This window comes from Helicoverpa armigera, chromosome 15, assembly GCF_030705265.1.
Source record: "Helicoverpa armigera isolate CAAS_96S chromosome 15, ASM3070526v1, whole genome shotgun sequence".
NCBI classification, from domain to species: domain Eukaryota; kingdom Metazoa; phylum Arthropoda; class Insecta; order Lepidoptera; family Noctuidae; genus Helicoverpa; species Helicoverpa armigera.
This window is the reverse complement of record NC_087134.1, coordinates 5,984,426-6,272,783: the sequence shown is the minus strand read 5'-3', so window position 1 is coordinate 6,272,783 and position 288,358 is coordinate 5,984,426. Positions and strand designations below refer to the sequence as shown.

Here is a 288,358-nt window from a genome sequence, read left to right as displayed (position 1 = left end):
TGCTGTTAGTTTTGTTTTGTATTTAGATTGTAAATAAATAGAAGTGAATGCAATATAATGCATAGATACCGATCAGAAACTGCATGGCGGGGGGAAAATAATTCTAGCTCAAGATGTATCGTAACCGGTGACCCGTTAGCCGGTAAGATATCATAATCGAGTGTTGTTCAATAATTATTTCAAGTTCATTCGATGGTCTGCTCACCACATTATCTTGGATTTTTGCAGCAATTTACAATGAAGAGCTGTGGCGAATAAACAAAGTGTCTCCGCTATACAATTTACAGTACAGTGCAGTGAGATTAAAGCAATATGCATCTAAAATAAGACAAGCTCTCGTGAGTGCAGTAACAGCTAGTTCGTCAACAAAATATGTTGTTCAAATCGAAGAACAAGCTAATTTAAAATATTCTGAAGATGATGCCAGTGCTTTGATTGTAAGTTGTCATCTCAAGATACCATTTTTCTTATACTTCAATAATAATCTGTAGTATATAGAGGCAAAGTTTAGATGTCAACAATAGCACCAGATCTATACTATAAACTCGTCACTCTACTAAATACTCAATATTCATTATTATGCTAATACTTTTCCAGATTAACGTATTATCATCAGGTCAGGAGAGAAACAGTAAAAGTAATGTGGCCTACTCAGCCATTCTTCTGTCTTGGGGGCTCAGCACTGCTTTAGAAAATGCCACCCATTTGCCATATATGCTGGAGAGAGGAGAACAGAGGGTCGGCACATCTGTGAAGGCAACTTTACAAACTATCTTTGACTGCCAAATAAATCAGTTTTATTTTACTCAGGTAAGTTTATCAACAAAAGCATTGTTCACATCTTTTGAAAGTTTGAAAATTCAGTGGCATGAAGAGCAATGCAAACTACTTCATAGAAATAAAAGACTAACCATTTATACAAATTTTTATTTCTCATGTTTTTTTTATAATTTGTTACACTCTGAACCTACTCAAATGGAGTATGGTTAATATACTTTATGTTACCAGAACTTGTTCATCTGAATAATTAATTTTTCATTATATAGAATGACAGAATCTCGCTCCTTGTAAAACTTATAATCAGTTGCATCTGGCTAGATCGGAAGTCAACCCCAACATAGTTGTTAAAAGGCTAAGCAGATGAGATGATGACTGAATCTATAGATAAGACTGCTCATCTAAAGTTAATTTAATGTCTTCAAATTATTTTTCAGCTACAATTACTGTACTTTGCCTTTAAGTTTGTGGAGAATGACTCGGCCCGCAGCACTGACGCATTTACCTTTACATACAAAATACCACAAGTTGAACATAAAGAAAAATTGAAAGTAAACTTTGAAGTTGGAGACATACAGATTATATGGAATGGGTATGTTTATTTTATTACCCTCTTATGCAGAGATTCAAGAGGATTGAGCTGATAGCCTATGGCAGAGGATATTGCCCAGTATTGACTTACTGTTGAGGATGAGGCCAATCTACCACATTGGCCTAGTCTTACCAGACACAACCACTTTGGTTCCCAGGCAGAGACCCATTAAGATACCTTTTGAGATCAGTTGCATGCAATGGCTGTCTGAAGATCATCAATATATTTTTCATACACTATCGTCCTACATTAGTTTCCATAACTAACATGCAATTTATTGTTCCAGGATCCAAGATGAGGAAGCCAAGGTGACAGATTTAGTGACAGTAGCATACAAAATTTTACAGAACCAAATATTTGACAGTTTTGCCTTAGATGTTACTGTATTTGACCTATGTGAAGTAAAGTCGCCTAGAGCAGAGGTAAAGGGCAGTGGGGCTGTGAAGATGAAGACTCCAGAAATTGTTAATTGTGTGTTAACAATTTTAAATGAAATCAGTAATATTTAATTGCCCAGACGAAGATCCCAAAATTGCGTCTGAACTGATTTATTTTTAATTGTAATTTAAATGATAAATAAAAGAACAATGATATTGTTTTTCAACATTTACTCTCATGAATTACACCTTACAAATGTGTCTGCATATTGTAACCTTACAAAATATTATATCATTACAATGTGCTAAACTTAAAAATAACCTATTTTGTAATCATGTCTTTCAGTACCTTGCAAGCAGTCCTTTTAATAAGAATTACAATTTCAACACTTCAAAACCATTCCAAAATTGGTATCTTGTGCATAACTATTTATACTAGGCCACCACCTAAAAGCATACTTGGTATTTTGATCTAAACAGTTGACAAATTGGTCTCCACTCTTCGATGCAAGGTATAGAAGGTACCAGAAATAAATCACAATTAGATGAATTTTAAAACTATACAATGTTTACACCTCGATTCACTTATCAGGATTAAATTTTTCCAATTTGTACAGATGAATCCTCATAAATAATAATGTTGACATAAATAATAAAATATTTTCCATTTCACTAATATTCCAATATAATATGTAAACCTAAATATATAACGTATGTACCTGTTAAACAATGTAGCTGATGCTACAAGATATATTACAAGTAAATGTTTCGACGCCTGCAGCTAACATTCAGTCGTATCCTCACTAGGATGAGACTTAATTTTCACACTCCCCAAACAATTGCCTATATTGTTGCAGAATTCCATCCACTGAGTAACTCGTACTCGTCCATTTCATTAAAAATCTTAGAAAAATTGCCAATATAGGTGATTGTATCAAAGAGGCAGCATTATACATAGATGCCTCATCTAAATACCACATTCGGCCAACACGACGATCATGAGACTATGAAGATAATACAACATATAACACGATGTTTGAAATAAATGCCAGATTACGAGATATTTGTGAAACTTTTATGACATTTGCAATTAAAATATACACAGAGTTACATACACACAAAATTACATAGAAGCTTAATTATTCGTATGAAGGATCTATTTAATTATTATGTATTACAAACGACTTAATTTCTCACATCTGGTCCATTCAGCGTAACCTTTATCTGCAATCTGTACTCGTTCGAAATAATCTTATGTTTACGGTATTATAGATGCCTATTAGATTAATTTTAAATTGCCACCAAGTTTAGGGGACCTAACAGTTATCGCAAAGGGAATGGGAAATGATTCGAATGCTAGAATTTGATCTGTCTGCAATGTTGTTCATATACATGAAGGATCTGATATTGTCTTAACAATGATGGCATTAATGTAATGTAATTGAATATTTCTACTAAGTATAGAGGGTGCCTTAGTGGCATATCATATAATAACGTGAGTCAGACGCAAGCTATTCTGTAGCATATATAAAATAATTCTATGAATCCGGCATGCAATAAGTTTCGTACCAATGTTCGTTGCACACAGCTGCACCTCCTCCTAGGGGAAAAGAAAAACAGATACTTTGTTCAAATTTTGTTGGCAACAAAAATATTCAACCGAATCAAATAATTCCCACTATCAGAATAAATAACGTGTTTGTACTCTATGCAGATAAACCGGAATACTCGACCATACGAAATTATTACTAGGCAACATTATCAGATAGATAAAGATTAGTAATCATTTGCATGTTTATTAAATTGTTTCACATAAGGCTATGAAGTTAGAGCTAGAATATAATCATATTGTAATAAAAATGAAAGTCCTATATGTAAATGATAACTGTCATTAAAAATGTTTTGTATTTAAACCAAGTTTATGTACCTAGTTTTCGTCAAATAGCTTAGCTTGTCGCGCAAGCGCAATGTTCGTTACAGCCTTTTTATCGTCCCACAGCTGTGCACAGGCCTCCTCTCACACGGAGAAGAATTGAGCATTAATCACCACGCTTGCTCAATGCGTGGTGATTTCAGTCTTTATAGTCCAGGTTTCCTCAAGATGTTTTCCTTCACCTTTTTATCAGCCATTGGTATCTAATATATACTTAGAAAGTATACAAACATAGCAAAGTTGCATAACCCACCCAGTCATACATGAGAGATTGGTGCTCTACCCACTAGGCAACCACGACTTTTGGGTCCAACTATATTTGTAAGGAAGTATAAGTACCTCATCAGCCCGGTGTAAAGGGCAGCGACCCCTCCTCAGTGTGTGCAGTGCAGTACCTAACAACAGCCGCCGCCCGCCGCGCCGCCCGCGCCCGCGCCCCCCGCGCCGCTCGCGCCGCCCGCCGTCGAGTGCTGGGGACCGATCTTGATGCCGTTCGCCTGTGGGATCGATGCGTTTTGTTTAGATGGTGGATCCGATAATTTCAATTCAGGTGATAACTGCCGAAATCATAGGGCTAGACTGTTGAAATTAATAACCTGTGTAAATATTATTAACTTTGTAACTCAAATATATTTTTAGTCTGTTGAAAACAAATAACAAACAAAAACACAAATGTGTTTTAATAGAGAATTTTAGAGTAAGATAACATGGATGGATGATCTCATCCCAAATTGACCCAATTCAATAAAAAAAATAATAAACATCCCAGGATATGTCAGAACTGAGCTGATATGTCATAGGTAGCTACTTAAGTATACCTAATTATTAAAACTACAAAAATAGATCCAAAATAGATATACGGAAAGAAAATATATAGATAGACCTTTTCAAACAAAGACCTACTGTTCGCCGCCCCTATACAATGTAATTCAATGTCAAATAATCGTGAACGACTATCGATTAGTAGATAAGCGCGTCACTCACCTCATTGTTGATATCGAATACTCCTTCCTGTATTTTCTCGTAGATCTCTTTGGCAGTGTTGATGAAGGCTTCCTCGACGTTGGCAGCGGTTTTGGCTGATGTCTCCATGAAGACCAGGCCGTGCTCACGGGCGAAGGCCTCACCTTCCTCCTTCTTTACTTCACGTCGAGATTCCAAGTCACTGGAATTGAATGATTAGTTAGGTCAAGGCTTAGAAATTGTTGCGTAGTAACCTACTATACTGCTTGTAGTGGGTTCGATTTTCTCAAAAAATATATAGGTATTTAAAGAAACAGAACTGTAATGTTAAAGCCAATCCATTCTCTAAACTGTTTATAAACATTATCGATAAACCTAATAATATTAATTACCTAATAATGAAATAAGAAAAACTGGTAAGTAGCACTTAACAACTAATCTGAGACAAAATAAAAGTAATTTAAGTACTCATTTGGACAACGATCATAAGAAAGATACATAATGTTGTGGCGTTAGTGAAAGCGTAACATCCAAATTAAGGCGACGAACCGACTAAATAATGGAAGTCAAGTACCTACCTAAGTTTGTACAACAATGACGTACCTACATTATCCGCTGGGAAGGGAACAGTCGTGCACTTTAGCGTAACGGTAGACCAAACCACAATATACTTTACATATCAACTTAGTGACAAAAGATAACGGGATTGTGTTAATACAATGACAATGACTGTGGACGACATAATGTATGCTGTTCACACCATATAACAGTGAGTATTATGATGATTGAGATTTTAATATCCCAGTGTTAGTTACTGCTAAGAGATAAGACCTATGTTTCTGTGTTGTTTAGTTAGCAGATTTCTTTGGTCTATACTTGTCTTCTATAGTAACGTTATAAAGCGAATATATAGTTTGTTTGGACTGATTTCATAACTGCTAGACGCTAAGGAGAACCGATTTGAGAGAGAGAGAGATTATAGATCCCTAAGTTCACTGAACAACAACTTAACATTAGTTAAAATTAATGGTCACATAAAGCGAATCAGTACTATCCAGCATGATAAGGACTTTAACCACTCTACCAATCCACACTTTATCCATGACTTACAATAAGAGTTATATTTACTGACACCTTTAAGAAGGTCGACGGAGCATCAAATGAGGTCCCATGAAGAACTTATTTTTACAATCCATGCTTTTTTTGTGCTATTGTCAGCAACAGGACTTTTTTGCCTAGTAGATGCCTATAAAAAATTATTAAAAAAACAAAATACCCGACTGCACACTAAAAAAAGAGTAAAACAAGCCCCACAATAATATTGATCAATACAACTTTACTGAATATAATTTATAAATATTGATGGGAAGCATCGCAGGCGGGGACCAACAGAGGCTTATTTATAGTCATTTCGGTTGTGCACCATTTAGCAGAATTTTCGTTGGTGGCGGTCAAGGTGGTCCCCGCCTGCGATGCTTTCCATCAATATTTATAAATTATATTCAGTAAAGTTGTATTGATCAATATTATTGTGGGGCTTGTTTTACTCTTTTAGTGTGCAGTCGGGTATTTTGTTTTTAATAATAATTCTTTATTTATAACTTTTAGCTGTTTTATTTAACGAAAATGTTGTAGATGTAGAAGACTATGTATATGTAAGTACCATTTTAAATTATTTCGACGACATTTGGCTTTAGATTACGAGTGATGTTACTCCGCAACATAAATTTACCGCCAATGCGACGTTCAAGACGATCAAGACGACGTTCATGCATTTGATCAAGACGACGTGATTGTATCGCCAAAGAATCGCTTTTGCTTGCTAACGCATGAGTTGCTTTGCGTTGACGCAGAATTAACATGTTCCCGTGGGAATTTTGAGAAAAAACGTATCCTATATTAATTACTCCCGTGATTGAAATGAATCTAATGATACCGCATACATATTTTTTTAAAGGGAAATTTAGGATAAAATGTATCCTATGACACTCCCGTAATCAAGACAAATCTAACGATACCTCATACATCAAAATCCATCAAGCCGTTTAGGCTACAGGAGGTCACAAAGGAACAGACATACATACATACATACATACATACATACTTACATACACTCGAAAAACATTACCCTCCTTCTTTGGCAGTCGGGTAAAAAATAAGAAGACATCAGCTCACCTCTTATTACCAATCAACATGATGACCATGTTGGAGTTGGAATGCTGACGCGCGTCCTCCAGCCAGGTGGTGAGATGGTTGAATGTGTCCCGTCTGGTGATGTCGTACACTAGCAGGGCGCCCGCCGCGCCCCTGTAGTACGACCGCGTGATTGATCTGGAAATAATAATATGGGTTAACTAAACTAATAGAATAAAGAGATTTTTTGATTTTTGGACCCTAAACTCCGAATCTTAGCTAGACTATCCATGAGTAACATAGGCTAATTTTGTCCACCTATGAAAAGGAGTAACCCCGGGACTCGGGATGTAGATGAAACTGTGGAGAGGGCTGACTGAGGAAGAAGATCTGAACAAGATGCTGCATACCTCTAGATTGCAAATAAAATTGGATAAAGACTCCCTTGGTTGGTGCATTTTTAATCAATCAATGCCTAAGCCATAATTTTATTACACCTTGGCTCAGACTAAGAAAACTCAGCATTTCCTAACAAAAATCATATCTTCAAGCAAACATGTAAATCTAGTATGTAAAATAAATTGATGAATATTAAAATTCGTTCATTACAAATGAAGACTTGCATGAACTATACTACACATACTACACATGATTATTAAAAATCAAGGTCATTAGAAACAATGCAAATGGTTGAACTGAGTGAGTTAGTAACTGATAAAATATAACTGATACTATGTATTGAGCCAGTTAGGTTTGGACCAAATTAAATAATGTTTGTAATAAAGATTAGATGTAACTTTGACAGATTTTCTGAAATAATTTTAGTATTTATGTATGGTTACAATATTAATCATAGACTCTGCTTGGTATTGACCAAGCATGTTTTTGTTTTACAAGTTTTAGGTGATCATCTAGAATCTAGAAGCTATAAATATTTAAACATTTTTATCTTGTTTTTACTTTGGATTAGGTATAAGTGTTTTCAGCTTGATTCATTTATTTCATTAGCTTAAGATAGTACACCTGGTACCAAAGAAATTATATCCTATGTGAACAAAAGTGAACAATCTTAATTTACTGTTTAGTAGCTGAATGTTGTGCATTGACAAATTAGGTGCCAAACAAGATTTTAAGCAAAAGTCTAACTTTCATGGCCATTCAAGCATGAAATTCGTCATAATTACATTTGTAGCGCAGATAGGGTTAGATAAGTCAAACTCCACAGTCGAGGTAAGAATGAATATATTTACTAAAATGCCTGCCTATTTAAATGCTATTACAATGATTTCGTAGTATAGGGCGCGAATCTATCGCGATCCGCGCTGGCCAATGAGAGCGCTCGAACGAAACGTTATAAATATGGGTAGCTTGGCGCGCGAGACTTCAGTGGGGCGCCCGCTGTTGCGGCGCGCGCATGTATGTATTGCAGCTACAGTACTCCCCCCCTAGCGAAGCGTACCGGCAACTTCACGGCTCGGCCCGATCTCATGCGACGTGTAGCAGTGGCGTCGTTGCTCGTAGAAGGACTCGGAGATCGGCTGGTGGCGACGTCTGATGCCGGTGGAGCTGGAGCGGGTGCAGGCGGGTTATCTTCATCGATGTTGAGCGTGTACGCCGGTTTTAGCCGGTCGATCGAGATGGTGCTGGATCTTCCCGGTAGCTGGACGGTGAAGTACTTCTCATTGCGTTCAATGACCTTGTACGGGCCCTTGTACGGCTGCTGCAGCGGTTTGCGGACGGCGTCGTCGCGTAGCAGCACGTGACTACATGTTGTCAAGTCATTGTGCACGAACATGCCACGATTGCTTGAATGTGGCCTAAATGTAGGCGTTAACCTCGTGATCACGTCATGAAGGTGATTGACGAAGCTATAATCCATTGCCTTCGCTGCCGGTGATGGTGATATGAAATCGCCGGGTAAGCGCAATGCTTGGCCGAAAGTGAGCTGCGCGGCGCTGGTGCCGGTATCAGTGCGCACGGCGGCTCGTAAACCCATTAGCACAGTAGGTAGCTCGACAATCCAGTTGTTAGCACTTTCTAAGCGAGCCATAAGTGCAGTCTTCAGTGTTCGGTGCCAGCGTTCGACGATGCCGTTACTTTGCGGGTGGTAGGCAGTGGTACGGGTACGTTCGGCGCCCAAGAGATGTGCGAGGTCACGGAACAGCTGACTTTCAAACTGTCGTCCTTGGTCAGTCGTTATTCTAGCTGGGCACCCGTAGCGTGTTATCCACGTCGAATACAACTTGTTGGCGATGACGTCAGCGGTGATTTCACGCAATGGTACTGCTTCGGGCCAACGTGTGCAGCGATCGATCATCGTCAGTAGGTAGCGATGTCCAGCCGATGAAGTAGGTAGCGGACCAACGATGTCGATGTGTACGTGTTGAAAACGTTCGCTTGGCGGGAACGCTGCGAGTTCGGCTCGGCTGTGACGTAGTACTTTCGAGCGTTGACACGATGTACACGTTTTCGCCCACTCGCCGACGTCGGTATTCATTGCGGGCCAGAAGAAGCGTTGCTGCATGAGTTTACGTGTAGCTCGTACCCCGGGATGACTTGTATTGTGCACGGCGTTGAATGCGATGCGACGAAAGTCGGTTGGTAGGTACGGTCGAACGTGTGACGTAGATGTTTCGCAGAATATTGGCTTGTTTGTACCGGGCATGACGATTTTCTTGAGTTGAATATTTGTTTGCTTCAATAAATCGGATATATTGCTGTCTCTTTCTTGCGCTTGAGATAAGTCGTCGTAGTTGATTGGTGATGGTAGTTCGACGGTTTCGATGCGTGAAAGTGCGTCGGCGACAACATTGTTTACTCCGCTCACATGTCGAATGTCCGTCGTGAACTCGCTGATGAATAACAGCTGACGCGTGCGTCGCTGCGTATCATTGTCGGACGGTGGCTTGCGAATGGCGTAGGTGAGCGGTTTATGGTCCGTGTAAACAACCAGTTCTCTTCCTTCGAACATTTTTCTGAAGTGTTTTATAGACATATAGATGGATAGCAATTCTCGGTCGAATGTGCTATATCTCTGTTGCGTATCTGTGAATTTCTTCGAGAAATAGCCGAGAGGTATCCACTTGTTGTTTACACGTTGTTGTAGCACGGCGCCGGCACAGGTGTTCGATGCGTCGCACATGAGAGAGATAGCGTCGGCGGGAGAAGGAGACGGATGCGCGAGTAAAGCTGCGTTTTGTATGCTGGCTTTACATAACTCGAACGCTTGCAATGCTTCATTATTCCAGTCGATTTTCGTCTTATCGCGTTTCTTGGAATTTCGTAGGTACGCGTTGAGTGGTGCTTGTATGCGGGCAGCGTTAGGTATGCTGTCCCGATAGAAGTTCACCATGCCGATAAATCGACGTAAGTCGTGCACTGTCTCGGGTCGGGGGTAAGCAGTGATGGCGTTGACCTTGTCTAAAGGTGGCTTGATCCCCTCGCTTGTCACTTCGTACCCGAGGAACTTGACGCTTTCTTGACCGAAGACACATTTAGACGGGTTAATGGTGATACCGTACTCGTTCAGTCTGTGTAGAACTTCCTGTAGATCTTGCATGTGGCGAGCTTCGTTCTCGGAGCCTATGATGACGTCATCAATAAATGGAAACGCGAAGTCTAATCCGTTGAGTACTTGATGTATGAACCGTTGGAATGTCTGTCCGGCGTTTTTTAGACCGGGACACATTCTCGGGAACTCGAACAAGCCGTATGGTGTAGTGATGGCTGTTTTCTCGATGTCGGGTTCATAGACTGGTAATTGTTGATAAGCACGATTTAGGTCTAACGTGCTGAAGATCTTCTTGCCGTGCAGTAGGTATGTGAAGTCTTTGAGTCGTGGCACGGGGTAACGGTCTGGTTTCGTGACGTCATTCAGCCTTCTGTAGTCGCCACACACGCGGATATCGCCGTTCTTTTTAGGTACGACGTGCAGCGGACTGGACCACGGACTTTTGCTTGGACGGCAAATTCCTTGCTGCATCATCGTCTCGAATTCCTTCTTCACGGCGAGGTATCGATGTGGAGGTAAAGGCCTGGTCTTACTGTGAATGGGCGGACCAGTAGTTTCGATGTGATGTTCTACATCATGCACGATGGTCGGAGTATGTCAGGAAACTTGCTGAGTAACTGGTGATATGGTTGGTCAACGTCGATACTTCTCACGGTCGGCTCAGATGTGTATGAGATTGGCGCCTTCACGGTAAGTTTCGTTACTTTGTCGACTAGACATTGTCCGGCTATGTCGACAAGCAACTGGTGATGCTTCAGGAAATCTGCACTGATGATGGGTTTGCTGACTTCTGCGATGATAAACTTCCAGCTGTACGGTCTTCGTAAGTTGAAGTCGAGTTGCAGCGTTTTTTCACCGTAGGTAGAGATGAGTGTGTTGTTCGCTGCGTACAAACAGAAGTCGCTCGGTTTTTGTTTGCCGCCTTTTTTTCGTGGAATCACGGAGACATTTGCGCCAGTATCGATAAGAAATGACAGACGGGAGTTTCTGTCTGTTATAAATAGGCGGTACGAAGTATTTCTTGCGCCGGTTCCCGCCTCGTCCAACGCACGGGTTAGTTTCCCGCCATCGAAGTAGGTTTGACGCCGTTTTCAAACTCGCAGGGACGCGTGCAGCGCTGCGCGTCTGCGCCGAAGCGACGATGGTAGTAGCAAACGTTTGCTTGTCCTTGAAGTCGGCGCGGAGTGTTGCTACGCATGCGCGGCGCGCGCTTGTGGCGTGAGCGGCTAGGCGAGCGTGACCTTGATTGATACTTGTCGAACGATCTGCGATCGCGGCGACTCGATCGCGATGCTTTGAGTTCGGCGATTTCTTCGATGAGCATCTCGATCTTGGCTTCGATGGATGATGACGTTGATGTGGATGCGTGGGGAGGTGGTGGGGCCGAAATTGCGGCAACTGCTCCAGGTGGTTGAGTTTGTTCCAGGATTTTATCCGCCATCACCGCGAGCTCGTGGAGGTCAGAGTGCTTCGCGATATTGTCACTGACGGCGAGGACTGCGCGTATGGACTGTGGCAGGTGGTTCGTCCACATAACACGCAGCGTGGAGTCGGAGATGTTGTCGGCGGCGAGATTCTTCATGCGACGTAGTAACTGTGATGGTTTCAGGTCGCCGAGCTCCATTTCAGACAGAAGCCGCTGAACTTGCCTCTGCTCGGACTCATCATAAACCTGCAGCAGCCGGCTCTTCAGCGTTTCATACCGGTTCTTCTCGGGTGGACGCAGGATGATGTCGCTGATCTCGTCAAGGTCTTGTCTCTCGAGTTGCCCGACGAGGACCTCGTACATGCCTTGATCGCCCTTCTTCTGTGGCGACATGATGGCTTCGAATTGAGCGAACCACAGACGGATCCGATCGCGCCAAATTAGTGGGATGCGCTGAGCCGTTGATAGCCCGGAGACTGTGGCCGGAGCTTGAGCTTGGTCACCGCTGTTCGCCATGCTGAAGGGTGTCTTCTTAGTTATGGAGTAGTTAGACAACACTGGTTAGGCAGGCGGAATCACGTCGGGGTCACCACTGTAGCGCAGATAGGGTTAGATAAGTCAAACTCCACAGTCGAGGTAAGAATGAATATATTTACTAAAATGCCTGCCTATTTAAATGCTATTACAATGATTTCGTAGTATAGGGCGCCAATCTATCGCGATCCGCGCTGGCCAATGAGAGCGCTCGAACGAAACGTTATAAATATGGGTAGCTTGGCGCGCGAGACTTCAGTGGGGCGCCCGCTGTTGCGGCGCGCGCATGTATGTATTGCAGCTACACATTTATAACATTCGAGATACTTTACCAGCCCACAATCTAGGTTATTGGTACAATAAGATTGAGTTTATTCTGTTTTTTGTTTAAATTACTCAATGTTTCGTTAACTGAACCAAGTGATTTGAACTTGTTGCTGAACACTTGACTGCTTCATTAGTACATTTAGTACTAATATAAACTGAGTAATTAATCAACGTTGACTGTAAGGAGTATACCAAACGTGGTTTTAAGTATAAACATATCAGATTTGTTTTGGTAAAGGTCATTCAATTAGTATAAAGTCAATTCAGGTCAAAGGCAATTAGTATACAATTTTCATGAGTCTCAGATATGAATTGATGTAGAATTAGGCTCAAATTCACCAACAACATATTGACAACATATTGAGGACAAGAATGTTCCTTATTTTAAATTTTGCTAGTAGCTTATTTATTATATTTTTAACCTAATTGTAAGTAAAATTTTAAGAATGTTCCTTATTTTAAATTTAATTTTTTTGAATATTTGTATGCCTAAGAGGCCAAACATGAATGGTAACGTTTATTTTCTTGTCTAACAACCTGCATAACTATATGTAAACCCATGTTTTTTACAAATAAAGTATCTTATATCTAACAAAACATTTTTTTCCTTAAAAGAACTGTTAACTTTGAAAATTGAAAGTAAAAACTTCATAGTAAAGAATTGTTTAGAGAAAACTGATGGTTATTTTGCTGTGCAGACAAGAATGGCCAAAAATCAAGGAGGCCTGGCGAGTGGTAGTGCATGACATAAATTCATGTTGTCAAAACAAAACCCATGAGGTATTGAGGAACAAGAATAATAACCATATATCAGAGAGTACATGCCTTCCCTGCTATGACAAATTGCACTGGAATAAATTAATTTATTCCTAATAATAGCAAACAAGATTATAATGTTATGCAAACATGTAATCCTCTTACAACAAACTGTTTGTAATGGATTTTAGAATGTTTACATGATTCCAGACATAATTATGTATAAGACAGTTTGAAAATAACACGGAGACAGTTTCTTATCAACCTAAAATTCATAATAAAATCTTAATTGACATTAATTTCTTGCTTGAACTTTTGATTAGGGCGAAGTTGAATAAGGATAGTGGCTAATGTTACAAATGTATCTTTCATAGCTCATTTTAGCATGTTTTAGTTTTAATTGGTCCTAGATTTAACGAATGTCTATTCAATAGGTCAGATTAAATATGTATTTCCCCATAAACTTCTATTTATTTCTATCGGTGTTTGTGGCCTGTCTGGGAGGGACCTACCCTAGTTTACATAATAATAGTTGGATTAAAAATCCTAATAAGATTCTAACCTGAAAGCTTCCTGTCCAGCAGTATCCCATATCTGGAGTTTGATCTGCTTGCCATCAATGGTGATCATGCGAGCTCGAACTCTACTCCAATCGTCAGATCATGGACAGGCTGGAATCTTTTGTCCGTGAACTGGAGCAGTAAGCAGGACTTGCCTACACCTGCGAAAAAGTAAAACCATAGATTTGTATAATGCATAAACAATATAGACGTTATGATATAAAACTCATTTGTGAAATTGTATGTTATTTTACATCATATTATGGTATGATGGTTTTGTTTGTTTTTGTTGCAGTTGTAGCTAAAATATCAAGTTACTGTTCGCAATAACAAGTCCAGTTCCCAACATATAGGTGTTTATATGCTATTCTGAGTATATGTTACATTTTGAGGTCATGGAATAAAATATAACAAAGGAAAACAGGTGATGTCTGTGTAAACAGATCTTTAATAAGACCAATAAGAGCTTTGAACTCTTATCTCTCACCAGCCAGTACCTATTTAGACTACAATGTTGTTTTACAAATTAATAATTATTGTACCAGTTTTGAACTAATGAGAATTTATTTGAAATGATTGGATTATGGAAATAGATAAGTGTATTTTCTATGATTAACTAGTATTGACAACAAACAAAGAAAGTCCTTGAAATAGCCTCAAAACAACAGACATATAAACACATGTTGGTATCTTTATATTGATCCCTAATTACTTATTTACAGCTCAAAGAGCATTCACTGCACAACATCTAATGATATGCGCATTAGAGCCCTTACTCGACGTACTTACTACACAGACAGCGTAGGCGGAAAAATAGACTATCACAAAATATTACTCTTCACAACAATGAGATGAGATATCGATCGATGCTCAAGGAATGAATTGATGCAACTAAAATATCAACATCCAACTCACAAAATATGATTAAAACACTGCACTGTAACATAAAAAGACTAAATAAAATATCAGGAAATAAAATCAATACCTGTGTCGCCGATGATGATGTATTTGAACAAGTAGGCGTATGCCATCTTCTCCGCAGTTTTTTCTAACTATTGAAAATTACAATCAACAGCGATGGTAAACAAAGGTTTAGGGACAATTTGAATATATTACAAATAAGACGCAATTTTTAGAAATCTCACAGCTGGTTGAATCATGAATCAATTTGTCATTGTGTGAATGTATGAAAGAAAATTTGACAATCATAGCCAATAATATAAAGGCTGTAACACAGTGTATAGAATTTTATCTGTCATCCAGTCATTGTTTTTATTTTTGTGGCACCTATTAGGGTCAACTTCGGCTGAAAGAACAGAAATATAGGTATTTATTTCAACACATGCAAACTTAAGTTATGTGCTATTGTCTAAAATAAATAAAGCTAGTTGTTTATACAAAAAAACACACTAAACATTGAAATAGTACAAATAGTTAGTTTAGTTTTTCGTGTGTTTATAACTTAAAATCCATAAACAATAAGTGGAATTCGGTAGGCTTTTTACCAAAAGTGTTACCAAAGTCCAAAAAGGTAAACTTCGGAAGGAAGTGTTTTCTTCTCTCTGTCTAACTGTCAAAGCTGTCATAAGTCATATGTCAAATTAGGATTTTGATCAGAATATTGCGAATTGGTTTGTTATTATTTCCTTTTACAGATTGTGTCCTATTTATTCCGTGTTCAGTATATTCCCTTTGGCATTGGTTTGTTATACGATTTAACTTTAGTTTAGTGCCTTTCTTATAGCCTCTATGTGTATCAACAAGCCGTTGGTAACCTTAAAAAATTAAGTGAACAATGCCGACTTTTACGATGTATTTGTAATAATGGATTCTTCTAAAGATTCTTCATCTATGAGGAATTCTGTACATCTTGATGGCGAAGGAGAAAAAAACAGAAATTTCAAGAGTACTCATAGTTTGTCTGGGCAAAGAGATAACACAGAAAATACGTTTACACCTACCGCAAATCCAAGTTCTAGCTTTGTTCCCTTGAATGGACCTCGGACGAATCACATGAATTCCTTAGCTGGCAATGAACCAGGTCCTCAATCTAGCAAGTGTAGCGAAAGTCATCCTGAAACTAATAAAAATCTTTGTAATTCTACTCAATCACAAATGTGTAACAAGAAAGTGGGTAACTCAAACACTGATCAGGCGGATACTGCGGTTGCGGGTAACAGCAGGTCTATACCGACCTTGTATGACAATGGTACAGAGTCCAACCCAGACAAGCAGTCATGTCAGAGACACAAAGTGTGCTTGGACAAGGCAGGAAGCAGCAGTCTACCCTCAACTAGTGGAACAAGCAGAGCTAGTGACAACCCTGAGAGCAGTCAGTCCTTCAGAGAGAATAGAAAAAGGCCATCAAGCCTGAAGTTAAATAGGCCTAACTTAGATGATGAGAGTTCTAGTGACACTGGCAATGATGATTATTCATTAGGGTCAGAAGATGGGTGTATTTACACATACAGGGGTGGGGAACACTTGGCTGATTTGCCAAGCTCATTCTTCAGTTTAGACATGGGATTGCCTTTAGACAAGCATTTACCCATGCCTAACTATGTTGGGCCTCAGCAGGGGCTGCTGCAGTTAGGGAGCAGCCCTCAAGAGCATCTAGTCCTGACATGGATTTCTTGGAAATGGACTTTGATCCAGGACCTTCATGTGAGGTGGATACCGGTGACGAGTCTTCCCCTGATGCTGATTTAGAGTCTGCAAGTAATATGCCTGAGGAAAATGAGCCTGTGTTGAGAGGGACTTCTCCAGAATACGTGGCTCCTAGGAGCTTTCCTGCACCAGTGCCTGTCCTTGTGAACCCAGCGTTGGAGTCTTACGGGAGTGCTGACCTATATTCATACAGTGTGCCATCAACAAGTCGAGGAGTGACCGGTGGTCATGGTGATGCTCCAGAAAGCAGTAGCACACATGTAGACCAGAACTACAGTTTTGGTCCATATATCACTCATGTGAATTCCAGGGGTGAGCAGCTTATTGTCAGGAGGACTATGTCACATGGGCCTATTAACTTTCCTGGCAGCGTGCATGTCACCAGTGGGGATTTGGTCTCACCAAGGGAGATTTTGAGCTGTAAGTCTGTTTTGTGTATTTCAAGGTTGAGAAATGAATGATCTATATTTTACATTACCTACATGAAGTCTACCGTCAACCCGGATTAAAAGTAGCCTATTGTCTTCCTCAATAAATGGGCTATCTAACACTGAAAGAATTTTTCAAATCGGACCAGTAGTTTCGGAGATTAGCGTGTTCAAACAAACAAACAAACAAACTCTTCAGCTTACAATATTAGTATAGATTTGGTTCAAAACTTTATATTTGTGTTTCTAGCAGTACAGTTCTATTATATGTACACCATAGTTCTGTAACACACAAGGTTATCTTAAGATCTTTGTTTTGTCCAAACAAGGCCCTATGTTGTACTTCCTGTTCACTACCTAATAGGGCCTCATTACTAACTCTTTTATTGATTCATACATAAAACAAAGTGGTTACATAATATTAGGTACCATAATGTAAAATGTTGCAATGTAATGTTGAAGAAAGCAAAAGTTTCATTGTAATGTTAATTAGCTGTTTTCTCTGAATAAAAGGTAGCTTATAACACCAAAATAATTTTATATTGAAACATCCAAGTTCTTGAGATTAAGGCATCCAAACAAATAAATACAGCAAAACAATATAGTCAGGGAGAACTTAAAATATATTTATCATATAAAATAATTATTATATAAAATATATGCAACTATTGGTATATTTTTGCTCCAGTATTTAATAAAAAACATTTACAGATGATACGGAACATTTGGAAGGACCATTTGCATATCAAATCAACCAGGGTTCTTCAATAGACACAGCCAATCTGTCATCAGCTTTATATCATGTAACTATGGCCAAGAAACTGATCGCTGAAAAGACTAAATTAGATGCTGAAAACCAGGCTGCTGCTAAGGTAAGGAATTCAGTTGCTTTGAATAAGAAGATTACATTAAATATTATTAAAACAGCTTCAGTTTCAAATGAATTAAGAATCCAATTTTCAACAAACTTAAAAAAATAATCTGCCTCTCAATTCTTGAAGTCTATTAAAAATGAATCCACATCGATTTATTTGGTGATCACCTGTACTCACATAGATGATACAGATATAAAAAATATCCAGAACCACTCTTTCTTATCATCTGCCAAGCCTTTTCCTTATGCTATGCTTGGGTTGGTTTCCAGTCTAACCGGATACAGCTGTAGAGTACATGTGTTTTACTTGGGCCGACTGCCTATCTGACCTTATACTCTATCCTACAGAATTATGTGTAATTTTATAAAATTTTAATCAACAAGCGTCTTCTAGGAATGCAATAATGCTTAACGTTTATAAAACAATCACGCACGTTTATAATGTGTTTTTTTTATATTAAAGTAGTTACACTGTCGCCTAAGGTTTAAATCCTGTAATGATAGCTGTAAGTGTGTGAAAATCATTAATCTTCCTAGCTTTTTTTCCGAATTATGTTTTGGTCAGCTACATGTCTAAACAGATGCAGCTGAGTACCAGTGCTTTACAAGGAGCGACTGTCTATTTGACCTCCTCAACTTTGGTTACACTGGTTGTCTGAGTTCCTGACTTTTGCCTACCCGTAACGACTGCCGAAGATGTTCAATGACAGCCGGGACCTATACTTTAACGTGCCCTCCGAAACAGTCATTAGTGTCCAATGTACTTAGAAAGTACATACTAACTTGGAAAAGTTGAATTGGTACTTGCCTGACCTGGAATCGAACCCGCGTCCTCATACGTGAGAGACTGGTTTTTTTTTTCCAATAGTCCACCAAGTGTGTGAAAGTGTGTGTTTCCAAACCACGAAGTGTGTGAAAATAAATAAATAAAATGTTGTATGTCCTTAGGCGACGGAAGCGACAGCGAGTACGAGTTCAAGTAGCGCGGCGTGCGTGGAGCCCCCGCGGTGTATGATATGGTCGGAGTGCGAGGCCTGCGAGCGACAGGTCACGCAGATCAGCACCTCGGCCTGCGGGGCCACTGCTGTTGTTAATGTTTTTGTTAGTATCTGTTTGTTTATTAAACTTATAGTCAAAAGTTTTTTAAGATGGTCGATGTGCATGACTTATACAGAGTATTTGAGTTTCATGTTGACTTTAGTCTCATAAGCAACTTCTTTTTCATGATTTCGCTGACCAACTAATTAGCTGGAATTTTTCTTTCGTTTACTATCATATAGCTCAGTTGCAGCTATCAGGGAATGTGATCTATACAGGATGTCCTTGGAAGTTTGGATTTAATGGAATAGGATATTTGAACTGGCCAATTTTATTAATACAGTTTTTTTTTCCAGTGTTAAAATGATAAAATAGTGTCCTATTCAATTGCAGAATGCGCTGGGCGTGCCTGTGAATCTAGAGAAGATAAGTTCATCTGTTGGTACGAGACAAAGAGCTAATAATGCTCCATTACCTAGGTAAATACCTTATGATGAGTCATAGTTAACTTATATAAGACTTTGTGTACTTAAAAAGTGTATATAAAAAAGATGCAAACAGGTTTCCTTTTACCTCTTCATGCAAAAAGTTAATAACATAATCATTAAAGATGTTTTATTTTTTCTTAAAACATTTTAATTAATGTTTCTGTCAAAATATGTAATGTTTTTATGATTGATGTGTTTCTTCTTCTAGATATTTATTATCTCGAGCCGTGGCTGGTTGTACGGCGGCGGACCTGGTCACCGGTATACACAGGGCTTCTGATGGGCTGGTGACTGCGCGGTTCTTCCCAACGCACCCTGAACGGGTCATATCCTTGTCACATTGGTTGGCTGACTGGATTACTCTTGGTAAGACATTTACAGATTGCACTGAGTAATTTTGCATTTCTGAAGTTTTGTCCAGAGTTTGTGAAAAAAATTGTGACCAATACACTAAATAGATAGATATATATAGGTACTTTATTAGGTACACCAATTTACAGTTTTGATCTTAAATCTAGTTAAAGTACTTAGATGACATAATGAGCGGTCTTATCGCTAAAATCGATCTCTTCCAGACAACCCTAACATTACTGTGGTTATATAACACTAGCTTCTACCAGCGGTTTCACCCGCATCCCGTGGAAACCTCTGCACGAACCCGGATAAAAAGTAGCCTATAGCCTTCCTCGATAAATGGGCCTATCTAACACCGAAAGAATTTTTCAAATCGGACCAGTAGTTCCTGAGATTAGCGCGTTCAAACAAACAACGAAACTCTTCAGCTTTATAATATTAGTATAGATGCGTATGGCATTAAATTGTTAAATTAAAAAACACAAAGTTATTTGGTGCCAAAGTAAGCTATAGTGCTGATGGCTGCTTACCTTACTGTAACAAAATATACATTCATTGTTTTTTTTTTTTAAATCTCACTTGTCACCTAGGCCTTAAAAGGCTTACAGGTTACATTTTGAACGCAAGGTTACAAATTCACTACTGAGTATTTGTATAGGTGCCACATGGGACTGTTTACACAAAGAAGAATGCTACAGCTAAATGCGTAGAATAAAATATAATAACAATGAAAAACACAAAGCCTAGACATAAATCATGCAAGCAATATTGTTATGTTCCATGCAAAGTAATGATCAGGACATTAACATACATTATGGAAATGCACGCATTACTTTGATGGTAATTTTGTAACATGCACCATTATGGCCGCTTAGTAAATCTTTGCTTATGTGTTTACCGAGCTAACATATTCGATTTGCGTGATGCAACTAGCTTATATTATAAATCCGAAAGGGAAGTTAGGTATGAATATAATAAAAGAGGTGGAGACCATGAGAGATCTTAACATGGCCCATTTTCAACGACAACTTTTCAACGAAAACTGAACTACATCGTAAATGTTTTTTTTTTTAACAAATCCGACGTTTATCTTTAACTTGGGCCTTAGTCTTTTTATCTCGGTGCACGAAACCTTAAACTCGCAAACAATTTGATGATAAATTAAGAAAAAAATACATGATCACACTTTAAATGCTAAATACACTTTATTCAATACAGGTGCAGTACCAATCCTAACACTAAACCTCCAAGCTGGCTGCGACAACGACATCCCAGACGCATGGCATCATCAAATGGTGTTCGGTGTGTCGCCCCGCGGGGTCTACCTCTGTAACCCCGTGGAGTGCGTCCGCGAGGCAACACTGTGGCCACATCTCACGTCACCCTCAGTATTACTGATAAAGACTAGAGATGTGCTGTCGAGGTTCACTGCCGATACAGACTTGACACCCTTGATGGTCGTGCCGGATCGAAGATTCCATACTTTTAATGTGCTTGGTGAGTTTTTTTTATTAGTATGTATGTGATTTTTATTAGATACTAGCCGTTTTCCCGCGGTTTCACCCGTCTCCGCCACCGCGTGTCGTGGCAACTACTGCCCGTACCGGGATAAAATATAGCCTATGTTACTCGTGGATAATGTAGCTTTCGAATGGTGAAAGAATTTTTAAAAACTGTCCAGTAGTTTTCGAGCAAGAGTAATGAATATATTACAACCAAACAAACAAACAAAGTTTTCCTCTTTATAATATTAGTATGGATAGGTTGATTGGGTAAAACAATAGAATTTAAAAATTACTGGAATATGCCATAGAGAGAAGTATTTCGATACCTGTTGAGTTTAAACTTTCATTAAGTTCTGAACAGTAATCATTTGATGTCAGTTTTTCTTAAAGTGTACCTGATTTTTTCCCTGAGACCATTTGGCATTCATTCCCAACTTGATTCCTTCTTAGTTAGTACTTAGTTACGGCCTTTTTATCATCTCACTGCTGGCTTCCTCTCACACAGAGAATGGCGTTAATCACCACGCTTGCTCAATGCGGATTGGTGATTTCAGACCTTATAGTCCAGGATTCCTCAAGATGTTTTCCTTTTTATCAACCATTGGTGTCTAAGATGTACATACTTAGAAGTGCATATAAACTTCCTTCATGAGCCCTAAATCTTATTTCCAGGTCAAGTAATAAGTGTGATCCGGGAATGTCGCGCGATAGGCTGGGGGGAGTATGGTACCCGGACTCGTCACATTCGCATCCCGGCGTCCTACCAGGCCGGGGTGACGGTCGCAGCGCTTACAGGCTCCGAGGCACATCGCCGGCTCATGGTAGCCCCCCAACTCCCCATTATTGACCCCGCATGAACAAGTGCGTATCATTTTATATCACCTTTTCAATAACATCAGTAAATGTATATAGAAATATGTAATGTTTGGGAAGGTTAAGACCAGGTCTCACTGGTTACCAATAAAGTGTCTGATATGCTATCTGCTAGGTAAAGGCTGCTTATAATTTCTGTCAGATAAGTTCCTGATAGACTATCAGAGACTTTATCAGTATTTGGTGAAAGTGGTCATAAACATAAGGTGAGCTGCGGCTGAGTATTTTGCCGCGCATTTTAAGTGTTCACTTAAGGATTGGTTGTTTGGTCCGTACTGTCGGATATGTGATGTTACGGTATTACCTAATTAGATTGATTCGTGTGTCGATTATGTATGCACCCTATTCTAGACGGTGTTCAGTGAATTTTGTGTGTTCCAAAAGGTGATAGGTGGCTTAATCGCGCGACGATTTATTCAGCTAAATTGCACGTGAAATAATCGGTGAAAAGTAATATAATAATTATATTGACTGAATTGGTAGCACTACTCTAAAAGACGTTGAATTTTCACTCTAACCATTTCATGGTTATGATGTAAGAAAATTTTATTCCGTTCGTGACTGATGTCTTGTTTGGTATTCAAAATGCCAATGTGTGCACGCCAAATAGCTGTAGATATTCTAATACTGATGTAGTGAATAGTTCTATAGGTACCTTATTTAGCATCGTAATATAAACGACGTATTCGTGAGAAAGTGAGACAGCGCTTAGGATAGTGCTCGTTAAAGAGAACAAAAATCACTCGGCTACCGAGATCTGTCGCTTACACTATTTCCAATTTGTTTATTTTACTTTATACTCGTGTATAATACATAACCGCATGTGAATAACATTTAGAAAGTATTAAAACTGATTTCGAATAGTGGAAAATGTTCGCGAGTAACAATAATTGTACCGTCGTAAGAATAAAAGCAACACATTTTTGCTTATAATGGAACACTTGATAGTTAACGAGGACCACCGAATTAAACATTGTATTATAAATAACCCGATCTGATCACAAATAAATATTGATAAATGTCGGAAAAGATAGTCGCAGGCGCATCATTGCAGCTGAAAAGTTACTTAGCATGTTTTGGCTATGGTTTGTTACCGTCTCTATCTAACTTATGTGGTTCGACATTTGTACGACAGAGATAGGTATATTTGATCTTAAAACGTACCAAGTGATTTCTTTTTATTTCGGCCCTAATTTTCTCTTTTCTCGATGATTTAGCAAGCTTTGTATTTTTGTGTAAATATTTTCATTTAAATAATTATTTTTAATTCGAAACAGTTCGATTCTGTTTCAACTATTAAAGTCGGTTGTCATAGTAACAGATTTTTAGCTAATGTGAAGACATTCGGGGACTTCAACCCGAGACCGTATTTATCGATTTTATTACATACTAGATTCAAAATAAAAATGTACTTTAAACAGTGATGTATTTAGATGGCAGGTTTCATACTAAATAACAATTCAATATAAACGAATATATAGGCTTGCTCACACTTAATTTATATTGCTTGCATTGTACGATACTGTATGAAAATAATATCGATGAAATTTCAACCTTATTCAACGCAATAAAGATCACAACTGAATATTAATGGCAGTGTTGCCATCAACCTAAGTTTAGCAATAACAATATTAAACGAGCATGTATGTTTAACCGTACAAACTTACTAACATATATTTTTAGTTACGGATATGCACAAATAACGTATTTTATTCAATAAATATTAGCTATTTTATGTTAACTGGGCTGCATTATCGTACGTCGCTCAAAAAAAAAAACGATAATTTCACTGTGTATAATAGTTATCTACTTATTTAGTAACCGAATGTTTTCGTAAACTGAAGCTGTGTGATTGGCTAAATTTTATTAGCCAAATAAGATTGTACATAGATTTTGTAAGGGAAAATATTGTTAGTCAATTGGTGCTTACTAGTCAAAATTATATTAGCACGTACTAAAGTTTGCTATTCAAGTGGGGAACGCATCATTTTATGGCACTCCTTATTTCAAACTAAAGAACGGGATCGAAAATCGTTTTCATTTGTTTAGAATTAGCTGCACTTACATACTTCTTGTAAGTGAGTCGTTCGAACTAATATCAACTCTAAGCTCAACAAATATGGTTCAATTTCAGTTGAATAGCCCGGTCCATAAAAAAGTTGTGTTTCACATTTGAACAGCAGAAGTCTTGTAGTCATTTCAACACGACAAAATATACCTACACATGTAAACGTTATCGCACTTGATGCTAACGCTTAACTCTGTACTCTATTCGGTAATTAATTTAATATGTTACGAGGTTGTTACGAGGTGTTTCTGAGTATACCCGAACGTTTCCGAACGTTGCCGAATACTTCCGATGGTTTATTGTTGTTTTGGATTGTTACTTAAAGTTTTCGACTGGCAACAATAACACTGTACTTATTCGCAGTGTGTTTATGTTATTTATTATTATAAATAGTTTAAATGTTAATATATTATAGTTCTATTTCGTAATAGGTTATATTATGTTGTCTACTCAAGGATTTCTCATTACTTTTCTGTGCCTAAATTGTCTCGACCAAGACATGCAAAAGAAAGTTGAACAAAAGAACCCAAGCAGTATTAGCTAGCTCAAATACTGAGTTCCTAAAGTTATTTATTTATTATTCACAAAACAAAAAACTTACACGCACTTTCCTATAAATAAAACATTTTACATGTAAATTATTAAAACAAAGGCCTTGAGTGGTAACAAATCGTTGTTTATTTATATAAAAATAAATACTCTTACTACCACCTCGTAACAACTACTCAAATTGTCAGTAGTGTAGGTATAATATTTTGCAAAAGTGGTTAATTTAAAATTTCGCATTTTACTTTAAGTACCTACTGCTGTTTGTGAAGGGTCAGTTACACTACCCCTTATACTCGATTATATAAAGCAATGTCATGTATAACATTATATTTTTGGAATATACTATGATAGAACCCAAATTCTAGTTTTTTAATTCACGTTTCTAACGGTCCTAAGTCCTTAATTATCTGATATGAAATTAATTATGAGTTGTTCATGACTTAAGTCTACAGTTTAAGTTATATAACTCACATATCTACAGTTTAAGGTATCTCAACAATTTGCTATAAGGAGTGCTTGAGGGTAGGTATGTTATACAATAAAATAGGCTTAATAATCAAAACAATTTAATATAACAAAATATAATATAACACAACACATCAATTCACCGCTTTATAATTGTATAATTCATTACTACTGTTACACTTTTATCGATAACTTAATAATCTCTCAGTCGGCACGCCTCTAATATTTCCAAAAAGTATTGTATCTCTCCTTCAGTAGGCATCGCATAAATTCGACGTTTCATATTTTCATAAAAAGAACGTTCGAACTCATCGTACACTTTATCCATTTGCAATTCATCATAAAGCTGCTTGATTTGCTTAACATGTTCAGGGTTTTTGCTGCCGTAGAATTCTTTGAAAATAGAACGTTGAGCTTCGTTGCAGCGCTCCAGCGCTGTTAGGGCAATCCAGGAGAGTTTACCTTCTTGAATATCGGTGCCTTCTTTTCCAGAGGTAGCTGTGTCCCAGTAGACGTCTTTGTAGTCGTTCTTAAAAGAAACGTATTATTTTACGAGACAGAAAAACATACACGAGGGATATAATTCTTCATTTACTGAGGCCAGCACTTTAACTTGTATACTGTTTAAAAAATGCATATTAACATTGAACCTTATTGATCAGAGATAAAGATGGAAATCAATTAAAGAGATTCGACAGATCGTAGCTTATTTTATTATCGCTTGATAAGCTGACGAAAGACTGCTAAAAATAATCTGGTATTCATACCTGAAATTGTAGAAGTTTACCAAATTCGAAGCAGATGTCGATATGCTCTATAAGATCTCTTTCTTTTCCGTTCTTCACTAAAAGCAGAGATACGAGTAGGGGCATTCTGAAGGAGTAGTATGCAGTTTTCTGTATGGCGATGGCATTGAATCGGTCCATGTTGAATTCTTCAAAATTATTTTTTTCCTTACTGTATCCTGATGTGTAATCTAAGTATTGCCCCATGCCAGTGTACATCGCTGTCTGTAAAAAGTATTTAAATATTAGGAACTTAATTGTTACGAAAAGTTTCAGAAAGAAGTCATTATGCCAGCATATTAGCTGAGGAAACAGTGCCAAATAAAGAGTTTTTCTAGAAGGGATGTTTAGGTACTGTAAGGTATACTTACATCGTTAATAATTTTTATCAAATCCTTATAATAAGGTTCTTTCTCGAAGTTCATTTGCAGGACTTCTATCAGACATAGATATATGAGCATGCAGTCGTTAGTCGCCGAAGTACCGACTTCTGGTCGTAGGTACCAGCAAGTCAGGCCACGGCGAGTCGTGGATGCGTCCAATATATCGTCTATAGACAGTAGCTTTGCCTGTAACTGTTTAAAAAAAAATGAATTTGGAGGGCTCAGGGCCAGTGTTGTGTAGGTTAACTCTCATATGAGGTCTTATGCTACACAGTAGGTAAATAAAAGGTTCATAATTTAGAGCGCCTTATAGTGACCGGGAAAGTAGAAGGAAGGAGACCAGAGGCCGAAGTCACATACGGTGGTCTGACCAAGTAACTAAAGAGCTGGAGATGCTTATGAATGTTGCAATGTATCAAGCAACAGAACGCAATAAATGAAGACATCTAGTGGACAAGATCAGAAGGAGTCACGATCCTCAGCAGTGAGGGAAACGACAAAGAAGAAGAAATAAAAGGTTCAACTGCAACAAGAATCGTATGAGTAAAATGGGACGGTCGTTTCTTCCACACAGTTCTTTTTATAGATTTTTGAGACCCTCATCTAAGCGGATGGTGGAGAGAATTAGTGTCGATAGTTTTAAGTCCCTGACATGGGCTGATAAAACAAAACAAATTCTTCAATTAATAATCATTACTTTGAAATTCTACAGTGGAAGGGATTATTCATACTTACAATTTCTAAGCACCATCCTAGAAATCGTGCTGTGTGCATTTTTTCTTCTATGAAGTATTTTGGATCTTCCATCATTTGATAGCCGAAGGGAACAGATAATCCTCTGCCACGTTTCCCTCCGTGCATTGTGTAATCTAACAACTGCGAAGATGAATTTTGCGTAGTTAAATAAGAAGGATGGTGTGACTGACTCCTTGGAAGACCAGCAAGGAGTTTTAGGTATAGAATGTTTTTTGATTACACAGCAAAAAATACGACAATTTACTTGGCAGGTAGTAAAAATTGATGGAAAGGGGAAACAACACTTAATTAAGTTTTACCTAATCAAAAAAAATACTGCTCAAAAGTGATCCCTTGATGTTCACCTGTTACACCACAATTATGATTACTCACCCCTTTAATCTTGGTACCAACTTCAGGCAATTGTTCCGTGAACTTAGGACTAGACATTAAGGATTTCATCACTTCGGGCCGAACTGCATCAAATTTCTTAAAATTTTCACCCGATTTGAAAGTTATTGGTGTACTTAATTTAACCGCTTTTTTATGCAATGCCCTAATTTGGTTGAAAAACAATGTTTTACGGAGCAAAAGGGCCATTTTGGCTTACTCGTTGGAGGTAAGGCGATGAATGAAAAATACTTGTTAAAATTGTCTATTTACTGCCTACATGTTTAGGTATGATAAAAATAAAATGATGTCTTAAATGATGCCATTATAACAACCATAGTAAGTGGTAACAAACCATTTGTTAGGAGATTGCAATAACATCTCAATTGCTAGGCGTCAATTTATTTTTATGCGATGACTGAGGTAGGAATACATTTTCAGAGGTCAACTACGTACCGCATGATTGTTTTTTATTTTTGGATTCTTCATTAATAGCAGAGCCATTAAACATAGTTGCTTCCTAGATGTACCTGTACACACAATCGGAACCGAGCTCTTAGTTGCTACACGAACATCTGTTTGCCTACTTAATATTGTGTGCTCCCGCCTTTATATAAAGGTTTGCATTTTTGTATCGAGGTATAGTTATAAGTTATTCAAATCTTCTGTAATGTGGTCATTGTCAATGTGACTGTGTCCTATTAGATATTGCAATGGCATTGCTCCGGCGTAGTACGTTGTAGTGCAACCATTCGAGACGACTGCAAAAAAAGTGCGGCGGCCATCAGTGTTCCTAGCTTTAATTTGAACGCGGGGAAGAGGACCTTCAAGGATGTATTGCCCGAAGTCATAGACACTGTTTTGAAGGGGTCAAAGTTAACTGGTGTGCCTGATGTTCTCTTGTGTTTTCTTGATGATTTAGTAGATTTTTTTTATATATCGGTCGTCATAGTAACAGATTTGTAGGTAATGTAAAGTCATTCGGGGACATACCGGTACTGTACCTATCTATCGATATCATTACATAGGTACTGCATAGATGCAAAATAAAAATCTAAGTGTATTTTAAACAGTGATGTATTTGGATGGTTTGCTCACACTTAATTTATATTGCTTGCATTGTACGATATTATCTGAAACTTATATCAATGAAATTTTAACCTTATTTCAACGCCATAAAGATCACATTTATCCCGCTGTGGCTGCATATTGGGCTGACAAAGTGTAGAATCTTTATAGGTATCTGACATTTGAAACACTAATGTCTTCTGGAACCACTGCGCACTGAGCTGGTCTGCTGTTTAGGGCACGAAGATAGGAGACGTAAACCTGGACTGCCTTTTAGTAAACCCATCATGGTCAGGCTCGTTGAATTTGTCTTGACTAGTTCTCTTCATATTTCTAACTGTGGAGGACCTTATACTGGAAATGGGATGTGTACCTACTACTGTTTGTGACGGGTCAGTGATACTACTCCTTATACTCGATTATATTATATAAAGCGATGCCTTGTATAACATTATATTTTTGGAAAATAGGTACTTTGATAAAACCCAAATTCTAGTCTTATTCACGTTGAGAAATGTTCAAAAACATGTTGTCCTAATTCCTAAATGGTTGTTTAACGTTTTATATCTAATCTTAAATGAATGTTTGGTTTTTGATGATTCTACTTACAGTAAAAGGAATCTTGGCCATATTTATAGGATGCCTTATGGGTGGTAAGTGGTAAACTCAAATGACCTGCGTAATCAAAACAATTTATTTTAACAAAATGCATCAATTCACCGATTACATCATTCACTATTTTTATATCGATAACCTAATAAAGTCTCCGTCGGCACACCTCTAATATTTCCAAAAAGTATTGTATCTCTCCTTCAGTAGGCAAAGTATGAATTCGCCGTTTCATATTTTCACAAAAAGAATGTTCGAACTCAAGGTACACTTTATCCATTTGTAATTCATCATAAAGCTGCTTGATTTGCTTTACATGTTCAGGGTTTTGCTGCCGTAGTATTCTTTGAAAATAGAAAGTTGAGCTTCGTTGCAGCGCTCCAGCGCTGTTAGGGCAATCCAGGAGAGTTTACCTTCTTGAATATCTGTGCCGTCTTTTCCAGCGGTAGCTTTGTCCCAGTATACGTCTTTGTAGTCGTTCTAAAAAAAGACAATTTTTCGAGACAGGAAATCTCACAAGGATGTAATACTTCATTTACAGAGGCACTTGAAGTTACTCCGATTTGTAAAATCTTACCTATCAACATTGAACTTGATTAACATTCAGAGATATATATATATTTTTAATTCTAAATTTATTTAGGGGCAGAGATAAAGTTGAAAATCAATTAAAAAGATTCGACAGATTGTTGCTTATGTATCATACATTTAGGGCGCCCACACAAAACTGCGATGCGATGCGATGTGATTTTATTCGGCAGCCTGTTTGGCACGGTAACTATACTTTCAAGTTTGTAGTTGTTTGTAGTAAGCCTTATAGGACGTGTTTTTTAGGATATGTAAGATGGATCGCACAACGATACACTTGAAGTTGTGGTTACCCTACTAAACGGTTAATTCGCATGGCAAAAGCATGTGATAACCTTTATTGCTTGATATGCTGGCGAAAGACAACTTAAAATATTTTGGGTTACATACCTGATATTGTAGAAATTTACCATATTCACTGCAGATGTTGATGTGCTCTGTAAGATCTCTTTCTTTTCCGTTCTTAACTAAAAGCAGAGACACGAGTAGGGGCATTCTGAACGAGAAATAGGAAGCTTTTTGTATAGCGATGGCATTGAATCGGTCCATGTTGAATTCTTCAAAATTATTTTTCTCCTTACTGTAACTTGATGTGTAATCTAAATATTGTCCTATGCTAGTGTACATGGCAGTCTGTAAAAGGTTTTAATGTTAGGAATTTTGGAAACAGTTCGCAATAAATAATTTTGTTTCAAATAAAGACACTAGTCTTTAGGAAGGATACTAAGGCCAGCAATACACGGACCGCTTGAAGCAGTCAGGAGCGACAGCTTCAAGTTGTCGACTGCACAGTGCACTGCATCGTTTTATGGACTCGGGAAGTCGACAGCTTGAAGCTGTTGTCCCTGTCTGCTTCAAGCGGTCCGTGTATTGCCGGCCTTATAAATACATATAATAAATAAAGGACTTTCTAACTAATCATAGTCTGTTTCGGGAATGAATTTAATAGAAATTAATTTCAGTTACATATCTTCGTATAAAGGCTCCTTCCAAATAGCATAATCTAAAAGAAAGGTACTTACATCATTAATAATCTTAATCAAATCCACATAATAAGGTTCTTTCCCGAAGTTCATTTCCAGGACTTCTATCAGACAGAGATATATGAGCATGCAGTCATTAGTTGCCGACGTGCCAACCTCTGGTCGTAGGTACCAGCATGTCTGGCCATGGCGACTCGTTGATGCGTCTAATATATCGTCCACAGACTGTAGACTTGCCTGTAACTGTTTATATTTTTTTGTCATTAGAATGTCATGATTAATATAAACAATTTTTTACATTCAAGGTTGCAATGTCGTCATGGCCATTTTATGTTGGTCTACTCCTACTTAGGTTATTGATAAATCTTTTGTTAGCACACAGTAAGTAAGATGCATCTGCATTAAGAATCGTATGAGTAAATTAATAGGACGGCAATTTCTTCCAAAAAGTATATAATGTAGGTACCTATTTTATTTGTGATCATTTTTATATTGCCATTTCCAGGATTTGTATCAATGGGGATAGTGGAGAAATTTGTGTCGATAGATGTTAGTGTAGAAATCCCTGACATGGGCTATATATAAAAATAAAATCTTCAATTAATTATCATTAATTTAAAACTAGTTTATGGGAATTTACTTACAAATTCTAAACACCATCCTAGAAATCGTGCTGTGTGCAGTTTTCCTTCTACGAAGTACTTTGGATCTTCCATTATCTGATAGCCGAAGGGAACAGATAATCCGGTGCCACGTTTTCCTCCGTGCATTGTGTAATCTAACATCTATGTTGATAAAGAAAATAAATCTACTTTGAGACATTTCAAAGACGAGGGAGATGAGTATGACTGTCTTCTCGAAAGGCCAGCAAGGAGTAGGTATTTAAACTTTTGACAACAAAAGGTACCTAAACGTATTTTACTCGGCAGCTAAATAATTTATTGGACAAAAAGTTGTCAGGAATGGGGAGCCACACCGAATCACCTTTTCAATTCTTGAAATAAAAAATACAGCTCTAAAGTGTATCCCCACCTACCTACATATTATTACACCTGAATTATGATAACTCACCTCTTTAATCCTGGTACCAACTTCAGGCAATTGTTTCGTGAACTTAGGACTAGACATTAAGGATTTCATCACTTCGGGTCGAACTTCATCTAATTTCTTATAATTTGCCTCCGCTTTGAAAGTTATTGGTGTACTTAATTTAACCGCTGTCTTATGTAATGTCCTTATTTGGTTGAAAAATAATGTTTTGCGGAGCAATAAAGCCATTTTGGCTGACTCGTTGGAGGAAGGGCGATAAATGAAAAATACTCGTTAAAATTCTATATTTACAGCCTACATGTTTACGTATGCTGTAAATACTATTAAAAAAATAAAATTATGTTAAATGGTGTCATTATAACAACCATAGTTGGGGGTGACAAACCATTTGTTAAGAGATAACATCTCAATTGCTAGGCATCAATTTCTTTTTATGCGATGACTAGGGTTGCCAATATTTCTTCAGCGAAATATAGTATTTTCCTAAAAAAAAAAAAATGATAAAATATGGTACTTTGAAAAAATATATAGTTAGTATTTTATGGAAATTACAAAAAAACGAGCTTGCGAAATTTTGGTTTGGGAATTTCAAAAGGTTTTAACGACTGAAATATGTTACTCGCACCAATAGGGTTGGCTAAGTATGCGTAAGAGTGTATTTCAAAGAATTTTGGAGAATATTGCTAAGAAAGTGGTTAAACCTTGTTTTGGACTATTTCCTGGCAGAAAATTCGTCGGCGTTTTGGATGTGGTTTTCAAGAAATATATAATGCAGTTTTCAGATTGATAACCATTTTTGCGAAAAAAATTCGTTGGGTGTACAATATGTGCTTGCGTTCGTTCCTATCATAGTGATTCGTTCCTATCATTCCTACATACCCATCGTAACAGTTGAGAGTTACTGTAAGGACGTGTTCATAATTTTTTAATGAAGTGTTTCTTAGATTTCGGTTTTGAAAATATAGTATTTTTTGCGTCCTACTACTTATATATTTTTAAACAGTAGGTATATAGTACGTAGACTAAGAAATATAATTCAATATTATTTTGGGTGTTTCGTACCTTATCACATTAAATCCTATCACATATATTTTAGTACATTATATTCTATGACGAATTGTAAAAAAAATAACCTAATTCATTCAGTGGTTTGGGCACAGGAGTCATTTTTCGTTTTCATAATTTACAACATCATGGTGTAAAGCAGAGAATATAAAGTTAGGAGTAGGTATCAAATATGTGACAGCTGTCAGTTTTCAAGGGAGAATTTTCGTTGTTTCGCGAGCTAGTTTTTTGTTTATTTCCATAAAATACTATGTAGTTTTAAAATTTAATTTTTTTTTGAAAATACTATATTTCGCTGAAGAAATTTTAGCAACCCTAGTCATCGCATAAAAAAATTGATGCCTAGCAATTAAGATGTTATTGCAATCTCCTAACAAATAGTTTGACACCCTATGCCTATGGTTGTTATAATGGCACCATTTAAGACATCATTATATTATAATCATACCTAAACATGTAGGCTGTAAATAGGCAATTCTAACGAGTAATTTCATTTACCATCCTACCTCCAACGAGTCAGCCAAAATGGCGTTATTGTTCCACAAAACATTATTTTTCAACCAAATTAGGGCATTGCAAAAAAGACGTTAAATTAAGTACACCAATAACTTTCAAATGGGATGTAAATTATAAGAAATGGGATGAAACAAAAATTTTGCATTTTACATGAAGTACCTACTGCTGTTTGCACAAATATCCCCTATAATTAGGGCTGCCATCTTTAATTTCGCGAAACTCGGACAAATATTAAAAAAACCCGGACATTTGGCGTAAATCGAATTTTTTCCCCGAACGAGTACGATTTTTTTAAACAAAATAATACCTAATTTGTAATCCATTTACTATTAACATATACTTAAATTCAATGAGGTGCTTCCTTACATGAAAAGTGTCCGGGTTTTCCCCGGACACTATTGAAACCCCGCCCGGACGGGCCCCGGACATCCTCCAAACGAGGACAAATCCGGGGAAATCCGGACGGATGGCAGCCCTACCTATAATACACGATTAAATAAAGCAATGTTATGTATAATATTATATTTTTGGAATAAACTATGATAGAACCCAACACTACTACTGTTTGTGACGGGTCAGTAATACTACTCCTTGTACTCGATTAGGTAAAGCAATGCCATGTATAACATTATATTTTTGGAATATACCTATTTACTATGATAGAACTCAAATTCTAGATATTTAATTCACGATGTGAAATGTTTAAAAACCTAATAGTTGTTAAACGTTATTACGTATTAACGTTTATATCTAAGCTAAAATAAATGTTTGGTTATTAATGATTCTACAGTTAAATTAATCTTAACCATATTTATTGGATGCCTTATGGTGGTATACACAAATGAACTGCGTAAACAAAGCAATTTAATTTGACAAATGCATCAATTCACCGATTGTATTATTCACTATTATTATATCGATAACTTAATAAGCTCTCTGGCGGCACACCTCTAATATTTGCAAAAAGTATTGTATCTCTCCTTCCGTAGGCAAAGTATAAATTCGACGTTTCATATTTTCATAAAAAGAATGTTCGAACTCAGCGTACACTTTATCCATTTGCAATTCATCATAAAGCTGCTTGATTTGCTTTACATGTTCAGGGTCTCTGCTGCCATAGTATTCTTTGATAATGGAACGTTGAGCTTCGTTGCAGCGCTCCAGCGCTGTTATGGCCATCCAGGAGAGTTTACCTTCTTGAATATCAGTGCCGTCTTTTCCATAGGTAGCTGTGTCCCAGTAGACGTCTTTGTAGTCGTTCTTAAAAAAAAAACTATGATTTTACGATATAGGGAAACATACACAAGGGATTTATTTACCTAGGCACTTCAAGTTACTCTAATTTGTAAAATTTTACCAAACAACATTGGACCTTAGGCCGGCAATACACGGACCGCTTGAAGCTGTCAGGGGACCGAATCAGTTGCTACTTCTCGAGCGGTTCGTGTATGTGCGTCCATAGAACTCTGCACTTCACTGTGTGGTCGACAGCTTGAAGCTGTCGCCCCTGACTAGGGTTACCATATGACAGGCCTTTGTGGATGGAGACATTACAGAAAAAATCTGCCAGTTTAATATCTAATTTGGCACAAAAAGCGAACGTAGAACTTAAATTTTCTCTCGTCAATGCCCAGTAGAGTAAAAAAAGAAAAATTATATGAATTAAACAGGAAAATTACAAAATTGAATTATGTGAAGATTTTTACGTTCGATCTTACGATATTAGAAAAGAAAGAACTATAAAAAAAATATCCTTCTTCATTATTATTTGTCGGCTTTTACTTATTACCTACAGCGTTTTGCTTCAGACAGGCATATTTCTGAAAATTCAGGCAGTTGAGATACTACAGACAGACCCTCTATTTACATAATGGTGCTTCATGTATTACTGGCCTTATTGTGTCGAGATACAGTGTAAATCAATTAAACATATTTGGCAGATTGTTGCTTGATTATTGCTTATTTATTTAAATTTAGGGCGCCCGCACAAAACTACGATGCAATGTGATTTTGTGCGGCAGCCCGTTTGGTACGGTAACTATACTTTCAAGTGTAGTCAGCCATATTGAACTTTTTTTTAGGTTCGATTCCTGGTCAGGCAAGTACCAATGCAACGTTTCTAAGTTTGTACCTATGTACTTTTTAAGTATATCTTGGATATCAATGACTGTGTTTCGGATGGCACGTTAAATTGTGGGTCCAGGCTGTCAGTGAACATCTTCGGCAGTCGATAGGGGTAGTTAAAAGCCAGTAAGTCTGACAACCAGTCTTACCAAGGGTACCAAGGAGTTGCCCGTGTAACTGAGTTGAGGAGGTCAGATAGGGCAGTCGCTCCTTGTAAAACATTGATATTCAGCTGTATCCGGTTAGACTGGAAGCCGACCCCAACATAGTTGGGAAAAGGCCGGGAGATGATGATCAACATGCCCCATGCCCGCAAAAACGATACACTTGAAAGTATGGTTACGGGTTGTCGGACAAAATTGCATCGCAGAAATTCATGTGGGACCCTTTATTGCTTTATATGCTGGCGAAAGATTACTTAAAATAATCTGGATTTCATACCTGATATTGAAGAAGTTTACCAACTTCAAAGCAGATGTTGATGTGCTCTGTAAGATCTCTTTCTTTTCCGTTCTTCACTAAAAGCAGAGATACGAGAAAGGGCATTGTGAAGAAGAAATAGGCACCTTTTTGTATAACGATGGTATTGAATCGGTCCATTTTGAATACTTCCAAATTATTTTTTTCCTTACTGTAACTTGATGAGTACTCTAAATATTGTCCTATTCCTGTGTACATGGCTGTCTGTAAAGGTTTTTTTTATGTTAGTTTGTCTCAAATAATATCTTTAGGGGATTCTTATACATATAATACATAAAGGACTATCTAAGTTATCATAGTCTTACGGTTTCGGGAATGATTTTTTACACGCTTTTTATTAGCTTCACCTGTATGTTTGTATGTTTGTAGGTTTGTATGTTTGTATGTTTGTATGTTTGTATGTTTGTTTGTCGACTTCTTTGGGCGCGATTTTGACCCACTTTAAACGGCCAGATTTCGTTCAAACTTTGTAGATTTATTGAGGACCGATGACAATACACTAATTTGATAAAATTATTCCATTTTAACCGACTTCCCAAAAAGGAGGAGGTTACACATACACATCGATTACTTCGAGGTTTATAGACCGATTTACGTGATTCTTTTTTTGTTCGACTTGGAATAGCTGCCAATTGGTCCCATATTCATCAGGTCAGGATCTGATGATGGAAACCCTGAGAAATCGAGGGCAACCTTCAAAACTTGTAGGCATACATAGGGTAAAAACTTGACACTTAGGTGTACGCCTAAAAGCACTATTCAACTGTGAAGATTTGGAGCTGACCTGATGATGGAGACCAGAGAGGGTCGAGGGAACTCGACAACTGAATATGTAAACTACCTCGTGTTTGGGCTTAAATTATTTGTATTGACAAGACCTTTGCAACAGTGAAGGTTTGGAGCTGACCTGATGATGGAGACCAGAGAAAATGGAGGGAACTCGACAACTGAATATGTAAACTACCTCGTGTTTGGGCTTAAATTATTCGTATTGACAAGACCTATGCAACAGTGAAGGTTTGGAGCTGACCTGATGATGGAGACCAGAGAAAGTCAAGGGAACTCGACAACTGAATATGTAAAATACCTCGTTTGGACTTATATTCTTTGTATTGATGAGAACTTCCCACTTGTATGGATAGTGACAACTATTCGTATCACTGAAAAGCTTTAAATAAATAACCTTTTTACAAAAAATTAAACCGAGTTCCCAAAACACTAAAAGCAAAAAAAACTAATTTTAGGTGCATCGGCCTAGAAGTCGGTGGCAAAATTAACTTAGTAACATCCATTAGACACCGATTTCTAGGCTTTTCAATTTGCAAAATATGATCTTTATTAATTTATATAATTTTCATCTATAGTCGATAAGGTAAGAAAATTCATTAAAATTTTCTAGAATTTTTCTCTCAGTCGATAAGGCAGGACTCGATGTTAATTTTTATTTCCAATAATTATCTTTAGCCGTTTTCTCTAATATTGACAATTTTTTGTATACTAAAGAGAATTTTAATTCTACAAAACAAATAATAGTTTGAAAACAAACTAAAAAGTAGAAAATAAATAATAGTTTAAAAAAAAAACTAAAAAACACGCTTTTTATAGAAAAACGAACTAAAAAATAGGAAATAAATTTTAATGAATTTAATTTAAGAAAACAGTGTTAAAAATTTCAATAAATATAAATTAATAATAGTGTGAATACAAAAAAAAAATTAAAAAAAAGCGTGGAGTGCTTTTTAAGATATTATCGAAATTATCGAAATGAAAATCACTGTACTCATATCTGTCAATAAAATATTTATAACTATTGACACCATGCACCCCACGCTTCTTTTTAAATATTTTTTTTGTATTCACACTATTATTAATTTATATTCATTGAAATTTTTAACACTGTTTTCTTAATTTAAATTCATTAAAATTTATTTCCTATTTTTTAGTTCGTTTTTCTATAAAAAGCGTGTTTTTTAGTTTTTTTTTTTAAACTATTATTTATTTTGAAGGCTCCTTTTCCAAGTACTTAGCATAATCTAATACAAAGGTACTTACATCGTGAATAATCTTAATCAAGTCCTTATAATAAGGTTCTTTCTCGAAGTTAATTTGCAAGACTTCCATCAAACATAGATATATGAGCATGCTGTCGTTAGTCGCCGAAGTACCGACTTCTGGTCGTAGGTACCAGCAAGTCAGGCCACGGCGAGTCGTGTTTGCGTCCAATATATCGTCTATAGTCAGTAGGTTTGCCTGTAACTATTTTAAAAAGTTTTGTTTTGAGTTTGGAATGTCGTCATGATGGCTAGAAACATTTTTTACATTTATGAGGTTGCAGTATCGTCATGGCCAGTTCTATCTGGTCTACTCCTATTTAGGTTAGGTACTGATAAATCTCTTTTTGTTACACAGAAATTAAGTAAGACGCATCTGCAATAAGAGTCGTATGAGTTAATTGGGACGGTCATTTCTTCCTCAAAGTCAGTAATCATTTTTATATTGCCATTTTCAGGATTCGTATCAATGAGGATAGTAGAGAAATTTGTTGGTGTAGAAATCTTTGACATGGGCTATATATAAAAACAAATTCTTCAATTAATTATCATTAATTTAAAACTAGTTTGTGGGAATGTTCGTACTTACAATTTCTAAGCACCATCCTAGAAATCGTGCTGTGTGCAGTTTTTCCTCTACGAAGTACTTTGGATTTTCCATTATCTGATAGCCGAAGGGAACAGATAATCCGACGCTACGTTTTCCTCCGTGCATTGTGTAATCTAACATCTATGTTGATAAAGAAAAAAAATCGATTTGAGATATTTCAAAAGAAGAAGGCGATGAGTATACTGTCTTCTCGAAAAGCCAGCAAGGAGTATTTAAAATTTTGACAACAAAAAAGATGCCTAAACGTATTTTACTAGGCAGCTAAATAATTTATTGGACAAAAACTTGACAGGAATTGGGAGCCACACCGAATCACTAGTCGGATTGCAGTCGAAATGCAGTCCGTCTGTCTAGAGCTTTAATACACCTGAATTATGATTACTCACCTCTTTAATCCTGGGACCAACTTCAGGCAACTGTTTCGTGAACTTAGGACTAGACATTAAGGATTTCATCACTTCGGGTCGGACTTCATCAAATTTCTTATAATTTGCATCCGATTTGTAAGTTATTGGTGTACTTAATTTAACCGGTGTCTTATGTAATGTCCTTATTTGGTTGAAAAATAATGTTTTATGGAGCAATAACGCCATTTTGGCTGACTCGTTGGAGGTAGGATGGTAAATGAAAAATACTCCTTAGAATTGTCTATTTACAGCCTACATGTTTAGGTATGAAAAATAAAATGATGTCTTAAATGGTGCCATAGTTGGGGGTGACAAACTATTTGTTAGGAGATTGCAAAAACTTCGCAATTGCAAGGCGTCAATTATTTTTGTGCGATGACTAGGGTTGCCAAAAAGGCATAAAAAATACACTATAATGAAAAAAATATAGTTTTTTATGGAAATAGACAAAAACAAATATTTATAACCTTTTGCAAAAATAATAAGGCTGTAAGGAGCAACTTATTATAGATTATGCAGTTCTTGAATAGATACAATAAAAGAAATCCAACATCTTTAGAATGTACAGTATGTACATCGATTATAAAAAAGCATACGACTCGGTTCCTCACTCTTGGCTTATATAAATAGAAATATATAAAGTACATCCACTTTAATCAGATTCCTAAAAACAACGATGACAACATGGACTACTGTAGTCAAGCTCACAATAATTTAAACCGAAACACTCCACACTAACCCAATTACAATTCAAAGGGGTGTCTTTTAAGGTGATGCACTAAGCCCATTATGGTTCTGTCTTGCTTTAAACCCGTTATCAAATATATTAAATTCAACTTCAGTAGGCACATCGATTAACACTAGGAAGTGGTGAAAGGGGGGCGTTTTGGGGGTGCTGTCATTCTTGTAAAATTTTGACGTTAAAAAGTGCTAATCGTATTAGCCTATTTTAATAAATGACTTTGAACGCTCAATCCTTCTCCGTGTGAGAAGAGGCCTATGCCCAGCGATAAAAAGGCTGTAACAGGCAACAGGCACATCTTTAGGTGAAAGTACTGCCGACGGACAGACTTTATCACTACAAAACAATGTCCTGAGCCACTTGATTTGATATATGGACGACATAAAGCTTTACGCAAACACCGAAAGCGAACTACATCATTTGGCTAACCTCACCGAGAAATTCACCTAAGACATAAAAATGGAATTCGGAATTCAGCGACTATACTGCACATTACAGGGGCATGTTAATCAATAGCTTAAACAGATTGTAAACACAGACACGACCAGGTAGCCAATATTATTTTTAGGGATTTTACGTGTATTCCAAGAGGTTTTGATGACTGAAATATGTTACAAGCACCAATAGGGTTGGCTAAGCATGCTTTAAATGCGTTTAAAATTTGAATTTTGAAGAATTGCTAAGAAAGTGGTTAAACCTTGTTCTGGACTATTTCCCGGTAGAAAATTCGTCGGCGTTTTCGATTTAGTTTTCAAGAAATTGATAATGTCAGTTTAATAACTGATTGATAACCCTTTCTGCTAAATCATTTTATTTTTGAAAATTATTCAGTTTTAAGTAAAATTGTTTTCTGTGTCCGTGCACGTTGGATGTGATGAAAGTCACCACTTTGATGAGATTCGCGGACATATTAATCGTAACAGTTAAAAATTACTGTAAGGTCGCGTTCATAATTTTTCAATGAAGTATGTGTTTGTTAGATTTCGGTGTTGAAAATACAGTATTTTATTACCGTACTATATATTTTTTTAATAGTAGGCATATAGTACGCTGACCCGAAATATAATACAATACTATACAATATTATACTACGGTTGGCAACCCTAGCGATGACTGAGTTAGGAATACATTTTTGAGGGGTCAACTACCTAGGTACAGCATGATTTTTTGTATTTTTGGATTCTTCATTAATAGCAGAGTCATTAGTAGGTATCTTTTGTAAGCTGGACAAATTATTTGAGGTTTTATTTATGGCTATGGGGTGATAGTGTTCCATGTTGAATACCTACCACAATGTTGTAAAATGCTGTCCCATGGATGATTTTGAACGGACCCTACCACAAATACGGGCAATGACATCTACTTCTAGTAGACCAAATGGGTGAGGCATTATTGTCTGTGTATATGTTAAACAGATACATACACATTACCTTTGATCGTCTTGGCGGCTCGACCATTACTCAGGCGCAATCCGTTGTTCCAAAGTTTAAACATAGTTGCTGCGTAGACGTACCTATCTACACAATCGGAACCGAACTCTTAGCTAGTACACGAACATGGTAGAGAGTAGACATTACAATTAAATGCTTAACTTATTTATATTGCGTGCTCCTATCTTTGTCTAAAGGATTGAATTTTTTGTATCTAAGTATACTTATATAAGTAATTCAAATCTTTAGTAATGCGGTCATTGTCAATGTGACTGTGCTCTATTAGTTACTGCAATGGCATCGTTGCTCCGGCGTAGTACGTTGTACTGCAGCCAGTCGAGAAGATTGCAAAAAAGTGCGGCGGCCATCAGTGTCCGTAGCTTAAATTTGAACGCGGAGAAGAAAGCCTTCCAGGCTGTATTGCCAGAAGTCATAGACACTGTTTTGAAGGGGCCCAAGTTAGCTGATTTGCCTGATGTCAGAAAGTGGATAAAGCAGGTTAGTAATTTCTTTGTATTTCTCTAGTAACTTTATTTGAAGAAGTGAACCACACACTAAGTATATCAAGCTTCTACAAGCTGTCTAAAAGATAATGACTAAGACATGCCAGCATAGTTTGTCTCTCGACGTATTATTGTTTTAATTGAGTGGTAGAGTACTTAATATATTCATTTACTTATGTTCCAGTTATTAGAAAACACATTATGTGGAGGAAAACTAGGCAGAGGACTCCTGGTTTCAGCTGGCTACCGAATGTTTGAGGAGCCATATAACTACTCAAAAGAAATGCAGCATTCAGCTCGTATTCTGGGGTGGTGTGTTGAAATGGTAAGTAACATTTTATACAATAAGTAATTAGAGGGTATTAAAACATCGTAGAAATACCGATATGACCACGGATTGGCAAATGCAGCGAAGAATGGCCACTAACGAGATGATTAGACGATCTAACAAAGGTTTCAAGTAGGCACCGCTAGCTGGCAGCTTACAACCAGTCCCTTCCGGAATCAATGGGACTGGACTGTGTTCAGGAGTCCTTATAGAAGAAGAAAATAAGGCACATTTTTTATTTTCTCTGCCAGTTGCAGACATCATATCTGATAGCGGATGATGTCATTGACGGCGCAACAGTTCGGCGTGGCAAGCCATGCTGGCATCTGCGACCAAATGTCGGGATTTCTGCCGTAAAGGACGCCGTACTTATACAACAGTGCATTTTGGAAATACTGGACATGGTTTTCGGGAAGACGCCATTTTTTACGGACCTGTTAAGATATTTTAATGACGTAAGTAGTAAAAAAAGAGAACAGATCATTTAACATAAGGATAGGAAGGTCTCAGTCTTAATTGTATACTGTTAAGCATTATTTTAATTTATTTATATTATGTTTAGAGTTTCATCTAGTTTTCTTCAATGCTACTTATTTGTATAATTTAATTGCTCAGTTTTGATGTATAATTTAGTGTGTTTAATTTAGATTGTAATAACAACAACTTGTAAATGTTTGCACGCCGAATGGCAAAATATGGCAGAACCTGTTTATTTTATAACACCATTTACTTTGTACCCATATTTGCAAAATAAATATATCTTTATCTTTATCTTTATCAGGCCATTTCTTAGGACTATCGCTAATTTGATGGAAAGTGGGCATTATTAATTTATGTACCTACAATGTTTTTTGCAGGCAATGTATAGATCAACACTGGGCGAACATCTCGATTGCTCGACGGCCTACAGCAAAGAAAAGAATAACATCGATATGTTACATATGGACCACGTTACTGCTATCGCTATAAACAAATCGGCATACTATTCAATCAAATTGCCGATATTTGTTACCCTACTCTTGGTGAAGAATGGAAAAGAGATGGCTTCTAAAGAACTGCATGATATTTGTATAAATATTGGTAGATTTATGCAGTGTCAGGTAAAATGTTTTGCTTTTGAAAGACAATTAAACTAAAACATTCGCAAAAGTAGGTCGCAAACAGGTCGTTCGAACATCAAATTAAGCGTTACTATTAAAAGTGACAGTTTACGAATGCTAAAATTATTGATATTATTTTCCTTCAGGACGATTACATGGACGCCTACGGCAATGAAGTCGTCACTGGCAAAACTGGCAGAGACATTCAAGAGGGCAAATGTTCCTGGGTAGCAGCAACAGCACTGCAGCACTGCAACGACGCACAACGTTCCATCTTCAAACAATACTACGGCAGCAACGATCCAGAGCACGTGAAGCGCATCAAGCGGCTTTATGATGAAGTGCACCTGCCTCAGCTGTATGAAGCGTGTGAACGAACCGCTCATGATGATATAGTGCGACAAATACAAGCTATTGAACATAAAGGAGCGAGGCATTTCCTCTTAGAAGTTTTGAGTGTTGCTTATAAACGAATTTATTGATTTAGTTTTTTATTGCCATTATTACAAGGCAAAGTCAGTTCACTCAAAATGAAGGTTCTGGCCACGCTCAGAGTGGCGTTTTATGCCTTGGCCTATAGCCTGACGCCTGGATACTTTGTGACATCTCAGCTCATCTTTTGGCCATTCATCCGGTGTCATAAATCGCTTATAAATAGACAGAAATTAAACACAACTTAGATTATAAATTATATTATTAAAAATAATGGTCACAAGAACACTTACTTATTATAAACATACTTACAATAAAAAGATATTGTTGCGTATTCTACACTAATGTTAACTTATTTACAATAATAATTTAGTGAGGTAAACTATACAAAAGTCTGCGATGAACAAAATTATTTTTATCTGAAACATAAGTAACTTGTAGGACCTACACGGAAATACCTAACTATTGAAATAATATATTATTCATTAGTTAGACTTGCAAAGGAGGTAGCATTAAGTACAGAGTAGATTAGATGGTAGTTAGAAGACAAGGTGACATTCAGTAATGACTAGATAGTCCTTCTAGATCGAATCGCTAAATATTCTCGCCACAGTTCTCGATTGGACTTTACGAAGGGCATATAAAACGCCAGCGTAACTATTTGCAAACCCAGCGATATAGCACGCCAAAACGTTACAAATTTAAACATGACCCAAATCATAGAACTTAACATGACTGCGCTCGTCAGTGCAAAGGTTACCACAACCATAGTTAGACGACGGCAAGTCTCCATCCGTCTTTCTTTCTTAGTCATCACACCAACGCTTCTATCAACAAGAACCAAGTTCCACAATACTTTAACGAAAATTAACAAGTTCACAGAGAAAGGCAAAATGTTGCAAGCAGCTAAAAGCCAGCCACCTTCTCGTCTTTCTGTCATAAATAACGTTGTTAAAATTAAAAATATTACAAAAGGTAGCACCCAGCCAAACAACCAGCTTTTAAGATACTTTCTTTTAATATCATTTTGGAAAACTTTCACGACATTGACGTAAAATATGTAATTCATTACCAGCAACCAGTGGTTGTATGCCATTGTTAAATAAAGGAAAAGCTAAAATAAATACGTACGAAAATAACGTTACGTGAATAAAAGTCCGTATTAACGTAAAGCATTAACATGCACACGAAAGTAAGTGTTAAACGGATAATGTTCACTAATACTGCATTTAGGCACATAAAGTTTTTGAAGTTCCGAAATTTTCTGATGATTTTCCACGAAATGAGTCCGTAAATGAGAGTTAGTATGGACATGGTTAGCACAACACCGACTGAAACTGCGTACCAGAGTAACGGTGATCCCTCTAACCCGATTAGAATCTCATCACTTCTATTAAACTCCATGATCACTTATATTATATTCTTGTACTATTCTAACTATTTTTTCACCTCATGGCTTTCAGTCGGTAGGTCCACCGAAAGCTATCAACAGTCTGACATAGACTAATGTGATTAGAACAGATTTCGCCCATTTGACACGTAAATAGATTACCTTATCGTAACCGTTCTTAATGGAGCTGGTATTCAAAGGGCTTTTGATAAGGCTTTATCTATGTAATATCTAGGATGAAATTCAACAGCATAGGCAGGGTTTCCGACCCAAATTAATTTATTAACAAACGGAAGCTCTAAACTTTTCTGCATACTTTCAAGGACTATGCAAAATTGTTGAAAACAAAATTCATCATTTTTGACCCATACATTCTTAGATACCAAAAAATACCTTGTCCATGGTTCTATTTTATTTGGTCTAAATTTCAATTCATCTATCAATCTACAAGCAGCAGGGCCTATTGTCAATGGGATCACTGTACAGTTGGGAGAAAAAATATTTTTCCATATCTATCCAGGCGTCTTCGAGAAATCGGGTCACAAATATATAAGCACAGCCGATTTGAGAACTTCTAACATTTTTGGAAGTTAGTTGAAAATAAAGCAGAGAAGTACACGATATATAATACCTATAGGTACCTTCATAAAAACTGTATAGTATTAATAGACTCGTTTATATGTAACATTCAAAACTTCAAAGAGAAAATTCCTCACTCCTTCATGTTCAATAGCTTGTATTTGTCGCACTATATCATCATGAGCGGTTCGTTCACACGCTTCATACAGCTGAGGCAGGTGCACTTCATCATAAAGCCGCTTGATGCGCTTCACGTGCTCTGGGTCGTTGCTGCCGTAGTATTGTTTGAAGATAGAACGTTGTGCGTCGTTGCAGTGCTGCAGCGCTGTTACTGTTACCCAGGAACATTTGCCTTCTTGAATGTCTCTGCCAGTTTTGCCGGTGACGACTTCGTTGCCGTAGGCGTCCATGTAATCATCCTGTTGGAAAATAATAACAATAATTAAGTCTTGTAACGCGTGTATTTTTTTATGTTACTTTATAGTAATTATCTTTTTCAAAATATTTGTATATCAACAAAACAGCCCAAAACGAAAAAAAATCAAAGATAATTGATTCAATTTAATTACCTACACCTTGAGGCGGGTTAATTGTGGATATAATTTGAAAAAATACGAGCAAAATATGGCCTCCGCAATTAAGCCAACTAATTATTTATTTTTACCGTTTATCGAATACAAAATATCATATAAGTAGATACAGGTTTGTGATTTTGAATTTGATTTGAATAGGCACTCAGCTAAAGGCAAATCTTGATAAAGCTTTTCACACAAATAAACTAAAACTTATGGTTCAATAAAGTACCTAATTGCTTTTTTTATAAACAGTGTTTTCGAAAAATGCTTCGATCAAAAGATAAAAGATCAAGATTGTTTATCTTAAGTGCAAACTCAAAAGTTTTTATTTTTGGGTACCTACAAGTTTCTGCCAGCGGTTTGATCAACTTTGAATGAGCTAAAACTGAAATATTTTTCAAATCGATGCAGTTGCTCCTCAGATTTGCGCGTTTCCTACTAATATTATGCCAAAAAAGAAACTCTGTCTGTCTGTCTGTTACGCTTTCACGTCTAAACCACTGAACTGATTTTAATAAAATTTGGTACAGAGATAGAGTTGACCATGAGAAAGAACATAGGATAGTTTTTATCCCGGACTTTTGAAGAATTCTCTGGGAAACGCGCTATAACTGAACTCTACGCGGGCGAAGCCGCTGGCGGAAGCTAGTATATGTATCAAAGGTTCCTACCTGATATTGCACCAGTCTGCCAAAATTCATACATATATTAATTAGCTCTTCAGAAGCTTTCTCCTTTCCATTCCTCACTAAAAGTAGTGCAACAAATATCGGCAATTTAAAGGAATAATAAGATATTTTGTTTAAAGCGATAGCATTAACGTGGTCCATATGTAACATATCGATGTTATTCTTTTCTTTGCTGTAGGCTGTCGAGCAATCTAGATGTTCGCCCAATGTTGTTCTGTACATTGACTGAAAAATAAAACAAAAGCAGTCAAAAAATGATATCTTTCCACTAAGGGCCGATGTCTCAATCATCAGTCAAGTTCTATCCGAGGAATACCTATGTCGGTTTGACACATTTACCATACAAAAACTGTCGAAACATCAAACATATTCTGCACATAGAAGTTATATGAAAAATCTGCTCTAAACGAATTACAATTACCAAAGGAATACTATAAGATATTGGCTTATTATATTTCTGGTGACTAATAACTTAAAAGTCGACAAATGTTGGCAACAAATAAAATAACTTGCCAGCGATTAAATATTTTCGCGACTATAATTATATGTAAGGTTCAAAATTAAGGGTGTTATAAAAACTAAAAACTAGCAGCTGCGTTTGGGTAGCAAATAAACTATACCAGTCAATTGAAATATTAGGTGAGGAGCTATTTATAATGACTGGGCGACTAATAATGTTAGTTGGGTGGCAAAAATAATATGTTACCAACTATTTCGTGCCGATTAAAAACCCAGTTTCAGGCTTCGCTTTGTGGATAGCGCTAAATATTAAAAGGAGTACAGTAAAAATGAATAAGAGTTAATTATTAATATTGTGTATCATAATTTCATGAAAACGGCGGAAGGTGCGGTGGTATTATCTCACTTGGCGCACTATGAAGATGGTAGAATTTAATTTGGATTCATTTTATTTAGCATATTGCCATTTATAACCTTCAATTAAAAAAACATTGTATTAAAAATTTAAGTTAGTGACGAAAACGAATCGCTGCAAAACCGACTCCACGTAGTCTTATCTGCCCTACCCCTAGAGTGCAATTAAAAACCGCGTAGGCGCGGAGGGGCGAGGCGGCCTGCGAGCTGAGGCGCAGGTTGTTTTAACGCTCGCGCCGCCGCGGCTGAGGCTGGCCAGCACAGTGCCGGCCAGCAAGCCGAAGCTGCGGTGGTGAGCGTGAAAACTATCTGCGACGATAAGCTCGCATGGGACCGCCGGAGCCCCGCAGCGCCGGAGCCGTGACAGAAGTCATGCTTGCTGCATGTTGCATGCTTACTTCCATGCTATTCACCTATAATTTTGAAAATAACAGCCGCAAAATATTTTTTCTTCATGCCATTTTAGACTTTATTTAAAGCTATTAAAAAGTCGCACAATATATTTATAATAGGAGCTAGTTTATATTTATTCTTCATCCAAACAATTTTAAATAGAACCTGATTTGTATTATTTATGAATGCCCATTTTCTATTTTATTGTCATCATTAAGTTTTCGCTTAGATATTAATTCAGTTGCCAAAAGAAAAACTTGATGCTAGTTTAAATTAAAACGGACCTCATAACTGATATATTAATATGCTACCTTTTACTTATTATGATACTCCTTTTTAGCTGCCAACCCATTATAAATGGTACCCACTCTATTATTTTTTTAAACCTATATTCGTTTTACTTAGTCGCCGCGTTAAATACATGCCTAAGATATTCAGGAGCTAATGTTCATCCTATCTTTACATGTCTGTGTAATTCTTCTTACAACTTACCTCACTAAAATAACGTAACAGGTCCAAATAAATGGGCGTCTTCCCGAAAACTGTGTCCAGCATTTCCATAATACACTGTTGTATAAGTACGAAGTCCTTTACTGCAGAGATCCCGACATTTGGTCGCAGATGCCAGCAGGGCTTACTGCGGCAGTAGTTGGAAAATAGGGCATCCAGATCAGAGATCTGGATACCCTATTTTCCACATTTTAATCTTCTATTCACATATTATTTTAAGATAGCAGGCATGGCAGTAATAAGTGCCATCTTATTCGAATACTGTTACATAATTTCGAATACACTATCTATTCAAATATACCAATTGGAAACAAAAAAAAAAACAGCTTTTAAAATCTCAACGTTTATTTTAATCATTTTATCACCGCGGAGTACATATTTAAGAATCTTTTCTTTATTAGGAATAACAGTTGACAGCTACTTTCAACATAACCTTCGTTCTCTCAAAGTGTACTTTTGCAAGCAAGGTCGTTGAAACATTCTACTTTTGCGGACTCACGAGTGGATGTCATCGGTGTGATGGTGACCGGCCGTACAAAAATGTGTCAATATTATGCGTTCATCTGTTTCTTTGATCTGTTCTTGATCATAATATTTAAATCTTCTACTAACATATTATTTTAATCTGTTTCTTGATCATAATATTCAGCGGTTAAATTAAATGTTATTGTGAAAACTTCATCTAAACTCAAACAAAAAACCAGACCAGAACTAATATCAACTTGTCTGTGTGGGAATTGAACCCACGACACTTTGTCTTTGTGGTTAAAGAACGTGTTATAATATTGCACTCAGTTGACCAGGGTCTTAACCATTAAGCCAAACGTGTCGTCGAATATGTAACAAAATAGCGAACCGCTTCATGCACTTTGTTTACATTAATGAGACATATATTGTGTGACATCATTCATTGGATGCGCTTCCATATATGCAACATGAAAGATTTCTCACTAACACAATTCTTGATGATGTTTTGCCACTTATTGACATATTCCCCCCCTTTCACAGCGTTCAAATAAAAACACTGTGGAAAATTTATAGCATGCTGCATCCAAGGATCATCATAAATTTCCCAATCTTCTATAACACCTCCACATGAAAAACATGCTGCTTTATCATATGGATTATTTCCGTAATAAAAGAATCCAGCATCAGCCATTTCCATCACTAATCTTTTCTTCGAATTATTCGTCCCCCAGTAATAATTAAAGGATAATTCACGTATTTTGTATGCATTATACATATCATATCGAGGTTTATATTCAGTTTGAAACATATTTTATTTATTTAGTACTAGTTCTTGATGCTAATAATTATAAACATAAAATGGCATTGCTTTAATGCTGCAAGCAATTTATAAACGTGATTGTACAGGATTGGGAGAGATAGTAAACATATTATAAAAAATTAAACAAGTTTTTTTTTTTATTTCATAAAAATTTTATTATCATGACACCATTTATTTAAACACAATATATTTTTTAAAGCACATACAGAGTTATGATAAATACAATTATACAAATCTTGCGAATGTTTATATTGATCATATAAATGTACTAAACTAGAACAACCCTTATCTTCTAAATTAAATATATTACTATTACTATTTTCTAAAATATGCTTTAACCATAAAACTTTTTCTGAACCTTTAACATAAACACATTTATCTCTTAATATATCGGAAACCAAAGTCTGGTAATTGGAATAAGGTACAAATCCTTCACTCCAGTATATCTTTTTGTTACGTTGAATCCAAAGAACTACCTTCTTTTCAGATTCCGTTAAATTTTTAAATGGAAATGGTGGCTTAACTAAAAACACTTGTAGTTTTTTGTTACACAATATAGCGATTTCTTTTAATATAAATTCACCTGCTTCTGTTCTAAATCCTTGAATATCAACAACAGCAATCATGATAACCTGCGCACTATGTTGCTGAGAGGTTTGTATTCCACAAGTCGATCGTTTATAATCAAACAATACGCAGTTGTCTTATCTGGTATTGGTGTGGAACATTCAACTTCTAACCGCACGTCCACTGGACCGGTTTTTAAACTATCGTTTTGTCTTGAGCAATCTAAGATGAAAAGGGGAGCCTTTTCTTTAAAATCTGTTAGATCTAGCAATGGGTCAACAGGACTGTTGTAATACGACTGACGAAATTTCACATACATTTCATATAATATACTGTACTTGTTCTCAGAAAACTTTAAACTCAAAGGTTCGTAGGGATAATATTGCGAATTCAAAAAGAGTGTTACGTTGGTCACTTCACAATGATCGAATAGTGAACTGTCTTTAGTCCTATTATTTCTCCTATTAGTTTGCAAGCAAAATATAACATATCTAGGCTTTTCCAATTGTGAAGCTGTTTTAACTGACCAAGAATGCTTTGTAGTTTTAGGTAGCAAGGGATATTCATATAAATCCCAATTTCTAAAAGCCATCTGAATAGGTTTATCTCTTTCTAAATGTTTTAAAAGTGTTAGTCGTTCTCGATCTGATACTTTTATATGTGGCACCCTCCATTGGACTCTTTGTATATCTATTTGAAAATTAACAACATCATCAGTGAGAATAACACTATTTAAGTTAGAGTTGCTTCTACTCAAAATAAGTTCGTGTTTACAATTTATCACAATTTTATTGTAATCTTCTGCAAACCCTAAAATCTTATTCAATGGTATCACAGCACTAAAATGTCCGTCATTTTGGAATCCCGCTAAATTCCAACCCCATAAGGCTGCAACTTTATTTTCTGCTTCATTTAATGAAATGTATGATTTTATTGTTGACGTAATTCCTGAATATTTAACACGGTCTATTTCGATACCATTCATTTCGTATCTGATGTCTTGAAACAAAGACATAACAGGGTTATTAGTGAACGTAACAGTTTTCTTGATCGGATTCCCATCTTTACCGAACAGCCTTGCCTGTCCTTCGATGTAAATTGAACTGGCTGATGGTAGCACGTATATATCTTGCTGATGTATGGGGATTCTGATTTCATCGTTTTCTCTAAAGCTGTTATTGTAGGGATTGTACGAATGGATTTCATAACTTTCAATCGAACTGTCGAAATGCGGTAATTCAGTAATCTGTAGCATATTCATACTTTAAAACCCAGAGCTTTAAGAAAATCTTTATTTGCTTTAGTCAGTTTCTTAATTTTTGTATTACGTCTTTGCGCCTTAGCGGTCGCAGAAGAAATAAACCGATTTATTTTTACTGGAGTGCTTTTATAATATACTATCATTTTGTTTTTCTTAAGTGCAGACGTAACTGAATATATTCTTCTTCGAAGTTAATACAGTGACCAAATTGATCAACAATTTTAACAGATATGGATGAAATTATATTTTTGTTCACTGGAAAGTAAATAACGTTTTGTGGTATCTCTATATAACCATGACTTAGAGCAGTATCTGATACAAATTCATGAATAAAATGTGTTGGTAATCCGTTGCAGTATGAACCGTACACAAGATCACATTCAATTTTGATCACAGACAGATTACTAGTTTTAACTGAAATATCTGGTCTTGAATTAAATACTGAAAAGTATAGTAAACCGCACTCGTATTGATCAGATAAATGAAGAGGTGGTTGAAAATACGAGACCAGTTCTGATTTATTCCCAGAGATGGTAACCGTAGTAGACATGCTTATATACTGGACTGTTATGAAAGATCCTGTTCATTTTATTGCTTCGTTGACCAAAAATTGTTTAAGAAGTGTAAACAAAGATGTCCACAGTTGAAGGGGTGATCACGTTGTATATTTTCATAATTATATTGAATGTTAGAACCTACATATTTTACAAATTCCTTTGGTGGCTTAAGATTCCCGTAACTGTCGAAATACTCAACATAATCATTATATTTTGCATAGGCTACCCAATGAGAACCAGGATTTTTAGAACTATCTAAATTAATAACTCCACATTCTTTTTTATATGGATATTTAGGGAGCTCATCTCTCATAAAGACACCTCTAAAATAAGGAATTCTATTTCCATACTTTAAAATGTCAAAGTTAGTTAAGGCCCGTTTGGGTAGCCGATATCTTAGTTTTTTTCTTTTAATATGAAAATTCCCAGACCACTTTTATGTGGTTTAAGGTGTAGTCCTTTCCCAATACATAAAGCTTCCATTTTTTCATTATGTCTCCTCGATTCCTCGTACAGCTTTTTAGCCATTTTAAATTCATTTATGGTTTTAGCAATACCAGCTGCACCGCCTGCTAAAGCTCCCGCCGCTGATAATCCCGCAAAAATAGGAATCAGAGGTAGTACTCCCCCAGTTTTTGGAATAGGAATAACGCGAGGGAGCTTAATCGATGAATCATTAGCTAATTCTCTGGTAGCGGCAATAGCTAATTCTATAGCCATTTTCTTGGTCTTAGGTTTTAATTTTTTTATGTGTCTTTTTGCTTTTGTAATAACAGTTTTTAATTTGCTTTTTAATCCTTTTCCAGATGTAACTTTGGGAGAACGCTTTTTGCGCAAACCAGAACCAGTTTTAATTTTTGCCGATATAGCCTTACTTACTAAGCGTGCCGCGAGTTTTTCTCCTGTACTGGCATCGGAAGCAACCGCTCGCTGTTTTGCCATTTTTAACAAAATTAAATCAGCCTTATGTCGATCCTTTAAGTTTGATGACTTGTGATATGCAATATCGTGATCTTTGCAATATTCGTCCAACTTATTTACACCGTTATCTCCTTGTGCAAGTCTTTTTATTAATTTAGTACCAGGACCACAGTAATTATATCCTGGTAAATGTAATTCAAATGGTAAATTATTAATAAGCCAATTGAGAAGACTGCTCTCTCCAAAACACATTATAAGACTGATGGTTCCGGTTTGAATAATTTAATAAATAGTTATGCGATTCGAGTTTGTTATTAATATTATTTTATTTATAATATAACATTCGATTTATCAATCCAACTGCTTTCAGCTGAAGACAAACCTAGCCATTTTACTAAAACTCTACTACCTTTTCTTCTGAGAACTTTCTCGACTAGATATACATTGGGATGTTTTGTTTTTTGAAGTTCTTGTGTATAAAATGCACCTAAAATAGGCTGACCTCTGATAGTATCTTCGATTAAGTAAGTTATAGGAGTTGTATTTTGTATTTTACGGATTTTAAATATTTCTGTTGACCAGTTGGGAGTATAACCTTTTTCAAATGTTCCTTTGTATTTACTGATACGCACATAATCACCTACTTTGTACTTGGTTTTTAAATTATCATTTTTTAGCAACTTTAAATACCTTTCTAATATCGTTTTTTTATTATTATTGTCCACATTAGCAGGGATTTCATTAATAGTACGATGGTGAGTGTGGTTGTATTTGTAAATAACATCGTTGAGGGTATTATTTACCCAATTGTAATTGCCTTTTAAACTAAATTCCTTATAGACTTTAGATTTCAATGTCCTGATAAATCGTTCAACTATTGAAGCCTTTTTTGTTGAGAAGGTTGAATAATGGTTAATATGATACGATGTCATAAGCTTCTGAAATTTGTTATTATAAAATTCTGTTCCATTATCCGTTTGCAGATTTTTAGGAACACGCCCTTTATCCAACAAAGTTTTGAAAGAGTTACACACATCTTCTTTGGTTTTACTTCTCATAGGAAAGGTCCAAGCATATTTCGAAAATGTATCAATAACGGCAAGAATATATTTGTAATTTTTATTTTCTTTTGAAATTGATTGCATATCAATTAAGTCTGCTTGCCACAAGTCATCTATATCTTTCATGATAACACGTCTTCGTGGATAGTTCACCCTTGCATTTTTATGAATTTCGTTTACCACGTCAGCTTTGCTCATGTTCACAATTCAGTATACTTGTCTCGAACTCAGCTATTATACTGAATAAAAATCATATTATTATGACTATTTATTATTTAATTATATCAGCTTCTTTTAATTCTTCGATTATTGATAAAATTTCATTATCATGGTTTGTATTACCAGCATCTCGGGAAGCAATTAATAGTTGCAATCTGTCAACCAATTCGTTAGGATCATCCCAATATACTAAGTCAGTATTATTTTTGTATTTCTTTAGCGTTGGTAAGCTTCCTCCAAATTTAGTAACAGTATTACTGTTTAACGATTCAGAAAACAATGGTTTAATTATTTCACGATATTTTATACCTTTATCGCCTCTAATTTGTCCATTAGGGTTGAAATCTCTCTTATGTGCATTTGTATAATGCAACATATCCTTGTAGACAAGTTTATCTTTGCTCGATATTAGTTTCAAATCTGGTTTTCTTCGAAGTAAAAGTTCTTTTAAACCAGGGGTTAAATTGTAGGTTTTATCACCAATTTTAATTAAAATGACATTATCATCATTCACACTATCTATTTTAGAAAATGAAACTATTGAATTACCCATTAGTAATTTTTTGTTTGCACTTCTTATTCCAAATGGTATATTTACCCCTTCATAAATATCATGGATATCATGACCCTCTAATGATATTTCTAAATCTTCTAATAATTCCGTCTGGGGAGACTTTTTAACGGACTGCACAGAATTCGGTTCTGGATTGTAGCATTCTTCAAACTTTGTAGATGAGCTAGTATTAATATCACTCAATTCCATGTCTTCAAAATTAGAGAGTGTATTTTCTAAATTTTGTGTTTTTTCTATTGTTTTATTCGAATCAACTAGGGTTTTAAGAGGATCTGTGACAGGTTTTAGCATTTTATCAATTGACAAATTCATTGAGTGTTCCTGATCCTTCATTTGTTTTATTTTATTCTTTATGGAGTTTACAGACTTCATTAATTCTATTTTAATATTTTTCTCCATGTTATAATTATCTATTATAACAACTGCATTCAGCTAAGGAACAAATTATACTGAATTTGATTTTACATGGAAATTACTTATATGCACATGTAAACAGTCAGTCAAATTTAAAAAACATGTCAAAATTCTGTCTGTACCTTCCATTATTTAATGACGATTCTTTATTAATCAATAGAAAATTATAAGGTTTACTCCAAACAGTTTGACAAATATTTCTGAACTCTTTCCATTGTAAATCAGAACTAACATGCTCTTCATAAATATGCTTTAAATTTACATCATCTTGTTTGAATATAATAAGAAAATTAACATTGTCACGCAACAGTTGTTTTGGAATTTTAGAATAGGTTTGAGACAAATAGAAACAATCTATTTGTTTATGCCTACCCATACAGAAATAATTGCGAATATTTATTTGATTTTCACAAGCAACATCATCAAATATAAATACAGAATTTGTTAAGGCTTCACTCGGAGAAATTACATCGTTGTTATTATTGAACTCATAAAAGTTAATCTGTGGTACCCTTTTTAATACTTCGATCAAGAAACGGTATTTTGGTTGAAAAGAAGTTTTAGAGTAAAGATAAAGATTTTTAAATTTGAGCCCATTTTCATGCAGCAGCAAACTGATCATAACATTCGTTTTACCACAGTTTGATGGGCCACATATTATACAGCGAATAGTATTTGGCAGTAAAGCGCTATGTCTGATGTGGTGAACAGAGTCACTTAATCTTATATTATTAACATTGAGAGATATGGGTTGTTTGATCAACTTCATATTGTATATTAATCTTATTTCCACCTAACGTACACTTATATACTCGTTACTACATGAACCTCATGATAGAATAAGCATAAACTTCAATTTGATGATAACGTTTAGGAAGTTGAATACGTTTGAATAAAAGTCAATTTGTTTAAGAAATATCATTTTATTATAAATGTTCATCATAGCGTATACATTCACTCATAATAGTAGCGTAATATATTCGTTTATAGTACATTACTTATTCTTAAAGAATTATTCTTACATCTTTCTATACACATTACATACATGAAAGTAGCATAAATTTATTTATAATTATCACTAATAATATTAATAGATACTAAACGTATACATAGTCATAGATTACGTATCACTGGAATAATCTAAAAACATAGAATCACAATGACCCCAGGGTAATGTGTGAATTTGATCTTGTAGTACTTGAATTTTATCATCGTTTCTATCTAAAACTTGTTTATCTACTTGTTGGGAGTACAAAACATGTTTAATTGATTTTATCATATTCATTTTACATCTTAGCGCTTTATCGGTTAACAGAACATTGCTGTAATCATTCAATTTTAGATTATTTGTGATAGATTTGGAAACACCTTTAGCTTTTTTAATTTGAGTTTTGAGACTGTTTATAAAATATAATTTAGCTCGTAGACCGACAAATTCTATAATTAAATCATCACCCATCTCATGTTTCCATAATCCGGGAACTTTTGCATTAGTTTGTGGTATGTGATAAGGATTATTTACTGCAAAATTACTAGTATCGAACTTGGTAAGATCATCATGCATATCTTGATAAAAATCAGTTGTATATATTAAATATAACAAACTATCAGTATCAGTATAGCATAACTTTGCATTATTTCCATATTTTTTCTTTATAAAATCATAATGAAACTGGTATAAGTGTTGCTTAGAATATTCCAAAACTGTGAATCCGATATAAATCGGTCTATCTAAAACAACTTTTTCATGATATAATTCTACAGCTATAAAATTATCTGAAAATATTGATACACTTTTTAAGTTTGGTTTAGCTAACAATTTTTCAGCATCAAGATGTTTGTTTGTTTTATTGGTGGTATCTCTCCATTTTGTTACTAATTTAACATCAGCTTGCTTGCGCTTATTTTCAATAGTTTTTCCGAAAATCGCATTATTCAATAATTTAAAAAAGTCCTTTTCAAATGCAGTTTTGGAATTTTGTCGAAGTCTAGTATTGAGATCGATGTATTTTTTGAGAAAACATTCTTGTCTAAAGCTAAGTATGCAATGAATCTTTTTTAAAATCAGACCATTTTTTAAACACTCTTTTAAGTGCACGTAATGAATCACATAATGATGCTTATCATAAAGATTCGCAATCAATTTTGCTGATTTTCCATAAGGTGGTACTAATTTTTCAACTGCAAAAGGTAAATCTTTATGTTTGTTATGTAAATAGTTCGGATAAATCAGGTCTACTTCCAAAATATAACCGTAATCATTATCATCAGAGATAGTAATTACATCAAAGTTGCTAATTTCTTCGAGAGTTAAAAATTTGAATTCTGAGATAGGAAGTTTCTTCATCATAGCATAGCCATACAGATTATTACAATCAAGGTATATTAAATAACTGCTTGGTTCTGACTCGTTAAAATGTGGTAAGTATTTATTATTTGCTTCAGCATGACGTCGAGAACACTGTGCCAGCCCACCGCGAATTCCTTTTTCTAATAACTCATACATTTGCAAGTCACTTATTAACTCCAGTTCAGTGTCAGTATATAGAAGCATTGCATCCCAGCTTAAGCTCGGTGAAGTAACATAATAAGCTGGATCTAACTTATAGTAATGTAAGCTTGTTTCTCTAAATTTTTCGAATATGTCACATAGTAAAAGCACATCACATTTTATGTATAAATCTGTATATTCACCAAGAGATTTAACGTTAAAAACATTCCAAACTGTTTGAGCGTGTAAATATTCTTCATCAGTTATATGCTTCTTACACAAACTGTTATAGAAATGATACTTTGATGGAAGTTGCGTCTCATCAAATTTGGACCAAGAATCGATATAATCATAAGGATAAATACCCTTTTTTCTCATTAGATCAAATTTTCTTTTATCGCCAAACTCTCTTGATAAGTTTAAAAAATCGTTTTCTGATAAACTATCACTCAATGCATCTAAGCTAGAACTAAGAAATTGAAAAGAATCAATAAATTTTATCTGAATAGGATGATTATATTTTTCTGTCTTTATTACTTTCGTTATTGAGAGGTATTTTTCTTTAGTTTTCGGTATTATGTTAATAGTACCTTCATACTTTGCTAACTCTTGAATGAATAAATGTGAGTCATATCCAGACAAATTATGAAAGACGACAGGAATGAATGAACAAACTCTATACATCAAATTACAATGGGAGTGCGCTGCCCCACGGTACTCTGAGGTAATATGATCATGATCTCGGACTTTGTCATTAAGCAATAGTTGTTTACATATGTGACATGTATTCGAGTTCTGATAATTCATCTCTTGCTCAGTTGTTAATGGAGTCATAGACTTTTTATTACTTCTATGTATACGTTTAGCATCTCTTATTAAATATTTAACAAATACTTCCGCACAATCTGCACCTCTGTATGACACATACTTATTTAATTCATTATTATGTGCACAACAGATATAATAAGCAAAACATGAAGGTTGATGTGTCTTTAGTTTCCGAGTGTTTAAAGAGTTACTTTCATTACAGTCAATTAACATACATTCGAAGTCAGCATAAATGATGAAATTAATTTTCTGCTGCCTCTCAAAATGTTTAAATTTCAATATAGATTTTTTTTCAGGCAAAATAGACAATATCTTAGAACAGTTATGAGACTTGTATCTTGTTTCGCTACTGAAAAATTGTAAACATGCATCACATAAATAAACTTTACCTTTATAATGAGTTACTTGACGTCGTACAAGACGTATAAGATCTTTAATTAAACAGTAGTGTCCAACAGTATTGTTTTCAATATATAGTAAATTAAAATGATGTTCTCTCTTATGCTTCGATACATAAAGAGGTCCAGTTACAATATTATTTTGCAAACCATATATATTTACACTCATATTTGGATTGTTTTTCTCAAACTGTTTAATATCATTGATTGTGGGTGGGAATGACATTCCTTCTATATTTAAAACCGAAGAATAATGAGGATATGAACTTGTTCTGCACACGTTATTTTTCGCTGGATATAATCCAGCAACTATACTCCATAGAAAACAACAATCATCTTCATTTTTTATATTAATGCAACTTCTAGAATGTTTAATAGCTGGTGGTAAATCTATATAAGATCCACCTCTCATAGGTGAATACTTATTTATATTAATTTCGAGATGACTCATAGAAACAAACGTCCAACCAGATTGACAGTGTTGGAACTCTGTTAATTTCTCGTTCAATGCATTCATTACTTTAGTTAATAATTCATTCAAATCAGTGTTGTTATAAATAATATTGTACTTGGTATTAAATGACTTTAGCTGCTTTTCTTCTAAAGTTGGTAGCATAAAATATGCAAACAATTCGAAATTAACTTTTATGCAGTTGTGTTTATTTAGTGACATAGTAATCAATTCTGCTATATTGGTTTGGTGATCACTCAGAAACGCCTCTAGACCGAGGTACTCGTCTTCCTGAGTGACATTCAATCTGTATGTCATTATTCTGTTATTGAATGCTGTCGCAATAATATGAATATTTGCGAACTTGGTATTCAATAAACAGTTTGCTTTGTGTATATTAGTTCTCATATGATAGGAATACTGATTTTCAGGAATTAATATTTTACATTTGTCACAGTTTATTTTTCTAGATCTTGACTTATTAGTGAGGTGTGTAGAAGCTGTGAAACAAAGAAAAAAAACAATGATAATAATTATAAAATATAATGAAATAACCAAAAATACATTGAATTACCCTATGAATTAAAGCTAATGCTGGGATAAATATTATTATATTGTATATAGAGATATAACTATGCATCACGTACCTAATATAAAAATGTGTACAGGAATAATAAATTGATTAACAATAGGTTAAATCGTTAAGTTTCGTAGGATCCTAAGTACGACAGCGGACAATTCTTAAAATCTTTTTGGGTCGCTAAGATGAAGTCTTTTATATGGCGCCAAGACTCCTTATCTTCATCCAGTTTAGTTTTTATAGTAGTAATAGCATGCCGCCATCTATTTATCGGCATAATTTTTTTTATTTCTTCGACATCATATATTTTTAACTCGACGTAATATTTTCCTTCTTTCGTCTCACTAATTTGCCGAGAATAGCCCTTCCGCAGCCTTTTCGTAAAATAAGAATGTATAGGTGGGACATTACCCGTTTTGGTAGAGCTCTTAACGCATTCATTCTTGTCATCGTCTTCGTCACCGAATAATTCATTGGCCGTAACGCATGCTGGCGGAGAAATTGGGGAGATAGTTGGTTTGGACTTTTTCGAGCTAGATCCTTCACTCGACTTGCCTCTCTTCATTTTCTTGTCCTCCGACTTCCCTTCGGCTTCACCTCCGCTTCAGAATCGTCGCTGGAGAGAAAGAGATCGTTGGCGGGTAGCTTCGACCTGTATAAATAATATATTATTAGTGCACTGTAATCGATAATTTTATTTTCTACATATGTATAGGTGTTTATTTAGGTTTCGTTATATCTCTAAATATTTCTATGTATAAATCTAATATAAAAAATTATAAAAATCGATGAACAACAAATACAATGCTTGGTATAGGTACAGACACATAGTCCTAACGTCAAACTAGAATATTCTATCTATGCTACAGAGATAAGAAATAATGATCAGATTATTAGAACTATATGTATGTCACAGTTAGACTTGAAACGTTACGAGAATAGAACCCTCGACTGTCCAATCTTTCTTAAGCAGCCATAATTATCATTATGTTATAGTTGAAATAAATTAAAATAATTATGTAACTGGTACTTAGTTTTCATTTTTTTTCAACACAAATTAGCATATTTGATCTGTGCAGGAATCGAACCTGCATCACAATATTGACGGTCAACATTCGAATACTTGAATATATCAACTAATACATTGCTCTGACCATTTAATAGTTAGATAAATGATAATGAATAGATACTCACATTCTTGATAGGTGTTTAGACAGGTAGCTTGATCAGGAGCTCGGAGAGTTGATCCGTTGTAGAGAGGATTCGTTCCAGAGAGGAATTGTACCGGAGACTAATTTGCTATGCGTTTTTATAGGCCTAAAATCACATGATTCAATCCAAATTTGTAAAACTGCATACTTGCAAAAATTGCACACACGAGCGTACAAATCTGAGCGGTTAAGGTTTTAAGCTTAGTGTTATTATATAAGATGGCTTTTAACCATGGCTTCGCCCACGGTAACTTAATACTGAGATAAAATACATATTCCAGGTTATGGTCTATCTGTGTGCCAAGTTTCATCGAAATCGGTTAAGTAGTTTTAGAGTTTATTCGTTACAAACATACAAAAATACAAATCTTTCCTCTATATAATATTAGTGTAGATTATTATATGCATAGATAGATAATGTAGACGAATGATGAATATAGATACTTAAATAAACAATAGGGGAATTTCATATTTAGAAAAAAAGTTTGAAGATTGTTGTTTTTTACTGAATGTTTTTGACGTCATGCGATGGTACAAACGCTGCGGTTTGCACGCTCGCATGCAACTTCTAGACATGTGGAGGAATGGAGATATGACTAGTCAGAATGTCATATTTCGGTATGTAAAAATAAGCTTGTATTTATCTTATAATTTTTTCACAATTACTATGATAACTTATTTGTTTTTATGAAATATAGAAGAAGTTGAACAATTGTATGAAAACGTAAAACGTATCGATGGTCACTAATTGTAGGTACCTACTAATAATCAGATCGATTAAGTAAATCTTGTGTTTTATTCCAGCATAGAGGTACATCTAAGCTATTAAAAAAATAAATTAATAACAAAAAACTATTTATTTTTAATCTTTATAATAATAATAGCAGGTAAAACCAGGCTTAATAATTGTATGTTGATATTGATCAATTGTTATGATCCGTCTCCTTAAAAAGAATTCAGCTACGTTGCAAATTCGCTAACGCTGATAATTATACTATTAACATACCATGATTTTGCTTGCCAAATCATTTTAATAAAATGTATGAAAACAATAACCGTGAACAAAAATACAGTGGTATTATTTTGTCGATATATATTTTCGATAAACAATAAAATGTTAGGCGTCGTAATGTCTGCGGTTTCAATTTCACCATACCATTTTTGTATAGATATTAACATCTAACAAAAATATACGATATTGAACTCTATGTATTAAAAGAAATAATTAAATTTAAAAATATAAAAGGGGGATATAATAAATTGAAAGCCATTTCATCTTTGAATCTGATGGTGAAGAGTGAATCAGACTGATATACTTAATTGCGGAATGTCGGTAAGTGTTAATTTAATACATTCACTAACAATTTAAAAATGTATTAATATTAACAATAGTAGTAAGTAGCATCACGGCATTAATTATTTCCACATAAGCCTTTATTTCAATCGTAACGTTTGTAGTGTAACTTAAATTAATATTGTATTGTTATTTCAGGACTCGGAGGATCTCTTCAATTTTGTACCCATGAATCAACCAGTCCAACAAACCACTGGACAGAAGACGCTGGGTCTCGCTCGCAAGAGATCAAAAACAGATCAGACATTCTATCAATTTATAAAGAAGCCTGTTTCTCGTGGAACGAAAATAATAAAAATAGAAATCTATGATACAGACAGTTTTCAAAAATCCGAACAGCCGATGTGTAATTGTGAGGCTGATGTGTGTGTTCAACATGTTGTGAAAACTATATTATACGATGATATATATACCAGTACGAGAGAATTAATTGCCAAAATTCAGGATGACATCGAACCAAGAGTATAGATTTAATAATTTAAAATGTATAGACGTTACCGTTTACCACTTATGTATGTTTAATTTTCTAAAAAAGTTGATGTAAATAATTATAAGTGTACCTATGTAGTAATGAATAGATATCAACTATAAAAATATCAAAGATTGTATATTTAAAATAAAATAATTCATAATAACATTTTTTTTATTGCTAACTCATTCTTATACATGTAATAAATAGCCACTGCACTACGTACCTAGGTATATAAGGCAGCGCAATGGACAATAGCGAGAGCATTCCATATTATCATATTCAATAAGTATGATCTTTTTTATGAATATTACTGCCATGCCTGCTATCTTAAAATAATATGTGAATAGAAGATTAAAATGTTTCCAATTGGTATATTTGAATAGATAGTGTATTCGAAATTATGTAACAGTATTCGAATAAGATGGCACTTATTACTGCCATGCCTGCTATCTTAAAATAATATGTGAATAGAAGATTAAAATGTGAGTTGGAAAATAGGGTATCCAGATCTCTGATCTGGATGCCCTATTTTCCAACTACTTGCGGCGAACTGTTGCTCCGTCAATGACGTCATCCGCTATCAGATATGATGTCTGCAACTGTCAGAAAGGCATAACTATAAATTTTTATAGCAAAAAAAAAATGCTACCAGGGCCCTAACAGGGTAGGTGATGTATAACTAGGATAAGGATGGATATCTGTAACAATAGGTATACGTTTTGCAATAAATAAATACCAAATGAATCTTGGTTCTTAAGACTTATTTTGAAGCTCCGTGAGTCAATTGTGCCAAAATCAGGTTTTCGGAACCCTACTCAAGATTCAGATAAGTTTATATTTTTACAGTTAGTAAAATATTGTAAGGTATATTCACCATTTCGATACACCATCCCAGAATACGAGCTGAATGCTGTGTTTCTTCCGAGAAGTACTCTGGCTCTTCAAACATTCGGTAACCAGCTGACACCATGAGTCCTCTGCCTAGTTTTCCTCCACATAATGTGTATTCTAATAACTGTAACATATTAATGAGAAACTTATTTTAAACAGTTTAAATATATTCCAAATCTCAAACAAAGTGCAATTGCCAGGACAGCCATGATTTTGATCCTATGTTGCACGAGTAGTTAGTGACCCACTAACCTGTCTTATCCATCTTCTGACATCAGGCAAACCAGTTAATTTAGGTCCCCCTACAACAGTGTCTATGATTTCTGGCAATACAGCCTGGAAGGCTTTCCTCTCTGCATTCAAATTAAAGTTGGGAACACTAGGAACATTACTAGCCGCCGCACTTTTTTGCAATTGTCTCGACTGGCTGTAGTACAACGTACTACGCCGGAGCAATGACGCCATTATAGTAACTAATGGACAACAGTCACGCACAAAATAATCGCATTATTGAAGATTTCAATTACTTATATACCTACAAAAAATATGATCCTTTCGATAAAGGTGGGAGCACACAATATTAAGTGGGTAAGTAATTGATTCAGCTTCCTACGTATTAATGTAGGTTCTTAAGTACTTTGGCTCTACTCTCTTTAGGGCTTTTATTTACCTAAAATACGGATAAGTACACTTGCATTGATTTCCCTGCAAAGCTCAGCTATGTAAATGGAAGTAAAGTCAGCTTAGTACAAATATTATACAACCTACCGTGTATAGCCCGCTTTACTTAAATGACCTGTTCTATGGAATCATGATTGAATGACGTTCTTGATTCGTGTAAATAAGACAATAGAAAACAATTATTGCCTCGTGTGCCAATCGGTTTTTGGCTGACAAAGGAAAGAGGAAAGAAAATCCTATTTAGTAAGGCAACTTGACTACTTCATTAAGGAAAAATAAATAAGTTTATTAATTCGCTAAGTATTGCAATTTAAAAGGGTTTTACCACCAATTAGGTACCTACTCACTTAGCGTGATTTTTACAATCATTACCTATCTTCTTTCATTTTTTAAAAAAACTCGATTTGTGGATGCTATATAACCCAAGACATGTTTTCATAATTAATTTAATTACCATGCTTTAGAATTAGTGAAAAATATTTACCTAATGTTAAATGAGTAAAATACGATTTCAATAATAAATCATTTATTTATAAAACTCCCATGTACTTACTTAACCTTGTATGCAAATAAGTGTACTTATATATTTCAGAAGAACAAAGATCCTTCACCGCTCATAGTTACAAAGGTCAATGAACCCTTTAATTAATATTTCAAATCACAACGACTTTAAGAGACATAAAGCAATCGCTGATATTAACCGATAAATTATTAAAATATAATTCACTACAATCACCAAAGGAAAATGTCCGTCCGTCTTTGAAATTAACAAAAATATTGCACACATATTTTTTACTTTCCGTAGAAAATATAAATATGTTTTGCTAATCATAAGACGGAATAATGTTTGGCCTTGAAAATAAAGTCAGTCAAGAAAGTGGTCTACCAGTTATAACAAAAAAAATACTGTACGATCCATAGTGGCAACAGTTTACTTTTTAAATGGAGCTAAAGGAGAATTCGGCCTTGTTGTTTTATAATGTTTAAATAAATCTCACACAAAGGGTAGTACATCTTTTTGGGCGACTGTACATACTGTATATAAAGAGTACAGTGCCTGCATATAATTTTAATTGCATACCTACTGATATAAGTCTTCTGTACTTTGACACCAAAGTCATAAATATAAAGCTTACTGAAAATATGAGCGATGAAGTTAAAATTACAATAATTACCGCACAACATAAATTATTATATATATGCCAAACAATAACATGCCCTTAAACCCGTTTACACAAAGTCACAAACAAAGATTTTAACACAATAAATATAATTCTTCAATCATTCAACACAGATTATAAAGGCGTCAAGTCTTTATTCGAGATTTAAAATATTTACATTGCAAAAGTAACGCAGATGCAAGCACATCGAGCTACTAAGGTCTGTCATATTTTCGATAGATTTTATCTTAAAAGTATACGATTCAATATTGAATGGGAGAATTTTACAGTTTGGAGTAGCTTGCTACCTTGCTACCTTGCATATTCAGCATACCACATTTATTCATAGCTAATTCTGAAGATAAATAAAAAATGCCCAATTTTATAAATACTAGCCGTTTTCTCGCGGTTTCACCCGCGTCCCGTGGTAACTACTGCACGTACCGGGATATAGCCTATGTCACTCGTGGATAATGTAGCTTTCGAATGGCGACAGAATTTTAAAAAACGGTCCAGTAGTTTTTGAGCCTATTCATTACAACCAAACAAACAAAGTTTTCCTCTTTATAATATTAGTATACACTAATAGCTTTATACGTTAACCCTTAATAAAAAATAACATCTCCTATCTAAGACTTTATGGTTCTCTATACAGACTTCCTTTTATTTTATTACAACATTACATGTATGATAAAAGCACCATAGGTAACGAGCTCGATTAATATTATGAATTTTATTTTCATTCAAGCCAACCCCAACATAGTAGGGAAAAAGGCTCGGAGGATGATGATTCAAGATTTAGAATCGGATACAAACTCTTTAAAGAACAGTAGTTTCTCACGTTCTCAATTTATGTACGTATATAGAAAAACTTATCTTTTTCCAGTAAAAATCTAATTCAAATCTAAACATACTCCTCCATATCATAAAACGTGGTTTTAAGAAGTACTCGCTTTAGGAATAGGTTTAGTCCACTTATTTTGTTCGAGACGGTGGTTTAGAGGTAGTACAAAAGCTGGTACTTTTTTAAAACCACGTTTTATAATAAGGTGGACTGAGTTTCCAAATGCACTCTTTATTTTCTATGTATATTGTATTTGGCACATAAATCTAACAAGAGTACTGAAATCTCAGGCTGAAATGCTGTCTTTAATAAATGTCATCTCATTCATACATTGATACATATGAACAAGAAACGGCAACGTTCCTTATTTATCATTTCAGTTATTACATTACACTCAAATTAACATCCTCTCAACTGTTAATTATAACAAACAAACTAAACCGATTTTCATCGACAATATAAACGTCCGTTTATTTTGAAAATGGAACGCAAAAAAAAATATATGTATCATATATGTATGTTTGTGTTGTCGGTGAACTTCGGCCTAAAAGGAACACGTGGTATTTTCATGGATTACTTTTTTGCCGGCAGAGTCCGTTGTTGACAGACTTTAGTTAAAAATATTAGGCTCATTTAGCAATATATTCTTCAATACTCTCTAATCTCTTAATACTGGAGTCAATATTATGAGTGATTGGTTGCCCGACATTGGAATATCGGACGGAAGGATATTCTAGTCACTGGTATTTCATAAATTTGACGAGCATGCACAAATATATAACTAAGATAACATTTCTATATGCACATAACTTAATTTATTTTGTGACTCTTTAAATACCTAGTAATAAAATGAAAAATTAAGAATGCCCATTCACAACTTATATTCGATTAAAATAATCGAGCATAATCGTTAAAAAATATTATTGTCATGACATTAACCCGAAAATAAATAAACAATATTGGTATTACTTCACCGACGATTAAACAGTAAAAATATATTATGAAAATCTCTCGACAAATATCCATTTAGAGCCGAGCAAACTTTATCGACCATCGAATAGAAAAATAATCGATTCGAATATTGCATTCGAAATCGAATAAGCTTGCTCGGCGCTCGATTAATCGACTAACAATTAATGTTTCCTCTTATAAATCCTGTCTATTAGCTTAAAGAAGAACGTAGGAGCGGTTTCAGACGGCAACGCTCTTACTTTCGAAGTAATATCATTATGGAGTTCAGTCTCTTCTTGTAGGTAAATCTCTGGTAGCCCCAAATCACCGTAAAGCCGCTTGATAATGTCGACGTGTTCTGGTTTATCGCTGCCATAGTGGTTTGTGAAGAGTTCTCTCTGTGCATCGTTGCAGCGCTTTAAAGCGGTGACAGCTAACCAGGAGCACTTACCTTCTTGGATGTCGGTACCTGCTTTGCCGGTGACTGATTCGTCGCCGTAACAGTCTATGTAGTCGTCCTGAAAATAGAACATGAATTTACTGTAATGCATGCCAATGTAAGTTGTTCCCACATTTCAAAAGTTTCGTTCAGGTAGACTTTTTACCCATTTCGCACAAAAGATTTGAATCTTTGCGATTTATTTTAGCAATAATTAAACAAGACCCCTCTTTTAATACATAAACTAGCAAATTTAAGTTCAGCAGATATAAGATGGAGCTTATAGAAGAGCATTTACATTCTAACTGAGCTGGGGTTGCCATAAAAATATGTTCACACTGTTCACAAGGTGAAATATGGTTTAGAATGGGGATTAAAAATAACTCATTTATACCGAACTTATAACTCAAATATTTACCTGCATTTGAAACAGTCTGCCCAACTTGAAGCAGATATCATCAACATCCGCATACATTCTCTTATCGACATCCTGAACCTGTACCAGGCCCAATAGGACAGGCAACCTGAAGGTATAGCAACTAGTCTTGTACTTCACAATAGACTCGTAACGGTCTATTGTGAATAGACTGTAGTCTTTTTTGTGGTGGGCCGTCGTGAAGTCCAAGTGTTGCCCCATTGAGGTGTAGAGTAGTGCCTGGAAATTGAGATGATGATGAGAATAAATATATAGTTTAATGTAAAGTTTTTTATATGTAAAATTTCAGAATTGTTTATGTAGGAGATTTATGTGTTTTCTTTTGTTACAGTCTTTATTATTTCATATTTCATTGGGCATCCAAACTCAGTATGACGACTGACAGGGAAAAATGGAAGAGGATGACATATTGCGCCGACCCCAAATAAAATTGGGAACAGGGCAGGAGGAAGAAGTAGGCATTCATACTCATTAATTTATTACCAATGTATGCCAACCATAAATATTCAATAAAGTTTTTATATCTCCTAACCATAACAGAACGCAAACAATACCCTAGAGCTTTGCACATAACACATCCATATTTATCAAACTCCCCATACAATAACAATCAAAATAAAACTACCAACACGTACCTCATTAAAAAGTCGAACAACATCTACATAATGTTCCGTGTTACCAAAGTACGTCTCTAGCGTTTCCATAATCGCACAATGTATGAGTATGGAGTCGTTTAAGGCGCCTAGACCAACGTTCGGCATCCGGTACCAGCATGGCATGCCTCGACGTGTTGTTGACCTGTCCATTATATCGTCTACTACTATGAAGTAGGCTTGTAGCTGGAACAGTGAAGTTTTAATTTATAATTTGTTGATTGCATTAATGTTATTTAGGTTAATGGTGCACTGAGAATTTTTATGCAGCAAGCACAAGGATTCTTCTTACTTTTTTGTATATCACCACCAGATGATGGGACTATAGTCCCGGGTTTTCGGAAAGCGAACGTGGAGCCGAAGCCTAAACGGTGAAGCCCTTTTAGACAACTTTGATCAAGTGGTGTACAAATATCTCGACCAGCATCATTACTAATTCCATGAATGACTAGGTACGCCTGCTAAGTGCATTCTTAAGCGATAAGTATAGAATACACAAATCAAGGACCAATCAGTATAATATAAACTGAGGATATGACCGAAGATATAACACGTGCATCACGATTAGCATTCATTTCGTGTTTACTATCATATCATATAGGATGTACGAGCGCGGATTCTTAATTCTCAATTAAATACGCGTAATGCTCATTTTCATTTTTTCATTTATTCAGAACAACATTACATTGTGTAGAACATACAACTTACAACTAATAGTTAAAATGATGTTACAATTTAATTCCCTGACACAGTTATAATTGTAAGAAATCTGACACAGAGTACAAACATTTTTCTAACAAAAATGCCTTTAATTCCTTCTTAAATGAATTAGGGCTATAAATTAATAGTTTGAGATTAGTTGGTAGCCTATTAAACAATTCCACTGCTGCACTGCTGAATTATAACTACCTATTTTATAATAGTATAACATGGAAACTAACTGCTACAAAAGTACTAATAAAAAAATACTACACAGGTACCAATGCAAGTATTAGCTGTAACAGTTTGTTTTACTTTATTTATAGTTTTTACGTCAGCAGCTTCTTCCTACACTAGTGTGCTCCAGAATCTCAAGATAATTAATTACATAAATTTTTTTCTTTACTTCTTATGTAATGAATGAGTAAAACACAAATACTATTTCTGAATTTGTTTTTAGTTTTTAGTTCTTCCAGTCTTTTCATGCTGAGATGAGATACAAGTAGATTGTAGATATTGCATCTTGATTGGTTTTAATCTTTTGTAAGTAGTTGAAATTTTGAATAGTTGCATAGAGTTAAGGGTGGAGTAATTAGTATTTTTTGTATAATAAATGTCTCTTATTTACTTATACAAATCTTAAAAAATATTTACCATTTCTACACACCATCCAAGCACCCTGGCCAACTTGAGTTTCTCATCGGTAACTTTTTCAGGAGTTTCCAGCATCTCATATGATAGCATTGTGATTATACCTCTTGAATGTTTGCCACCAGTCAAATTGTGTTCAAGCACCTGTAACAGAAAGGATTGTTTTGCTATGGATAACATTATTTGATTAGTTTATTTAAATGCAAAAGAAGCAGTCAAAGGGCCAATCTTAGCTTATATTGAGCTGTAAAATTAATAACAGTCTAAATTACAAAATTCTATCATTTGTTGTGAAAAATTCTATAGCACATAAGGAAAAAAATCTTAAAGTTGATCCTCTTTTCAAAGAAAATATTCAAAATAGTGTAGTGACTTACCTTCCTGACCCAGTTGCCAACTTCAGGGAGTTGTGATATCTTAGAACTAGCCTGCAGGTTGTCTATGATACCTGGCAGTGCATCGTGAAAAATCTCTTTTTCCTTCATTATTTGAGATATTGACACACTTGTCTGCATATGTCTCTTCAAAGACTGTTGAAGAAATCTGAAAAAATATTCAAAGTTAACTTTACAAATATGGTTATGCAACCTTTTTGTACTTGACCTAAGGTCAGTAAGCTTATACTTTAGGGTCAAATTAGAAACTTAATGGCGAAGTCATCAAATGAAATGGCTTTACATAAGAGTCTATGGTACATAAGTAGGCCATGGTGAAGAAGAAAATAAAAGGTGTGTTTGGAATGCGCATTTGATATCAAATCAATAATTTAGTATTTGTAAAGGTAGTTTTAAAATTATACTTTTATTGTTAGGTTTGGCAATTATAAATTCAGTTTTCATTTTATGTTAATAATGGAAAAAAAATATGAGATGTTTTGACACTTCATAATTGGAATTTAATCTTGAACTTATTGGACTTTCTCCATAACTGCACCCTGAATCATTTGATGAGACAGCAATAAAATTATAAGTTGGACATGACAGGCAAATATTTTATCAGGAATGCAGTAAGCTGCTTGTCATTTATGATAAGACATACTAATCACTTGGGAGTGCACTCTTGCCTCTACTGACATACATAAGTGTACGGGCTTAATGTTCTTTGTACAGCATACAGTTATCAGTAGGATATCATATATGTACTTTTCGTAAAGTGCAAGAATATACCTGTACCTAGCTAGGCTAACTACACAGCAGCCCAGAATGGAGACGCTCTTTGAGAGATGTTTACTTCTAATATTATGCTGGGCCATAGGCTCCTTAACTATAGAACCGATTTCAAAAATTATTTTGCTGTTGAGTTGGGAAGCTGGATTATCCCTTGAGTAACAATGGGCATGTATTTTGTCCGGTTACGGAAAGAAGTTCCCCCGTGTCATGGGTGAAAGCTAGTAATGTAGTTATTTGAGGGATAAAAGGACTATCAGGCGAAGAATGTCAACATGAACTTAGGCAAATAATAACGGCATGCGTAATTTTGGAATACTAAAAATTACGCACATTGGTAAACTAAACACTTTCTTTTCTGTATAAGTTTCTAAAGATTTGTTGGCACAAAAATCTTATAAGATTTAAAGTTTCTGCACTTTTACCATTAGTTTGAGTTACTTACCCCGGATGTTTGTTGTAGCCGCCACATAGCGTCCGTGTTCTACTCATAAATCGAAGGAATTTTATGTTATTCATCTTTGATTAAATATTAGCTACGTGCTCACTTTCTCTGACCGAATTCCTGGCAAATACACTTTAATATTCAATATCTTGCGTGTTTTAAATGAACAGTTTAAAACATAAACTATTTGTGTGATAGCATATTCCCTTACTGTTTATTTATGTGCTCTTACACCGAGAATAAATGCACACGTTTATTTATAAAACTGGCTTTGGCGGCCGCGGCGACGTCCTCCAAAGTTAATGCTATTTTGACACTGACGTTAGCTTGATAACAACTTGACAGCTGACAAACCCTCTGACATAACGAGCAGACTATAAATAAAAGGATTTCAAATATCGTCTGTGGTTGAGTATTCTAATATTTTTTGTCCGTGCAAGGAGATGCGTGATAGAAATAAAAACTTCTCAACTTATATGCATTATTTTATTAAATGTATATCCTCAAGTAAAACCAAACATAAAACTAACGTTTTCTCCCATAAGTATCGTGCAAGACTTGTAGGAATAATTCTCGTTCTGATTCTGAAGATACATCTTGTATTCTTTGTACAATTTTGTTGTAGATTTCATTTTCTTCCTCTTTGTAAAGCTGTGGAATCTTGAGCTGGTTGTAAAGTACCTTTATTCGTTCTATGTGTGCCGGCTCTTTGCTTCCGTAACAAACCGTGAATACGGCACGATGATTAGGCTTGCAGTGTTGAAGGGCTTTTACTGCTAACCATGAACATTTTCCTTCTTGGATATCGCTTCCCATTTTCCCGGTCATATTTTCATCTCCGTAGCAGTCGATATAATCGTCCTATTTTGGAAATGGTGTTAAAATTAGTTCCTTCCTCCTTATTTGAAATTTTAAATTATAATTTTTGGTTTATGTTGTAAAAATGTAACTTACCTGCATTTGAAAGAGCCTCCCCAATTTCATAGAAATGTCATCCACATCCTTATGAGTTTCTTCATTATACCTGTTGGCCAACATGAATCCCAGTGATATGGGCAGCTTGTACGTATAATAGGCAGATTTATGTTTGACTATAGCATCGTAATGTTCCATAGTAAATAAACTGTAGTTCTTTTTAGTTAATCCTGTCATTATATCCAAATATTGTCCGAGACTTGTGTAGAAGAGCGTCTGTAACGTAGAAATCAAACTTTTAGTAGGCGCTTTAATTGCGAGTTAATTGCGTAGTTATATAGATGCCTTCATAGTTTACCTCGTTAAAATTATGGAAGTAATTAACATAATTAGGTGATTTCTCGAAGTTCGCTCGCAATATCTGCAGTAGACAATAATGGATGAGCGTTGCATCGTTAACTGCATTCGCTATGCCGACGTCCTCTCGTCTATACCAGCAAGGCATGCCTCGGCGAGTGATGGAGCCGTCTGCGATATCGTCTAACACGAGGCAGTATGCTTGCAACTGTTGGATGAAAGCAAATTAGGATTAGGATAAGTCCCCGGACACTATTGAAAAACAAAAGATTTCGAGATTTCGTCCATATTGTTCCCCTTAGAGCCTAGATAGAGATTTGTGATATCAAGGATGGGGTATCATTCAGCTCAACTGACCCTCGGTCCTGTAAATATTAAGTTAACTTACAATTTCAGCACACCATCCCAAAGTCCTGGCCAGTCGTAACGTCTCTTCCGTGATGTTCTCTGGCTTTTCAATCATTTTGTAAGACATTACCGTCGTTAGCCCCTCATGTTCTTACCGCCGATTATATTGCCATTAAGGACCTGAAATTCCGTAATTGATTTTTCTTAACCATCCTTGTGGACCGGTGGTACCTAATCCAAACATTCCTAATAAGCATTTAGATTTCACAACTTAGGTAGGTATATCGAAAAAGTTAAGTCACTGTGGATCGGTTTAGGGTTTTGGGCTGGCTATTCTAACAGCTTCGTAGCTATGGGACCTACTATAATTGCACAAAATACTTCGTGACGATGATACAATTAGACTCTACGCAAGAGTCCGCGGGTGTGTCAGGTGCTAATTTTGCCCGTATTTGATATTGATAAAATTATCACTTCGTCTATATCCTGTTTCCCAGCAGGGGTTGTATCTAAAACTTAAAACACGTTCTTTTGATTAGCACTTACATAATAATATGGACATAAATAACACATTTATATATGGTACAGCTTATGTAGGAAAATTTTCACGGATTTCGTTAATAAGTTTAACGCACCCGTCTTGCTGGTGGCAGAACACTGAATAATTATATGGCTTCAATTAATATTCGGTCATACCTGTCAGGTTAAACATTAATACTTATTTTATATTTTTTTCAACAAACTAAACTTCATAAAAACTAAGTACCGTAGGGTCGGATTTCACGGATTTCAGTGCTTACTCCGTGGGAGAAAAACCCTGCTATATCATTCTGTTAAGGAGTTTCACTTACATTTCTCATCCATTTATCAGCTTCAGGCATTTCTTGAAACTTTTCATGCTTAGCAAGAATATCGATGACTCCTGGCAAAGCATTATGAAACTCCACCCTTTCCTTATTCAAATCAAACTTCGAGTTTGTGGAACTATAAAGCCTCTGAAAGGTACTGAAAATAAAATGCCAAACGTAAAACGCCTGCATCTTATAAAATGCAAAGTGCCGTACCGCGATGTTTTCTGGGTCTTAATTTGCTTTCAGCAAGCATGGTTATCTGATGATAAGTCCATCAAATTAACATCAGGTGGTTACTTAAGACGATGCTAATCCAGAATTCGAAACATTAACGTTCAATCAAAATCATTACAGGTTCCAGATGATATAGATATCTGCGGGATTGTTCGAAAGATTTACGGCCCTGGTACATAAAGGGCTTAACAAGGAACATGGTGGGTTTTCGTCAGTAAGAGTCTGATACTCCCTCATGCTGCACCCACAGCGGGATGGGATCATTTGATGATTTACCATAAGAAAGATCACAGAAATAGTAGGTATTCACTATAAGCAAATTAAATTCCTACCTCTCAAAAATATCCTTTGCCGCTCCATTGGCAGTCCTTTTCCCAACAGCAGGCAAGCTGGAGGTGGTCAATTTTCTACAAATATTCATCACTAAATCGTATCACTTGCAAGCAGTACGGGAATCGTCACGGGAGTGCTCCCGGCTTCCAACCACTGCGGTTTATAATAAGCGGATGTAGTTTATCTGATCCAGTCTGCCATTGTTGTTTAGGACATGTTGAAGAAAATAGACGTCTACTTTTCTTATTCTAATGCAGTTTTACATAACAAATGTGTAGCTGTAATTTAGGCGTATGGATGACGCAGTCTATCGGTCCTGTAGACCTCTGTAGACATTTTTTATGTTAAACTTTAAATGCATTTGAAAGGGAGATAAACGACGACTAGGTACCTACATAACGTTTCTGTGATGTCATGACCCTATCCAGGTCAAAGCTCATTTTTTAGGAAGAAAGCATTGGTTTAGCATATAGGATTAAAATTATGATTAACTTTGTCCCTAATTGTTAAATAGCATTATGTCTCAGTGGTTAGGTGAATACCCAGTTAATTGTTTTTTTGTAATTTTTTTCGTCATGAGTGCAATACAACATCATCTCATCATTATCTACTTATTTCCTTCGACCAGGATCTAAGTTGCTAAGTGCACAAATCGTGCACTTAAAAACATTTTTATTTGATTTTCACAGCAAAGGTAATCGAGACGTAGTTTAGTCGAGATTTTATTTAGTACAGCTCTTAAATAATTTCTGGCCTCGCTAAAGTTCGTAGTGGGTATAGTTTAATTTTATTATCTTTATATTTTTATTTCTTCATTTTGCATCAGGAAATCTCATGTGTGTCTGGGAATCCATTTCCTCTGGGACGAGTACATTTCAATTGTTATTGTTCTAATTGATCATAAGGGTCAATTCCCACTGAAAGAGCAGCGGCCGGCAGCGGCCGGCAGCGGCCGTAATTGCAAGGGATTGAGCGCGAGCGCGGCGGGCCGCGCGGCGCCGCGCTCTTAAGGTGTCTACACACCAAAGCCGCTGACCCGGCGGCACAGCCCGGCGGCACGACTGCCGCGGCATGTAGTGTTCTAGTAATTGTCAAATACTCTATGAAAGCCGGCGGCATGATTGTACAAAATACGGCCGGCGGGTTGGGCCGCCGGGCTGTGCCGCCGGCATCAGCGGCTTTGGTGTGTAGACACCATTACATTTTCCGTGCTCTTACGGCCGCTGCCGGCCGCTGCTCTTTCAGTGGGAATTGACCCTCATAATCTCCTTGTTACTATTGTTATGTAGTTTATTCATCTGATCTGCAGTACCAAGGGAACTAAGGACATGTTAGTAAAAACACAATTTCAAAGTTTGCAATCAACGTTTTAATATCATCATCGAGAGAAATACGTACATGCTTAATTAGGCTCAGGTTAAAATCTTATCAAAACATCTTGTATAGTATAATTAATAAGAACATTATGTAAATAAAAGTATATCAAAGTTTTTATAATATAAGGGACTACCAGACGACTTAGCATAGAAAAGTTTATAAATCTAACAAGTTTAGGGTTACAATACAGATAGGTACTCTAATCGTCTACTATCCTCGTGTTCTCCCGATGCCTTCTTCCTTCCCTCGACCTGAATCTCTTTTTGCAGGGCCCTCAGGTCACAAGTATCCTAGCCCTTAGTTTTTAATATAAATTCTTAAATACAGTGCATTCACACCCAGCGCTCATGCATAAAATTCAACAGCACTTCCGATAACTTTATTCTTCATAATGTGCGTCAATTTTATCGAGGACTTCAGTATACCTTACACAAATATACATCTACTAGGTTTTTGCACCTTCCTAAGTCACTAACTTAACCGAAGATCTTATTGCTTGTTTAGACACTTCGCCTGAAGATATTGTCAAGGATTTTGAAGAACAGTTCGTGGGGCAGGCCTCGTGTGACCTGCTGGATTTGAGTCCTAAGGAGATCGTAAGTAGCGTCTTCGAAGACAGAGTATGTGTGAGGCAGCTGCAGTTCCTCGTACAAGTGCCTGATCTTGGCGACTGCTTCAGGGTCTGAGCTGCCATAGTTCTCTTCCATGAATTGCCTCTGTTTCGGTGTTGCCCTCTGCAAGGCGACGACTGCGAGCCAAGTGCATTTGCCGTCTTGAATGTCAGTTCCGTTCTTGCCTGTGACTGCTGGATCTCCGAAGCAATCTAAGAAGTCATCCTGAAGGAGAAATCGTTTATTTAGTGATTGAATAAAGGCATAATAAAGTGAAAAGAAGACTGAATTGAAATCTTGCTAGTATCACTTAAATTCTATTTTTGCAATACAGAAAAATCCAATTTGTGATAATATCTAATTTCGAATCAAGAACGCGTGAAAATGAAAAGTGCCACTCATAATGAAGTTAAAAACAACTCTCTATCTGACTGAACAAATATATGTATACGCAATCTTTACATAATTTCTATTCACTTAGGTAACTGCCACTTATAATTTTACGATAACCGTACTGACGTCAAAGCGAATAAGTCCGTAAATCATAAGAAAACAAGGAGGTTGAATAACTCACTTGAATTTGGAAGAATTCGCCCATCTTAAGGAGGATTGTTTTGGCTTGTCTATGGGTTTCGGGGTCCTCTACGCCTGTCATGAGCAGAGCCAGGGTGACTGGCATCTGGAAGGTGTGGTATGAAGTCTTGTACTTCGTGATGGCTTCGTACTTCTCCATTGTGAACAGGGTAAGGTCGGGCTTATCCGTCTTAGCCATCTGGTTTTCTAGGAAGTGGCCGATCGAGCATTTCAACAGCATCTGAAAAGAGGTTTATTGTTAAAAAAAACTGCACGCATAGGTATTAAGAACAAAGCTTTGCTTCATTGGTTCGGCCTAACTCAATTGATTTTGATATCGAACTCTTGAAAAGAGGAGTGATCTTAAAACTGTAGTTCTGCCTATCTATGATGGATAAAGGCACAATATAATCTACTTCGTACCTAATGTTAAAATTAAAGAAAGCTCATGTTCAACAACAGAACCTGTTTGGCTTCGTCTTGGCATTACTCCATCAATGTGTGGGTTTGTATGTAAATAAGGATTACGTAAATGTGTTGTCCTATTCGTATACTGAACTGAATAAGGGTGAAAGTTTAAGACCTTTGGTCTATTACCTATGTACCTACGTAGGTAGCAACGCATGGTTCAGCAGTGCACTCGAAAATCAGATTAGATACCACGTTGTTTATTTTAATAAGCATGCCTTAATTAATTCGATAATGTCAGGATTCGGTAATCAAGGTATTTTTGCAATATGGATTACAGATAACGTAATAATTGGAAATTCTTTATTATGTTAGTAGATCCTTTTTATTTATCACGGCAATCAATGCTGGCCGAAAATAATAAATCAATCATTTCCATTTGCTGTTCATTCATTTTAGTATCGATACCCCATTCGTAATTTAAAATGTAATTACTTGCCAACTAATAATTAATGCGCGTTAAGTTTAATGCCAAAATTGACAATTATTTTCATTAAGGTAGGTACCTATGTTTTAATCGGAAAGTTACATAAACCTTTTTATACATGTAGGTATTTCGTGTTAGAATATTAGGTACCTACATAAATATAAGGCCGTTTAAAACAGTACATTGAATGAAGTCATACCTATGTTCGTATAAGCAAGCTATAAATCATAAAGATGCATTGTCTTTTGTTTGTTATCAACAACGCGGTAAGTGAAACTCATTGATAAAATAAGAAGTAACTACCTACGTGATGACACATTAGTTAAATATTTCCAATTAACACAGCTATTGTTTTAATGAGGTAAACTCGTTGAGTAGGTACCTAGTTTTGTTTCACGCGCAATTCAGCTGCAAAAGCACGTGTTTACAACGTGGTTGTAATAAACGCGGTCAGTTTATGTTATTATGAATTTGCGTGTTTTTGTAGGAAATTAAGACATGCATGTGCAAAGTACAGTTGATGATGGATTCAGACGGAACAACTTGCCAAAAATAAAATGCGGCCTATTTAGCCTACTTATGACAGCGGTATCTGTCAATTATCTTTTGAAATTATAGCATCAACTTTTGGATTACGTTAATCTTTAATCTTGTATTGTGTTAAGATAAGCCACTGTTTAAACATGTGAATATTTTGAGTAATTCCTTATTCCAAATCATCAAATCATGGGGATTACAAAAAGATTAAACCACAGATTAAACATAATTCCAACAATAACAAAAAGGCTATCTATCAAAGGAATTTTGAACTTCGAACAGCAGAAAAAAAAGCGTAGGCCATAAACAACAGATAGGATATCAACCAACCTCATTGAATGTTTCAAGGACGGTTCTGTAGTACGATTTGTTGTTGAAGTGACGTTTGAGGGTTGAGAACATGGCGGCCTGGACTAGAGCTGCATCGCTGATGCCAGTGAGACCGACTTCTGGGTGCTTGTACCAGCAGGGGGCGCCGCGACGCATCTCCGTACCTTCGACGATGTCATTCTGCAGTAACTGGTGAGTGTGGAACTGTGGACAAGGATATTTCATTAAATAATGGCAACGGTACCTATAGCGGGGTTTGTCTTATTAAGTAAGTTCTGGGTATTACACATACAGAGACTTTTAATGCAGCTGCTATACCTACACACAATTTATTTATAGTAGGTACATGTCTTACGACTTAATTGTCAAATAAGTCGATGATTTAGAAGTAATCTGCAGAAAAGTACACCCCAACTTCGCTAATAAATTAAAGAATCTATCGACTCTGGTTTAAATTTGAACGTCATTGGGTTTATAGAGTAGTTTACATTGTTCTCTAGGAAATAGGTATGTAGGTACTTATTACCTAAATATACGACTAAACATCGTCATAAAGTGCAATGATATGTAGGGAGATCAATTTGGTTTATTGGTTTGTTTTCAGATAAATCTATTGCAAGTACCTGTGAGGTTAATATAGGTACCTATATCTACAACTGATTTACATCTTCAGTAGGTACCTAGTAATATTTTACAACCAACTTATCATAAACAAGATTCTTGATGTCGATTGTCGAACAGACCTAAAGTGCTTTGTGAGTAGGAGTTATGGTACGAAACAGCCAAATTATGGAATAGGTACTCGATTAGCTTGTAAGTTGACCTAGGTATATGTATGAACATTAAGTTTTAGTACACTAGTGGTGTTCATGACGAGAAATGATTCTTGTTTTGTGTTGATGAAAACATTTTCGAACTGAATTTTATAGAAGTTTGGTATATAGAACCAGGGCCCCGATTCTCCTAAGTTAATAATGTCAAAATCGAATATAAATCGAATCGCAATATGATCGTAATAGCAGTTTTAACCATATCGGGCATTCTGCTACTAATAAAAGACCAGTCGAATTCGATTGACATTTGATTGGTGTGCGATTGGTCTGCTATTTTGATGATTTTGGTCTATACGGTAGTTTGCTGTACAATCATTTTGCAATCATAAATCATTTGCAGTTAAAATGATTCATTATTGAATGACAGAAAAGGATAAAAACGTTTCTTTCAAAGAAAAAATAGCGGAATGCCACATACGCTTCAATCGTAATCGACTCGGGATTGGATATCAGTCGAATCGAGTCGAACGTCAATCGAATGGCGCTTAAGTAAAATTAGGAGAATCGGGGCCCAGTATCGCCAATTGTGACTTGAGCCTTTATTATCATCTGACTAAAGTTTATTGACTTTGACGAACTCGAAACAAGCCATTCCGAATAAGGCAGCTTATAATAAATTGGCATATACCTAGAGTCAGAGCTAACACATTCAAGTTTCCAAATCTAGCTATGATCAATAGACTTGACGGACAACCGAATTTGATGATAATATTCGTTTGTTGATATTATTAGCTTTTGGTAGCTCCAGTGAATACTAATAAACGAATGTAAATAAATGCAAACGAATTTTTGAACACGTGACAGCTCACGTGTTCAAAAATTCGTATAGCTCAGCAGCTATCGATGAAAATAAATATTATTTCCGAATTATACGTAGCTTTGCTTTGGTTAGATAAGACTCCTACATGCTGGGTATTATCATTTGCTATGTGCCAAACTTCCAAGGTTAACGCCATGTGGGAACTTGATAAACCTGTTTTTTTTGTTATGTTGTTAACTTATGTAACTCAAACGCGGATTAGGTAGCCGGGCTTGTATATTTTGTTATCTTCCAAATAATAAAAGTCAAAGAGTCGTTACGGTTATTGAGTTTTAATGTGGATCTAACTTTTGATTCTATCAGAATCTCTAATGACGGCAAGCGTCAAATGAAACTAATTGAGGTTTCAGATATTAGATCTAATGATGATTATTTATTTATTTATTTAAATTTTCGTCATATACCTCATGTGTGACGTATCTAAATACCCATTAAATATTTTGAAAATTTATAAAGGTCTTACCATTTCAACGCACCAGCCCATCATATTCGCCAAGTGAATGTTCTCAGGCGTCAAGTTTTCTTTCTTTTCCAGCATTTTGTAAGCCAGCACTGTCGCTAGACCTCGATTCTTTTTACCGTTCGGCACGTTGTATTGTAACAGCTGCAACAAACAATAAAATAAGTCTTAGGTAGGTATAAACACAGTTAAAAAGAAACACTGAGAAAGTTGAGTAAACTGTGATTGTGCTTCTTATTGTTTGTTTTTATTTGATAGCATGATATCATCGTGGCATACGTTTAACGTATATTGAAGGTAAATACAGACTTAAGTAGGTGTCTACACGACTTAATTTTTTCAATATAATATTCAATCGATTGTATAAATAGGTAGGTATATCAATATGATATCTTTTCAAAAATAGCTATGTCTAGATGTAAGTCAGCCTTGAAAATACAGCGCAGTTGAATATTATTAACACATTGAAACAAAAAATGTTAACACGATTATAATAAGTTCGCTTTGCTATGGTTAATATAGCGTGACCACATATTTTGATACTGCGTAGTTTTGGACTATTTTTGGTCCAAGTTTTTGTTTTGGTCATATTAATTTTGCAGATAGGAAAGCTACATAATTTTGCACGTGTTATAAATTGATGCCTTACGTGCTGATTAAATGCATTTAAACTCATCTAAATAGTGTTGCGTATCTATTTACGTTTGACGTCAAAGCAAACTCATTATTCTTGTTTACATTGCAATTATAATATAGAACATATGTAATTAAAATTGCAATTACGAGAATCTACACAATTTACAGAAGCAACGAATGAAATAGATGACTTAAAAATAGAAACAACAAGATCAATTAAGATGTGGACATTTGGCTGTTACAAAAACTGCTAGAACTGAGCAAATTAGGTAGGAATGGTTTATTTTGCCATTAAAGTAAGTACTGCAATTTATGAGTAGGTCTAAAGTCCATCCAGACACAGCGGACGAGTTTCTAGTCAGTTTTTATAACAGGTTTGAACAACGCACTTCACTTACGACTGACCGTAGCCACATGTAACGTACCTTAGCCAACCACTTGCTGGCTTCTGGCACATCAATGTGCTTGCCAGTCTCAGTGAGGTCCCTCACGATGTCCGGGAAGCAAGCCATGAACTCCCGGGACTGGTCCTTCGACACGGCCAGTCCTCGGGTAGCCATCGGCATTTCCTGCGTTGTCAGGGTCGACAGGTATCTACACATCAAAAATTATTACGGTGACTAACTTTCAGCGACTGACTTACTAAAGAAATGAGATAATGATAATGAAAAAATTCAATCATCAGAATGATTAATTAGAATTCAGATTAAGTTATCTATGAGTTACTTAATAAATAATTAACACTTCATTGATAAATCTTAATTAGGTGACGATAATATCGTCTTTGTTGCTATGGTATTTTAAGGGTATCGAGTATTTGAAAATACCTGCAGCCTAATGGTAATTTTATGAGCTGCAGAGTAACTTGAAGCGGTATCACGCACCTTTTGCATGGCACTTTATCATGGTATTGAATTCGCAATTTTAATCGTAATATTGTCATGCAATAGCTTTGTTTGAGTTATTTTTAGCTTTGTGCCCACATAATGATGTAAACTCAATGCATGATACGGCTTCAACGGTTACGCAAAGTTTATGTCGTGGAGTTCAAATGAGTTCACTGACCTGTGATATTTTTGCAGTTTCAAAAGCTTCTTGGGACCAGCTTCGTCGTTCTGAGGTGACTTGGTGGATGCCTGGTCCAGCCTTGGCACCATGGCGTCAGAGTTGGTGACACTGGTAGTCTTGCTGATTTGCCGACGCATCTCCTTCTTGTAGATCTGTAGGATCCTATCCAAACTTTTCTTCGTGGAGAACATCTTGAAAATCTTCTTGTATTCTCTTTTTTTCGAATAGATTTATTAGTTTAAGAACTTTTCTTAGTACTATATCAAGTGTTTAATTCAATAAAATATTTCTTTTAGTTTTAATAGGTGTAGCGTCTGTTCGCGTTGGGCTTGTAAAACCGACTGATTCTTTGTTGTGTTTTGCCTCCTTACGAGCTCCAGTGATACGCTAGCGACGTCTGTAATGTTTACATTACTTTTATCGATATCGACGCTTTAATCGCAAGTACTGTGTGAACACGTGTTAATTACATGATATGTCTTTCTTGGTTCAATAAAATAACTCAAAATGTGAATCAACACGTGTTGATTTAACGTGCTTTTTACATACTTATCATCTGTTATCGACAATTTACTTCCATAACACCTATTTAGGTAAAAACACTTATGAAGCTCATACTACTTAATATTTCAGAATTGAAATTCTCTCAAAATTTTCGACAAAAACAATGTCGGTAAAACGCAATTCCCAACACTACGATGCGCACTCAACAAAACAAACGGGCGCAGCTCCCCTCACCCCAAACCTCAACACGCGGGCCGCGTCACGTAGGCACCCGGCAACCGGAGCGAAAACACACCAAACAACGAGCACCGAAGGCCTACTTCTAACAGCGGCCGATAAGAAACACACAAATAAGTCCATGATAAGATTCAAGAAAAATGGACTCCTATAGCTACAGCTGTCATAGAACATCATACTGATAGTAGTTTGTAGCTAAACCATTGCTCTAAGCTTTGTTCGGACTGGTAGTTCCAGTTAGATATTAAGTAGATCTTCTGATCCTGCTTACTGACTGTACAAGCGCCGCTCCTCAACACCCATCGTACCGCCCGTGACCCAAAATATGCAGAACAACTTGTACAACGGCTTTCAGATCACGTACGACTCGAGTCACACGGCGAGAAGGTGATCAGCGTCCGAAAACAAAATCCGATACATGCAGTTTTCTGAATCGCCATTGGTTGTATAATGCAACTTTATATGGCAATCGATCAAGACTTCGGAAGAATGCCAGTAGTCAAGATCTCGGTCAATGGTATGTAAAGGATAATAGGGTGGTATGATGTAATTATTTATGCAGGTATTTTACTAATCATGGTTGGCAAATAAAATGTTCATTCATAAAAGAATTGTTTAACTTATATGCAAATGTCTGAGAATATTAAATGGCCAACAGACAAAACATATTAATTAGATGGCTATTAGTCATTCAAGCATTAATTAGTACAGCGTTTCGTTTATTTTCATCGCTGTAACTATGCTGATAGATAACGGACTAATATGGATGGATGATGAAGTAAAATGTAAACACATGAATTAAAATTCCGATAAGGTAGTACCTACCTAAGCTAATTGCAATTTTCTGTAAGAAAAAAAGACGGATTAGATAGGTAATTAATCTTATTTATTTTTAATAAAAGATCAATTTAATTGCTAACGATTATTAACATTTTACTAATACCAATTAAAAATGCACATATAAACGCATACATAATACACGAAGATACACATAGCTCTGTCAATCATCCGGATAAGAAATTTGGAACAAGGGCTAATAAAATTTCTTTTCTGTAATTAAAGGGAAACTCAAATGAAATTAGGTATTGGTTTCATAACGAATCAACTCGGATGGTGTTGCAACCGGTTGAGTGGCGTTTTCGCAAGTTCTGCTGTGCAGTAGAAATATCTCGAACATCAGATAGCGACTTGGAGTTAATGTTAGAATAGATTGGCTTCTTATAAATAGTAGATAGGTTCAAAGTAAGATATACCTATAGGGATATTTTGGGTCCACAGAAAACACCGTTTCTTTTTGTATATTTTTACCTGAAAGGGCAAGGACAATGCTTCTAGTGGAATAAAAAAAATAATCTACAGTCACCTAATTATTATTTTTCAAAAAATTCAGAAGACATGCAAGCAGATAACCTGTTTCCTTCATCTCAACTATAATATAGCAAGCTAAAACTATTAATTTCAATAAAAATACAACCGAGAAGATATGCAAATATCTGTTCGCTTAAAACTAAGGGTCAGTTCACACCGAGACGCGACGCGGCGCGACGCTGCGCGCACATTTTTCACAGAGCGACTCAGAATATACTTTATTCACTACACGAAAAGATACACATTACATTGTGCGGCGCAGCGCGGCGCAGCGGCGCAGCGCGAAATCATTGGCCTCTTTGAGTATCGTCGCGTCGCGTCGCGTCTCGGTGTGAACTGACCCTAAACAAGAGCTGTGATAAAAAACGAACCACGCGGCCACGAACATACGGCGTGCAAACATCCTCAAGGTTAAGTTCAAGATTCAATACCAAACTAGGATCAACATTGTTTACAGTAGTATTTATTACCCATACATTGGTGGGTGTATTAGCAATAAATTGAAAATTTATTGTTTTAAGAAGCAATGTATTATTTGGCACGTATTTTATTAAGTTGGGATTCGAGCGTCGGCAATTGTTTAATTGTCTTCTAATATCTCGTTCAAACTTGGAACTGTATTGTTACTCTTACGTAACGGTATGACTGTTTTGCAAAGATTTTAATTCCACTGTTGACGAGTAAATCTTTATTAAATATTTGATGTGTAGATATTTACGTCTTGTTTGCATTTTACTTTCGCGACCATTAATAGAACAATGAAAATGTTTTCTTTTAGAGCACGATTCACAAGGCCAGCTTTAGTGCAGCATGCAAATGGTTCATTCATTCATTAGTTTACTCGGTTTTTCCTTTCTCCTATATTTTCTCTTTCTCGATATTGATCCTCGATATTAAGAACCATGTGGATTATATTCTCCAGTAATTGATACTATACTATATACCAGCAAATTTTGCAATAGTAAGCATTAGCCTACTGAAAAAGTGAAACTCATAAATACTAGAGAAATAGAAACTATGATATCTAAACAAATTAGAAATAAAACTACTTAGCTATAAGGCAATGTTGCAAGAACATTACAAAACAGATATGGCCGATTTAGTACAGGCTTCTAGAACATTGCTCTATTGAAAAAACTTTTGCAACAGGTAGGTAATACTGGCAGCAAAAAAGTAACAATAGAACGTAATAACAAAGAAGTAAAAAGTGGATACTTTATGTGTACGAACTCGGTACAGTACTGGGATTCTATAAAACTCGATCAACAACTCGCATTTCACTTCGATTCGTAATGTCATTTCATACTTTAGGGGAGGTAGGGGAGGGATGGGCACTTTTTCACAATTTATTGCATAAAAAATCAGATTTTACAGATCATTATCAACTTTTATTGCCATTTCTTATATTCGGCTAGATATAATGAAAGAGCTTTCCTAAAAATTACAATCAGTTTCAACATTACGAGATATTTAAACGGTTTTATTTAGCTCACCCCGTTTGTTTTATTATTTATTCTTGGATCAAATTTAGTAATTCAAATTTCACCCTCTTCCTGTCAACCGATTGGTCTGAAATTTTGTATACACCTTTAATTAAATCCAATATGGCCGCCGGCACAAAATGGCACAGCCCCCTCAATATGGGTATCAAATGAAAGGGCTACACAAGTAGAATACTGTCAGCAACCCCAGCGGGGCGCAACAGGGCCAAGGCCTGCCTGCACGTCGATTCTATAAAATTCGAACAACAACTCGCATTTCACTTCGCTATTCACTCTCACTTCGCATTCGATTCAGAACGACCTTGATTTTGCATTCTGTAAACATCACCTAATCACTTGCGAAGTGAAGTGAGCTCGACATCGACCAATGCTGTGCTACTGACTTCCCCACTCGACAAAATGTCAACCGAGATTAATCAGTTTTTAATTTTATCAGTTTTGACACAGAATTTTAGCTAAATATGATGTTTTAGTTATAATTTGTTATTGTAAGGAATTTGAGGCAGCTTTTAAGTATAAAATAAACAGAAATCTCTAAATTCGTGCTGTGAATATAATCTATGCTTACCCTACGAAAAAAAATACTGACAGCGCCAATTTGCCTTTCTTGCTGATTTTGAGGAAACCTTATATATTTTTTTACTACGGCCGGATTGTTCAGAGCTTCCACTACTTCATTTATGCAACGAGATGCAGACGGTTGCGATAAATAAGTTCTGATGCCCTCTTTAATAACCTTCTGGTAACTGCCACTAGCCAAGAATGATAAAGTAACATAGTATCTGTGAAACAATAAATCAATAAAAAATATAATACCTACTTTATCTGGATTTAGTGAAAACAAAATTGAGACCAATTTGGTTATTTTCATGCTTAAGAGAATACCAATATTATAACTGAAGTACAGAGTCTTTTGAAAACATATCAGCTGGCGGGGAAACCACATAAAGGGAATACTCCTTATTAAGAACTAAGTGTTTTTCTTATTATTGTGTGCTTGATTACAATTTTTCAACTATAAACTGTGTCAATACTTACTTTTACACGAGTTGTAAGTCCTTTGCCTCGACGTTTTGTGGGCTTTATCAGGGGCAGTAAATCAGACTCCAGTTGGTCAATTAGCTCCTTTGACAATCTATATATGCTCACATAGTCATCATCGCGAGTTAATAAAGATAAACTAGGAATTCTAGCAGATTGTTGACGCTTTTCTAAATTATCTAAAGCATGAGCTTCTTCTAATAAAGATTTAAGCAAAAACATTCTAGCCATCGTTAAAGGTAGGCACTTAATCACTTTAAAACACTTAGAACTTTATTTAAACACTATTTTAAATATAATAGTCTCTAGATCAAGTTGGCAACGGTACCTGAAACAAGATTCTATAAAGGATTTTTCGCGCAGATTTATAACCTCACAAATTTTCACTGACGAAGAAGAGCAAAAATTTACAAATTATACATTACATGGTATGTCCAAGCCTCCCTACCATAGGGAGCATTGGACACTTTTGACTTAGTTTATGAAAAAAAAATCGGTAAAAAAACTTTTAAGTTAAACGGTTTTATCTTATGTGCACTGAAAACTAGAAAATAAAAAATAGTTACTTACCTGTCAACCTACGTAGGTGGTCCCGGTCATATTAGACTAAAATAAAACGTGGGGCCCATTAACTATTGCTGTAGTACTCTCTTCTAAAGGTATAATAGGTGTGGATTGCATCGACTTACTATAATTGTAACTGGAGATTTTGACAATCAATAATTAATAATAGAAAATACACATACCTTTCATTAGTTTTCTCTTATAACGATCCGAAACCGCAACAAAATATTTAAGTACTTTTACGAGTGTTTGTTCTTGACAACTCACAGAAATGACAGATAGTCTATGGATGAACACCGTTACCAGTCGGTAACGTAAACTACCCAATAAAAAAAAACAAAGCTATGATCAGAAATCAGAATAAAAGGACCCCCCTTTTATTCTGATTTGATCATGTCTCCCAACTGCCCATCTCTCCCCTACCTCCCCTATAGATAGACAGATTTTGACAGATCTGTCAAAATCTCGACTTTGATTTAGTTCAACTTGTCAACACGCTCGATAGTGTAGCGCTAGTGTAGTTTGACAATGTCAATCACGAAACTTTAAGGTAGAATTCCGTGGGTCGCGATTGTCGCAGCCGCGCGCGACAAAAGTCAACCTATGAAAATGTATGGCACCGCTGCCGAGGGCTGCGACAGTCGCGCGCGGACGACGAATTTCGCGAGCCGTACGCTTCTCAACATGGTCTAGCGCTTAATAACATCTATAGAATTTAAGTAAAACCAGAATTAAATTTTTGACAATGCCGCGAGCAGCTTACGAAATTCGTCGGCCGCGCGCGACTGTCACGGGCCTCGACAACGGTGCCATACATTTTCATAGGTTGACTATTGTCGCGTCCACGGAATTCTACCTTTAGATCGAAGTCGAAGTGAGAGTGATGTCGAAGTGAGTTGTGATATTTTATAGAATCGACATGCAGAGACAATTGTTATTTCTTGTACTAGAGTTGGATGTATTGGAATGGTTTCAATTTTGGCACAATGGAAGTAAAAGGTGTAAAATGAAAAGTTCATAGTTTTTTTTCTTGTATTGGATTGATGGTTTTCCCTCTATAAAGCTCCGTAGTATTTATTCGCAATTTAAATGGTTTAGGGATAGCGAATAGCTTGTAATTAAACTGAGCGCGGTTTTAACTTATTCTAGTTACCTACTGAATGATTAATCGGAAAATTAAATAAGGGTTGTAGGAGGTACCTAGAGCAAACTGGAACGTTGCAGTTGTAGAAAACAGAATAGTTTAGTTTAATGTAATTTTTTTACATGAACTTAAAATAACTTTATCTTCTGTGAGGATATACTAGAGTTAAATTGCATCCATAAACATGAAAAATTAAAAAAAACATGGCTTTTCTATGTTTTATCTGGGGTTTTACTAGGTACTGATGACATAATAAAACAAGGAAGAGCAAACACCATGACTAATTATTACCTCAACACATTGTAAAACAGAGGAAAATAAAAATGTTGACATTCCTTTCAAGGTTTTAATGCATGCTGCAGATAATTACAATGCCATAGATACACCATCGTGTTAAAAAATATAGTACAGTGCTAAGTGCTGTGTAATCCAGCCCTTGTTCAATCTGGCACCCTTTGTAATCCGACAGGGTCTATTTTTTACCGACTGAAAAAAAAGGTTGAGGTTCAAGTCGCCCGTTTTGTTTATTATTTTTACCGAAAATTACCGGAGGTCCACTGTATTTCTTTGTGCAAAGTATTGATTCAGTCTTGTGTAATCAAATATTCATATTAAATAAACCAGTAGTCGTTATTATAAAATCTATGAAAAATTCCAATCACTGTAACTATACCTACTCAAAACTTTTTACGGTCGGTTCGTGTGTAATAAACGTGGACAGTTAAGAATGTACAGAAATAGAAAATAATCATCCTTAGGTACTTGCATAAGGTAATGTTATTGGTCTTACACAATCGTTGTAATAATATTGTAGTATGCAACCATGTAATTGTGTAGTGATCTTTGATGAGACACCGTTTTAGGAATTGGTGTATAAAAGATGTATATTTTTTTGAAATTTTCAGTATCTAAATCATTATCTTCTCTTGTCATTATAATCAAGCGATCCTTAATTATAATAAATAACATTATCATCTCAAAGTATGCTGGGCAGTTTGTTGCGCCACTTCTTCTTCTCAGCAAAAAACACAGGAACTGGTGGAGAGTGGGCGTTTTGGGGTCTTTCTTTGAAAAAGATTGCTATTTTGCAGCCGAGTTTTAATAAACGCTTTTGAGTTTGAGTATGAGAGACTGGCTAGTGTTTAGATACGCAATTTTGGAGGGCTTTACTGGTATAAAGATCTTACTGAAAAATGAGCAGTCTATCTAACCTGACATGACATTTGCAAAAAAAATGGTAGTTAGGCACTGTTATGATCAAGATATTGAATCAAAGTAGAATACGTGTTTTAAATACATAATATAATTGATTCTGTCTTCTTATCTTGTTATGACTATGGTGTAAGTACCTAAGTTGTTTTCTCCTTTCTGACTATTTAAATCTTGTCAATGTTTGACTTCTTATCTCGTAGGTATTTAAGTAAATACTGTGACTATATTATTTTATTACCTTTCAGCCTATTTTTAAATGCGTATTATGTTTATTGGTGCATATCAAATTGGTCTTTGTATAAAGAACATTATTTTTAACATGGCGAATTATAATAGTTTCCCGGCTTAACAAAAAGTTTTCATTCTTCTGTGTTTAGGTTTTAGGAAATTGCCTATTCGTATAATCGCTGAAATGGCTCTAGAGAAACTTTATGAATATTTTGGGTCGTTATTCCGACGAATTAAATAAATGTTTATCATGAAGTTGTCATGTCATACTTACATAAGTAGTAAGTTAGCTTTGTAATTTCAATTCCTTTTCTATTTAGGAATCAATTTTCTTTCGCCCGCATAAAATAGTTTCTTTGGGTAAGCTGATTGTAACCATGAGTAGATCTCGTGTTTACTTATTAGGCTGTATAATATTATCACTCACACCTTTCCCGGAAATTACAAATGTGATTACTCACGTTTACTATTGCTGACATAATATTTTATTAACTACACAGAAACTTACGATACAGGTGCTCTGTTTACTAAGTAGGTATGTAGTTTACACAAGGAGATGAGAGTGACTATTGTATCAAACCTTACATAATTGAATACTACATACAACAACATTTGTATTCCGTAATCCACTTATTCATAAAAAAATATGTGACGAGTTCTTGCACAGATTAAGATAACACGTTCCCTAGATTGACACTGTTGATAAATACAAAAACATGGTGGCGAATCCGCCCACCATTATTGTACGTATTTTCGCCATTTTGTTAGTCCTCTGAACCATCATGGCGACCGGTAATCAGGATTCTGGATCAGCGATGATGTGTGATGACCGTGCGTTCGCAGCAAGGTCATGGAGTTAAACAATATTGTAATTAATTCGCTTTTGACTAGTATGGTGATGCGGTTATGTTCGCTAATGAGGTTTTAATAACCCTGGATGTTTTAAAATACATTTATGAGGGGATTAGCGAGACTGCGAGCGAAGAAAGAAGAGCCTTCCAGTAGCTAATGTTCTTAATTCAAACTTTCAATTGTTTCTGGTAGTTCTATGTCCTAAACTGAAATGTTAACAATTTATCGTTCTAAAAGCTAAACCTTTTTGTTGATCGGAACTCGGCAGAACTAGATTTTTAGCTGTACTTTATACATGATAACGGTATCGATTATAACAAAACCGGTAAATTGATCTGAAAGAGCTATTCACATACCGTTGTTGATTGAATTTTGATCAACAAAATTTAAATAATTATAAAACTGACATAAAGTTTAATAACATTAGGTGATGATTATGCACACTTGTAGTACCTACCTAATCCTTAATTCTTCAAAATTTCAAAACTCTAAAATGGTATTACCTATATGTACAACAAAACTATGTTTGCCTGGATTTCAATATTCTTACTCATACAAATTTAACAAAATACTTAACAGTTTATTTAAGTAATCTTAATATCGTGCTTCGATAGTGCTTCTTCTTCAAATTCGTACCTCTAATGACAATTTGTTAATAATTATTTATTTTCTAAGTAAAATAACATTGATCTAAAGCAATTATAAGAGACCTTTAACATATTTATTCATATCAACAGCAGCTATTAATTAAAGACAGACATGCTTTAATTTATTAGTAATAGATGTAAATCTCCGTAGCGCGCATGCGTGGAGTGACGCGTGATGGCGGATGGCGCGCGCCGTCGCCGCCATATTGGATGCCGTGCGCCCGCGCCGACCACTCATGCCATTGTACGTAGCTTCCGGAAAAGCGCACTCTTTGGGGTCACTGAATGTATGTGCGGTAAGTTTACTGTGTGGATTTATGGAAAATGTGGTGAGTCGGCTACGAAGTCTACGAGTTGCTACGCGTCTACGTAGCTCCTTATAATGGTCTACAAAAGCAAGAAATAAAGGTGGTTTTACATAGACGGTTCTGTTTCCATTGCTGCTTCTAAGTATATTATGTGAAACAGGCATGATACGCCGGTGGCTAGACATGAACAGTTCGTGCTTAGGTATTAGTTTTAATGACCACACAGGTCGCTCGCACTGAATTTGTTAGTGTAACAATAGTCCACGCATGTCCACAAAGTATAACAATATTCGTTCGGCCACAAACACAACTAAATACGGATCTTTATGGAAAATTAGCGATGCGTAGCGATGGTGTGATTCGCTCACATCGATGCTCTCCCATTGTCGTCCCCCCCTTAATGTGATTTAACTGAATTATGGAGTAGAAATGGCCACAATTTGGTTTTGGCTGTCCAGTGGTTAGCCCGTGCTGTGATCCCGAGTGTTGAGTACTCGGCAACCGTGTGACGTGTTTGGACTGAGTGAGACTGAAGTGCTACGGCGCGGCTTGCTACGACTCGTAGAGGGCGTCTCGACGGAAAAGCTCGGGTAAGTTTCTTGGGCGTAGCGCGTAGTCTTCAAATAGTCTTGTTAATTGTTTTAGAGTTCTACAGAATATGATTGTAATATTTCTTTTAGTTTAGCTATAATATATAGTGGAGTGTTGTAGGCAAAGCAAACTTTGCGTAATTATCTGTTTGAAGAATATTCTGTCTACAAAAAGAACTGGGTACTTGTTAGATAAAATCCGTCCAATGTTGCGAGATTTTATCTTAATCCAAGGTATTTGCAGAAGTAATTCAAATTCAGATATCAGCTTTGTACTCATAACATATTCCTTTAAAAAATGTAGGTACCTATATTACGCACGATGTACACAGTTTTTCAATTTCTAACGCTGTTATAATTACAATTTACGTCATTACCATTCAAGAATTTTCTTATTTTAATTATAATTTGACTATGGAATGTCTGAGTTTATAATAACAGAAGCTTGGACATAGGGCGGCGCCGGCGCAGCGTTGTGTGACGTATTATGCAATACGTGCGTGTCCCGCACGTGCATTGTAGGGAACAATTGTTGATAGAAATAACATGTAAAACTTTTAGGACGAAAAAACTAGGTAAAATAATAAAAGCTGCATCATTTTTTATGTACTTAACTGTGAAACTAACTATTAATTTTAAAATTTATTTTATATAGTAGTTAAATAATCAGGTATGAAACAATGTGTATTTGTAAAATCCAAATCCTTCCCTAAACACTGAACAAACAAAATTACCTAGGGGTACATAGTTAATTGAGTTCCGATATCTTCTCATTGGACCACAAAACGTTGGGTCGCTAGATATCCAGACGGAAAGAACTAAAATTACTGTGACGTTATGATGGAATAGTATTGAAAATTCGTGCATAAATTGTTCAATAGTCGAAAAAAGTATATCAAGCTTATTTCAGTGCAGCCCCGGATCTTCAATTTTTTTTAGGCGGGGCAAAAACTGAAAAATGCCGCCCCCAACTTTACCTATGTTTATTTCCACCAACGAAAATCACTTTTTTGGTAGGTAATAAAGGACTTAAAAAAATATGTCCAAATCATTGTAGGCTCAAACTGTTGGCCAGGTTTAAGTTATGAAAGTCGAGACAGATTGATGTACACAAAAAGTTAATAAGTTTTAAAAAGCGCTGCAAAGTAACAAGCAGTCGGAAGCACAAACTCTTTTGTTTTTGAGAACTCAATAAATAATTTTTTTTTGCTACATTTGACTTATAAAAGGTAAGACAGCGTGGATTTGACTGACCGTTTGAAGCGAACCAGGTAATGACTGTGTAATATTGCGCGAGCGAAGCGAGCGCGAAATTTTTTGAGTCTACGTCACAAAAGTACCTGATTAAGTACATTGTCAAGCAACAAGTACGCGAACTTCTTTAAGTTATTTGTTTGAAGACAAATTAAAATGGGAATTATGTACCTACAACTAAAAAGAAACCGTGATTAGAGCGAGTGCCATTTGTGTTCGTTGATTCGGTGCGTCAATAAAAATAATAAACCATCACCAAACAGCACACAAATTGTCATTTAGCCGCGGGCGTAGCGAGCGAGAATTTTTTCACTCGGAGGATGTTAAAAGTGAAAAATAATCAAAATGATCAATTAAACAAAGCGAAGGCGACTTTTTTAAAAACTTTGCTTGTCAGTATCATGATCGAGATTTCTACGGCGCCCCCCAACTTTTTTTTTTTTTTATAGTTAACAAGTCAAAGCAAAAATTACGTAAAATGTAGCCCAAACGTACATGAGTTATTGCTGGTTGGTGAATGCAAAAACACGGGAACACAGTTTCTGATTGCGCGAGCGAAGCGAGTGCGAAATTTTTTGTTATATTTTAGAACTCAAAACAAAAATGACTTAAAATGTAGCCCAAACGTAGATATGGTGTTGGCGCCTATGTATTAAAATTTTGGGACTTAAGTAGTACCGTAAATAAGAAAGTTCATATGGAAACTAGATGTTACTTTCTTACTAATAAAAGGACTTAAAAACGACGCTACCTTTTTGCTAGGGTAGACAAAAAAATGATGTAAAATAAAAACAACTGTAAAGTGAAGCAAGCCCGAAAAAGTTTTTTTGAGTTTTGGATCACTAAAAGTCCTAAACATATAAAATGAAGCCTGTGAAGTGAAGAAGCCGCGAGCGAAGGGAGCGCGAATTTTGAGTTTTGGGACATTAAAGTAGTTTATCTAACGCGCCCGGCATTATACGACAATACATTAATTTAATTGAAATTTCTTGGTCCAGGAGGCGTACCGCGGCGCCCCTGAGCCAGGGGCGCCCGGGTTATTCGCACACCCTGGACCATAGGTTAACACGGCCCTGATGCTATCCATACATTTGGATACAGTCCTTGTAAGCTGTGATTTTTGATGAAATTTAAAACAAAAATAGGAGTAACATTCTGATCAAGGATTGGTTGGGGGCGCCTGCGGCGCCCCTTTTATCCGGCGCCCTGGGCCGTCGCCCAACCGCGCCCTACCCTAAAACCGCTACTGATCATGATACAATGGAACCTCCTTATCAAACGGATGTTCATCGAAATTTCCTGGTGGTGGGGCGTCCCGCGGCGCCCCTGAGACCGAGGCGCGCGGGTTACTCGCACACCCTGCACCATGGTTAAGATGGCCCTGTAGGTAACTATTATGGTAATCTGTGATGTGGGATTTAAAATATGTAGGTCAGCCGCCTGATTTTGCCGCCCCCTGAATTTGCCGCCCGGGGCATGGGCCCCGGCTTGCCCCCCCCTAGATCCGGGGCTGTTTCAGTGTTACATACTTGCTAGTTCTTTTGAAATGCAAGTTCTTTTTACGCGTTGCAGCAGTCTCTTGAGTGCTTTTCAAATAGTGATTCATCGATTTGAAATGTTATTTCCGTAAATATTTAACGTTTTTCTGCTAGCGATTATGATATCTTCACTAAGGGCTAAGAGGACTGATAAGATAGTATCTGTAAGAGTAGCCGCACACTGCAAACTTTTAGTCGGCCGATTGTTCGGCTACAAAAATCAGTATAGAAATGAATTATAGTACCTTTATACCTGTATATTTTTCCAACCATCGAGCCTACCGACGGTCGACTGTTTAGTCTGCAGTGTGTATAGTCTGTAACTTACTGTTAAGAGTTTCCCTTGACGATAAATATTATGGTACGATCGATATCAATTGTAAATAATCGGATATTGGCTGTTATCTGAACAAAAATACAAATAGTTAAAGGTTAGTAGTGTGATAACTTGATGATACCGGTTTATTGTGTGTATGATGGCCGCGTGATCACTTTACAATGTCTCAGAGAGAGAGATAAAGAAATCAATCAGTACTTACATTCTATCTAAATGAGTTCTTTCTGAAGTAAGTTTGATGATTTCGGAAAGTATTTTCACTGAATCTAGAAACGATTTAGTACAGTACCTACACCTCTTATATTTGGGCTACTCTATGCCTTGTATGTATGGTATGAACATTAGTGAACTTGTATGCAGAAAAAAACATAATTATTTCTTAGCTACGAAAAACATGTAGTTTCCATAACAATATATTATTTTGATATTAAAGTACCTGTGTAGGCTGCAAAAATTCTTTAGGTGTCTCTTTTAAGAGGTAACGATTCATCTCAACCTAGCGTATTTAAGCATAATTAAGTACCCAATCGATTCACGCACGTTTTCCACTAACCTGATCAAGCTTTGTGTTTATAGGTCACCGCAATTGTTAACTAAAGTCTCTACACAATTAGGTCTTGGTAAAACAGAAGTAGATTACTTTCCAACGCCCTTGATGATAAGATGTTTATTTGTATGTATTATCATACAAATATGGATTCTTCAATTCGTGGCCAAGCACGACTGAATTAATTTTGACTCGGTATTTCCTTGCTTGCTGCTTTGCCTTTAAATTATTTTCATTTTATGTTTCATGGATGCTTAGGAAGTGGTGAAAGGGGGGCGTTTTGGGGGTGCTGTCCTTTTGTAAATTTGAAGTGAAAAGGTGCTAAAAACTAGCCTAGTTTCAATAAACGTTTTAAACTTTGACTTTGACATAATATTAATATTAATACCTGATAAACCTACATAAAATACCCTATACGTTGCGTTCTCGTATCTACAATAATTATAGGTAATGTAAGTTTAGGTGCTCGTCCCTAAGTAACAGCCACACATCCCAAAAGTCTGTCCTTTGCATGACTTACCTTAAAAGCAGTCGCCCCATGTAAAATACTGGTACCTACTCAACTGCATGCGCGGACAGACTGGAAGCACACCACAACATAGTTCGGAAAAGGCCAAGCAGAAGATGACGCATGCTTACACTAACTTGCACGAGAACTAGGCACAGCAGTATAACGTTGAATTTAGTACTTTCTAAACTAGACATAACAAACTTTAACGTTCCAACAATAATCTATCTATCAAGTATTCCCACAAGAAACATTCTTAGAACCTGTAATGAATATGTGCTTTTAACATTGACGTGGTACAGTTTTTTTCCCCAATTAAGTAGATGCGATCGCTTACCTTATAATGTCAAGGCGTGGTGAGACACGTGAGGCCGAAGTTACCTATTCATTACCTATACTTGTGTAGATACTAAATACAGTAACTAAGACGCTAGACGGGTGCCAGGTCAACTGCGGAACAAGGACGACTGGCTTGAACTACGTAATAGTATTGAGAGTATACAGATGTCTAGTTTAGAGAATAATCTGGAAAAGGTCTTTAGATTTAGCGTTATTTGATTCAGCCTATTCAAACAAAATTATGCATTTCTACAAAATGTTATACGAGTAAAACGTAGCATGGTCGTGCAATCTAAGCTTGGGTTTACATTGTGATGATTCATTGATTTTAAGTTGAGGGCAAGAGATACAGAAATTATAATTTTCCAGCTAAATAATTACATCAAAGAAACATTTTCCAGATGAGCGAGAAAATAAAGATTTGGGTTATATAGGTGAAATGAGATACCAAAATGTTGCAGGTATGGGCCCAAATGACTTAGATAATTTTAGTAATAAGGTACCTAATCAAAATCAAAATGTCACCAAATTATGAAAATTCTCAGAAATTTTTGGTACCTACATCTCACTAAAACGGGTTGCACTGAAACTATCAAAACACAAAAATGTGTGAAAATTCTAACACACATCAGCAGTGACATACCTAATGCCTACCTATGTACATATTTATTAAAACTATGTATAGGCAGCCAAATATATTTGTTAAAACATTTTAATGTCATCCTCTTCAGCCTTGAAAACGGACAAAGCGCGGAATTTTTCCCACGGAAAAAGCGTAGCCTACCTAAACAGATCTGGTTTTATCCAGTTCCATTATTTGAATTTCGAAAGATTTCAAATTTCGATAGTGACGTTTGATCCATGGGTTTTATCATCCAGGAAGCTGGGTTGGTTCCCTTGCGTCAGTTTCCCACGAGCCCATCCTAGCCCAGCCTAGCCCATTCCAAGCCCTTCAATGGTTTCCGAACATTTTTCACACCATTTCGTTGCGCGTGATTGGTTTCCGTGAAAAGTGAGCCGTATTGTCCGCTTTGAGTTTGAGTAATCGTTTACTGACAAAGCTTTTGACTTTCACTGAAATAGGTTAATTGATTTTGTATTATATGTTTTTGGTATGAAGAATGCTTCATGGTGAGTTCTCGTTCCCAGGATAGGATGCATAACCTGTTGTACATACATGCATCTTGTAAACAGTGTTGAAAGTTCATTCTTTGGCACTAACTTTCTATAAAGTTAGAGAAGAGTTACAAAGTAGTTGCGGAGAGAAAGTAAAGGAGCTTGTTTATCGCATCGAACATTACGCATTTAGTAAAGTCACCTAAGCTTGCCTGCTCTAAAAACATTAACCTTTGCATGAATGATGAATCACATACACCAATCGGTAAAAGTACAAAATTGCGCCTAATAACGCGAACAAAAGGCCGAAACTATTCAGAATCCATCGATCCCATTCTGCGAACAGCCAGACAGCGATTTCATGGTAAAGATAACTGTATCAAAATTTGGTGGCTACGTCATTCGTCCAATTGGCCTGGCGAGGACATCGCTCGGATCACAAAGAACCGGAACCCAGCATCCGCTTTCCATCGGCACAATTTTTGGAAACACCAAAATTTTCATAGTCCAAACCTTCGGCGAGGCATTGTCATGTAGATTTGAGGTTCATTATGCTAGCTGGGCTTGGTACATTTGATACTTGCGAATTTGTAGCTAGGGCTTGCTGTAGTTATGTGCGGGAGAAAGCTGCGTGGAGTTTAATGACTACATACCCTGGGGTACCTCTCCCGATTTACTAGCTATGCTAGCACCAGCTAGCATATTGTGGAATTTGGGCAGCTAACACTACTTCCGCGTTATGGATCTGCCCTATCGCAGTAGTGTAATAGTTACACACGTTAGCAATTTTATATACTGACTTACTAAAGTGTGGTACAACCAAATAGCGAGTCTTCATTTGTTATTGAAACATTAATAAAGGACTAGGCGACCGGATGAACCACAGACAGGGACTTATCCCATATTATTTTTAACACAGTCTACTTAACTGTCTACATTTACGCAGTTGTCGGTCCCTTATCTTGTTTTGCTCAAAACATGGATGCAGCACCTAAGTACATATTATTAACTTTGTTTACATCCACATCAACTCGTAACTTAATTACCTTTGGCCAGGAAGGAAAATGTGAAGAAAAATAATAAGTAATCGTGTGTAATTAAACTACAATAGAATCGATAATATGTAATGTCTGGACAATGTATGTACTTAAGGATGTTTGCACACATTGTGTCAGTACATGTCATAATAGTATTTTTATAAATAGTTAGAAGGAAAAGCCTGTTGAAGAAATAATTGGGTGGTTGAATATGAACTCCTTTGCATCTTTCTTTGTGTAAGAAATTGGAAAATTTCATCTTACGTGACGATAATGATGATAAATATTTAAGTTGCTCTTGTGTTTTGTAAACAACAGTGTTTGGGAGAAGTATCAATGAACAGTTAATCGTTTGGAGAACAATAATGTTTTATATTTACTTAAAATGCAGAGGAATTCTCACCGAGAGGCGAGACGTAGATAATCATTTTGATGTTTAATGTGATAAAAACGGTTGAATTTGAAAACACGAATAGCCTTTAAACCAACAGCATCACAGATGTAATCTTTGCTACCCCGATTTCATATGTTATCTCTATCCCATCTACCTATTGGCATTTCACAATAGTCAGCAATGCGACAATTACCTAAAACAGGTCAATAACAAAACTCTACATAAAAAAAAACATCAATAGAAAATATTTCGCAACATATTTATATGAATACAATTAATTGCATCCATTTCACGGGTGTGCGCAAAATAACGGTGTCGATGTCAGTACCTGTTTCAATATGGCTGCCATCGATAAAGCTAACAGTACTGTTATATTACAAAGAGTTGGACGTAGTGATGCATGGGTTTTGTATATGACTAGTTATAGCCCAACACTTCGTGCTCCGATAGCTGCAAATGTAACAAATAAGCCCGTATTGTGTTTTTAGTGCGGGTTTATGCTCGTTAGGGCTGTTGATGACCGACGAATGTAGTATGGGTTATCGATGATCGAATAGTTGAGGTTGTGGAATTTGGAGATGAGGGGTCTCCTCCATTTGAATATAATAATAAGACATAATATGACAAAACCTTTAGAACAGCAGTAGATAGTAAGTAGTACAACAACGTTTATGGAAGTAATTCACCCACATGTAGGACACACAGGGTAGCCACTAGCCACACAGGTAGGCTTAAGAAGTAGAGAGATCTATGAATATAAGACCATTAATCTCGCCATAGGTACTTAAAACGTAAAGACAGCTACAACACCAGCTACAGCTCTTCTATATCGGACATCCGTACTTTATAATGACGAAACCTACAAAGCAGATGAAAGTCGTCATATTTTTCACTCCCCTTGCCTACTGAAAGAGAAATTCATGTCAAATCAATATAAAGCGATAAACGAGGATGCACGAAGAATAATCTTAACGCGGTCACAGAATCGCGGCCACAACAAATACCTGACGGATTTGATAATGTTGTTGAAAACATGTTGTTGCGATGAAAAATATTTGCTCAGAAGACGTATTGAGCAAATGTTGTCTTTGTCTCGATAACTCCTTTGTTGTTATTTACTTGATATAATAACCCTAGTGTTAAGAGCTCATTTAAGTCTTGTAAGAGATGACTTTCAAGATGTAAACTACTTAAATCCATGAGATTATCAGCTCTATTAAATTATGTGTCCAACAGGGAGCCCCTGTTGATAGATAAGTGGAAGAAGTAGGTATAAGAAGGAGGATTACCACCCGAGACAATAAGGAAACAAACATACACATAGGTATTGAACATTTTAGCGTACCCACCAGAAAGCATTCGAGTAAAGTTAAAGTCAGAAGATAAAGATACAATAAAGTAAGAAATAAGAATATTAAGATACAAGCCAATTGGTTATGCCGAAGTATCAATAAACTGCAGTGACCAAAGGATCCAAAATTAGTAACAATCCTAGGCAACAAGAACAAATCTCGTAACATAACACTTCACAGGCCATCGCTAATTACCTCAGCCGTAATCAGCAGTCAAATAAAATGGACGCCAGTCTGCATTTATTGACATGATACACACACACTCTATTTATGGCCAGAAACATCATAATTTAGATCTATGTACACTGCAATCATCACACGCACGGCCCCATGTAGACTACCACAGTAATTTTCTAACCGAAGGCCGTCATTATATACTAAATGTTAAATACTATTGCTTTTTGTGTCTATGTAAATATTTGTTCAGTCTAACCTTGCTCCCGATTGTCTCGTATGAATATGTTATGCGATTATCGTTTTTGCGAAACGATGATCGGATTTCGAACGACCTGTCGAATGTTCGAGAAGGTTTTTGCTAATTGTTTTAGCTTGTGAATGGAGATGTTTACGATATTTGTACGTGTTCAACTCATTTAATTCAATTGCATGGCTACAATAGTCAAAGGGTAATTGCTGTTTACGAAAATTCATGTATTTGGTTCCGACGGCAATCCTCCTTAAAATTAGGAAGATACATATCGCTCTAATCCAATATAGAGAAGACCTGACGTATGTTGCATAACAGAGTCATGATATGCAGAATAATAAAGTATTGAATATTTATGAAAATAAATGTTATCAATTAGTTATTACAACAATCAGTTAATATTGTTAACCTAATAGGTACGATAGATTTCTAGAAACATCAGGCCCCGACGATGCCAATGGTATTACCTATATAAGTAGGTACCTATTATGGCCGATATAATTAAAAACAAAAATAAAAAATCTTAGGTTGTAGATAAGTACACGAAGATTCACAAGGCCCCAGACTTCTTAAACCGATATCATGAAAAAAACAATTGAATATAGCGATCCTAATGCTTAACTGTTATTGTTACAGGTGACCATATGTGTGGTCGGTGACGTGCCACCAGCAGAGATAGAAGATGAAGCCCCGGGGGGCGAGTGTCATGCACGCCTTCACTGCGCTCACCATGCTCACCATGGCTAATGGTAACATCCTATTAACTAGCTCTTCGAATTTTCATTAAGAAATTTTAATTCTAGCGTCCTAAGGACACGGGGAATAGGGATCCAAAAAAGCGACTTTGTTTTATACTATGGAGCAATGAGTCCCTACATCCCTTGGTCATGCCATCACGCGTGAACGGCTGTAGGCCGATTAAGCTGAAAATCAGGAGGCAGGTAGTTTTTGTCACCATCCGGCTAAGGCAAGCAGTGGTCTAGGGTCGCGTGTGAAACCACAGGCGGATGCTAGTGGGTAATAAATGTACCAGTATTCAAAGAAAGCTGTAGGTATGGTGATAGAAATGATGTAGCAATAAGTATACTTCACCACAGTAAGTTTCGGAAGTTGGTAAGAAAAGGTTTAGTTTTCTGTGTATGAGAGTTAACTTTGAGGACCTCCATGAGTTTTGCAATGTCAGCTGAATCCACGAATTAAAAAAAATCCTCGAACTTGTACATTAGGTACATAAAGATTATCTTAAATACCCGTATAAACTAAACTATGCTACCCTCTTTAATTTTATTTCCTCTTCCGTATAACGTGGTATCAGTTATTTTAAGTTGTTATTTAAGTACCTACTACTTGAGACTCACAACAACAATAAATACGGAAATCAGTCATTGATTAGAGAGGATTGTAAACAATAGATATTAGGTACTTTTGTAGACAATAAGTGATCTGTCGGTTACTGTTAATTAAATTGGTAATAAACGATGTAACTGCATTTTAGAATACACAGCTTATTATCAAATTAAATAATATGTAAGTAAATAATTGAAGCCTAAAAGGGATATGCTGCGTGAATACAAGAGCTCTTTATTTCCATAATTAATTTTCCCCGAACATTCTAGCTGACTTCAAATAAAACATTTATCACAAAGTCAATGAAGATAACATCTCGGACTTAATTTGAAGAAGCGTGTTTATCTAACGTTAGATAACACGAACTCAGTGTTTAAACAGTCAGACAAACGGACGCATGATATTGAAGCGTGCGCTAAACTAAACTGCATTGTTCTCAGCTCAAACGACATGCAACCAAGGAATGGGAAGGGTCATGTATGAGCGGCTACCGAACCAACAGCTACACGGATTTGATGATGACGTCGTAAGTATAAACAAAAACAATAAACACTTGTAGGTCTATTGATTACGGTACTAACCTTCAAGGTAAGCGTTGGTTAAGCGTACGCGCCGCTTGTTTACCAAACATTACCTAACGTCGATGTTGACAAACAAATCCATCGTACGATTACCTACGTCACTTTGACTCCAATTAAAACAGTCTAAGCAACATTTCATCTGCATTATTCATTCCTCATTACCATAGGTCCGCGAGACGGCGCCACCTTTTCGCGTTTTGGAGAAATGCCAAGACCTGTGCTTGCGCGATCGCTCTGGAAACAGCCTTGTAAGGACCTGCAACTCCATAGACTTTCAACCAGGAGCACGCATTGCTGCCTTCAGCCCTGAACCTGAATATGAGGAGTCAACATGTTACCTGACGCGGGAACAGGCCGCTCCTGAAGGCATTGGGACTCTAATGATTGTACCGAACAGCGTTCATTTTAATGAGATATGTTTAACATGTAAGTTGTTATGAGCATTTATCAAAATCGTTGTTTTTTCCTGTCACACAATGGGTATTGTTTTATCTTTGTTTTTAGCCAATCGTCCGGAGCGTGAGTGCCCATCTCGGCGGTATGTTTTTGAACGCCATGCTCGTAAACGGCTTAAACTCCCACCTTCGGATCTCAAGGAAATTATGGTTGCTAACCGAACGGAATGTGAAGATAAATGCTTGGGAGAGTTCAGTTTTGTATGCCGTTCTGCTACATATGACTCTGCTTTGAGAACTTGCTCTCTTAGTAGGTTCACAAGGAGAACTCACCCCGAGTTATTAGAAGATGATCACAATGCAGATTATTTGGAAAACACTTGTCTGAACGGTTAGTATTTTTGAATGAAGTTTCTATTCTATTGTTGTATGCCAATAATGCATACCATATACTTATGCAAACTGATCTACGGTGGGACCATCTTTATTAACCGCATGATATTTTTGCAGCGGAGAGAAGATGCGATGGTTTAGCAGTTTTTATCAAAGAAGAAAATAAGCGTCTCGGAGGACCGTTTGAAGCTGATGTTTTCTCGAACATGACTCTCGATGAATGTCAAGCCATGTGTGTTCGCGCAGAAAAGTGAGTCACAGTCATTATTTAACTAGGTATCTCGGTTGGCAAGTAGGTTTATTTCAATTGCACACGATGTATTTTCCAGATATTTCTGCCGCTCTATCGAACATGACGCCATGACCCGACAGTGTGTTCTCTCTGAAGAAGACTCCGTGTCTCAAAAAGACGACGTGACTGTTAGCGCATCCCCCACCCATCACTTCTACGACCTTGTTTGCCTGGATAATCGTAAGTAATGTCGTGATCGTATGTTCGCCTTAGATAACAGCTGTTTCTAGTAACTTCATTTAACCTTAAACGCTTTATCAAGTATTCAACGAATGCTTGGCAATTAACATTTTGAAATTCCTGAATTAACAACGCATGAAACCACATTAAGGTTTTTCTCACGATTATGATCAGTCTCTCATCGGGTGACAGCTCGCGGCACGGAGTACCCGGACAACAGTGTGACGTCACACCTGTTCTCACCCGGACGAAGACCGGACACCGCCTTCCAGAGATACAGAAACAGTCGGATCACCGGAGAGTTCCATTCAGAGATAACCGGCCGCTCGCTCAGCGAGTGTTTGGATGAGTGTTTGAGGCAGACAAGCTTCCAGTGCAGGTAATGTAACGAATCATGTCAGTGTGCCGTTTGACCACGATTTCGACATGCGCATGACATCTCTTTACAATTGTCACCCATATATTTACATAACTTCTCGACCGTAAAAGGCCGTTTTGTAACTTCAGCCGATATTTTACTAACATTCAGCAGCTCAGTAGCTAAAATAAAATAAATATTCATGAGTACCACTCGTAATTGAGTATGCATTCGTGATCAAAACATACAATAAGTACTTTATCTCCTGCGTAAACACTTCGATAACCAATCATAACAGAATCTGACCTACAAAACAAAAGCATATCTTTTGGGCTTCGGAATACGAAAAACAGTCCATAATAGTTTATCTGTTGCTTTGTGTGTCACAAGTACGAGTGCTGAGATAAGGTGTGACAAGTTCGTTGTACGATTGCGTGCGTGTGGGCTATTCACAACGTGAGCATTGTTCGCAGGTCGGCGGTATACAGCGATCGGGCCAGGACATGCCGACTGAGCAGATACAATCAGAAGGATGGCATGCGACTGCTTTACGATCCCGATTTCGATTATTATGAAAATTTGATGCGTGAGTATCGTTTGTTGCATTGTTGATGCTTAGTCGTTAGAATTGACGAAAAATCGATTCCAATTGAATTGGTATTGTTTGGTGTTTAAATTCGATGGAACGGTCAATTTTGTCTTTTAGGACATTTTATGCAATAGGCAACATTCTCTACTATATCAGGAAGATAGTATAGATTTTAAACTGCAGCAATAGAAAGAATAAAGTCCAAAGTCAATACTGTAAATAAAGACTCAATGAGTGCAGTCAAGGCAGTAAACCTAGAAAATCTAGGTCAGACGCAATTGCACATCACATGACAATGTTTAGACGACACATGACGTATTGCACTTGTGAAAGACTGGAAGGAAGAAACCAATAAACGTATCAGAACAAATTGGGATTAATAGAAGTGAATACGACGTAGGTCGTAGCATGTTTATTAATAGAAGCTGGTAGGGCTGCGCTAGGATATATAAAACTTGGAATAAATAAGCTACATTGGATTTGTAAAATATAAATGTTTATTTTTCCTACCTGCCTACCTCATAATAAATAGAGCGTGTATTTTCAAATGTTGAGTGAATATTTATGCTTGAAAAGATATTCTGTGTAAATATTTACGTGAAAAATCGTCTTCCGCAGTGTCACAAGTACCTACCTGTGTTCACAAAATGTTTGATTGATTGATTGAGGTTGAATTTCCAAAGTAACTTTACCCTTTCTGCCTAACTTACCTGTGTTCCTATATATGTATAAGGCATGTTTGGCTAACGTGAATTTTATTTGGCTTACGTGAGTGTTATTTATTTTGTCTACTGTCTCAAACAGGCCCTTCTTTAGGTACACATCCTTTAATAAGCAGTCAATTGATTCTACAACGCACGTTGAGAATCACCCGACATTGACCGTCCTATGTCCACAAATAGAATCCCTTTATCTGCCTTATTAGTACAGATTACAGTCTAGAAATGTTAATAGGAATGTTTTCTTAAAAAAAATCTGTCGTCATGAAAATAAAAAAAAATTGGAAATTGTGGTAGGTACTCTAATTACTTGATGGAGATTAGGAATTCCGCAATGGACGCAATAAACAAAATATGCAAAAGAAAATTTCGAAGACAACTGTATTTTAATTAATAAGTCCGTTATGTAGTACTGAATACATAACATTAATTAGTACAAACACAATAGATTAAATTAATAATGATCGATCCAAGTTGATTTTGACAAAAATTTAAAAATGTTTACCCATTCACAACTCATCGGAAGAAGAAATATTGACAACTATGGTTTGGGCATTCAGATCAGCTAGTTGGCGGTGAGACCGAGGCTGGGACTCCGGGAACTGGTTCCCAGGGCAATTGGGGGGGACGCCCTGCCACATCCACAGGTTCGATGCATGATAGACAGGAGCTGGGACCAAACATTGATGGGATTGATGAATGTTTCAAGTAACAAGAAATAATTAAAGTTTCCGCAGTGGAATAAGGCTTAAGTTCACAAACGATATCAACGCTTGTTTTGCTTTAAACTACAGTTTACTTGGAATATTTTATTTACGTATTTATACCCATTTATTCTAAATATCCACATATCCTACCTAATCTACCTATATATTTACAAAAATAAAAAAAGGCAAAATAAAACTAAGTATGTATCAAATAAATTTTTCCGCGTCGCTGTCAGCGGGGATCGTGCTCAAAAGACTGGCTGCACTGCATTGCATGAAAATTGAGGATTGAGTATTAACATTTTTCTAGTTAGTTGATTTAAAAAGAACTGACGTTTATGTTGTTAGTGAACTTGGCCCTATAATATTTTTAGTTGTGGTTTGAGTCATTTTATCTAAGTCCTTTAATAAAGGACGTTCGTCTGAAAGTCTGTCTTTCTTATGAATCATCTTAACAGTTTTAGTACTGTTTACTAAATTCAATGACTGATAACATTCATCAATCACCTGAGATGTCTGTAGTAGATCATCGGTTTATGTAGTTGTTTCTGTAGATTGTTGTAGTTTTTTTTTAAGTCGTAGGTGCTTGCTATTTTGTATTCTAAGGTGAGTATTGTTGTATGTATGATGTATGTTGTAGAGTAGATAATTATTTTACAAATTAAATAATTATGTAGGTAAAGTACTGTGTAACTGTTGTTATTCCAATAAAGGTTTTTTAATAAGGTATTGTCAGCATGCAAAATTTTGTAATTAAGATTATACCTAGTACTTATGTAGTTAACTTGTTATGTAGGAATAGGTAGTAGTTTGAACGTAGTTAGAAGTAGTTTGGTATTTTTATTCGCATGTTGTAGTTCCTCATGTATCCATTATACAATGTACGAATTCCTAATCACAATCTTTCATTTTGAAGGTGGTAGTAATGGAGGCGACCGGGACCGATACCCGCCAGGCGTAGACCGCTACCCGGATGACGACCGGTACCCTGACGACGACCGGTACGGCGACCGTCGACCGGATCGGTACCCCGACGACCGATATCCGTCCGGCCCTGACGACCGCTACCCCGACGACCGATACCCACCCGGCGTCGGATCAGACCGCTACCCGTCTGACAGATATCCCCCTGGTGTTTCAGACCGATACCCATCAGATAGGTACCCACCAGGTATCGATAGGTACCCTGCAGGTGTTGATCGGTATCCTGCTGGCCCTGACCGCTACCCAGTTGGTATAGATCGCTACCCGGCTGGTGTAGACCGTTTCGCTGGCGCTGACCGATACCCAGCAGGTGTAGACCGATATCCCGCAGCTGTTGATAGATACCCACCTGGAGTGGGTCCTGGGGTTGACAGGTACCCCGCTAGCAGTGGAAGATATCCCATCCCTAGTAGTGACCGCTATCCAATAGATGGTGGCCGGTATCCACTCTATGACTATCCTACTAACGAGCTTGGAAGATATCCAGTAGACAGATATCCTATTAGCCGATACCCTATCGACGTTTATCCAGAAAGGTATCCACAAGACAGATACCCACAAGATAGATACCCTGTACGAGGCAGTGGACGATACCCGTCTAGGCCGGGCTGGCTCCCTAGCCGCTACCCTGACCGGTTCGATCAGGACCGATATCCTGGAACTAACGATTGGGGACGATACCCGTTCAGCCAGTACCCAGTTGGTGTAAACCGAGACCCGGTGCCGCTGGGCGGGCTCGTTACCCAGACATGTATAACAAATATCCGCCGACCGGATCGTCATACCCTGGTGAGCACGAAATATTATAAAATATGTGTAGTTACGTATATAATATGAATGTTGTTCATGATAACATACGAGAGATTTTTACAGCAGGCTATGGACGTGGAGGTTACTACGGGCCTGATTACGCGGGACCCGAGCGTTTCCCTGATAGAGGAATTCGCCCTGGTACAGACAGGTAAATAAATTCTTCCTAAATCGAATGTTTGATTGTTTAGAAAAACAAACATTTTATTTTATTATCAAAACAGGTATCCCGTGGAGCCGAGACCTAGTTTCGGTATAAGACGACCGATTGAGAGACCTAATGGATATCGCGGATCTTATCCTCCAGCTGGGCCAGTAGAACGACCGATAGGTATGCAATCTCAAGTGAATGAAATTGAAGTACATATTCAATCTAACAAAGGTACTAAATATTTATTCTTATTAGGTGGTCCAGTGTATGGTGGTGCACCGGCTTATGGCGGGTCACCTGTATATGAGCCTGACGGTCCAATAGGTCCGGTTGGACCCCAGTAAACGGACTTGGTGGCCCTATCAATGGTGGCCCAATAGGCGGCCCAATTGGTGGACCGATCGGTGGGCCAATCGGTAACGGAATAGGACCTCTCAGACCTCAAGTGGGACAAAGACCATGGCAAGGATCACGATGTGAAGAAGACAGCTTCAGACAAGTAGGAAGACAACGTATGCAAAGGCGATATGTACGACGATTTACTACTGCTCAATCATTGGCGCACTGCCAACGCGAGTGCATAGAGGCCAGAGACTTCATCTGCCGGTCGTTCAACTATCGGTAACTAAACAAGTCATGATGTAACCATGCTAGTTGCGAGTACAGCGACAGTATTACTGACCCACATTTTGTTGACAGGGGCGTAGACGGCGCCTACGCTGGTGAACCTCGAGATAATTGTGAACTGAGCGATCGCGACACTCGGGAGCTGGATGCCGCTAATCCAGCACATTTTGATAATACAGCTAGCGAATATGATTTCTATGAACGAGCTCTTGGTAGAATGGCTGATGATTGTTTGGATGGTAAGATCATAATCGAACACCAACAAGGAAATTACCAGCATATTATGATTTCCTTGGGCTTATATGATCCTTTGATTTATTTTGACAGTATCTCAAGTATGCAACGAAGATGGTATGGAATTTACCCTTCGCCTCCCCGAAGGTTTCTATGGCAGAATGTATACCTACGGGTTCTACGATCGATGCTTCTTCCGCGGAAATGGCGGTGTGGTTAATGTATTACGAATCACTGGTGCTCACGGATATCCAGAATGTGGAACACAGCGGGTTTGTACAATTAAATTTTTGATCCCTAGGTACATATATTAGAAGATCAAGAACCTACTACCTACCAAAGAACAGGACCTGCCTAATATGACTTGTAACTAATTTCCACAATGATGATTGATCTTTCAGTACGGAGATACGATGACGAATATCGTAGTGGTTCAATTTAGCGACAACGTGCAAACTTCCCGCGACAAGCGGTTCAACCTCACCTGCCTGTTCAGGGGCCCGCTGAAGCCGTGGTTACGTCTAATTACATAGGCGCCGGGTGAGAATTATGTTACAGACTCCTAATTTGTGTCTACTTGATAACAAAATAGGCGTATTGTTTTATCACTATCAAGTTCATGGAACTGGTTAACGCAATTAGGGCCTTTATAGCTAGCTAGAAGTACGTTACTTATTTTGGGATATTTTTTTATCAAGTAGACACAAATCTTTTTTCATTAACATTGTAACAGATTTTGCGTGTTTCGTGAGTTCGCTTCTGAAATTTTCCTTTACATTTGCATAAGTGTTCGTGATTGTTTATTTTAGATGTTTCCTAAACATTTTTCATTCCCTGAAACATTTTGTTTTTATTGGTGGTGTATTTTGGGAGAGTTGTAGAATCATTATTAGATGTTGGGTTTTCCGAAGCGATGTGTTTGTTTGTGCAAGATTTTCCTTTATATTTTGCAGTTACTGGAATGTAGACATTAACAGTTTGATTTATTTAGTTAGTTGAATGTTGGTTTTGAGTGCTGTTATAACTAACAGCTACTAACGGCAGACTTTGAAAGAATATGTATGTCTATTTGATTCAATTTTATATTTTCCAAAACTCTATAGTGACAAATTCATTCAAAGTCAGTAAAGCCAAACAAGAAAGTATGTCTTCGAATCTAACCGTAGTCTTGGATATGATTTGGTCGACAGGTCCGGTAGCCCGATACCCATCGAATATCTTCCTGAAGAAAGTTCATTGAACTCGAAGGTCCGTCTGATGATCCTGTATCAAGGAAGGCCGACAACGACCATTGCTGTTGGTGACCCACTTACGTTTAGACTGGAAGCTCAAGACGGGTATAATTACGCAACGGATATATTCGCTACGAATGTAATCGCTCGAGATCCTTATTCGGGACGTTCGGTGCAGTTGATTGATCGAGTTGGGTAAGTGTACGACCTAGTTAAAGACTTCTGCATCAATATTCTTTCCTCTGTATGTACCTCTATAAAGACTCGATTATTAAAGAATATAGTTCTATCTACGCTTTTCTTATTACAGTTGCCCAGTCGATCCTGATGTGTTCCCTGAATTAGACAAAGGCCGCAACGGAGATTCTTTGGAAGCAAGATTCAATGCGTTCAAAATACCTGAGTCCAACTTCTTAGTGTTCGAGGCTACAGTGCGTACGTGCCGCGATGGATGTCAACCGGTCAGTACACACATTAAACTGCCATTAAGAGATATGTATTACATAATCGAAGAAAAGAACATATAGCTGTGTAGGTCTTTCTGAAGGTAGGTATCGTTTAACAAGAGTTTGCCGATAAATTGTCTTAACAAGACATGGGGCGCAGTAACGACTCTTCATTGATACAAATGGTTTCAATAAAGGGCAAGTTATTCGATAGGTACAACGAAGATCGATCTGCCTACTCTGAGTAATAGTCTGTACCGTACATATTCTGCTATGGCTATGTTGGTTCGTTTGCAAATTATTCCCTTTGTTTTACCAAACAGATTATCATTATCAGTAGGCAGCATTCTAGTTTAAGTACTTAATGATGACATAGACGTAGCTAACTTCACTTTAGGGAGACTTTCAATTTTCTTTAGCATGTTATTGTTATCCTTATCAAAATGAACCTCAAGCAGGCCATAACAGACCATTTCAATTACGTCAATGCTTTAAAAAAATACATTATCAAGCTCATTTAGTTACCGGGTTATCGCGTAACGATAAGTGTATCTGAAGATGTAGGGTCGTGCATAAAATAGATGCTGTTTATGCAATTTAGCTAAGTCTGAGGAACTCTTGACCTTTTTGCTTATCTAGATGTATCACGTGAATAACAAATGATAGGTAGGTAACTAGTATGCGTTCGTTTTTCAATAGATAAATAGACGCTAGAAATTACCCAAGTTATGTAAGAGAAGTCAGGCTGTTTATCTGTTATAGCTTCGATGTTAAATCGATCTATAATTGGCAAGCGCTTAATCATATTTGTTTCTAATTAAGTATCTCCTTAGATAAAAACCTGTAATAAGTGGATGTTTATCGATGTCTTGTTTGCTGCGGATGTTACCTATGACTTATGAAACAGAAAGATATTAATGGGTTAGCTAATTACGGATACTGCATCCTCATAGATAAACTTGCTTACTTATCTTTGAAGCTAACTCGAATGAATGCTGTACTAGTTTCCCATCAAAGACCATTGAGAGATATTCCATAACATTATCTTCATTTTCAATTGGTGAATGATTATATTATCAGTAGGTACTTATTCTATTTTTTTGATGATATTTCAGCTTTCCTGATTGCCCAAGACATATCTTGAAGCTCCTAAATACATGTATCGTCGCATTCTGTATTTAATTGTAGTACAAGAGCCATTGTTTATTTTCCAGGCATACTGTCCGAGCCACACGGGCCGATCGGAGCCATCATTCGGCAGACGTCGAAGGGACGTGAATTCCACACTCGTCGCAGAAGGCAATGACACTGCCGAAGCTAAATCTGACAACAGCAACGACACAAAAACTGACAAACAAGACGACAAGAATGCAGGAACTGTTTACAAAGTATCGTATGAAGAAGCTAAGGTCGATAAATATTTGAAGGATGAGGTTGAGACCCCAAGTCACGTGCGGAAGATGATCGAGGTAAGGGAATGAGCTATATACACTTATTTCTCATCAATAGCAGGATATTATTCTAGTAGTTAGGTGGGTACTTATATTAATGTGGGATGTAGGTAACTATGGCTGTGCCTTTGACGGTCTTTGTTCATATTGTTTTGGAGAACATAATGGCTTACTATGAAATTAAACATGATGGGACTTCCTTTGATTGTTGGGACTACCTATAAGTAAGAGAGCGGATCACTTTTTTAGTTCATGGAGTTAATCTTTCAGCTACAAAATACATGAAAAATAAGCAATACTTACCTAAGCACTTGAGTTGTTTTTGTAAAAAAATACACAAATATTAGAATTAACTCATTATCGGCGTTATCTTTTATTTCAACAAGCTAATAGTAATGAACTTTTATCAAAACATTGTATTGTTGATAAATGAGATAAAACTCACCAAGGGGCTTATTAACGATGGGCAGCATAGCACCCATTAAACCAGCCACAACATTCTTTTGTAGTTTTGTTCAACACCTAGGTAGCATCCTAGGTACCTATGTAAGTCTATGTGCCTACGACAGGGGTGTAGTTTCACCCGAATTCGTCTTTCCTGGAGGCAATACCAAATTCCCATTCTTTGAACAAATAATGGAGACAGTTCTATCTACTTGTAAGTAGGTAAACCTAATGACTTCAAAAATCCGTCATCGTTTCCCCAGGTCTTTGACAACCGCAACGAGCTGCTTGAAGAGAATGGCGAGAGTGACTCTTCACCCGTGGTAGCTGCTGCCGGTATCTGCGTGCCTCCGTACCACTACAGGGCTCTGCTGGTGGCCCTCTGTGTGCTCCTGTCATTGTTACTGGCTATGCTGACTGCTGCCTTGTATATCTACAGGTTTGTATAACTGGTGTTAACTTTATGAGAAAAGTAGGTTCAAGTTTCTCAAGGCACAAGATATAGGTCCTAGAATACTGAGCATTTAAGCTAACCAAAAAAAACTTAATTAATCATCTTTAACTAGCTTTCCACAAATAGGCCCATAGGAATTTTGGCTTCGTCCCCAGCAGTTTAGGTAGGTAGATACTTCGTGGAACATATCTTTTTTTGGCATGAAGATTCTCTTTTGATCAGAAAAACTAGAATACCTAAGTCATAATGAATGTGAATGGACTTAACAAATGGCTATTTAAGTCCTCCTTAAACGTCCTTTAACAGATACCTGACCAATGTAATTTAATGCAGTGTGACGCATAAAACATAATACGGCGTTTATTTATAAACACGGCTATATTTAAAACGTTCACACGCAGAGAGCACGTGCTTGAAGCGTGCAGTTTTGTTTTTACACGCTTTTTATTAGCTTCACCTGTATGTTTGTATGTTTGTTTGTAACCGACTTCTTTGGGCGCGATTTTGACCCACTTTAAACGGTCAGATTTCGTTCAAACTTTGTAGATTTATTGAGGGCCGATGACAATACACTAATTTGATAAAATTATTCCATTTTTAACCGACTTCCCAAAAAGGAGGAGGTTTCACATACACATCGATTACTCCGAGGTTTATAGACCGATTTACGTGATTCTTGTTTTGTTCGACTCGGAATAGCTGCTAGTTGGTCCCATAGTCATCAGGTCATGATCTGATGATGGAAAACTTGAGAAATCGAGGGCAACCTTCGAAAGTTGTAGGCATACATAGAGTAAAAACTTAACACTCAGGTGTACGCCTAAAAGCACTATTCAACTGTGAAGATTTGGAGCTGACCTGATGATGGAGACCAGAGAGGGTCGAGGGAACTCGACAACTGAATATGTAAACTACCTCGTGTTTGAGCTTTGAGCTTAAATTATTTGTATTGACAAGACCTTTGCAACAGTGAAGGTTTGGAGCTGACCTGATGACGGAGACCAGAGAAAGTCTAGGGAACTCGACAACTGAATATGTAAACTACCTCGTGTTTGGGATTAAATTATTTGTATTGACAAGACCTATGCAACAGTGAAGGTTTGGAGCTAACCTGATGATGGAGACCAGAGAAAGTCGAGGGAACTCGACAACTGAATATATAAAATACCTCGTTTGGACTTATATTCTTTGTATTGATGAAAACTTCCCACTTGTATGGATAGTGACAACTATTCGTATCACTGAAAAGCTTTAAATAAAAAACTTTTTCATAGAAAAATTAAACCGACTTCCCAAAACACAAAAAAGCAAAAAAAAACTAATTTTAGGTGCATCGGCCTAGAAGTCGGTGGCAAAATTAACTTAGTAACATCCATTAGACACCGACTTCTAGGCTTTTCCATTTGCAAAATATGATTTTTGTTAATTTATATAATTTTCATCTAATAAGAAAATTAATTAAAATTTTCTAGAATTTTTCTCTACAGTCGATAAGGCAGGACTCGATGTTAATTTTTATTTCCAAAAATTATCTTTAGCCGTTTTCTCTAATATGGACAAATTTTTGTATACTAAAGAGAATTTTAATTCTACAAAACAAATAATAGTTTTAAAACAAACTAAAAAGTAGAAAATAAATAATAGTTTAAAAAAACTAAAAAACACGCTTTTTATAGAAAACCGAACTAAAAAATTTAAAATAAATTTTAATGAATTTAAATTAAGATAAGTGTTAAAAATTTCAATGAATATAAATTAATAATAGTGTGAATACAAAAAAAAATATTTAAGAAAAGCGTGGGGTGCTTTTTAAGATATTATCGAAATGAAAATCACTCTACTCATATCTGTCAATAAAATATTTATAACTATTGACACCATGCACCCCACGCTTTTTTTTAAATATTTTTTTTTGTATTCACACTATTATTAATTTATATTCATTGAAATTTTTAACACTTATCTTAATTTAAATTCATTAAAATTTATTTTAAATTTTTTAGTTCGGTTTTCTATAAAAAGCGTGTTTTTTAGTTTTTTTAAACTATTATTTTTAACTAGCGACTCATCCTGGCTTCGCTCTGATGCATTTTTTCTTTTTGTTCCAGTTAGAAGTTACCTAACTGGCATATTTCGATAGCTGGTATGGTCTACTATCTGTGTCTATTATTTTCCATAGTAGGTTCATAATTTTATCAGTGTCAAGTCTGGAGATTTGGAACTGAGTTGACTTGTCTCTACCTACTTACGTTCCTATCTATTTCTAGTTATATTTAAATGATAGATAACAGTTGGTATTTTAAGGTAGCTAGTTGCTATGGTATAGTACCTGCCTGCCTACTTATCTAGTTGCTACCACACAAAAACCATAGGTATTTATAATTATTGTTATCGTTTATTTAATTAAGTAGGCAGGTAAAGTATCAATCTAATTGAGTAAACAGGTCCTTTCCCCGATCCTAATTTAGACGGTGCTAATTCTGATGTTGCTTTTATTCGGCTTAAATCATTGGCAAACCTTTAATAGGTTCCTAATATATCAATTTTAACTACGTAGTTATTATACATTAATTATGATATTTTCCTCAAACAGACGCTATTGGCGAGTGCTGCGTAAGAACATTCAGGCATCGTCACCTGCGCCGGCGCTGCGGCCAGTGACCCCGGGACCTAGGCCTACAAGACCCTCGCTTTTCTCCGCCTCACATCTGCATAAACCCTTCTCCTTGAGGTAATGAGAGAAAATATTCGTTTGCTTATGCGTAACTATTGCAAAAGCATGTGGTTCTAAATTAAGAGCTTTAAAAAGTATGAAATTAATTTAAAGTATGGAGATTGAATGAACTATTTGTCGCTTTAAAGACTCTGGTGCGAGTCCGTACAAGGTACAAAGAGTTCACCGACTCTAAAATAAAGCACATTAAGTAGACAGGTGGCAATCATTCAGTCAAAGTTCAGCAGATAAGCAGAAATTGCGTCAATTGAAAATAAACATGCCAATAAAAGTGTAAATACTTTACACTTCGATAAGGATATTGATTAATGTTGACGGAAAAAGGCGTTGATCACGTGATTCAGTCAAGGAAATGAATGTTACGTGAGAGACATTATTTATGATGTTCCCTGTAGTAATACATTCACTATAAGTGCCTACTATAATGAAGTTTACCTACGCCTATTTCAGTGGTTTGGGACGGACTTTCGCCGAAGTGGGCGAAGAAGCAGGGTCCTCGGGGCGGTTGGCGAGTGCCTTCGACGACGGTAGCGAGCCTATCTACACGGACCCATCTCTGTTCGAGCGCTCCCGGTCCCTTCGCTCTCTGCACTCACTGGACATGAAGCCCGACAGACGTGACCACCGCGCGTAACTTCGACAAGTCAACGCATAATGCATCGTTTTATATCTAACTCTTAAATTAATAAACATTTTTATAATGCGTCCCAACATCCAACAGTCATCAATATAGGTTTTAATGCCATAAATGCTCAGTCTTATTCCGTCCAAATGATCTGTTAACATTAAAGTACAATATAATTTGTTTTAACATTTTTTTATATGTATTAATATGAATCTTACTGTAAGTTGCTACTAATAAATATTTTACAGTGACATTTTGTTTCTCTATTCCCATTTTATGAAATAAAATTTCTTAGAAGATAATGTTAGTCTGATTTATTTTTTAATAATATTGTATAGAACTACATACTAAAATTAAGTCAATGTTTTACATGTGATAGGGTGCAGGCGTTGGTACACTCATGAGAGGAGAGTCCAAATATTCCATTTCACTAGTGCTGGCCACTGGCTCAGTCTGTGTCGTCATCTTCTGCTGTAATGTCTCATACAACTTATGCACAGACTCATTGTGCTGCGTGCCCGGCTGTAAGGCCTTCATCAAAGTCTGTATTCTTGTCTCTGGAAGCTTAGGGTGGATATACCACAACAATTTCAGTAAATGTCTTGTAACATTATCCTTAGACAATCCAGCGAAAAAGAACTCATCAAATAATACTGTACTGAAGTCTTCACCTTGGAACTCATCAGGTAGTTGTACTAATAGTGCCACAAGAGCATGTAAGAATGGGTCCTCATAAGCCCTTCCATCTTTACAACTACCCAGGATGCTGAGAATACGTAGCAGTGCTCCTCTATCTCTTAACTTAGCTGCATGCAGTGTGTAGTACATAGCTAGCACTCCACATACTGAACTCTCCCTCATATAAGCTTCACAAGCATCAGGCGGAGGCCCTGAATGTTCAATAGTTGTAATCGCTGATTCTCTCTCATCTGGGGGCAACTTATTATGCAAAGCTCTGACTTGATCATCAACCATCAGAGACATCAGAGCAGGTAAATATTTAGTAACCACTTGACTATCAAGCTTAGGCTCTTTAAACTCTTGAGAATCAATCATTACCCAAGCACTTAAGCCCAATGACAACATTCTCAATAACAGTATTAATATTGTATTATCTCTTGGAAGTGCTTCTGTGTTTATTAAATGTTGCAATATCTTGATAGCAGAGGTTGCTAAGAAGTTTATAGCATAAGGATCACAGAGGGTCATAGACAAATCACCTAGGACTTGCTCCTGGCCTCTTTTGATACTGTCCAAAAACCCTTGAAGTTCTCTAGATCTCTTTATGTCAACATTTCTTTCTCTAATGCATGCATCAAGGCACCAAGTGAACTTATGACACGGGTCTACTGATATAATATCTTGAATTTCCAGATCATGCAAAGCCATCAACAGCTCAGCTCTTAGAGTACAATAGTGAACATTTCTTGTCCTTAGGAACAATGTACGAAGGAACTGTAAGACCATGTCATACAACTTGACACTGTTGCCAATCATGTGGGCAAGTTTCTGAACTACAGCTCCTTGCCTCCTCACTTTAGGAGATGGAGAAAAGAATAGGTTTGTCAAGTTCTCTTGGTCAAATAGAACATTCTCCTTCTCTCTGATGTATTGACTGAGTAATGGTGATACTTCATCACCAAAGAGGGATTGATTGTCTTGCCATATTTGTCGCTTTACCTCCGTTTCAGTGTCATTATACAGTTCACGATCCTTCACTAATACTTTGAGGAATTTGTCATCAATATGAGGAGTGTTTTTCAATATGCTCATTATAACTGGTCTCAGAGACTTAACCTTTACTACAGGAAAACTTTTAGTTAGCAATTCTTTTAGTTTCTTATCATGCTCTTTACCATCTTTAGAACCCAGTTCATTTATGTGTGCTATTAGTTTATCTCTCAGTTCTTCCAATACAGATGTGTGGAAATCAAGCCGACGTACTCCGTGAAGGTCTAATAGAGGCAACATCGGCCTTAAAGAAGGTAATAATATACCATTTTCCAGTTGAAACTCTTCAATAGCTTTCAAGGGGTCAGTGCAGCTAGTGAGTGCATCACGAAGGTACGACTGTCCTGGGACGCCAACCTCTTCCAATCCCGTGCCGGGTAGTTTACTTGACGAAGCCATATTCTATGTACAGGCTTTTATTCTTTCAACATTTATAAAAGGTCTATTTTAACAAATAACACAATGTTTAATAAACAGTTACAACAAGCGTGACATTTTGACGAATTTGACGTTTGACGATGCTGACATTTACTTTTTAAATTGTCTGTGGTTGTCTATTGTGTACGGTTCCACCACTGATAGTAAATAGATTTTTATGCACATAAAATATTCATGATCAAAATTGGAAATTCGTAAAATTAACCTCGAGCATAAAATAATAATTTGCAATATAAATCAGGAAACATTCACTTTATTTAATGAGATTTTCTAAATTATAATTTGAATCAGGAACTTGAATCTTGAACATTGATCTTGAATGTCTTTCTTTATTGTCATTGTCATTACGGTGGGTGGTGTCAACGTCATTTTCTTTCATTCAGATTCAGTACATTTTCATTTGTTGTACAACTAAACGAATCACTAATGAAAACAACCTAAAATAAATTTGAAAATACTTCATTTCAAGATGGATAAACAAAAAACGTAAGTAATCATTAACCGCGCAATACCTTACACCATGCAGCAATGCACCATGTGAATGAAATCCGTTACTGTGGTTGTCCCGATCGATAAAGAATAAGATAATTTTCCTATAAATTACGATGGTCTGAAATAGGCTACACATCAACAGTATCCTATTAATTAACCTTTTATTTCAGACTTATATGTGGAGATGTAAATGGAAACTTCAATGCCTTGTTTTCCCGCGTTGAGACTATAGTCAAGAAGTCTGGACCTTTCGATGTCCTGTTATGCGCGGGAAACTTTTTTGGAGATGATAACTCACAATTAGATGCTTATAAAATGGGCACCCGAAAAGGTAAGATAGAGTTTAAAAATAATTTTCATTTTATAAAGGACCAACTTGCTGCGAGAAAATTGTTACCTTTTATAATCATTATTGTTTCAGTGCCAGTGACTACTTATGTTTTTGGGCCATCTAAAAGTGAACATGTCCCACTTTATTGTGAAGAGGGATCAGAGATAGTCCCAAATGTTATCTACATGGGTAAGTCCTATATCGCTTTAAGTTTAACATTTCTTTGACATCATTTTAACATGTTTCCTTTGAAAAGTTACGTACAATATTCTGCTAACATATTATGTTATTGAATTCCAGGTAAAAGAGGTATATTTACAACCAGTGCTGATGTTAAAATAGCTTACCTAACCGGTTTATCAAGACGAGAGCTTGGCAAAGAGGTTCCAATGTGCACATTTGAGCCCAGTGACTGCAGTGCTGTGAGGGATGCATGTTTTAGAGGCCAGAGTGAATATAGAGGAGTTGATTTACTTATAACTACGCTATGGCCTGCTGGGATACAGCAAGATGAAATACAGAAGGTATAAAAAATGTATTGCTATAATATTGTTGGGTAAAATGAAGCAATTTCCCAAATGAATTGATGTTATTATGTATTTTTTCTTTTGCAGGTAGATATAGAACAGGAGAACTTATCTGACTTACTGTCTTGGCTTGCCCTCCATATAAAACCTAGATATCATTTTGTACCATCTCCTGCAAAACATTATGAAAGGCAACCTTACAGGTAATTCATTTTATCTCCTCATCAGTTTCAAATAATAAAAAGAAATGATTCAATTAAATGAATGTAGAAGAATTTGAATTAAGAATTTTAAGACTTATTTTTTATATTTCTATGAAGTAGGACATAATATCATCCATGTGGCCAGTGTTTTTTAATTAAATACTTTTTGGTTCTAGAAACCTCTCCACCCACCAAGACTACAGGGAAGTAGCAACTAGGTTCATAGCGTTAGCTCCAGTCGGTAACAAAGTTAAAGAGAAATGGATTTACGCCTGCTCTCTACAACCTATCTCTAAGATGAGGATCACAGATCTGTTACAAGGCACCACGGATGAGACGCAGTGTCCTTATGATCCTGAATTGCTGAAGCAACATCAACCTGGGAAAGTTGTGAAGGTATAATTATAATTATTGAGCTTGTTAATGAATAGGGAAACACATAATCCTATTGCTGCTATATGCTGCGTCTTATTATACACAACTTTCTTTCAATTATTCTAATATGGTCAAAATGTCCTAGGAACAACCATAATATATTTATTTAAACTTTTTTATTAGGCATCAATGGCCCATAGATAAATACCTTAAACTAACATATGTATGTTATATACAAAAAAAAGTTTAAAACTTAAATCTATGTTAGTAGTACTTCACTTATTATCTAATGTATGCTGATAATTTATGTATTTCAGTTTAGTGGTAACGGTCAATACTTCTTCAATATGGACGGCCCAGAAGATGATCAAGGCAAGAGAAAAAGAAAGGGCAGAGATGATACCCAAGAAAGGAAAAAGAAAGAATTTGATCCAGGTAACACAACTACTAACCGCTAACAACTACTAACATTAGCCCCATATAAGTAATGTTAAAATCGTATTTTTGGTAACTAAACCTAAAAATATTAGGGTCAGCAATAATTTGAACTTCACTTCACCAAGACAGGAGGCCGTCCAAAAATATTAAAAAAGATTATTATATTTCTTTCAGATACCTGTTGGTTCTGCCTCTCATCCCCAACTGTGGAGAAGCATCTAGTGATAAGTGTGGGCACCCACTGTTACCTGGCATTAGCCAAGGGCCCTCTGACACCTTACCACGTTCTTATCCTACCTATTGCACATCATCAAGCTAGCACTAGGGTGAGTATATATGCATGGGAACAGGGATGAAGTCTCTAAAAAGGGTTGTGTTCCAATGTGATATAATAGGGAGAGTACATAAGGCAGTACATAGGGATAGTCCAAAAGGGAGTATATGTATAGAGAGAGTACGTACATAAGGAAATACACAGGGAAGGTTAATTGGAGAATACATAAGGGAGTAAATAGTAGAAGTACACTGGAGTGTTCATCAGGGAAGAGCTGAAAAGAAGATGTAAGGTTGTGGAAATTATCTCATAAAAGTTACAACCCTTGCTGTGAGTAGATGCGAGTTTCAGACTAAAGACTGCTTGTTTCTATACCCAGACAAAATATAGCCATGTTTGATGTTACTCGGCAATAGTGAAGCTTAGAAGTTTCGGAGTCTTAAAGCAAACAAACCGTGTTTTTTTTTTTTTAGTATTGTTACGTAATTTCCAGGTACCTGACGAGATAATAGAAGAAATAAAGAAATTTAAGGGCGCGTTGAAGAAGTTCTACGCGTCCATGGGCATGCTGGTGGTGTTCTTCGAGCGCAACTACCGCACGTCGCACATGCAGATACAGAGCGTGCCCGTGCCCAGGCAATGTGAGCCGCAGCTGTTGGAAATCTTTCAGGTTCGTTTATATGGCATTCTGTATTCTACATAGTCAAAGGGCTAGCTAAATGTAACTGAGTGAGTGCCATTCATAACTTTCGGTCAGTGGTGTAACCCGTTTCCCTTGGGAACAACTACGCGCACTGGATAAAAAGTACCTTATAGCATTCGTTGAGACCTTCATATGCTGGACATCTTAAAGTGAGTTTTTTTTCTGATCTGTGTTTAAGATAGAGCGATAAGTTGGTTCAATAAAACAATTTTTTTCACCTTTATTATAATGGATAACCTACATTATATGATTGTAAAAAGAATACATTAAAGTTTTTTCCAATGTTGCTTATTCAGACCGTCATCCTGACCCTCCAGGCCCTTATCCCAGTTTTCTTTGGAGTCGGCGTAGCATGTTTTCTTCAACCATATACTCCTCAGATATTTGTGGAAAAATATTAGTGCTTCATATACACCACTCAGGGAAGGCCTACATTCAGCAGATGGCAATAGGCTGATAATATGATGATGATACATCAGTTTGACTTTTCTTCCAGGATGAAGCCGGTATAAACAGCATACAAATGGAAGTGCTACCGCCCTACACAGACATACGGCAGGTGACGCTGCCGGGGGCGCCGTACTTCCACGCAGAGCTGCCCTCCGGAGACCAGATATATGCTAAGACTAAACAACACTTCCCGCTGCATTTTGGAAGGTATGTATATATTGTGGGCTTTGAATTTACTGTAATATTATTTACATTTTTAGGGCTTGTTTATTACTGTTAATTCAAAATTATTGTTCTTAAACAACTCGTGTTCTGTTGTCTCAACAAGAATTTTGGTTTTTAGACGTTTATTTTTGGTAGGGGAAAGGTAAGGTTACCTTTTATAAAGCAGTAAATAATATATGTAAACTTTCGTCGGTTCCACTCGCCACCCCAACGAACTGCTTCCAGCACCCGGAGAAAAGAAGTCTTTGTCCTTTATCAAACTCTAGAAGTCTAGACTATTGTGTGCCAAATAATTTTATTCGGTTCAGTAGTTTCGTCCTGAAAGCCAGGCAGAGTTAGTTTCACATTTACAATATTAGTAAAGGTTTGTCAAATCCTTTCCAGGGACGTTTTATCTTGCCCGCCGATCTTAAACTGCGAAGACAAGGCCGACTGGCGGCAATGCCAGCTATCGAGACAAGAGGAAGAAGAACACGTAAAGAACTTTCGAGAAAAGTTCCGACCCTTCGACTTTACTGCGGACGATGATAGTGACAGTGATTAAACTGTGTTCGTAATGTGCAGACAATATTCAACCTTACGTGCATATAAATAGAATAGATTTTTCATGGCGTATGAAACATGTTTTTAAAAGCGTGTTTTATAGTTTTTTCATACAGTGCGGACAATATTCAACCTTATGTGCATATAAATAGAAGAGGTTTTTCATGGAGCATATAGCATGTTTTTAAAAGCGTGTTTTTTAAACTGTTTTTAAATTGAATTTATTACTATTTATATCAGGATATATTCAGTAATTTATTGATGTGTAGTCATATTGTAATTCTGTTTTTAAATGTTCTGATTACCTGATTTTAACAATAAATTGATCTTTGTTGAACATTCGTTCGTGCATTGTACAAACCGATTAGTCTTAATTTAAATATAAGGAAAATGAATAGAACAATTTCAAGTAAATGAATTTTTATTTTCGTTCACATCATACTGTCCTAATAACTCATTTGTTTGTATTATAAAAACATATCTGTAACAACATGATTAACTAACCCTTATAATATACTCGTGTATTCATTTATATTAACAAAATGTTTAAAAATGATATGGTACATTGACTAGAATTCAGAATGATAGTTAGAATAACGACTTTTGCTCCTAAACTTGAGATAATGGAGTATAATAAATCATAAATACAATGTATGTAGATAAAAGTGTAGTTTAAGGGACTTGCATGTATCATGTTCACCAAAAGACCTGCTTAGTATACTGGTTTAAAATTAACAGTAGTAGTAATTTATCGAGAAGTTCATAGTTTATATTTTGCAATGAATTTTCGCCATACCCAAATGTTTAAAATTCTAAGTCTTGATGCAAAATAAAACGACAACAATGAAAACATTAACATTGCCAAATGATTACTTGTTGATTACTAAAAACTACATTGTATTATTGACTAGCATTAGGAAATTGTGTCTAGATTATATAAAATAGATCTCAATTAAATATAGGGCAGTCTTCGTTGGAATTACTAAAGAGTGTCAACGTAAACAATTGTAAATCATTATAAATTCACACTTAAAAACATTGTTAGTTGAATACAAACGCAGCTTGTGTCAACACTCGTAAACTATGGCTACAACATGATACAGTTTATAATATACAAATTGTAACTTTCTGCCGTATTCACCAAACTATAGGTAAGTGTATTGTCATGTGTTACTGTTCACTGAGGATTGTATAATACTAACGTTTAATTTACATCGATTATAACACTCGCAATTGATGAATCCATCCATTTGAAGGCGCACCTAACAGTAGTGCGATTTCAATGGGCTCTCGGTATAAGTATTATAATACAATAGGTAGGTATCGATAAAGTTCCACATCATTGTCAACAGTACAAGAAGCAATTCTCAAATTATAAAATAAATCAACATTTCATTCAAATGTATCGTTATCCAAGCAGTCTCCGAAAAGTGAATGTAAAAGCTAAGTTGAGAAGTTCGGGGAAATTTCGTCATTAATTTAGTCTTACAATGTCTGTGTAACGTTGGCAATTTGTGTAAATGGTGTATTGTATACAATTAACAGTATATTTATGTATACATAACAGATTATGCGGTGATTTACTGTTGGCACTTCAACAAATGCTTATCATAATCCTAAGATATAAATAGTTACTTGAAAATTCATTTACACACTCCAAAACCTTAATGTTATAGACAATGATAAGATTTGCCAATGAAAACATTATTGTTTTCATAAACTTTACAACAATCAAACAATTCGTATTTAATTAAATATGGGATATAATTACACAATTACATCCGTAACTAGTTTTAAGACTTTTGGTCAATAAGGCATTAAGTTTAAAATATATATTTTTATTTTAATTATTGTTCTCCTTATTTTTTATATTCGATAGTCATTAATGTGTACTTAGCATTAATTACATTAATATTTACACAACGACCAGTGGTTTTTGAACCTACAACGTTAACGGCATTTGAAGCCGTTTGGTTTAAAATACTCGGTTTCGGAGTACAAAAAGGATTAATGAGTTTTACTATTATACGTGGCACTAAAGAATAAATATAATTATATTGGCTAAACCTACCTATCTACAGTTTTATATACACGTCTAGCAATATGGAAGTGTAACGGAGTTTGGCAACATTTTGTAAAAATATTACATGCAAAATACCAACCAATGCATATGCAGTATTGACAACACTTGAACATGGAAGATTACTTATACGTGGTATAGAAAAGTTGTGAGCCATATGTGTAGGGGCTGTGTTATGACATGGTACTGAAATCCAATCTGGTTAACGTACCATGTCAAAATACGGTCCCAAAAATTATAACTAGTCACTTTAGCTAGAATAAATTGTTCCAAATATTTCAAACTAGTCAAAACTCAAATACTGGTATGGCAGTGTTGTGTAGTACCGTTTTCATATTAGAAAATATTATAGAGAGATAATTAGATACATAATTTAATCCATCATTTTATATTAATAGTGCAGTTTTGTAAGAATAAATTAACCCAGATTGACCATGCCTTATCACCCACTCTCATAGAGTAACAAAACTTTTTCAAGTATCAACAGACAGACTTTACGAGTTTGAGAATACGACTCAAAATCGTACATAGTCTTTTCAGTACATTTTGACATTGACAGCGCCTTCCAATGAGGTTTCATGTCATTTGATTGGCTTGAAGGCCGCCATCTTTAATAGTGCCGTTCCACGTTTAATTTGAATGTTATTTTCAAACGTTTATTTGGAATGCTTCCCTAGTGACCTTAGGGTCGTGTGCGGGGTGCGAGGGATGCGGATGTGGGGCCCTCTTGCGTCGGTGATGTCCCTCGCATTCTGTGTCGTCGGAGAAGCGAGACGGCGGGTGAATGTGCTCGTTGAAAGACGGGTAGTTCGATATACTGCGAACGAATCGGTTTTAGTGGTAGTATCAAGTTGGTAAATTAATAAAATGTTAAGATTTTGTAAATATATTTTCAAACATCAACGTTATAGAAAGTTGCATATTATTACTTTAAAAAAATATGAAGCATCATTCTTAGTTAAGACAGGTCGCTGCGACACCCATATGACTGTTAATTCTCTAGAAAATGTGGCACTGTTAATTGCCTCTCAGCCCATGAAGCTTTAGACGGCTTTGTAAATTAATATGTAATTTAATATTTTACTATTAACATCTATTGGACATTAATCAAAATCGTAGAGAAAGGTACATAATCCAAGTGGTCTGAATTGTATCAAGTTCCTAGGACTACTTATTTTAATTTTTTTTGCCATGTCTACTCAACGCTCAATCCTTTTTGTGAGATTCTCCATGTGAGAGGAGGCCTGTACCCAGCAGTTGGAAGGCGATAGGCTGTAACGAACCCCCAAAGTTGGACTATGCACCTTGCTCTTGCACTAATCTATAAGGTAAGTAAACAATGTATCTACTGCTCACAGTGTCTACAGGTACCTGAAGGTGGTCTCGTCGTTGTGGCTGCTGTACCCCGAGGACGAGCGCACGTGTCGCTTGCCGAGCGCGGCCGCCTTGCCCTTGCGCGAGGGGAACGCCTTGCGGACCACGCCGCCTACTGAGTTCTCTGATGATGATGACGATTCCTCGCGTTCTACGCTTGGATCTGAGAGATGGGGTGAGTATTTTAGACATTAATTTTATATGACTATTCTTTTGTAATCGCTTTTTTGGAAAGTATATGGAAGGTGTTTGCGTTATGCCATGGCCTAAAACTACCCAAAACCGAGGTAGCCCGTGTCATCAAAATGTGGAACAGGTATATTTTTGGGATAGAAAATTAAGTCTTCAATAAGTCCCAAGTTCGCCGACAGCAAATTAAGGTAAACGTCCGTTTTTGTGCATTTTCGGAAACTTGGGCTTTCGTCCAATAAGCTCCTATTTAAAACCGTATAAATCAGAACATTTGGGAGAACTTTTTTAATATAGATTTGTTTTCCTATGTTGAAGAAGCTACACAAACTAACATGAAGTGGGATGTGCGGGCCGCAGCCGTGCTTGCGGCTCGCTGTCGGAGTGCGGCGCGCTGGCGTCGTCGCTGGCGTCGTCTTCGTACTCTGTAATGGGCAGGTGCAGCGTTAGTATCTTCTTCACCTCCGAGTCCGTCGAGCCCAAGTTGTCCGACTCTGCAATGGTAACGGAATATCTCATGCGACGCTCCTTTAGTCTCGTAGCCGTCAACACGCCACGAATGGACGATACGAAAGTGGATGATTATGCATGAAACGATCTCTAAAGCTTTTGCACGTTCGTAGTATTTTTGTTGACTTCGTGGCATCGTTCACAGCAAAGCACATGACATGAAGTGAATAAAACCATAAAACCCATGGCACAGATGTGTATATGACAATGACACGACACACTAGGGAGAGGGCGCCAACACTCGGAAGCGGGAACGTTCACACTAGTCATGACAATGAGTGGAGTGCTACACAAACAAACAAGAACGGAAGGTATGTCACAATACATACTCTGTGCATGCTTACCTTTATAAATTACAACACCATTTACGCTCCCAAAGGTTGCATAAAAGGCGATCATTATGTCAAATTACAATTCAATTACTTAAACTTAAATGGGACAAAGTAAACTTAATTAATAGAAAGTGCAAGCTACGTAAAATAAAAGTATATGTAGCTAACTACGTTATAGATACGTAAGCTGTTTCTGTACTGTTTGTGATCAAAGGAGGTTCGTACCTTGGCTCTCTGAGTGCGGGTCTCGGAGTCTGTTGCCTTTTCTTCTTACTTTTGTGTACTCAGGCTCTTTGCCCTGTGTCGAAAAAATAACTGTGTTAATGAATTTTTCAGAATGTGTCCACTAACAGATACGTCAACGTATCTAATGCCGAATAAAGATTTATCCTTTTATCTCACGTTTTACCCTCAGGGTCTTCGATTTCAAACTAGATTTACTCACGTCCCAAAAAGGCCTTTAATTATACGATAATTTACACTTATACGGTGCAGCAGATTATTATCTTCAAAATTATATTCCAGCAAACTAAACAGGTTGAATACCTTATACTTATCGTTCTGCTTAAGGTCGTGATACACGAAGGAGCCTCTGACGGAGTGGTAAGGGCCGCTGTACACGTTGCCGCTGTAGCTGCTCTCGCTGTACGCCGTCGGCTTCGTCAGTTGGAACGTCGCGTACGGACATATGTCTTCTATGTACTCTGTGGAAGAGGTAAGGTGGTTTTTATGCTATGCTGACACGTCATTGGCGAAAACAAAACGCACTATACACTGCACGGTTTCCGCTTTTTCTTGCGGTTTGTGCGGATTCTCGCGGTAGGAGGATCGGCTGACTATTGTTAGGCTAGGGATATAGGAGGCTCTGAGGATAAAATATACCTTTGAAGTCTCTGATAGGTTGTTTCTAGTATGAGATTTTAATTTCAAAGCCTCAGGACCATCCTAGTATCGAAAAAATCTATGTTTGCACTTTCTCCTTACATGGCTTTTCATCTGAATTTTAATTTTGTCCGCTTGGAAGGCCAAACTGAAATTTCGCAAGTATTTCTAAAGTAAGCGTAGCTAAAACCTCTACATTAAAGACACACGAGGCCCCAAAAGATAGAATTTGGTCATGTAATTGATGTACTTAACTCACCATTAGAAGCATGTTTATAATGATGCTGTGGCGCCGGGTGCTGCGCCCTCGCCGCTAAGTACTGCTGGTCGCGGTTGACCTTGTTCTGCAGCTGTGCTACTGATGGAGACTCGCCGACTCCACTTTCTGTCGCTACCGTCTCCGTTGCACCAGCTTCTGTCGACAGGTATGGTATGTTTAAGAGATTTGGAGATGGTATTTCAACTGAATTGTTAAAGAACCCTTCCTGAACGAGAACATTTTTTAGGGTTGGACATATCTGAATTAAAGAAAAAAAAATTGGTGCAAAGGGATCATTTATGGAAAATTAAACTTAAGTTGGGAGGATTTAAGAGGTCTATCAGATAATCTTACGTTAGGAAGATTTAGAAGAGGTTTATCTAATAAGCTAAGTTTAGAAGAAAATTCTTAAAAAAAAATGCTAGTGCCGCGCCTGCAGTATCATCATCATGTCGCATCAGTTGTCGCAAGCGCGTCTACTGTGCACGAGGTCTCGGGTTCGATTCTCTGGTTTTAGAAACTTTCACAAAGCAGCCCGGAGCCTGGAAATTGGTGATTGATACACCCGTGCATCGCAGAGCACGTAAATGTCGGTCCTGCGCCTAATCTCTTTCCGGTCGTGTCGGATTGCTGTCCCATCGGGCTTTGGGAGTGAAGGAATAGTGCACCTGTGTTTGCGCAAATGCTTGTGCACTATAATATGTCTTGCGCAGTTGACTGATGTCCTTATATGGAAACAGTCGCCGTTATCGGCTAGGAGTACATCATTAATGTACTGATATATCTACAGATAGTATGTCGGTGTCTACCGCAGCGCGTGTACTGACTGTTGCGGCGCACGAGCAGCACGATGGCCAGCAGCGCTCCCAGCACCAGCAGCGCCAGCGCGGCCGGCAGCAGCACGCGCGCGCCGCCCAGCGCCCGCCCCGCCGGCGCCGCGCCCGACACCTCGCCTTCTACGCCTGGAACAACGTAAGCCTAGGAATTACAAAATGTTAAGCGTGGCTTATATCGGGGGTGTCGTACTTAATCACATAACACGGACTTTAACTTAGAACTTTTAAAGGAAAACAATTCTGTCGTACATCATTTTTGCCAAACTGTAACCTAAACGGTTACGGAGCGTACGCAAAGTAGCTCTCAATAGAACAAAAAATCCCCCGATTTTGAAACATTATTCATTACTGCTCTGCTCCTATTAGTCTTAGTGTGATGATATATAGCCTTTCTCGATAAATGGGCTATGTAACACATTTTTTCAAATCGGACCAGTAGTTCTTGAGATTAGCGCATTCAAACAAACAAACATACTCTTTAGCTTTATAATATTAGTATAGATTCTATATTTATCTAAACGCTTTAATAAATTATAATCTGCCTACTACTGAATACTGTAATACTTCTGAAATCATCTACTTAATGATAGAGAGTTTTCTAAATAACACAAAACACTTACTCCCGCTAAGAGAATGCGTAGTGAAGTTATAGAGCGCGACGGCATGTCCCGCGTTGTTGTGTGCGGTGATCCGCAGTTGGTAATGTGTGGCTGGAGTTAGTCCTGGCACGCTGAACACTCGCTCCGTTGCCTGCACGCTGTTCGATACTAAACGCCACTGCGGAAGAGAAAATAAATGTTGAAACAGCTATGGATCATTATTATTATTAGTTTTACCACGATACGGCCATAATCTTGCAGACTAGGAAACTGTAATTGTTAGTCCATTTTTAACCAGACTAGTCGTGGATGACTGTCCACAGTTTCCAGTATCAGCCCAATACCTATGTATTTCAAAGGACTGGTGACAACATTCATTCACAGATATTTGAGTCTGAATGAACCATAGTTCATCCAAATCAAATGAATATTCTAAAAAAATTTAGATATATCCAAATCAAATCTCTTTTTTAACCTTCTACCTGGACGACATTAGAGTTTTGACCAAGATCTTTAGATAAACCTACTAACATGGCTTTTAAATATACAACATACCTGCGATTGACTGATTTCTCGGTACTCTATGACAAAGTACAGAATCCCGCAGCCGCCATCTCCCCAGGAGTCTAGCCACACTGTCACCGTTGTCGTGTTCAGCGTTATCATTTGAGAGTGCTTTGGTTTTACTGGAACTGAAACACGAAATTTTCAGTAAGTAGGTAATAGAAAGGTTATTTGTTACATTTTTTCCAAAATTAACCAAGTAGAGTGAAACATTTCTATCTTGGTATTGGTCTTCATATCTTGGTGGTTCCGATTTGTTTTTTTTGAACCAATTTACCTTTATTCATTTACATTTGGATTCATTCATCATTCATTCGGAATAAGGAATTCTTATCAAATCTGTAAAATTTCGCCAATGAATTTACATTTTGACAGATTCGGATGGGTTGACCTGCTGGTTACTTATACTCCAAAATGGCGTTAAATATTTAGATTATTTTGAAAATTCCTACCTGTGCCCTTAGTATACGCATGTACAATATCACACGGCAGACCAGTACCGATGCGGTTGAAGGCTGTAATATACAGCTGGTAGCGAGTTCCGCACCATAAGTTAGGAAGAACATGTTCTGATGTGCCGGCTTCCACTTGCAACTCTTCCCAGTCACCATGCTCGCGTTTGTAATTGATCACGTATCCTGGAATTTTAATGGGATTTGGTCAGATTTTTTAAAACAACGAAAGACTAGATTATTGTTAATTAACTTGTTACTTGTTTAATGAATTAGGATGAGTTGAAACTCCTCCTCTTCTTCTGATGAGATGTAAGGCCCTATAATAGGCGTACACTTTCCAAATGCAAAACTCAAGAAAGATGTACTTGAACAGTGTATTGCTTAGCTTAGGACTGAGGACTAAACGAAAAAGGAATACTTCCTCTAAAGTAATGTAACTAATGCTAAACCTATTACTAAACTATTATTTTACCTAATATTGGACTGCCACCATCGCCCTGATCGCTCCACTGAAGATGTAGCGAGTCAGCATAGGAATCCACAACGGCCAACACAGGGGGTTGTGGAGGCACCTTCACTTCGACGCTGTAGGTCACCTCGTCTCGGCCGTGAACGTTTTCTACCGAGCACGTGTAGTTTCCGCTGTCCAAGTACTGCGTCATGCTGTGTCAATGGTGTTAAATGATGTCATGGAAAAAGCAAGTCGATATAACACAAGTTATGGTAAATCATGGAATCAACGGAATTATGGAAAAGAAGGAATTAGAAGTCACGGTGTAACATAACCAGGAAAGATCGTAAATTGTGCCAAGATAAACAGTTACCTGATGATCAGAGAACCATCGCTAGTCACGTTTTTCTCAGAGTTGACTCCAAAGTAGCCCCATTCATGCTCCACGTGGTAGAAGGAGTAGGGACTCCAACCTTATTGCAGGGCAACGATATGTTTTCCTTCCAAGGAGTCACGATGCTGCGGCTAAAAGACGTGATCCGAGCCGGCACTGTCAAGAAACGGGCTTTTTTTGAATAGAAGAATATGAACACCAGTGACCTAAATCAGCGTAGATAAGTTGAAGAACAAGAGAATCGTTTAATTTATTGACCCATAATGTAAATAAGAAAAGAATAATATTGATACCCTAAGAAGTATGACAGATTATAGACTAACCTGATTCAGAAGGTAAAACTGTAACAACCCGAGTGGTTTCTCCTTCTCCAAGCCTTGTTGATGCTGATACCCAGAACTGGTGTGTTGCCCGCGGAGGTGAACGCGAAGTTTCATGGGATAACGTGCTTGGAGACAGCATGCGTTTGTGGGTACCCTCCTAAAGAAATACGTAAGCAGAAACAATGAATAACTCTCATAATTAAAACTTTGAAATCTCCTAAATACTTCTATGCATAGAAAATGTTATACTGACTCGATAAAAACATTACAGGGGCAACAATGTCACATTGAAACAAATAAAATGCAGGCAAGACGATAACACGAACTGTTCAATATCTGCCAAATTCAAATTGTGCTGGTTTTCGGGGTGATGTAACGAAAGTGAATGCAGGATACAAAATGGGTGGTGCTTAGCATGCGGCTGGGATATCTACGGTAGAAAGGGTCGCCTCAGTTGTTTGTGGAGTTAAGCTTGTGGGTACCTCGTATACGAGTGAATGTTGACATTACAGCTTTGCAAGTATAATGAAGAATGGTGTTGAAATGTGTTCCTTGCGCAAGTCTGTGCAGTGGGTCTTTAATTACAGATTTAAAACAGTGGACAAAGAGAAAGACTGGTATGACAGAAAATAGAGTGATAGAAAAGAAAGTGTGCAGAGATCATCATGAGTGTCTTGTGGAGAGGTCGAATATAGGGCGAATACCAAAAGGAATTCATAGGGCTGATTGAATGCCCTAGCATGGTACACTAACCTTATTGGCGGTGTCCTTAAAAAAGGTCACTTGTGTAGTACTCGCAACCGGTTTGCATGTATGAAAAGATGAATGAATGTGGAAGAAGCAAAAGGGATCGTAGCATGATGAGTTCTGTAGCATCTTCATATCTCAATGAGAGAATGGCATGTTGTATGTACATAGATGTTACAGACGTACACAGCTTTGAATGGATAGATACATTTCAACACTGCCTGCTCTGACTTACTCAAGTTACGCTAAAATTTTTCGTGGGTATAGCCTTCGTATAATTTGACGTGATGTTACCTACATGAAATTTAGCGAATGACGGAATGTGGTAGGCGAACACTTGACAAAAGCCACACACAACATTGAACCAGATTTTGTGATGACTGATCATTTACATATAAAACATGACCAATGAGGTCTAATCGCCCGGTCGAAGATGCACATATAATGTGTATGTACGAACCTCCCGTCCATCTTCAATGACGCTCATATAGAGAGTATATCCCACGAGAACTCCGTTCGGGGCAGCTGGTGGAAGCCATGATACTAAAATCTTGTTACGCGAAGATACGACTGCTTTGATGTCAGCCGGAGCAGAGGGTACTGTAAAAAGAAAGGCAATTTGCAATGAATACTGCATTTCATCGACAGAATCTGTAATTTGTGAAATGATAAGTCGTAAATATTATGTAAGAATTTTATGCAAAGTTAGCTTGTTTGTCAATGTTCTAGAAATGGAAAAGACCTCAGAAAAAGTATCAACTTACCATCTTCTTCAGTATGGCAATAAACCGGAGCTGCCCTAACTCCGTCCCCAGCCGCAGTGAAGGCACACACAGTCACCGAATAGTTGGTGTACCGCCGAAGTCCCGATAACGTCGTGTGCAACCCTGATATTTGCTTAGTAACTGCTTCTTCATTACCTGCAATAGAAGTTACTTCAGGATGCCGAAGTAAAGAAAAAAACTGAACTGAAATCGATTCTTGGAAAATAGAACTTAAAAACACTTAGTTAAAGTACAGTATGGTTCATGTGAATAGGATACATACCATACCAATCGGTGACGGGTGCGTAAGTTACTCTGTATCCTTGTAGTACTCCGTTACGTCCTCTGAGGGGTGGTGGCTCCCATGCTACTCGGACTGATTGCGAACTTAGCGCTGTGCATTGCAGAGCTCCTGGAGGCAGGCTGGGAACTAATAGCGATAAAAACGAAATTAAAAACGAAGTATATTATTCTAAGTTAGATGACTTTGTTTTGTTTGGGTACATCTGAATCTTTAGCCCTGAATGAATTCTATTTTCAAACTCACCATCTTCCATGGTAGTGGCAGTAGTTGGAGGCGAGGCAGGGCCCGCTCCCCTACTATTATAAGCTTGTACAACGACTGCATACGCGGCGTGTTTCTGCAAGCCTGAGAGTGTGGTCCTTGCTCGAGCAGTACCGGCCCCTTCAACTGTACGAACTGTGTAGGATGCCCCGCCCGGACCGCTTGCGCTTAGAACTGTGCTGTTACTGTTTAGCTGGAAGAGGAGTTTGATTTAAGAGTAAATCAACACACGTAGAAGTGGTATTTGTTATTGGGTCACGTGATTGTTTGAAAGAGCAGCCGAGACCCTGGTACATAAAAAAAAAAACAAAAACATAATTAACTAAAAATCAGGGCTGTGCTCAGCACAGTTTATACTGAGATATACCCCTTGCCACACTGTTTATTTTTTTTGTATACCATGTGTTCTTTTTCAATGAATATACATGGTGGGTTTTAAAAAAAATCTGACACTCGTGCTGCGCCCACAGCGGGAGGTGTCATTTGATGACTTCCTACCACAAAAAAGTGTATGTGTAATGCATGGCTTACCTCTTGAAATCCCACATAGTATCCAAGTATATTCCCGTTCCATAAATCTCTTTGTGGTGGTTCCCAGCTGACGATGAGTTCTGTAGAACTTTTCGCTTCTACTCTTACATCCAGTGGAGGGCCGCTTGGAACTAAGAAAATGGGACAGTTTTAATACTTTGGGCACTTGTGTATTCTTAAACTTATAAATAGGTATTATAATGAATTCGGGTCTTACTTTCCTCAGTCGTAGTAACTTGTATCAGCTGACTCGGCTCGCTTTGTCCCAGTCTGTTTTCAGCGATTATTCTGAGATGATACGAGGTCGCTGGTTGTAGATTCTGCACGCTCGCTGAAGTAACACTTCCCGGGACTATCACTTTTTGAGGAGTCGTTGGCCACGAATCTGTTAAGCGGACATTGATTAAAGTTTCTAACCGACCTATCCTTGATTCGCCGGATTTTTTTTGTGTATGTTCAGAGATCATGTTTTAGGTTTTTTTTTGTTGAGAACTACACAAACCTGGAGCTTCCTTATATTGTACGATGTAATTTATGATAGGACTGTTGCCAGCATATGGTTGTGTCCACGATATCTGTATCGCTCTTGACTGTTGATCGATTATCCTTATGTTTTTGGCATTTCGGGGACCTGAAACATATTTTACGTATGAGCAAGCTTTGGCTTTAGGACTTCGGATATTACTTAGATCTTTTAACTATGAGAACAGTTCAAAATTTCAATGTTTTAACCTCTTGTACAACAAGGTGTATGAGCATTTCATCTTGTCCATATGCGTTGGATGCTCGGCACGTTAGGGCTCCGGTGTCCTGTCTATACGTCTGTAGGATGCTTAACTCAGACACTAATCCATCGTCTAACACTTGTTCCCGAATTGTGTATCTGAAAAAGTGGGTTTTAGTTAGAACTGGATTTCGATACAAGCTTTCAATATTGACCTAATTTCGAAGCGGCTCATATAAGAAGTGCGAAATCGTTTATCATGTTTATTTATTTCCAGATACAAAAGCACCGTTCTTTCTGACAATGATAACAGAACTACTTTCGTCAATCTGTTTCGTAGTTTTTGCATGAAAGAACGTACAATCTTACAAGCGTTTATAATTTTAGTAGGATTAAATCTGTCTTGTGCATGTTATCCCAATCCTCTGATTCAATTTTCATATACCTTTGATCCAAATGGTGTGCGATAGTATGATGATGTGGGCTTCGCCAGCTGACTTCTAGAGGCGCGTCTCCTGATGCAGCACATTGCAGGTGAGCTGCCTCCCCAGCTGTCACCTGCACTGTCTTGCTCTTCATTGGAAACCTCGCCGGGGCTATGAGGAAAGGGCAAAAATAAATTGTATCATTGTTCAAACTAATTGATTTGAGCTAAGTTTATGAATGCAATTTTTTTTTGATAAAACCTAATTGACCATTCTGCAAATCACAGTACCGTGGCTAAACATCAATAACATAATTTAATTGATTTTAATACAAATAGGCCTAGGCATATCTAGCAGTCGTGGTCTTCCTTCCTATTTTTCTCCAGGTATGCTTTTTAATTAAATGTGTATCATTTAACAAGACTCCAATCGTCTATTGAAATACTATAGCCTAAAGCTTAATTCTAAAAACAACAATAAAACTATTAAGAACATGAAACGGATAGACTAGTTAATTTTCTTTAAAGCAAATGTTTGTCTAAGCATTGAATCCGAACATTCCAGACGTAGGCCTCCTAATAAACTCGGAATATTAGATACCCAAAGCATGTACACAATCAACTAACCTAATCGAGCTCGATCGTGCTGTGTTTCAGAACTAGAAGTCTACCTAAATTAGAATTTGGCAGAAGAAAGTCTACTATCTTCCATTGTACCTTCTACTGCAATAAGAAAACTGTTGACAATAGTTTTTCCATTTCTCCTACCGCTTAACTGAAGGTTAAAATACAACTAATATTAGGTAATAAAGAGAATTTACAAGTAAATTGTTCAAAAACATTTCAATTTTAACTGCGCATAACAATAGTTACAGCAAGAACCCATCAAGAAGCCATCCGATCCTCAACTGTTTGTTTTTGTTAGAACGTCTGTATTGCACCGTTTTCATATCGGCAAGAAATCAGAGTTTGTGGCCGGGCGCAGAGATTGCCTAACCCCACTCTACTCGATATTCCCTTTGAGTGCCGCACAAGTGTGGAAAAAATATTTTCATAAAGGCAAGCTCGTTACGTCGTCCTTGTGTACGCCCAATGTTATTTATTGGAGAGTTCCTTGTTTACGAAACCCTCACATTTTTATGATTTAATGTTCGTTTTAAATATTACTGCCCCATTTACGACACAATACCGAAAATCTGGTATTATTCTTCGGGGCAAGGACGCGAAACCGTTTTAAATCTATTTATTTAGGTTCAAGTGAACGTCGGCAAACTTTGCTCATGTGTAAATCCTGGCGAACCTTGTGTCAAACCGAAATAAACAAGCGGGAAATACGATTACGGCTCGAAGCGGAACTGTTTACAAACTGTTCGCGGACGTGACGGGTTTAGGAGCCGTCCGCCACAATCGAAGAAACTTTTACCGACGTTTGTACATTGTACCATTCGTTAACGGTTACATAAATAACAATCTTCGGGTGTTGCTGTGTTTACACTTCCAAAATTTGATTTTGACAATCATAAATAACAGCGGCCTTATAGGCGTCGTGACGGACGATATTTCATGATATTTGCTCCTCAACAAAAGCCAATATCGGAGAATACAAACACGTACACCGCGGACTTATTCTAGTGGAAGCCAACTGTCTCGTTTTCCAATAAAGAGAAGACGTATTGCGACGTACGGTCATTGAGTTTTCTGCACAGACGCGCTCGACTCGCGCTACCGACCGCCGACAATCGAATAAACTACAGATACATCGTCGCTTTTATTGTGTCTACTCAACGGACAAGTGGATGCTCTTTAATTATTACCCTCGCTGGAGAAAAGGTGCCAGACGCAAAAATAATACTTGATTGAATATTTCCATATTAAACGAGCAATCACAGCTAAATAAATAGTCAGAAGTTTGTATCAATCTTTACTTAGTAAGAACTACGGCGCTAATTGGAAAAGTAACTTTATTTACACTTGAAGTTTTCATAAAAGTTAGCAATAGAATGTAAGTCCAACCACAGGACGATCTAAATTGAGTTTAAAAGTACTGACAGCTGTAGCATCAGGGACTTAGCAAAGTGGTGCTAAAATGGACTTCCTTTAATTTATTATATAGAATCATAGATAGCTACAGTATGATGCTGGCAGCTCTGCAATTTGAGCGAGTTATCGGCGGGTCGCTTCGTGGAATTCTATGGAATTAAATAAAGTGACAGAGTTCGACGCGAAATTTATCGGAGTGCTCCATATTTTATTATTTTACTTGCGCTTTCTCAAAGAATTTTCCACCAAGTGTTAAAGTTTGTCTGCTTTTAGAATGTAAATTGAACAAGGTAAATTGCAGTTATTATACAAATGATGAATTTATCTCCTTTCTTCGAATTTTATAATAAAAGGATTTCCAAACCTATTATTTCCAGTTAGGCAACAATGCGTTCTTAACATTTATTTTACTAAGAACAGCTCCATTTCTACGCAACAAAACAATAATGACGCAAAAGAATTTTCATTTGAGTACGGCCCGGCTTGTCCCGGCGAAACTCATCGCTGCGACGGATCCTCCATCAAGACATTCCACAACTTTTCACAGACCTTCGACAAAAAGATGCTTCCTTTCTTTTATATACCCTACGTATAGCTAGGGATATGATCCTTGCGGTAAAAATTCTATTTCCCTCCGCAAATTGACTGACCGAATTCGAAAAAGATTGGCATCTGCGAATTTTTTGGATCACACAATTTATCGGCTTGGAAATCTATAAAGTACTTATGAAAACGTGAAATGTCAAGTCTGATGTGACATTTTTGATAAGAAGTATTTTAAAAATTGGTAAAAGTTTAGACTCAACTTACCGTTGACTTTTAAGAAGATGAGCTTGCTTAATCCGGCGCCTATGTCGTTCCTAGCTTCACAAAGATAATGTCCCTCGCTGTCTTTGGCCACTCGCTCGAATACGAGCGAGCCATTCTCCAGGACCCTTGAGCTCCCTTCAAACATGAAGTCTTTGTACTCGCCAGGCGTGTTACCTGTTTGAAATTTGACCCAGTTGTTATGTCAATGTTTCGTGGATGGCAAAAGTGGAAAGTGCTGAAGAAAACGTGTTAAGATAGCTTTATAAAATTGGTAAACTTGTTTAGTTTAGCAAGAAAAAAGTAACAAAGTTTTCTGATAATAGAAGCCATATGATAATACTTTGTAAATATTTGTAAGTTTCCAGACAAGATAACTAATTCAGTCTACGTAGTTTATAACTTACCTACGGCTTTTTTCCACGTAATCGTTGGCTTCGGGTAGCCGTCAGCTTGGCATTGCAGGGTTACATCTTGGCCAGCTGCTACTGCTACATCGTTAGGTTCCAATCGCCATCGGGGTGGTACTGAAAATGAATTTGTTATTAAATGATCAGCAGCAATCATTTTATATCAAACAGAGTTAGTTAAAAGTCTCGTTACCATTAACTGTTAGAGGTATTGTGTATCTTTCTGAACCGGCAACATTCGAAGCGATGCACGTGTAGTTCCCACTGTGTAGAGACGTCACTTGCTCTATAACCAGCGAAGCGCTGTATTCATCCATTCTGCGGGTTATTATGCCACTAGGAGCGTAAGGTGATGACGTCACAGGCTGCCCGTTTTTCTCCCAACGAAATGCGACAGGCAAATCACCCTCTAAGATCTGGCAAGATATAGCCGCCCTCATACCTTCTCGTAATAAATTTGTTAGCGCCGGTATAGGCAAGATTTTCGGCTGAACTGCAAAAAAAATGTGTTGTTTAATTTTTTTTGCGGCTGAAGCAGAATTTAAATTTATGTATGTATAAAAATATTCGGCGAAGTCAGGTGGTTTTTGTATTAAAGTTTAAGTGTTTTTTTCCTACGAAGACAGAAAAATGCCTCCGTTTCATGAATTGAAAATGTTTGCGTGAAATGTGAAAAAAACTTTCTGACCCGTTAAAGGTTTATTGTTCACCTAATGCATGAAGGCTGCCTTGGGAATTAGGCTGAACCGTTATTCACCCCGAGTTATTAAGGATTCAATTTTAACGCGCAATTTGGCCACGTAGGCACTTCATTTCACCATTTATTTGTGAGGTAGGTGCCCAACTGTTAATTAAAATGAAATCTTAAAAGCGGTTTCAGCCTTGATTTCGTGGACCTCATTTCGGAGGGTTGCTTGCTGAAGTTTCCATTATTTTTTTAATATTTTTTATTTTATTGCCCTATTAACCAGCGAAAGCTGAAGTTTAACGCCCCGTGGATGCCGCGGTAATGGTAAACGTGCTAACTTAAATGAATTACGGATGAGTAACTCCACCCCTCTTAAATTCGTGATTTTATAGCGCATTAAATCTTAGTACGGTAAATGAGAAAGTTTATGCTCTGATTTCTGTGCTAAGTAATGTAAAGGACGGATGAGAATGAGGATTAAAGGCTAGCATCTGTTTAAACGCGTTTTTGAGAACATTCAACGATTTTAATAAAATATTGTTATTTCCTTTTTCATTTCAAACATTTCTTTTCAGCACGTTCAAATGGCAACTCTTCATTAGATTAGGTACCCCATTTGTATTTCATAGTTCGCGAATCGATGGGTTTCCTGACATACTATTTTAACTTCGGCGAAATTCTATCTGAAATGGTTGTCTGACGCATTAGCTTGCAGAATTTGTATGAAGATCTATGTGCTGACGACTTGGCTTTATATTAAAAAGACTAGGTACTTATGCGAAGTAAAATGCACTTTAGTTTTATTATTACGGTAGAATTGATGGACTTCTGTGATTTCCCATGGTAGTATCTACTTCAATCCACTTTTCATGTACCAATTCAGTCTTGTGTTTTAATTTTTGACGCTTTAAGACGTTTAAGTTTAACTACGTAACTACTAAAGTAATGTGTGTATTGTTTCGCTTTAAGCCTGATGGTTTCCTTCATTTCCCAGGTGCCTTCACTAGCTTCTTTAATATTTGCAGCTGTATCAAGCTGCCTACAGCATTCTGCCAATTTAATTAATAGTACTTACCTAATATTTGTACTTCAACGTCTCGTCTCGCAGCGTGCCTTTGTCTGTTCGCTGCTTGACACGTGTAGGTACCAGCGTCTTCTCCTCGCTGTGTTTGTTCCACGATCAGGGTGCCATTGGGAAACACTTTCTGTCTTCTATTTAGCGGTAGATTTTGACCATCTGCAAAAACGAAATCAAATCAAATCAAATCAAATCAAATCATTTATTTCATGTAGGCCTTTGCAAGCACTTATGAACGTCAAAATTATAACTAAGTTTGATTCTAGTTGCCCATTCCAAAAGTAGCTTCCTATGGAGAAGAACGGGCAAGAAACTCCATGGTTACTCTTTTTAAAAACATAATAGGTGTTACAATTTGTATGTATTGATACATACGACAATAACATGGGAAAGAAATGTTTACAATATTTTTTGGGTTGACTTTGAGAAAGTTATACAATGCAAGTTGAACTAGGAAGTTATTAGAGAAAATTATTATACAAACTATTTTAAGAAGTTATACAAACTATTTTAAGAAGATACAAACTATTTTAAGAAGAAAGGTTTTTAAAAATTAAAAAAAACACGGTTTTTATAACGGTTCTGAGCTAGTCGTGTATTGTCATCAGAACTCGAGCGTGTGCAAAATTTCATCCTAATCGAAGGCCGGGTAGTGAGTCAAATTAAGATTCTAAGATATTCTTACATACATAGTTACAAGTGAATATGATGGTCTATGAAGTTTCGAAAAATAATTTGACAAATTATGATATTAAACATTATGTAGGCCAAGATATTGGACAAGATTCATTAACTTAATAACCCCAGTATCATTTCAAAATGGAAATCATGAGTTTTGTAAACCATCTTCCTTCTGCTGTCATTACCGTAAAGTTTGTTAAAGTAATTTGAATTTATAATACTTCCAAGACTTGGGCAAATGAGTTGACCAGTTCTGTGGTAACATAAAGCCTTTGACTTACCACTTAAATAAGTTTTTCCCTGTGTAATTAGTTACCGATATTTATAGGAAAGAGTTTTGCTGGGTACGCTATGAATACCCGACCCTACTCCATCTTGTGGTTATTGTTGGACAAGAATTAGGGATGTCATCAGGTGGATTTAAGTGGGTAACATTTATTCAAGGAATATTCTAGGAGCGTCTATTTTGAAATCAATGACAACTGAATGCCGGAATCAATTATAAAGCATTATCGTTTGAAGGGTCGTATTGTTGGGATCCTATACGCTTTATAATACGTAATTGGACATTGACAAAGAGCGAACTTCTATGGTAGTGGGCTCTAGCCTCTTATATCTCCCGTTTATACTAAATTCTGTGGTAGTTGAGTTATATAATGTACATACATCAACATTTCCCGTAGGTCTGAATAATTTTATCTCATTTCCTTTCATCGGAGTCGGTTCAGCTATGTAAAACATATGGACTAGTTTTTCTCAAAGGTCAATTTAAACATTTAGTTTACCTGAACCTAATGCTAAATTCAAACTTAAATCGGGGTATGCAGAGAAATTTTCTAATTTAAAATAGTTGGGTGGAAGCCACGTCTGGTTACGCGAACTCGGTCGAGAGTTCGACGGTGACGCCACCAAATAAAATTCCAACAGTTGCTAGAGAGGCAAGTTTGGTGAAATGTGCACTGCCTTCGGATATGCCCAATTTTAAATTTAAATATCTGAATGCTGAAATAGGTCAACGTTTAGCGTAGCTAGTTAAAATTTTAGTGCAGGTTTCGTGTATCCATGTTTATGTATATTCTACGAGTAAGTGGTCCTGGAATCGTAATGATTGTAAATGTGCTAAAGTATATCTTTATTGAAACCAACTCATGTGGCTACCCAACCAAAGGCTGGTTAAACATTTATTACCTTGCGAAAGAAAAAGGGATTAATATTATTCTCAGTGACCGCTAACCATAAGCAGCATAAGCTTTGAAAACATCATTATTGAAGAGGCAGCAAATTAATATGGAAGGCGAAGTAATCCCGTTTAATCCTTTGATACACGTGAAATACCCCTTTGATGCAGGTATCACAAATCGCAGGTCAGCGTAATGAGAATGCCCACTCTATGAAAAGATAAGGCCCGTTGTTGACAAGGGTCCGAAACGGAAAAGGGAAAATTACGAGGGAGTGACCGGAAAGTCTTAATTTGATCTTTCGAAGTAATACTGGTAAACGAGAGGCGGGTTTTATGGTCTTAACAATTTTATTTCGAGTGAAATTCATTGTGATCCTAAATGGGAAAGGCATGCCTGCCTTTGAAAAATGAACTCCAATTTACAGGGCCTATAATTCGTTTTAGAATGAAGAAGTTCACTCAATGACACAGCCAACTTAAATCTAGACCAGTTATGAAAAATAAAAAGCACAAAATCGCCTAGCAAAAGATTTTATTTTGGTTACATGTAATGGGTCGGTAGGTAGTACAGACATAAAATGTACAGGAGATGGTTTTACTATCAACGTTGTTTTAAAATGAAAGAACAGTAAAAAACGAAATTGTTCTGAGCTCTGGCAAAACAAAAAAGTCTTTAAAAGATTATTTTTCTTGTCTATTATTTTAAGTTTATGCCTCGGCATTCAAGAGCCTTTATTTCCCATAGAGTACAATGAAAGAAGCAAGCCTTTTTATAACATCCTTGATGGAACCTTGACAGGAAATTAAAATAAGAACGCGAAATTATCCAGAGGGTGCTTTATTTTTCTTTAATCTGCCTGCAAACGGAAATTAAATTATATTATTTGGTACCGATGGGCTACATTATCAATGTTGATACCCTATTGTTCAATCGCACAGCTTTCTGTGACATAAAAAATATCTATTTAATATCCGTCCAGACATGTTCGATGTTATTGTTAGCCGTAGCTAAGGAAAAACAAGAGAAGAAGAATAACTTAGATTTGCCCTTAATTGGATGTTGCGAAGGTGTCTAGTCTATTAGATTGTGGGACGCAATTTTCTCCCGGGCCAGGATATTACCAGAGAAGATATAACGTACATATTTCCGAGCTGACGTTTTTATACAGACTTTGCAAATAAACAACGTAAAGGTATTGTTTGATAGGTACGGCGGTACGGCAAAATAATCTTTTGGCAACGAAAATAAATAAAAATTTATTTTCGTTGCCGTGATGACTTGAAAGAGGCTTGAATAAAAAAAGGACTTTTCATTGAAAAATCTTGCTGTATTAGAAACAATATATAAGTATCTTTTAATTAGCTCTGCTCGCTTCATTTCATAGCCTATTCTTCTAAGTCTACTAGAAGAGAAGGATTTGAAGTCAAGCAACAGGGGATTATTTCGCTCTCAACTTGACGAGCTAAAATTATAATATTTTGCCCTAGAGTCTCATTCTATCTTACTCGCAGACAGTATTCCCCTTTGATCGGTAAGATATAATCCACTTATAGTTATTTAGTTTCACCTTCGTTTCGAAGAACCTGTTGCTAAAAGATATAGATACGCTCCCTCCCCTCGGGGCCCTAATTCGACACTGTTTGACACAAGTGTCGTTCGTTTGGTCGTGAATGCCCTGTTTTATTTAGGAGACTGAGGATCTTATTTTTATTGTATCACGTCGATAAATAATTTTTGAAGATTTGTGTTGAAGTTTAAGTTAAAAGCTATGAGCAATAGGTGTATTAAAATAGTGAATTGCTAATGTTGATTCGCTCAAAATCCCAATTTTAGAGTCTGATATTGGGATATAAAGAAATTTATTTCTCAATTATATATTATATAATCCTTATATAAAATTTTGATGCAAAAAATTATATGAAAACACCAGGCTTATAATTTAACATGGTTGTATTTGAAGATTTTAGAAATGTTTATATCGTTTCATTCCCAGAAATGAAACTACATAATTTGAAATCCGAATTACGTAGTGTTGTACATTTGGGGAATTGCTTTATGTAAAATGGAAGCTCTAAAGAAGCCACTTAAATTTTGTTCAGTTTTTTATAGAAAAGTACACCACTAGGTAGTAAATATTTTATGTATGTAGTTACTCGACATCGAAAACTACTTAGGTCATAAAATAATTTATGTATGTATGCGAAGATTTCAATAAAGTTTTATCAATACCTAACTATATTATCTTCAAGCCAATAAATGTATTTTCTCATAAGAGAATATTCACGTCTATAAAAGATGTAATATCTCATATCTAATGTTATTATGAAATCGTTGATAAAAAAGAGATATTAGGCCTTATGAGATTTAGATCTAGATACAAATGGACCATTTCATTTGGCCCTTTACGTTGCCTATTTGCGAAAAAAATGTTATTAGCTTCTTAGAGGCAAACAATAATAGATACTATTCATCATATAAATATTTTTAATCAATCAATATAAGTCATGTTGATTTATATTCATGGCTATATCTAATACGAGTAACTACATTACATGTGCATGAACTTAAAAAAGCTCTGCCTAGCACTTATTGTTAACTTTTTTAAAACAAATTCTATTGTCGATACGATTTTTCGCCAGTATCTATCTCCGAAATCAGATTGTATAGATGTTCGTTAATAAATACTTAAGAAGAAAAAGAAAAGAGAAAATCATTTTGACAAAAGTCCCGGGGCGACAATTCAATTTCTGTACGTGAGGCACCGACGAAAATTATGTCAATTTCGTATCATTAGCGTGGCCAGGGGTGCTACCTTTTGTAACTTACCTATACGTACTTCTTAGGAAGGTATGTAGGTATTATGAAAACGTTTTTTAATTAAATTGATGATTGTCGGGAATGTCACAGTCGTCATTTGTTATGAGTACCTAAGGTATCTATTGTTAAGTTATATGCGCTGTTTGTGTTGGTAAAATTTTTCAGAATGTCATTCCAGGTATGATAAATCGATCAAATACATATTATAAAAATTATTATAATAATGCTTCGTGTATTTAATTATAGCGCAAAAGGACACAAATAATAACAGATCTAACTGTATAAAGTATTGACAACCCTGGATAATATTGAATCATTTAGAAGCACAAAACAAGAATTATAAGGTCATTGTCTTTTTAGTGCTTTTAATTTTCTATATGATGGTACCGAGGGAAATATTCGTCTGGAAATAATAGTAATGAAGACCCAAATTGAATGTTGTATAGCTACCTACTTACCTATCTAGTTACTTATTATTTTTTTCCAAAATGATTACTTTCTCTGTGTCCCCTATTTTGTAATTGTGATTTATATAATTTTAATATGCCATTTAAATCAGTCAATTTAGTAGGTACAAATATTAGCTGATTCTACGTAGCACAATATGAAATCTATCTTTCGTGTATCCATGTTTTCCTCTTCCCAGTAGGCGTACCTAATAAACATCAAAACGGTGGGATACTAAAACTATTTTTCCCATAAACGTTTTATTCAGATATACAGCAAACGGTATGAAATAAGGAAATCGTAGTAGTTCACTAAATAAAGCGCATCATCATCAAAATGCGGTCTCTTTGGAACGAGAGCGGGAGTGGTGCCAGAACGCGCGTTAAATCAACGGCATTTGGCAAAGAGTTGACGCAAAGCATGTTATACTCAGCTTGAATAACCTAATAAATGCTCCTATCATGTCTATTGGAAATGCTTTTGCTGCTAGAGATGCCAGAGTTATGGTTTAATTAACGTTCAATGTCTAATTGATTTCATCTTAGATACTTATGTAGATTTGTGTGAATTGGGCACAAACTCCCGCAAAAAGAGGGAAGCAACTGGTCCGTTAAACATTTGTATGCGAACAAGTTTAGTTAAGTTCTCAAAGTTACGCGTACTACGAACAAAGTTGCACCTTAGACTCGACCGAGTAAAAAACGGAAAGTTCATAAACTTTAAGCGAAGTTAACAATCTTGCACTTTGGAAAATCGTTTCATAACCCCGCCCTGTGTAAAACGAGCGGTGAATAAGTTAGGAGAGCTTACCTCTTTCCCACGTGATTGACTCGATGGGGTAGCCGGCGACCGGGCACTTGATATTCAGATCGCTGCCCGCCACGGCTGTGACTTTAGGCATCTCTCGGATGTAGGGAAGTCCGTATACGTTGACTCGGGCGGCATGGAGTGCCTTTCCAGCACTGTTGGAAGCCACGCAAGCGTATTCGCCGCCATCTTGTTCTGTCACGCGGCTGATGTTCAAGTGGCTCACCACGTCGTCTTGCAGGGTTACGTGTTGCCCGACTACGAACCTAAATGCGAGATTATGTTGGTGTCTGAATATAGAAAAGAGAAAATTTGCAACAGCCATTAAATGTGATAGTAGCTTCGATGACATTATACTACCAAAACTAACAACGTGAAAGCTCTTCTTTCCTAACATGTTAAACCTGCTTTGTTTTATATCTGTCATTAAACAGTTTATTAAGAAGTTGTCTGTATATAAATTCTAGTAAAATTCTGATCAAAACACGTTAAAAACTTTATGACACGAATGTAAACAGCACGTGTTACTGATGGGTGAAGAAGTTTAGACAGTTAATCAAACTTTTATTGCTACATCATGTTTTGATTACTTTTGATATCGGGGAGAAAATTGGCAAATGAAAGTTTTTCGAAGCTGTCTTATAAATTGGCAAATTATTTTCAAAGACGATATTCATCTCATCTTAGATGAACCCGCACTTGTAGGTTTTCTCAAACGAGTTTTGCTCGATAAGTAGTAGGGTTAAAATAACTTTCTTTATCTATATTAATATTATCTACTAAATAGTCAAAATGTATTATTGCAAGCAGTGACAGCTAAGCTGAATGTGCGTATGTAAAATCTGCCAATCTACAAAATAATAATAAATATTTAACTCTTATTTACCTCGAATTAGTTGGAATGGGAAAACCATCAAGTAGCCATGTGAACTGCGGAGGAGGATGTCCCATAGCCACACATTTTAATGACACACTGGGTCCTGGTTGAAGAGTCTGCTCCGAGAACCAATACACTAACTCAGGTTTCGATTCTGCAACAATAAAATCATATTTATTTTAATCTCTTCGTACAACTTACAATTTCACTAGAACTCTATTTCGAGCTAACTGGGTTATTCTTTAAAAATACAGAAAAGTTATCGAAGCGGTAGGTCGTATTTTATGAACACGATATAATATTTTCTGAACGACTAAAGTTTTAGAGAAACTAACTAAACGTATGATACGATATTTGGAACTTTTGTTTATGTACTTGAATTAATAGCTGAATCGAATGTTGAAGAACTTGGAGCACCTAAGTAGCTAGGTATTGTTGTGGCTGTATCAAAGGAGGCTTCATTTAAAATTAAGCATTTGCCAGAAATTTTCCTTGTTTCTCAAACAAACAACCCCATTAACTGGTGAGTATTAAAAACAAAGGCTAAGCTTATTATCTCGGGAGGAAGGGGAAAGAATAATAACCCCCTCGGTCTGCGTCAGAATAAACTGTGCAATGCAGTACCTAGGTGCACTGGGTTCCGTCTGATTAATATTCAACTCTAGACGATCAGGGTACTCTAGTGCTTAGACGTTCCTTTATCTAATATTGGTGTAGAAAATAAACGTACAATTTTTCATTTTCAATCCAATTTAGTTTTATGTTCGCTTCTTCGTCACTATTCCTATGACATCAGAGCTTCGTTAATTAATTCCTTTTAGGTACGTAATTAAGTGATACAAAAATGGTATTAAGTAGTTCCTGGTCGTCATTTAACTCAAACTATCATGTTTCTCTTTGAATAAAGTATAAAGTTTCCATATCAAGTAAGCTGTATAAGTAGTTAAGGTCGGTATTACCGAGACAGACAGACGGGCGGACGGGCAAATCCGTCCGGCCGACTATACGGCACGCCCGCGCCTGGGTATAATTTTTCCACCTCGAATGATAAAGTAGGTAGCCTCAGTTGCGCTATATGAAACTTTTGCGATTGGATTAGATTATAGATGCTCAGATCCGAGCCTGTTAAGCCAAAAACTTTGTTTCGGATAACGGTTTGTGAAACAATATTGGTTTGTTGTTCTACGTTTAGGTATAATAAATTTATTTGTTTTCAGGGCTTTGTTTTGACATTGTTTTATGTAGGAAGGTGTAACAGCACCAACGAATGATTTAGTCTCACATTTTTTCACGTAGGTCGGTGTTTCCCGAGAGATGTTTCTTATCTTGCTAGTAATTCTAGACTATATTTTCTAAAATCAAATTGTTGCCATCGGTAAGAATACGAGCCAACCATTCTCATTTAAAAATTAAAAAAAGAATCAAAGCGATTCAGCAAGGGCGTTCCTCAAACAAAAAGGAAAACATCCCAAATGAATTGGCCGTTTCACGACGCGAGTTACCACAGATTAGTCTTTGAGTTTTACTTTTAAATTCACGCTTGTAAGCACGCCTGTCATTAATTCTCCTGATTCTGTTCTATATTTAAAGACGGAACGAAATTCTTAATCCGTTTGTCCCTTTTGGAAAGGGACTGTGTAACTTAGGACGAACTTCCGGGTCCGTTGATGACGGTCGCTCGTGAAGACGGTACGTGAATACAAGATACTTATTAAACACAACATTATCTGTAGCATACTGATATTTTTGCATCTTTTGAATAAAGCACTCTAAGTAAGGTTTCATAAATCACAATCACTTTTACAAAAGGCCTATACATTTGCACATAGGTAACACCTGAGATAAGCTAACAAACCTACACCTCTAGCTTAGGTACACGTATTGCCTAAGATCTCCACTTGCCTATTTATTAACAATCGAAAATCTGCACTCAGATCAGACAGATATCAGTAACCTGAAAATGGCCACCACCTATTTCGATGAAAGTTCAGTACGTTTGAGTGAGTCCCTCTCGTTGCAGAATACAAATAGGACTCGGTAAGTGGTGCCGTATTCTGACAGGACGAGTATCGTCAATCAGGTAAACTATAGATAGTTTAATATAAGCATAGCATCTACTTATGTAGCACTTTTCCGTTGACGTCGGTTAACGTAGGCGCGATTCTTGCTGACGCATGACGATGGGCTTGCAGACGTAACCGTCGTCAGTGTGGGAGGATGGACAGGCTTCGAGCTTTTCAATTTAATTGGTAGTAGGAAGTAGTATCTTTTGAGGATGCAAAATTACTACGAATCTGATAAGTTGAAGGTTTTAATTAAGATTGAAACATTTGTTTCAGTTATAATTTAGTATTGCTATGTTTTATGACAAGACAATCGAGCCTCAGGTCTTAATGACTTTGACGTTTGGCTTTGAATTGGACTATGTACCAGAGTTAGTGCAGTGATCGAAATAAGCCAGTATCATATTTTTTTTGCATATTGCCTAATTGCCAACAGCTGGCTTAAATAAACAAAGAACTGGTTATACACATAATTTAAACATGAGATATTAGATTAGACTTCCATATTTACATTTCTTTGCATAATATTATTCAGAGCAGTACAAAGGAAAGCGTAGTATTAGTATTCTAATACGGTGCAATAAGTGTCTGCTTAGTTCCGGAATTTAAACTGGCTATTCAGTGGCTTCGAACTTAGTGGTTTTGTATTTTATTCTGTTTGTTACTGAAATTAGATGTGTTTTGTTTCTGGTTTTTGCTTTTTTAGATTCATTTGGAGCTTGAGGTCGTGGCTGAGTTAATGTTAGATAGAAATTCGTTGTGGTCCAAGATTGCGTTTACTAAAAGTTACTAAATGTAAATAATTAATATTATGATTATTCGATTCTCTCAATTTACCACTTTGTTATATACTTCTGTTAGTCGCCTATTATTTGCCAAATATGGCAATCTCTATTTCCTGACTTTTGCGTAACCGATTGAGTATATTTTTCATTCTATAAGTATCGCTCACAGAACAATACGCTTTGTTTTATAACAAGATAGATAATTCCCGGAGCAGCATACGGCAAACAAACTTCGAACGATCCATTCTCACAGTCCGCTGCACGCTACAAATTTATAATTAGACAAGTATCTAAAGTGCTATTGTTTTAATACAAATTCGCATTGTTTCACCGCGAACGGACAGTCCAGGCGTCCTTATAAATGGCCCAATAAACTGTGGATTAAAATTATGTGTAGTTCGCGATACCTCTGGGTTCTGTGTAAAACGTAATAATGCAGAAGGGTTCCGTCCCTTCATTAGAGACCACATTAAATTGCGACATTTATTCGGTTACTGTTAGCCGTTTTGGGACCGGCCCTAATGGTTAGTTTTAAAAGGTACTTCGATTGTACGCGTAAACTACGGGGAAACGGTTATTTATGGGGCTTTGTTATCTACTGCTGCAATAAGGTATTTATTTTAAATTTTAATGTAGTGGACCCGTAATAAAATGGGCAGTTAAATGTGACCTTTTTGACTTATTTTGGTGGACAGTGTTAATTACTGCCTAGACCCTCAACATGCCCTGGAAAGCCTAAACTTGTTACTTCATTTAATACTTACTTTCGTACTTTTTGCAAAGTGGTTAGAAACTATACGTAAGTTTTTAAGATACCTGGTTTCTTAAATACAACTAGTGAATCTACGGTTACCTGCCTTGAAAAGTAAACAACATATTACGATCACCATCTCCGTAAATAAGTATCGCAGACACCGCACATTCAAAGCCATTTTCCCCGTACGCCGTAAACAAATCAATTACAGCGAAGTCACAACAATTCGCGCAAATTCTATTAGTCTGTGTTACACAAAGCGCCAGACGCGACACGTAGGCATGATTGTTAGCGCATAATAGTTTACCTGCCGTTAGACGCGTCTGTGAACTTGCCGGCCGCTATCAATAGATCGCAGATACGAGACCGCTTTGAATCTCGTACCATGAGTGTTATTAGGTAGATCGACTTATTGTGTAGTTGGAACCAAGCTGGTGGGTGCTATTATTTAGAGTAGAATTCGCAAATATTTAGAGGTATCATTGAATTTGACTGGGACTCAAATATGCGGGTCAATAGAACGTTAATGACTATAGGATGTCAAGCAAGACTTTTTGACAATTTATTGAGATTTAAAGACTCTGTTAGTCTCCTGTTTACTTATAAAAGCTGTCTAGGCTCCTAGTCTTACGATTTACTAAAAATATTTTAATAAGAAGCCATGCCTTACACCATGATAAATTGGTTCTATTGATCAACCGATAGAGCAATATGAATAGGCAGACCTTTTCCATTAGGTACCAATATTAGACGAGATGAGAGTATGCATACAATAGCTTGGTCACATTAGCTACGTCACTGGTTGACAGGAACGTTATCAATAGATAATAACATGAGATATGATGTAAGGACCTTTCAATATTGTATCTATATCAGGTTCTATGGAGTAGGTAAGTAATTAGGCAGGCACGTTTCGTAGATGTTCCAGATTGTTCCAATGGAGTAACTTTGAAATGAGTATGTTATATAAGTATGTTATAAAAGAAATCTATGAGTTGTCTTTAAAAGTTGTTAAAAAATCTCGCAAATTCGAACTTAAGTTTTTGTCTTTCGCTCAGTGTGTCTCTAACATTATTTAATTTCGTGGCATTGCGAAGACAGGGTGATAAATAGCCTCAAAAAGGTTGTGATATCCTGTTGTACTTCTTAGTCTTCTGTTTGTGGGAAGTTACATTTAAAATCGAACTATTCCTTTAGACACATCAATACTATCTATACTAATATTATAAAGAGGAAAACTTTGTTTGTTTGTTTGGTTGTAATGAATAGGCTCAAAAACTACTGGACCGTTTTTTAAAATTCTTTCACCATTCGAAAGCTACATTATCCACGAGTAACATAGGCTATATTTTATCCCGGTACGGGCAGTAGTTACCACGGGACGCGGGTAAAACCGCGGGAAAACGGCTAGTTAGATTATAAAATAACAAAAATAGAGAGTTTATACCCTTTTTGATAGAGAATTATCCTGACTCTTTTTCAGTATACCTATTCATATAGTGTCCCTGTATACCTATACTGAATTTATTTCAGTACACTTATTAGCCTCCAATTTTATAAAACAACATTTGTTTTCTATATTTCGTATTTATAATGATAGACTGCATACTCTGTTTTTCAATCACAAAAAGGCGCCCGAGGTGTTTCGACTTCCCGACCATTTTAAAATGCAGCGCTTTATCAATGGTAGTGGTTGGTTCATTCCTCCCCGTCTGGCCGGGTTTACTTCGCGCCGGTAACAAATGAGGCTTGTTAACAGAAGGTCAGCTACACGGGTAATTTATAGATAGCCCCACTTGTGGGTACTAACACTTGAGACCAGAATTGGTTCGGTTTTTGTTTCCAATCATTTTGATCCGTTACCTGGTTATGAGTGTTATATTTTAACGGAGAAAATTGATCCGTTTGTTCAATCGTCACGCGTTCTGAAAGAAAAAATCCAAGTTTGTTTGAGTTCGCTCATACGACCGGTTTAAAAAAAAAAAAAATTGTATAAATATTAACAATTGGGATATCGGTCCGGTTTAATTTTCATTCAATGCCATGTTCTATTTTCATGGAATGAGAATAGAAAACATAATTTACTTTAAGTTACTTAGGCATTCTAGCAAATCCTACTTGAACTTTCAAGTTTGAAAGTTACTTAGGTACATAAATCAACGTTTACTTTACACAGGTAAATCTTCACCCACAAGCTTATACATAAATCCATAATAATGAATCCACGTCATTAATTCTAACCACACGTGTCGGGTTGCCAAATCCATTACGCTCTTAGAAAAGAGATTTCTTGCACAAGAAAAACAAAATAATGAAAAAAAATCGGCATAGAAATAAGTGGTCGGGTGTAACGTCACGGCCCTACTTATTCTGAACCCCTGAAGAGCAGGGACACCAAATAGCGGGGAACGAATTAATAATGAAACAAAGCGGCTTATATTTCGCGGCGGGGGCGGGGAAAACCGACCTTATGAGCTGCGAGATACGATCTTAATTGGTAGTACCGCGGTTAGCATTTAGTGCGGCGGTTGGATGCGCCCGCGGCAGCTGCCTGCGTCACTGAAGCTCTTTGTTTGAGCTGAAGAGCTGACTCTAATAGCTTGCACCGGATCCGCGCTTAAAAATGGACTTTTAAATATTTTATGAAGAAGTCGGGCGGACGGATAAAATGTTTAAAATTTACATATCTACCATGTGCATTCGTGTGTTAAAAATAATGTTGATACTAAACCTAAATATAGGACTAAGTCACCGTTTTTATTTAAGCGTTCATTCCGTTTTGCTGGGATTGCAGCGGGTGGAAACTTCCTTCACTGAAAAAAGTGTCTCCCTCATAAAGTCTCGTATAAAACTTTGGAGTTTACGTGAATGTCATTGAAATGTATGAAGGCATACAATTTAGGAATAAACGAGCATCATAACAACCATTTCTCTACGAACAGGGTCGCATTTTTATACAAGAAATGTTGTACTCTGTTGTTTTGTTAAAGGTAAGTATTTCAAGTGTACAGAAAACAGCTTCCAGTGGAAGATAAAGAGAACGCTGCTTGATTTCTGCAAGGAAAAACTTAGAGTATTCGAGAAATTAACGGCTAAGAATGAATTCAAAGGATCTGCGGGCGAAAGTTAATGTGCACGTTTGTGAAATAAATAAATAAATAAATTTGTGAAATGAGTTTAGTCAGACCGCAAAGGCACTAAGAAATTAAGTTTTATTTTCTTTAAGGAATTAATCGCTACCCGCCTGCATACAAAAATATTCAAGTAAGTATTTCAAGCATCAGAAAGCTCGGAAACTATACCTACATAGGAAATGTATATAGGTAAGTATCCTACTTCTGTGAGAATAAACAAGAAAGTTAGGTTTTAGTTCTAAGATGGTAAGTAAAATAACCTTGTAATACACTTAACCTGGCCAATTGTGAAACTTGGCAAAAAGTTTAGCAGTAAACAATTGTTTGGTATTTCTTTCCCCTGATATTATAAATGCGTGGCGTCCGAGCATTATGTAAATGCGGCTTTGTATAGCGGCCGCGTCAAAACTTTCAACTTTGTTACCTTCTGTTTATGATATGAAGTTCGGAGCTGACACCGGCAGTAAGTGGAAAAGTTATACGAGCCCTTGTTTATTTCAGATAGTTGTACGTGCGCACTAGATAATTTGTTGGGCAAATTACCACCTCGACGGCTCGTTGCTTTAATAAAATACGAGCTGTAACGCGAACTTTTTAAATTAATTGTTGCGGTGCAAAGTGGAAAATATCAACAACATTTATTATGTAACAACTGAAAAATACAGCATTGTTACTTGTTAGGTAAGTTTTCCTTGTGCTGAATTTATTAGCCGTGGCGTAGTCCACTTGTTAGAGAAATCTCAGCCAAGAAAATCTGGGATCAAATTGTTTACTCAAGACCCGAGTCTGTACCTAAAATGCTAACGTTGGGGTTATTTGCTTACAAAACGGATGCTGGTTAACGAGTTGCTGTATATCAACTTTCTGGTTGATGTCGTGACTTTTAAATTAAGATAGTTTGTATGGTACATTCTGCATTGGGTACATAAATACTTTAAAGATATTCTAAGAAAAAGTATTCATATACCATGATTACCCGTCGTACTTTGTAGGTAATGTAACGTTGCCAAAAAATCTAAAATAATATACATACATACATATGCCTTAAAGCATCATTCAATACATTCACCACAATTTCTCTGCATCAGCAAGTATCAGTAACCGCACATAAATTTTACAATTCACATCCTGTTGCATGTCTGCAAGTTTAACCTTTAAAAGCTAAAATAACCTAAAATATTAAAGTGTACCTCTAGTGCCCGTGAAGTTCCAGTCAGTATCATGTGTGTGTGTGCTGCGAGCGAAGGGCGCTCGCCGCGAGCGGTTGCCGGGAGATCGCGACCGACCCTCGGACACTGCAAACATACAACCTTTTTACTCAACAAACTTCTTTGGACGAAAGTTGAAAGTCATGGCCTTTTTGGTTTTGTCATCTTTGAATGTATGTTCTATTTTTAAATTGGGAATTTGAGTAGATGTGTTCTTTTGTTTGGATAAAAGAAGATCTGACGCAAGGCTTTGGCTCAGACGTTTGATTGGCAATGTATGTATGTAGCTAAGCTATCACAGGTGTGATTCAGCAAAGTTATAGAAACAGTTGAGAACAATCAAAGAATAGTACTTTAGCTTTCATTTTTCCAGCAGAGTTCTTTGAAAGTTTGCGGGAACAATAAAAAAGTTCAAGGTATTTTTGTAAGAGAAAAGTTATCCAATCAATTTTTTAATTATAACTCTTTCAAGTTACAGAAACAGGGCTATGAAAGACGATTCTTTCCCTATTGTAATTTATATTATAATATTTTTCATGGCTTAAATATGATAATTAATTACCGGGTAAAAATTCTTACCATCTATTAAATATTCTGAAACTCCATAAGCCTGATCCTTGGTATTGCTGACAAAACACTGATAAACTCCTTGGTCGTCCTTCTGAGAATTTTTGATATGTAGTCTTAGGCCGTCTTCAGAAATCTTGAGTCTTTCATTCGGTTTAACGACTTTCGCGTCATGCACCCAGTAGACTAGCTCGATTGGATGCCCCGACACTTTGCATTCAAATGTAACGTCAGCATTCGTTTTCGTTCGCACCACTTCGGGCTTTATTCGGACGGAGATGGGTTCTGCAAAAGAAGAAAATGCCAAAAGAAGTAATATGTTATTTTGTGAGTAATAAAATTTTACGATTAGTCCAATTAGGAGAGTAATACGGAAGAAATCGGGCTCAGGAAAAGGAAACTGTTTACATAAATTAAGCGGATGTTTTCCTCACGTATTCTAGCCGGAGAGAATCGTGTTATACGGCGTGTTTTTGTTTGCCTTTGTTTCTCCACCGTATAATTAAATACAGCTACATAGTGGAACTTTTATATTGAAATTATGTATTCCGTATCCACCCAGATATTGTACGTTTATGATAACTGTTATTCCGGTTATAGATATTGAAATAGAGGCAATCTAGAGCGATAAACCGGTTGAGCACCGTTGTTACTGAAATATACGCCAATTGAAACGTATAATAACACTAACTGGAAATGCTGAACTGAAATCATAGTACCGGAGCATAGATAGGAATTTATTTATTATATTCAATATTGAAATGTACGACTAACTATTGTAGGTAATTAAATTTCCAATTGCGCAAAGTTATAAGTAATAGGAAATTGATTTAATATTTACTTTAGGAAAATAAAAGCTTTACTTGTACTACAATTATGCCAAATTAAGTTACGCCAGAAATGAAAAAAACGATTAAATTACTTTTAAGTAAATGCACTTTGTTCAGCGGCTATGCACCACCGTACAGTATCCGTATTGAAGTCCCTATTGGCCTGACCCATCAAAGAATTTCTCACCATCTACAGTATCCAATCAAATCCCCTAGGACTTACCTGTGACAATAAGTGTGAAGTGCATGGACTCGCCCCCCACGGTATTGTTGAGCCAGCACACGAAGCGGCTGGCGTCTTCACGGCGCACAGCTTGGAGACTCAGCAGGCTTATATTACCAGTAACTGGACTTTATTCAGCGACGATCCGCCTCCACACAGTATCATCCTTGTTCGTGTCCCTATTGGCTTGACCCACCAAAGAATTTCTCAGCATCTTTTCTGATATCAAATCTCCTAAGGCCCAACATACCTGTGACAATAAGTGTGAAGTGCATGGACTCGCCCCCCACGGTATTGTTGAGCCAGCACACGAAGCGGCCGGCGTCTTCACGCCGTACGGCTTGGAGACTCAGCAGACCTTACATTATTCGTAGCTGGATTTTGTTCAGCGACTGCCCACCTCTTTATAGTGTCATCCTTGTTCGTGTCCCTATTGGCTTGACATCAAAGAATTTCTCAGCGTCAAGTCCGCTAAGCCCAACATACCTGTGACAATAAGTGTGAAGTGCATGGACTCGCCCCCCACGGTATTGTTGAGCCAGCACACGAAGCGACCGGCATCTTCATGGCGCACGGCTTGCAACCTCAGCAGGCCTTATATTACTAGTAACTGGACTTTGTTCAGCGACTTTCCATCGCCTTATTTTATCATCCTTGTTCGTGTCCCTATTGGCTTGACCCCTCAAAGAGTTCCTCAGCATCAAGTCCTCTAAGACTAACATACCTGTGACAATAAGTGTGAAGTGCATGGACTCGCCCCCCACGGTATTGTTGAGCCAGCAGACGAAGCGGCCGGCGTCTTCACGGCGCACGGCTTGGAGACTCAGCAGTCCTTATATTACTAGTAACTGGACTTTGTTCAGCGACTATCCACCTTTTACAGTATCATCCTTGTTCGTGACTCTACTATGGCTTGACCCATCGAAGAATTTCTCAGCATCAAATCCCCTAAGAGCAACATACCTGTGACAATAAGTGTGAAGTGCATGGACTCGCCCCCCACGGTATTGTTGAGCCAGCACACGAAGCGGCCGGCGTCTTCACGGCGCACGGCTTGCAACCTCAGCAGGCCTTATATTACACTAGTAACTTCACTTTGCTCAACCACTGTCCTCCTCCGTAGACTGTCATCCTTGTCCCTATTGGCTTGACCCGTCAAAGAATTCCTCAGCGTCAAATCCCCTAAGAGCAACATACCTGTGACAATAAGTGTGAAGTGCATGGACTCGCCCCCCACGGTATTGTTGAGCCAGCACACGAAACGGCCGGCGTCTTCACGCCGCACGGCTTGGAGACTCAGTAGACCGCTGCCGAGGAGCCGTGCTCTCGACCATAAAGAGGTCTTCTCTATGGGAATTAGTTCTTCGTGGTGCTCGCGAAACCACCTGTGGAATTTTAAAAATTATATTTTGTAGGTAATTGCTGTCTCTATAATAAACCCACATAGCGGGCCTGCTGGAAGAGATTTCTTAAGAAATAAGTAATGTTTTGTACTTGGTGGACTGTGTACTTTTAAATAAATAAATAAAATAGTACAAAAAATGTATGTACAACGGACGGTGTTGCTAGTTCATTTTTAGTATGTCAGAAATGGATCATTGCACACCTGCATATTAAACGAACCATATACAAAATACCAGGTAATGTGTTCTCTCTCAAAAATCCAGATAAACCCAGTCTCGTAGTCCTAAAATGTAAGTTCAGCAGCCTCAAGTAAAACTCCCTTGGGAGATTTCGCTCTACCGCAAAGCTAGCAAAACAATAAAATATATGAGCCTATAATAGTGTTAAAAGGTCACATTCAACAAGCTAAAGACGGCAATAGTCAACAAGTTGTGACAAATGGTTCATTGTTACTACAACCATAATGACATGTTTCGCCCGGCCTTTCAACGTTATATCGATTTGTCATCCCATACAAATTGCTTCTAACGATACTTTTTTTTTTCTTTTATTCTACACTGTAAATGAAAGTCCATAAAAATAGGAAAGTACCGATTTTTAACGATACTTCTAACGATACTTTTTTTTTCTTTTATTCTACACTTAACCCCATGATGAACATCGTTGATTATATTATCAGAGTGTAATAAAACGCTGCTCATTTAGTTATTAATAGATGAAAAAGATGATATTGACAATAAATTAAATAAAACTTATAATAAATTCGCGATAAAAATACTAGGTACCTACCGTTTTCCAAAAGGTTATTCTCATATTCTGACTGACAGTCTGTTTGCCGCCCTTTTGATCCACGACCATAGATATCATATCAGGACAAAGTTTTATTTAGCCATAAGCCTTGTCTATGCGTTTATAACTATTTTTAATAAATAATCGCATGTTCAAACCATAGATATAATATTACTAAACAAGATTGCGCACGCTCAAAATATATATTTACGAAAATGAACTCTATTCTAACGCAATAAGGTACTAAATTTGTTGCATAGTACAGAGAGGCAAATCCGAGCCGAGAGGGATAGTTCGAACGGAGGCTGTTTGTCTCTTTCTAACACCTGCCAGCATAAAAAAATGTTGTGATCAAAAGTTTTGTCTTCCCAAAAAACAATTGAATCACTTATATTTTTATCTTATTTTCACAATTGTAAGTCAACAAATTAATAACAATCGCTTTAATTTATTCGTATTAATTCTTAAAACATAAACAACATAAATTTTTATTCTGCTTTTTTTTATTTTCTAGTGGTAACCCTGAACATTCTTGGCGCGTAATCAGCATTTAAAATGTTGTTTATATTTTTTTGTATTAAATCAATTTAAACTATTAAAATGGTGAAAAAGTGTTGTTTTATACTTGTGAAAGTGAATCCTATGGTGGTTGCAATATATTGTTCCACAGGTAAGCTAATAATAACATTTTCGTAAATCAAACAACTAGGGTGCCCATGAATTCTTGTAATGAGTCAAAATATGGGTGATGGATTTTAAAACTGTTGTACTTTTGTTATAGCTTCCCAAAAAAATGTAGAAAGGTGATATAAATGGCTCAGCAGTCTATATGTGAAGCAAAAATACAACAAAATCAGTCTGCACTTCGAATCTTCCTGTTTTCATTACTGCTATTTCCCACAAATTATTAAAAGCCTTTATTAGTATTTTAAGGTCACAAACTGCGTAAGTTAAAACTTCAATACCAATCTATGTTTAATAATCTTAGTAAACTCGGATTGGTCTCACGTAGCTAAATCTCATAGTCACCCTATTAGAGAGGGACAGACAGCCTCCGTACTAACTGTTTCACTCGGCTCGTTTTTTGGGTTTATGTGCGCAGTCCTGTTTACTAATATTATGTCTATGGTTCAAACACTATAACAGGGTTTTCACATTCGCAGATTTTCCACTCAGTACCTACTATCGAGCGTTGTTACCGAAATATGACTCATGAAATTCATTGACCAACTTACGATTACACAATGTCTTATCATCACGTAATACAAAGGTTATAATATAGTAATCATTTCATATACCTAAGGGAATGTGAATAACGAAGACCTATTAAATACCGTAAGTCCTTTTATGATCTGCGAATACATTTTTATAGGACGCAGTAATGGGAAATATTCCTAATGCCGTTTCAAGTATTTAATAACCCTTGACATAGTTTATGTTTGAGGAAATTTGTTTCGGATTGAATTACGTTGTCGGGAGTCAAAGTGAACTAACTTATTTCGGGCTGTCCAGATAATGTTACGAGAAAGAGACCGCACATAGTTTCATCTTTCTCGTTCCAGCATTACATGATGACAAAAGCTTTGTGAATACGGTCTAATATCCTATGCGCAAATTTTCGGAAATGAAAATGGCTATGTGGCGCGAAATCTTCAATGTTCTCCAACTTAGGTTCCCTTTTAGAAATAGTTTGAAAGGAGTTGAAATGCACCGGGACATTTGCATTCTAAAAGGTTTCCACGAACTATGGCTGGATATGAAAGTTTATGGCGTATTCAGTAGCTCGCCGCGGTAATTCTTTGAAAACATAAAATGTTATCAGTTCACTGGTGAAGTTTGTGAACTTTTATGTACTCTATAACTCTCAGACAGACGTTTTGAAATCACCACAGATTTTATTGTGGTTTACGTCTCATTTTCTCTGCATGTAAGTTCTATTTGTAAGGTGTCTTTGAAAACGGGAGTTTTGGGATCTGTTTATGGAACTAGCTTAGCTTCCCCTAAAAGTTAGCCGTCGCTTGCGGCCAAGCAATTAGGTAAGATCAATATGTGCATGCCCATCCGAAACACGCGAATAGAAGCAGCTTCAAACGACTCCTCCACTAAAATAGATGCAAAGCTATCGTTGGCTGGTATAGATATTAGGTAAAACCACGTACAAAAGACAAATACCGAGTAAAGGAAGTTTGGTGTGCGAGCCATCGACCCATGAGGTCGGTTTGCACGGTTATTTGACTAGCCATGGCCAAGTTTGGCCGCCGAAACTTGGCAACATTTTCCCGTGTGTACTTACTTCTCAGGTACGTAATTGGAGCTGGGGTCCGGACTGAATATGTTTGCTTTGGCTTATGTAAATTAGGTCAATCATTTTCTTTTTATAAAACCACTTTTCTTGCCATTATGAGATGTGTCCAATTACCTAAATTAAGTACCTAAGTTTTGCATGTGTGGTTCCAAAATATGTATTTTTGACTAAGGAAGGAAGGCCACTGTTTCAAAACAGAATAGTGTTTTTAGAGCAGATTTAAAATCGGTGACCTTTCGGGTCTCGCTACCAGGATCGAAACGGCAACGTAACAGCGGACGAAACGATAACATTATGAAAATCTATTTAAATTACACGCCATTTTGCCATCTAGAGACGAGCTAAGTACATGAGCTACATAGCTTGCTACATTTCCAAGGGTATAATGCAATTTACCGGGTTTTGCGGGCTAAATTGCTCCTTGGCAGTTAAAACGAATCACGTCGCATGGGGATTATAAAATTGCGGTAAAATCTCGATGCGAGATCAAAACGCTTTGATGGCGAAATAAACCGGCCAGTTTGACCGTGTCGCGTGTATCGTCAGCTTAAAGGATGAATGCTGTGAATTTTAACGCCTTGTTTTGCGTACTAACGCCTGAATACAGGGTCTGCGTGAATAGTGTAGGTAGGTACAGAGTTAGTATTGAAATGAAAGAGATCAACATTTAAATTGTCATGTGTATTAAGATTCCCAACAAACAAGCTACTCTTATAAAATTATATGTTTAAGGTCTAATTTCTTATAGTTGCTCTAAAATCGCTTTCATTATGTCAATGTTCCTTATTATGGCACAATATAAGAAGATTTGGCTAATATTACCTTTACTCTTATAATTTGGTTGGGTTAACCATAACAAGTCCAAATTACATGATTATAATAAGGATTGAAAATGTGTTATTCTCATAAGCGCATTTACAATGCTTTTAAGCCTTATAATATTCAAAACCTTATAAAAGCTTTTCATTTGGCTAATTGTTCTTTATAATAGTAATGCATAAGCTAACTATGATACTTTTACACTCATAGGAGCATTTCATAAGATGTCTACCCAACAAACAATATTCTGCATTTTATATGGTCTTTACAAGAATGAATGCAATCCATAATCACTTACATAGTCATTAAAAAGGTTTTATTCTCTAGATGGTCATATTAAAATATTCTTATACCACTTCTACTGCTAAGAGTATAATACTACAAAATGACAACCCGATACCAACAAATCACTTGATGGTTCCGTCAATGATTTTATGGAAGATGACAATGAAGTACAGGAAATCAGTCAAGAAGAATATAACGGTAGTGGTAGTGAAGAAGACATAAATTGAGATCTTCTCCGTAAATACAACCATTGTGATAATACCTCAAATGTAATATAGCTAATATTAATACAGCTACGGAATGATGAAAGGAACCCTAACGGTAGATAAAATGGCGATAGCAGATGGAATAAATGTTGCCATTACAGAGCTTATAATCTTATAGATTTCTAATAGACGTTGTGAGAATGATATTACCCTTGTAAAAGCGTTATAAAAAACATGCCTTAATAATTATTCACATTTTTACGTCAAAACTACTCAAATTCAAGGGCGCGTTGATATAATTACACTTTTTGTACCACATTTTATCATACGTTTGAATTCCCACACAGTTTTCTCAATAAACAAGCACAATATACTCTCGGATTCAGGTACACTAAAAAAAATAAATGAAATCAATCATGGTTCTTGTTTTCTTTAAAATACTCGTTGACGCTGCCAAACTGAAAAAATCACTCAACAAAACACTTGTTGCAGAATCTCAAACACTGATTTTAAGGCGAATAGCAATAAAATAGTATTTGTCTTGCCGCTATAAGTTTTACTCCCTTGTTGCTCGCCATTATAAAACATGTATAAGATTGGTTGGCTTTTTAAGAGCAAATCCTTTTGCTTTTATTAGTTTGACTCCCTTATCGCTTGCTATAATAAAGTACATATAAGAAAAAGAAGCTGACAATAAAGCAAATATAAGGGGGGTTTGAGGTTATTGTTCTTGTAATTTGTGCCCAAACGCACCCTTATTAGCGTTAATACGGCTCCTATAAGAAATTTATTTTTAGCATTTTTAGCCACTATGAGAGGATTTTTTGTTTGTTGTAGGTCTGTAGACCTTTTGTATTTATTTTTAAACAAAAGAATAATAGAAATCATTTATTTCCGAAAATAGGTCTCAGCGTTTTTACAAAAACGAAACAAATTATTTTTATTGAAAGGTCACAAACAATTTCTGTCTCTATTGTGATCATAATTTCATAGAATTTGAATTCTCGCTTACATTGATTTAGAATAGGTAAATACATGTATTTGATTGAGTTAATATTACACGACCACAATTGCTATTAATTAGTGGTAATGTTCAAACAACTGAATTAGGTGATAGCTGAGAATAAAATGGGTGACAAAACCACCAATCCAATATGATTTGTTTGACGTTATTATTTGACCGGTAAATCGTGCTAAATTAATGTAATTGGATATTTGGAATAGTAAACATTTTATACCCTGTAATTGCCATAGGTATTGTCAGTTCTTTTTATAATTTCTAACAGCTGGATATCATACCTATACCTACTATGTGATATATTGACAAAAATGTTGGTTGCTAACGGGTGATTGACGATACTTATAATACTTCGGCTTTTTTACGCCTAAGTTTCATCAGAATAAATTACTTTATCGTCGGCTGTGTCTAAGGTAAACTTAAAAAGTAATTTGCAAACAAACATCGCTTGTAACAAATCGTGCTTGAAAATACCGACTCTTTAACCTCCATACAACGATTAGTACTCGAAACCTTTTAAGCAAATCAGCAGTCGATGGCCATTACGCGTTCTAACACAAGACCTATTTCTGAGTAAAAACTAGGGCTTTAGCCTCTTTGCTCTGTGAGGCCTCTCCCCGAGTCTGTTGTTTGCTTACTGAAGCGATACCTTTTAGCGAGAGGATACAGCCGCATAAAATGTTCCTTAGTTTTTTTTTATGTTAAAGTGTATGAAGGTCTGTAGACTTTTTGGTTGGTTGTGAAATGGGACGCGATGCCGGTGTAGTGGATTTGCTCAGATTTTTTAAGGTGAGTATTTATTTTAAGTAGTAATACTGAGTGGAACTGCTTATATAGTGAAAACTTACTTTCATGTAAAATGTGTATTTTATAAACGAAAAAAGTTTTATATATGGCGAATAATGAAATCTGCATTCAATTTTAAGATAAATTAAATCTATATTTAAAAATAATTGAAATATCTATAATAATCTGAATTCAAATGTTCAAGTCCTGACAGTGAAACGTATTTCATTTGTCAAAAATGTTCTTCAAACTAAAAGAAAATCATCAGAACCTTTATGAATCTTAAAAAAAAAAACAATTCAAATAAAGAATTGCAAATCATTTTTTTTATCATAAACATGATTTGCACTACATTTTTCTCACCTGTAACTAGGCACCGGCCACGCATGCGCGGCGCACGGCAATCGGACATCTTGTCCGGCTTGTATGCGTCGCGTGCGCGGCTCCGTCGCCATCCGCGGCCTCACGCCGCCTTTGGGTTCCGTCACTATTATGTGACCTGGTGGAATAAAGAATACCGTACTTGTCATTAGCTAAAACAAAACGTAGAGTGAAAGAAAAAAAAAACGACATGTCAATACGAACATTGTGTTCCATTTTTAAATTCTTATGTTCAGATATTGCGAAAAAAAAAGAACTAGGTAAGGGGCGGAATACAAGTACTAATACTAATAGCCAATGTCTTCAACAAAAGTAAAAGCCAAAGTAAAAATCAAAGTAGTGTCTAAAGTAAAAGTAACGGTCAAATTCGTTTTTTTTATTGGTTTTGCTGTCACTTTAGCCTTGAAAAAACTAATTTGACCGTTACTTTTACTTTAGACATTACTTTGACTTTTATGTTTGATGAAGAAACTGGCCGTAAGTGATGTATATTCTTCCTCTTATTTATAAAAACTGATAGCCAATGTAATAAAGTCATATGCCCAAAATGTTCGAATTAATTAACAATTGTGGTCATTAAGTATGGCGAATAATCGTGATATTGAGCTTAATTGAGAGCACCCATTAATTAGAATCAGTTATAATTACTTGTGGCAAAATTAGCTTGTTAAACCAAGCTACGAGTGTATTGAGTTACACGTATGATTGTCTGAAATTCGTTACTTAATTATAATCTCTGTCGAATGTTGGCATACAATCTGCCCAATTTTTCAGTACCTTCTCATTCAACATTATCTACAAATCTGTCCAAAACGGTTTGAAACATTGTAACTGGTTATTCTACGCTGATGTTTCGCTTTCGCTGTTACTGGCCACTTACGTTCTCAAACTTCAAAATAGTAAAAAAATAAAACCAATTTAAAATTCGAACTTACCGAAATATAGGCTAGTATACAAGGTCCCGGTGATCCGGTCCCGTACACGACACCGGAACGCGTTGTGCCGGTCCCGAGGGCTGACCCCGCTTATGTACAATGACCCGTCGTCTAGACGCTGGTACTTAGATCCTGGACCAAACAGTATTGTTTTTATTTATTTATTAATCTACATACCTTATACTATTACAGGGTACTAAAGTGCGATAAATGCGCCTTAATTACACATAAATTATTTATACTTAAAACTAATGTTAAATTCAGTACATGGGGGTTAAGTGAAAGGTATGGTTGAAGCACTCAAATCAAACTTCAGGTCAAGCAAGACTCATAGCAAGCTTACATCTTAGAAATAAAGTAATGTCCTCCAACATGTAAAGATATTGTTCGTTTTCATCTGTTTTACAAACGTAGGATGGTAACATAGGCAAAGATGAAAACGATAAAGGTAGGTAAGTACTGAAAAAAATACCTTCAAATACATTGATACACCTCTAAAAGATACCCTATTATTTTTCCATATCGTTGTTCTAAAAATAAAATCACATAGTCCGGTGATGGTACTTTTCCACGGTCGAAGACAATTTTTGGTAGCTTGGTCTTGAAGTATACGTAGGTACCTCTAAAGAAGCGTTTTAATGAAAAGTTATTGAGATTGTACTACACCAAATTTTTTAAAGGATGCTCAAATAGATTGGACAATTTATATTTTTTCTGAGAAACAAGTTTTTTAATAACCATACCGTCATATTACTCGCATGAAATAAATTGTTATATATGACGCTCGCAGCTTCTTTTTTAACACCTCAATTTATTTTACGTGGAAATAAGATTCCGGCTGAAAATGTAATTGCGTGTGTCGTCGCCTGACAAGTGTTTTGATGAGAAAAGCAACAATTTCCTCTTTGTGCGATATTCTATGAAGATATCTTGGAATATTTTTTGGCCTTAGGTACACGGCCTTAGCTAATTCTGTGATTTTTTCATGAACTGAACGTTCTTGAACATATCTAATTTAGACAACTGACAAAGTATGTAGGTACATAAAAATTTAATATACCTACATAAGTACATATTTCGTTCTGCAGAAAAAAGTTTCATCAAATCGCTTTTCGAGTTAAATTAAATACAAATCGATTTCAATTAGAGTAAAGATTTTTTCCAGTTCGAGATAAAGTTTGGTAAAATTATATGAGCAGATAAAAAGTTTGTTTGAACTTAAATTAAAGCAGGTTAACATACTACTGTTAGTTAACATGAGAAAAAACTATTCGATGGAATATTTAATAAATGTATGCCTAAATATGTAAAAATATGGCTCTTATAATATAGTTTTCCCACAGATAAAATGAAACGTCGTAGCCTCGTAGGCAATAGCTTTCTAACATAAACGGACTGAATGGCCATTAAGTACGTGACTGTCATTATATTATTTCGTATAATTGACTATATAACATAATTTATCTTTCTGAATATCACGTAACTAATGTAAATCTTCTCTATTTCGATATCTCGAATAGTTATGTTATGGCGACGAATATATCAAACTCGGTATAATATACTTACTTTGTTATGCTCATTCAACTGATTAATGTCGGTCTTTGAATATTTTATCATTCCCAATTACAATCGGTATTATATTCGGTTTGTTTATTTTGTTTCGCGATCAGTAATTTATACAATTAACGCGATTAGTGTATTGGGAGAGAATATGCACAATTTAAATTTCACATTTTGGTCATTAAATTGTGTTACACTAGAAATTCATTTGATTTATTAATTAAACAATAAATAAACAATTGTTAAGTTAGAATTTTCTAATTTGGCATAATATCGTATTTCGATTTGAATATTCTTTTTCGATTCCATTTACGCAATTTGTACTTCCTATCCGGTGACTATGGTCACCCAAGTAGGAACTCAAGCAACAAACGTACGTAGTTAAAACGATCACCCATCCATACCCTGTGCGTGACAGTAGCACTGTTAGGAGTAGCATGGCATTGTGCCCTGCCTTTAGTAGCAGTAGCAGTAACAGTTGATTACCTAAATGATGCGGCACGTTGACCTGGTCATCAGTGAACCAGTCGGTGCTGCTGACTCGGTCGGCGCAGTGGGGAGGTACCACGCACCGCAGCACCACAGCATTGGGTCCTTCCTCACTCTAGCTAGCCACATAAGGAAGTTCATTACCTAAATGATGCGGCACGTTGACCTGGTCATCAGTGAACCAGTCGGTGCTGCTGACTCGGTCGGCGCAGTGGGGAGGCACCACGCACCGCAGCACCACAGCATTGGGTCCTCACTTACTCTAGTCACATAAGGCAGTTCATTACCTAAATGATGCGGCACGTTGACCTGGTCATCAGTGAACCAGTCGGTGCTGCTGACTCGGTCGGCGCAGTGGGGAGGCACCACGCACCGCAGCACCACAGCATTGGGTCCTCACTTACTCTAGTCACATAAGGCAGTTCATTACCTAAATGATGCGGCACGTTGACCTGGTCATCAGTGAACCAGTCGGTGCTGCTGACTCGGTCGGCGCAGTGGGGAGGCACCACGCACCGCAGCACCACAGCATTGCCGGCCATCACGTACTCATCTGGCACGTGAATCTCCCATGGTATGTTTAGTGCTGAAAATAATAAGCTAGTAAAAAACACTGGCAGCCTTACTACAAAAATTAAACATTTGTTGAAAACTTGTCTAAAAAAAGTGTGTATGCCAAAAGGATCTTATTTCAACGACATAATCTGTCATTTTTTAGACAAGTGTTCAACAGGCGTTTTAAAGTTTTTGTGGTACGACGGTGGAACTTTAAAGAAGAAATATGTAGGTACCTAGTGGGATTATTTATATGTATTAGCCTTATTAAACCTACTTTCTAAAAAAAACATCTCTTTGTGAAAAAACAAACAAAACATTCGTAGGTACCCAAAGGTTCCTATTGGCAATTTAGCTAAACTATAAAGAACAAAAAATAAGGTTAATTAAAGTGTCTCAGAGTCTCAGATAAATCGCCTACTTGATACTCTCGTCTTGTTTAAGAAAAAAGGGAATTCACTACACTAGACTTTTACTTAACTGTCTAGTTCAATTTCGTGCTTCTAAGTTCTTTAATTTAGTTAATAAATAACCTTATTTAATTTGCTTAAAATGTTTATTATTTATAAACATAAGGGTAAAATTGAATCTATTGAAATAAGTTAGAGGCGCTATTTGTTCGGGCTCTTTTATAAATCAACCATAATGAAATGAAATACACCGCACTGTTGTCGTACCTGCAACAGGTATATCCACTTATGTGCCAACAATATACAAGCGTGATATTATAAATTAAAAAACGAATTCCATCCGTAATTATCGTAGGTCAGTCACAGCTCAAGAGTAGGCCACAATTAAAGAAAAACTGCTGACTACGTTTTATCTCTGTAATCCCTTTTAACACAAACGGCAAATTTCTTCACAGACCTCTAATTGCGGATTTGAAATCGCTTTCATCCACGCTTCATTTAGTTTATTTCCCATGAATTATAAACGGGGCCACGGGGCCTACATTTTATGGAAAGGACTCTCAATTAACGGTAGGCTCGTAATATTTTACCCACCTTTATTTCTATTAAAAACATTGTATAACAGGGAAATTTTCTGAAAAGTTTCACCTTTGAATGTTTTTGTTTTTGAGACCTTATTGTATTTAAAAGTAAACAAGGCAGTTTTTATATGAAACTAACGAAACAGTTTGTTGTACCTCCACACACATACACTTACACTGCCTTTAGTACCAAGGTACCTTATCGTCAAAAAGTATTTATTTAAAAGGTTTGCATTTTATTTTAAATACACATTCCAACAGCACATAATTACAGAAGAATATTAAAGCAGCAATTAATTAAACATTTCCAAACATAAATAGTAATAAACTATCACACCACAAACCAATATTCATATTTCACTCTAATTTCAAATTATCAATGGCTGTATGATCGGCTGCACATTTTTAACCTATATTAATTCATACTGGTCATATTAATTACAAAGTGCAAATTAATTATAACTAGCTACATCCATTTAATGTCACAATATTCGAGGAAAATGGAGTATTTGATATGCAAATAGCAGTGCTTTTCCGCAATTAATTAGTCTGTGCTTCCAAGATGGCGTAGAGATGCAGTTACCGAGATTAGGATCTCAACTCACTTTGTGGTTAACTCAGACGCAAAACAAGTATTTCAGCCAGACTTTAGTTTATAATACGTCAGGGAGAGAAGACTTCACCGTGGATACTGTTATTTCGTGAAGTAAACTTGAGACTTATTGAACTGTAGCCTCTCTGAGCCAATTTTCTGGTCAAGTGCAAGACGAACTCGCCGGTCGCCTAGAAACTTTTATGTTCAATTTATCTCTGTTACATTTTTTGTTCGTTGCGGAATTTAAGATTAATATTTCGAATTTTCCATGTATTTCGCAGTGCATCGCAAAGTTGAGCACTCTAGACTTTTATTGCTTTTTTAGTTCACTTAGCTTTAGTCACTTAGTTTTTTAGACGGTTTAAAATTTGTGGCAGGTCACTTTACGGACTTAAAATGTGGTTGTGTTAATATTTTATGCTGCAATGCGGGGTTATTGCACTTTTATAAAATAGGGCCAAGGATTTAGTTTACTTAATAACTTACTTAGCTACAGAAATCTACCTTTACGAAAGTGGATACTTACTTTAATATATAAGCTTAATAACTTTTTGTCTACTTACCCGCATGTACATGAATATTCTTGGAGAGCACGGCAAACCCGCTGGCGATCCTCAGTCGGCAACGGTACGTGGTGGCGTGCACATCTCTTCTGAAGTGCTCCGCGGGGAAGGGGGGCAGTTCCAGAGAACCGTTGGCCAGCACCCGGCGAAGTCCAGCTAAGGCACCGGCCACCGTGTTGTCTGGGAGAAGCCAGTCCAGCTGAAAGAAATATGACAAATTAGAGTTTGAAATTGGAATAGCAATTACTGATTCTTTTAGAACAAATGAACAACAAAATTATTCGGTGCTTTCTTATCTTCTTTGTGGTCTGCAATATGAACTTTCGTGTCAAAGAAACTAGCCAGTCTTTTTTGTAGGAGGTAATTGTAATAGCACATAGCTTTTAGCTGGCCATTTCAGTTTCTGATAGAAAAATCTACTTCGCTTTGCTCGAGCTCCTGCGTAAGTACTAAGTTGCAAGTAAGTATACCTTCTTATATCGAAAGTTATCTACTTCTTCTTATCTAAATAAGGTTACCTAAGTAGAAACTTGCGGCAGGTATCTACATATTTTAAATACAAAAATATTTATTTACCAAGACCTGAGAATTTTAGTATCGACGTTCAATTCGAATTTATTTACGTATTTTCATAGTCAAAAGCATCACATTATTTGCTTAAGAAGTGGTTATAAAATCTACGTGTGATGCAAAGGAATAAACAAAGTCGATGAAGTAATAACAGATAAATTCCTCCGGCAATAATAACAAACGGTAGCTTTAAGCAACCTGGATATAAGAAGGAACCACGGAGTAAGGGAAGATGAATGGAGATCCCAAAATTCAGTTAGGTCAGGCGCCTTGGTCATGACCAAAACGTTCACTTACGAGTGAACTAACGAGTAGTTTTTTGCAAGAAAGATTCAACGTTTTCTTAATTACAAAAAAATATCGAGTCCAAAGAAGGTAACGTTCGTCGTTCCGCGCACACCCGCACTTTAGCGCGCTACTTTCTTAGGAGATTTTCTGTTATGGCACCTCCGCTTGTCATTTTGTTCTCCATGGGAGAAAACCTTTTTCTTACGATAAAGTTAATATAACGCTCGTTTACAAACTGCTACAGATTGGATGGTAGATAAAATGTCATGTCAAGAGAGATACGTTGATTAAATAAATATGAAATACGATATTAGTATACTGTCAAAGAAAGATAAGTATTGCGATTAAGGAAATCCATTTCATATTTTCGTTTATTATTTGTATTTACAAAATTTCCCTCATGTATTTATGTTTATTGTAAAAATACGTAAGTATACAAATGCTGCTGTTTTATTACTCAGCTCACGAATTTTAATCACTTAAAATGTCAATCAAAGTCTGTCACGCCACTGAGCTTGCAGCCTTGTGTGAACTTCAATCTTTTGCAAAGCTGCGCGTAAAAATTAAACAATTAATATTTAAATATTGACAATAACAGCTGTCTCACCAACTTTATACCAAAGTATTTTTATAAAGAAATAAATAAAGAAGTATAAAATATTAAATGCTCATGAAAAATGGTAACTTTTCTTCATACATGTAGCGACAATGTCATGAAATTCAAAACTGGCGTATATATAAAAAGAAAGTTGTGTTTTTTGACAGTTAATACGATATAACTTGATATTTATACCTCTCGGGGGCACGTTGGGGATGGTAGTAACCAACGAAATCCCATCCCAGGAGTGTCTTTCACGTATCGCGCACTTTTTTGCATCTCCACTCGGGTTTTTTAAGTATGAAGTATGTATGTAGGTGCTTTTGCTTAATGTTTTATGGTCTGTTATTGTGTTCAACTTTGGATGAATATCTGGATCGTATGGTTTGCTGTGAATTAAAAGAAATGCTGTGGGAAGTAACCTATTCGTATTATTTTGTTGCACCAAGTAAACCTATCTTGATATTTGCAACTTCAATTAACAAGTAGGCACTAAATTCTAATCGTAACAAAGGTGTTACCTTGAGTAAATGTCCTTTAATTCATCTCTTATCTACAAAGAAAACTTTTAAGAAACTTAACAAAAAACCAGATAACTAAATCAACTCCTCAAGTTGTTGAACGTCTTACGCAAGCTCAAACAATCTCGTGCCTAATCTACCGACGGTGAGCAGTATAAAATATGTACCGCGATAGTTTGCGGTGCGTTTCAGGCAAATTTGCATTTTTCCGCGCCATTTAACGCGGCCCGTTCGCAAGTCGACGAACGTTCGCTGGTTAATTCACTGTTATTTCAATATAATTCAATGATTTCATGCTGACGTGAACAGTGATTGTGTGAAGAAAAATTACGTACATTGATTTTGATTTTCTTTTGTTTGTGACATGTGGCTGGTGAAGTATTGGTTGAAGTTATGAGTTTTGGCAATGAGTTGTTAGACGATTTAGATGATGCTTAATATATATTTTAAATCGATTGCAATTAATTCGTTTAGTTAGGTATATTGAATAGAAAATGATAATCATAATGAGTACTCACTCAGGTAGGTACATTGCTTATTTCACTAATTCATTCAGTAAGTTTATAAATATTTTTTAATCATAGAGCAAGAGGTTCTATTAGACAATAAATTCTTCATTAAGACCTGCTCAATATCCTATCTCAACAAACTGCTAGTTAAAGCAAGCCACAACATTACAAAGAACCATCTTCTATTTCTGTTCCGTTATTTCCTATGAAAAATGAGAGCTTCACAAAGTTATTCTAGTTTCAAATATCTTTATGGCAAAGTCTGGTTTCCCGTTCAATACCTTGAGGCTGTTACAAGCCTTCAGTTACCCAACGTCGCTGTAGTTACCCTGTTACCCTGTTACCCATTACCTATAACCATTTTCTAACCGGAGTAGGTAACGGTAGATACTGGGAATGTTTTTCTGTCATTTATAGTGCAGGAACTTTTCTGTCTTCCTTGCGATATGAAAGTAGTACAAGCTTATTGGAAAAATAATGGTACATGTTGATAACTAAGCTGAAGTGGTGTTGAGGGTAAAATATGGAAAATTTGAAATGTATAGGTTAGTTGCGGAAGTCATGTAGAAACATTTCATAGAAATGAAATAATAAATTATTCTCTCTCCTGAAACAATGCAGAAACTTCTTCATAAAAAAAAAAACAATTTTCGCTACCATTATTTTTCTTTTTCTGTAATTTTTTGTAGGGCCGAACTTGTCAAAAAATAAAATAACACGTGTAACGCTATAATCAAAAGCAATTCTATAATTAAATTAAATGAAAAAAAAAATCTTGCTCAGAAATAAAAAGGTTCCTTTAGAAAACAACAGATCAATGAGGCACTCCACAACGTATTTACTTAGACCATTACATTCTTTCTTTCTAAAGAAGTTTAAACCTCATTTAATTAAAACCAAAGCTTTTATTCAAAGCACGTTTCATTAAATAAAAGACAAATTCTACGTAATTAATTAAATAATTTCTAGAGCGGAGTTTATTTTTAGCGTTTTTTCTCCTAATGACATTTTGTGTACGGCTAGGCTTAGTTCACGGTGAGCCCGGCTGTGAATATTTTAGGAGGCTTCACGTTTGCCTAAATAACTGACATGTGAAATCTCCGAATATATTTTGTTTGTTAGTCTGATACCGAGCTCGGTTTTTAGTGAAATCAGGTACCCTTCACAAATCTAGACATTTCTGAATTCCTTACATTTTATCTGATTACGATAAATTGATAAAGTTAGAAGGCTACAATGAAAATTTTCCTGAAACTGTTCGCTCCATTTTTGTGCTTCATGGCTCCATTACATAAGGTATCCATAGATAGCCGTGTCATCACCAAACTCACGTGTAACCAAGCTATTGTATTCTGCGGCTAAAACAAAACTGCAAAAGCCCAGAGTCTATTTAATCGGTGTCAAAATAAATCCATATTTCTTTTTTTATTCGCCAAAAATATCGGAGCACGTTTACACGAGGTGTTTGACGTTTTGACGTACAATTTTATCTTCAACAACTATACAGAACAGGTAGGTCTGTATGTTTTCAGAAATATTTGGTGTGTCTTTATTTTGAAAAATTACAAAAAAGTTACATTGGATTCACTCGGGCTATGGGATTATTCAAAAGAGTTACCACGGTCCTGGTACATAAAGGGAACCTAAAGGAACAGTGGTGATAACCAGTAGGTACCTGACAGTTTGACACTAGCTCTCATAGCACCCACAGCACAAAACAAGGTTGAAGTAGTAAATATTTCGGAATTAAATGGATAAAACATTATCTAAAGTACATTTGAAGTACAATATGTTCCGTCTAAGTACTTTAAGATCGACATTTCCATCGTAAACACGTCATTACTCCCAGCTCTTCTCGATTTCAATGAGATCCCGATCTTTCTCCGCACACATCACTTGCCAGAGAATCCTTTTTCAATTTGTCTAAGAGGCGATACTTCGCTAACAGAGGCATCAGGGTGCTCTGTTCCGCACGAATAATCTAAGCTTACTTAACAAAAGATTTTTTTTAAAGACATATACGATATACCTTCGTATGAACATTATGTATAAAGAAGTGTGAAGTGTTTTTAATGCTGGAGTAAATTTTTGAGAGGTGTTAGTATTTGTTTCGACTAGTTTTGTACATATAAATCTGGTTCTTCAAACCTGACAGACATGTGTTCCCGGGCAGTTTGTTGCATCACTTCTACTTCCCAGCAAAAACACATAGGAAGTGGTGAAAGGGTAGGCGTTATGCTGTCTTTTGTTTTTGACGTTCAAAGAGTGCTGATTTATCAGCCTAATTTTAATAACGTTTTTGAGTTTGACCTTATAGATTGACTGATTTTGCAGTAATAAACATCGCTGTAGAATTGTAGTATACACAGTTCAGGTGAATTTTACTTAGGTTTATCATTTAGCAAAAGTTACATATCGATTTAGTTAGAAATGTCATTTTAATCATGAATATTTCACTTAAGTTCGTAGAAATATAAATTCAATGGCTACTTCAATTTAGAAATTCCAATAACGACAATTCATACGCATGAATTAATTTTAATATCTATTCCGAAATTACAGGCAGGTATTTAGTTTCTATTGCAATTACATATCGATGCAATTTCGTTCCATGAATTGAAATTACCACTCAAATATTTCATGGAAACCGGACTACAAGTTCGTTCAAAATGTTCATTCGAATATAAAGACCAAATTACCAAAAGATTGTACATCTCCAATTGTATGTACGTACTTCTGTGCAATCAATTTAGAAGTTTCTTCTTTCAAATGTAATCTTACAAGCGAAGCTTTTTGAACAAAGACATGTGGTCTCAGTGCAGTCTCTTCAGGTACACTCGTCGACAAGTTCCCAAGAACAATTGGCTTTTTGACTGTACATCCAAGAGGCGTGCACGAACTTCTGTACCCCCTTGTAAGATTACGTCCAATTCTAACTTCAGGTCAGGACTGTACATGAGTGTACCTTTCTTGGCTTCCATTACGATTTTGTGTAGATACTGTGTTTTCTATCTTTTCATGATTGAATAACAAGGTGGGGAAAAACAAAGAGATTGCTTTGGAACGTTACCAATTGGGGATGTGAGATCGTGACATGGTTTTTTCCGTACTTCATATTTCCATGTCCCCCATGGCTCTGTCAAGTGGTATTTAATATTTCCGTAAACAGAAGAAAATAAAATGTTGGGATATAGCATGTATAATAATCATTTCATGAAAGAGCTAAAATGCCCAGCAGGTATAAAAGTTGGTCAATTACGTATCTACTACTTAGCTGTATTTGTTTGTTTTGCTACTAAATCTATATAATTCATCAACCCACTTAACTCATAAATACCCCAACAAGAATACGCAATACAGACATTCCAATAAACCTCTATAAACATTTATCATCAGCCAACATGCCAAAACGAGCCCAAACCTCTATAATAAGATTTGTTTCTCTTAAGACATCCAACACAATTCATCATGGGTATTCCATTTCGGCGTAACAAAAAGAGAACATAAAGGGATCATCCCTTTGAAACTTACAAGTTTTATATTTTTCTTTGTACTTCCAGCTTTGATGGAAGTTCGGCTTTGTTTGGAGGGACTGGCCGGCCGTAAAGAGTTCAAGAAACCCGCCCTCGGCATTAGCCGGGGGAGGTTTTTCTTCCCTCCTACGAACCTCGCTAAACAACAAAACAAGAAATGACTTGCTGAATGGAGTCCTGATATCAATGGGACCTGCAACTTACTGGCTGAATGTGATGTCTTATATTTGCATGGAGATAGAAGAATGAATAATTTATGGGCGTTCTGTGCCTTCGTGGGTAATTGTTGTGGTTATGCGGTTTTGAGTTTATGGAACTTTAACTTTTAGACGGGCATTTGTTTCGTGCAGAGAATGCAGATCATTATTGAAATGGGTAGAAATCATATTGTAAGCTAAGCTTTATAAAATTTATAGAACCAAAATAGTCTTCATATCAGAATCCATATCCAGAATTCTTCAAAGAAACCAAATGTTTCACGCAGGAGCTTTATTACTTGGTAAGAAACGATAATCTGGCGTGGGTGCTATCTTCAAAGTCCTCGTAAGTTGCCAGCGATACCAGTATTAAAGCCATCAGTATCACCTTTGGTGTACCTACAATCTTGTTACGGTGGATTAGAACGACCCACGGAGAACAAATGACTAGCGGAGATGCTATAATGGAAAATCGCATAAGAAAGTAGCGCGCCAAAATGCGGGTGAACGAAGAAACTATTTTCATACTATTTTCATACTTATACGCCTTCTTTGGACCCGACCATTTCTTGTAATCATTGACAGATCAACCAATCAACCAGAAATCATTGACAGATGTTTCAAATATCGATCTCTACACTCGATCGCTTTATTACGTCAGTACGTCAGTCATAACAGATCGTTTTGGTCATGTCCACCGTACGAATTTGGCCTAGAAGAAGGCGTCTGATCTACCTGCATTATGGCATCTCCACTTATCTTTTCTTAATCCGTGGAACGACCCCACATCAAGGATATTAGTTTAAGATGTTCTTAATATAATCTTTTAGTTCTGAACTCTCCACGTGGGTTGTACCAACGTTTATGGCATATAGTTATGTTTTACGAGTATAAATAACAGGTAAATCGATGTATATTTTCCAATAAATATTTGTTTGATTGTTCCTTTATAGTTATATCGGTATCTAAGGATAATAGACGGAAAAATAATTTTACGGAGAAAAGAGTTTTATTACCTTTTTCAGAAATATTTGGTAACAGTAGGTATGGTCTCGCAAAGAAAACAAATTGTCACAATCTTGCATGCACTAATTCATAAATAAATCTAATTTTTATGTATAAAAGAAATAAAGTATCTACCCATAATAAAGACACATCTAAAACAAATTATTAACATTACTGAACAAAATCAATTTAACGATTCAGTCGTAACAAGAAGTCGAAATCTACAAAAAAATATAACATCAACCAAAGACATGTTCCATAACGCAAAAACTTCGACAATTTGACGTAGAAAAATTGAAATAAGTTCTATAATATTTGCATTAGGAGATTGCGATGCGGACCCTCGGCAAATAAGAGTTGAGAAAACTACTCGACCAATGATGTCCCCAATAAGAGACCTCTCTCACTTCAGCCCCTATATTATCGAAGATCGTAGGAATATTGCCTCACTGTTCAATACTTCAGAATGGTCAATGCTTTTCATGTTTACCTGACCGAAATATGTTTGGGTATGAGGTATCAAGAACGTGCTGTTTGGGGACTGATCTTGATGGATAATAGTGACTTATTCATGTACATATGTTGGAGAGGATATTCTGGTTAAAGTAATATATGATGATAAGCACACGCTACCTTCGCATTCAAACTACATGTATTTGAAAATAAGGTAAGTTATGTAAGCATACTTCATGATGTATACTTGCATAGAACTACGTCAAATAGGTCACCTTATATTCTTCAGACGTTCTTCGTTTGCATAAATAACTAGTTAAAACTTTCACATTGTTTATACATGTTTAACTGAAATGACAAAGCTCATGTAATTTCACGTAATTATACAAAGAAATCATAAAGCTTTTAGTTTGAATACAAAGTTTTCTCCTTATTAAATCAGAGTTTTAGATTTCATTCAACAGTATGTACCTACAGTACCAGTTTACTGGTTGGCATACTTTAATACTAAAGTAAGAATAGTGTTTAAACGTGCTTTGTATTTAGTAAAATATTTGTTGGAAATAAATGCTACAACACATTTTTAGCTTCTGTTGTAGCTTAGCTCAATAATACGGATAGGTATTTGATAAGAATATAGTTATTTAATTTTGTAGCATATAAAAGATTGATTAGTAGAAAACTTTTATGCAAAAGTTCGAGTCACACAGGTCATCATGGTTTCGGCAAAAACCAATTCTTAAAACAGTAGGTACCTACCAAATCTTGCTTCTAAGAACTCGTTTCATTGAAACTTATTGTTGTATGTTTTCAGTGCCTTAAGAGCACTATTGAAGCCCAAACTCATATTTCACAGAATAAGTATAAAATAAAATGGCGTACGATTTATTTCAGCGCCCCTTCAGTTGAGTGCAGTGTTGCAGTTTTTAAGTCAGTCTGCTTCTGCAGAGGCACGTGACTTTGAGTTGAAACTACCTTCTTCTGGTATCGGCTGTGCTACTATATTTCTTGTAAATGTTAAGTGCTTACGACACAGTCCTTTTAGAGCTACATACAATACAGTGAAACGTTAAGACCAGGATACAAGTATTTGTCAATTGAAATTATTATTTTATTGAGGGTAACATTGTTCATGCCATCGTAATGTTTACGAACATCTTCGCAACTTTCAGAAGTTAAATTACGCATATGGTTGCTTGTCACTGGAAATTGTACAGCAACAAAATTGATAGGATCAATTCAACGCAAAAGATGGCTTGCCTCAAAACTTTAGCAATTACACTCGTCTGCGTCTCTACAATTAAACAATAAACTTTGATACATTCAGACCTCTTTATCTGCAGTAAAAAGTTTTGCAGAAATAAGCTTCTAATTACGTATATGTCTGCAACATTCATTAATAGTATTTGCTGTAAGACTGAAGTGAAACAAGTTGTTAAACAAATAAGCCTTACGGGAAACTCGCTGAAAGCACTATCTCAAGTGTAAACATAAACTTCAGGCGTGTATTCGACGAAGTGGGAAATAAGTTTGTGTAACTAAGATATTGTACGACTGTTTCAAGTTTTCATATCATATGCTTTGTAGCTAAATGGTGTTTTAAAAGTTGGGAGAAGTTCACATAGGAACCTAAGTAATGACTTTATGACGATCGATGTGAGCCGGTTTATCTATGAAGATAGGTGATATATCATGTATTTCATATATTCTATTACACTTTCATTTGGAAGTGAGTGTATAATTACCTATACATAAGTATGACTCGTAATGCCCAAAAACTGAGTTATAATGATAGCTGATGTAATATTGAATAATAATAATAATGACTGCATTGTTCTATTCCCGTGTCCAACTAGATTTCAATTTCATGGTTACTCAGGTATGTGTCTTTCTTTCTTCAGTACTTTCTTTCCTCTATCGTTTTTTCAGACTTCCATAGCATCCCCATCACCAACAGTATAAATATTTAATCGAGCAGTCTAAGATTCCAGACATGAATTTCCTTCATTCGCTTCATACAAAACGTGATACACATGCCATGCACAATGCACATGCATTTCTGACAAGCCTTGTCGAGTATTCGTGTAATATTATCTGCATACGTTTCGTTTGTTCAAAATGTCATTTGCGTAATGAAGCTAAGGAAATATGAAAAGCGTCTGGGTTCCGTACCAATTTCAATTACAAAGGATTTGCGGAGCTAGGTATGTGCTGGTGAAATATTTTTATGTTCCGTTTGTGATTCCTTTTCGTGTAGCTACTATTAGTATAATAACAGTGAGTTGCTGTTTATTTTTTAGTACTATCTGTGGTTTGGTTGGTTTACAGGTACCTGTAGCTACTCGTACATATTTTGAGTTTTTTTTCACGAAAATACTACTTATGGATCTTTGGCATAGTGCTGGCCCAGAAATTGGCTAAACAAAAATAAGGGGACTTAGAAACGAAAGGGCCTATCTATCGAAAATCACCGTCCGTAAATTATCACACCGTCCATAAAAACTTGCCAAAGTCTTGGCCGTTAACGCATTGAAACTACCTTCAAACGGCCCCCGCCGTTATTTCAAACTAACCCACATCTGACAATTGCTGTATGAAATATTATCTAAACACCTATTGCAACGCGAGGAAGCTCGTGCATTTGGAGATTACAATCGATTCTGTGGAACAATGACTAAAATATCGCTCTATTGGCTTTTGTCTGGAACTGGTATTATCGGAACTGTTATTTGAGTTGTAACAGTTCCATTTCTTAAAGCTCCATGGCGGTACTTCATTAGTTTTCCTGTGGCATCTGCGACCCGCATTCACGATTGTTCAGCTCGACTCATGCCCTCTATAGCCAGCTACGCTTTTACACCCTCTTCATTAATAAAGCAGTATTTTCTGATTTTACGGCTGCCATTTCGCTTCTGTTTTTTTTTTTCTCTAAAATTTCTTTGTTTTGTGGTCTGGTTTTAAGAAAATATTGATGGTGTACTTCGTTTTTATGGGACACGCTATAACGTTTTATAGCAATTTTTTGACTCGATATAAAAGGCGAAGCGTGTATTGATCTAATCGATATTTCCTCTCAAAGGCTTGGCAAAACAATCAAATTTTGAATCAATAAATACTTGATATAAGTTAATGTTAAAACAGTTGTTTCAGACTATCACGATGACGCCGGAAACATTTCACTCGGAACCTAAAAAGTTGTTGTTAATTAAAACTCCTAAAGTCCACGGGGACAGCATCAACTATAGGTAACTAAGTGTTATTTAAACTTAAAGGTATAGATTTCAAAGTGATCACATTAATTGTTTTGCACTGGCAGTGGCAAAGTGGCCATCAAATAATATTTACAATGAAAAGTTAGGGAATTAATTGTAGAATTCTGGCAGGCTCCACATTGAACAGGTAGCTAGCATCCCGGGGGAGCGTTCGCAGCCAAATTCCGGCAAACTCCACCAAACTCCGGCTGAATGTGAAAACTTTGCGGGAAATTCTCGCAACCGACAAGTTTTTGCTTTAATTCGTATAACTAAAGACCCGTAAAGATTCTTTGATTAAGAAGAATTGATAACAATTCTCTTAGTTTTAATGAAATTTCCTTTTCCTTGACCGTATACCTCTTTGCTCGAAAATACAAAGAGCCAGCAATCGGTGCTAAGATTACGTTGTAATGCCTACAGTAGCCACTTACTTGGCATGTTTTCCTCTTTTATGGGGCAATCAATGTCAACACCTGATACCCCTAAAGCCACAATGTCATGCCATAACAATAGGGTGTTAAGTTTAATGTTTGCCTTGGAGAGTAATTGACGGAACAAACAATACCTCTGAAGGCTGTAAAAATATATACGGAGATTTAAAATATCTTTGAAAATGTTTAGGTTATAGTTAGAACTTTTTTTTCCGATATTAATATTCCATCAATAAAGAGCCCTCATTAAATTAATGAGCAAACAAAAAAGTTACAAAGTACAAACCAAATCACGGTACGAAATGTTGAAACATTACGTATATCTTTATTTCCCTGTTGGGTCTGTGACCGTAAACTTCCAAACTCTGTCGAATGGAAAAACTTTATTTATATTTGAGTTGGGAGAGCGGGTTTGTGAATACTAAATCAGATTGGCGAGCGATGCGAAGCTACGCGTTATATTTCATCTATGATATGCGCTTCTTGGAAATACCTGTGAGAGAACAAAATAACAAGCTTTGGGCAAAGATTTGTGTGTGTGCTTACATGTTGGGAATAAAACACGTGCGTGGATTTATTAGCAGTTCTTGGTAAATATAACAAATATGATGCGAGACGACAGACAAATTGACTGGATTCAAGATACAAGATATTATTGTAAAATATCACTTGGATTGGATCTAAAATTACTGAAACTGGTTATAAATGAAAGCAAAATAAATATATTTTTAAACGAATTCATTTATGAAGACAGATTTTATAAAGTGTTAATAGTAAACAAAATATACGGATATAAAATTAAACTGCATTTTTTCATGCGTCTCTTAAATATATTACACTACGAATTTTATCGAGACCATCCATCCCCAAACAAAAGCTATTCTGTCGAAAAACATCGCAGTAAAGCTGCGAGCTAAATTCAATTTATTAAAAGTGGAAAGTTTCGTTGGGTTTACCAGCGAGTGTAAAAAAAATTGGAAACAAAAATAAGTGATGAAATCCATATATAAAGGCAAGCAATAAGTAAATGGGGTCAAGTTGACACGAATATCTCACGACGATAGAATATCCGGCCGAAAAGGATTTTGTTTATTCTTTTGCGAAAGAATTACGAGAGAGGGAACAAATTGGGAAATATTCCGTTTAGGTCGGCCACTGTCTCCAATTTGTTATAGCGTCTCACTCCATTAGTTACAGCTCCTCGTTTGATTCCGTCACTACAAAGGAACGGTATTATGCAATATGAACTCTTACCCAATAAAATATAATACGAGAGAACTTTTGATCTTATTGTTTCAATCGCTTTAACCTTTATATTTATTCAGACGTTTTTCATGGTAAGTTGGAAGTTTTCCTTTGTTGACTGGGAATCAATTTCTTCATTATTTTCATCGATAAAAGCTAGGTATAAGACGTACCTGACGATAAATGATCAGTGAAGGGATCAAAATTTTTTTGGGCCTTTTTGACAAGCTGGAACATTTTTGTTTATTTTAATTTGCATAATGGGATTAAGCGTGCGGTTAATGTTATTTTGTCTGCCGTTTCAAAGAGTTGGAATAAAATTGTATTAGGAGGGTTGCTTGTAGGTAAATACAATTTGTTCATTTTAATTTCATAATATCATTTGGTACTTAAATATAAATAAGGCCGCTTTAAACTAAAGTTGGAATCTCTTTGTAATTTCTTGAAGAGTTTTCCAAAAGTAAAATAGAACTAATTATTGAAAATCTTCTGTTTGTATTTAAATTGTAGGTATTTAAATAATGAGCAATATTTCATAATTAATCTAGCTATTTCCAATAATGCTTGTATTCATTATTTGTTAACTTAACAGGTAGTGTAGTTAGTATCTGGCCTGATCCGGAGAGAAAGAATGAAGGAATATTGAGTGCTCCTGTATCTGCACAACTGGCTGATCTTAGAGAAAACAGCCACCTTGGTCGTCAATCGGTCTCGATACCATTATTTTTATTCATACAATAAGTATCATTCATTACATAGATCTTCAAGGGCTTATTTATTTATACTAACTAATTATGTTATTTGTTCCTTACCTGATAGTCTCCCCGGGTGGCACAGCTGAGCAGTGCGCCGGTGTCGTTGGTGAAATACACGTGGCGCGGCGGCTCCAGTATACTCGGCGCGCGCCGCGGCTCCGGCGACGCTCGCACGGCTGAAGCAAAGACAAGACTAGTGTTAGAACACGCTGGTTGAGAATAGATTTAAACCTACTGGGGTTGCGGTTACAGCGGCCTTGGTACATAAAAGGCGTACGAAGGAACAAGATGGGTTTTAGTCAGTAAATGTCTGACACTCCCTCACCATTGCTTATCCACAGTAGGAGGAGTCATTTGATGATTTTCCATCGAAAAAAGCCTCATATATATGCAGTTATTCTTGTGGCTATAAAATTAAAGACGCTATAAATATAAACCTCACTCGGAAATCGTGCTAATTCACTAACCAGTGGTTAGGTCATACTGAGTGAAATAACCTTTGAATTTACAAATTGAATTCACCAAAACATTTCTCAATTTGTTCCTCTGAAGCAAACTACCAAAGTTTAACTAACCTAAGCTCAGTAAAGTACATTTGTAAAATGATAAAATCCGCTTAAACGACCCCGCATCTGATAGCGAGACTCGGCTTGCACTTAACTTATCGATTTTATCTATGCAAACTTAAACTAGTTCTTTGGCCGAGCACAATGGGGGCTTAAGGCGGTTTTGCACGCTGTCACGTAACGTGCGGTAGTGTTGTGTCGTCCCTAATAGAATAAGGTCCCAAACTTCGCATTAAAGCGGTGGCCATTGTGGCTCTCTCCACTCATTTGAGACCCCGAAAATTGTAATACCTCCCTCGGGCTGTATCTGTGAATGTGTGACGTGACAGTTGCTCCTGACAACTTTTCTGAAACGTAGTTACGTAACGCTATTGCAAACATGATTCGGACATTTCATTAGTTCAAATCTGTCCACGAAAAAGTTGGGACAATTTATTAGGTGTACTACGTTCCATTTCATGAACTCAGTTTCAGCTTTCAGTGACTTTCAGTTTCGGTCAGTTTACGAACATAATAAAAGCAGAGTTACACGCTTTCAGTGGACAAATAGAACACTTAGTATCCAGTAATTTGACACCAATGTGAAATTATTAACTGACGCTAACTAAAGTCTAGCATAACGGGATTAATTGAAATTTGGATACATACCTAGTCCAGACTGGTAAGAGCAATTCAATTTGTTCGTTTTGTAATTTAGTCAAACATTAACTCGAAATTGAAATTCGGAAACAAAGTTTGGTCAATATTTGTTACGCCATCTATTTTGTTCATAAAATCTCTCTAGTCTCTGAATTCGGCTAACTTTTTATTAAATTCCAACAATAAATAAAGGATCGTCATTTCTGCAGTCTTTCTGTTTTCAGATGAAGCCTTTGACGAATGTCTCAAAGGACGTGATGCCGAAGTTATTCTTGGTATCACTTGGTATATATTGTTAGGACCTCCAACAAATTAATGTTCTATCAAATATTACTATTAAATCCTCATAAATTAACTTGTTTCTGGAAGTAAAACTAGCTACACTTCAGAGCTTACTTCTACAAAAAAAAGTTATAAGTACCATCCAGTCCATTCACCTTCTATCTACCTTTAAAGTAAAACCTTTTGAAATAAATCCCGATACTACCGTGAACACAATAAGGTATTTACGTATAGACTCGTATACAATAGTCCTCACGACGCGGTCACAAGCCGCAACGTTCGATTTCCGTTTAATTTCGCGACAACCGCGGATGCCTGTCTGTCTGTCTGTCTTCATATATAGCTGTGGGCTTCCATTGGCGCGGCGCAGTTGACTAATCGTGTTATAATGAATGAATTGAAGCGGAATAGAGACGTCAGCGATTATGTGAGGATTCTGTGTTCGTGCGTTTGTGTGGGTGATCGTGTTTTGTTTTCATTGGTTTGGTTGTGGTAAGATTGCAGTAATCTATTGTGGGTATCTTTTTAAAGTAAATGGGCGCCTAGTCAGTAATTTGGAGCAGGTTTTTGAAACGTAGATACTTGAGCAGCTTTGCTAAAATGTACGAAATTATTAAAAAAAGCTCACATGGTATCGGTATATTCGTAACCAGATATTCTGCAATCATATTAAGTACAGTTTTATCAAAAAATACTTTTAAAATCATTTCACAGATGTTAAAAAAATCAAATAATACAACGTTATATGCAATGCATGCAAGTTTATATGCATTAAACTAAAACGATAATCATCGAACACAAACACAAGAACACTATACAATATAATACAGACACAAACAAGCCCGCACAACCAGCGTAGACGGAAGCTTCGCAGACAGGCCGTATCTACATCCGAGGGTACTTCAACCTGCATGGTGCATCTGGCTGCCTAGTCTACAATAAGGATGCAGCTTCAATCACCTGTGAAATGGTGTTGATATTATAAAGCGTTCGAGTTAGGAAGCTGAGATGTTGAGTATGAACGGTAAGGTAATGTTTAACATCTTGTGAGCTGTAGTGTAAGATAGCGTACCTACTCGTACTTATAGTTAATGTTAGGAGTATCTTACGTAGATCAAATAGCATCTTTTTACAGCATAAACGTTTTATAATGGTGTTATTTAGGTATGTATTGACTGCATAATCGAGCATAAATATCGAAATACTTAAACTTAGGTCTAACTTAACGGTCTCAAAAATTCTGCTATCATTATTTTGTTAATTCCTGGTCTTCTATGCGTGAAAGAAAATATGTAGCTTCATTTCCAGCAATGAGACAAATTAGGTCTTATTATTGTATGTTTTCTTAATATGAAAAACGTACTAACATTTTGATTCTATCAGTATTTTCAATTCCATGCTCGTCACATTGCGTTAAAACAATGTTTGCAATCAACAATTTATAGTTTCCTACAGAAGTGCTCTCTCCTAGCCACAATTTGTAAGCGCAATCAGTTTCAGTCTACTTTTTGCAATGCTAATTAATTGAAAGTGTTCGTCTCTTTAATTGCGGCATTTGTACAGCGGAGATCAGACCAGAGGGAAGAGCAAACGCATGTTGCAAGCTTTATAAAACGTTTATTTTGCTTCTTCATTAATTGTTCTATTCTATTTCTGTAAATGCTTAGGAATTACTTTTGTTTTTATTTAAAGTAATGTATGATGATTATAATAGCACAATATTACGAATTGTGCATTATTGACCATAGGTATTGCGCTATGTTTTAGCGGCTAACATTTTTATTGCACAATATATTTTTTTTAATTTTTGCGCAATTTTATTCTTCGTCTTGGTGGTTTCTTTCAAAGCTTTAATTCATTTTAATCTAGCGTCAAGAGTCAAAAGTAGGTATCGATTGATGAATGCTATAAATGCTATAATAAACCTTCATAAGTCCCACTCAGTCCCAGTATTCTTTCTAACAATATAAACTCGAAACTTTTCTAAGTTATACCATTCAAATCGTAAAACTTGGTACCTACAGAGGTTATTTCTTATTCATTCTTAGTAATTCATGAACAAAGCCTAACTAAACTAAAAACGCTGAAACTAAAACTTGGGTTTTCAGCGATAGATATTTTGTTTTTACGTAGAAATTTAAGATGTCTTTAAGTATATAAAGAAGCATACATTGGTAAATAATGACAATGGGATATAATTAGCATTGTAACTTCAATAATATTTAGACGGTAGCACCAAGCGTCGAGAAGTACAACCTTTTGTACTTGATTCAGAAAGCTATCTGGACCTATGTAGTTTGGACCATGTTCCCTATGCCTGTGGGATATAATGTTTTTTTTTTTAATTAGGGTGTATGTAGTTTGTTTAAAAAAATGTTAAATAATAGGATCGAAAATAATGATTACATTGTGTAAATATGCAAATGCTAATGGTCAGTTTGTCCGCATTGCCATAACTGTGACAATTTGCGGTTTGTATTCGTTATGTCATTGATGGATGACATACCGTTATCTGTGGTCATGGTTATCTATGTGAAGCTTTAATCTGTGTTTACAAATTCCACTTTTAATAAATATTTTGTTGGTATTTTCAAATAGAAACAAAATGTAGGACAAATATTCAGTTAGCGTTTTAATAGGTATGCACAATTGCATATAACGCTGAATGGTAGGATGCATCTTGCAGCCAACCTTTAATTTTTGTCTCGCAGATTTAAAACTTAAAAATGTCCGTAAAGTAATTTCACAGTCATTCAAATTTCGTGTTAATAACTTTATTCTTTTTACAAAGTATCAAAACCAAAGTCACGTTCCGATTAAAATTAACAATATAAGTGAAATATTTCAATAAACACAGAAACACATTACACGCTCTGCTTCTCAAAGGTAACCTAATATATTTGCGAACTAACTTATTGCCTATTTCTTAGAATGTAAGTACCCAATTTGAAGAATATTACTTGCCACACTTTTCATATAAATTTATTACAAGAGGTACAAATAACTTGAGCTACTAAGATATTCTAGATTTTGGAAGCTGAAGAATTTCTCTGATGTCTGAAACATGATAAGTTAAGGTGATCCTGATTTTAAGGTAAAAATGAGACGGGCCTGTAAGCCCTATGTATGTATGCCATCTTTCTCTCGTTCTCACGTTTGGAATATCTTAGTGTGTACACGTGTTTCACCTAATATGAAAGCATAGTATGTCTCGAACTTAGTAAAAATAATTGCTATCATGTTAGAAAAGACATAGTTGACAGACTCGATTACCTAGCCGATTACCTAGAAACCTAGAAACAATTCAAACGTTAGGTTGTCAGTGTCATCCAGTCAAAAACACCATTCAATTTGTTATCCAATACCATTGGAAAACCACATAAATCTATTCGGATTTGTAAGAGTTCCAAGCTCACCTTTTACAAAGGAACAGTATTATGTAAGGCACACTATAAAATGTCCTCATAAAATAGATACGACATAATTTATTGAGGTTTGAGCGAAGATTAAAATTATTGGCTGCTATTCATCATAGTAAGAGTACCTACTGGATCAATAGAAGCTAATAATTCAATATAGCGGGGTATTTTATCTAGCGAAGTACACTGGACAAAGATAAGTGCGTTCTTAGATAGGTCACGTATTCAACAATAGATAACTATATAAAGGTGAAGATCTAGTTAGCTTTTTTGTGTTCTCCAACCAACATTCTAGAATTGCATATAAATAAAATTGTAGAGATTTCGTAAAATAGAAACCTAGTTGGCTGTTATAATTTTTACGTCTGATTTAAGTGTATGTAAAGGCGTGCAGAAAATATAATACCTAGTAAAAGTCCATTAAATATGTCCTTGTAAAATAACTTTTTAGTGTGATTTAAGTAGGTTCCTCAGAAGAGGTCCTAGTTAGTAAAGTTGGCGTCATTATTATTCGCAATAGTTCCATTGCCCGACAGGTGGGTCTTATAAATTTATTCTTAAAGCGTATAAATGGCTGGAGCAAAATTTTCAGTAAAACTTGCTTCCATTATCTTTAAGTCGTAATCATTCTTGAAGGTTCAAGTTTACTTACCTACCTATTAAAATTAAATTTGGAACGTGAAGTAATTTCTTGAACGTCGGCAATATTAAATTAAAATACTTTTGTCTAATTTGTTCTGATATCTTTTATTTCATGTTTCATTGTAATTATTTATGAGTCATGGAGTGATGACTTGCGCAAGACGGCTGGCAGGAGCTGGATGCGAGAAGCCGAAAATCGATCTCAGTGGCGTGCACTTGGAGAGGCCTATGTCCAGCAGTGGACTGCGATAGGCTGATGATGATGATGATGATGTAATTATTTTAATTCCGTGACACAATGAACAGAAATCTTTTATTCATATGACGTATGATGATGAGGACATTTATCACAGAGAAATAAGCATAAATATAATAATTATTATAACAGTTATGTTATCCATTAATCCGAAAAACGATAAATAAATTATGATAATCACAAGCGTCGAGGACAATTTCAGCATAAATCATTCATGTTTGTGGGAATTGAAATAAATAGTGTGAGAATATCAGATGGGAGTAATTAGTGGTATATTGTCGCATATACAGCTTATTGAAAAACCACATTTTATAAAAACAAAATGATGCTCGTTTGTTTATGAGTGCAGGATAGTAATTTAATTCTGTTGTGTGTAGCATCTAAACTATCACTATTCTCCTAAGAAGTAAAAGTGGTTTTAGTGAATTTATCATCCAGTGGATACCTCTAGACGGACATTGAAGAAGAACTCGTAACACATGGCGTGAAGATCTGGACGCCTACCAGCGAGGCTGGTGGAATCATTTGAAGGATCGGAAAGTGTAGAAGCGAAATTGGGATCCTTTTGCTCAGTAGTGGGATAGTAACAGCTAATAAAAAAGTCAATTGTACGAAATTCTGCTTTGTATAAAATGCATGTGACATTGCATGAGGTGCAACTTATTTTCCTGAGCTAAGCTATGGTTTACAATCCCTTACAATTAATTATTCTATTTGTAATTTTTTACCTAATAAAGCAAAAAGCTTAGTTGAATTATCTAGATGTATTTAAGTACTTTGAACACTTTGCGTACAGTTATTTATACATGTAAATAGCTTCGTATATCTTAGCAAGCATGAACTCTTTGAATAGAACTTTACTGTAGTTACGAGTTTCTTAGTGCAGCGCTGCATTAATCGGAATGTATGTCCGAATGTAATGCTTTAGCAATTCAGCGGATAATCTGTACAGTTACTTATACTTACTGTTGATCATCTCCATTCAAAGTTAGGATGCTATGTCGAAATACTCGGCGTCACTTAAAAGTTCTATCTATACGTATGTATTTCTGTTACTGTTACAAGTGAGGTCTTCGTCATCACCCCTCTAATAGTGTATCTATAATAAAAAATAATAAAGAGGAAACATTATTTGTTTTATAGAAATTATTTCACTGTTTGAAAGCTACACTGTTCCCGAATAACATAGTCCCCTCGGAACGCGGCTGAAACCGCGGAAAACGGCTAGTTATGAATAGGTATATGTGCCTACATAGGTTATACAAAACATGAAAACAGTTAACAGTGCATTGTAAATACGTCTGCATGAAGCAAGAGTATACTTCATCCCTTCAGCGGCAACTGGCAGCCTGATTGCCTCCATTCAGCATTTCAGCTGGTTGTGATTCTCAACTTAAGCTCTTATAATCCGCCCATTTGACAGCAACGAAACATTTTTGCTGTTTCGTGTTCAATGTTTGTATATTTTTTAAAGATTAATCAGTGCTTCAGTTTTACATTATAAATAGGACTTATCTGTAACACTACAAAGTGACTATCTATAGTTAATTCGTAAGAATTGCCTCGCACATATAGGTAAAAAGTTTAGCCTGAAGTTCACATGCAATTACAGGCAAAAATATAATAAAAAAAAATCAGCATCTGTAGTTTAAAAGTGAGAAGTTACAACACACAAGAACAAATCAGATAGGTACTCCAGTCAGGAGCTAAGTACCCATTTTTTAAATATGCGTTGATTAAGATCCAATATCATACCAGACGTAATGAAAATACAAGTACATATCCCCTTTTATAAATAAAATCTTATCTTCTCGAATACATAGCTTATTAAAGAAAAATACTCGCCGGAATCACGGTTTTCATAACACACACACATACGCATCAAGCATCCGTTTCCTCTTCTCAATTACATTATATTGTTTATTGATTTATGATATCAATTTATTGCGAAAACTCCCTTTGATATCTTTTAATACGAAATGTTCTCCATTTATTTTCTGAAGCGGGTAACTGATTAATGTGTTTTAGGTATCGCTTCAAGTAAATCGACTTGAATGTAAATATTCTATATGAAACCAGATTACAAAAAATATCGATGTTTAATATATTTTTTTTTCCCATACTAGCCGTTTTGTCGCGGTTTCACCCGCGTCCCGTGGTAACTACTGCCCGAACCGGAATAAAATATAGCCTATGTTACTTGGGAAGAGTGTAGCTTTCCAATAGTGAAATTTTGCAAATCAGTTCAGTAGTTTCAGAAACAAAAAAAATTTTCCTTCTTTATTATATAAGTATAAATGTATACTGTGTATGTTTCCTGATGCTTACAGTTGATGTACGATGCAGTTGTCGTGTTGCATCGATAAGGCCTGTGCTAAGAATTTATCGCAGCGATTGATTTTCAATTATGTTAATATCTGTTTCACTGTTCGATAGCTTATCTCGTGAGTAACATCCTTGTAGCTATCGAGACAGCGCTGTAACTCTGGATATATTGGCTTCGAGATAGAATTATGCCTTTGTAGATATTTCCTCAGAGAGTTAGCAATATACTCAAACCATGGTAGAAATTAGTGAAATGACGTCCTGAGAATTTGTAAATCATACAAACAATTTAGCAAATTAATTGGGTAAATTATAAGGGTCTTGCAATTTACTACCTACTCAATAGACTCCGTCGTTAAATAAAAATATTCTACTATACATAGTTAAAACTCACAGAACAAACTCAGGTCATTATCAATAGAACGAACTACATATACCTATAAAAACATCTATTTAAAGTTGTCTATACGCCATTGAAAGGGTAGAAATGCGTGAAGTGAGTCGCGGTGATTGCTCATTAGTGGCACAATAGATCGAGCTACAATACCCTATAAGTATACATAAGTACGGCTTATAAACGAACCCTTTTGCAGACGAAGCCGGGCGAACACTTATAAGCAACAATACAGACGAATTATTAGGAAGATCCTCATACAAATGCAACAATAAGATGGAAATTAGAGTTGGGGTTTTGACTCCATTGTGAAAAGCAATTAGATAAGGAATCCTATAGTCATCTTTCATGATTTGGAAACTTCATCTTTCAGCTTAGCGGCCGATGATGAAGATGAAAGTCATTTGTTTTATTAAAAGCTATAATTTCCAAGCATAATTAATCAGTTTGTTTCGAGAATAACAATGTCAAGTTAGGTGGATTTTCCAACAGTTATGAAGTCTGTATTGCAATGTTCAATTGTTCAACTGCAAGATGAAACATTATAAATCGCTGGATATTCAGCTGGCCTACAGATATTGCAAATTATATCGTAAGAACCAACTATGGGACGTTCTCTCTGGTTACCTCTTTCAGAAAAATATTATATTTTTCGCTCGAGACATCGAGTATTTTTATTTCTCCCATTGTCTATACCGAAATTCTCCTAAATTATCAAACGATCGTTTCAAGGGAAAAATGAAATGAATACGCAAATCTAATTGAATTCAATGTACATTCGTTGACAGTTTGACAGATCGAACAGCAGAAAATTGTAACTAAGATTGTCAAATTAAATGAGATCTGTCTCGATATCGCTCCCAAAAATAAGTTGAGAGAAAATACTCGAATTTGTTAGAAATAAATCAGTCTGAAATGTTATTATGTTAATACACAACGGATAAGGTAATATTGTATTCAGATAATATAAATAATGCTTCGGACCCAAATTCAGTGATATTGCCTGCCGCATATCAAACGTGATTATATCGGATGAGTGGTTTAAGGCCATTTATGGCAATATTGGAATAAACCTTCAAATAATCTTTAGCATTGTTCGGAATATCGGCTTTGGTCGCATAGAAACTCGAGTTACTATGAAATGACGTGCCTTTTCATAGTGTTAGGTGACCGAAAAATTTAATAAATTTATAGATTACTTTGCAGCTATATAAAATTGGTTGAAGCCCGATCGAATAAAGCTGAGTTTATTTTTGTTTTGGATTATAAAGATACTTGAATATTGGTATTCAGTTGATATTATTTTTGATGAAATTTTAAATACGATAAGTTGATAATAGGTATTCTATTTCACATATATATTTTTTGGGTATATAAAATTGCTTTTGTGTTGGATATAGTTGTGAAAATGCTTATATATCTAAGGTTTTGAATCTAACCTTCAGAAAACTAATAATTGCTGAGCGGATTTGAAAAACATGATACAAATTAAGTATATTTTAATTAATCACTTCACAAATTAACAAAGTATGATTGCTAATTAAAGTTACCTTACGTTAATGCTTTCATACAATTATTTTTCAGCTCAACTAGATTTTGAAGTTAATTTCGCAACTTTCAGTTTGGAACATTTAAGCTAAGGTTGGATCACGGCTCATGGCTCATAGGAGATTAAATTTTTCATTAACTTTCATAGGAGTCACACAGACTACGTGTGCTTGTTCTGATATGATAACAATATAATAATCGGTCGAGTCAGAAGTTGTTATATTATTAGACAGAAAAAAATAACACTTATTAAAGATGTTTTGAAGATATCAACGTTCTGCAGTACGACAAAAAAAATAACGATCTAAGTAGAAAATTAAAGTCCAGACTTACTCCTACACGATATCTAACGAACACATTCCAACAAACAACAATTTGATATCACATAGAAACCTAAGCCCTGAAGTGGTTAAACAATGTAGATTTCTGACATTTACGTGAATATTAGCCATTTAAATAAAAGTACGATCCGAAACGTCGGGATTAAATAATAGATAGATAGATAGATATATTCTTTATTATGCACACCAATTAAAAATCAATAAGAACAAACAAAAATTTTGAAGTTGGTGACACAATGGGCGGTCTTATCGCTTATAAAAGCGATTTCTTACAGGCAGTATAAATAAAACCGCGATAAAATCCATAAGAGTTGTTTTATTTAGTGGTTAATCAAGTTTGATACTATAAAAAGCCCATAGAAATACTTTGAACATTTTTTTATGAAATTTTGCACCTAATAACCGATATAATGTATGGTATAGCTTGAAAGCAAAGAGGTCAGCCTCCAGGTAAGGAATGCCATCAGCGGGATATTGCGAAGCCGTCGGGCTCCCGCTCTCGACTTTTCACATTTTTCCAATAACCTATAATATTTAATATTCTCTAAACTTAAGTACTAGGTGTATGTTATGTGGAAACTTTGGTATTTCAATATTTTTACAAAACTATCTTATGTAGCGACATGAGAACTCTAAAGGTTAGTGAATTTATCTATATAGGTACTTTTATAGGTATTATTCTGAATACATTTATCATTTCTGTCTCTCATGTATTGTATTGTAACTAGCCTGTAATAGCTACATTAAGGACCAGCTTAACCCTATAAGTAACCAATCTGTGGCTATTTCTTCTTCCTACACTGTTCTAAATAATTATGTCACTGTAGGGTTTCTCTTTTCTAATATTACGTATTTACCTACTACCGCCGTTTCTATATCCATGCTCATTTTTCCTATTTATAGTTCCATAACTGGGCTATTAATGTTAATAAAAAGAGCGTCTATAAGCCGGCACTCCCAGGGGTGGCCCACCATCGCCACGAGGATATGAGTCACTTTATTAATATAGCTCATATCAATACGAAGGAGATTGAATACGTAAAAATATTATATTATGTCGTTGCAATATTTATGTCAAAATTCTTTGAGATTCTACCTTCTTTATCCAAGTTTACTGAAGTGCACTCAAATATGTAGGTAGGTATTAATATCCTTTCTTTGTGGTATTATAATGTCGCAGCAATATCAACCTTATAACATAGCCTGACAGTTACAATTACAAGCCACCTCCAAAAACGCACGTCGCTAATTATGCAAAACAATCATATAAAACAAACACCCATTACCGTATTTAAAAGGGTTGTGGAAACGCAAATAGATTCGCACATAAAAAAACTCGACCTGAATTTGCTTAATTGGCAAAGTAAATTACCTTACTGGGAGCTGGCAACACTTGCCAAAGTGAACCATAAAATCACTTTGCAACAAAAACAGGGAGTTCGATAGCTGTAATTACAACCGTTGTTTTTGTACAAATAGGTACTATGTTAAGAGATTTTTGTTTCTCTTTTGAAGCTTCAGAAATGTTTGTTTTTGGGGTAATTATGAATTCCTAGTATTTGTTGGTGAGCTTTTGTTTTACTTTCAGCAATCACTCTGTGTTGCCAATAACAACCATCATCGAATAGTAGCACCTAGAAGTAGTTAAAATTATTTTCACAACGTTTTCCTTTTCCAATATCAATTCACCAGTACAGGTATAGATAGAAACAGATTACTAAATAGTTACTATGTTATTATACGTTATATTATTTTATTCACCTCTAAATCTGTACATGATATTTTAAAATAAAATAAATCTATATTTACATTTAAAAATGATAAAAGAAAATGTATAGAGGTTAGTTATCCTTGGGATCATAAATAGGTACATTTTTTGTAGATTGAACCATTCGCCAACATAAAGTTAATTTCCCTTTTTATCAATGAAAATCCACACTAAAACTGTAACGGTTCTCGTTACGGTAAGTTTTGGAACAAAGATTTGTGCGTACAACACAAAGTCGCACAGTCCATAGAGTTTGCGTAACGGCGCGGTATTGTTAACGTGCGAGCTGCTGTTTCAGCCTTATGACCGCCATTAGTTTGTTTTGTGGACCAGTGGTGCCCGAAACACAGCTTGTATATCTATACCAGGACTTTGCAGTATAAGTACGTATACCGTAGAACTTGTATCTATTTTATATATTTTAAATGCAGAACGCGAAGCTAGTGCGTATACAATAAAATATTTTTGATATTGTTACTAAAAGTCGAATGATTCTAATAAAATCATGGATTGCTTTAAGATCCATATACTATTGACCTACTACCACACATAAGACTACTTTAAAACGTCCTCAATTTTAGAGGCATAGAATTTGCATTTGCATACGTACAAGAAGCTGTATCCTGAACTTGCTTAAATTCATAAGCAGTTAGTTAAGTATACAGTAACCACGCGGTACTGAACCGCAGTTAAATCACGCCGAGAGGTTACGTGGTTACAGAGTAATAAATCTCAAAAGAAACGTATTTACTTCCTCAATATATAATGTTAGCTTATTTTCTTCACATTCGAGACGTATAATGTAATGAATTTCAAGCTTAAATGTCTTGTGGCTGCCAACGGTGTAAATAAATGGATTTGCGAGTATCGTATATTTTTATTTGGGGGAACATTACCGCCCTTCATTTGTGAAAATAGATACTATGTATCTTTACTGGTAGTTCTTCGTTTAAGAAAAAAACTCAAGGTTTTTAATATTAGTATAGATTTTTACAGTTCACTGTTTTCTGTTTATAGTTTTACAATAAATGAATTGCTTTACTTTGTAGAAAAGCTCTACTTTTGGCTTTCGTAATACCCAACTAAGATTGCTAGTATAAAGGTTGACGGCCGCAATTTCGGAAATTCGCTCTCGAAAATAAATCTCACTCGGCGTCTTAATTACTGCACTACAGAACTAAAGCAACTGCACTTTATATAGTTACTCACTGCTGCATTCAAACTTGGAGTTCTTTAATGTAAAGTCAATTCAATCAGGAACATAACCATGTTTGAGACACAGTAACGTGGGAGGGTGTAATTACTAGATCCAATAGTCGGCGTGGAATTTCCGTGTGTGCTAGGCTTGGAATTAACAATCAGTGCAGTGACCAGCCGCGCCGTGCCGCGTCACGCCGCGCCGCGCCGCCTGCCCACTCAACCGTGAACCGCTTTCACTCGCCAAATTACTGCCGTCGCCGCTTTTTAGCCGTGAATTCCATAAAAATGCTTTCATGTCATCATTTTTCTACGTGATAACCCTAATAGATTGACGTCGTTTGTGCAAAATGTTATATCTCTCCGTTTTGTTTTGTAACTTTAGCGACAAAAGATTTTACTGAATAAGTTATTCCAAATGGTAACATCGAATCGCGGTGTAATATTGCTCACAAAACTGTATAACAGCGTAAAGCTAAATTATAACCACTTAAAAGTAAGGAACATTAAATCAAACTTTGAAAGTCAGTCTCAGGTGAATTAATGGGTCTTTGTCTTCATAAGTTAGCGAAAATTTACGAGATTTAATTAGGTAGATAGAACAGTTGTATAGAAGCCAAGATGACGAATAATCCTGGTATTATAACTCAACTTTGCAGCTTAGCTATAGTGACTTCTTGAGAATATGAACACACGGCTAGAGGAATGGGCCGCTAAAATGTTGCTGACGCTGCCACGTACACAAACACATTTGATAAATAACCCGACTAGGTTTGGGAAATGTATTCAGGTCACAAAGTATTCGCAAATCTACGCAAATGTAAATTTCACGTGAAGGCAGGTAGATCAGCTACGTCGTAGCAGTTCGATGGCGTATGTTACTACGCAGCACCTACGTAGCTAAGTAAAGTTTAGCTTAAGTTACTTTCTGCTGTTTTTAGGTTGAATTGTAATGTAATTATTTAGTAAACCTACATTATTTTAAAAATGTATGCTCAATTCTGAGCAATAGAAATTAATTGAAACCGCATCTTTGGTGAAAACTTCTGTAAACGTAATTATTTCAGTTATCATTCGCATAAACCAAAATAAAATGAACCGCATTACGTCAGAAGCGCCATTTTAGTCATCACGGGTACTACGGACCCAGGTTCGCGGTTTCACTGTCGGCAATTCTGAGCTCCGACTCACGTACCTTAAATCTTAACAACATTCCAGCCAAAATTAATTCTCGGTGAAGATTATTCTGTCCTGAAGAATATAAGCGAAGAACTTGACTGTCTAATGGTGAAGAATTCTTATCTCGCTTATGATGTACCGACTGTAGGATTTTGCAAGTTCCTTCTAACAAATGCCGCTGAAGATATTTCAGAGTTTATGTTTCTACTTGTACGTTAATGTGAAAGAAAGGATTTGTGTGTGTATTCTATTTGCATTCTTATCAAGAACGTGCGAGGTTAATATTTGGTGACTGATTTGTACTATTATAATTGTAACATTGTTAAGTATATGTATTGTATCGGAACTTCCAATTCAACGATAATACGTTTATTAATTAAAATACATTTGCTTAAAATTATTTAGTCTTAAAAACTGGAACTTATTACGTTCAATTCGATTGGATAGCAACAAGAACTTAATGAAACTGGTGAAGCCGTTTTCAAAATGAAAAATCTTTTTGATTATATTTTAATTTACACTACAACAATGGAGCTTAATGATAGGCATTCATTTAAATTCCGTAAAACAAATGGTGTTTATTTATTTTGTTGTTTATTGTTGGAACTGGCTGAAGAGAAAATAAACATGAAAACTTTAACACAATTTTACGGCTTCAGCGGGAAGTTGGTGTTTTATTATTATGGAGAAGTCCGTTATTTTTACTAGAATATTAACATCCAGGCCAGGCTTCCTTTGATATTTTAAGGCTACCTTTCCGTAAGTCTGACTCAAGTATAGTTACATCATCAACGCTAGACTCGATTGTGTAATAAACAAACTATATTCCCATAAAGCAACGAAAACACTCAAAAGACGACTTATTTTAAAAAGCCAATGTTACTTTCAATTCGAGAAATCTATTTTAGTAACTTCTTGTATTACTAAAAGAGTAGCTAATTATAAAACAATAGAAAATCAATGGTGTCTCGCGTATACCTATCCGACATAATAATGGGCTGAATGCCAAACATTTATTAACTAATAGGGATACTTATTTAATGAACCACATCATAATAAGCCTTGCTTCTAATTTTACTTGAATCTAAAACTCTCTCAAAATAAAAAACTTACTTACTATGTAAAAGGTAAGGTGAAGTTTTAAGGCTTAAGCTCGTGTAACATGCTCTAACAACGTCCGTTGCCTAGCAACGTAAGCTGAAGACCTGTGGCTACTGTCTTCTAGTTAAAGAGTAGTGCTAATTGCACTACTTTAGTGCGGATTTATTTTCATTTAGTTAAGTATGTTGTAGGTAAAGTTAATTTGTTATGTGAAGTGTGTAGTGTCATATTCTTGGTCTTTATATAATTTATCTATGTTTAAATATGAAGGAAATATACCTACTTGAGTCCTGAGTTTTGGCCAGTGAAGGATATGAACTAAAAACCTTTCCATACTGGTGGTTTTCCGCTCGGTATTTCCGCGCGAAGCAAAGCACAGCGTATATGCGCTTAGTCATCATGTCTAATGGTAATTTAATAATTGAATGGAAAGTAACAAACAGCAATCTGTTTACTACAAATTCTAATTAATTCAATTCATAAGTACGTTTTATTTAAGTTTAAAATAGAGCCAGTCAGTTATGTAATAGCAACGTAATAGTAAAGTTTTATGTATTTACGTAATTTAAACAAAAGGGAATCTCAAAGGGCACATTGTTAAATTCAATGTTCGGAGGGTTTTCGCTCAAGTTATGAAGTGTTTTTCTTTTAAATTTGCTATAACTTACTTTTAATTTCCTGGTCTTGTTTGCTTTCTCGACTCAAATTACTGTCGTAAAATATTTTTATAGCCATTTTTATGGACTTGAAGTTTTTGACTTTTTAAACAACGTTAAATTCGGAAGGAAAGAATTTAATGGAAACTTTCAAGCTAATAAAAGTTTATACAAGCTTTTTGTTTCTGATCATTTTATTTGTTCTGAATTTTTTGAATTCTTCTCAAAATTCAGTTAGTCCGTCGCTTTGTATTTTCTTTCGACTGCTACGGGGAATTTTTTGATGAAATCTCAATGAAATTCCTGATGAAATATTTTCTAAGCCAATCAAAAATGCACCTTTTACTGATCAACACTGCTTGCGACAATCCTAAAACGGAAGCTATATGAAAACTGAGCAAAAGTCCAACGTTGTCCTACCTCTTGTGAATATTTTACAATGGTCATGGCCACTACTAAAAATGTACCAACACTAAAATACTCCGTGGGTCAACGTTAAAGAAAACCGTAAAAGTTAAATAGGAAATTGGTTCCGTATTGATTGCTTGCTCCGCTACTTTTTACGGTCGCCGTTTACACTTTATTGTGAATGGCCTGACTGTATCAATCATTTTCATTGACACTAAAAGTTCATGTTTGACATTCCCAATGTACCTATTTTGTTTTTTAAATTTCTCGTACAGTTTTGTTTGTAAGGAATATTTGAGAAAGAGCTCTTAATTGTCCATATGAAAGGCTTCAACAATTTACCGTGAAAGCTTGATAGACAGATGGAAAGACAGAGCTATATTTCTAGGAAAGTTATATAAAGCCTAAACTATTAATTGTTTCCCGCGATTCTTCCCGTGCCTGGTAGAAATATACCTAATATTACTCGAGGAAAGCCTAGCTATCCAACAGTGAACAAATAAACAAAAAAACATATTTTCTCTTTATTATGTTAGTATAGATTGAACTACGTAAGTACCTATATACAGTCTACAGTACATTTACCAGCTCGCGGTCGGCAGTTTTTAATTCCTGGTTCAGTTAATTCATCAAATTGAATGGCTATCGAAAAAATTGTATGTGCCAAATAAAAATTGTACACAAAAGCTGCGCCTGTTCACGTGTATAGGTATTCGATTTATTTGTAACGAACAAAATAAAGTGCAAATAGCGTGGAGTTGACGACAAACTATCTGCCAAATCAAATATAATTAAATTTTATATTTGAAAGCATCGTTGGGCAATTAAAACTGTCATTTTTTATAACACTTTTTGGCTTAGGAAAGACTTAAGCCTACCACTATCTCAACCGACCAGCCATTTTTCTCCAATGTCGTTGGCACTCTTGCTGTACCTAGCACAGTCGTCTAGGTAACCCACAAGGTGAACAAACTGACACCTAAAATAATGTCCCATGTAAGGACTAGAGACTGACCTTACATAATATTCCGAACTAGAGTAACTATAGTATTGTTCACCCATTTGTTACAGGTGTACCGATGAGTCCTACTCATGTAATATCGGGTATCAACGAATTTCGATACAATTTCAGAGATATTTAAACGAAAACAAAATGCCTGCTTCAAAGCAAATACTTTAAAGAAAAGCAGCTTTAATTCAAGACCATCCGACAGTGTCCTGCTTAACGAAACGAACATCATTAATCATCTTCCAAGGCTTTGCAGACATAATAACGTATAATTACTCTGTAGTCAGTTTAAGCCTTCCGAATTTCTCTTCTCTACACGAAATGGATATCATTTGTCTGCCGTTTTGAGTCTGATCCTCAGCTTTGAGACGTTGTATCAATTTGCTCGTCATAAATTTCAATGTTTATTTTGTATTGTTTATACTGTAGTTATAGGTACAATAGGACGGCGTATTTAGCTAGATAATAATCGCTGAAGTATTTGGTATTAAAGACCTACTACTTACAATTTTGTTTGTGGCTTACACATTTATCAAATAAGTACTAATGACAATTGCTGACCACGCCCACATCTAGTCATAAGAGTCTTAAATAAATTAGCCGCCATTTAGAAATAATAAGAAGCAATTCATTAAGGAATGAGCATTATGAGGTGAGAAGCCGTAGACGCACATGACGGCCAAAACCATAACATGGCTCGACATTATGTCGGTGAAAAAATTTGATGTTTCAATTGTATAGGTGCCTGCACTTCTGGTTAATCTATTAGGGAGAGCAAGTATACCTACGGGAAATGTATGCTATCATTACTTTTTTGCATTTCATAATACTACAAAGATGTTTGCTCGAGATATGTTTCACTTTTTCCTGGAGTGTGATTCCCCTGATGTATGGAACGAAGATAAATGATAAAAGAGTCGTATCTCTGTCTAAAGTCACTTCTCAGTTTTCTGACCCCCACGTCGTAGACAAATTGTATCATATCAATTGAAGGTACTTATTATTCTGAGTTTTATAATTATTACAGGTCCAGTTGGTAATTAAAATAGATTTTTTAAGAAAAGTTACCTATTGATGGTAAATTTTAACATAGTTTACGCTCGTTGCACGGAAGTTACCTAAGTCACTATTTTTCAGTAGATCGCCATGTACGGCGATAGGTATATTGCTTCAATAGTTTTTCTTCCTTATACCAAAATACCCCAGAGTTCACAAAAAAAAAATCTATTTGTTACTACATCACAGATATTGTTGCTTTGTTAGTTGTATCATAAGTGAAATACAAAATTACTTTATTTTTGCTAAGACTAGCAATTTTATCGACTTTATCTATTTTGGGTTTTCCTTTCTTTGGTTGGTTTACCTTCTCAGGTTCTTCGAATTCGTAGCAGGTAATTTGGAAGATACGAGTACCAATACTTGTAATACGAAAAATTTAACAATTTTCAAGAATTCTACGAAGATTTTAGTCCAAATTTGGAGTCAGCTTTTTGAATTTTCCTTGTTTGTGCACTGTTTGACAGTCTTTCTTCCTTCATGACATAAGATGAGTATCTTAGGATATACCAGAAAATTCATATAAAACATTGATAACATACAGGATTCAAATTCCTACTTACCTACAGGTAATATGTAAAAGGTAATTAATATGAGCCTGATTTATAAGTTTGGTTTCGAAATTGTATATTCGAATTTATTGTTATTCTATCTAATAAAACCAAGAATGTTAAGCACAGTTTCATGGAACATTTAATAATTTAGTCGGAATCATAACTGTGTGTAACCATTATATTAAATGTAATAGTTTTTTTTGTTTCAAATAATATTTGTTTTATACCTACTTACAAAAACCAACCCTAAAACTCAGTGACCTTAAGCTTAACAAAACGATACCGTGTTACCTATTTTTCTTCGCGTTCCCAATTTCCTGGTATATCTATCATCATATAGGAAAATAAACCGTCGTATTATGCTTCGAAGGCCCTTCAATCCTGACCCAGTTTTTTTTGGGATTTTTCGCACTATTGATTATTTGCTAAGGATTACTATTATAAGAATGTGTTTTGATATGGAATTTGCCTTTGTGAAATATCTCCATTGGCCATTGTTATGTAGCAAAGAGTATTCAAGTGTGTTTTCCTTGTAATAGCATTAAAGGAGATTGAGAATCTTGGAGGTGACAACATTTTCTTGGTGGGAAAAGCTTTGTGGATTGGATTACCTACCTTTTTAAGTGATTATCAATCTTTGCATAGCTACTAAGCTACCTACAGTTAGGTAGGAACTTGTTTATATACCTATATTCAAGGTGTTGATTTGCATTCAAAGTTATTTTAGAAATTTTTTACGTTGTTTTTTAGTAAATAATTGCAGGCAAGCAATTAGTTTTCCAAATTGGCAACGGTTATTCAACTTGATTACGCTATGTCGAGTTGCGAGCGTATTAATGTCATTTGATGCTTTATAAAAATATTTTGAGTTTAGGCAGCCGTGTAACTATGTACAGCAAAATCAAATCTTTTATTTTGCAAAGAATATGGGTACAAACAAGCATTATTTTTAATAGATTTAGGATTTCCAACATATTCTGCCTTACGGAATACAAAAGAAACGTATTACAGTTTTATTATACACAAACAATAATTAAAATAAATTGTGTTGCAATGATTCGAGTGCACAAAGGCAGGCACTTGTATAAAAATAACAGAAACAAAAGATAAAAATAAAAACAAAAATGTGGAAACTATCCTAGTAAAACAAACAACTAAAAAGCGTCAAAAAATTCGTCCCCATCGCTGTCAACATGTTGCAATTAATTATACTTAATATTGTTTTACATAAACAGTGGTTCTGATTAGAATGTTTTAAAACATTTACATATTTGATTGTACCTAAGTAAATATTACACCTGGGCTGTTAAAACTTCAGTTACGTTAGCACCGCAGATGGCCCGGAGATCTCTAAGGAATACGGAATCTATTTCACTAATGGTCGGTTAAGAGCGTTTAGTTTGTAAGTAAACTACTGTTATTTTGTAAACATGCGACTTTGTTGCCTTATGGACTTTTCAAGATAGCGCTTGTCTGTGGTTTATGTCGTAAAAACTGAATAAACTGGACGTCTTGCGTACTCTTTGAAGTACATAATGACAGTTAAATATAGAATTTTGGTGCGAAATAAAGGCAAAATTTGTAATTCACCAAATTCATGACTTTAGACTTTATGACACGAATGAGTCGCTTACTGCACCATGAGACAATATTGAAGTTACAAAACCATTTAATCTCCTAACATTATCTGACCAAAACAAAGCCGAATGCATTTATTTAAAAAACAGCATCTTACCTTATCTACCGTATGCGGTAACCCTACGTTGTTTATGTAGGCTAAGCCTTGCTCGGTGACCGCAAGGATTATACACCGCGCCCTTCCTGCTAATTGGAGTTTTTCGTAATTAAAAGTGCCTCTTAATACGACCCCGGCATAAAGTTAAAAACATAACGATATTAAAAACGTGAGCATTATTTTTTATTTTATTGCGTCGACTTAATCTCCGACATAAATACGTTTCATTAATTAGTATAATGAGTTCAACAGTTCATTGTTAAGTGGGATTATTTTGGCTTACGTAATAAAGGTACGTTAAGTACGATAAGCTGAGAAAGCTGTGGGTTCGGGTTGATACGGAAATATTTCCGTATTTTCTGATATTTTTGGTGCAACCACCCGGTGAGTCCCTGTATGTTATGTGTGATAGTGATTGACGAATATGTAACTTTTTCTTATCGATATTTAAAAAGAATAATTATAATACTTTTCAATTGACAATAAACAGATTAAGTGACTATAAACCTGAAACATCTCACGATTATCGAAACATTTAGTAGTAATGGCGTACGGATAGCAAGAAGGATTTAACTACGGGTCGTTTTTACGACTCGCTTATCGACGTTACGTTCTTTGGCGCACAGTTTATCGACAAATCATAGTTTCGGCAAATCGAATTCCGATGAGACGTCTCGCCGGTTGAATGCTCGAATAGTTTATTAGCTAATTTGATTTCAATTGCGTCCATATGCTTTTTGATAGATTTTAGTGGGTGTCATCTGTAGGTTGAGTATTCCGTTAAAAGGAACTTGTGTAACTACTTACTAGATTTTTAAACGTAATTATGTTATTCTATATTTAATTATGGGAAATTAAATGCGAAAATTATACAATCACGTTGACCCCGCAAGATGGACAATGAAGACACGTTTCTATGACTCTTCGTGTATCTAACTAAACCTATCAAAATGGTTAATGGCCAACTATTTACACTAAAAAAAAATCTAAACTCCTTTTACCTTCAAACAATTCTGCTCCACCAATCACAAGTTTCAATAAATTATCTCAATTTACAAACTTTGCAAACTTTATCATTACTCTACAAACCTAAAAAAATCATGTTGAAGACGTCCAAAGTAAACGAAAACAAAGTTGTTTAGTAGTAAATAAGAAAGGCGGGCGGCGGCTAATGGGCCATTGCTGTCGAACTGTTCTTGTTTACTGTCGGCGTAGACGCAACTTTATTAAAGGTAGGACCAGCTGGCTCTTGGAGAATATGGCCAGTGTTTTGTTTGTGATGCCCAATTAAATAGGTTCGGGTAGTTGTACCGAGGCAGAATGGGAATCTGATAAAGTGCCAATCGAAGTTATTTTAGTTGAGGTTTGGTAAGTATTGAGTTATTGTTATGGGAGAAGATAGAAAGGAAGTTTTTTGGTAGGTACCTAGATAAATGGATCTGTGTCATTGTCTTATATCTGTTTCTGTCGTTCTGTTCTATTAGAGATTTAAAATAAATGGGCCCTGATACAGTACATTAAAATGGAACGTAAGTAAAATACAGCAGTTCTAGCTAAATTACTATGCAGTAAAATTATACGTAGCTAAGTATGCAGTAGGTATTGTTTAATTAAATACGACACAATGATCATAAAAACTTCGCAAACATTTCACCACTGACAATAACAAATTCAATCTCACCATCTAGCAATTTCCTTGCGACACAATGGTTAACCCGCTAAAATAAAGAGCCAATCAAAATTCTAATATCCGCGAGGCTCATCCATGTCGTCCGCATCGCTTCGTATAAAAATCGTGCGCCTCTCTCGCGTCCAGATTGAAATAACCGACAACAGAAATGGGTCAACGATCTCTTAAGTAATTGTTCGATGGAGGCTATTGGTTTCAGGCTTAACACTCAACCGCGTAAAATTCCTGTGAACCAAAAATATAAAAAGATTTTAAAGGAACTAAACATATTTTTACATGAAAATGTTACAGCGCATGGGTCGAGTTTTCTTATCCTTCGCTAACTAAAAACTAAAGTTTGTAACTACAAACACGAGCTAAGATTTCATGCTTATTCTACTCTTTGCAAAGCTTTGTCCAAACTTACAGTTGGCTCGGTTTTCTTCAAAAACCTATACATTTGCTGTAAGCACGTGCTACTCTTATGTATGAGCCGTCGCAAATTGGCGCCATTTCAAAGTTAAGACATGTGAAGACGTAATATATGGACGCGTCCACTTTCTGACTTGACTAAGACAATGCCAGAGATTGGAACATTTCCAGCCGATAACTCAAATGGGGTCAAACTCGTCTTAAGTTTTGCGTTTTTCTACATTTCGACTGACGTATTGAAATTTTTATGCTCATGAAAATTTATGAACGTCTTATGGAACTTAAGATGCACTATACAGAGCTTATAAAATAACATTTTCAAAACTATTCTATTGTCTTATCTGGATGCATATTATGAGACCTACTTAACATAACGTGCACTGTATTGCAATATTCGTGCCGTTACTGAACTGTGCTCCGCTGAAATTGCATACTACGTCATCATACAGTGCTCAAAAGTGACGCATCACAGACTTTGCAATCTTGCATTGCGCATTGTTTTAAAATCTTGAGGAGGGGAGGAAAACATGCTTTCGCTTGTAGGGAATAATGCTCTTTCTTTTATTTGAGACTTGTGACTTTATAGAACTGTAATGTAGCTTTTGCAAGTAAATTAGTAAGTAGGTAAGTGTTACTATAGAATGGTTAGTGCGATTTGAAGTAGCAAGTAGGCCTACGTTTAGGGAGGTAGATCGGCTGATATCCTTATGAAATTACGTTATTAAAACTATACTTGCGGCCTTATTACGATAAATAGTCTCTGCTTCAAAACACTCCTACATACCTGAAACAAAAGAATCAAATTCGTTAATCATCAAACCAAGCTTCACAACAATGTTGAGATAAATTGAATCAGTAAATCTGTAGAAAAATAATTATACAAACAATCAGGCCCAATAATGGCATAGATATATCAGTGGTACAGTTTCCACAATTTGGCTGACGTCCGTATATTCGTTTGACCGCACTAATTTGCGATACAAATGGCATACCTTTGTCACCGTAGTTGACCCTACCGCGATGAAAGGACCAAAAAATCCACGTCAAAATGTACCTGTTAAAGGTCCCAAGTTACAGCATTTAATAGAATTACGGAGAGAAGGACCATGTTTTATTTAAGCACAATTCTGAATTATATTTTTGGGTCTAAAGTTTGGTCTTCAAATATTTACGCCTAGTTGGTGCTGGTTTAAGTGGTGGGTTAAAAGTTAAGAATTTTTAAACATTTCATCATGGCACCTGTATTTCCCTAGGGGTAGGCAGAGGTTGAAGTGGTATTTTAACAGCTATTTCAAATTACACATCCAGAGAATTACATACTTACTTTCTGAGAAATCATGATTGAACATGGGGTAAAGAACCCGGGACCCATTGTTATCGCTAGACCCAAAAGGAAATTAAATATTTGTTATGAATAATGTCTAGATTCACTGGTTGCCAATAAAGTACAAGCCATACTAAGAACCTTTTTACACCATGACAAATTGTTATAAAATACAATATACAGTTTTTTATTGAATAGGTAAACCGTTTAATTTTATAGACTACACTTACATACAAAGCAAACAAGCATTCCCTTAAAACACATTGCCTCAGGCACATTGCTACCTTGGTTTTTATGGTACTTTTCCACAACAACATATTACCGTATTACAAGTGAGCAACCAAAAAACAAACTTCGGTATAATATAGGAACGTTTATGTTCGTCGGGTACCGCTTATAAGAAAACTTTTGGCCCTTGAATATTGCAAAGGGCAAAGCATTATAAATACAAGGAACAATTTAACTTAGAGTATGAAGCGGCCGCTCGATGATAATAATTATACGTAATTAGGAACATGGAGTAATTATGTAAACATAGAAGGTTCATGTAAAAAGCCAAAGGCAGGATGATGGTACTATTAAAAGTATTGACAGACTTGTTCTTTTTGAGTATGTAAATATGCTGATCTGCTGAGGTAAAGAATATCTACTATTATGAATATAATACTATGATAGTTACTAAGTGTATGCATATTTAGACATATGCACATACACTCACAACGTCCTAGAAGGCGAAAGCAAGTCGATTTTGTATAATATAATATGAATCTTAGTTAGTCTTTAGGTACACAAACATACGTCTAAGGGCCAATGCAGCCTGAAAATAAAGGTATTTTGATTTAAAAGGAGAGTAATAAAGTCATATGAGGGATCCTAATTTAACACCTATATTGTACTTAGATATTTGCACATACATGGCACAGAAGAATAAGGCGGAAGGGAACGAGAGAAGGATTTTCCTTAGTGACAGTGTTTACTATCCTTACAAGCCATATCAAGGAACACTTTTCATAAATTATAAATTTAAAAAAACCCCCGACCCAAAAAAAGTATGCAATAATTATGACAAAAGGTTAAAAACGCTAAACCCTATAAAAAGCAAAAAATAACTTTTAACACTACGTAAACTAAATTTTGTCGTGTCGGGGGACCGCTCTAATTCATTACTTTAGATACGTGTTTTTTTTTTTTAAACGAATGTTGTAATTAGGTAGGTATCATTTGATTTATGTAAGTATTTATGAAGGTAAAAAGCGGTCCCCCGACACGTCAAAATTTAGTTTACGTAGTGTTAAAAGTTATTTTTTGCTTTTTATAGGGTTTAGCGTTTTTAACCTTTTGTCATAATTATTGCATACTTTTTTTGGGTCGGGGGTTTTTTTAAATTTATAATTTAATTTTATTTCATGCTTTTTAAAGGAACTCCTTAATTTTTCCTTCTTTCATTTAATTTATTTTATGGTAGCTATATGCGATCTCGGCCAAAGGAAGCTGTTTAACAATCCTCATGACAAACTGGCTCTGGGAGAATTGCACAGACTGAGAAACAATAAAGATTAACCTTTGGAAATTCTAGATTTTCAGCAAAAATATAAATCGGTTTATCCGTTTCATTCCGGCATTTCAGGGTTTCATCCGCCACATCCCATTTCCAGCATCAGGTTCTCGTCAATCAGAAACATGAAGAGAACTCGTCAAGACAAATTCAACGAGCCCAAACTCGATGGGTTTACTAAAAGGCAGTTCAGGGTTACGTCTCCTACCTTCGTGCCCTAACAGCAGACCAGCTCAGTGGTTCCAAAAGACATTAGTTCTTCAAATTTCAGATCCCACATATACTTGCAAGTAAACAGAGCGTGTAACATTCCTATGACATCTAGCAAACGAGCTGATGACCTTGAAGACCTAAACCGATTTTCACCAAACATAGCTAAGAACACTCCCGACTGACATACCTTTTAAACAAAAAAAACCGCATTACAATCGGATCATCCGTTTGGGAGCTACGATGCCACATACACACACACACACACACACACACACACAGACACGTCAAACTTATAACACCCCGTCGTTTTTGCGTCGGGGGTTAAAAAGAATCAATACACAAAACATGAATGATGTACTCTTACTGTGTTTTATTTAATTTTAACTTCAAAATAAACTCATCGGTGACACTAATTAATGTTAACTGTTCTTGTCTCTTGAAATCTGTTTGTAATTTATGTTGTTTTACAAACAGACCAAAACAGGCTTTTAGCGGTTGCTATGGTATACAAAGTGTTAATTAAGTATTTTCTTGGTATTAAATATCGTTTTATTTTGATCGTTGGAAGTTTCATCTTACTTTTGGGCAGCACGTGCAAAACGGTGTATTTTGGGAACTAAAACGAATGTTCTTCAGAATTTTCTGTTTGTAATATGAGACTTTTTTCAACATTTTTTATTTGTCTAATGGAATTAGGTTAATTAAATATATATATAAGAAAATAGGTCACCGGAAAACGCTGGATGCAGGTCGCCTCCAACAGGTATCTGTGGAGATCTAAGGGGGAGGCCTATGTTCAGCAGTGGACGTCCTATGGCTGAGATGATGATGATATGAAAATAAAAATTGATCGATTTTTCAATTCTAAAATAAAATAAATGATTTAGTTGATAATTCTTGGTTCATCCAATTGCTTATTTTTAAAAACACCAATCTTTATTTAGCTGTTATTCTCATAAAAATAACCAAACCCAAACACAGTCACACCCACCTATAACCATACTCAACTTACAATATCACATTAAACACAAAAACAGAAACGGAGCGATATCGAAACAAAAACAATTGGCGATCATAAAAACCTCAATAAACATTCCGAGATAAAAGAAAACATGACGAAAATAACTGTTCACGATAAACTTGATATAAACGTTACATTTGTTAAAAGGAATATACTGAACACAGAAAACAATGTCGGAAGAAAGAATACGAGTGTATTATCATTCATCGATATACGAAGTAGGAAGTAGATTCTGTAGTTTGTTCAGATGAGAATATCGGGGTGTCTCCACTTCTTCAGTAAAGATTGCGTGGCTTTGACGCCTGGCTGTGATAACGCGAAGATTTATCTCCGGTGTTATTCGTCTTGTGTGTCACATATTATTGTATGCTCCCGTTTTTTTCCGTTGTGACCGTGGATTTTCGAACAAAAGGGTTTCTAGGTTCGCTTTTGTATTGGTTGAAAATGAGGACAACAAAAAAGAATATTTACTGTTCTTCTAATACTATAAAGAAATGCCTACTCTGTGGGGATTAACGAAGTATTATTAGGTGTCAAACGGCCACTTCGGTTAACTGATTTTATCGTTTTCCAAAATAGATTAAACTCCTGTGAATAAATAAGTTCTGATTTAAATGAAAATTATGCATCTACGTAATGCAATCCATTCCCTAAATGACTTTGTGACGTCGACCAAGAATAACACTTTCATCCCGCTCATTCATCTTCTATCCTTGCGCCATTCCAAGTCGTTACTTCACCTGCACACTGCTGTCACCCAAATATCTCTGTCTGCGAGTGTACAGGTACAGTCGCCGACAGATCTGGAGCACACTGTTTTATTTTTGCAACAGACATGACAAGATCTACAGCCAGGCGTGAACATTAAAATTCAGAAGTTGGCACCGTGGTTCCTACCTTAATTGAATGCAGACCAGGTAAACACAATAAATTAACTCCCAACGCAGCTATGGAAATTTATAGACAGGTCGCCAGACACTTTTTCGTATCAATTATGCCTTTTTATTGAACAATTTTTTAACTGAAATACGTTTTATTAATTCTGCTGAAGGGTCTTTTTGGGATAAGCTTAATTAATTTTTGGGCGTCGGATATTTGGACCGGGAATTTTAGGGTGCTTAAAAATAAGCTCCGCTTTTAATATCGCTGCGAAAGTTTGAAATAAGAGTAAGTTGAGTAAAGGGAAAGAGAAAGAAGCTGGTAGATAACAATGCGGCTACAATGCTTTGTTTGTACAGACTTAAGCAGCCACAGTAACAGTTTATATAAATAAACTTGTAAACTTCTCTGGCTCCTGACCTCCTGACGGTAAGAAAACTCATGTGACTTAAATTATTAATTAAAACAAACAAAGCAGGGAAGAGTTGAAACAATCAGGACGCAAACAGAAGATAGAGTAGCGCTATCAGTTGTACGAAGCAACTTTGAGAAGTTCCTTTACGAGTCGCCAGCTGAACATTTCCTCTTCTTAATGAATTTAAGAAAGTGCTTGTGAAACGGAACGCCTTGTTTATTTCACTGAAAATTATAACTTGGATCGCACTCTTGCGTCTAATTTAAACATAACTGTTTCGTACAAGACTTTAGCTGCATCTTAAACTAGCGTTTCGTATTCTTTGTAGCGTGTTTCAATGCTTTCTGGTAACTTCGACCTGATTATTAGCAGATTATGGAGCTTTAGCTTACAAATTATCCTTTCTAAATTGTTCTCCATGGTTACCCCTAAAAATACAGTAACAAAAAACAAAACAATGTATTCCTCGAAGCTAAACCAAAGAGAAAAACAAACATAATGGAAAATTTATTTGCTTCAATTTGGTTTTATTGGCTAATTCATTGGCGGTGGATAGCTGTCCCGGTTTTTAGGGGCTCCGGCGAAATATTTGGCAAATCCCTGACGTACGGCACCACGGCAACCGTACTAAGTCTTACTTCGCTTTTCAAAAGACATTTTATTACTTCGCGTTTTACATATAAATAGACTCCTGTGAGGAATTACTACTTTATGAGCCATAAAGATTCGCGTGCCCTTTGATAAGGAAACTAACTTATCACTTATGGTAATATGTGTTTACGTCAACTATATTATACCTGAATATTGTAAGTTAACTCTATCATTATAACGAAGTGAAGGTGAAATCGTGCCTCTGTTATAATTCCTTTCTCAAAGTAAATAAAAGATTTTTTCACTTTATTGTACTTGGTTTTTATAGCGGAATTAAGCCGTTAGAGAATCGTAAACTTTTTGGATGAAAGCAGACGGTCATTGTTCCTTTAAATCGTTTTGTATAAACTGAACGTAAAACAGATTAACTTTATATCTCTGAGGAAATTGGAGTGCTCAGTCATTTGTTTTCATTAATTCGAAGAAAGAAACCAGAGCGCTTTCTGAGAAATCAAACCTTTTAGATCAAATGTAGTGCATATATAGATGAATCCTATATGCTATTGAACTATAAAAGGACGCTAGGTATTTCAAAAATCGAATTCCCAAAGCTGTTAAATCCGTTAAATTATTCAAACAAATTAATAATACAAAACGCTCCCGTTAATATCGAAAGCTCACGAAAATATCCAGCCGAAACCAATTCACACCTAAAACTGGAACAATCAGAATCCCTAGAGGTATATTTACATTTACAAGCTCCTAACACCTTTTCTAATCAAGGTACGGTACAAAGGGTGTGGAGTACCGTAATTCATAGTTCGTGTAGGCCAACAATCAGAGTATTGTTTATACCGGCGAACTAATTAGTACTGCCACGGACCCATTGTGATCTTGAAATAACAAGCGGGTCCAAATGCCACGTTTAATAGCTCGTTAGTTGATGCACTACATGGAGTAAGGAAAGATGAGAGATGCCATAATGCAGTTAGGTCAGGACTTCTTTTAGGTCAAATTTCGTACTGTGGGCATGAACAAAATGATCAGTTACGAGTACGAGGCGTTCGGGTTCTTTGAGATATCTGTCAATGATTTTTGATATTACAAAAATGGTCGGGTCTAAAGAAGACGTATAAGGGCGAAAACAGTAACGTTTCTCGTCCCTTGCACACCCGCATTTTGGCGCGCTACTTTGTTAGGCGATTTTCAGTTATGGAACCTCCACTAGTCATTTTGTTCTCCATGATGCACCCCAATGCGTGACTGCGATAGCAAATGAGAACGGAAAGAGATGCAGCATGGTTAATATTTAGCTGTGGTTGTGCAATCGAATGATTGCAATTGTAGTTTTGTTTATTTTGCTGTCCAATAAACCTATGGAGCTAGATTTGATCGATGTTTTTGAAACGTTTGAAATGTATTTTTTTGGTAACTGGGTACTTTATGTAAAAACACTGGAATTCCATTAGACTCGAAATCAACCCCAACATAATTGGAAGAGCCTATGTAATGATGAAATGTAATATTTTAAACAACAAAAAAGTTAATGCCTCTGCACCTCTACATGTAAATAATCGAATTTAGTTTAGTATTTTAATTTGCCAAACATAATAAGCTCAGAGAGGGCTCATACTTTCACAATTACGATTTGAATGAATTAATTAATACAATTAAATCAGTTTACAATGTCTCATTAAAATCACATCATACTCTGAATATTTTAATTTATTTGTGATAATAACAGATAATAACTGTATATATTTTACAACCCTTGCCAGGAGTATCACGCTTAAAAAAACTACTCACGGGTTATTAAATACATATTTTACCACGGAGGAAGGAAAGATGAGCCGTGATGCCACAAGACAGGTAGGTCAGGTGCCTTCTTCTAGGCCAAGTAACGTGTAAGGTAGGCGTGATCAAAACGATGATATTAGAAGATTCCCACTATTTATTTTGTTCTCCATATACATATTTTACTTTATCATTTGTTTGTCATGCTTTCAGGCCAAAACTACATAGGTAGAAGTATGTAGTTTCCCGAGGACATGGCTGTACCTAACCGTGAGGAAAACCTGGTTAAAATTATACATGTTATGATGCACAGATTGCAGCTAGTAGCTTGTTTTATCCTAATTTATAAGGCTCACCTTATTATTATGTACATAGGTACAAGTAGTTCTTCGTACCTATATTCGTCGCAGAAAGAATATTGTAAGAAAGAAACAGTGAGTGTCATCTCACATTACATTCGACACTCGGCCTGAGTAAATACGACAAGATGGTACGGAAAACTTTTGTACTGAAACTTAATATTGTGTCAAAAACGGTTGGTTGTGGTATCTTGGCACGAACGTAATAAGGCGATCGGAAAAAGAAAAAAATATATTAGTTAGATAATATTATTATCAAACTCTGCTTATATTTAGAACAGTATTTAATAAAATTTCACGCATTAAATAACTTCTGGTCATAAGGTCTATTTGACGAATAAATGAGTAGCTCTTGAAAAGCCCTTCCTAAAACGAGCCGAGGAAGCACAATTCGCATTTAAACATTATTTACATAATATTCATAAACGAGATGTACATTTTTCACGCATAAAACACATACTTTTTTAATAAATGCGAACTTCAACCGACACGTATCTAATTTTGGGCCGTATAATGGAGTTCTTTTTACGTGCAAACGCTTTTTATGTACACATGTTACGTGTGCCCTCGATTGCCCCGGCTACGTGCGTTCATCACTTGTTCAAACTTTAAACTCTTAAACACATGCCTTTTGTTTATCTACATTTTTGCATATTTATTTACTTATTTTTTTCTTCATCAACTTCTCTTCCTCCAATCGTTTAAACGTTCCGTATTTACACACAGCAGAAACGTTTTTCGATATTTGTTCCGCAGAATGTAAAAAAATATTGTTCCTTATTTTATGCTTCAATTTTTTCAGAGCGATTCATAAAAATAGTATTTTATCAGCACAATTAAACAATGGATATTTTTACAGTAAATTCGAATCATTTTAACGGGTAATAATTTTGCATACAACAGTTATTACTCATATAAAAATGGTCAAGTCTCTTCATTGAAAATAAATGCATTTTGGATTAAATACGGTATCATTTTCATGTTATTATTGGCAACAACAATTTTAACGACGATTTATTTTAATCAAATAGGATTAATTGTTTTTCATGCGTAACCGTTTAATATTTGGTACATATTTAACATAGTAAACAAATTATTCACGGTCTGATAACAACAAAGTACCACACAAACATAGCTTTATTATAAAAGTATCGACCATTTTCCGGGAATTGATTAGGGGTATGAAAAATATTACTTGATTTTTTTGTTATCATTAGGCAAAGCAAGTTTTAACGATGCCAGAGAGCGTAGAGGGTGGCTCTTTGATAAAAATGTGCGCCATTTTTAATTACGGATCGGCGTCATTGTGGGCTCTCGACGTATTCTCGATGGAGCGTGATCGACGGCGGCCATGCTGCGAAATATTACTAGCTGCGACACAGACTGATTGATTGCAGTGTCTCGTAATGCCAGCTTTTAATCTTTAATCGGCTTCTTTATGAGCCTTAGTTTAGATGAGTTGTAGTGCGAACATAGACTGTTTTGTTTTGTGTGATTGTGTAGTCTGAATTTGATTGAATAGCACTTTGATAGGTAGATATATCCACTTAGGCCTAATTAACAGATGTAAGGCATTGTACAATTACATAAACAATTAGCTTATTTACCTGATTTCATAGATAATTGAACATCTGAGAATTAAGTCGTAGAATTGAGTCCAAATATCATAAACACAAGTACATAGGTAATATGCTAGTTGTAATGAATTCATAAGAATATATTAAGTATCTAATTTTAAACAGCTATACGTATGAATTTAATGGAAAAGAGCGCATATTCTAATTTCAGTAGCTTTTCTGTATAAAGTAAAAGTAGTTTAACTCTGATATTTATATGGGGTTAATTTTCTAGAGTCCACTAAGTTAGATGTTAAGCTTAATCCATACGGTTAAACCAGTGAGACAAATTAAACGTACCTACCTACGGTTCTAAACCATTGTTTTTATTTCGTTAAGGAAATGGATGTTCAAATGTATGTTTGTTGCCTCAATTTTAATGGCCATTAGTTTACGAGTGATATAGAGCGTTTTATCAGCATACAGCAAATGAAAGTCTCCAACTATTTCAATAACAGTCAACTGATGTCATTCAACTATGGTCGGGTCGGCTAACAGTCTAACCAGATGTAGCTGAGTACCAGTACCTTACAAAGAGCGACTAGACTACTATAGAAAATAGAATAAATTACAGTACATAACATGCACCTCTTAACGTCAACACATTACTATTCTATCGCATTAAACGCAATGTGTATTCACCCCTCCAACCTGCCACTCTTACATCCTTCCTCATTACCCACACTTTGAATAACAAGGAATAGGTACCTACACTTCCTACCTACTACATGACTAATAACAGGGAAGTAAAAGGAATATAAATGATCCTTAAAGCAGATATTTGTGGAAGATAGGCCGGGCGGCGCCACGGTACTGAGGTAGATACGGCACGGAACCTCTTCACCTACCACTACTTCAGCTAAAGAGGAACTTGTATATATAGGAGTTCGCGATAAGTCGCACAAAGGACAGAAATTTAGCAGTTTTAGCTAGTTCAAAAATGAAAGGTTTTGATACGTATCTGTATACATGAATGTCAAAAAAGATTTTGTATAAAACGTGCTAACAAGAGCAGGTTTGATTTACAAAGCCAACTAAGATCAATATTTATATTGGCCAAGGTCGGGTATATTTATAGAGGTAGTATATTCTTAAAACAATTTTACTTAAAGACTCACGCAAAGACGGGCTTCGTAGGAAAAGCCTATAACTATCAACAATCAATACACAAGTCATAACTTCACGATACCTTGAACCTGAAAGATTTAATCAGCGCATAAATAGCTACCTACTTGTAATGATCAACCAAGTGACTACATATAACTTAAATGCTAGCCCTTATTTACTTACAAAGCAGTCCGTTATTCACAAGCCATGCACGAGTAAATTACACCACACACAAGTTTCTTGCCGTCTGTATCTTGTGTGTATTTAGAACAAAAGCCAGTTTAGACAGACTAGCTCCTAACGTGCCCACAATGCATATAAGAGCTTAATTAACGAGGACCAAACAAGCTGGGAAATGGTTAACTTCAACAGTATATTAATGCTGTTTGAAAGTTTTTGAGAGGAGGACAAATAAGTTTTAATTGTTATTTTTTTATTGCATAAAAAATGTTTAGTTTGAAGTTAGTTGGTTCAAGAAAGCATTACGCAATAGCGAGGTAAATGATATTCCTTTGTACTCTATTAAATATTTTGGACTGTTCCTTTTTTCTGTTTCCGCAATAACCTTCATAAACAATAATGTAAACTTTTACAATTGCATGTCATTATGTTGCGACTAAATACTGAACTAATTACCATTCTGTAACACCTTTCATGTAACCGCATTCATCTGCAAATAAATCCTATGACTTTGAGTTTGACTGTAATATTTTTAAGTCAGCTCTGACCAACTGCATTACAAAAAATAAGTATGGTTAGTTATCCTTCCATGTTCGTTATATTATCAGACATGTTATATGTATGTATCAATAGTTAAAAGATAAAACTAGAGATGATCCGTGTATGTTGTAAATAACTAGACATGTTGTATCAAGCTTAAAAAGTTGCTCGTTTTTGCTGAAAACTGAGTACATTTTCCAGATGGTGTACTGCAGCTAATATCTAGCTAATGAGGCAAAACCTAGATATCGTTACAAGCACATTTCAAAAATGAGTAAAAACTAAGATATCCGAGATGAAAAATTAATTAGCGGATGCTTGTTTTTCTGGCTGATAAAGTGGTTGTAGTTGTTTATAGAAACCACAAATAAACCTTGATTAATAATAATGAGCGTATCCTTTCCGTAATTCAATTTATATTCATTCTTGTCCAAATTAGTTCAGACAAACACCCGGAAATAGAGCCTTTCAAATTTCTATTAACATTTAGAGTAAATGTCGATACAAAACAAGTTGCTATCAACCCTCGTCAAGCATTTATCATATCTGAAAGCTAACACAACAATCGCAGCAATAATTTGGGTTACAAACAATTAATTGTTGGTAGAACAGCTAAATTGAATGTCATTAGTTAGCAACAGTCGTTTGTGGGAAGCCTTAGGGCGGGTACACGTGCGAACTACAACTCAGGTGCTACTGGGCTTGGCGTATAGCACATTGTACCGACCCAGTTTCGGTTTTGAGATGTATTTGAACAAACGCCTTGACGGTATTGAATGGTCGGCTATTTTCAGTTCAATTCGGAAAGGTTTCCTTTTATAATCTTTTTGATTTATAGGTTTCGTTCAGTTTATTATTTATGTTAATTGAAATGGTTTGAGAAAATATGGCTTGAAATGTAATGTTTTACTTTTTGGCTATTGATATCATTTTAGAGGGATTTAAAGTATTAAATTGTGTGTTTTTTGGTTTTTAATACGTTCTATTGAACCTAAAAAGCTTTAATTGAAGAGTGCCTGGTGCACCTACTACAAAAACGTTTGATGATGGGTTTTCTTTATTTACGTTTCCAATTGTACTCAATAAAAATAAAGCTTTCTTATCCTGCTCAACGACAGTTCATTCCTTTACCCTCTAAATATCGGTTTCCTATCTAAAACCTTTAACCGAAGCGGCGCTATTAATACCTCATTCCAACGTGCAGGATTTACCCTTATAGCCCACCAATTTAATACCCATTCGCGGCTAATACCGCCGACATTTCATTAGTTAGTTCCAACTATCCTTGGGTGTAACTCAACAAGTCGCCTCGTTGCCTCGTCTCGTCGCCTCGCCGTCGCCTCGTCCACGTCTCCTAGTCGTTTGTTACACAACACTTATTGAATTTCACGCCTCACTGTACCCGTCGGGTCCCTCGTGCTCAGAATTAATATCAGGTTTTTAAACGATCATTCTTCAAACATAATTGGCCGTCGAAGATGCCGTTTTATAGAAAGTATGTACCTAAGTATTTTTGCTTCAACATTTTTTGCTCTTTTTGTTTGTTCGAATACAAATTGGAAATTAATTAATAGCGTCGCCTTTTTGTGGTTAGAGTTCATTCAGACGCGAAACCTTTAGGGATTTTTCAAAAGCTTTGTTCTGTTTGTTCTTGTCTTGTTTTGTTTCACCCGTCAGACAAAAGCAAAGGCTACATATCGAGACGAAGGCATGTGTGTTTCGATTCCTACGCGCACTGTCAATGCTTGAACAGAAAACCTGAAGGCGTCATGAATGAAACGTTTGATGTACGGATTTAGGTGAAACCATGGTGACCAATTAGAAAATACATAATTGCATGTGTATCGTAGGTGGTGCCTTTGACTTGCTTTTTAATTTTAAGCTACTGTGGACTCATTCATGAAATGTAAGTAGCTTTTTAAATGTTTTTTTTAAGGTCGACTGCTTAAATAATATGCGTACTTCTAATTTAATTTTTATAAAATTCACTGGAGCTTGTTGTCAAACGTCTTGGGGCCTTCGAGTATAATCAAGATAAATGTGTTTTGCTTGTAAAGTTTTGATAACATAAACTTCAATAAATGTTAACATAACATTGTACAAATTATTATTCAATAGGCTCTAAGTTATGCTCTCAAAACAGTATTAATTTAGCTACAATTAAGGTAACAAAAGGTAGCCAATCCGTTTTAAAGGGATCGTGTTCTATTCTAAATTACTGAAGTATAAAACAAACAGAGAAGTTATTCAGACAAAATATTTGCTGCCGAAGTTTAACAGAGTACCGGTAACGGAATAAAATGAAAATTTAAATCTACCCCTTTAGACTCGACTTAGTTTGTTAAAACCGTTAACAGTCACAGAACTTTTGTTTTATTTAGGTATATAAATGTTTGATAAACAATGTTCCTGTTAATGGAATTACGTGTTTAAAATTAACTGTAATTTGTTACTCCGCTTTAGGATGATCGGTTTATTGAATCAAAGCGAACGTTTAGAGTCGAAAAGTTTTCATCAAATTTCGTGACTCTCATAAAAGAGAAAATATCAAAAATATGAAGTGAGGAGTGTTACTACATGCAAATTAACTCGTCTGCTAGAGTTTAAATTGAACCGTCGGAATATGCATTTTATTTTTCAATAAAATAAAATTTTATGTTTTCTATCCCTTTCATGGAGATTGGTTTCACTTAATTTTATTTTTGCAGCGGCTAGATGAATTTTGTGAAGCCATTAATTATTAAGCTTAACGGAGAAAATAAATACGGTATTGTGCGAAAATGAAAAATGTTGCATGCTATATTTTTCGTGGGAATGTCTCTACAAGTAAGTTATCACAATAAAATGGTTCGCTGCAACGTTATATAACGCTGCGGCTATTTTAACTGGCCAGTCTATGCTCGGATAAACTTTGGAAAAACCTTTCCGAAAATACAGAAGAACTGATATGAATCCTCGTCTTCCCACCACATAAATAATTCCAGGTGGAACATTTTTACACGCTGAGATTGCGTGCGGGTCTTAACTCTCTTAAAAACGACTTTTACCTCGTAAAAGGTGAGTAACGACCGACGAAAGCTTCCTAAGTGTAAAATAAATTATTCTGCCAATAATTTGATTGCAGTTTTGAGCTGACAGGGAACTTTTACTATAAACCCACTCGGAGTCATGTCCCGTGAAGCTCTTGGAAATGCTAATTGATTTTCGTCTTAAGCGGTATTTTTCCCGGCAACTTAATTAAAACGTGGTCCCTGACATCTACTTGAGACACCCTCGTGTATTGTAGGTGCAAGGGTACTGAGTCTGCTTTTTATGTACATGTTATAAACAACTAGATGAGTGGGCTTATTAGCGATATTTATAGGGTGTTCAAAAATAGTTCGGAGGATTTAAGGGGTGAATTACCTTTAGCGCAAAATCTTGCCTTATCTTAATAAAAATAATAATAGGTTATTTTCGTAGCTGTTTTTTGTTCTGTTGAAGTACTGACAGACTGCTTATGTAATAACAAAGCATTTAATGTCAAGTGACGACCTGAAAATCAAATCTACCAGTAAGAAAATGATTCTGCAATATCGTAGACCTATCAAACAGGCGTCTCTTATCACAGCAAAAACTATCTCTTATCACAGCAACCACAAAAACTGTACTACAGACAGTCCAGCCGTCATCATTTCTAATGTGTTTGTTTAAAGGGACGCTCGTCAATTGTTCAGCCGACGCCGCCGGGGTCATCGACCTCTGTAGCCCTCTAATGATCAGTTTAACGGATAAAGGAATAAAGGTGAGCCTTTGTCAATAAGCTATCGATATTTCCCAATTACTGGCACTTTTAGTATGTTTGTTCTAAGGGTGTATGTCAGGATATGGACTGGTTGTTTAAGCTATCCCTGGGAAATAACCTTTTTACAAACATAATACTTACACATAGGTGTGTATGTGTATATAGCTTGTTAATTAGAATGTTAATAGTTTTCATATAAATCGGCTTTACAGACATCAAAATTACTATCGCATTTTAATATTCAGGGTATTTTTTTATGGAATAGTAATAGTATAATTAAATATTTAATTGAAATGTTAAAATATTTATTAGTTTAGGAATTAGTGCGCAACCATGATAAAAGATTCATATTTTCATAAGTTTTTTACATAAAATCGAAAAATTAACTACGTAATCAAACAGTAAATAGCTCGATTACAAATTAAAGTGATACGTAGATGAATTTAAAATGTTCTCAAATATATTTCAAAATAAATCATTTAATTTCAAATACCCTAGAGCAAGACTCATTATTTCATTAGCTCTGTCGGCGTTTAAGTGAACTTTACACCATCTTAATAATAACTCACAGAAAATAAATTTAATACAACCGGCAAAACCAAATATGAACATGCGTAGACCTGAAAATTATATAAAGGTATACCAACCGACCCTCAAGTACATATTACGGTACGAAACTACCCACAAATCACAGTGAGTAAACGAAAACACTTCCCCACACATTCCATCTAAAAATCTAACGGGTCACAGTATAATAAAACGATATAACAAAACACGCCGTGCGTCAGTACCGGCGTAAGTGCAAAATATATAAAAATATTCCTATTTGCATCGCGGAATGTTTCCTATATCGCGCAACCTATATCAGTAATCATGGAGAACAAAATGAATAGCAGAGTTGCCATATCGGAAAATCTCCTAAGAAACTATCGTGATAAAATGCGGGGGACGAGGAACGTCACTGTCTTTGCCATTACACGCCTTCTTCGGACCCGATAATTTTTTGTAATACCAAAAATCAGTGACAAATATCTAAAAGAACGTGACCGCCTTGTTAGTTAACTGTAACTGATCATTTTGGTCATTCCCAATGTATGTATGTATTGGACCAAGAAGAAGGCGCGTATCCTACCTGCATTGTGGGCACCTCTGCTTATCTTTCCTTACTCCGTGGTGGTAATGTATTCGAGCAGTTACTCCGTGGCGCATAAAATATGTCTGCTCCTATTATCTCGGCCGTTTTATTGTATATTTTTGCTGAGAATAAATTAATGAGGTACGTTTTCCTGTAGATAATTGGGATTTGTCGAGTATTAGTGGGGTTGTGGTTAGCGGCGGCGCGCTTAATGTTCATTTGATTTTGAAAGAACGTGTTTTTAAAGGTTGTGCATTTACGACCTTATGATGTGAAACTCACTGTATATACATAGGCATATAAGTGCTTTAAGAAACAGATAAAAAGCAACTTGTAGTATCTATTTTATATTATGGCACTTTTCATTAGTTTTTAGTAGAGATTAGACTTATAGTTACTAAGTTTATTTCTTTAAAAGTTGTAAAAATTAATCTCAATTTTAAAACAGCTTCAATATTTATAGTAAAATGAATATTAATTCCAACATACATATAAGCTATAACAGTGAACTCTCGCACGAATAACCGCTGGTAGTTACGTAACAGCTTCTAGAAACAGCTGCTTGATTCTGTTAAACGTTAAACCGTTTTATTCACGTCTGGATAAATATCAACCCTGTTTATCGTTAAAGCTTTCAGTTATAATGTAAATTCTATTGAAAATTTGTGTATGCAAAACTCTGAAATTTGTTGTATTCATATAATTTCTCAGAAATGTGAAGAAATAAGTGAAAAATATAAGTATAGCAAAAAAAATGTTGAAAAAGATATATCCTCCCTTAACCACTTTTCTCTTCCTCTACTTTTAATAAAAGTATAATAAAAATAAAAACTTAATTACTGTACCTAGAGATAGATACTACTATATGACAACTGAAACATTGGGCAAGTATACCTGAATCACAATACCCAAAAGAACATAAAGAGCTCATTAAAAAATGCGATTTCTATACTTGACCATAATTTCACGAACGTCCACCTAATAATGAGTATAATTTTGAAACAATACAAAGGTCCTCATATAATACAGCCACCTAAGACCACGACCCTGACTCTTTAAGTAAAAGCGGCCTCAACTTGAAGCACTGGCTCAATAGGGTCCATAATTGTGCCAATTAACTCCCATGCTAGGCCATTGTGGAAAAAGACCTTTGTCCAATGTCCATGCTCATTATTTGTAAGTGCTCATACTTTTCTTACAAGTACGTGGATATTAAGTGAGTTAATTATGATACTAACTATAGATACCTACACATATTAAAATGAAAGTTAGGATATAATTAAACGAATATATTAAACTTTATCATTAGATTTATCGTCCCACTGCTGGCCACAGGCGTCCTCTCACAAGTAGAAGGATTGAGCGTTAATCACCACGCTTGTTCAATGCGGGTTGGTGATTTCAGACTTCATAGTCCAGGTTTCTTCGAGGTGTTCTTCACTTTTAATCAGTTATTGGTGTCTAAGATATTTTTAAAAGTACATACAAACTTAGAAACGTTTTATTAGTTACATGCCTGACCTGGAATCGAATCCACACACTCATACTTAAGTGGTTGGTGATTTAATTCAACTTAATATTAAACGATTTTTAATTGAATTAAATAAAAGTAAGAATCATTTTCAATATAAAAGATATCTAAACGATGTAGGTACTTACCCACTTATATAGCAGACATGAATAGGGAAAATATCATCATCTAAGCCAGTCCGAAGGGAATTATCGGAAAACTAGCTTTGCCAGCGAGTGGAATTGGAAAAATAAATGAATGCACGGTATTCACAATCATACCATCCCTAATGATAGTGCTCTTCTATAGAAATTCTTAGATATGTACATGCACATATGTGTGTGCTTTTAATAATATTTACGTTTGAAAGAAATCCCATGACTCCTTTGAGCTTTTCCCGATAATTTTAACCCGGACGTTAAAAATATATTGGCTTTCAAGATAATAATAATTAATACTTTATTTATTTATTACGGAATATTTTATAGTATAATTTCCTCACAGTAATTATTAAGCTTACTAGAATAAAATTTATAATAGAAACAATTGAATTTAAGTTTAATAAAAGCTTTAAAACATATATCACCGAAGTATGGCTATATTCCCTTTAGTTGCATAGTTCATATTTGATGTATTATTACAATAGCCTTCCTTATTTAAAGAACAATTAAAATATGAAACCGATATCGATAACTTAAAACAACTTCATTCGCATTGGACAACAGAATGTTGACAGATGACATAACTTTAAACACAACTGACAGTATAACGGTTCGGAAACCAACACGAATGGAAACAGGCTAATGAAACGTCTGTCAAAAGCGTCGAGGGCAAATTTTAATTGAAAATTGCTTTTTGAACCCTTCACACCTAGTGTTGTTTCAAGTTAGATAGCAAGCTTGAACCCATTCTGCCAATTAATTTAGTTCAACACACAGAATAAGTTATTTCGACTTATTTGGATCGCTTTTGCAGACGGGAGATAAAGTACGTACTATTATTTTGCATAAAGTCTTTGAAAACATTTTGCTGGAGCTTAAAGAACTGAACATCAAGTCGTTGAAAAAGTAATTCCCTCGCAGTCTACCTACATGAAAATGACTTCAATTCCCAATCGTTTTATGCTGGTTTGATATTCTCAATCGAATATTTGGGACTTTTATTAAAATACTTTGGAGAGAACGGCGATTACGCCGCCCTCTACCATATTGAATCAATAAAAACTTTTTAAATATTGCGTGGAATTCCAAATTCGAACATTTGCAAATCCAAATACGGAGGTTTTATATGAGTTAGCATAGCTATAGACATGCTTACGTTCTTTATTTGAAAAGTATTATATAAAATTAGGAGGCGAAAGCCGGTAATGGCCTTCCTGCCTTAAATAAGTTATAGCCATAAGTTATTCCGCCTTTATTAATGATGCAAACAGAGCAACGATAAAAACCCAGAATTATAATGAAAGGGCAAAAAGTAAAACCAAGACTAAACGAACAGAATAACCTTAAAGGAAATTAAATTTTTCTTCGTGATGAGAAAACTTAGGGAGTGCAGACAAGAAACCGTGAAAAACCACTAGGAATCCAGCTAATGGAGTTATCTGGCGAGCTCAGGCGTATTAAAGAAAGAGCAAATTAAAGAGGAGGAACCAAATGAATAATTGTCTGCTTGTTAAAATATTTTCCGTCGTTTCCCTTTAGCTGAAACTGGCTAGGGAATTCGTGGAAAATGTTTATTAGTTTTATTTTAAAACACTCTATTTACCTAAAACGAATTGGTTTAAAATACAAACTCTTTTGACTGACAACCTCAAACATAACACCGAAAAATTATTCGAAAATTAAAAATACACTCTTTATAAAAACAAAAGAGGTTTTATCCAAAAATAAGCATCGCAGTGGCCAATGAGTGTTATTTTAGGAACGTCGATACTGTCTGAGCTGAAGTCTACTCGTCTGTAGGTACCCTAGACTAGGTACTATAGAGTACGTTGTATGTTGTAGGTCCAGTGACGACGTGGGAACATTCGAGTGGCGTGTTCCAACGATGGGTGACGCGTGACTAAGGGCCGCTGCTCACCCCACAGAGGATCCAGTTACTGGCTGTTTTTTATACTTATTATTTTTTTGTTCATATATGACACTTGCAACCTTTTTGTTGTGCCTACTTGGGTGTTTTTACGCTGATGCTGAAATGTTGTTTGTGCTTTTTGCAGTGTTTACCGAGTTCTGGTTACAGTAAATCTTTAGAAGGTAGGTGGTTGTAAATAGCTAACAGACTGGTACCTAAATAGCAGTTTTTTTTTAGATCTGATTTCAACAGCATTAAGAATGGAAACGAAGAATAATTGGTGTTTCTGTAGATGAAAAAATAAAAAAAGGTCGCCCAAATAAAATACATTTTGTGGTACAGAAATAATGCCATAAATATATTGTCTGAAAACAATAACGAATCCGAAATACACACTCCCTAACAAGCTCCAAATAAAAACCTAATAACAGAAATTCAATACACGTGTGAAGCATTGACACGTATTTCATGAAATAAAATTAAGGAGAAGATTCAATCAAGCAGCAGAGAAAATCACTCAAATGTTACTCTCGAGTATTTCGAGAACAAAGTCAGTTGATATTAGCATCTGCGCTCAAGTGCTGGGGGGCAATGACCTTACAAAGTTAAATGTAAATAAGCAATAAGTAACAATTTTACATGATTTTGTTTCAAGGAGTTTTTAAAATTCTCCTTTATATACCTATAGTTCTTTATAGTTTTTTTTTCTCTCATCAAATGTTTTTATGAATCGTTAGTAAGTGGTGTCCTCGATATTTATCGGACACCAATTCGATATTTAAGATAGGACACAATTAATGGTTTTACAATAAGCACATTGGTATTTGTGCTTTGTAAGTTAGCTCTATTTTCAACAGGCTACGGGCTCCATATACATAATTGGGATTGTAAAAGATAATTTGGAAAGCCACCGCTAATATGATGTGATTTCATACTGAAATCATTCATCATCATCATCATCATTCATTAAAAAAATATATATATTAAAATTTGCTATTAAAAACACTTAATTCTTGTAGTTTTAGAAAAGAGTTCTGGAAATCGATTGAAAAAAAAAATGTAATAGCCAATTTTACTTTGCTGTGTAGTTCTAGTAACCAGACCTACCGAAATTTAACTTACGGTACTTTTCCACCTTATGTAAAAATGAGCATTTTCCTTCACATAAGACCCCTTTACAACCTATCTACTTTAAGTACACCACATCTCACATATCTACCGACAAATGGAACGAGAACCGCAGCGGGTTACATCGGTACGCCATAGTGACGTGACAGCGACGTTGATGAACATCAGGCTCCGTGCCAAGGGACTCTAATCATAGTTGCCACACAAATCTTACGAAACAGTGGAAAATATCACCCATGTGAGCATCGTTTTATTTTTCTCCGAACTTTTGTTTATAAAAAAGTCTTTTAAAGTTTTTCTTACAATCATGAGAACATACATACATGAAATTACTGCTCATGTTATGAGTCATATTAGTGTGTCAAAGTTATCTATCCAGGACGAATATCCTTTGTCCTTTATGTTTCCGAACCACGGTAAACCTTTCGAAAACTTCGAAATTTAAAATTAAAAAATTAAATCGAAGGTTTTCAAATCTCGAACTGGCCAGTAATTTAGAACTGATTAATATTTTTAAAGAAGTGCTAAATTGGTAATTCAAAAATTAATAGGCAGGGTTTTGAAATTCGAACCCGCCAATAATTTCAAACCGATCCATGTTTAAACAAAACACTAGCGGGCTCCACTAGTACGCAATAGTGACGTGACAGCTACCGACGTTGATGAACACGGTGCGGCGTGCCAAGAGGCCTAATTACAGCCGGCGTTACGCCCCGCAATGTTTTCAAGACCGATGGCACACCGCTCATTTATTTGTGCTCTGTTTATGTATGTGTGTGTGTGTTTGTGTGTATGTGTATTGCTTTAATGTGGTGGGGGGTTGGAAATTAGATGTGTAGGTACCTAGGTGTAGGCAGGTATGTGGATGTCTATACATTGCATGTAAACCTACACGCATTGTAGTTTCATTCGCGTGCTAAAGAATACGCTTTGAACATTGCTTGATACGCAAAATGTATGTAGGTATCTACTACTAGGAAGGTATCAGTGATACCTATTAGTGCCACTAATCACAAACTTTGCATTAAAAGCTGGAAACAAATGCACATCATAACAACAGTGCAGTAATCTACTCAAAACTTTTTGTGAGTAGACTAGAGGAGCGCAGAAAGTCCGTTGCGTGTTTAAAAATGGAACCGTACCAACATGACCATAATAAGGTCCTAAAAACATTCCATTCTACGCTTTAATCTCACACAACCCTCGAATCCGCCCAAATGAGAACTTCTTAGATTACATAGACTACTGCACCAAAATACAGACATTTAGAGAAATAATAGAGCAGTAACAGCGAAATGTACACACTTACACAGCACATCGCAAACTCGTAGTTTCAACATTTCAATGCATGCATTTTATATGTGTTTATCTAGTGCATACGAATGATGTAATATTAATGTTTATTTCCCTGTAAATTGAAATTCCAATAGCAATGCTTCATGGATTTATGATTTGTGATCTATACCGGTATTAGCAGCTCTGTTCAAATATCAAATGTACGTGTATTAATCTATGCTAGTTATATGAATTCATAATCGTCTAAAACGGATCGTTTTGAATTATAATGTACCTAATACTTACTGCTATGTGTGTAACCAAAGTCAAGAAATTGGGTATAGGTATCTAAATAACACCATACCTATGTAGTTTATAGTGCAGTTATTCTTCCTATACTTCCTAGCCTTCTTTTGCTGTGCCCTAACAGGGTCCATAATATGTACCTAGCTTTAAGCCCCTTGTAACATCATTGTAACATTATTATATGCAAATAAATATGAATATGTAGATATATTTGATGCATTAACAATTAACGAGTAACTAAAAAGTTTTAGTACTTTACTTATATATAACATAGTCACATTTCGAGTAAAGTCTCAAATTACAACAAGCAAACACTATAACAAGCAGTCTCAACAAAATCCTCACACAAACATCAACTTACAGCTTTAACTCGAAAGTTTACGAAATATTTCCATCAACTGCAAACTGTTCACTACAAGAACTCACGACACTGAAGTTCCAAAGGTGTTTTAAATGCAAAATATCTTGTGCATACGAGCAACAACGTTACAAACTTAGGTACATTTAACATTTTGACGGGCCATTTGGCACACGTACCAGGCCACAAAATATGACCATTCTTTATAAAATATTCTCTCAACCTTATCTATATTTAAAAAGTTTAAAAACTCATTTAATACTTACTGAGCTTCGTTTCGATTTCGATAGTTTTAAAGTTAGCAGTTTCAGTTTGAAGTGATTTGTATCAAAAAGCGAGCAGTTCATGGAAATTGGAAAAACTCTCAGTTTAATATTTAGATTTGATTAATTTTTGCTGGAAAAGAAATAAAACTTTTTGAATATTTTATTTCGTGAAATGTCTGTTAAATGCTAAAGGCTAAACTCAATAGAACATCACGAGCCTATCCTATCTATTTATAGCCATTGCTAGGCCTCATTTATCCTGAAAGTGATGTACGAACAAGGCTAATGTTTTTCAAATGAAATAAACAAAAAACGATCGACCCTTTTTTTAAATCGGAACGTTCGGCATCCAATACTCGTTCACCCTTTCGCGGTGATAAATAGGTACCTCATAAATTATATTTATTAAATTCGTAAACGTAATGGCGTCGGTTGTCACCCGTTGATGAATGAGCTCATCAGTCGCAAGGAATACCGTTTGCGAGTACTAAATTCGTATCAATCATTCCCACGCATCGCTTCCTATGTAAATACGAGTTTTATGCGGCGACACGAAGCATTTCACTGGTAATGTGCGTAAACGTGATCCTATGGGACACAGGCCTAAGTGCCATGTTGTTCCCTACCTTCAATTCGCTAATACGTTGGGAAATATATGACTGTTTCGGTGTCAATACTAAATTATTTAGATGGCTTTTTGTAAGGTAAGTGGTCTTAATAATAAATGGAAGACGAGTTGCCAATGTGCTTTTACCTGTGATGTGCTGTTAGAAATCCCGATCTGATTTAAATATAGACTCCATTTTGATGGATACGTACCACCACAAAAGGTATGTACCTACAGTTCGTCTCATATATTTTCTTGATTTTGTAGCTAGCTTACCTAATCTAGATATTTCAACACAATTATAGCTATTTCACTATTTAATATTTTCACTGAATAAAGATTCAACTTCTTAAGACTAAGTACGATTAAACCGTTTCTATACATTTACAAGAACTATTCTCTCGAAGCAGTCATCTGCAGCTACATTTACCGCCCATTTGCGAGAGGTTTTTGTTAAGAGTTCAACCGTAACAGCCAGATAAGAAACTAGTACTTTTATAGCACAACGAATGTTCTGGAATATCTTGCAACCTGGGCTAAACGGCTGAGGTAAGAGAGTGGCGAAATAAAAGAGGATGTTGCGAGTCTTAATATGTTCAGACTGAGTGTAAACAGTTTTGTAAAACGGGTAGAGTGGAACCTAGAAGAGTACCTATTTTACTTTAATTTGCTTGGGCAATGAGCATGGAAATACATATATGTTACTGGTCAAAAAGTTCTTAAGACACTATCCGCCCGTCACACCCACAAACAAATGAATGTTGCACGTATCTCTTATGTATTTTGTGTAATATTCTAATTGTAATTATAAAGTTCGTAACTTAATCACGGAGTTTTGTTTATAGGTCCTAAATAAACCAAAATGTTGATAGTACTAAAGTCTAGTCTTGAGCTACTATAGATATAAGTAAGTGCCTTTAGTATGAATTGAGAATAGCTTAAGGTAAGAATACTAATATTCTGAAGGGTAAGGTTAGGTAATAAAGACACTTGATATTTTTAAGCCCTGAAATTGAATCTCAAAGAAGGGGTTCACAGGCGCGCAATGAATATAAAACAGACTCTTAGACTGTCATGTAAGATGATATTACAAGAGAAATTGAAAGCTAATTCTACTCATACCTTATGCCATAAATCTTTTCCATAAGACAGGCAAGTTCCTAAACAAAACGCTACAAATAAAAATCACAAAGTTCTTTATTAAAGCCTTTTATTATAAGTTATGCGAGTTAGGTAGATGTCCAGCCTTACTACCCCAGTCACGTCCACTTCGTATCGTCCCAAGTATATCCAACGCTAACTGAATATTTGGTACACAGCTTGAAATGTACCACGTTTTATTATATGACCAAACGTGAGCCGCTTTATTTACTTATTATATTATGTTAGTCTTGTTTATGTGGAGTTTATATGAGAACCTATTGCGATCCACAACGGTTTCGGCGCGGCTTATCAGCGAATTCGTGTAATTTTGACACTACGAGTGCTCGTATAAAATAATGTTAGTGGTGTCTGTTGTATATTTTACTGTCTTTCGTGGGTCGGTTATTAAATCTGGTTCTGGATTTTCAATCTGGAATTATGGCTGTTGTTGTAGCTTAGGGTACGTTCGTAAAGGGTTGTGTAAAATGTTTATTTTAAAAATTCGTTTGGAGATTGGATGAAAGAAGTTGTATCAAATAATAGGATTCAATTTTGTATTAAATGAAAATGGAACTACATACTTGTATACTTTTTTAACATTAGCAAACTGAGGTTGTAGAAGACATTTAGCCAATACTGTTTTCTATTGAGTTCAAAAAGTTACTTTCATACAGATATCTGTATCAGGAAATGCTATAATGTTACTGTGTACGTACAAACACGAATTAATTGTGTACATGTCTGATGAGTTTAAGAAAATAATCGCCGAGGCATGAAGTAATAAAATAAATCCTGTTTATCTAAGTTTAAGATTCTAAATCTGGGCCTAGAATATCTCCGCTGAAGTATATTTTATGTAAAGATAAAGAAAGCAGCCAAGTTTTACTCGGGGTACGGTTATAAAAACACAGTTAAAAAGAATTCATAGAGCAAAGTTAGTGAGCGTTAAACTATGTTATCTAGTTTAAAAACCCCTGGGCGTTTACGTTTCAGATTAACCTTGGCACTAACTGTTGAGTTTAAACTTTAATAGAAGGTGTGTTACAAAGATTAAGTTAACTAGTTTAAGATTTTATAAGATCTTGTAGTGGTTTAGTTTTCTTATAGTATTGTGTAAGGCTGTTTCTTGGAGTATTAGTTTTGCAATATGGTTTGTAATGGAAGTTTATTTTCACATATGAAATTGCTTTTGTATCGTTTACGTACATACTTTTATGTTTAAGACTTCAAAATTATAATTATACGTTGTGCAATCGTTATACCTATAGAACTGTAAAAAAAATGGTACGGTTATAAAATTCCCGTCATCGAGTTGCGTATAAAACAAACAAATCGCTATAGCATTAGAAATCGGTGTACCACAAAATAAAATAAAAACACCTGCCATAAAAATCGTTAAAATTCCAAACATTTCCAATGCCACGATATTTTTATAGGTATCTAAAAATTTGGGAACACTATCTGCATACAAATATTTGGAAAAAAAAGCATCCCACGTTACAGCTGTCATTTTCCCTTTTGAATTCGATGAACGGGTACCAATTTGCGCACAAAAACATTTTTAAAATAAAATATTTCATGTGAACTGATTTATAAAAGGGACCTCACCTATACCTTCATACTTTTTCATTAATACTTCAAAGGGACTCCCACATTCAATGTACACCAAAACGTCTATTTATGTTTGAAATGTATTTTAGTATATTATAAACGTATTTCGTGTTTCAATTTGAAGGTAATAAACCTTTTTATGTTCGTACAAACAAATATGAGGGTTTTATTGGTTATTGAAGTCGTGGAGATCATTTATCTCTTTACATCCTCCTACGTGAACGTGGTAAATCCCTTACAAGAACATGTCTAGACGACTGTGTCAAATCTGCTGGTTTTTATATAAGTTTGATTGTAAGTTTTGCGACATATGTGTGTGTGATGTGACGATTTTTGAGACATTACCATATGTTTCTCCAAACTATTGCAATGATGAGCTAGGATTTTTTTTAATCTCTTGGTTAAAACATGGTTTAAATCCCAGCATTTTGTACTGATTGGAATACATGTGCGAATTTTGCAAGGAGAAACATTGCATTAATCATCATTTAATTAATTCTAAGCACTTTGATAATACAAAAGTTTTTGAATTGATTTATAATTTTTTTTAGTTATATTTTTTTGGTATTTTACTTATAACTATTTGACAGGTTTCTATTATCTTTTTATTAGCAAACAAACTCACACATTAACCGCCACGATCACCGCGTATATGACTTAGTGACCACATAGTATAGTCCAAGCACGTCGGTACATTCTTTATCCCCGTCGTTTGCGAAGTATTATGGGGGTCAGCAGTATTCAACTAAATAATCTCACCATTATACGCGGTATTGTTAGGAATGCCACGCGTATAGATGCGGATTAACACGTGGAAATATAATTGGATAGGTAAAATTTTAGTAGGTGTGAAAATTTGGTATATTATGGTGTTTGCAAAACATGATATCTGTTACCGAACGATAGTTTTCGTATCATTTCACCCGTACCCCAGGATAAAAATTAGTAAAAATTAGTCTTCTAACAATATAAGCTTAAGTAGGTAACCACCTAAATTGTTGTAAATAAATAGTAGTCTCCATCATGTCAATCCTCTATTTTACCATAAATATCTACAAACATAATTTCGCATTTGTAATAAATATAAATCATGACTTATTTAATACATTTTGGACACAATCCGATAGCAGATTTAACACCTCATTCTAATACGAACATAAAACACCGTCGTTTCTAACCAGTCTACCTAGTAACTGAAAACATGAACACTCCGCCCCCTTAAGGAATACAGCCGTGACTTGTGTCTGACATATTATGTAAATCCTAGCCGTAATGTATAATGTGCTGATTGAGTCTAGCATTTGATCTCGCGCCTCCGAGGAACGTTTTCGTGTAGTCTAGAATATTAATTTGCCATCACCTTTCGTATATGCTCGCCTAGTAATACGTGTTTTATAAAAGCCTAGCCCTTTTCCCGCGGTCTCACCTGCGTCCTGTGGGAACTACTGTCCCTACCCGGGGTAAAATATAGCCTATGTTACCCGGGAAGAGTGTAGCTTTCCAACAGCAAAAGAATTTTAAAATCGTATTTTTAGTTTATCCATTACGTTAAACAAACTAACAAAATATTTTTTTCTCCTATTAAATAATTAAAGAGCTTTTGGAATTACCACCTAGGGAGTACATATTTGTATCAGTAAAGGTACGTCTCGGGGACCCTTGTAATTGTATTTGTCAAGTGAATCACGAATCGGAGTAGACTTGTCTTATCCTTGCCGTAATTATATAAAAATAATTACTTAATTTCTTCAAGATGAGTGTGCCACAGATATAGTTATATTTCGATTAATACTATGTCTAGTAGTTTTGTGTATTCACTTATTTCTATGCTTTAGTAGATCAATGTTGATTGCATACGGTCGATCTTGGTACGTATACCTTCTACGCGTTGGAATGCAGTGTCTCGTAGCAATCGTAACGCTACGCGCTACGCACTGTGGTCACGTGGCGTGACATTCGTAGCGATACGCATAGTCGTCGTGTGCCATAGAACTCATAACGCGTAGATAGCTCACGAGATATTTATTTTATCATATTTAGAAAGTACTAGATGTACCCACTAAAATAATCATCCCATTTTGTAAGTGTTTTCTCGGAACAGTATATTTGATCAGGTACCTGTTGAAACGTAGCTTCAAGTTTACGTGTGGCAAGTTAGGTGGAGAACTTCGGTTACTACTACATTTATCGCGTGCAATGTATCAAAGTATTACGACGGAAGTTATCGATATTATATTCTTAAAGAAAATACCTTTGATCATGATCACTTACAGAGAAGTTCATTATTTAGTTCTTGACTCTTTATTAACTAATATTTGACTGGATCGACTGCGTGGCTATTGTGTTAACAATTACAAATCAGTATAACGTAAGTATCATAAATCAAAGACAAAGAACAAGTCAATAATATATTACGGACTATTAATATAGTAATAAGAACAAACAACATTGTTACTGGTCAATAATCAAGACATTAAAACAATAGAAACTTTCTGTATTACTTAAGAACAACATATTCGACCTTCAAACAACTGACAACTGTCACCGCTGACATCCAAGTTAGATCATTACATAAAAACTCCATAACACAGGTTGTGTAAGTGTACGTAATATCCACGCACGGTGGGCGATAAAGCGAGCTATTCCGCGTTTTCCCCATAATTTCGTGAACTCCGTATTCCGCGGGCTCCCCGCTATTCCGTGAACTTAGGGCTGCCATCCGTCCGGGTTTCCCCGGATTTGTCCTTGTTTGGAGGCCGTCCAGGGGCCGTCCGGGCCACTTCACATGTCCACTTTTCATGTAAGGAAGCACCTCATTAGATTTAAGTAGGTGGTGATGTTATGGTAATAGTAAATGGATTAGAAATTAGGACTTGTTTTGTTTTAAATTATTTCTCGGACTTGCGACGCCAAATATCCGGGTTTATGTTTGTCCGGTTTTGGCAAAATTCGAGATGGCATCCCTACGCGCGGTCTCCGCTATTCCGCTCGCTCCCCGCCTTGCCATGCTTACCCCGCCTCTAATGGCGTACGCTGAATGACGAAAACGCGGCGTTTATGATAATCGCCGTATTTCACGACCACATAAAGCCGAGTGGTGGCGTGGATGGGATTTGCTAGATTATATACCCCTTAAAAATGTAGTTAGATGTACTCAGACTCCGATACATTGATTTTTACGAGCACGTATAAAATGAACTATTGAAAAAGTTTTTATTTTATTTTTATCTCATTTCTGAACTCCATTCTGTACAATACTTAAGTCTGTATATATAAAAGCATCTGGTACTTAGTTTCAAAATGAAATACACTCATTAATTTATTTTAATTGCTAGTAAGTCAGTCATTGTTCATTAATTAGGAGCACAAAACTTATACAATTAATTCCATCTTAATTAGAATGATAAGACACTATTAAAAGGCTTTAATTTGAACGTAGTGTGCAGTAAATTTTCATAAATTAAGATTAAATGTTTGACGCTCTCAAGAATTAGTTTTGTGCAAGAAAACTTCAAATTATAGAAGAGAGAAGAATTTATTAAATTAAATAATTTTCTTATTAGTTTCATTTAAAAGTACTTAAGTCACTTTAACAATTTCATTAGACATCGTTTAATTAAATGCTTCTCAAGTACTTCAGTAAGAACATATTTTACAATATGTTGATGATAGAAATAAGATTTTTTAAGAAGGTCCTTGAAGGATTCCAAGTAATTGCTAAACTCCGAAAAACAGTTTTTTGTTATCCAGATTTTATGGGACAATAATTTTATCAATACATGCTTTAGTGTGTTTGATTTAAACCTGAAGAAAAGTACTTGGGAAAGGATGACAATATGACGTTGATGACGTTGTATTGAAATCCATGAAACCCTATTAATAAAAAAAAGTAAAAGCTTGCCAAAAATAATACGCGGAAATATTGGGAATATTGTAACATTGACAATAAAACTTAATAACCAATTAATAAAAAAACAATCACCTATAAACGGATAATGAAGCACAATCGTTCGGAAATTTCGCGGCCATTCAAAATTTCGTTCACAATAAGCCGCACAAATATTTCGTTCGCAAACTCCAATCTGCAACATTAACATAACAAAGTCGTAACTGACAGATTATGTGTTATTATTTGTATGTTGGTAACAAACAGGGGAAATTGAAGCAATTTCAACAAATCTCTTAGTTATTTTCTTTCGCGAGTCAAGTCGAGGATTTTCCTTAAGCAATTGGATTACAGTCGTAATCGGCGTCGCAGTCAACTGCTCCTGTTTTCTTTTAGGCAAAAACTAGATTTACTTTGTGAGTTTCTTTAATAAGCCTTATTGGAAGTGGCTTTAACTTAACTAATTGATTTGAGATCTTTTTACGCTTTGAGTCCGTTTCGCTTATTGGAATCGCTGCTGCTTGAGTGAAAATGGAATTAATTAATTGCGAAGAATCGTCTAACACACCTTGTATATTGAACTTTCAATGTTCAGTGAATTCAATAGACATTGTACCTTTGTACATAAGTAAGTATTGTATATGAAGACTATTGTAGATTTCATTGCTTCGTATCTGTATTTTTGTACTGATCGGAAGATTGAATTAAAGCAAATACTTTTTTTTTCACAAGTAATAAGTATGTAACAGCATATTCAAAAATCTTCAGAATAATTGAGTTTCCCCTTCAATCTAACAAATCTCCGTCTACATTCTAATTCCTACACAAAACAGACATTAGCCTAGAAAGCTGCAATCTTATGAGGTGCTAAACCTACCAGTCAGGTTAAAACATTGTGCAGTAAAACGCAAATAACTGTAGCTCACATGTGAGCGAATTGAAGCAGAAACGGCCCGAGTATATCTGTCCTGTGCACCTAAATTATGGGCGAGTGCAACCGTGTAACAGACTAGTGTATCCTCTTGATGTGGCATTAAGCACTTGAGTTTTAATTACAGTTTTTTTGGGTATTTTTGTATGGTTCTTATGTAATTCTAGCATCCTCCAAGATAGCCTACTTACTTACAGGTAATAAAAAATAGCTATCAATTGAAGCCATCTGCCGTCTGCCTCTTTTTTGACCACCACTTAATGGTTTCATATTTTAATATATTTATTTTAATATTGTTAATCAATGGAATCCAAGTTGTAATTAGAAAAAATATATGTACCTATTAGTTTATTTTATATTGTCATATTGGTACTATTGATTTTTCTCTATAGTGAATTGATTATTTTGAAGGTTCAGTTTGCACGACTTCGTTGTAAATTGTTAAAAGCAATTTCACGGAAAACTATTTCCGACTACTTATTCAAAATAGATTTCTGCCGAAATATAGGAGCAGATACATATTCTCAGAATATATGGCTGGGGAATAATAACTAATCCTATTCGAAGAACGCCGGGTTACATGTAAGTATTTAAAGTAATATAGGTAATTATATTATCACAGAGCAATTTAGTTGGCCTAGGAACAAACTAAGAGCAGTCAATGATTTTATATTCCTAAACGAAATTAAACAGTTTATTTAAATTACTTGGTTTGAGCATCGTTTCGATGACTTTCAAAATTTTTACAGCAAGTCCAATAAGTCGCTCATGCATGAGTAAATGGCAGTGTTGCCAGAATTGTAATACAATGGCACACAATATTTAACAAAATCAAGGTTTTACAGTCAAATTGTAAAATGAAAACATTTTTTATACAACACTTTTGCATCGCAATAACTGAAAGTTTACTTACATTTCGCTTCCATTTCTTCGAACAAAGTGAAAATCGTTAAAACGTGAACTCCAAGTGTTGTCAGAGGAAATTGCCTTTTGATATGCCATTGTTGTTCCGATGTACCATAACTGAAGATTACCACGAAATGTAGCAATCTACGCGAGCAAATGGTGGGTATATTGCAATAAACTTATATGTGTTATGTGTTACATACATACAGGTAATAAAGGAATGTTATGCCTACATAGACAGATTTTCAGACGTTATGCTAACAGCGAAGTATTTCCTCCATGAAAAAGAACATAAAACAGAACTCAGACTTAATTTGAGCTTATACACAAATGAACAACAATATACATATTTAATTAGCATCTTAGTTTTATTCCAAATCATCCCATACTTAAGTACTGACTCCGATAACAATACAACGTGACTGTATCTCAAACAAAAGGTACCATATACATATAAAGTAAATATACTTTATGAAGTAAATTCTTAAATCAAAACACAATCTTATTTGCAGCTTACATATAAAAACATCAATCTTTTTTTCACATTGCTATCTTCATTTCATCCCTACAAATCACATAAGTACTGAATCCAAATTCCATTACAATACGACACGATCGCACCTCACAAGAGGTATCACCACTCCAGAATTTAATATGTGCCGAGCTCACGAACTGGATCTAAAGCCCAAGAACGAGTGAGTTCAACTGTTAAGTGTAAATTTCGAGCCCAATTTCCGAAGCATGATCATTTCAATAGTGGAGCCGTAGCACCCTCCAATTTCGACCGGGCGGAAAATTTGCTAACAGACAGTAAATAAACTTGGTTCCGACTTAAATGACAGTCTGGCAAACACTCAAGGAAACTTATTTAACTCGCAAATGTCCTGTGTACACATAAATCTGTAAAGTCGGACGAGTATACCAGGTGTTTCGCACTTCTATCAAACTTTCTGATTTATTTACGTGGATGTTACGTAAAATGCGAGTGAGAAAGTTACTGTGAACAAAATATGGTGGATAAGGGCCGAAAAATTTGTTATACTTAAATAACTTATGGTAAGTAGAATACTACATATGACATTAAACTTATTTCAAACCTCTAAGGGGCTCGCGTCATTTGAATATCTACTATTATAAACTCAAATAAATTCCAATTTAACTAATGCACCACGCTTAGAATTAGAAACAGACACACCTAAACTAAACAATACGAAATAATAACCAAAACATAATTAGTATCAAACTTTATGCAAAAGTTAGGAACAGAGCGGCATTACTGCGCCCGTCTGAATCCAGTATGAAGACCACAGTATAACAAACTTTGTTCCCTAAGGCATGAAATGCATAACGGACTACAAACAAACTTGTGGCGTTGAGGCTGACATGTTCCCCTCCTGTGGCCCGTTATTGGCTTGTTCCTACCGAATAATACTTAATAGCGATTAATAGCTCACCATTTGAACTGCATGCTAAATAATGAGACAATTGCAACGGTTATTGCACGAGGCGAATTAACATTATTGGTTTTGTATGCAAAGTCATGGTTTTGCGATCATTAAGCGTCGATATTTCAATTTTAGGAGCGATTTAGGCGATGTGTGCATTAGGAATGATTATACTAACTGCATTGTTATACCTACAAAACTATCTTTGTTTCTAAAATACCAAATGATAGTTAAATTAAAATTGCTGCGCTATTTATTTTAAATCGCAATAGAATTTTCATTTAAAATTAATTTAATTGTAAACGCCACACAAAGCCAGATGTTAAAACGAAGTGTGAAATGTAATAAGACGAAACTTGTCTTATCATAGGATTCAAAGATCAAAGTTTAATGGAACTAAAGGAATAGTACATTCCTAATTGGTTTAGAAACTTCGTTCGCTGCTGAAATCACGTTCAGAATGCTGCTTAGAGTACTTCGTTACGAAGTTTAATTGAAAGAATACAATGATAGAATATATCTGCAGAACTATGTCGGTTTGTGAGGGAATTCTAGAAAGTTATCGCTTTATATGGGTTAGGTACTCATTAATGAACTTGGAATAGATGTTGGATAGGTATAACAAATAATAAAGTACTACTTTTGACTACAACTTACACGAATGATGCGATGAACGAGAAGATGAAGAGAAACTTTTGTTACAATTTCGTCATATAATCTAATCAATATTGTCAATAATGCGATTGCAACGATAATAATTCCTATACGAAACTTAAAGTCCCTAATTAGCTAAACATTAAACCAATTACGTTACATCCAGCTCAGCACACGCTCTGCATACATAGTTCGACTTGGCTCGTTTCATCCGCCGCAAAGGCAAAACTATGTTAGCATTATTCCTCTTCGATTTCCCACGGCATTCACATTCAAGACCACGGAGAACAAAATGACTAGCAGAGGTGCTATAGCGAAAAATCGCCTAAGAAAGTAGCGCGCCAAAATGCGAGTGATCTAGTCACGAGCAACCTTATACCCCTTCTTTGAACCCGAACATTTTTTGTAATCTCGAAATCATTGGCAGATGCCTCAAAGACCCCGATCGCCTCATTAGTTCACTAGTAACTGATCCATTTGGTCATGCCCACCATACGAATTTAGACTCGATGAAGGCGCCTGACCTAGCTGCACTATGGCATCTCCGCTTACCTTTCCTTACTCCTTGTTCAAAACTGATAAACAAAATAAGTAGTGCCACAAGAATCAACCAGCCAGTGGGCAAAGTATTGAACTGCAGCGAAGTCACTGGGGTAGAAAATGTCCGCAAAACAATACGACATGTTTGCACTTGTTTTGTAACCACACTCGGGGTAGTGAAGACTAGTGCCTCTTGCAGTGCAGAGGTTTCTTGGTGCCAAACTATGCTTTGGTCGTAAAGAAGAATCTTGGTTCAGAATTTGATTATGTAGAGGGGGCCCGAACATGTTCTCTTGAGTTTTGAACTATACTGTTGTTTCTATGGATGTTTTTGGTTCCGAAGATGTTTGGCTTTTCAGGGCAGAATGTAGAACCTCCTAAAAAATGGATATTCAGTGTGACAATATAATTGAAAGACACTATCAATGTTGCTGAATAATTGTCGTCATTCTAACTCCACAGGTTTAAATGGCATAGGACGATAGTTTATGTACACATATTAGAGGTATTATACGTTATTTTCTTCCTTCTCTTTCTCCTATCCAGTATTCTTTCAGGGCTCTTCTGTACCATCACATACATTTTGTATACAGTGTTGAATAAAGCACAAAGTTTGTTCGTGTTGCAAACTGCACAAAAGCCGTGAAGATATGTGTTCAACGCGAAAGCATCACATATTTGTATAAGTTTGTTTCTTGTAGGTAATTTTACTTACAAGTATGTTATTTTGGTTAATAAGTAAATACTCCTAGAAAGTATAACTCCTATTTTGTTATTCTTAGTAGGCACTCTGCTTTTTCTTTCTCATTGGGATTGGCGAACCGACACGGTAACCTGAACCAAAAGTCGGGTTTTTTCCGCCGACATCAACATTTTAATTTTTTTCCAAATTCCAAGTTATTTACAATCATTACACTAATCTAACTTGGATCGTTCACAATCAGGAAACTATATTAATACCAAAGAAATGCATTATACAAGTCGGTAGCGAAATGACAAGAATTCTCTCCACGAACGCAATATGAACAAGAAATAAATAAGCCTAAAAATAAAAAGTAATTGTTAGCAAAGAGTCTGATTAATGGCTCGGTCTAGACTAAACAAATTAAGCTGAGGTCAAATGAGCCTATCTGACCGTTTCAGAGTAAATCACTTTGTAATATACTACAGATGTTCTAGGAAAAAGGATAAGTTAGAAATAGAAATATAATACAGGTTTCGTTAGGTACAACCAAAACGCCTGTTTTTCTTTGAAAATTAATTTTAGTTCTGCTTTATCTTTCACCGTAGTTTGTGTGTTTACAGGTCGTCCTTTTAAAATTCAACGCAAACTGAATTATGTTACCTGCTTTTGGTAAAGGTGCCTTTATAATGTAGGGTACACATGAGTAGCATAAAGCCTAGACATGTTTCTCTTTTGACAACGAAAGGATTACACAGTAATATAATGTGAAGTACATAAAAATCTAGATGAAAATAAAATTGTTAAATGGATTTGATAGAAATAGCCCATTTATGAACTGCGGGAGAGATAAACAGAGCATGATAAACGGTAATACATCTGAGACACATTCTTAATGGGTTTTTATACGCTACGTCCCATTCAACCATATTCTTTTGTAAGATATTGCCAGTGATATAATCCAATTTTCATCTATTTCATGCTATCTATTATTAGAAGGATTGTTCTGTTTACTTTGAGAAGTTATATTAAATTGTATGTTCAGATACGTTTCGTAGTTGATTCAGACTCCCACGCTTTGTCCTGTTCTACAATTTACAGGTTAAATAGTTACGTTTACTTAAACAATATTAGTTGTATGAATGAACTTGGGTTAGTCAATTAAATTAAGAGCTTATTCATGTTTAATGTGAACAAAATGTAGTCGATACAAAATGAGATATGCCCTTTAGGAAAGTCCCCACGTCGCGGATCCACCGGGTCCAATGTTCGGTAAGTTACTTGTTCAAACTTGATCCAACTTTTAGCTAAGTGCCTTAAATTTTAAGTCAATTTCGTGTCCGTGGGGCGGTAGCGTCACTCTCCAGCGGATTTCAGATATTTAAATATGCTGCTAGGAATTCTGGGCTAGAAAGTAAATTTTCGTAAGAATTACACGAAAAGTAATTTTTCAACTTTATTCCGCGGGCGTCTCTTGAGCATAACAACTTTAAATGAAGCGTCAACGTTTTTTCTAGGAGTAGTGTTGGGAATTATTTTTCAGTGAGATAACAAAGGCGGTCATTAGGGTTTGTAAAGTGGCCTGATAAGTCGGGAAACTGGAGTTTGCGGAACACGTTTAGGGATGGTTGTCACAACTTGTTCAAGGTCCGCGTTCTTGTTAAGTAATTACCAAAGTCTGAAGAAAGTTGGGAATTATTTTTTGTTGGGTCTAACAAACCGTGGTGTGTTTGTTAAAGCTGGAAGTTTTTAAACGTAATCTGAAGTCTCTGAGGTACAAAGAAATTGCTGACAGAGATTGTACATAGAGTGTGGAGCGAGCCCAGTCGTTTTGGCAAATATTGTTCTAGTGTTTGCTAACATACAAGGGTACATTTTGTAGTTGGCTACATGTAAGGCAGATGTTGCAATATCTTGGCTGCTCGGCATTCAGGGCGCGTCGCGATAGTTCGGGAAACTCGTGCCAAACACGACGTGTGTGCTTCCCTTCTATTTGTTAATTACGATATTACGTTTAGTACGTTAGGGTATTCACTATCAAGCCAAATAGACTTAGTGCTGCTAACTTTATGATTTGTTTGGCGTTAATGACTTTAGAGGAGTTTGATTTAGTGTTCATTATGAACTTACGTTGTTTGCATGGTGTTTTGAGTGTTTTTCCTAGTATAGAGGTATAGTAAATGTACAATATTTTTTTTATATTCTGAAAGATAATTTATCATTATTAGGTATATTTGATTTTTAACAATATTTAGATACATCAAAGCATGTTGTATACAAGAATAATTAATTATTTAGTTACCCTAAGTACACTTAAAAGTGAAAAATCGAATCTAAGATAAAAATATGGTATCATGCAGCTAGACGAAAAAAAACAACAATGTACAAATGGAACATTGAATTTTCCACTCAATTTAAGCTGAATAAAGTCCACATTAAGGTTTAATGCTGTGCGTGGTACAAAAAAGTGTACAAATTACATTGAGCACCTAATCTGCATGTTAAGTAATTAGCGAATAATGTCCCAAAAAAACTTGGACGCGCTCAGAATGAATGAGGGGCCAAAATAAATGAGATTCGCCGCCTTTTTATAAAATAATTACTTTTACATTTACTGCGTTGATACGCTAAACATTATGTAGGTAGGTACATTAGACAGTTTTTAATGTAGCTTTTTGTTTTTACTTTTACGCCTAATATGTTCTCAATTCAGGGTATAAGCTGTCTGGCCTGCTGAAGAGTGATTACAATAACATTTAGGTACTTATAATCAATAATCTTGTACCACATAAATGTGTTTCCTGTAGGGTTTCCATTCACTAATCTTAGCCTGTTTGAAATATCAATTCAAAATACCATCAAAATATCAAATCTATGATGTTTGTAAAACTACGAAGCAGACCATCCAGAGATTTATCGCCACTGATATGAAACCACAGGACCAAAGTTCTGAATCGCAAACGAATTGACCAAAAATTCTTTGATAACAACAAAAACACGGCTATCTATCAGAATATTTCAGAATTTTCTGACTCACATCTAGATATCATGGTGCGTAAATATACGAAGATAAATAAATAAGATGAAAAATGTGATATTATGAACGCCAATCTAAGTTAAACAGTTTTTCTCGCTGAAAGCTAGCTAAGTTAGATCTTAATCTAAAACAAGTTACAACTTCGCCATACAGGCAGATAGAGATCAATTTCTTCTCTATTTTGTAAATCGTTTTGTGGAATGTATTCTTTTATAAGATACTAGTTGTTTTCGCGCGGTTTTCCCCGCGTCCCGAGGTAACTTTTTCCCGTACGCGGTTAAGGTTAGGTAATAGTAATGTTACTCGAGGATAGTAACTATCCGATAGTGAAACAAAAAAAAACATACTTTAAAAAACAAAAAACATGCTAGTCGTGTATTGTCATCAGAACTCAGAGCGTGTGCGAAATTTCATCCTAATCGAAGACATTCTTACATAGTAAGTTACAAGTGAAGCTAATATAAGCGTGTTAATAAAAACTCTTCAAATTAATTTAGTATTTTCGGAGTATATAGGGCACAAAAAAAACGCAAAATTATTACGCTAGATTAGTATAAAGTGTACAAGGGAACATATAAATGCCTATTTACAGTACCAGTAATCGAGCTAATATTTGCGTCCACTATATCTTCAGGCCCAATTTGAGTACTGATTAAGGCGAGTTCATCCCTTGATTGGTCGTGTCTAGGCCGAACATCTAATCCCCTCCCTATTTAGATAGATATAATCGGTTTAATTCGGTACCAAACCGTTCAAACTGAATTATTTGTAGAACACCCACTGTTAAGCGAATTTCCCTTTCTATTTTCGTAGAAGCAACTACCCTTTATAATAATTTGTAATACATCGTGGGTGTTTGTGTTAATTAATAATGTAAATAAAGGGTGGTAGTCATGTGTGACTTTTGGTCTCAATAATATAATTAAAGGGAGTGTCTTCATAACCCAAAACTCTGTGCACAATGAAGCTTAACAGTTATATACATACATACATATATGAAGAACATACATATTTAAGTAAGTTAAAAACTGCATTTACTATGGATACCAATAATTAGAGAATTGTTTCTGCAGCTTTCCTCGCCAGTTAAATTGACTTACTGTATTATAAAAAAAACTGTAGTCTATAACTTTCTCCATACAAGATACCATCTTAGTAGACCACTTGTCTTACCGAGCCATTTACAAACGCATTATATATACAAACGCACCCACAAAAGCTAGGTTTAGCATCACGGATTCCAAAGTTCCTACACAGATTCGTTCCTAAGTATGACAGCAAAGGAATTCAAAGCACTTTGTACATAACTTTGCTAACTACAGCATAAATTCTCTACTAACAAAACCAAACAAAGTATCTGTCAGTTCACCCGTACTGTTGCAAAACAGTTACGAAATGCGCTCAGTCGCAACCGTTGCAATAAGCCGGAGCACATTCTACAACTGATATAAAGGCACACAAATACACAATAAGATAAGGCTGATGTACACTCCTCAAACCCTTTGGTGTTCTGTCTCAAAGTCTACGTAACTGGGTTTCAACGATAGCCCCGGGTGGTGTGTTCCTTACCTAATCATTTTGTGGTTGCTTGTTTACAAACTTGGGTTCAGTTTAAAGTTTTGTGGGGTTTAATCTTGAACTCTGGTGTATGTGATGGAAAGTTGTGTTGTTGGGTATCTGATCAGATAAAAGTAAAAGTAGTGGATTGTTTTAGCTAATACGTACCCATCATCCTTTAGCTACCAATAGTCATAGCATTTCTGTAGATGTACCTAATCAGGGAAATGCACAAAGATCAAAAAAGAGAGTGCAATTACTACGGTATTTAGAAGGAGAAAAAAAGTGTTTTGACGAAGAAATATTAATAGAACTTGCAATCCATCAAAACAGCAGTGGGCATTGCGAAAATATTTTGACACATAACTTTTTCCAATTACATTCTCATTCGCCCTACTTTGTAAACAAACTTCATTTGTTTGTTTTCCTTTACCGGCCACATTTCCTATTAACATTTGTTACATGTTTGATACAAAAAAATATAAAAGGTGTTTTGACATTTAGGTAAGTATGATATTATAGTTTCTATATTTGAAATTGTATAACTTATTAAAAAAATTTGCTAGTTAAATCAAATCAAATCAAATCAAAACGTTTACAATAGTTTAGTTTAGTTTAGTCCCTTTCACTTGCTCTTTTATTAAATAACTATTTATAAGTAACCTTAATTATTTAGCCTGCCTAAATATAACTTTTTACGCACGTAACTTTCAAAGTTTAGGACCGATCCATATCAAAATTTACATGTAAGATCCAGCAATAAATCAAAAACGTTGTGAAATTTATATGGGCACGTAAAAGGTACGTACTATGTACGTAGATTTAGCGATCTCTGAGGACCTCGTTCGCGAGCTCGCAAATTCAGTTCGACACTCCGCTTCCACAAAAATATGTCGAGAAAAGTGAATAATGTATCAAAGTGAATAAAACGAACGAAGTTATGTGGCACACTTCAACTTTAAGCTTGATTTAGCTTTACCTACCATAGCTCAGCTAGAAAATCGATCTGTATTTTAAATTCCAACTGACAAATTGGCTAAATAGAATATCTTTTCATTTGTTCGATTCCAATTTCTAAATTCTGCAAAATGGAATGTGTTTGTGTCGTTCGAATTGACATGTGGGAATTCTATATTTGAATAGAACAGTTAACACATTTGATATACATAGGTACCTACGTTGTGAATTATTGAAATTAGAAGGAACGTGCTTGAACAGGATAATAAAGTATTTTGGTGTTATAAAAAATAAATAAAAAAAAGTGAACTAAACCCTTATTGTTATTTGTTTTCTGTAACGAAGTTACAATCAATCACATTTTTTCCCACCTCTACACCACGAATACTCGTGCAAAATAAACAAGAGTAAACTTACCTAAAAAACTCAGCAGCAAATACGTGCAGATCTTCATTTTCCCGGGATTCCTGCGAAAGAAAAAGAAAAACCTTATTGTATCTTTTTCAAACTACATTAAGCTTGCTCGTTTTTAAAGAAATAGGTATCTTAAGCAAGTATTCTGTTGGAGGTGATGCCGTAAATTACTCTGTCAACATAAAAGATAAGTCGGTACATTTTTGTAACAAAGCACCTATTTCGCGACTAACTAAAATAATAATATTTTTAAATTACACCAGCTTCACAATGTAATCTATGTTATTAATTTAAAAAATGGGTACCTTTTGTGTACATATTTTTAGAATTTTTAGAAGTCACTCATTAAATTAAACACAAAGTCACACGACACATTTACTTCTCGAGAAATTAAGTATTGTTTTGCATTCTGCGTAAATAGTAGGTAACATATGATGATAAATATAAAGTTGCCCTCATGACCTCTATTGATATGACTGGCGTTATTAATAACTGCTACACAAGCGCTCGGTAACGAAGAGAGAGTTTGATTCAATACATAAAAGCCAAACCATTTGCCTTTTCCTGTATCTATTTTGGTATACAACTCCAAATTAGCTACAAAAGGAGAGTGTGTGTGATAACTCTATACATATGTACACACTTCCAAGATGTGGCATATATGTATTCTGTCTGAAATGTTTGATTGTGTGATTCGAACTAAGACATTGAAAGAACCTGACCGTACTCGGCCTATAGTTTATTTGGTATTCCTTAAAAAAAAAAATTTTTCTCCCTAACTGTCGGTCGACTGCTTAGTCTACATTGTACGGGTAATCTTAGTTTTCTACTTAAAACTGAGTACAGTCTGTTCAATAAATATTTTTTTGCTGTACCACTCATACAAATATCTCCACAAACAGTGTAACAAATTATCGCTTACAAGACTGGTCCTTTATCAAATCCACTCGTTAGGAGTGACTATCGAATTGTAAGCCAGTGACCTGACTAAGTGCTAATACGAGATGGGAAAGAGGATTCCGACAACCCGGTCAAGATGAGGCACAACCCCTTGCAACCCCTTACAATTTAGTTATTGAGTTATAACTTTATCTTGTTGAAGAAATTCTTGGTCCTTGCAGTCGCAGAAAAATGTAAGCTTGAAAATTTGGTCCTTTTACATACTTAGTTTAAAATTATTTGATGCTTTATGGTGTAATGTATAGCCTAGTAATTCGAGTGTTCAATGTGTTTAAAAAATAGATTTAGATTTTCGTGTGCAGTCGGCAATAATTTCCAATTCAGTGATTCGAATACGAAACTTAATTAATTGTAAATACTCGCAGTAGATGTATTTGGATCTAAATCGTGGTAAATATGCATAATATTAGCTACATTTATGATACTAAATATGAAAGAATTTCGGTGTTAAATTTCGTGTTATATTATGAAGAACTGATTTACTTAATGGATTTATAAACAACCTTCGCGCTGCAAATTCTTCACCCAAATTTCCTCATTAATGCCCCTTTTTATGTTCACTGTATTGTTTGTTTTGTGCCATATTTATTTATTTGTTTCTTGCGTCATTCGTGTGTTCGAAATAAATGGATTTTCTTTCTTTCTTCTTTCTTTCTAATTTAATTAATCAACTACAGACTTAATGTGTACCGCAAACAGTACATTTTCGTTAAGCACGTACCGTGAGTTACGTCATTACGGTAATTGATATGAATCGATGCGCGACCAATGATCCCGTGCCGCGTAATTTGATTATGCAGACGTACACACGGAGTATATAACGAACCTTATTAATGGAGATACCGATCTTAATAGGTAACAGTTTATGGCCAAATACGTGATGGTTAATCAATCGAATTCCATGTGTAACATTGTATTTGCTGGCAGTTGTATGGAGTGGGCATTTCAATTTTATTTTTGCTGCTAGGACATAGGGAACTGACAACAATGCACCTGAATGAATGCTGCTTTGAATTTTGAAATAAGTATCCCCTGATTTGTCATTTGTTTTTATGTACAAGAGGACCTTTCCTCAGAACAAATATCATGTTTCACTCATAAAATACCTTCCACCAAATTGTAAAGAAAATGCCATATAAAAACTACTTAGGTACATTTTCTAATAATAAACTGAAAAGAACCCTTGAACTATTTTAAATCTACGGGCTTTAAGCTTGTCTGAAAAGAAAACACACAAAGCTGCCCACTTTTATGTGGCTTTTGCAAAACTCTATTTTTTGTACCCACGTAAGTCTTTTAGTAAGTTCTTTTAATAACAAAGGCAGCAAACAGCTTAAATGGCCACCTGCTGCTACAAAGATTTACTACCGTAAGATTCCGTAAGACTTGGTTCCATAACATCTTGTACCGTAAGGACCGGTACAGACTTATCACTGCACAGCAGCGGTAATATAGCGAGCGGTTTGTATGAAATACTGTTTCCACATTGCTATTCTAGTCAACTGCAGATGATACACGTTTATGTAATTATCACAAAGCTTTGAAGCTGTGGCAAGTCCATTCTCGTAATACAAGCCACTACCTGCCGGGTTTAAGTCGCTGCGACGATGGGCACGTGTGAATCGACCCTTACTCTTTTAACAGTTTGGATCATGTAGAACAAAATGACTAGCGGAGATATCATAACGCAAAATCTCGTAAGAAGGTAGTAGCGCCAGTAGCGGCGTAAGGGGGGGGCGGAGAGGGCGGTCCGCCCCGGGTGCCACGTGTAGGGGGGTGCCATCTTGGTCGGCACATATCTGCATGACCAGGATGGCGCGGGCAGAAGGGACAAGTCACTGAGGGTGCCATTCTAATCTGCAAAGCCTATTCTCACTGCACCCTATTCAAATTTTTACAGTGCATGCGCAAGACGTCAAGGCGGCACTGAGAGGGGTGCCAGTCCGGCTGTCACCCCTGCCTTTCTTGTTTATTTTTGTTTTTAGTGATTACTTAAATTAATTCCTCAAAGTTTAAAAAAAATCCGCTCGCTTCGCTCGCGGTTTTTTCTTCATTTCTGTTTTATTCTGCGCACTTTGAGTCCTCAATCTAACAAAAAGTTAAAGCACCGAAGTAGCAAAAACAACTGACGCTCTACACTGCCGATTTTGGAGGACTTTTGTGTCCCAAAATTCAAAAAATTTCGCGCTCGCTGCGCTCGCAGCTTTTTGACTTTCCACTGTTTTTTTTTTAAACGTGTGTGAGTATTTTTGTGTTCCAAGACTCAAAAATTTCGCGCTCGCTGCGCTCGCGCCTTTCAACGAACGGTGACCTTTTTCTACTTTCTTAAGGTATCATTGCGTCCCAAAAATCAAAAATTTCGCGCTCACGGCTTCTTCTCGTCTCAGTGGTTTTTTTTTCACACGTGTTTGGGTAATTTTGTGTTATAAAACTCAAAAATTTCGCGCTCGCTGCTCTTGCATCTTTTTAACTTCACGCTCGCTTTTATGCGTAAACATGTATGGGTTCCTTTATGTCCCAAAACTCAAAAATTACGGGCTCGCGTCGCCTTATAAGTTTGCAGTGATTTGTCTCCAGTTTTTGTGCGTTAAACCTAGCAAAAAGCACCATGGTAATTTCTACACGATTTTTAAGTACTTTAATTTACAATTTAGTAAGTGATTATATTTTGTCATTTTTTTTGGGGGGTGCTCAATAGGTAGTCCGCCCCGGGTGCCACCCGACGCTACGCCGCCACTGAGTAGCGCGCCAAAATGCGGTGTTCGAACGAGGAACGTTACTAGCTCCGCCCTTACACATCTTCTATAGAACCGGCCCATTTTTTTTTTTAATCAAATTTATAATCAATCAAATCAATCTTTGCCAGATTGGTTTTGATACAACCCCAACACTTCGTTAGTTCTGGTTACTTATCACGTCTAGCGTACGTTACATTGACCTACAAGTAGGCGCCTGACCTACCTTCCTTGGCATCTCCGCTATCATTCCTTCCTCTGTGGTTTGGTAAGGTAAGCGAGTTTTCTCAAACCTTTCACATGTTTGAGGACAGGCGAGCATTATACAGGGACAGAATATATGTAAGATGGATTGAAATATCAAATCTGCACCTGTTACTTTATTCGTCGACATTGACATATGTATGTCGCGCAAATATGTATGAGAATGGGAATTGGGAATACAAGTTGAATGCGTATTTATTTAGCTGTGAGGTACTAGAGATTTTTCTATTTTTAGTCTGTTTATTTGCTGCGAAATTCTAGCCTTATTTTTGTCTGTGTGTGTAAGTTTACATTTGTCATTCATGTTGTTGACGACTTTTTGGACAGCTATTTTTCATAAAAGATATTTGGTTATTTCCTTGTTTTCCTTTGCTAATTTAAATAAATTATTACTTAACATCCAATCCATTGCTTCTGCGTAAACAAGTCCAAATTAATGAGTCTCATAATAACATCGATTCGATCGTAAATATAAACCTTTGTTACGAAAAGTGCTGCCTGTAGGAACGTTCGAAAAACGCTATAAAAGCCAATAAAAGAACATAAATTTTGCTCACAACACGGGCAAATATCTCAATTTATTGGTGTGCTCTCGAATGGGAGACTTGGGCCCCATTGCTGGTGTAATATGGGATCAATACTGGACCGCATTCATTATCATTACTGTTAATTTGAACAGAGTTTGGGAGGAAAGATTTGGCTATTTGTATGTTGGTATATGGCGCTGTAGAAGGCTGAAAGATCCTTTAATTACACTGTAAAAAAGATACGGGATATTTATTTGGCTATTGTGATGCAGGGATAATATATTAAGGTTTACATTGAAAATATATAAGCTAAGGCAATAAGATAGCATAATTAACTTTAAATCGCGTTAATAAAATATAACTCAAGTATAGACGACGTAACATCTTTACAGCAAAACCAATCAGGACAACAATAAGACGCCTTTTCAAAACAAGACAATACCATCACATTAATTAACAGATCAAAACAGATAACATAAGAAAATAATCTCCTTCATCAGTTTATGAAAAGTACCAAGCCGCGTGGTACCAACCCGGTTGGTACTAGACCGGGTGGTACCAGGTGCTTTCAAACGTACCAAACGTCCCAACTTTTTTAACGCGGCGCGTAAATCTACCGGCAGTAAACGATTCCGCGGAACACCCATAATGTCTGCTAAAGTGATACAATAACACCAACAAAGCCCATGTTTACCTTACAATGGATTTACATGAAAATTCTGCATTAAAAACCCCCCGTTTTGTTCACTATGGGATAAGAGTCCCTATGCGCAAACTGCAAACTTTTAGTCGTCCCATAGTTCGTCTGTGCTCGTAAATCAATATGTAGATTAATGGTACAAGGATCAGGTGTTTAGTCGGTGTCAGACCAACTGTAAACTTTGATCGAAAACAGGATTTTCTTTAAAAAAAAATGTTTGCTAACTATCGGCCGACTTTTAAATCTACAGTGTGCCAACTCTAAATCTCTGCGATAAAGTGAAGTTAAAAATTTGGACGTAGGCGGGAGTAATATTCTAAGTGGTGCCAAGGTGTTTTGAGTAAAATATAAATAATGGAAGTTTGTAAGCATAAAAACCGACCCACGCTTCGCTAAAAGTCAAAATAGTAATTTGTACTTCATTATAGGTAGTACTTCATTAGACTAAGAGTTTGTAAATACATATAACTTGGGCGTTCCATATAAAGACCTGTACTACTTTCCGTTGCAAGCTAATTTGTTAGACGTTTACTGCATACAAAACTCGAAAGTTTCAAAGAGAAATTTATTTACACTGCTTCAAGCGCTACCTTGGTTTCTAACGGTAATTTATTTGAATATTTTTTAACCATCTTTCGAAGTGATTATATAGAACTACCTATAGACCGCCTTTTATGATACCAGTATTTGATTTTTCAACGATTTTACCTTGTAAATGCAATCATACAATAAAATAAGGCAAAATCTAGTTTGCATTTTCCTCCATATTGCAATCCTCTGTGACGTCACACTAATATAGTGGAGATAGCTACAACACTATAGTCGGCATAACTGTTACAGCTAAGCATCAGCCGCTGGATACTGATACTGAGTCCTTCAAAATGGAATTGAGTTTCATTTGTTTTGTTAATCCGAAACCAGCTCAAAGTTAGAATTTGTGCACAATTGGATGCAATAGAGTTGCCCCGTAATATGATGCAAATAAAACATAATAAGTGGGTGAAATTAATTAAATCTACATTTATTTACTTTATGCACACAACTTTATTTGTTCTCAGGCACGGTGGAGTGATGACTTGCGCAAGACGGCTGGCAGGAGCTGGATGCGAGAAGCCGAAAATCGATCTCAGTGGCGTGCACTTGGAGAGGCCGAGAGGCCTATGTCCAGCAGTGGACTGCGATAGGCTGGTGATGGTGATGCACACAACTAAATCTTTGGACGCTGACCCCAAGGTTCCAAAATTTCATAGATGGGAAATGCTATGCAGATGGTGATGAACTAGCTATTTAGTAGACCTTTTTTAAAAACTATTCCAATTACATTGAATCTCAACTCACTTTCTTACATAAGTGTATTTTATATTAGTTAAAAGGAAAAAGTGCAGTAAGAACGCGATGAAATCCAATCCATTGTGGTTGAGCGCGAAAATCCACTCATGTGAGCGCCTGAACTAGAATTAATAGCCATTCATTTCTCATTTCAGTCGCACGTGCTGCCCGCGGATTTTGTTAATGGATAAGATTACTTATTACTATTGCACTACCAACGTTATTGAACGGAACTTTTATTTATTTATTTATTTACGTGTAGTGTGAGCTAGTTTGTAGTGTAAGTATGTGTGATAGTAGGTACATAAGTTGTGCTTCAATTGAAAAAAGAATATCATATTTCAATTTCAACATAAATTATTAATTTTATCTTTTTTATTTCCTATAGTGCAAGCCACTCCTGGGCAAGCTCTTACTTGCCTTTGGTTAAATTAAGACTTCGCCAAAATAAATTAAAAATACTTTAGATACTCACAACATTTTTAAGAACAGTAGAACGTTGGGAGGGCAACTAAAGAAAATACTGCGCAGGGGAAATGGCCTGAACAAGGCCCAGACTAAGTTAGGAATAATTTCGAAAGACCTTATTTCAAAGTTCTTTAAATTGCCTCCAAAATTAGACCACAGTAAATACGCAACGAGTCGGATTATATTATTTACAACTTAAAGTTTCTTGAATTACTTTTTCGGTTATAAATGAGTTTATTTTTAAAAGAACTACAATAATTGGAAAATATGTTAAGCTCTTAATAAATATTGTATGGGTTGAGAAATGTCTTTGAGGACGTATTAATCGTCTCAATTTATGAGGTTTAATTTTCAGAGTTGTTATATTACTTAATTTGATTGTGAGTTTATAAATTCTACAACTTAATACCTTAATAACCACAATTCGTACTGCCTCCTGGTTCACTAGGCTAAACATTTATTACCTGTGGTTTGGAATATATTATATTAGTTTCACAGCTGCCTTTGTAATGCGTTAATTAATTATATCAAATTGTTAATACGCGAGAGGACCGCGATAAAGTGTAAATACACCTATTAACATTGTTTATACAGAGGCTTTAATAGTTTGTACATAGTATTTAGATAAATTGTTGGAAAATGGAAAACACAGTAACAAATAATCAAACAACTCTTATACTACACTAGCCGTTTTTCAGCGGTTTCACCCGCGGCCCGTGGAAACTTCTGTCCGTACCGGAATAAAATATAGCCTGTGTTACTCGGTAAGACTCTAGCTTTCCAACTTCTTTATTATATTAGTACAGATTATTTTAATTAACTAAATTCCGAGAGTACACATTATTTTGTGATGTTGCCAAAAGTCAATTTAAAACCATGCAAAAATGAGACGGACTGCCAATACATGACAATATCTCCATAGTTTTAAAACCAATGCAATTGCAAATGCACATTTATTAAATGAGGTTAAAACGAATATTTTCACTATTTCGTTACGATTTTCATACTTGACCCAGTGGGTCGCTAGGCCACTATATTCATGCAAAATTTTGAATATTTATCTAGGTCTTAAACAATAGCTGCAAACAATTCCCAGCACAGAAGTAGTAAAATATGGAAGCACCTTATGAGCATACCACGCGCATTCATCTAAATGTTCATATTCTTTTTGTTTCAGAATGTTTTTCATAAAATAGCTAGACTGAATTAAATTCTGCAGTAGTTTTTAGAAACATTATTTTCCAACCAAAATATAGAATTATGACAATAGTAGCTAATAAATATCGTCGTCTATATTTTTACTGTCCGGTTACAGAGTATAGGAGTCTTCAAATACAGACAAAGAACCTAATAAATAAACCTTGCAATAGGGTTAATACTTATCATATTTTTTGTATGATTATTTAAGTAGTGTAATGGTAATTAGTAAAAACATGTCATGAAATAATCAGACTGCATTTTATAAGTACAAACTTAATTCTTGAAACAGTAAAAGCTTCACTACGAACCAACTCATTCGCAGACCTTCTTATAGGTTTATAAATACACTAGCTGTTGCCCGCGACTTCGTCTGCGTGGGCAATTTCGTTTATTTAATCGTTCATTGCTCAATCCCCGTAGATGATAGCGTGATAATATATAGCCTATGTGTTGAACTGGCCCCCAGGTAATAGTCATGCAAAATTTGATTTAAATCCATGCAGTACTTTTTGAGTTTATCCGGGACAAACATACAGACAAACAGACATACAGACAAAAATTCTAAAAACTACATATTTGGGTTTAGAATCGATTATGGATCACCCCCCAAGTATTCTTTAAAAAAAATATTCAATGTACAGTTTTGACTTTCCTATCATTTTATTATATGTATAGATATAGATAGATATGTTACATAGGCACGTTAGCTTCTTGTAGGTTTATAAATATATTCACGGTTCATAAGCATTCTACCACGTTTTACTTTTCTTCACTTTGACACGCATGGAATTTTCCAGACGTTTTGTAAGCGCAATAGGTAATTGTGTTACAAAACACTCTAACAGCTATTTTAAACCCTTCCAGGTTCATTTAATTATTTCACCGTCCCTCGTAGGAAAATTCCAAGGCATAGGTACTGTATGGTATTTTTATCTTAAATATCTAATATCTAAAAATATACTACCAAGCTTTTAAACATACAGGCATATTTTAAAACCTTTGTTTTACAGAAACTAATAGGTACTATTACTAAAGCCCCTTCAAGGGTTTTTACATTTAACTAACATTTATACATTTATTACCTGATGTTCAAGCATTCTAGATTTGATCGTACATTACAACCTTGAGTCTAGTCTTATTTTCTCCTTATACCAACTGTAATAATAAAATATGAACGTTAATGTGTTTCGAGTACTCAATCACGCTTTAACGGCCAAATGATATAAGCTGGCTCAGTATGTATAGGTTGCGGAAAGTAGATAGTTGTACTTTTAAATTAAAATAAAAAAAAATCTTTCACTCCTATTATTTCGCTGTTGGTGAGCTTGACTGTTAATGAGCTGAAACTGCAGAAAACTTGCTACTAGGTAATAAATAAAGTAACATAATGCCCATGTCATAACAAAACGATCAGAAACCATTAGTATGATGTAAAACCGACGTGTTATCAGGCTTCCAGTCGAACGCCTGCAAGCTTTGCACTTGCACTCGGTGACAGCCGTAATCCTCAGATTATTACTTGCATTCCTCATGCCTTCGTACCAACTGATCTTAAACATAGTATTACAGTTTTCAAATATCTTTGTTAGGTATGCATTTTATCTGTTTTCTACACAAATAATTTATATGGAAATATTTTTTGTTTGTTTGTAAAGGGCCCGAAACTACTGAACCGCACGTAAAAAATTCTTTTGCTGTAGATGAAGCTTAATTCCCGAGTAACATATTCTATATTTTACCCCAGTACGGGCAGTAGTTCCTACGGGTTGCGGGTGAAATCGCGAGAAAATTACTATATAAACAACATTACATAGTATTCCATTCTAATGTCAGTTCTCAATATATATGTAAATGGTTACCTTATGTAAGTAATAAAGAGTAAACTATAACACCCTAATCACCACTACAATGTTTCGTATCTAACCAAAGAATTCCATTTTGTTGCATCAATGTTAGAAAAAGAAGAATGCCTTGTGAAAAATAAACATTCTTTGTAAAATGAAGAACAGAATTCATGTAGTTGGAAGTATGTCGGGTTTATGAAAAATACTAGGTACAGAATGAAAAATAATACGCTAAGGAATTCTCTTAGTTATAACTTGTAAGTTGAGAAAGCAGAACATGAATTCCAGCTTGTAGTTCCTTAGATAAATAATTAATTACACAAATGAAACATATCCTTAGTTTAAGAGGGTACTCTACTTTAAACTAAATAGCCGGCCTACAGTTAGCCCGATAGTTGTCAATTTTTTTTAAAGAAAATTTGCTTATTAAAGTACTCAGTGAGTCTGATAACAGCTAAGAACCTGATCTTTGTATTGTGGATACTACCTCTTCTTCTCTTATCTTCGTACTGATATATGAGCCCCAACAAACTATCGGTCGACTAAAAGTCTGTAGTGTGCATGTAGGCTAATGTTAAGCCGGCAAAAACAGAAAGCGGTTTACTTCATTCAGACTTATTTATTTAAATTCTAGCCGAAATTATTCTAAAGCGTAGGTGGACAAAGACAAGTTTTAAGACAGAAATAAATTATTTTTATTACTTCAAGGAAAGAGCTTTTGGTACAATCTTAAAAAAATAATACAATTATACCAGATTTGGTGAACCACAAAATAAAGCCGATAATAAACCACAAATATTTTTAAACTAAAACCGAGATCTAGCTAAATGACGCCACTGCTTCTGATAGTTCTCAAGCAGAGACTAATTAGTTTAGTTTCTCTAATTTATTATCCAGTTTAATCTCTACAGGATTGCTAAATGTTATATATCGTAGGTAACTGTCTGCTTTATGTGCATATGTAGTCTTTCAACCAACGACATTATTTTGGGAAACTATTAATCCTTAGTCGTTATTTTCATACAAATATAAAGTTACTTTCGTCTCTTCCGATGTTAATAAATATCAAAACTTTTTGCATTTTAAAAACATGGAAATATTGTGACTGGTCCTTTGATGCGCACTTATTTTTTTCAGAACTGCAGTTAGTCACCGACAACAAAATGCCTTTGCATCAACAACCATAATTAAATCCTACCAACAATCAAATTACATAATTCTGAGAACACTCACAGTTTCGCACATAAACTGTGAAATTTATTGCAAGAGAAACATAATAAGCAGCTGCAATAAACAAGCTAGCAATATATTCAGCGCAGTAAGTTCTGCCGACACACTCGCGACTAACGCAACATGTTTAAAGTTGGCTAGTCCCGAGTGGCCGTGTCGTATGCAACGTGTGGGCTGAAGTAACGCAAGCCTACGTATTAGGAACTCGTACATAGTATACGGTACGGTAAAATGTACAGTGTGTATGGGTAAATAACTCAGCACTTCGATGGTTTATTGGTCTGGAGTTTGGACCTGTTTGTGGGTTCTGGTCACTAAGGCGTGCTGTGGTTTTGTAACGGTACACATATATTTTTCATTTTTTGATTTTCATTACTGAAAGTAATGTTTTGTGGCGTCTATTAAGTCCGCCCATAAAAAAAGTAAGTTACATTTACGTGGCAGAGTAAATAGATCAAATCTAATACTTTTTTGGTCTTTTGATACACCGATAAAAAACTGCTGAACCGCCTATTTTCCATAACTATTTTTATATTAGTTTTAAGTTGTATATATATATAAGTTTATTTTATTTTCAATTAATGTAAATATTTTGTAAATAAATAAAATTTTTATATTTCCATGTTAACCCTTTTTCTGAAAGTTATTAAGATTTAACTGAGTGTATCACATCACAGTTTTGGACCATTAACGTTTTGTCCTACGGTATGGAACGTAGTTCGTGCAAAAGAGGGTACGGTTTTATGGTAATTTTTAAATCCTCAATTTATGTGTGTTCTGAAACCATGCGAAAAATAGTAGGCTTGATCACTATTATTTTGAATGAAATGAAAAATAATTTGTTTCATCAATTAATAAATCAAGAAAAAAGTTTGCTTTTTAACTATTTAGAAAGAAAGAAATAAAATACATTTATTTAAAAGAACATGATGTAGACAACACAAAATTAAGAAATCAGGGTACAAAAAGAGTAACAAAAGAGAGTTGATGAAAGACAAGAGATAAGGGGAAATATGTTTCACACCGACGTTAAACAGCCCTCACTCAGCATAATGCTGTGACCTAATGCAACCTAATAAAAAATACTTTTGGAGGCCAGCAATAAAGAGGTATTAAAAAGCTTTCACGTTTAATATTAACATACTGTTCGCATATACTATAATAATACAAGCATACGTATATGTACAAATAAAACCACAAAGTTTTAAACTAAAGTTATAACTCGATGTTCACTTTTACTTTCGCCATTTTGTGGTCCAAAAGTTATGCAGCAAACACCGACCATTTATACAAAGTCCTGTAATAAAAACTGCCCAAAAGTTCGTAACAGCTTGCTATTTATGTATGGAATTTATTAACTTATAATCACTATTTATTGTAAAACAAAATCTTCCGTTATGTCTGTCTGTTTATCTCGCTGTTTCTGTTCTCTTGATTTCATTTTTTGACACATCTATGTATATCTGAATTCATCAACAAAAAGTATGTTTATATTTCCTTAATGTGGATGTGCTTTTGTTTGTTTCTTACACTAATTGAAATAGGGAGACCCTGGAAACTGTTCTAGGTTTCTTCGTATCTGACTACTTGGAGTTTTCTCTTAGCAACACTTCAACATTTTGGCAATTTAAATATCGCAATAAAATACCGACGTTTATTTCTAATTAATTCCTGAACTGTCAATGCCTACCCTTCGAATAAGCATACCGACGAATATTAATCGATTTTTAATCGCGAATCGAGTGAGTCGGAACCTTGTCACTAATAATGATCGGGAGGGGCGTGACTCTAATACAGCCTGTGTACACATATGGCCGGATATTAATGAGGCATTCGACGCCACGGACCGACGGAACCCGCTCGCATTAGGGGCCCAAATCGCTCATCCATTATCGAAACCTTCATAGCAAAGTATTAACTTTTATACTCTTTTATGATCGCGATATCGATGTAAATCATTGTATCGATAATATAGCTTACATCCTATCGTATAACCCCAGCACTAAATTTGATTGATATGTTGTAATTAATGTTCGGCTAGTCGTAAAGGAATGGGGTCAACTTTAATAGTATGGTTCGTGCGAAATAGCCGAAATTAATTTAGAGAGTGTATGTTGGAGCGCTTTTGGAAATCCGCTTGCAGTGTCACGAATATGACATAATATTGTAAAGTTGCTTTATGGATTGTGACACGTTTGGCGTTAATACTAAGTAATTTATGTGTTAAAATAAAAGGTTTAATTTAATAACAATGACATATTAATTAAAGAATATTACGTCTGTTGTTTTTGTAGCTGTACCTGTACTAAAATAGTCATAAATAAAAATTCGTTTAGCCTTGGTTAGTACCAATCGACAGTCACAAGGAGTACAAATTCGATGCATTACTTACAGCATCAAGTATTCAAAACGTGCATACCAATAGCTCTAATGCACCGAAAGACCAACTCAAATTCTGAATTATTCAGTATTACGATCAAACGAATGGAAGAAAATAATTCACACACTCAAAGAAAGTCTGACAAATAACTTATAGTGCAGAATGTTGTAGCGTTACGTAGTCAACATTGTTGAACATACTACGGCGTAGCAATGTCGCAGCTACGCCGTAGCACGTCACGTAGCCACGCTTCGTCACTAAGCTTTAAATTTAATTCTGCAACGTTCAATGTGTGAACGGTACGCAACAAAAATTGCAATTGTGCAAATGCATGTATTGAATTATGATTGCAGAATGCAGCGTGTTATTGGAATATCCACATCGAAATTCTTGGTGCAGAATTCAAAATATGAGTCCTCAAATATAAAGTCGGAAAACAATATCGAGTGTGTCGTACCTAATCACATTAAATCCTATCACATGTACTTTATGATATTCTATGGCAAAAAAAATAACCTAATTCTCGCACATTTTTATTCTATTTACTTTGTTTGAAAAAAACATTTTATTTTTATTTTTACGTATTTTGTTTTAATCTTTGTGCTAATCGACATATACTAACCAGTATATTAACGTATTTAATTTAATATGATTAGGTACGACACACACACCCAATACGTTTAATTTTGAAATTAGAAAAACAGACATCAAATGCCAAAACTAACTACAATTAAGCGAACCACGATATCACAGCATCCCAAATAGCCAGTCAAAACACCTCGTGTATTCCGATAATGACGTCATTTGTTTCCAGTGAGCATCAACAGTGGCGTTATTGAGCAAAAGCACACACTCATTAGCATAATGCGCTCCCGAATATCAGTTCTCGGTCCCAATCGGTATCGATATGAATCGATTTACCTATCGATATGGAAAGTGGTTAATTCATTGCTCTTTTAGTGGCGATTAAACCAATATACTGGAATTATAGCGGGATATGCTTTTACATGGGGTGATTTTATTTAAAGGTTTTTTTTTGTGAAGGTGATGATACTTTAACAAAAGAAGACTTTGCATTTCAGCATGACATAAAGAAATACGACATTATGATGATGATATTAAAATAGTCTAAAAACCTATTAATAATGCCTTTGAAAAATCATTAAAATTCCTTCTACGTAAATCACCTATTCCTAGAATTATCTCCTTATTATTTTCCTTTTCGATTCATGTTACATTTAATCTTCACTTTCGGGCTTTACCGACCATTTATAAAATACTCTTTTGACCTGTACGTATTCTTAGAATTGTCAGTGGACGCTGAATAGAGAATCCTAGGAAATTCTAAATCAATATAATAAAGTGAATTCATATAAAGAACCTGATAGATTTTTTGGTCCTTTTGCTTTCTTCGTAAAGGAAACACGGTCTCCTAAGTGCATCTACGCTTAAACCTGAAGTCATATCATTCATATCATTATCATATCATATCATTATATCATGTCATATCATTATCAATAGTTTTATTTCTAAATATCAGTAAGTTAGCATTGAGGTTTCTATATTTTTTATTCTTTTTTATTCTGATATTCTTGCATTACTTATACGTACGTACACAGGTAGGCGATAAAATGTAGGTACTATTATATTAGTCCTACTTTCTCAGCTAAAGATAGAATAGACAAATTGGGTAACCTTAGACGTTGAGACTCAGGCACATTCAGGTGAGTTATACTGGTGTCGTAGATTCTATTAAGTATTGATATCATATACCTATTATACTGATAGAATACGGTGTACTCGTTACTTCTAAACTAGCATAACAAAACTGAAAAGTTTGTGTGTTTGCTAATCGCTAACTCATTAATCTTGTGAACTACTATACCGATTAGAACCTATCCGGGCGCATCGACCTAGCTACCAAGGGAGACGGGTGAAACTGTGGGAAACAATTAGTACAAGAAAAAAAAACAACCTTTGCCCTTAGTCGTCTCAAAAATCCTGCGATTCAAGTTTTTCTACCGAGCTACAAAGTATCACACTGCACTGCGCTACTCATCAAGATAGACACAACACAGTACACAAGCACTACATTCAAGATATACACAACACAACTTAGTACAACTAACACAATTTTAAAAAATAATATTCGCTAATAAAAAGCGTTTCGAGCGATATCTGCCAGTGTTACGAGATGGCCAGCCATTTCTCAGCCCGATGCATTGCGAGAGCGCGCGTGCCTCAGCAAGCGGACCGCTTATTAGACGAATTCATCATAGTTAGAACATAAACACTATATTGTATAGGCCACAGATATTCCGCCCCGCTAGTGTTTTTGTAATTAATTTTGTGCTATTAATTATGGTGGTATTTTTGCCTCATTTTAGTGTTGTTGCACAGATTATTTTGTGTTAAAAATAGTGGCAGTAATGAGGATACTTTTGTTGCGTATTTAAGGACCACAATGTGTGCTTTTTATATTTTTACTGTGTTACAATTAACTTAATAACTACAATATCACTATTCCATGTATAGTTTATGATTACAAATACATTTAAGCATCAAACAAGTTTTAAAGTTAGAATTAATTTAAAGTAAGTACGACAAAAATAATCTGTGGAGAGTACCAGAGAAGATTAATGAACGAAACAAACGATAAAAATAATAAAGAATCAACAAACACAATAAAATAAACCATACAATTACAGTGTTGCGTGTTGCGTTATTGCACACAAATTCTCATTCGCTCAGATCAAAGCTTTCTTTGTCATTTGATTTATAAAGTACTCGCGAAGCCCTTTAAGTGGGGCTCTTCAGAAATTCTTTCTCTCACTGTTTTTTTTTCCTTTTATCCTCACTTACGTAGACATGGGTATTTTTAGAAGGTTCTGGTTGTTTTTGATACCAGTTGAGAGAATTACTTCGTTTGCTAGAAGACAGTAATTGGCTAACCACTTAGCATTTTAAAGAATTCTCAGTAGAGCTTCTTAAATTGAGAACGAGCACGTCCGTTGTACTTTAAGTAAGTACTATAAATATATCTTCTGAGGAAAATGGTGGTTGGTTTTCCGTGAATTCTTAATTAAATCTGCCTTTTATTGATTGTATTGTAAGAGAGAATGGTATTGTTTTTGGTTTCTTAGCTTTTTCATATCTGCCTAAAGTGATAACTTAATTTGCCGTAAAAAAGAAAATCACATACAAAACTATCGCAATAAAAACCATTTACCGTAGTCGAACTAGAAAAACTCCTATAAATCTGCCTTTTAACAAATAAAACTCAATATAAGGTCGAGTTTCTAACAAAAAGTTGTACCTGTCAGCGCCGAAATGTTTGGACTTTTTATTATTATATTATTCACTTTAAGTTTCCCCTTTGGGAGTAAAACATCGAAGTATTTTAGGCTTTTACCTAGAAGTACCGTACATTATCGTATAAAGTATATTTGGCCCTATTTCATCCCTGATTTGTGACAAAACACTTGGTTTAGTTTTTTCTAAATCTATCGGGAGTTATCTGAAGAAATATCTTCTGAAAATAGCTGTTGTATGTCTTTTAATAAAGAACCAAATATATTTTCATATTTCCTACTAACAAAAATATACTTTAACTCAATTATGTCGTTGAAAAACAGATCTAGGTACTCTTTCTCTCAAAGTAGTTGCTTACGTTATCGTTCGCTTCAACAAATACTAACAAAACAAAAACCAAACCCAATTTTAACCAATCCTTTACTTTTCCTTCCACCAATTAATTAGGTCTTTTGAGAGTATTTTGGTCCTTCACACTAAGATGCGCCCATCATAACTTACAATCGTGCTAGAAAATCTAGGTTCTTTTGAAAGCGGTCCTAGTTTTAAAAGTCCACTTAAACAAACTTCCAATTACCCGTCCTAATTAAACTTTTCAGTCAGTAGTCGACTTTGCTGAAAGCTTTTTGAAGGGAAACCGAATCACGTAAAATGTTCAACTGATTTCTACATGAATAAATAAGTAAGGAGTTCAATTACCTGAACTTTATTGCTGAATACTTTATTTACAGTTCTAACATTAGACGGATGTGGAAAAAGTATCTCCTTTTAGAACCTCCGCGATTTGTATACTGGGTTGTAAATAAATCGGGACTTAATCGCTTTAAGATACCTTCCGGAAAAAGAGAATGTCTTTAATATGTACTTAGGTATCAGGATCATCAAAAATAAAATCAATTCTTTTAGGTATCGAATAAAATTACATTCTATGGCTGAAATTACTTTGTATTACCTGGTAACAGAAACTAAGATCTCATATTGAGATCACTTGTGACCAAAGTCTTCTATAATAAGTTTAAGCACCACTTAAGTTATAGTTTACGCTTCGCTTTACCGTAGTTTGAATTCCAAGTTATTGGTTTTCAATCGAAGGATTCACCGCACTAGTTGCGGGTTTAATATAAATTATTGGAATATCCTCAACATTAAAACTTTGATTGCTTCTAATACCCAGATTATTTGGCTGATGGACGAAATCAAACGATTTGTGGAGGTGTCGTGTAATATAGTTTTGAGTTCTTAGAGCAGAAGAGGTTTTATTTCAACCACGATAAATATATTAAAAGCAGTTTCTGAGAGACTAAATTCGGATTATGAATTTGTGGAATCTTGGTGAATTTCATGTACGTCACGTTCTTTTAGATACTAACAATTCTTTGATCCTGTTAAATGAAAGTCTTCAATGAAATACCATAGGCATGCATGTGGTCATTGAGCATTCGTGTTTTGGAGAATCTCAGCTGTAGCTGGTTTGGAAGTGTGCCCAATTAACGGTAATAGAAGCTCCCTTATTGCATGAGACTTAATATTGGCGTCATCTGTAGATAGTGCTATTTGTATATTTTTGGAAGTATTAGGAGTCTATATATACCACTTTCACTTAAATACGAAAATATTTAACAATTAAAATTAGTGGTACTTTTCATTAAAATTTATACCTATATATAGGTCTGTATTCCTTTACTTAGGTGTGTCATTTTTACTATGCAAGATAGAAACCGGAATGAAGAAGGATATTTCTTACAACGTTTTACCTACTACCCAAATTCCTGGAACCATTCACCTCAACTTCGAAGCAAAACCGCGGGCAACAGTTTCCATTCCACTTTGACCCGGGCTCTAAAACTACAACACGAATCAAACTTACCTACCATCTCCAAAATTAATCAAGCAAGCGGAACGGAATTTGCTAAACATTTCCCTAGAGTAGAGACCAGATAGAAGTTGAATCATGAAGCTGTGTGTTCCCTCTTACTGCTCACAAGTTACTGGCACGGTACAAGTAAATTTTGAATCGCTTTGGCAAGTTAAGCTTAGTGACAGGTATGTATGGGCCGTTAAGATTATTGAGTGTATCTTTGTAAGGCTTTAGGAATGAATGGCTAGAATTGTTTAAATATGTAGTTAAAATATGAAAACCAACTGAACTTTAGGCAAAGGTTAGATTTCGAAATACCAAAGAACTATCACAATCATAAACTATTCTATGAGACAAGTTAATCGTAATTCTTAATTGAAGGAAAAGATCGTGAGGAAACCTGTACTTTCAAGCCTGTAATCGTCAATACGCCTTGAACAAGATACACAACTGTATTTGTAACCTGGCCTTTGCCCAGCAATGAGACAGCAAAAGGATGATGATGATGTCAGTTAATCAACCAATTCTAATCACACCAATTCAACTCACAACAGATTCTAACCTCCAACAAAATCCAAAAACCTATCCAACCGGAACGCAGATAATATTTCTTCTCGTGTAAAGTGTGAGTGCAATATGCAGTAAGTACTGTATCCGACAGTTTGTTGAATAGAAAACCGCCGTACGGCCGCACGTAAGTTCGGTAGCCGGAGAATGGTCCACGCTAGGCTGCGGCGTGCGGTCGGCACATATGCGACCTGCCGAATATTATGTCTGTTGCCTAGCAACGTATGTAGATAAAAGTTTTGATGAAAATTGTTTGTTGTTTGCAAATAGTGAGAGTTTTGTTTTACTAAATAAAATGTATGACCTTTTATGTGACGGTACGAGATAGTACTTGACACCTATTTTTGAGTACGAGATTGATAGTGGATCCTTATTTAGTTTTTTTGTAAACGAAGAATAAAACATACAAGTGGTGTAATTAAATACCTAAATTTCTTTTTAGTAGTCTCTGTGTCGCCATAAAACTAGGTATGCCAGAAATTAAGTAAGTCAAAAGCATTTACTCCTATTATCTTCAGCACCAAATTAAGCGACACTGATGCTGTTTTGTCGGAGTCACTTATACAGACTAAGGACTTCAAAACTGAGTAAATTAAACTGTCGGATCCTACTTACGAAACATATTATTAAGGCAGTCGCCTTGTATATAACACCGCAAAGTCAAATGTTGGCCACTGTTGACAGTAGAAGACCCTTAACTTACATCATGTTAAATTGAGTTTGAGTAATTGGTTACACGGGTCAAAATGTTACCAAGTACCAAGTACCGACCAGTTATATATTTAGTGATGTAACGAGCAGCGAAGGTCCGACCACAGAGTAGTGAGTAAATGGAGTTACAATGTAAAGGCGTTTTGACAGGCGGCTGCACAAAAAGCTGTGCTTGTCATGTTGGCTTTTGTGCAACGCTGATGGTCAGTGAATGTAAAACGACAAGCCATTAAGTGCGTGGTTTTTGGACAAAAAGTGCAAAGAATATAAGATAGTATATGACTACTTAGCAGTCTAATTGTAGACTACAAATCCCTACAAACTGCCAAAAAAGTTTTTAACGAAATGTTATTATTATACATGTATTAAAATATAGTACAGAAGCATTCTAGTCAAACAGCTGAATAACATCTGTAGTTACACACTCACACATATTTTCAGCAAAATAAACACGATTAATTCCCGTATATACACACACTTTTCTTGAGATATCTTTTTAAGATCTCCATTTGTTCCTACTCCGTGTTTTGAACCCTTTTGTATTATGTTTCGCAGATGTTATTGTGTTCCCCAGATAGACGATAGACGTTGCTAAGGTGACATCAACGAGGTGAGAAGGAAATTTAAAGCAATTGTCTGTTATATAACGTGACAGGCTTCTTCTTATAAATTCTGTGTAACTTTGTATTGGCATATACATACGTAAGTACTATGTATACTTGAGTGTCTACCTGCTTTATTTGAAGTGATTTTTGTGCCGAAATGCTTTTGGTCCTTACGTGATGGAGTCTCTATAGCCGTGTACTGTATTATTCAGACGTAAAATTTGATTAAAAACAAATAGATCTACATCATTTCAAAACCCAAAATTTTCACCCAAAACTGTGTTAATAAAGACACAAATATGCAGAAACGACAAGTACTAACAGTACCCATAAAAAAATCAATGCAAATCTATTTTCGAATCTATTTATCGTCCAGAAATATGGCACAAATATTCTTCCATAAGTGCAAGCCGGCAGTTCGCGTAAGTAGGAGTGCGGTCCGCTACGTGCCGCCGCATCGCACTTTTATTACTTACATTTTTCACTGCACATACTCTTCACACCACCTAGTGACGTGCTAAAACTTATAATTTTGCCACTCACTGTATGCACTTGAAATGCAAATTATACTTCTAAGTAAATGTACTATGAAATGTACTGGGTGTCCCATAAGTCCTTTGAAATCTAAATTTCGAATAAAATTTAAATGGCGCGCGGGAATGGCATGCGGGGTGCGGGGATAGCATCAACGGTCTTTGGGAATTCATTCGCCATGGAAAGTTTTACCGTAGCGGACCGTGGTTTTTGTGTGCTTGAGTTTTATCAAAACAATGATTCGGCCACCATTGCGCGTTCATTGCGGGGAGTATCTTTTGATTCCTGTATTAACTGATTTTTTTATGGATGGTAATTTCTTAGCTTTCTTTAAAATGCGCTGTAACGTCGATCTGGGTGTATTTAATGCATTGGAACGCTTACGAATGGATTGAGTAGGATTTTCACGAACTGACTCTTGCACTACGTCGATGTTGTCTTCCGTCAACGTTGAATCATTGTTGTGATAAAACTCAAACACACAAAAACCACGGTCCGCTACGGCAAAACTTTCCATGGCGAATGAATTCCCAAAGACCGTTGATGCTATCCCCGCACCCCGCATGCCATTCCCGCGTGCCATTTAAATTTTATTCGAAATTTAGATTTCAAAGGACTTATGGGACACCCAGTATATTAAAATAATGTACGTACAAGTAACTCTACAAAACAACTCAGGCTCTGGAATTCCATGAATGGATCAGATTAGAGAGAATAGATTACACATACCTACTTACTTACATATGTTTCAGGCATGGCAGGCCTGCCTTTAATGAGTGCATGTAGTATTAAGAATCCCTGGACTTATTTTTTTTTAGACTTAGGTTTCGAATTAATGTTAAAACTGTTGGTAAGTTACTTATGTACTTATTTAATAAATAAATAATCACAACACTTTTTGGTAAGGGTTTTCAGCTCGGTCACTTGCTAAGAGTAGGTATATCATATGGGACCATTACTCATCTGTATTCATGCTATGCTTACAAACCTCTGGCTAGGGGAAGTAATATATCTATGACATACACTTCTATGTTATCTACTACACAATGCGTTGGACTAAAATGATAGGCACCCTGCCCTCAATACTTTAGGTATGCCTAGATTAAACCCGGTTCTTCACATTTCAGTCTTTTGTTCTACAATATCCCTAGGTGCAAAATATAATGAAGACGTCGATCGGAATTTCAATTGAAATTTTATAATAGAATTCCGGCCATCTCGAGTATTTCAAGATTTTATATAATCGTAATTACGTATTCTTTTCTATAGTAACGCTGACATTTCCCTAATGGTGTCCTTTTGTTTTATTCGTCGACATTAACACGGAAAGGTTATGAAGTAAGTCCGAGCCCCCGCCGTCCCCTCCGAAAGGGGCAGTTCCCCTCCCCCGGCAGCGTCTTTCACGTCACATCAAATGTGCTATCTATTGTTTAGATGCGAATTTTATCTAAGCGCGTCCTATTCGATAAAATTTAACGTTTGTTTGAGCGTTTTGTAACAGAACGCGGCGGGTGTGGGGCAGCCCCGGGCTGTCAGCTTCGCCCTACAATATTCATTATTGACAATTTGAATGGAAGAGAAAAATGTCAGACCCGTGTTGTAGGTAATGTAAATATTTGATCAAAATAGAGCGCCAGCCCTACCCCGCTGCGCAGATGCGAGATATTTGACAGTTTTAAATTTACTATGTGAAATAGGGGCTTTCGGGGGCCGCGTATATTAATATATTATCCCACAGATAATACGCACATAAACCTGCCAGTTGTTTCAGAAAATAATCTGCCCGCCAGGCCTTAATTTGCAATTTTTCTGTGGGAGTTTTAAATTTAAATTGACTTTTATAAATGCGGACGCTGTGCCGGACTTTCGTTTTAGTATTTTGGGGTTTAATTTTATAAAAGTGGGGGCGTTTAAGCGATTCAATTGCTTAGTCGGCGGTGCCGGTAACAGATGACATCTAGGGGCGAAACAGTCAAATAAAGGTCTCAAAAGGGATCGTTTAGTAAAAATCCAGCTTTTAAATAGCAGCTGAATACCTAAGCCTTTCAAAATGTCTCGCAATGAGCTGAAACTGTTTTCTTCCAGTGACTAACGTTACACCGCGCCCTACCGTTAACGTCGCCATAACCCGCACTTGTTGCGGTGCTGCTGATTTATGAAGCAATGTTCTGATGGCTAATTGTATAACAATTAAAATTAATTGCCATCTTAAAATATTAGAACGTTCTCTGCCACACCTGCGTCATCGAAGATATTACCGCGGTCGTCATCATCTGTCATTGAAATTGCTTTCTTTGTAGACAATGTGCTTAAAAAGTCTTAAAACAATGAGTAAAGTATCGTAACTGGCCAAGTTTTTTACTCGCAACTAAAAATTGGTAAGTACCTAAAAGTTGGCCCACACCTATACCTACTTACTAATAAAATTGTTGCTATTAATTTACTCAGAGTTTTTAAAACTTTACGTGGAAAATAATACCCAATTCAATAAAATAGAGATAAAGTTAATATTTATAAAAGCGCAATTTACATAACAAAAATATATAGGAATGCAAAAAAAGTGCGGCAGATATAAATTAAAAAGTTCATGGCTTAGTGACATTTATAACAATTTTTATTATCTGGATTTGGACTTGGCTCAACACTTTTTTGATTTATGGCACTTAATTTAAGTAGAATTGAATTATCGTTTTAGGGCATTATAATTAGAACCACCAAGTTAAATGCTGATGAAGCTTAATTAACGTTTTAGCAAATTATGATGAAAAATGTTTCAGCTTACAAAAGCATGAATTTGGTGGTATTTTTATACGAGACACAGATAACACGAATTTAGAATAATGTTTGCGGTTCTTGATCCATTAAATAATAAGTGCGCGCCTTACGTACACTGAATGACATTGCTGAGAGGATAGACTTATTTTCGTGTTCTTTGAATGAGTTCACAAAAACTACATTGTATCTACTATGTTATATTAATAGATGATAGAGGAGTTACGTTACCACGCTACCGCCTTGGGATATTACTGTAATGGCAGCTGTGTTATATGAATAAATAAATAAAATTGATTATTTTCTAGTAGTGTATTTTTACATAATTATATCAACACGATGAACGGAAGTCATTGACACATTCCGTCAAGCACGTGTATCAACTCCAACATAGTTCCAACTACTTAAGCCATTCCAGAAACACTTCGTAATACCCACACAGCTTCTAAGCGTTTACTTCACGAAGTTACCGCTTCCCAGATCATAATACTTGCTTACTTGGTATCGTACACCGGCTATTTATAAAGGCTACACGTGTCTCCGTTGCACTACCTACTCCTTGAATTCACTTACACTTAGCTTTGAACACCTTTTAAAGGTAAGGAGAGACACATTTTTCATGATTTGAAGTGCCTTTTTTAATGGATGCTGTCGTGAACTGTGGTCTACTTAAGTATACAAGTACATAAAACTAGATATTTCTAGGATCTTGTTCCTGGATGTAACCATTCATACATACGTAAATTCTAATCACTAAAAAGGGTTTCTGCTCTATTAATAAGAATTACATGCAATTCAAATAGGAATGTGATCACCATGGATTGTTACAAAAAAAAAAGAAGCAGAAATATGCAAAAATGCAGTAAAAAAGATTACTATTAAAAAAGAAATGTCAAAGCAAGCAGGAAGGAAAGTCGATCGACTTCAAAGTGTTTTTACAGGTCGTTTGACGACTTACACTGACCGTTCCACTTCGCTTCAATATGTTATAGAATGCAACGAAGTGGGACATCTTCCGCAAAGCCTTCTATCTTCTTACTGAATCGAATTTTGTTGCTGAATTTTATTTCTAAGTAATTGTAAAAGTTTCTTAGATGTTCTTAGGTATTTGGAATTTTTCAATTCTATCTAGTTTGGTATATATTTGTGTTTTTATGATGAGTAGTCCACTCCGAGACTAAAGGGCCGGCCAGAGAATTTGCATTGCCATACAGCGTGGTAATGCGATCATAATTTTGAGAATTGAAAATTAACTTTAATTTCTCTTATTTTGTCTAGTAACTTACGATTGCATATATTATGTAACTTGCTTGTCTTCATGACAATTTTTTTTTAATTCATGATCTCCAAAGAAAGCTTTGCATGTCGTTTTATTGATATTGCCATTTACCTTATGACTTTCCGCTTGAAACGATACATAATTAAGAAACGTTTACTTATGCACCCTTTTATTTGTTTTTAATATACCTACCAGCAAAAAGATACACATCAGCATTACTGTACAGAAAGAAAATTGACATAGAATTCTCCTTTGATATTCAAAATTGTCGTGCAATATACATTGAATTTTCATATAAGTGTTTCTGAAGTAGCGTCGTACGTTTCTATTTACTATGGAGACATCGGGATGGTTCTCGTAAGTCTTCGCGCATAGTGTAGACTTAACAGTCGGCCGACTGTTGGCCCAGGCAGTGGTTGGAATTTTTTATTTTTTTATTTACAAAATCGTGAAGAATTCAACCAAAGTTTTTACTCGGTCTAATACCGGACAAAAACCTGATCTTTGTTACGTGTGTAGTTCCATTCATCTTCATACTGATTTATGAGCCTAAACTATCGACCGACTAAAAGTATGTAAGTAGTGTGCGCGTACTCTAATATCTTCTAACATTTCTGCACTCCTGGTAGTCTGTCTGTCGGTGACCGTTTTACTTCGGCTTAAAATGTTTTGAAATGCAGTGGACTGAAGCAGTACAGGCTCTTTCTACATAATATTGTGTGACCTGTCTTTGGTTCTTTGATATAAACATTTATTTTGATTTAAAAGTTCTGGTCCTTTGAATTTTTGGGTTTTGTTTTGATGTAAACTTGTAACGGTCGATTTTCGAGTGATAGTAATTATAACAATCTTTTCAAAAACCGTAGAACGACATGAATATTTATCTGTCACGCAGCAAGTAATTTATAAAACGAATTCCTCACATAAAATAAACTTCAGGAGAATTGTAAGTTCATAATGTCATAATAACTCACATTCACACCATTACAATATGAAAACTAAATTCGTGCAAATGTATGCCGAGTGCTTTTTGTGAGAGAACGTATTACAGGCTTGATACCGTAATTCAGTCCGTCAGGTGCAGATGCTGCCAACGACTCCAAGCGATTAACCCATTTGAGGGCACGAGCCACCAGCCAACCAGTTAAGAAAGACCTTTCAATATCCTCGTAAGTACCCTTCAACCCCTTCTGATCCATATGAGTGAGGGACGCGGGGAGGCTCAGGCTAAGATTGTGTTTCATCGCGCAGAAATGGAATGTTTGTGCCAATACTTGAATATTATTGATATTGCACTTAAATATTCGAATATCAAAATCCCTTGGGTGTTTACTCTGACACAGATGTAATAGATTGCAGTATTTATTCCCAGTTAGTAGGGTGGAGTGTATTTAAAGTCTTTAATGTGTTTTTGTAGCACATACATCATAACATTTGAAATTGAATTCTGTGTTGGTAAACTTTGCTGTGTGATTTCAATTTCATGTGACTTTTTGGCTTCTAATGAAGACCTGCTTACAGTGAAAATGCAGATTTAATAACATTACAAACAATGGTCTACATAACACCACATACAACCACGCTAGCATATTATTATATGGAGGGGGTAAACAATGAGTCAGCATTTTATCATTTCACCCGCTAAGTTCAAGGCGCACGGACGTCTCGACCCACGTCACCGCGGCTAAGCTAGTTGACAAGCTCGACCAATACGACGGCAGGATAAGGCGGAATCTAATACACAACTAATTTAATTAGAAACGTCCTGATGAATAAAATAGATACGGTTAAATAGGGGTTGGCAGTACTAAATGTTTGATATGGGATCTGTTTTCGAGATGTCATCTTATCTAATCTAAATTCTCGTACTGACTGTCTTGAATTTAGACTTGCAAAAAAAATTGTTTATGATTTTACAAGGTCTTTTAATAGTTTTGTAAGTATTTATAGGAATAGAAAGAATGTCTGGAAGAGTGTTAAATTGCTTAAATAAGTATCCAAACAACACATTTAATTGCCAGTCCAACAAAAGAATAGATGAGACAGAAACATGTAATTTAACTTTCGTGGGCATTAATTTTGTTGAAAGTGTTACATTTCCGAATATTCTAGCGGGAGTTTTGCAGCGGGTCCCTTGTCAAATCGCACTCGGCGAGCTCAACCGACCGAATTTAATTTAAACGCTACACCCAGTACACCATTGCACCGCCTTCTCTGGTAAATACTTAGGTACCGAGTTGGCAAAATGAACAACCTAGTTTTTGACTGACAGTGTTAATAGTAAACGTATTGTGACAGCGAGAACTTTTTTATGAAAATATGTAGTTTATAAATAAAATATGGCCAGTAATGAGAAGGGACTTTTTAAACTTCGAATCAAAAGAGCAAAACAAGGTCGTAATGTTTAAAGTCAAAAAAAGAAAAAAAAAAAAAAGTCGTGGTGGCCTAGTGGGCAAAGAACCAACCTCTCGAGTATGAGGGCGCGGGTTCGAATCCAGGTCAGGCAAGTACCAATGCAACTTTTCTAAGTTTGTATGTACTTTCTAAGTATATCTTAGACACCAATGGCTGATAAAAAGGTGAACTAAAACATCTTGAGGAAACCTGGACTATATAGTCTGAAATCACCAACCCGCATTGAGCAAGCGTGGTGATTAATGCTCAATCCTTCTCCGTGTGAGAGGAGGCCTGTGCCCAGCAGTGGGACGATAAATAGGCTGTAACTAACCTAATGTTTAAAGTCTCGTCCGAAAGACAAAACAATCGACACAGAAGTGACCTTCAATTAGAATTCGATACAACAGAGTTCTCCCATTCGATTAACACGAGAAACTTTGTTTTAAACTCGATTTTACAGTTCGATAGGAACTACGAAAACGGGTATGATTTATTGTGTACAGTTTTAGTAGTAGTTAGTCTGATTTACAGTTACAAATTGGTCTATCAAGACGGTTAAGCAACTTCCGCACGCAGGGGCCAATTTTACGGTTCGCGATCCTTCTACGACTTAAGTAACTAAACGTAGTTTGACTAAATATTGTTGGGAGTTACAGTTTGAGATGTTCCACTTGAGATATCTCGAAGATTTGGTATGATTTTAAATTTATTACGTGTTAGTCTTTGGTCCTTTGGTCTATTTCAAAAATTAATTTTCATAAAAATTACAAAGAAAAGAATCCTTTCTTTTCCATTAATTTGAAAATAAACTCAAGCCTACCTAATTTACATTAAAAAAAATATGTACCTCTTGACTGTAGATAATGGGAACAAAGTTTGATAATCTCACGGCCGCCGAAGCCGATTTGAAAAATCCTTGACATGATTGATAGCTTCCAAACTTTTTGGTACAAAATATACCATCAGAGCAAACGCGATGAGATCGCAGAAACGTGCGATGATAAAGAAATGTACAAGAACATTCTTGTAGTTAAAGAAAATTGAGGAAAACCGTTCTTGTAAGCCACGCTAAGTATTTTCAGAAATTTTTCCTCATTTTTTGAACATTTATTTTGTCAGTAAGCCGAATTCGATAGTATTTAAGGTCTTTTTTAATGGGCGTAAGCTCATTATGACATAGGTGCTCAAACGTACCCGTACTCTTAATTATCATTTAATTTTGTTACTCAGTTACATCATACTTAAATTCATAATATTTATAAAATAATACACAAATTCTAAAATAGTTGACACTATTGAATTCTAAAGCCAGTAATCAAATTACAATATTTCGTTAAAAACTTTATTTTCATGAATTAAATTACTCAGAATGAGCGTTATACACACCAAAATGTTAATCACCTTAATTAAATTAACAAAATAGCTTTAACAAAGCGGACAATTTTAAATCCTTCATCATTAATGATATTTAAATATTTTATTCAATTATTGTTGTAATACAATATTATCCAGATTATTCAACTCATAAGCTTAGCGAAATGCAGTTCAGAATAAATCTCATTTCAAACAATTTGTTCGATATAATCTCATACAGCATTATCTCATGTCAAATTCACAAACTGCAGTCTCGCAGCCAGACGTAGGTAACTTATTTACACGGACACGCAGTAACGTTATCGAATCAACGAGTTAGCAGTTTTGATCCAGGTATAACAATGTTAGTCCCAGGTGCGAGGTAAAATTAAACTCTATCCTAAAAAGGTTTTGTAAGCAAAATAAAATTGGCAGGCAAAGGGTCGGGAGGGATGGCCCACAATGATTACTCTAGGTTACCCGAACGTTCCGCGCCCCCAACCTTGAATACTGATCAGAATTCAACGATGCTGATTGATTCCAATTTTTTTCGTGTAACAGATTTCAGAAATCTATTTTATACTTTTGGGAGATTCCTTATTGTAGAGGAGGTCGGTTGAATTTTATATTATCGCCTTGTTAATTCTTTGGGGCCTGTGAGGTTTCTTCGAATTGCTTTGCTCGTTTCGTCTTTTATATTTGTTCGATATAAAAAATACTTCGCGATTTCTTACAATTTATTTCCTTTTATTTAAGTTTGCCGTAGCCATAAAACACGATATACATTACGTGACTGCGTCGCTCTCGTATAAAAGGCCCATCGTATATCCGCATCTTTGTGACAGCTACAAACTATGATCTACAGCGAAGGCCGAACACGTCAAAACAAACGTTTTCCCAAAGAAAATTAAACTTCCTTTGAGCTCACAACTAACTTAATCAAAAGAATAAAATAGAAGAAAACAGTTTCCAACTTCGCCCTTTGGCAAAACAATATCGGTTTTCTGCTTATTATTTTTCAGTTGCGTGAAGTTTGGTGATTATATTATTGAGTATTCTTCTTTGAGCTTCATTTCGTCTCAGTCGGGTCCTTGTTTGCACATCGAAGTTATTGGAATGGCAGATATAAGAATATCAGACACAATTTATTAGGAATTTAAAGTTTGTGTATGTATAAAAAACGGTAATGGAATTGCTTTACCTTTTTAAAAGAGGATAGACACACTTTTCCTACCCTTTCCAGGAACTCAGGCTTTAATATATTTGAAGCGCAGGTTACTTAGCTTTAGTACATAATACTTCAGAGTTTTTCTCCGAAGGTGCAGCTTTTATGTAAGTATGCCTTGGAAACTACGTTACATTTTGCCGCTGACCAACAGACTACCAGAGAAAGATAAAGAGAGACAAAGAAATAAGAAAGTAACCTTCTGACACTAAAACTAAACAGATAATTAAGCCAGTTAATAGTAAAAGTTACTATGTTTTATTCAATAATGAAAATATATTGTGATGATAGCAAACAGTTTGTTCCTATATCCTTCAGTAAATTTCAAATGTCTATCCAAATACTAGGAGAGCAGAAACATGCAGAAGCTAAACACAGAGCATAACTTAACATGCCTCAGTCTACTGACACGCCAAGACAAAACGTGTCAGATATTATACTCATATTCCTGCAAGTTTAAAGTTTATATACATGTACCACAACTATCTACCTCTTAGCTAACTTTCAAAACTTGCTCACTATGATAAGCTGTTGCCTCTCACTGGATTTATTTCATAGGAACTCGACAAATCCTGAAAATGTGAAGTTACAGTATGTCTCGTTCCAAGTTCCATTTTCGAAGGTAAAGTTGGGAAATTTTTAAGCAATGTATGTGTGTGAAGTTGAAAAATATTTTTAGTTGCGACTGTGATGTGGCGTTTGAATTTTGTTTAAGTAAATAAAAATGTAAATAATATTATCTGCAAATAAATAAATTGGGAATCATTTGTTTAACATATTTTCACACCATCTTATATACTTAAATTCGAAACTATTGCAAGATTGTCAATCGTTTATTGGTAGTCACTTTGCATACTTTGAACTACATCAAAAAGGCGTAGAAGGCATAGCGCGCAATTATCCGATACTGTAGCATTATCGAAACTACGCCGTAGCAATGTCATAGCACGTAATTTTTAAAATATTTTTTATAAATCAGGAGCAGTAATACTTTTCACCTCATAAAAGTCTAGAATAATTACAATCATAACGAAAATGTAATACAAAACAATCCCGCAATTAATGTCTAACATAATGAGTTAGATAAGGCGGTGTTACCCCGGGGTATTGTGCACAGTACACAATTCATGTTAATATAACGTTATTGTGCTCATAATATGAGACGTGTACTGTAGTCTGTATGTGCCGTTAACAGCCTTTAAGCACATTAAGAAGTTACACTTTTAGTTCAAAGTAGGTTAAGCGCGAGGTGATGTACCGACTTTATCTGCGGTGTTAATCTGTGCGTGATCTGTTTTTCTAATTGTTATAAGAACAGGCTTTCCTTTTACGAATACCTATATTCAGTTTAAAAAAATGTTTTAAGCTTTTGGGTTTTGAAAAGGTCTCCAAGTAACCTTTCCTTAATTTTAAAGAAAAAAAAGTCTTGTCCCTTTTATTAGTAAATGCAAATGAGGCTAATACAACATTATTTTTCTCGGAAGGAACTTCAATTTCAATCCATTGTATCAACCCAAAGCTTATAGGCTAAAGCAAAGCCCCAACGTTTTCGCAAGCCCGCATCTAAACGAATTTTCCTCAAGAACTTCCGAAGTAATGTCGAAGGCTCCCGATGCGTCACGAACTGCCCATTCTCTACCACTTTGTATGTTATCCTAAGGAAAACAGCCACATTCGGTGTCGTTCTAAGATGGCTAAACAATACAATATTCTGAACATAATCCAGAAGAAAAATACATCGCTTTTTGTTCTTGTGTTTCTACAAGTATTTTTTTTTTTGTACAAAACAAAGAATTGTTGATATCAATTTAATAAACTTTCTTCTCCCATGTATCAGAATAATAAATAACTTTATCCCCGCACAATATTTATGTTCAAAACTACGCTCAATTTCAATAATTGTATGAGTTTGAAACTCAACACAAGTTTTACACGAATGCTAACAGCCCAATGTTTGTTTTGCCTTAACATTCTCGCAATATGTTACAGTAACGACTTATTATGAAGACGTACACATATTTGAATAACAAAGTCCTCAACTGACATGATTTTGATTTTCGAACACAAACTCCTGTCACGTTTTCCCGCGTAAAGTGGTGGCAGCCGCCATCTTGGAACGTGACGTTGACGGCTGACGGCGCGCGTTGACGCGCTTCCTCTATTTAAATATCCCGCCTCTTTTATTCGCCACCTATTTTGTTTTAGCAAATAGGGGATCTAATTTATTGTGGGATCTTTTGTTAGCTGCTATAATGAACGCGAGCGTTTGCTTTGTTCCGGGCTCGGTTGGATATCAGCAGTTAACACTATAATGGTTAAAATGGGCTTTCTGCACGAAATATTTAATTTACCTGGCTTAAAGCATGGTTTAATGTTTGAATGTTTTATTCAATGTTTTATTATAAAAACCGGTGGAATATAAATGATTTATCTTTCTTTACGGAAAAATTTGAATACACACATGAATTCCAGTAAAAGGCCACAATAAATCTCATAAGCCGCTCCTTATCCGAGCTTTTTGTCTTGTCTAGCAGTCAGTTACAATCGAACGCAGGAAAAGTAACAGGATATCCTTTTCAGGTCACGTATGAGCCGCTACGTAGATAACAGTGAGAGCGATACACCTTGATATAAAACACGAATAAGTCTCACTTCATGGTAGCAGGTAGCTTATATTAAATTCATCCGACATCTGTTCCTGACACTCTCTCAAACATTGGAAGGCAGGAACTCTCAGCGTTTGCGAAAATTAGTTGCTTTTAGTTCCACGCTACATGGGTACCTACTTGTGACTCGAGAGCCCAAAAACAAAGGATCGTTAACGCAAATTACGCCCAGAAATTTAACGAAGACGCACATAATTATTTTGGTATAATTCAGAGTACATTCATTAACTTGTCATAATTACCAAGGTACTTACTATCTTTATGTATTCAAAGAAATGAAATATACTCGTGTACTTCTTAAGTTTTAATGTTTACGATGTCTATTTCCGCGACCTTTCTTATTACATAAAATGGAAACGTGGAAACTCGTCTTAAGCTGTAGAATTTATTTTAAAATTATGAAAGAGTGGAATAATTAAGGACGGTAAAACATTTTCCTGAGTAAAAATGTAGCATGTTACCACAAAGTCCGCGGACCTCATTATTCCGCGATTTATACGGAGCCCCCAGAAAGCGAACTAGGGACGCGCACTTGACCTGTTTTTTCATAAACAATATACAATACCGCATTCTGTCCTGTAGAAAAGGGTAAAAGGATAATAAATTCCTTCTAGCAAAGGCAGTTGATTTACGAGTACTCACAATTCAGATTATTTGGGCGCTTCTGGCATTATTTATGAGTTAATTTGCATTAAAACAGTTTTTATTCTGATAAATATTGCGAGGAGGACGCTTTTTCGTGCTTTTGTCGCGAATTTTAATACCTAATTGACTTTTTGCTGTATTGTGACAGCTCATCGTTCAAGTTTTTCAGAAACCTAAAGTTTTTGAATGATGCCGACTTTTTATAAAAGTCTATCAGCATTTTTAAAGCCAGCCTGTTTGTTCCATGTCAAGTTTTTGCTCTTAAAATATGTACAAAGTAAGCACTTTTAGTGCCTCATACAATAGAGAAGGGAAGACATGCATGCATTATTTATAAAAAGGTACGTAAACTGTCGCATTTTATGTAATTTACGTTTTAATCTATTCTAACTTTATTCTGACTAGTTCTTTACTTTGATGTTAGTTACCTATGTGACTATAATACATGGTTTTCTAGTATTTCCTGAATTTATTTCAGTTTTTAACATGATTTTCAGTATTAGTTAGCCGAATATATCACCTATATTGTAATTTAAAGTACTCACGCAAAAGTCTTCATACAAAACAACAGTACCAAATTGCACTCGGTGTAACTATACCCCTTTCCATTAACATTTTAACAAAAAACCTTCGACACCCGCAACAAAAACTTTCAATTCATAATTAATGGCGCTTTCTCTTTACTAGCCAATAAAGCAGGGATCGGCAACCCTTAACTTCGATTATAGCCATTCATCGTAATCGTTGATCGTCACGCTAGTTGTAAGTACCTAAAGTACCTATATGTAAAGGACTGGAACGATAATTGGTTCGCATTAAGCCATCTTCCCGCCTGCTCCGGACATTGACTTACTGAAGGGCCGCGTCGACTCAGCGTTTCTCTCACCACCAACATTTTTTTAATACCCCGCCTGTTTTTAACACTACGATTCTTGTTTAATGGAGGCCTTCGTATAAAAAACGTTTTAGCTGAAAATTATGGAGATTAATTTTTGGGAATGTTTTTCGATTTTGATCCTTAGGTTTGTGTTATTGGTCCTTTGTGATTGCTAATAGGTAAGGAAGTGGAGTGTGAAAATCTATTTGGCAGTCATTTGTTATTGCAGATTACACGATTGCGTGTCATTGTAGTGGTAATAAATAGATATTAATGAAAAAATATCATCTACACATTATTATTATTTTGGTGGGTTTCATTTTTTACAAAACAGAATGTAAAATCGTTACTTAATTCCGTATTTTAACTTTTCAGCAGCCAGCTGCTTTTGGAATAGTGTTAAAATGGGTTAAATATCGAAGTAAAACCGTAAGATAAAGCTAGCAGAAAAAATAATTAACATCCCTATATTATATACGTGTAAAGATTACTTGTTTATAACTTGAAGTTAGGAAGGAATCAGTGGGGAATGCTTAGTAAAAATCCAGACGGTTTCAGTTTACGACTTGCTTGTTTTTTACGACGCGTATTTTTTTTACGTTGCCATTCTGTATTATGTTTGTTTATAGAACATAATATTACATTACATAGGCCTTGTTTTAGTGTTTTAATTTATTTTTGAGAATGTGTGATGAAAAAAATGTATAAACTCCATTCAGTGTATCGTATTCACGTCTAAATGTGAAAATTAGGTGTACGTACAACTAAATTGAACATTTTTTAATATTTTTCTATCCTAATTTGATCACAATCTGTTTTGATAAAATTGCATCTTTAATTTAAGAAACTGATAATACCATTAAATACTATTCATTAAGTTGTCTTTAAATAGACTTATATATATATTAATATACACCGTAATTACTTAGTAAGTATAACATGAACCCGTACTTAATTATAATTATAGGGCTATCAGTAACTGTAGATTAATGATCCTGAAAACTAACACCAGCTTACTAATTAATTATAGTAACTTGAGTCTCCACAGTATTAATAACCATAGCTAGTAATTATAATTTAATTGATTAAGCACGAAAACAGATAACGAGCCCTTATAATTGTGTACAGATAATAATACCGAGTAATTCCATATTATTCTATGGAATATAATAGTATATAAATAAAGCTTTTATTGAATGGGATTCTGGGAATCAAGTGCCTAATTATAAAGTTCCAAAATAGTTGTTGTTAACAAAGCTTAATAATGTATTAGAAATAAATCCCCTATAGGCTTAGAGATAACCCTATTAAAAAATATAAATACGACCAAATTAAGCATAGTAGCAAAAACATCAACGCCGATTACAAACACTATTTATATCTATCTAACATTAACTTATCAGACATATTCTTGCAAATAGCTTCCATAACCACACTCATACATAGCATTCCAACCATGAAATACCAACCAAATGGCAATTTTCCGCAACTACGACATCAAAAACGAAATAAAAACATTGAAAGTAAGGTTATCTACAGCACTTACAGTAACAAAACTTTTGACACAAACAACATTATGTACTTACTTGCAGCCAGACGAAGGCAGCCTCGGAGCCCACATTGGAAACACGAAAAAATCGTCAACACCCAAATACATTGATATACATCATGACACAAACGTAGTAAGTGTAGTAAGCGTAGCACATGTAGAGGCGTGCCGTGAGTTCGCCGGTGCACGCGGCCGCACTCAGTCAGCTGATCGCGTACGACAGCTAATCACTCGGCAGCGGGCAGGCCAGGGGCTGAGTCCAGGCGCGGTCGCCTCGCTGCCTCACCGGGGAACACTTCCCCATTGACACCAGCACCGAGGGCTCCGATACGAGTCGGCGGCGGCATTTTCGAGTTCCAAGCGGGCGGCCCCGCCGCACTCGCCGCCACACTAATCAGTAATCGTTGCTGGAGGGAGGCTGCGTCGCTCTCGCCCTCGTCTCCCCCTCCCCCCCTCCCGCCGCCTACCTCGCCCCGCTCTCGCAACCCCCGCGCGTAGCCTACTACATCCGACCAGAATCGGAAGACGGGAAATTCGGTAAAATAAGGAAATTTTTGACTTTTAATTTTTTCGTGTTTTTACTTTGAATGTAAATGGGAACCTTTATGGAAATCATGCTTCTTTTGGAACACGTTTTCCAGTTTCCTTATCTTTTCACCTTTTGGATCATTAAGCAAAATTGAATAAAGATTCGAAAAGAAATACATATGCTAATATTTCAATGTACATCTATACTTATCAGATGGTATATATAAATCAAGGTTGACAATATTTTGCCTTCTGCGCATTTCTCCTGTAATCACCTACTCTATGACGCTGAAGCCAAATTTTCAGGGGTGACACACTCCCATTAAATATTCATTCGTGGATTGTAAATTAGTGAATTCTCCGAGATAACAGGGTGCCCCGGGAGGCGATAAGGCCCGAATGAGACCGACACTTGCCGTGGATTTAACCAGTCCTGGGTAGACCGCGATCACTCACGGTGTTCTGAATTCAGACC

The 288,358-nt window shown here is 35.9% G+C and overlaps 16 protein-coding genes across 16 annotated transcripts in view; 5 read left to right on the top strand and 11 right to left on the bottom strand.

The window, feature by feature from the left end:
• LOC110370580 (uncharacterized) overlaps window positions 1-1,917 on the top strand; it is a 1,932-nt gene extending 15 nt beyond the window's left edge. Inside the window, exons 1-5 of the mRNA XM_021326457.3 lie at window positions 1-142; window positions 229-437; window positions 598-810; window positions 1,215-1,369; window positions 1,656-1,917. The exon at window positions 1-142 is cut by the window's left edge and continues 15 nt beyond it. Coding sequence (XP_021182132.3) covers window positions 58-142; window positions 229-437; window positions 598-810; window positions 1,215-1,369; window positions 1,656-1,878 — 885 coding nt within the window. The 5' untranslated portion in view covers window positions 1-57 and the 3' untranslated portion in view covers window positions 1,879-1,917. The remainder of the gene's footprint in view (window positions 143-228; window positions 438-597; window positions 811-1,214; window positions 1,370-1,655) is intronic.
• Window positions 1,918-1,960: 43 nt separating this feature from the next.
• LOC110370581 (ras-related protein Rab-2A) lies at window positions 1,961-15,110 on the bottom strand. Its single transcript, XM_021326458.3, is given in 7 exon segments — window positions 1,961-3,346; window positions 4,019-4,176; window positions 4,664-4,844; window positions 6,818-6,973; window positions 13,892-13,967; window positions 13,970-14,050; window positions 14,875-15,110. Coding segments are annotated over 6 exon segments (642 nt in total). The 5' UTR covers window positions 14,921-15,110; the 3' UTR covers window positions 1,961-3,346; window positions 4,019-4,074.
• A 357-nt stretch (window positions 15,111-15,467) lies between these two features.
• LOC110370565 (uncharacterized) lies at window positions 15,468-25,092 on the top strand. Its single transcript, XM_021326419.3, is given in 8 exon segments — window positions 15,468-16,475; window positions 16,478-16,976; window positions 17,696-17,856; window positions 18,807-18,959; window positions 19,290-19,375; window positions 19,593-19,750; window positions 20,957-21,235; window positions 21,916-25,092. Coding segments are annotated over 8 exon segments (2,283 nt in total). The 5' UTR covers window positions 15,468-15,713; the 3' UTR covers window positions 22,101-25,092.
• Window positions 25,093-25,286: 194 nt separating this feature from the next.
• LOC135116541 (uncharacterized) lies at window positions 25,287-27,781 on the bottom strand. The gene is made up of 5 exons (XM_021326445.3): window positions 27,495-27,781; window positions 27,102-27,242; window positions 26,355-26,558; window positions 25,966-26,208; window positions 25,287-25,727 (listed from the first exon to the last, which is right to left on the bottom strand). Exons 1-5 carry the CDS (start codon window positions 27,699-27,701, stop codon window positions 25,392-25,394), a joined length of 1,131 nt encoding a protein of 376 aa, XP_021182120.3. The 5' UTR covers window positions 27,702-27,781; the 3' UTR covers window positions 25,287-25,391.
• Window positions 27,782-29,335: 1,554 nt separating this feature from the next.
• LOC110370571 (uncharacterized) lies at window positions 29,336-31,994 on the bottom strand. Its single transcript, XM_049845291.2, has 5 exons — window positions 31,811-31,994; window positions 31,384-31,524; window positions 30,779-30,982; window positions 30,147-30,389; window positions 29,336-29,648 (listed from the first exon to the last, which is right to left on the bottom strand). Exons 1-5 carry the CDS (start codon window positions 31,877-31,879, stop codon window positions 29,481-29,483), a joined length of 825 nt encoding a protein of 274 aa, XP_049701248.2. The 5' UTR covers window positions 31,880-31,994; the 3' UTR covers window positions 29,336-29,480.
• A 2,202-nt stretch (window positions 31,995-34,196) lies between these two features.
• LOC135116605 (uncharacterized) lies at window positions 34,197-39,304 on the bottom strand. Its single transcript, XM_064038342.1, has 5 exons — window positions 39,022-39,304; window positions 38,615-38,755; window positions 38,027-38,230; window positions 35,936-36,178; window positions 34,197-34,630 (listed from the first exon to the last, which is right to left on the bottom strand). Exons 1-5 carry the CDS (start codon window positions 39,226-39,228, stop codon window positions 34,295-34,297), a joined length of 1,131 nt encoding a protein of 376 aa, XP_063894412.1. The 5' UTR covers window positions 39,229-39,304; the 3' UTR covers window positions 34,197-34,294.
• Window positions 39,305-41,882: 2,578 nt separating this feature from the next.
• LOC110370642 (farnesyl pyrophosphate synthase) lies at window positions 41,883-43,724 on the top strand. The gene is made up of 4 exons (XM_064038264.1): window positions 41,883-42,042; window positions 42,297-42,500; window positions 42,903-43,145; window positions 43,292-43,724. Exons 1-4 carry the CDS (start codon window positions 41,893-41,895, stop codon window positions 43,625-43,627), a joined length of 933 nt encoding a protein of 310 aa, XP_063894334.1. The 5' UTR covers window positions 41,883-41,892; the 3' UTR covers window positions 43,628-43,724.
• Window positions 43,725-45,595: 1,871 nt separating this feature from the next.
• Window positions 45,596-47,039, bottom strand: LOC135117907 (farnesyl pyrophosphate synthase-like). The gene is made up of 2 exons (XM_064038343.1): window positions 46,793-47,039; window positions 45,596-45,965 (listed from the first exon to the last, which is right to left on the bottom strand). The coding sequence occupies exons 1-2, from the start codon at window positions 47,030-47,032 to the stop codon at window positions 45,630-45,632; spliced, it is 576 nt and encodes a 191-aa protein (XP_063894413.1). The 5' UTR covers window positions 47,033-47,039; the 3' UTR covers window positions 45,596-45,629.
• A 1,496-nt stretch (window positions 47,040-48,535) lies between these two features.
• Window positions 48,536-65,197, bottom strand: LOC110370630 (uncharacterized). The gene is made up of 4 exons (XM_064038263.1): window positions 64,377-65,197; window positions 64,108-64,248; window positions 63,774-63,832; window positions 48,536-48,713 (listed from the first exon to the last, which is right to left on the bottom strand). The coding sequence occupies exons 1-4, from the start codon at window positions 64,587-64,589 to the stop codon at window positions 48,536-48,538; spliced, it is 591 nt and encodes a 196-aa protein (XP_063894333.1). The 5' UTR covers window positions 64,590-65,197.
• A 117-nt stretch (window positions 65,198-65,314) lies between these two features.
• Window positions 65,315-72,572, bottom strand: LOC110370582 (uncharacterized). The gene is made up of 6 exons (XM_049845294.2): window positions 72,250-72,572; window positions 71,016-71,181; window positions 70,642-70,782; window positions 69,271-69,474; window positions 68,618-68,854; window positions 65,315-68,278 (listed from the first exon to the last, which is right to left on the bottom strand). The coding sequence occupies exons 1-6, from the start codon at window positions 72,321-72,323 to the stop codon at window positions 67,943-67,945; spliced, it is 1,158 nt and encodes a 385-aa protein (XP_049701251.2). The 5' UTR covers window positions 72,324-72,572; the 3' UTR covers window positions 65,315-67,942.
• A 155-nt stretch (window positions 72,573-72,727) lies between these two features.
• On the bottom strand, window positions 72,728-74,871 carry LOC110370594 (farnesyl pyrophosphate synthase). The gene is made up of 5 exons (XM_021326474.3): window positions 74,721-74,871; window positions 73,910-74,049; window positions 73,523-73,729; window positions 73,204-73,440; window positions 72,728-73,110 (listed from the first exon to the last, which is right to left on the bottom strand). The coding sequence occupies exons 2-5, from the start codon at window positions 73,994-73,996 to the stop codon at window positions 72,775-72,777; spliced, it is 867 nt and encodes a 288-aa protein (XP_021182149.3). The 5' UTR covers window positions 73,997-74,049; window positions 74,721-74,871; the 3' UTR covers window positions 72,728-72,774.
• A 1,762-nt stretch (window positions 74,872-76,633) lies between these two features.
• LOC110370593 (farnesyl pyrophosphate synthase) lies at window positions 76,634-83,796 on the bottom strand. The gene is made up of 6 exons (XM_021326473.3): window positions 83,425-83,796; window positions 82,785-82,953; window positions 81,727-81,867; window positions 79,611-79,814; window positions 77,850-78,089; window positions 76,634-77,500 (listed from the first exon to the last, which is right to left on the bottom strand). The coding sequence occupies exons 1-6, from the start codon at window positions 83,616-83,618 to the stop codon at window positions 77,165-77,167; spliced, it is 1,284 nt and encodes a 427-aa protein (XP_021182148.3). The 5' UTR covers window positions 83,619-83,796; the 3' UTR covers window positions 76,634-77,164.
• Window positions 83,797-93,218: 9,422 nt separating this feature from the next.
• On the top strand, window positions 93,219-118,477 carry LOC110370591 (uncharacterized). Its single transcript, XM_049844819.2, is given in 26 exon segments — window positions 93,219-93,624; window positions 103,110-103,222; window positions 104,261-104,346; window positions 104,569-104,827; window positions 104,906-105,187; window positions 105,307-105,439; window positions 105,519-105,661; window positions 105,836-106,040; window positions 106,493-106,605; window positions 107,888-107,974; window positions 108,951-109,751; window positions 109,754-109,807; window positions 109,895-109,979; window positions 110,053-110,159; window positions 110,235-110,312; window positions 110,315-110,600; window positions 110,679-110,845; window positions 110,934-111,112; window positions 111,242-111,341; window positions 111,344-111,380; window positions 112,031-112,267; window positions 112,383-112,533; window positions 113,733-113,987; window positions 114,677-114,852; window positions 117,461-117,598; window positions 118,052-118,477. Coding segments are annotated over 25 exon segments (4,410 nt in total). The 5' UTR covers window positions 93,219-93,624; window positions 103,110-103,155; the 3' UTR covers window positions 118,236-118,477.
• Window positions 118,478-118,523: 46 nt separating this feature from the next.
• Window positions 118,524-120,453, bottom strand: LOC110370592 (negative elongation factor B). Its single transcript, XM_021326472.3, has one exon. The coding sequence runs from the start codon at window positions 120,354-120,356 to the stop codon at window positions 118,593-118,595; it is 1,764 nt and encodes a 587-aa protein (XP_021182147.1). The 5' UTR covers window positions 120,357-120,453; the 3' UTR covers window positions 118,524-118,592.
• Window positions 120,454-120,751: 298 nt separating this feature from the next.
• LOC110370534 (CWF19-like protein 1) lies at window positions 120,752-127,135 on the top strand. The gene is made up of 11 exons (XM_064038176.1): window positions 120,752-120,881; window positions 121,058-121,218; window positions 121,309-121,407; window positions 121,519-121,742; window positions 121,833-121,948; window positions 122,125-122,344; window positions 122,641-122,758; window positions 122,936-123,087; window positions 123,529-123,705; window positions 124,235-124,395; window positions 124,798-127,135. Exons 1-11 carry the CDS (start codon window positions 120,865-120,867, stop codon window positions 124,955-124,957), a joined length of 1,605 nt encoding a protein of 534 aa, XP_063894246.1. The 5' UTR covers window positions 120,752-120,864; the 3' UTR covers window positions 124,958-127,135.
• A 241-nt stretch (window positions 127,136-127,376) lies between these two features.
• LOC110370533 (cell adhesion molecule Dscam1) lies at window positions 127,377-287,765 on the bottom strand. Its single transcript, XM_064038178.1, is given in 40 exon segments — window positions 127,377-127,853; window positions 128,408-128,573; window positions 128,935-129,093; window positions 129,667-129,739; window positions 129,988-130,145; window positions 130,583-130,738; window positions 131,410-131,544; window positions 132,039-132,195; window positions 132,573-132,709; window positions 133,034-133,219; window positions 133,509-133,699; window positions 133,861-133,897; window positions 133,900-134,037; window positions 134,205-134,361; window positions 135,412-135,551; window positions 135,716-135,871; window positions 135,999-136,145; window positions 136,263-136,473; window positions 136,812-136,942; window positions 137,029-137,196; window positions 137,314-137,427; window positions 137,430-137,442; window positions 137,544-137,694; window positions 137,981-138,131; window positions 140,810-140,983; window positions 141,214-141,333; window positions 141,410-141,709; window positions 142,980-143,141; window positions 148,919-149,181; window positions 149,802-149,946; window positions 157,719-157,823; window positions 158,316-158,588; window positions 160,554-160,741; window positions 167,332-167,467; window positions 168,285-168,416; window positions 170,764-170,919; window positions 173,038-173,236; window positions 186,454-186,572; window positions 251,372-251,421; window positions 287,393-287,765. Coding segments are annotated over 40 exon segments (5,994 nt in total). The 5' UTR covers window positions 287,464-287,765; the 3' UTR covers window positions 127,377-127,684.
• Window positions 287,766-288,358: the final 593 nt, after the last annotated feature.

Coding starts and splice junctions, on each gene's coding strand:
- LOC135116541 (XM_021326445.3), bottom strand. CDS start 27,701: ATGGCCCTTTTGCTCCGTAAAACATTGTTTTTCAACCAAATTAGGGCA. Junction 26,559..27,101: donor TAGGATGGTGCTTAGAAATT/GTAAGTATGAAT, acceptor TTTTTTAAACAG/TTACAGGCAAAGCTACTGTC. Junction 26,209..26,354: donor TGATAAAAATTATTAACGAT/GTAAGTATACCT, acceptor TACTTTTTACAG/ACAGCGATGTACACTGGCAT.
- LOC110370534 (XM_064038176.1), top strand. Junction 123,088..123,528: donor ATCATCAAGCTAGCACTAGG/GTGAGTATATAT, acceptor CGTAATTTCCAG/GTACCTGACGAGATAATAGA. Junction 124,396..124,797: donor TTCCCGCTGCATTTTGGAAG/GTATGTATATAT, acceptor AATCCTTTCCAG/GGACGTTTTATCTTGCCCGC.
- LOC135117907 (XM_064038343.1), bottom strand. CDS start 47,032: ATGTACAGAACAACATTGGGCGAACATCTAGATTGCTCGACAGCCTAC. Junction 45,966..46,792: donor GCAGACTGGTGCAATATCAG/GTAGGAACCTTT, acceptor ATTTTCCAACAG/GATGATTACATGGACGCCTA.
- LOC110370630 (XM_064038263.1), bottom strand. CDS start 64,589: ATGGCGTCATTGCTCCGGCGTAGTACGTTGTACTACAGCCAGTCGAGA. Junction 63,833..64,107: donor TGGGATGGTGTATCGAAATG/GTGAATATACCT, acceptor CCTTTCTGACAG/TTGCAGACATCATATCTGAT. Junction 48,714..63,773: donor GGAGCAACAGTTCGCCGCAA/GTAGTTGGAAAA, acceptor CTACTGCCGCAG/TAAGCCCTGCTGGCATCTGC.
- LOC110370642 (XM_064038264.1), top strand. CDS start 41,893: ATGTTCCAGTTATTAGAAAACACATTATGTGGAGGAAAACTAGGCAGA. Junction 42,043..42,296: donor TGGGGTGGTGTGTTGAAATG/GTAAGTAACATT, acceptor TTTCTCTGCCAG/TTGCAGACATCATATCTGAT. Junction 42,501..42,902: donor TGTTAAGATATTTTAATGAC/GTAAGTAGTAAA, acceptor TGTTTTTTGCAG/GCAATGTATAGATCAACACT.
- LOC110370582 (XM_049845294.2), bottom strand. CDS start 72,323: ATGAATAACATAAAATTCCTTCGATTTATGAGTAGAACACGGACGCTA. Junction 70,783..71,015: donor TTGGCAACTGGGTCAGGAAG/GTAAGTCACTAC, acceptor TTTCTGTTACAG/GTGCTTGAACACAATTTGAC. Junction 68,855..69,270: donor TTGTTCGACTTTTTAATGAG/GTACGTGTTGGT, acceptor CTCAATTTCCAG/GCACTACTCTACACCTCAAT.
- LOC110370593 (XM_021326473.3), bottom strand. CDS start 83,618: ATGTTCTCCACGAAGAAAAGTTTGGATAGGATCCTACAGATCTACAAG. Junction 82,954..83,424: donor AAACTGCAAAAATATCACAG/GTCAGTGAACTC, acceptor TTTGATGTGTAG/ATACCTGTCGACCCTGACAA. Junction 78,090..79,610: donor TCCTTGAAACATTCAATGAG/GTTGGTTGATAT, acceptor ACCTCTTTTCAG/ATGCTGTTGAAATGCTCGAT.
- LOC110370571 (XM_049845291.2), bottom strand. CDS start 31,879: ATGAAATCCTTAATGTCTAGTCCTAAGTTCACGAAACAATTGCCTGAA. Junction 31,525..31,810: donor TTGGTACCAGGATTAAAGAG/GTGAGTTATCAT, acceptor TTATCAACATAG/ATGTTAGATTACACAATGCA. Junction 30,983..31,383: donor TAGGATGGTGTTTAGAATTT/GTAAGTAAATTC, acceptor AAATATAAACAG/TTACAGGCAAGTCTACAGTC.
- LOC135116605 (XM_064038342.1), bottom strand. CDS start 39,228: ATGGCGTTATTGCTCCATAAAACATTATTTTTCAACCAAATAAGGACA. Junction 38,756..39,021: donor TTGGTCCCAGGATTAAAGAG/GTGAGTAATCAT, acceptor TTATCAACATAG/ATGTTAGATTACACAATGCA. Junction 34,631..35,935: donor GTAAACTTCTTCAATATCAG/GTATGAAATCCA, acceptor TTTTTTTTTAAG/AACGACTACAAAGACGTCTA.
- LOC110370592 (XM_021326472.3), bottom strand. CDS start 120,356: ATGGCTTCGTCAAGTAAACTACCCGGCACGGGATTGGAAGAGGTTGGC.
- LOC110370594 (XM_021326474.3), bottom strand. CDS start 73,996: ATGTCTTACAAAATGATTGAAAAGCCAGAGAACATCACGGAAGAGACG. Junction 73,730..73,909: donor TGGGATGGTGTGCTGAAATT/GTAAGTTAACTT, acceptor TTCATCCAACAG/TTGCAAGCATACTGCCTCGT. Junction 73,111..73,203: donor GGAGGCTCTTTCAAATGCAG/GTAAGTTACATT, acceptor TTTCCAAAATAG/GACGATTATATCGACTGCTA.